The sequence below is a fragment of the Syngnathus acus genome, chromosome 3, assembly GCF_901709675.1.
Source record: "Syngnathus acus chromosome 3, fSynAcu1.2, whole genome shotgun sequence".
NCBI lineage: Eukaryota > Metazoa > Chordata > Actinopteri > Syngnathiformes > Syngnathidae > Syngnathus > Syngnathus acus.
Genome location: NC_051089.1, coordinates 11244780 through 11517198, shown reverse-complemented (window position 1 = coordinate 11517198; position 272419 = coordinate 11244780). Strand labels below are relative to the sequence as shown.

The window sequence follows — 272419 nt, the reverse complement described above, 5'->3', positions numbered from 1 at the left end:
GCCTATTTTCTCCCAAAGGCAGACAAATTCAGTGTAAGCACAGACATTTGTGGTCAACCACAGGAGGTGAAGAGTTGTTTTTTTCCTTACAATCCAGCAGGTGCAGCGCTAGGTGGCTCTAAAGCATGGTGGCCTGGCCATGGTCATGTTTTCAAAACAAGCCTGTGCAACAACTCCAGGTTTTTACTGCGCAAACCACAGATTTTCTCAGCTAGACTCTAGTAAAAGATACAAATATAGAAGTTAAACAACAAAGTGCGCTTTGTGGATTAATCAGATGCATGTGTCTTGCATACTTTGAGGTTAGACTATATGCTACAAAAACTACACTAATCTCTCTTGATGTCTTGCGCTATTTCTAAATTTAAACTTCTTTCCTAACCGCCTTGTTATGTATGGCACATACTGCCGACAACAAAATGTTTTTGTCACACTACAAAAATTAAACAAGAGCATAAAATAATATAGGGCATTTTTAGACATATAAAGTTGTAACTTGTGAATTTAATTCCTTCCATGACCAAGCTCATAAATCTATCAATTTTCAGCAGTGAAATCACTGGAAATGCCAGGAATCCATTCGATCACCCCCAAAACCACCACAATGTTTTTGTGTTTATTGTCTACAAAATAGCACTGTATTGCAGGGATTGGCAATTCATATGCTGGACCACATAGGACCTCACACTTCCCAACCCAATGTATGACAAAAACACCATTTTAAATATATTTAAATACCTGCATATGTGCAAAAAAGTTCTCTTAATATATTTCATTTTTGATAATACATTTTTCAATGCATGTATAAGAAATCTAAAAATATATAAAGCCTAATCAAACAACAAGTGCTTTAAAGCAAACAACAAAAAACTACAATCTGTAATATTTAGTTTTCACTAAAACAAATGGTTCTTGCATAGAATGACCTTATGCCGGCTGTATTTTGCATTTCAACAGGGAAGTTGATTCAAAGATATTGCGAAAGCGCAAAATAAATAAAAATGTATTGTGTTGTAGACATAGATGAGGTGGGAATTCAGACAGTTATATGATCAATAAAGGCCTTGCTACTTAATTGAATTGTATGTTGCTCAGATTAATTGTAAAGATGGGCCCTTCGATGCTAAAATTTTGCTAAATGACTCAATGACCATACATTTTACACATACTCGTGATAAAATGCCTTCGTCAAACACGATGATGGAGGTTTGGTTCCCATCCCAGTCTGTCCTTTTGCAAAATGCTACTACGCCATATGTGCCCTATGATTGGCTGCTGACCAGTCTAGTCCCAGCTGGGATAGGCTGCAGCTCCTCGCAACCCAAAACAGAACACGCAGAATAAAAAATGAATGTTTCGATGATCTGATTGAGTAAGAAAGAAAGACTGAAAAAGTATGTAGCCTCCCAATGTGCAAGACAAGTCAGTCTGACCTGAGGTGAAGATGTGAGGTATGAAGGGAGCAATTACGCTGTTGTTTATATGCTCTATTTGAGTTCACCACAGCAGACTGTTGCTTTCTTTGCTCCACTATGCCGAGATGTGGATAGGTCAAGTGGATAGGGCAATAGTGTGCAGAGAAAAAAAAATCCCTCACATATCTAAACAAGATCCAGTACTGGAGACCTGCTTAGCCCTGAGTGGTTATTGCAGTGGTTGGAGGAAAAATGCAAGGTTTGTTATTGTCAAGAGACAACAGTGGTGTCAAAAGACCACAGTTGGCAAAAGTACTCACATGCTGTTCTTCAGTGGAGGTATAGATACTTGTTGTTTGTTTAAAAAAAAAAAGAGCCCTGAATTGTTTATTTTTAACATAACGTTTTTTTTTAATTAGCGAAATAGCACTTAGTGAGTGTATTGTACAGTACAAAATACACAGTCACAACATTTACCCGGCAAGTAACTTGCAAATGCAGAAAACGTTAACACAGAAGACAACTGCAACTAATATATTGTAGTTCTGTTTCTTCTGTGGGCTGGCCATGACTGTACTTAACTCAAGTATAGGTAAAAAACATACATATTTAAAAATGCGTGTCCATTGTATACAAGACACGTTTATTACGTCACGCAACTCAATGTTATTGCTTAGGTTTTTTTTTTAATGAAGAACTAGCGAGACTGTGTTTTTTATGCAAATTGGATTTTTTGTACACCAAAGTCTTGTGGTTTTCCAGATTGGCAGAAGACAAAAACTCATTTGCCACAAATAATTTTTGGATAAACATTTCTCTCATCCATGAACGGTAACCTTGACTCTCCAAATCGGTTGCTTTGTTATAAAGTCTCTTGTATAACAATGCCAGAAAACGAAATGCAGGAGTACAGGTACCTGAAAAACTGACTTTTTCACAGTACCAAAGTATTTGAACTTTGTGACTCCTCACCACTGCAAAAGACAAATTCTTCTGTCACCAAGCGTTCACACAATATCCGAAGACAGGTTTACCACAATCGCCTCACTTCAGCAAAGTAGCACTAAAATATGACGTCTCTGTTGGGAACTTCTGCTGACCATTGCACCACGTTGTATAAACTCACAAACAAACAAACACACGAGGAGGTCAATCATTTAGAATTGGATAGCAAGACCATAGTGCAAATCTGTGACAGTCTGATAAATTTTGCCCTCTTCTTTTCGTAGAGAGGAGCCAACAGCAGCAGTGGAGTTATGTAACCACTTATCTCACACTTTCAAGTTTACTCTGACCAGCTGGCAAGCTGTGCGCACTAACACCCATATTAAAATAAGATGCCTGGGCCTTTGCGAAAAGCTGCAAAATTTTTGTCACTGGTGCTAAGCTAAAGTAAATAAAGGAAAATTGTGACTATGATTGTGACGCAGGGTCTAACCTGAACTTAACGGACACAGTATTATTTTGGCAATGTAATGAACTTTACCCTAACAAATGGGTTTAGACAGCCTAGCAGCTCAGCTAACAAAACAAGTAATAAAATTAATTAAAAAAACAACAACTATGATAAATATTTAAAAATAATAAAACAAATACCAAAGCTAATAAAAAGAAAGCATTTAAAACCATAATACAAATGAATAACAACCAACAAACCTGCTCTAAAAACAGATTAAAATTAACAGAAATTTAAAAACTAAAGTCAAAACTAAATAAGAAACACAATGAATGAATAAATAAAATCTTTTTTTTTTTTTTTTTTTTTAAATATCCAAACTCCAGTAACCGCATATCAGACAGACCATTAACACATTTAAACACATCTATATTTCATAATTTGATGTCGACAATTACAAAGATATTCTTGGATTCACTAAAAAGAAATACATATGCTTGCCAATATGTATAATGAGAGCAAATTTAAGCACTGTATGAAATGCCTTGTGGTTATGGTTTTTATATTCAACGTTACATATAAGTAAGGATATTGCTTTTAAATACTGTAGTGGATGATTTCAATGTCAGTGAGTAGATGAGTTATGCAACATATGTAAGGATAAAGTAGAAAAAAAAAAGGAACGTCACTCCCTCTGAGGCACCTCGCAGGGTTGTGCAGCTTGTCCTTGCAGTTGTTGTGCGTACATTTATCAAATCAAACCGTCCCGTCTGCTATTATAGATAACAGGCCTTGGCACGCACTCTGATCTATGTGGAAATGGAATCAATGATGTCAGAGTCTAGTAGGTGGTATGTTTTGCAAAAACAGCTTCACCTCATTTACACCTGCCAAAGCTTTCTGGTTATAATTTTTAAGCATAAAGCTCTTGACACCAATAAAGATAACCAAAACACACTGGATCTTTTGGGGCAGTATTTTGACAAATTTTCAGGTCCAGCAAATAATTGCCAAGTTGCATTAGGTCTGTTAAACAACAGCAATTTGTGAAAACAGTTTACCAGCATTAGCATGAGCAAGGGTCGCGTCAACTTTCTCGGCTTGCCACGTCAGACAACCTCATCGTCATGCGTTTTGTGTCATAATGGCGTTTTATTCTGAGAAAACTGAAACCTGTCTAAATATAGATAAGGCCTGTACTTGTAATTAGAGGTGATTATGGGGGGCTCAAACTTGTGACTCCGCTTATCACTTGTACCAAGAGCAGCATCGCCCCTGATAGTGGGCATCACATGCTCAGAGTGGTACATGAGTACCATTTTGAAAATGTCTCATGACAAGATACTTTTCAGTTATCACAACAACACAAAGTTGGATTGAGGATAATTTATTGACGTATGCATCCATCCTCTGAATATATCCATCCACTCTGCGTAGGCCGTATAAAGCAATAAATAAGCTTGATCGAAAAATCATGCCAGCATTCAATGCCGCCAGTTACAAAGTTAAACATTTTTTTTTTTTTTTAGTTTAAAGATAATAGCAGTCAGCTAAATAAGCTGCCAGGAAGAAATTTAAGGCGAGCCGGACTTCAAGCAGGCTGGGCTGAATATGTGCTTCTTTTCGCTGATCAAGTGACCTGAAATACAGAATGATAACAAATGTTTATTACTAGTAAAACATTTATGTGGGGAAAGATTGTCTTCATACTGTACAATGAAAGATACCTTTATTAGAAAGAATGTTGGATATTATTCAGGATGTCTCCATAGACAAAGTTGAACAGTTGTTCCTTTGACTTGGTTCCATCTAGCTGCACTGTAGTGACAAAGAAAATTAGCACCGATGTTTTTTTTTTTTTTTTTCCCCAAACAAGGATTTTTGATTTAGTAGGAGATGAGAAAGGACACTTACAAACATCAACGCCCATCCTCTCCATGATGTTCTTGTGTTTCAAGTACATGGGCCAGACGTGGCCGTCAAAGAGGCCGGGGGGGTCTGGCACCGTGTAGTTCCTTGAACTGTAAATGACAAACAATAAGTGTAAAATTGGTCTTAATTGTGCCATTTTACTTTGAAATTTTGGGAGTTTGTCAAATAGTTCCCAAGATTGCTGTATGGAAAATATATTTATATTTGAATATTTGTGAATGGGAATAGTTGCCAACACACCTGAATGAGCTGAAGGTTACAATGTAAAATATGTCTTCATTTTGGAGTCTTACTTTTGAAAATAGTTCCTGATTACAAATAGTACTACTAACTAATTGGACACTTACCACCTCCTCTTTTTGCATTCTTCATAGGGGATGGAAAAAAAGAACCTCTGGTTCAGCACGTCGATCAAAGGTCTGCAAAAGAGTAAATTCAGCGATTTTCTCTTACCCGCCAAGAGACGTCACCGGACAGGAATGTAAGTGAGGAATGTGTCTTTACTGGTAAGTGTAAAGCAGGAAGCCCTCCACAATGAGGATGTGAGTCTCGTCTTTCTGGTCGGACTTGGGGAAAACCTCAGTGTCCAGGACGTTGTTGACACCGTGTGACTTCTCAAACTTCTCCGGGTTCTTCAGCCATGCGTAGATGGTGCTCATCATGGCGTCCATATCCAAAGCAGTAATGACTAGAAATGGATAGGAAAAGTCAAAAGGTGGGAGGAAGGAAGAAGAGGGGAATGCAGTGCACATATGAAAACCTGATTTCTCTACAGTCCACAAAGCATGCATATTGTAAACGAAAAGACACACATATCCTTACAAACACAAGCTTACCATCATACTGTTTAAAGCCATCTTCAACTGCAATCTGATCTTGGGGCTGAAACATACATTGATAATATGTACCAAGGTACATACACTAGTGCTATATGCTAAATGGAGGGCTTTAGAATTGGAATTAAATCTAGTAACACTTTGGTAATAGCCCACCAAGCCGTGCTGGTAATCCTGATCTTTATACCTAACATTTAAAGAAAATAAAGTTTCAGCTCACCTTGAAGAAGTCATCTTGGTGTACCACACAGCAGTTGGGCAGCCTCTTGATCAGCCGGTCGGTGAGGGTAGTTTTCCCTCCATTTGTTACGCTAAATGATAACAAAAAAAAAGTTAATGACCCAAAGATGAATATTTAACATTTCAGAACTATAAAAAGTTGGCAGTTTATGAACCGTATGATTCATTTTTTAATTTTGATGATCAGAGATCATAAACATGCTATTCTGGTTTCAAAAATACACAACTGATAAGAAACAATTCCAATTCAGTATAGTCAATTTTAACATGCAACTTTACATTATGTATTATCTATTGATGCAGAACACCATCAGCATCAACTCGACAATGGGAAGGATAACCAACGCTGATTTCCACGCATGATCATCATTTTAACTCCGGATAAACACCTAACGAGAAATGTTATCAATCATGCAGAAGACATAAGAAGAGCGCGGATGTCACGACCGCTCCCCCAGGTGTCTTGGCCTCTTTCCGCTTCATTCATTTGCTTTACTCACCCGCCGATGCCAATGATGTACTTCATGATTTCCGTTGGTGGTAGAAAACAAGGTGCCACGAAGTCAAAAACGCCAATAGACAGGTGATAAAATGATCGGACGGAAGAAAGCTTAAAAAGAGAAGGTTACAGGAAACGTCAACTACTCGACTCATCCATGGTACTTGATTTTTTGAGTGTGTAAAGTCAGCTAGATGTTGCTCGGACGCGGTCTTCAACCGAGAGAGGACCGTGAGCTACTTGACACTTGCACACGTACTCCACGGAGACAGGCGATTGGCTATTTAACCACTTGCTCTGGGGCGACGAAAGGAAGCTCGGCCAATCAGAGGCTTCTACCAACCGCAGACCCCTCCCTCTAAAACACATCCCTCATTCACACGCGTGGAGCTGCAAATTTCCAACCATTTCTAACTTTGAAATTAGAAGGGGAAAAAAAAAAGGGTTTATAATTTTGAAATTGAAAAAAAAAAAACGGCTCTCATTTTCATCACTTGAATTGCTTAAGCATTACTACTCGTTACCTATTGCGTCTATTATATTTCTGTCCTTTGTTGCCTCCACACTGGTTAATTTCACCATGCAACTTCAATATGTTATTTATTGTTATTGACGTCCTGCTTGAGGCTTCGAGCTTTAGGTCCACGTACTAGTTAGTTTTTGTCTCCATTCGTAAATCAATCCAGCAAACTAGTAGAACACTTTTTTTAGACCCAAACACACACACACACACCGTATGAGATTATGCATACCAGAAAGACAACTGTACATATTTGGTGGGGCAGAACCGTGCACTCGTTGAAACCTTAGAACTACTAGTGAAACACTCAGGACTCAAGAATGTCACAAGCAGTACTAAAAGTTTTGCACCACTAATTAAAAGTACTGCTGTATATACTACAGTAACTGGCAAACATCTCTGTCACTCTATTGAAAGAGAATGTTTTCCATTCTGTTGTATGAAAATGATAGCACAGCTCAAAATTGTCTTTTTTGTTATTTTTCTTAAAATATTAGCCTAATTTAAAAATAAAAAAAATCTAGGACAACTAATATTTGAAGGTTTTACTTTATCGTGCAGTATAGTTATAGAGTAAGTGAAGTAAAATGTGATTTCTTTGGTAGTTTTAACAATAGGCACTCAAATTTGTGCCATTCATTATGGCATTTTTGGGGGGTTGTACACTTGATCACTCACCTCAAATACCAACATTATTTTGGTGCTGCACACACAATTGGTTGAAACGAATTAATTTCAGATACAGTTTTGGTATGACATGCAATCTGATGCTTTTTTAACATTTTGAAGACTACAACCAAAAGAGGAAGCCATTTCCAGCTTTTCTTCAAAGTGCTATATAAATCCATTATATATACACATTATTATCCACATTCAATATGGCAGTTGAGGATAACAGTACATTGTAGAGCTGACTATATTTAGGCAGATATTCTCAGTTTATTCAAAATATTGTCCTTACATGAAGCTGTAGAATGCAGATAAACTCATTCTAAAAAACAGAAAAATAGTGGTTCGTAGAACCTTATCTTGAGAGAGAGAAAACTTGCGTCCTTATTAAATGGAAAGAGGCACGGCACAAATTCATCATCACTCTGTTAAGGATATTAAAGAATTGGAGAAAATAAATCCTTTTTGTAATATTTTATCCACTTAGAATGGGATTCAGGAACTCAAAGATGTTGATATTGGAATTGCTACATTTTAATCAATTCACCTCCATATTTATTGAACCATTCATACAGTAGTCACATGTAGGCCAGAGCAAAAAAATATTGAACATCCATGCCGTGAAATGATTTCAAGTGTTGCGTCTTACATCACATGTCCCACATACATGAGAGATACTACAGGCACTATTAACCTACTACTTGACAGACTGTACATGGAGTTCACTTATCATTCTGTGCTACTTGGTAGAGACGTTTCACCCCAGACATCCAGTTTTTGCATCACATAATCATCTTTCAGTCTCTATATTCTAATTGTATTTCACAAAACTATATTCGGCACGACTAAAGTGCATGTAGTTTTGATGTTTCTTGTGTTATTATGTAAGTGTGCATTATATTTGAAAACACATCATCCACTTATTTGCTCTGCTCTCAAAGCAGAGCAGCATGCATTTGAATTCTAAGAAGTCATATCCATTGGCATATGGATGAAGTAAGTAGATCAATCACACACAGATACACTGATAACATCTAATCTGGAACCATCTATTGTAGAGCGTCACACTACTGTACTTTGAGATTGAGAGGATTAGATTTTTTGTTGAGATGCTTAGTAACATTGTGACTTGGCTTGTACAGTAAAGAATGAAGGACGTTTCGACTCACTCTTTCTCTAAATGGTTTGACTGCCACCAAGTGGACATTCAGTAACATCAATTTTTGGTTATCAAATTTTACACAGCAAAGTAGTGTCTCTCCTGTGATCACATGGAATCCAAACAAGTTTTTAACTGTCAGTGTCCCCCCCCCAAAACATTCTTGCCAAACACACATAAGCTATTATTTTCCAAAGGCGACGAATATATCTTTCAGTCAATAACAGTTAACATGTATGGTTAACGGGATTTATGGAAAATGGGCTTTTCAATTGTATGCAAACAAATAGTTGTGTCTCTGGAATACTGTATCTGTGTTTGGTGATGTGCCTGCTGCATGTGCACTGCACACCACTTGACAAGTGTAATTTAGTGGGTTGCTGATAAAGTGCTGACTCCATGACGGAAAATCAATGCTGTCTTTGAGGGGCCTTGCTTCAGTTTGCGCTTACTTTTTTTTTTAAAGACCCTTTTTAAGACACCCTATCTATCTATCTATCTATCTATCTATCTATCTATCTATCTATCTATCTATCTATCTATCTATCTATCTATCTATCTATCTATCTATCTATCTATCTATCTATCTATCTGTCTGTCTGTCTGTCTGTCTGTCTGTCTGTCTGTCTATCGTTTGGCCCTATTTACAGCAAGCGCTGTACATGGATGTTCTTCCATGTAACAACACACTGTAATTGAAAACACACTTTACTGACAGCATGTATTTAAAAGTAATTCTTCATTTTTGGTTGACCATACATTGCAAGAAGGAATACTCTACATTTAAAGGGAGGTCATTATCTAGTTTCCCTTTTATGACTTTTAGCACGCTCAGCATGGGAAGGCTCTCAGAGGAAAAGACAATATCATTGAGTCACCTTGCTGAACCCTTGGCAGCCCAGAGGCAGGAATCCAGCTGAGATTATATACTGCAGAGGTGCACTTGTCTATGCATACATATACTGTAAACAGAATGTGTATTCTTTTGTGTGGGTACATTAATGTGTGCATAAGTACTGCTGCTGATAAATCACATCAGGGTCAAAAATATGAAATCGGATGAGCTGCGACATCAGATAGAACATTGAGTCTGGTTAAGAAGGGTCGAAAAAAAGGCCATAATTGATTCATGCACATAATCTTTATTAATGTTGCACAATTACGATTGACCTTATGCACAGAACTGCCATTGATCGAATGTTAGACTGTAGCAAAAATCAGCCATTATCTGTACATGTGTAACACATATTTGGATGAATAGCCTATGAATCCCGTGACTGCTGACCGAAACCTACAGTAGAAGTTATCTAGTTTCTTCCTGCACTGAGATGCCCCTTAACCTATTTCTCTATACAAAGGATATACCATAAACAGAACCAGTCAGGATATATAGGAGATGCTGCGCTCTGCACTCACAAAGTCCAAAGTGAAATGAAGGGGCAGCTCTGGTAAATAACACTATTTAATGCAGTGTAAGCACATGTCAGGAAAGACTCTCTCCTCCAAACAACACTACAAAGAAGATGATGCAGCCAAAAGCTTCACTAACTGAATTGTACACACTCATTCCCTTCCTGTTGATGTATGCGTGCATGTGTTTTAGAGTCACCCTGTAGAAAACAAACAAACAAACAAACAAACAAACAAACAAATAAATAAATAAAGGTAGAACTTTTAAAAAGCAATTCTATTTTTTGTTTAGAATTCTAAACTCCTAGAAATAGTGCAAATCTAAGTACAGTAATCCCTCGTTTATCGCGGATAATTGGTTCCAAAAACCACCCGCGATAAGTGAAATCCGCGAAGTACGGTCACCATCAAGAAGTACTGGGCAGGACCTAATTCGCGATCATGCTAACACGCGAAAACGGACTTCTAAAGGAATGTAAACGAACATTTGGAGCAATACTACATTGTCCTAATGGTTAGACACATGTTTCCTCAATTTCGAAGTTTTATTTTGACTTTTAAATGTTTTTTTTTTAATTTGGAAAAAAAATCCGCGATGTAGTGAAGCCGCGATAAACGAAACGCGAAGTAGCGAGGGATCACTGTACACTCGTAAAGGTGCAACATTTATTTCCTTTACTATGTCAACTTCGCTCATTAAAACTAACACAAACAAACTTCTGTAAATAACACATGGATCGGTATCACATTGGTTTTGACTTTTATTGTCGAATGATGAACGTGATCGGGTGTTGCATTGACTCCACTCTTTCAAATATGTTACTTTGAATGAAGCGACATATCTCAAAATCGGTTCCGGCAAGATTTGAAGGAAAGCCTCAACGCTTCCACACGCCCATCTTATCTCTGGTACGCGTGCTTGGTGCTGGAAGCTCTGGAAGCTCTGGAAGTGCAACAACGTCCAAACGCCTTTCCATAACATGCAGCAATCGCTGCATCTGCAGAGCGCAGTCGATGGCGCCTTCGTTTCTCGGCCCCTTTAAAAGTATGCGGCTTTAGCTGTGGGATTACTTGCGCTCCGTAGACAAGTCGGCGGAGCGAGAAGGGGACGAGGGGGAGAGAAAGAGAGGGACGACAAGGGGGAGGGGGAGTCGAGCCGGAGAGATGCAATCATGGCGGCACCGCTCGGACGGGACACCCTACCGGACCACTGGTCCTACGGAGTTTGTAGGGATGGCCGCGTGTTTTTTATCAAGTGAGCTACTTTTCAGTAGTTACCGATCGTCACTTGTTGGGATGCACACCGCGAGGTTTGTTCAAACATCGTCCACTATAAGTAACAGGTGTCTTTCTTCTAGCGACAAAACTCGCGGTACCACTTGGCTTCACCCGCGTACTGGCGAACCTGTTAATTCCGGACACATGATACGTTCAGGTACGCTGCAGATTGTCCGAATCGCGGATAGCTTGCAGGGATTTGGTGCACGGCTTGTGTAATTTTGATTCGGTGTTTTGTTTCCTTTCCAGATTTGCCGAGAGGATGGGAAGAGGGCTTCACGGAGGAAGGAGCCAGCTACTTCATCAAGTGAGTGACTGACTGGTCGTTGCATTGTTTGGCTGTTTGAAATGCGATACCGTTTGTATTTTAAGTGTTTACCGTGTGTAGTTCAGGCACGTCTGGAATGCCAGGTTCGTCCTCAACTGCTGATGCTGCAAACATGTCGAGCAATCTAGTTTGAGTTGAGCAACAAAAAGACACTAAGGAGTGCCATTGGGTTGGTGACAAATAATTACTGCTTGCGGTGTGACTAAAAGTAGCAGCCTAAGCAGAGCAGGAAGAAGGAAATTAAAATTCTCCTCACATGCTCCATGCAGGACCTCTAGTCTCTCCATTAGGTAGGTGTGGAGGTTTTGCGTGTACGTGTGTGTGTGTGTGTGTGTGTGCGCGCGTGTGTACGCGCGTGCGTGTTTGAGAGAGAGAGAGAGAGAGAGAGAGAGAGAGAGAGAGAGAGAGAGAGAGAGAGAGAGAGAGAGAGAGAGAGAGAGAGAGAGAGAGAGAGAGAGAGAGAGAGAGAGAGAGAGAGAGAGAGAGAGAGAGAGAGAGAGAGAGAGACTATAAAGATTGCAGGAGAGAGGTGTGACCTTGTGCTGACAGAGATGTATCACATGATTGCATTATTGAAGTGGGGAGGACAGATTTTCCCAAAGTCACAAACTATGGTGTGATTTGTTTTGGCCTTTTTTCAATCGAAGTGTTGACTGCTGTCAAAATCACCAGTAGCACAGTGACATGCATCCTTTACAACTTTTGAAAGTGAATGATACAGTGCTGTATATTTGGTTTTATATCACATGCCTGAATAGTCATTCATTCAAGCAAACAGCAGGTTGGAATTTTCCCCTTTTTATTTCACCAAAGCACATATTTCACATTTTTTTAGATCTTCTTTTAAATTTCATAGCCACTAAGAGAGGCAACGGGTGACAATAAATGAGTCAGTGTGACTATTTTGAGAGGTTGTTGGCAATGATTGATCACCCGATCCACTGAGTGATGATCGTCACTTGTGACCCGCACACTGCGCGACAATTCAGTCCGTTTTGGCCGTGTGGCCTCGGCGTGCGGTAGGCCTAACATTGTGTAATATTGCAAGCCTTTGGTCGTTTGCCTTTTGCCACCACCATCAATCACTTTTATGTCACTAATTTGAAGTTTATTATGTCCATGTAGGAGAAACCCTTTTCCATGAGTGAAACCATGACAGCAAAAGATCAGTGTGCTCATCATGAAGAACAATCAATATGTCCATCATGATGTCCATCAAGAAGTGGAATCAATTTGTCCAACTATCCTATTTTTATGTTATGCTTAGTCCACATCATGTAATGCGGTGACATACTTGTGTAATTTATCTTTTAATCATCGTAGCACGATTAATCAGTTCCAGCTTGACAAACAACCATTACATTTTTTATGGAACAAAAAACACGGTATTGTATAAAAATAGAGAAAGAAATTGGAAAGACATGAAATCGGTTTGGCAAAATGTCCACAAATTTTCTTTGTAATAAGTTTTCATCCAGCTCAGGGGCGACCATATTGCCACTTGCTGTCGACTGAAAATGACATCACAGTTGTCAAGTCTCAATCTCAACCAATCGTGGCTCAACTGTTTTCAAGTTTTGGTCATGTGATGTTTGCAAGCTCACCTGTTTGCAAGCTGGTACTGTGATGTCATCAAATTGACTATGCATAAAAGCGGGTGAATTTTGTTGCTTCACTAAAATTCCTCAAACTCAATATTAATTAAAATGCCGCGTTTAGATTAATGGGGGCACATGCAATATCCTGAAAATAAATCTTTTGGGTTGATCTCCTCTTTAACAAAACAAGCACAAAATAACACTTTTATCACTATCAGGCCCAGAACATCTTTTGCAATGCTACCCTCATGAACAATATCTACCTTACCAAATCTGCTGAATTATGATAAAGTGCTGTTAGCTCTGCATCACTTCTTGAAAACACAATAAATAACCTTTAGGTCTCTAAGCCACATCGTTATTGACTGAGCTTTTGCCTGACCCCCATGAATAATTATCACTGCATCCAATGTCCAACCCTACCCTCATATGCACTGCGTCTTGGTGAAATCGTGCTCATTCTGGAGAAATAACCACTGTGTCTGCAGTGGCAGCAGAAAGCTCACTGCTCTGGGGAAGAGAGATTCTATGCTACCAGCTATGCTGCAGGCAGACTCGACTGCAGTAGAATCACATCTAGGCAGAGGTGTTACAGGTACTGAGAATTTTTTTTTCATAAAGGTACCAGCTTTGCTGCAGGCAGACCTTACTGCAGTACAATCACATCTGGGCAGAGGTGGTACGGTACTGAAAAAAAAAAAAAAAAAAAATGTAGAAGTACTGATTTGACTTTAATTAAAAGCAAAAAAAGACATTTTCTTAAGTGCAAAAGTACAAATTAGATTAGACTGTCCATTATAATACAATACTTATGGAAGTCTCCCAGCCCTTATAATTTAAATTTTTTACTGGAGGAAACAGGCTTCCAGACCCTGTATTCTTTTTCTTTTTACTTTCTTTCCTGTCGATTTTTTTATTTTTAACTGACCATTTACGTCATTGACGTTAATACTTCCTGGTTCATGTTTGTCCCTGTTTTTCCTCTTTCTTATCATGCACCAGGACAACCGTACCTGGGGATGCTATTCGCTCAATCAATCAAGATCTAGAAACATTTGGCTTTCCCTTTTTCTTTACATATTACGCATTAGCGTATTTTTTATGTCGTGATGTCATCGATCGAATCTGAAAAAAATATTTTGACTTAGTAAAAAGTAGAAACTACAGATATTTGTGTTCAAAAGTGGAGAGTCAATTTAAAAATGCACAAATACAGATCAAATCAACTTGAGTACTGTAACAGACTATTACTACCGTATTTTCCGCCCTAAAAGGCGCACCTAAAAACCTAATATTTTCTCAAAAGCCGACAGTGCGCCTTATAGGCCAGTGCGCCTTATATATGGATCAACTGATGAATTTGTTGATCCATACTGGTTGTACACAGTGCTCTGCCAAAATGTTTCAGTACGTTTTAGTACGACTAATAAATTACAAGGTCGCATCGCTTCCCAGCATTACGGCAACTGTAGTCAGGGGGCGTCACCGAATAGCTGTTGTACCCGCGAGGCTATTTCCTGTCAAAATAGGCTGCTCTGTTAATGTTTCGAGTAAATCTACGGATCGATATGGAAGGGAAACATAGGTAAGTAGTACCAATGCGTTAGATCGAACTTTAGTCAGTTCCGATTATTTTATAGGAGATCGTTTGAGAAACGCGATTGTTTACACTTTGCTGAGGCTCATGGGAGATTGCGAGGTGAGGCTCGTGAGACTTTGCGGATGGCTAATGCTATTGCGATAGCTGCTATACGTACCAGGCTATTTCATGTCAAAATAGGCTGCTCTGTTAATGTTTCGAGTAAATCTACGGATCGATATGGAAGGGAAACATAGGTAAGTAGTACAAATGCGTTGGATCGAACTTTAGTCAGTTCCGATCATTTTATAGGAGATCGTTTGAGAAACGCGATTGTTTACACTTTGCTGAGGCTCATGGGAGATTGCGAGGTGAGGCTCGTGAGACTTTGCGGATGGCTAATGCTATTGCGATAGCTGCTATACGTACCAGGCTATTTCATGTCAAAATAGGCTGCTCTGTTAATGTTTCGAGTAAATCTACGGATCGATATGGAAGGGAAACATAGGTAAGTAGTACAAATGCGTTGGATCGAACTTTAGTCAGTTCCGATCATTTTATAGGAGATCGTTTGAGAAACGCGATTGTTTACACTTTGCTGAGGCTCATGGGAGATTGCGAGGTGAGGCTCGTGAGACTTTGCGGATGGCTAATGCTATTGCGATAGCTGCTATACGTACCAGGCTATTTCATGTCAAAATAGGCTGCTCTGTTAATGTTTCGAGTAAATCTACGGATCGATATGGAAGGGAAACATAGGTAAGTAGTACCAATGCGTTAGATCGAACTTTAGTCAGTTCCGATCATTTTATAGGAGATCGTTTGAGAAACGCGATTGTTTACACTTTGCTGAGGCTCATGGGAGATTGCGAGGTGAGGCTCGTGAGACTTTGCGGATGGCTAATGCTATTGCGATAGCTGCTATACGTACCAGGCTATTTCATGTCAAAATAGGCTGCTCTGTTAATGTTTCGAGTAAATCTACGGATCGATATGGAAGGGAAACATAGGTAAGTAGTACCAATGCGTTGGATCGAACTTTAGTCAGTTCCGATCATTTTATAGGAGATCGTTTGAGAAACGCGATTGTTTACACTTTGCTGAGGCTCATGGGAGATTGCGAGGTGAGGCTCGTGAGACTTTGCGGATGGCTAATGCTATTGCGATAGCTGCTATACGTACCAGGCTATTTCATGTCAAAATAGGCTGCTCTGTTAATGTTTCGAGTAAATCTACGGATCGATATGGAAGGGAAACATAGGTAAGTAGTACCAATGCGTTGGATCGAACTTTAGTCAGTTCCGATCATTTTATAGGAGATCGTTTGAGAAACGCGATTGTTTACACTTCGCTGAGGCTCGTGAGACTTTGCGGATGGCTAATGCTATTGCGATAGCTGCTATACGTACCAGGCTATTTCATGTCAAAATAGGCTGCTCTGTTAATGTTTCGAGTAAATCTACGGATCGATATGGAAGGGAAACATAGGTAAGTAGTACCAATGCGTTAGATCGAACTTTAGTCAGTTCTGATTATTTTATAGGAGATCGTTTGAGAAACGCGATTGTTTATAGAGGGCTCGTTGGTTATTGGCTAGTGGATGCATACCGCAACCCTAGTCAACCTCAGTTTGATGCAGTATAGCTTCTATTTTATGCGCCTTATAAGCCGGTGCGCCTTATATATGGACAAAGTTTTAAAATGGGCCGTTCATTGAAGGTGCGCCTTATAACCCGGTGCGCCTTTTAGGGCGGAAAATACGGTACTTTGATACTGCCCACCTCTGTTTCTAGATAAATTTAATTTTTATGTGTTTATTGCTACATTCTCTGGTGACGAAACACGTGAAAAAGTAAAAGTCTTGACAGTCAGCCGCAGACAGCGCTCTGTTACTGCCATCTATAAATAATTGGATATGCAAGCCAGGTTATTTTCTAGTCTGACAGGCTTTATAAGGCAGTGGGTATTCAAATGACTTGTTCAAGGTTGGTTTGTTGCACCACCCTTAATCTTGTCATGACCTAAACAGTTTTATATAAACTTGACTGCAGTTTGTCTGGTTGTCCCTGCCTGATAAGAGGTTTGTCCTCTGCTGATATAGTTTACTATCCACATTACAAGATTATGGAAGTGCGGAATTGTTTGATAGCAGTAGTATATGTTGTTGTGATGACATTTATTGTGTGCAGAATACAGATGTATTTGTTCTTTCTTCTGCCCTGCAAAACGATGGCATGGAGTAATAACTCATGGTAGCCTAAAGGTCAAGCCGATCCATTTAGTTAGCTACATATTGCGCAGATGGTTTTGTGAAAGTTTCTTTCTCAGGCTGGAGTTACACGGCAGGGCCAAGTGGTTTACTGCATCAAATGATTTATTTCACGCTGTCATGATTTGCGTTTGCCGGGCCGATCCAGATTGGACGATGGAGAGCTGATCTGTTAGTTTGCGCTTCAGTCTCATCGGCAGATATCTGATACATAATGTATTTTCATCTATATCGTGAAGAGTTCGGATTGCAATGTAAGAATCAAAAGACTTATCTTTCAAGGCCGGGTGCTTCAACAACCCGTTTATTAAATTAATTAACAGTTAGCGATGGCCACCCCCCTTAAAAAACAAACAAACAAAGAGTGAAGTAGCTCTCTGGCTTCCACCTCCATACACACGCTCCTCTCTTCTGTTTACCAGTTTTTCTGTGCGGCCTGATTCCAAATTTTATATTGCTGATTGCAATGTGTGAATATTAGATAAGGCTGAATAATGCTTCCTTTATTGTCCATTTATTCATCCATTCATCTTTCGAACCGCTTATAGAATAATAGTATCACAAACATAGCTGGTGAGTCCACTTTTTGGTGAGACGATAGCCAGACTCCAATGACTACTTAGCTGTAGTCATAGTGAGCTGTAGCCATGGCAAAAACTTCAGTCAAGTTGGCTGTACACTCATGACTACATGACTGAAACACGGAAGACACTTGGACTTCCTTGAACACCAGTGTTTCTTCTTAAATTGAAACAGTTTTCCAGCAGCCATAAAGCTCTTTAAAAGCCTCGCTATACTTCTATTTGGAGTCATTTTCAAATTAATGTTAGTTAACAGGCAAAAGAAAAAAGAAATCACACTGGGCTATAACAGACCAAATAAAACTTTATATGCTTTTTTTAAATATGCTTGTGACGTTGTTAAAATCTAGGGAGGCATTTTGCTTTTGTAATAACATTTCCCTGGCTTTGTTGTATTCCTAAACATGCACAAAAGAGCAATTTAAAAGTTGTATGGAATTTTACCCCAGTATTTCAAGAAGCAACTAGTTCAGGTTGTCCCCAGCCTACTGCCCGATGATTTCTGGGATAGGGAAAAGCGGTACAGAAAATGGATGGATGGATATTTCAAAGTGTTGATTAAGTGTATGTACTAGTACATTTCACACGTGACAATGCATTACAGTTCGCCACGCATGATGAGCAAAAGTGGGAGCCCACACAAAGAGAATCCCGGGTGCCCATGACTCCTTCAACACATCGTTGACCAGCACACTCATTCTGTTAGCCACCATTCAAAGGTTGTGTCTAGGGGATACGGCAGGAACGCAAATAACTGCAAAGTCAAGGGCACAGCTAAGGAAATTAAAATGTTTTTTGTTGCAGCAGATACACCCCAAATATTTGACAAAATAGTGCCTCTAATGCACGATGGACCAAAGTTAGCTATGTTCACATTATCATCCAGACATATTGTATGGAAAGGTCGAGTCTAAACATAGTGTTGGCATATGCCTCATCTACCAAGCAAAATACAAATTTGATTGTATCAAAGATCACATTAAAACCTTTGCTGTTGATTGGACTGAGTCGGTGTGAAAACCGGATCTCGTTGTCCTTATTTTTATAGGACACTTAAGAATCGCTCCTTTGGGAATTGGTGAGTGTCAACTGAGTTTGACCTTAACTCCTAACTCTTTTGTGAGACAATTTCTGTTGACGTGACCACTCGTGGCAAGAGAATAAAGTGTTTTTAGAGTTTAGCTCAGATAGTTACCTTGATTAATTGTAGATGTGAATGATGCCAAGTTTCTTCATTCGTCCCATGTGGATCTTAGCTAATTAGACATCTGTGTCACTTGATTAAGAGTGTTGTATGTTTTAAACTGCTGCACTTAGCCAATTAAAGTTCAAAAGGGAAACGGTACATTTTTTTACTACTTTGCACTAGGTTAATAATGACAAACAGTAAACGTTTAAAAAATATTCAACATTTGTCACACACGAATTGCATGATCGGAGATCTTGCAGTTCCTTTTAAATGTACTTTTCTGGCGTCGATCTCCATGCCATGTAGCTCTCTCCGCGTTGAATTTAAAGAGAATGAGGGGAGACACTTTGATTGGCTGGTTGTTGGCTGTGGTCCCTCCCACAACGGCGCACAACGGCTTGTGCTATTCTATTCTAGAAAAATACCAAAAGAAAGAACACTCCACACACAGTTAGACATCCATCCATCAAACAAATTATAACAAATTTAATAATAACACATTTTCTATTGCGCTTGTCCTCATTAGGATAATGGGTGAGCCTATCTCAGTGGACTTTGGTTGCAAAACAATTGCATATACCGTAATTTTCGGACTATAAGTCGCGTTTTTTTTTTCATAGTTTGGGTGGGGGGGCGACTTATACTCAGGAGCGATTTATATACATATATATGGTTTTTTTTCACTTTTTTGGGCATTTTATGGCTGGTGCGACTTATACTCCGGTGCGACTTATAGTCCGAAAATTACGGTACTAAGGACAACATAAGGATTGACATAGCCTTTACGCAATACATTAATATTGCACCTTTGGCAGCATTTGCTGACTCAGGTCTTTCTAAATATGATGCCACAAGTTTGGCACAGCTGCAGTATATTTGTGCGGTTTCCCTTCAATGCTATTTGTGCCACTTCTTACGCTCAGCCTCCATCAGTAGATTTAAATTACAGTGCTTCTAAAATCGGCTGCTCTATTCGATTGTCATTCACGTGATCAAATGGAAGATAAGTCGGAGCTCAGTTTGAAAATAAAAACATAATTCATTATTTGGCCCATAATGGAATACGGTAGTGTGGTGCCTGACTAGAATTTGATTACAAGGGTGTTTTTTTTCTCTCTGCAGCCCCAAGGAAGTATCCTTGAGGAAGGGAGTCAACCCTCAGTTGTTCAATTTGTCGTCAGCGTGTGAATGAAGCAGCGGTAGCATACATCATCGTCATTATTATGTGAACGGCCGACTGAGGTGACATTGGAAAATCACACCTTGAAGGCAATGAGTCGCCGTACGATTAAAGCCTGTCATATGGCATTATCTCCAGCACTCAGACCAAACGTCCGTCCAATTTCTGAAGAAGTATAAATGATTACCATTTCAGGCCTATTGATAATGTAGATTCATTAAAAATCAAGTTCTGTGAATGCTAAAAAAATGCCCTATACAGTAGTTAAACGGGATATTGTGTTATTGTTATTGCGAAGATGGTCTGGAACGGAACGTCTGCAATGGAGAGGCGTAACCGAAGCAAAAATAATCAACAGAAGGTCCAAGTGGACCTAGATCGGTTGACTCTGAAGCAGTCAGGCACCGATTATGTGATTTCTTTTTTTTTGATTGAATATAATACAGCAGTACTGGTGTGTGGCAGTGCAGAGGGAAGCGTTTGTTAACCACGAGAAAAGCTACCAATTGCTTCCGTCTCGACCTCATCAAATGCGATTGCTCTATCAATATTTTATTTTCTCTCTCGAGCATCCCTGTAGGGACCAATCTTAATCCCCATTTAATGAAGGTCCCTCCTGTTGCAAACACAGCATTCTATCTATTCCAATCACCCATCTTAGGAAAGCTAGTTGTACATAAATGCAGCAAATGACCTTTGTCTTTCTTAGAATGACTAAGTTACAATTGAAGAAAAAAGCCAAGAACAAAATGAATGATGAGGCCAACTATTTCTGACAGGACCATTAAGCCGCTGCTTCCTCATTTGAAACTCGCGAGTTGATGCACTACTTGCCAAATTCCCATCGTGGTACCCTGAGTTCTGAAGGTTAAACCCATTTAAAGGTCGAGAAATTTGTTGTTTGCGTGCTTCCAACATCTGTCTTTGCAATGCACAGACACTGCGACAAAATTTGTTTGCCTAAACACACTACAGTTTCCCTGGCCTTGATGCTAATATTCCCTCTAATTTTATTCTCCGAGCATTCCTTGAACCATGGTGATCAACATCAGACATGCACACATTGACTGTATCACACCTGTCCAAAACCTGAGATCATATTAAGTTACACGACTGAGGTATGTTACCAAAAAAAATAGTGAAGAAGGATTTGTAGCACAGATAAAATTCAGAATTAAGGATTTTATGCACTTTTATGTTGTGATTTGGCCGAAATTGACTTTTTCAGAAATCTGCAAGTAAATATAGGAATTTACTCATATGTTTTAATAAATTATAGCTTAAATGACTGCTACTTTATTATACAAAATACGTATATGAATTGAAGACAAGAGTGATGCTTTTCATTGCAATATGTGACAAATGGTTGACAAGGTCAAACGGTTGCATATTATGATTACTATATTAATCGCTTTAAATGTTGAGCTGCTTCATTTGCTGATAATTTCCACAAATCTTTAGATGATGCTAAACATTAATAGTCAAAGTTATGGCTGGTAAATGACTGCATTCATCATGGGCATCCAAATGACTATACGCCGAAGATGAAAATGCAAAATTCCAATACAGTTCAGGTTTTAATTTTATTACGGCACTGTATACATTTGCTATGCTGGCTCTGAGAGAGCAGTGCGCGGTTTAGAGGGAACATTTCTTGACGCATGAATTACTGTATTAATCATATAAGGGTAGAAACTATGCACATGCTAATGTTAATTGCCTTCGTGACCACTAAATTGCCTGATATTGATGTAAATCATCCTCTTTCACGTTTACTCAGATTTATTTTCCATTTATATATCCATCCACCTCAAAACACTTAACGACAGGCTTGCACTGACAACTGTAGCCAAGCAAAAAGGAAGTTCTGCCTCTTGACTGTGTGTGTGTGCGCGTGTGTGTGTGTGTGTGTGTGCATGCACCCACCCTCTGATTTAATTCAGATGAAAGTTGCCGCATTCTGTCAGAGCCCAGTGTGACTGGAGCCACTGCAGAGAGAGAAGGTGCACTGTTCTTGTCTCACCTCACACGTGAGAACAGCAGTGATTAGTTAGCAGCCACAAAGGTGCATTTGTTTGGTGATATCTTTGAGACTGGCTGTGATTTAGTGGCAAGTGTGACGGTTTTGGTATTGGATTAACAGAAAAGATTCGGTTCACCGGGAGGGTTCAGCATGTGACTTCAATTAATTGCTTACAAAAAGTAGGAATAATGCGTCGAATCTTTTGTCATAAAATTGGTCGTCCATGTGGAATTGATTGTTGCTTAACTCATTCACTGCTGTGGGCGTTTATATACTTCAATTGGAATTTAACAGTTTACTGACACCAATTTATGTATTCATCAAGTATGTTTTTTTTAATGGGTTATTATTGAGTTTGGAGACTTAGCTTGGAATAATAATACGTGTAGCTACGTATCACTGAGATCATTTCTCAAAGGCAAAACAACCCACATTTATTTAGGTGAGGTTTCCAAAAGATGCAAAGTGGATATAGACTGGTTATCATTAGATTATACATTGAAATTGTGTAAATTGTCCAGTTCTGTTATTTAGTGCAGTTATTTTGTCCAGCTTCATTTTTATATTCCGCATGATAGAATAAAAGAAATGTATGCTCTCTGTCAGGAATATTTGTAAATGCCAGAAAGTTTTTTTCCCTCCAAATTGCATTTCACTAAGATCCTGTTCATTGATGTGTGAATTGCGAAAACTGTTTGTCATGATTACTTGACTCGCTCAATATTGTTGTGGAACGGAACGGAATATTGAGTACAAAAGATGAATGAACAGGTAATATGACCGATGAGGCCTGGTCTTTGGGTTTGTGCAATTTGTGCATCATTTGTTGAACTCAACTTTTATATTCTTACAAATGAATCCATATGCAATGTTGTTAAGGGCTGCAAGTGCCAAGCTCATTTCTTAACAGATAATCAATGTTTTTTTTTTAACTATTGATCAGCTTCCAATCTGATACAACATTCCCTATTTGTAAGGCACCGCAGCACTGGTGTGAATACGTGATGATGTAGATTAGAGGCAGATGGGATCTGTCAGCGCAAATGAGACCAATAAAGAAGCAAGTTGCTTTTCTGCATCTAGCCACTAGATATTGCTATTGAGGCTGCGAGAATTTTATTTATCACGTGTTTTGGTCCTTGGGACCTCTGCTATTTTAAAATAGAACCCTCTGAAAGTGGCTGTCACTGTAAAATATGAACATTGACGCGGTGGTCCATTTGATGGATGGAGCGCACCTGCCCTCATCCACACCTTATTGCTCTTATCTATACGTCTGTCTGTGGATTATTGACTTTTGTGGCAAGTCGGGCCCAATTTGCCACTCGGCTGTAGTCTGTCCTACATCCCGGTCTCCCCGGCCCACCGGTGTCATCTGATAAGGGGAGATCGGGCGCAGACGCAACGTTTTGGTTGCAGACAGAGCCCAAGGTCAGCACTTTATACAAAGGTGAGAGCTGCTCATCTTCGGTGACCAATAAGAATGACGACTCCCGATGGGGGCTTCCTCTTCCTTTTATCTTTAAACACAGAAAGTGGACACTGTTATCGTTTTATTCAACCCTGGAGAGGTTTAAGAGGGCTGTACAATGAAAGTGCAGGCAGTTTTACTCGCGGAGATCGAGAGTGGCCGAAGAGAGAGAGAGAGAGAGAGCGAGAGCTGCAACGGCAGCTACAAAGGATATTCCCATCAGGCATTACTCTTCACTGAGCTTCACACTAAAACAAGACAAGAGCAACCCACATTACATTTTGTCTGGACATGATAAGAACTTGAGTCGGATTGGGTTTTTCTAATTTTGATTGTTTAAGGGTGAGTTGCAATTTTCTGTTTAAAAGTCACATACACACTTGAAGTATGCAGCTCTTAACTTTATGCACTTGGTTTTCTGTTAGAAAAAAATGGTTGGAACTGATTTTTTACTGTGTGTTGTGGTCTATCACTTAGGAATTTACCTTGAAAGTATGGCAAGAGTTATTTTATTACTTTATTCCCTTTCACTCATGCCATGTTGGAGAAGTTGCGGCTGTGCAGATAGCTGCGTTACTGTTGTGCAAATTGAACACAATGCTACAGAGCTGGAGCTGACTCACCTGAATGGAATGCAGCCATCATTATGGCCACTGTTGAATATTGGACTTTAGCAAAGACCTGTATAAAAAAAAAAAAAAAGAAGTCAAGTTTCAGTCATAGTTGTTCTAAGTTTTATATTGGTTGTCTTGTTACAAATACAATATTTGCAAAGCCCCCCTTTTTGCGAGAAGATGTTGGATCAAAAGAAGTATCCAAGAATTAATCTATACTGAACATCATTTTAATCTTGTTGAATTTTTAAAACAATATATCCTGAACATTTTGAAACGTATAGTATGATGTTTTGTGTGGCAGCCTGTTGGAAAATTATTAAACATCATGCATTACGACACATTTTGCTAGGCAATATTTAATTTGCTCTTATGGTTTGTACTGTTTACATTCTGCAAAGCACTTTATAAACATTGCAGCCACTCCTTCGAGGCAATGGCTTGTACTTTTCATTATCTTGCACTGTTACAAAATGGTAATGTTTGGATAGCTGGAATGCATGAAAAACAAAACAAAACTGAGCAAATTTGGAACACAGTCCATTCAAAGTCCTGCTTGAACTCTCAGTTGTCTGGAAACGAAAACTCAGACTCTTGCCATTATAAACATTTTGACAACTAGTATTTATCTCAAACATTCTAATCATTCGAATCATTGGTCAAGTGATTTCCCTCCATTGCAACATCATCTTCTCGTCGTATTATTATGATATTATTCAATTTAGGACAGGGATTTGATGCGAAAAGTGCTTGTATTATCTGTTAAATATCGAACTTGGTACAGACTTTCTTCCAAAATTAAAGGAGCGATTTCTTTAGCAAGAAATAGACTCATTTCAAGTGCAACATAAAGTGGAGTCACAAACAACATATTGTAAATACTTTTCTGGGTTTGACTTCCTTAAGTATGAGAAGACGTTTAAGTTCTTCTTTGTCGCCTACTTTTTGGGGGAAAAAAGCAAAACATGAAGGCTGTACCTTTGAGGCATATTTGCACAACAGATTGTGGTTAAATGCTAAATTGTCTGACCTCAGGGCGTTTGACTTTAGAATTTCCCTGTGCTTTAATCTGAATTCACTTCATCTGCCAGAAGCGTGACTGTATCCTTTGCTCTCGTGACCTCTACGTCCTCTTTTCTTGGCCAATGCACATTGTTTCTGGATGACTGCAGAGAGAATGGAGCAGAGAGGGCGTCCTGCTCGTGGAAGCGTTGTGTTGAGGAGACACAGTTGTGATGAGAAGATGCGGGGGGGGGGGGGGGGGGGGGGAGAATATGGGAGGGAATGTGAGGCAGTAGAGAGGAAGTACCTGTGCTTTACTTCTTATTCTTCGGGGGCCTCTTAAAAGATCCCTCAATGAGGTTGACTGGTCTTAATGCCCATCACAAGAGTAATACCCCGGAGACGGAACAATTCAGTGATTGCGTGTAATTATAGCTGCACCTTAGCAGGCTCACACGGGAGCAGTGGGAAGGAGGATGTTTTGAATGAATCAATGCCAGCGTGCTCAGCAGAGGACGTCAGCAGCTGTAGCGGCAGGAGCGGCGAAGTGAGCCGAGCGAGAAGGCGCGCAGCCACCGTTGAGGAGAGCGCAGCAAATCACAGACCTGCCGCTAACATGTCGGGCCAACCAGGACGGTCCTCTCAAGTCGCTTACAAGAGGCGGCCGGTTTATCGCGCGGCTTCCAGGTGTGTATCTCACGCCCTCACCTCACGCTTAATTTATGGCAATAGATTTCCGGCTAAAGTGCTTTGGACTGCACGCCGTTAAATGTTAGTGTGAGAGCATGGGATGGAATTTAGCGTGCATGCGAGCTGATGCATCATTTGATTGTGTGGGCGAGTGGACAGCGAAGAGGTCTTCGCTGCGGTGCCTCGTAAACACGGGTCACTGGCCGTTTTGTCATGTAAGAAGAACTATCTTCTCAAGGGATCTAAGGAGGCTCTTGTATATTGGTGGATACACAGTGGCATCTCTGCAGGTAGAGTGTGCTGCAGTCCAAAGCACTCGAGGGGGAAAGCAAAATTGAATGTTTACGTCCGTTCTTAGTACAGCTGCTATTAAACCCCAAGCCGCAGACAGATATACAATCCCGTGATCTATTGGAAACACTCAAGGGATGGCACACAAATGTCCATCTATAGAGCTGGAAAATTAACCGCCAACGATTATTTGTTCTATTCTATGAAGAAGGAACTACTAATGAGTTTGTCTGCCTCAAATGAAATCTATTGGAAGAAAAGTTGTCTTTGTAAATGTAAGTGCCTTGTTTAATTTTGTTACATTCAAATCAGTTGTCACAATTTGAAGTAAATGTGACATACTGCCTCATGATGACAAATCAGCTTGTCATCATGACGGTATACTCCTGAGTCAGTCCAGCAAAAATGTTGTTCAGGTTGTCCTTGCATCCAACTTTGTCTTTTGGTTCGCTTTAAGGATTGCATGTGACTTGAATGGCAAGTTCACATTATGTTTTGATGACTTAGGGAAGTCAAAATGAAACTAGAGTACACAGTGGTGCCTTGAGATATGAGTGACCCGACTTAGGAGTTCTTTGAGATAGGAGGCGTAGTTTGGCTGAAAAAACCTGCATTACGTTAACTTTCAGTTGGGTTCTAGTGAATATGGAAACTCTTTTATAGATCACTGGACATTTATGATGGATCGCAATGTCAGCCGGGCATTGAGGTTTCTCTACCCATTTATAAGCCATCTTGCAGTAGCCAGTGGTCAGTGTAAAATGTCACCCAAGAGCAGCAGGTAATTCTTTAATAGGTATCGGGTCCATTTTTATGTGATGTGATTTATGCCTCGTGACTGAGTTAAAGCTGCTCTATCGTCAATACTGTTGGGATCTTGTGGCCAGCGGTCACTGTGCCTCATTTGTATGCTTAACTGCCACAGGTCATGGCTTTGTTAGCTGCAGCCGTGAGTGTGCGGACTTGAAAAATGCCACACCTAAAATTGGCTCATGGGACATTACACCCAGAAATAGGGAGGACATTTCCTGGGAGACGCCTTCGAAGAAAAGACATAATGGCGATGCTGAGCAGAAGGTTGCGGTATTTAAAAATGAATAGTCTCTTCACTGCCTATTAAAACTATGACCTTTTAAATTCCTGAATTTCTGATAAGCGCAAATCACCCTTGTCAAGCAAATTCCAGAAAAGGGAACTGTTCAGCTAAAATCTCACTTCTGCTAGCAAGACTGTTTTAGAGTTGTCCGACTATAAGACCTTCTACCACTTTACTGACTTAATGAGCCTCGACAGTCTTCCACAATATACAGAGATCTAAAAATAACCAGTCAATTCAGTTATGCGGTCTCAGCCAAGTAAGCCAAACCTCCCCTAATGTATTTAATTAATTTGTTTAAATTGATTGTGCGGTAGCCTGCCGGCGTCTGCGACCGAAATAAAGCAACAATGTGGGTGACCTACAGCCAAATGTATCTTGTTAATATCCCAAAATTTGATGCAGATTTAGATTCCAACTACAGTTCATGGATGTACTGTTCAATGTCTTCTGTACAGTGGAGTTACGAGTGACCGATCCATGTTTTTCGACAATACTGCAGTTTTTCTCAGTATTTGTGATCATCTCCTTATTGTATATCTGTATATCGATAATACTGCCCGATAGAGGTTCAGGATTGCACCACAGGCGAGTCACACAGGGATGCATGAAGTATATTTTATGGATTATTTGCATCCAAAGAGACAACAATATGATCACCTGAAGCTTTAATAATTTCAAAGGACTAATGGTGTAATCAAACTGCATAATTTTTGGTTCTGCATGCTGCATTTTTTTTATCTTAATTTGATAAGATTTCCATTGTCATCTGTCTTTCAATAGTTTTTGTTGTAATTTAAAAACCTGACGGGATTATATGAATATTTTAGGTGTTTGATAGTTGTGTTTAGTGAATTGAACTCTATATACAATAGATTGTGTTGTATCTCTGGTAATAAGGAAAAGTGCTATGCAACGAGCTAATTGAGTTTAATTAGTCTAATATCCAAGCTCAGAGGGGGTCTAATGATGTGTTAAAATGAAAAAACACAAGGTCATATAGAACCCAGAGGTTGTTTTTTTTTGTGTGATTTGTTTCGGATGGTGAGGGATTATGGGGATCAGAGATCAGAAAGATAATCTGACCAAAGACATATGGAGTTTGTGTGTGCCAGCCGACTGGAGCCTGTTTGTCGAATAAGGGTTTGGTCAAATCAGACAGGGTCATGTTGCAGACAAGCGTGCAGAAAACAAGACAGCACATGACAGACCTTTGCATGAAAGTGGCACTGGCAACCAGCAGGTAGGCCAAGTTTGTTTCTTTTAGCACGTGCATAATCAGATGGATTATTCTGCATTTATGATGACTGATGTACAAACACAAAATATAATCCACTGTCGTGTACAATTTGCAGTGGATCTCAAAGGTTGAGGACGAATAATATCCGTTTAGGGACACTTATGTATTGGTACCTCTGATTTGTGGGAATTTTTTAAACAATGTTTTTTATATTATTGTTTTCATTATTGTCTCTCAATTATACTCTGTGGTTCACACCTGCATACCTGGCGATTGAGCATTGCGCATACACCAACTACTAGCTCCAACAGAAAAACTGACCACCGCTGTTATTTTTCAGGAAACAACTTGAAGCCTCACATATACAGCCCAAATTGTATGGAAGATGCATGATTGCTTGAGCCGCTGTAGTTAAGTTAAAATAATATTAAGAGAGGAAATGAGACACAAAAGGAAAGATTGTAACTAGTTTCTCCTTTATTGACTGTACTCATGCGAAAGCGAAGCGCGGAGAGTCTCTGTTGCCAAAGACTCTCCATGCTTCGCTTTTTAGCCACAGGTACAGGCGCGTTGGACGGAAATCTCGCTGTTCTAAAACATCATCAAAAATGAAAAAAAAAACATGTTTGTTGTGCTATTAAGATTGCATCATTAAAAAAGCAAAACATTTTCAACACTTTAATTTTAGGTGGAATCTTAAAAGTGACATGCTACAAATTTGTGACATCGACCAAATTTGGACAAAGCGGGTTTCCACCCAACAGTGATGATTATGAATATTATTAGTTATTATTGCAAACCACAGTATAGCTCCCGTATATACTGTATTGGCGAAATTCCGTTAAGCTGATTTTCTTTCTTAATGACATTTTCATTCCTTGTTTAAACGTTCTTACTTAATCACAATTAAGTACGAGACAAGTTCACCATATCATTAAACTTGATGGAACGCTCTGTTTCACTATTATTTGTCAAGCTTCATAGTTTTGGTTTAAATTCTGCTGACAGTGCAGCAATTGTTTGCTCGTTAAGCCGCCTCCACATGGGTGGAGCAGCTCTCCTGAAGGGACTCAAGGGTGAGTCGGTCAAATTCAAATGAAATACCGCTCGGGTGTGTTTGCTGAGGATCTAATCCAACATTCTTTCCACTGTCTCTCCACAAGTTCCCCATTGGTTTGTTTGGTGGATATTAAGTGTTCTAAAATTGACGATTTTCTTATAATGGCTTCACTGTCATCCTGAAGTATTATTATTATTTGATAGTAAGTGTTTTATGAGTCTTATGACAGGATGCCTGGATTTGATTTGTGTATAATACTTTCATGTATAGCTACGTCACATAACACTCTGTCTTGTGTCTCTTTCTTTTGTGGCATTGAGCTTATTGTGTTTGAGCCTGCTGCCTATTTCCTGCTGGAGATTTTGAGCTTTCCCTCTTTTCCGAGCACTTCGCTTCCCCTTCTGTCCTACATTACACGCCTAAGCGATTAGCTGTTTTGGGCTTTGCAGTGCGCTTGGACTATTTTGTCACAACAGATGCTCCAGATCAGAGATTTGTGCAATAAACAAAATGAAACAGTGTGGTAATAAAACAATTCTGATTTTGACTAATTACAGTATGTAAACACAAGCAAAGTCATCTTTAATTGCAGAGTGGGACTTCGTTCCGTCAACAGTATTTTGTCCATTAATGTCTCATTATGCTGATGCGGAAAAGTACCTGAAAAATCAGGTCATTGCTCTTTATTATTCATCTCTCATCAAATAGCCTGCTGTCAGATCCAATTTGCCACCTCATTTTTTTCAACGAGATGGACCAATCTAATATTGTCAATATACAGATGTCTCACTAAGACATTAAAAATGTGCAGCAAAGAAAGAAACGGGTAATTTATCAGAAACGTGTTTGATTTAAATTGGCCGCTGAGTGCATTTAATTGATGTCATTAATATTGTTAACTTTTAACTTAAATTAGTTTAATTGCATTATTAAAATAGAATAAAAGCTGAACGCAGCAATGGCTTAATGGATCGTCATTTGGTTGCAAATAACCGTTTGTGTTGAATGGATTTCAATCATGTCTTGAAACAATTGAGGCAAATGAAGCATATTGCAAAGGTGTTACCCAATCCACTTTATACTTTATTCAAGTACAGCTATGGAAAGTTGAGCAACATCAATGATGGAGATCAGAGATTCTCAAACTGTGGTACCAGTGGCACCAGTGGTACTTGCTTCCATGCGAGAATAAAAATCGTAATTTAAATGTATTAAACTTTCTAGTCCAATTTTCCTGTTTATTTATGTACAGTATTAATGTCAATGTGCTTTACCCTCCGTTCTCAAGTGTCACTAATTGAAATTACATTTGGACCTCCAGTATGTCACAACTGAATACTTTACATGATTGAGCTCTTGGAGCATGGAGGTGAAAGGTCATCCTGTTACTGTTAATTAACCTGGGATTTCCCAAGGCCAAGAGCCTGTTATGTTCATATGCTCGTCATCTGAGACGATCCCTGACCTTTATGGTGTTTAATATATGCACCCACATACACATGCACACCAAAGAGTTGAGTGTTGTTAATAATCCTGCAAAATATGATTGTTCAAAAAAACGGCAAGTGTATAAAATTAGGCTTCAAAATTGTGTTAAATCAAGCCCCCTACCTTTATATTCTGCTTTCTTCCTGTGATGTGGACTCCTACATCCAGCGACCCTCTTCAAGTAATCCCACGCTCACTGTTGTCTATTAATTACAATGCTTTGGTACTCAGGCTGCACTTCACTGCACATAGTGGCTGTTTGAGTAAACCACAAAGTCTGTCTCCAACAGTGTGTGTAAATGTAATTAAAATGTCTTTTATGACTAAGAATTTCTGAATGAAAATCACCCTGAGTGTATGCATCGTAATATTCATAATTTGCTGTGCATATGAGGAGGATCTGGCAACTTTATAAAGCCTAAGCAGTTAGTCGGCTGCCTTGCGTGCGTTTCTGATTGCCTGTGTTTTTGAGCGCAGCACCGGGATGACAATAAAATGTGATGCCTCACAAGGGTGGGTGTGCCTTGAATGTTAATGAGGTTTTAGCCAGGACCATGCTTTCAAATTGTGCCAAACACTCTGACCGACTGTTTTTGTCTTGGCTCATGTTTTGGCCTTTCTGCCTTTCACTGCAGCTTTGCTTTGCTGCAAATTCCCTCAAGCGTCTTCTACCGCCACCAAGATTGTTACATTATCATTTCATGTGGTATTGATGCTGTCTTAGATTGCATATATTAGATGACTGTCTTCTGTAATGGTTGTAAATGGCTGCAGCATATACTAGTACTCCCAGAAGAGCTGGAAATGGTGATAATGATAGTAGTGAGTGACAATGATGGAGCAAGGCAGGTCAGGATTTGATTTGCAGTAGAATCAACCAGTAAGAATGATTAGAAAGGCTTAAATGTAAGGCTGCTGTGAAACTGATGGAGGTCGGGCAACATGTGCAAATCACGCTGCAGAATGCTTATCTGCTTAATAGCTGTCTGAGAGACAGCGTTCACTATTTTTAAGGCCTATTTCTTTCAGCTTGCTTGACTGGATGCTGCTGCATAACGCTGCTGGGTATTTCTCTCGCACACTCCTACACGCTCACACTGGGTGGGCTTATTGACGAGAACGTTGGTGTTTTTTGTGTGTTTCGTACTGCCTTGATTTCTCTTATTTAGTTTACTATCTGTTTGTTATTTGTGACAATGAAAAGCAAGTAATCAGCTTAACTGCGTTAAGTAACTACTGTTGGCTACAACATTGATATTTGATTTGACTCATTGCAACACTAACAACATATTGAGCCACACTGTCCTTTGGTGCACAAAAAGAATGTGTCACTCACTGTGCCACCAAGAGCAAGAACCCACGATTGACACCCAGATGCAACAAGAAAGAACTAAATTTGTCGAAATGAAACTCCTCAACAAACATGAACATAGTTCATTGGCACCGAGATGGCAGCGAAGGACTAGTTTTGCCTAAATGAATATATATTTTAATAAATATTTTCCTGGCACTAAGATTCCACAAGATAGGGCCAACGTAATATGTTCATTGTCTTGCCCCCTGTTTCTCAACAAATAACATATGTTCCTTCATAATGTCGGCACAAAGGTGAATGTCAACACTCAACCGAGAATACATTCAAGATTCAAGAGTCTTTTATTCGCCATGTTTGAGCGTGCCAAACAAGGAATTTGACTTCGGTAAATCACACCCTCTGTTCAACATTTAGGTGACTAACAACACTCAGGACATGTGAAAAAGGGCAAATATTCTCAAACATCCCCTGATCTTAAACTCCCAAAAGGACAAGGAAAAACTCAAAACTCCAGCTAGGGGAAATGAGAAACCTTGAGAAGAGACCACAGATGGGAAGCTCCCGCTTCCAGGATGACCAGGCTGCAATGGATGCAGAGAGGACACATAGTACAAACAGTGTAGACAAATTCAAAAAAGGTGTGGAGAGCAGGATGTTATTGCACAGTAATGACTCTGAGACTCTAAGAGTGGTGCGAGTTCATCAGAGCAACAGCCTGGGGGAAGAAGCTGTCTCTGTGTCTGCTGGAACAACATGAAGTTATATCTAAATATTAACTCTAATGGTGAATTTATGCCTAAAATACTCTTGCTTTATTGATTAATTTTTGCCCATGTATTTGGGCAAATTGCAATTGATCTGTCCTATTACTGTGAACATGACATCTCCATGCACCTTGAAAGTTCTCCATTTGGACTGGGTAAATATTTCTTGTTGGCTGTTACTCAGTTTATCACAATGGTTCAAAGTGATGATGATGGAAAAAAAAATTTTTTTGTACACATTTCTTGCTGTCATGATTATGCATTGGCAAAGAAGTGTGAGAAAACCACAGGCAACGGTATAAGTATGAAATAAGCAATAAGATGTATGTTCATTGGGCAAATCCCCCTAAAATGACTAAATAGTGATTGTATAAGCCACAAAGTCCCCTAACCCTATACAATTACAACTCATGCCATTCTATGTTTACGGAAAGCTTGTGTTGATACCACCTGCTCCCTCCACTTGCATACCTAGAGATTAGTTTGGAATTCCTTATTAGCATAGATCATAGGTCAATTTCCCTGATAAACCAGTTCATACGGGGATCTTGAAATGCATTGCTTAGTTTGTAAGTTTACTCCTGGGTCACTGGATTGCATAGTATTTCTGGTTATTTAGCCAGTTTAGATTGGTATCTGACTGATTTAAGCGAAGCGTTCTTTCCTGTTGAGTTCACTGTGTTAATTCCTATTCTGACTTCAGTCAAGAAACACAAGCAACATTGACACTATCTTGATGACTGACACACAGAATGTTTATAGGATTTAGGATTACACTTCACACAGTAGAGCAAAGTAACTTCAATACTTAGAAAAGTGGGAGTGCAGAAACGTATATGTAGGGAAGTAAAACATAGAGAGGGAGGAGGATCTGATAAGCGGTTGAGGTATTCCATTGATGGGAGGGTATTGGATGTTTACCAAAGCTGGACACTTTGAGTCTCTACTTTTTTTCTGATTCATTTGGATGCAAGCCACTACATCAGACCCTCAACATTCTACACCTACACTGATAGTACTGAGAGAATTTCAGCAGCTGAACAAATCTGATTCACCATGATTCTGTGTCCCACATCAGGTGAGGTAGAGTCTCCACTGTATGCATGATGAGAGAGAGTATCTGTAGTGGTGCTTATTACGTGTTATGGTGAGCGGATACAGTTTCGCGGTCAAGACAAATGCCATGTTTGTGGTTGACATGAAGAGTCTCAGTTTGTGTTACTATAAGTCAGATGTGTTGAAACCGTCTCTGTGCTGTACTGAAATCACAGTGGTGAAGTTTGATTTGAGATGCAAGCTGTATGCAGACAGAAGAGATGCTATTTCTTTATTTATTTCTCAATGAATTCAACTTTAGTAACTGTTTTGTACTGAAGTTTATCGTGAAGAACACCTAGTATGGTTCAAGACAGGTGTAGTGCCCAATCCTTGAGATATAGTGCAAGGGTTGGCAAGTGTGCACAAAAGTTTTGAACTTTGGTTGATATTTTCACATAACTGCAACACACCTTGTTTTCCATCAAGGAATAGAACTTGTTTAAACGAAATGTACTTACACCATTTGCACTGTGAATGTAAACAGTGCCGCATTGAAAAATGGGATGATGAGTCATCCTTTTCTGTGTAAGGGAACAAACTCGACCTAAGTGGTTAGTATTTAGTACCCAGCGACAAGAGGACAATGTGCGGCTGTAGCTGAGAAAGAGCATGGTTTGTAGATTGTTAATACATTTAGTTTGGTTGTCTGCTAGAGTAAACACACAAACTCATAATGAATACTTCTGAGAGAAAAATCAAACAAAAAAATCAAACCCAAGAAAAAAAAAGAGCTGTTTTTTGTTCAAAGTCTGGAGAGATGCAAAGATGTTCAAAGTGAGTTATTATGCGAGCTGCTATGATAATGATAATGAAAAAATCTATTCACGCCCCTCATTTTTAGAAGTTAATTTTCCCCTTATGCATTTGAGTCATGATTTAGGTATCCTCTCATCTTATGTCCTCTTCTGAATGATGTACGTATTAGCATATCTGTTCATTTGAGGCTCTTTTATCTGCTGTCTTGTTCCATTAAAGGGCATGCTTCTGATTGCAGCAATCTAATTAATTGCCACAAAGTGGATGTTTGTAATTTAAAAACTAAATAAGCAAAATAAAATGTTCTCTAAGGTAAATGAATTGACCTCCTTTATTTTGCCAAGAAAAATTTCAATAGTATTATGACGTGCAAGTTTGATTCATTCCGTGGCCAAGCCAGTAACTCAATTTACTTGTGTCTCATGCCAAATCTCCTCATTGAGATTAATGAAATTCTATTAATTTGTTCTACCCCCCCAAAAAACAGTTTTAATTAAAAAAAAAAAAGGCACTATTGCAGCTTCTGTGTCAATATTGCAAAATAAAGTGTATGTAAAGAAATATACGGGTTTCATAAAGTGTAATGAAACCAAAAAAGACACTCCCCACATACATTGTAATACTTTGTATTTATGCATTTTTGTGTGCTTTTAAATGAGTCACATCAGTAACTCAATCAAGTTCTGATTGTCCATTTGCCTCACTGTTAGGTCCATGTAGCACTCTTCATGTTGCTTGTGTTTGTTCATTTTGTATTCTGTCTGTTCTCTTCACCCAACTCCCTTTTTTCCTTCATTTGAGCCGGCAAACTTGTAAGTCAAAGTACCAATGTATATATAGGCGGACACGGGCCTTTTTGTTATGCACTGTCCTGTCACTACAGTTTACAGTACACATTTGCACATCTACATTCTGTTGGGTTAGTTATCTGCAAGCAGGAGTTTATTTTGCCATTAGGGATGCCAGTGCCACAAGCATTGATGAAGCTGGCAGCAGACAAATAGATGTACTGTGCTGCAGTGTTGCCGCACTAAGTGTGGTTGCTGGAAATTCCATGACAAATAGTTCAGAAGTAATGTGGCTGAAACAAAAGCCTCAAAGAATGCAGCTTTCTAATTAACGGGGGATGTGCTGGTGCTGCAGTGCTCTACAGTGCAGTGCAGCTCAGCCCATGATGGGTTGGTACCAGGAACAATCCTGGCCCAGTGCCTGTGCGACTGTGTGTTTCGATTTGTGCATACAGTATGTGAGGATGGCAACCACACTCGTACTTGTATGTGAAGTGTTAATGTTGTTGTTTGTGCGTGCTGAATGTCTTGGCATCAATCCTGTTCAGTATGTTGCCCGACTTTTCCAAAACTCATAAATGTCGATGCAGTGAAACGTTATGTTTGTATCATTCAACATTGCTGTTGTTTTAGCCCATGACTGTAAAACACGTATTCCACTCTAAGCGCTGAGTGTATCAACATGTTTATTGGAGATATTATGTATGTGCAGCATGTTTAAAGAAAAGCTGCATAAGCATTCGTTCACTCTATTTTCAGCAGCAAAAGCTTATGTAATAAAAGTTATGATTAGAAATGAGATATTTCCCCTGGCTGATGGCATTTAAAGATTAAATGGTCAGGATGCTGAGCATAGCGAACAGAAAGCTGACCTGCTTAGATTTGGTGGCAGAAAAGTGTACATTTTGAAAAATAGTTTGGCCCTAATCCAAAGCAAAAGAAGGCTTTGATGAGTCACTCAGAGTTGACATGACTGGCCTGCATGGCTGGGGGTGTATTCATTTCTTGCTACCAATTTGGTGATAAAGGTACACGTGGGAATTTTGGGTTTGGTCGATTATTTCACCTCTTATGGGCAGATGGTTTGAACAAATTCTTAGCAACTATATGATGTTGGCTGTGCAAGAACCTGATTCCCTCTTTGATACCCCCTTTTTTTTCTCTTCTGCTGCAGCCACAACGTGAGGTGCACATCATTTCGGTACCCTGTTACCGGGCAGATTTCGCCAGAAAACACGGAATACACCCTACAGGACAAGTGAGTCTTCCATTCCTTTTAAGTTGAAGGTCAGGGAATAGGAGTTGCAAATTAGACATGAAAAAGCCTATTCAAAGTTTAATCATCTGGAACAAGCACAGGAGAAGCCTTCAATTAAGAGGTAATGAGAAAATGAGTACGGCCACAGAAAGTATCACCTGTGCTTAAATACAGAAAAACACAAATAACTTACTTAATCATACAATTAAAAATATTGCATTTAACATTAATGATCTTTAGCAAATGAGCTGCACTCAGGCGGCAATTCTTTTGCATGCCACAAGAGGGAGTCCACGCAACATGCACTTTACGGATCCTACACTTTAATTAGTGACTTGGAGGAAGGACATTGTATATTTGCTCTATAATGGGTTGTATTCATAACTTGAATGACGTTTCAAGAGCATATTAATCTCACTGCATTTTCATATGAGCCCTGAAACCAATTTCCGTTCAAGATAAAAGAAGTACTCACACACACTTTTGACTTTGTGTCGCTTCTCAGTGAAATTCATCAGTCTGCTTTTTTTTATATCATATTTCCGCTTGGGCTTTTTATTTCAATGACAGTGAAGTCTTCAAGCAAATGCATAAAGCGTCTCTCTGTTTTTCTTACGTGACTTAGTACCACAACAGAGTAGACATCTCATGAAAAAATGATGTTTGTATGTTGTGTGGCGGTTGGATTTACCACCTTTATATTTCATGCCTTTGTCAGCATGTCCTGCTTGCAAAGCGACCATCAAAGCTGCTTGATGGCTTCACAGCACAATTAAAACCATCTCTTTGTGTGGTTATATTCCAGCTGGCAGCTGGAACATGATGCGCATGCAAGATGATTGAATATTGTCTGCTTGAAGCAGTACTAAAACGACAATGATTTATTTGCATTCTCAAGTTTGTAACTCAGAATAGTGTGAGGTGAATGCCCCTCATGGATAAATTTACATTAGTATAGTAAGTGAGCACTCCAAATTACCCGCAACTACGAGTGTGGATGGTTATTCATCTCTGTGCCCTGCGATTGGCTGGCAACCTGTTCAGGGTGTCCCCCGCCCACTGCCCGGCAGCCGGGATAGGCTCCAGCACGCCTGCGACCCCCTTGGGGAAAAGTAGTATGGAAAATGGATGGCTACACTTAATACACACCAGTTTGTGTTCATAGAATCGCAAGTTGCTTCCCTTGCATCGTCTTAAACTCCATCCATCCATCCATCCATCCATCCATCCATCCATCCATCCATCCATCCATCCATCCATCCATCCATCCATCCATCCATCCATCCATCCATCCATCCATCCATCCATCCATCCATCCATCCATGCATGCATCCATCCATCCATCCATCCATCCATCCATCCATCCATCCATCCATCCATCCATCCATCCATCCATCCATCCATCCATCCATCCATCCATCCATCCATCCATCCATCCATCCATCCATCCATCCATCCATCCATCCACCCCGAACCCCACAAGAGCCTAATGGCGCAAAAAGGACCAACATTTATTCCGATCCAATTCTCATTATTGCAGTAAGAGAGCCAGCCTTGACAGTCTAACAAATGTGAAATATGGTCCCTCTTCAGCGCACATACCACAACAAATCTCCTGGGAAACCACTGCAATAACAGTTGTGGTAAACACTAGTCAGTGTCACATAAAACCAGCCCCCTTATATGACAGGAAACATTCTTGACTGCTGCAATATACGTTGTGCAGCAAAGAATAGTCATGTTTACTTAGTTACCTCACTTTCTCCACTCATTCACTCATAGTTCTCCAGCTCAATAGTAGTGCCACACACAGAGAAGGAAGAGGTGAGAGTTTATTTTCACCTTGCTGTGAAACAATGTAGGGGGCAGAAATGTCACGGAAATCGCACATTGTTTTCTACCAGGAGCTCACTTCGATTAGGAAGTAAATTTAAAAGCAATGGACCATTATATTACATGTCAACAGTGTAAGTGATGAAGTACAAATACTTTATTACTGTGCTTAAGTACTGTATATTTTCCAGGTGTCATTACTTGAGTATTTATTGTGATGATGACATCTTACTTTTAACTCCTTCATTTGAAAATAGTTCACTGGGCTTTGTCAAAAAAGACTTGTGACTTTTTTCAACCTCCATGGATGACGACATGGCATTTAAAAGATGTAAATTGAGACAGGTCAAAGTCGACCGTGGTTGAGATCTTGATTAATTGAGCTCTTGGATTAGACTTTAGAAAAAGTACAGATACCTGATAAATACACTTAAGTACCACTGGAAGAGAGAATGATCATGACAGTGCAGTTGTGTTCACATGCTCTCTTTTGTCAACTAAAGGATCGAGTCCCGTATGTCCAATCACCATCGACCACCCGGTATGGTCACGGAGTCCTCCAAGCTTGTGACCACAGCGGCGATGGATGCTAGCTCAGCATCAAAGGTGAGAAGATTTCCCCTTAAAAGTAATCCTTTCCTATGTGTTGTTCATTATTTTTCTCTACTTTGAGTGACAAGAAACACTAATGTTGATCAAGTGATTTAATCAACTTGAGATGATGCTATCTATCGTCATTCTGATAAATGGTCACTTTGAGGAATAATTTTGCCATGCATATTAAAACTGGATTGCAACAGTAAAAGGCGAATCTAGAATTTTTCATGTCACAAAAGTCAACATAAAAATGCAGGGTGAATATATGGTAAAGGCGACATGGCCACAAAAGACCAAATATTTAACACACAGACTGACTAACAGTTAACAGCAAACCAACTCTACAGTCTCTTTTGCTGACTCCCACATCACTCACCCTGCCTGGCCCCGCCTTTTAAAGCCACACACATCCCTATTTAGTTTTTTCACATTTTTTTTCCATTCTGGTTTATTTCTTTATGAAATTACTACAAGGTTGTGTCACTTTTATAAATGTATATTTTTCTATGCATAGAAAACAATTCACTGTTAAATGAGCCTTTCAGGTGGACAGCAGGTATTTGCTTAAGTACCAGTGAAAAATAATTTAATGTCACACATGGTAGAAAAAGCTCGTAAGTTTCTACATTGCTCCAGCACATCCCTGCTCTGTTCGGTTATTTACTCATCTCGTTGTAAGGCCATGACACTTTATGTAATGCTTTTTACTTTCTGAAGGTCAATGCACCTTTCCAACATGTAAACACAATATTCTATTTTATATGTAAGCAAAACAGCTTAGTTTATCTTTGTGTCCTTCTAGGGCTCGAGAGGCTTGAGCAAATGTCATAGTTTCGGCAAGAGGGATCAAGCTATTAAACGAAACCTCAACATCCCGGTGGTCGTGAGGGGCTGGCTCTATAAACAGGTGACTGATCATGTTTCTACCAATGGTTTTGGTTTTTTAGTAAGTGAACATGGTTATTTGTGACTAAATTTAAGTCAACCTAGAGAATTATGGCACGATCAACCTTTAACATCACAAGCATAATTTAGAGCAGTTTACTCTTTATGGTTTACATACATGTTGACTTATGATGGTTCGGCTTTGGTGAGAGCCTTGCTAAACCTTTTCGAATGGGACTGAAGTTAGATCATAATTCAAACAGTATGTACAAATATGGCATCTGCACAAACACAATATCTGCAGGACTAAACATTAAAGCCACCAAAAAAAAAAAAACTTCTCTACAAGTACCACAGTTATGTCCAACGTTATAATATACAGTAGTAGCGCAGTAGGCCCAAGTGTTCATCGAAAACAAGACTGGGGTTTTATCCTGAAAAATCTATTATATTGTAAGTCACTATCACTTAATCCACACTGTGAACGTGAACACTTGTGCTTAATTATTAAAAAATAAAAACAGGACTCTAATGATTCAATTAAAATGTGTACTTAAGTGAATCATATTTTATTAAATGCAGGTATATTTTGTTTAAAAGGTCAATTCAACTGAACAAAATCAATCAATCAATCAATAAATCATTCAATAAATGAATAAATAAATGTTTCTGTCACTTGACATTTCAAGGTCTCTGAACTTATCGGTTTCTCAATTTTGCAGCCATTGCAGCGCTTCATCGTGATCCCCATATTGCAAGTCATCATGATAATGCCAACGAAACTGTTCTTTTCCTGTGTTCCTTACCACACGTGCTTACTCTCTTAACCTCCAGGACAGCTCTGGAATGAGGCTCTGGAAACGAAAGTGGTTTGTCTTGTCCGACTTCTGCTTGTTTTACTACAAAGGTGAGTGTGTGTCCAAGACAAAAAAAATATTTGAAATTCTGACAACTTGAGCATTCATGAGTTGAAACATTTATTCAAAAGCAAAGATGGGAGGAAAGAAAAAAAACACCGATTTTTAACTACTATTTGAACTATTTAACTGTTTCCTTATTCAGTTTGAGCGCAGGTGGCGCCGTGCGCCTCTCCTCTCTTGTCCTTGCCTAATAATGGATAAGCCAAAGGCCTCTTCGTGCCACATGGCCCTCGCTCATGCCATTGTCACCCACGAATTACCGCGTACCTTCGCGTGACTCGTAAATCCCAAATCTCTCGTAAACACCGTAAAACATCTTGGCAGTGTGTTTTGGGTGCAATTACTGACATGACGGTGTACGCTTGTTGTTATTGTTGCTGCTTCAGACAGCCGCGAGGAGACGGTCCTCGGTAGTATTCCTCTGCCCAGCTATCTCATCGCACCAGTTGCGCCTGAGGACCACGTCAACCGCAAATATGCTTTTAAGGTAACAGGATTCCTTGTTGGTAAAATGAGGATGAACATACACAGAGATTAATGCACCAAAAATATAATTTGACTCTGATAATGAATGGATGTTTTGGCCGATGATAGAGACTATCCTCATCTGAGCTAATTGAGTAATTAAATTTTTGTTTATCTACCATAAACTGTGAATAGGTGACTTAGATATTAATGATGTGTAGATCAAATTGATCAATCTATAAGACCAGAGCTTTGTTGCTTCTTTTTGTGCAGAATGTACAAAAAAGTCAAAGGAATGTTTACATTTTGGAACAAGCAATATTTTGCTAGCACATCAGTGAATGAGCTCTGAGGAGTTCTTCCAGATGGGCAGCGTCTGGTTTTTAACCTTTTTTTTAATAACCCCTAGTGATGGCTGCCTCTGCTGCAGCGGCTCTTTTACGTATTCCAGGCATGATTTCCGCATGAATTAACATATGTACAGTACTTCAAGCAGGGCGGGCTGTTCTATGGTCCTTTTCTTTTTAATTTGCACTGACAGGGAGCAGAAACAATTCGGGTTTTCTTTTCATTATTAAATGTAGGCTACTAATGATATATCAATCCAATTATTGTGAAATGGAACAAAATAACCATGGTTTTAAATGCGACAGCAACAGTGGGCAAGTTTGAGCAGGTAACTGTGAATAATAATCTGCATTTCCTTCTGTGAATTCTACCAAAGGGCCATAAATGCATTTATTTCCACTCCAGTGACAATGTTCTATTCTGTACCGTGCCTCTGTGGAAATATATCGCCTGAATATTTGATGTAGCGCTGCGGCTGTAGGCCATTCTTTTGCAATCATCCATGATCTTACATTCTACTTTGTACTTTGTTGTTGTTAGATTTAGTACATCAACAGTACGTTTCGATCAACTTCGAAATGGGTCACATGTGCCTTTTAATGTCACAGCACTATATAAGTTAATTTTGCGGCTGGGAATATAAATGATAGATTGCGGCCTGCAGTCTATGCAAAGGGGAGTGAAAAGAGCTTGTTTTTCACTTTTTAACACCGATGACAAATCATCTATTTAATTTTGTAGATGAGTCATAACCATCCTGAGAACAAGTCACTTGGACAACAGCACTGCTTTAAAATGTTTTTGATGAAGACAATAACTAGGAGTGATGTCTTATCATCCACTTGTGAGGATTTTCTAAGAGAAACGGGTAACAGTTTTCTATGTTACATGTTCACATTTAAATTGTTTTTAAAGGGGTTGATGAAAATGTAATTTACCAAAATATCTACATTTAGCAACTGCGGTCAGTCATCTGAAGGTGACCATGTTTTGTTTCATCATTTGTCATGTGTTGGTATTTTTTTCCACAAACAATAATTGAAAGAGGTTTTAATGTAAGCTTATTGTTTAGTTAGTTATCACTTAACTGTTTGAATAAGCAAAAAGATTTCAAACCTATTTTTTAATTAATTTTTTTCTTTTGTTATTTGGCTTGCAATCAATCATAACCTTGGGGGGGCAACAATATTTTGTTGGCCTTGTTTTATTTTAGATCAACAATAGTCGGTCACTTTCTTGCCATTATCCTAGTGCTTACAAATTAATGAAATGGTCTTTACCAGGGGTCGGCAACTTTTTTGAAACTGAAAACTTCTTCTTGAGTCCTAATTCATGTGTCGAATTAACAGTATGACATGCACTTCTGAAGTAACAAATTTGCTTCAATTATTCAGGGCTGGAGGAGATATAAGTTCTATCATTGTCTTATTGGTTTTTTCACCAGCTAACTTTTCTCCACCAACGCTATGATTTGGCTGCAATACTGACTTTTGACCCCTGTCCCCTATATAACTATTATTTTTTAATATTATATTGACCAAATTGGCATCCTGTCATGGGCTACTCAAGTGGACCACATTGGTGACCTCAAAGAAAATGTTAAAAAGAGCTTTTGCACATCCAAGCCCCCTCAACTCACTGTTCTTATGGGCCAACTTGCTTTCATCCACTTATTGGATTGCATGAGGAAATCAAAATGATTGCGGTCATCACCAGCAACCATGGAGTTCTAGTATTACCTTGAGCTATTGAGCGAAGCACATATTGACCATGTTCCCTGTAATGACCTGTCAAGGGAAGTTAACAGTCTGAGCCATTTATTGTTCTTCATGTCTTCTGCTCTGATCTCCTTGTTGTTCTTTTTCTCCATCTCACTGTGTTTCTCTCATTCCCTATTGGTCAATTGCCTTCCATTGTGACCGGGTGTGTGCGCGCGGGCGGCGTGAGTACTGCTCACTCTGCGAGCGGCGGTCCTGAATCGCACAAGCTACCCCACTTGCATGAATACTGTAGGTATTTGATTTCACTTCCGCTTCGTCATCAGTGATTGTCACCATCCAATGTCACCTCATTCATCCTGGTACTGTACAATGTACATTCCTAAATGTGCATTAGTAGCGTGTTGTCATGAACAAGCAACATATGGTGCAATGATACCAGAGCCCTTTGGGGCGCCATTAGTTTTAGCAAATTGGTTTTGCCTTATTTGGATGGTGACACATTTGATATTGGACCTGCACTTAAGGAAATTGGATCAGCAGGAAACTGCGGTGTCAGTGCTAGAGTGACATACACAGCGTTTGCACTATTTACCAAATATGCTAATGGGTCATGTCAAAATTGGCTCAGTAGCTCCAATTGTGTTTTTTTTTTTTTTGCTGCAAAGCAGAGCAACATGTATATAAGCGAGTTTGCCAGCAGCCATCATCAATAATGCTTCCATGGGCTCTGGTATCTGGCCTGTCACTCTCTTTATCATTTATCTTTTTGTCATTGTCCTCATGGAAAAGACCAGTGGTGGAAAGTACAAATACTTGACTCATTCGGTTGGCAGGCATTTTCAGAAAAGACAACCTCTAGTCATTTTAGAACATTGGCGGATTTTTCAAGAGTCACAGATTATTTGACTCCATATGGCTTATTTACAAAATACAGATGCTCCTTACATAATTAAGTGAAACATTGATATTTGTGTTAAGAAACATATCGGGCAGAACAGACACTTTTAATGCCAATGTAATATTTCTACAACAATTATTTCTTGAACAAACATGCTGCTTTTGGGGTTGCCTGAAAAGTGATGTTTTGGGAGGTACAGTAGAAGGATTCCACCTAGCCAGATACTGTGCTGGTTTTCTCTTGTCTCTATACCAGCAGCAAAAGCACAACGGAAATAGCCTGCATTCGAACAGCAAGTGTATAAAATGAGGCTTCAAATTGTGAAGAATCATTCAAGCCATTTCCTCCACTCTCAAAATGCTGTGAATCACTACAACAACCTGAAAATGGAAGCTACTTTGCTTTGCACCTTTGTCATGCCTTAACAGCCAACAAGGCCAACAACAAGTTACTTTTAAGTGGCCATGTAGGTATTGCGATCTCACGAACTGAACGTTGCAATTGCGCCATATAATCAGTGATCCGTACAAAGGCTCGAGGCTTAAGTTCTTATGCCGTATGTGTCGGAAGGGGGGGGGGGGCTCATCGCCATGCCCAAAAAAAATCAGGAAAACTGAAATGTTGAATAACAGCTGAAAGTTATAGCTCAATTCATTCCTATTTTATTCAATGCTACATAGTTGTGAGTACATTTGCCATTTCACATTTTAGATTCTACACATTTCATTTTTTTTTTAACATTGATAGTGCTTGTGTCCCTGAATACCTTGTGGTGCTGCAGTTTCTGAATCAGCTTTAGGATACAGTGCATTTTATTGCCCTGTATCTCTCACAAGTCCTCGTTATAACTGAGGGATATTTCTATAATAGAATTGTTAAACCGCTTCACTGAGTTTTATAGTATGAGTCCTTTCCGCGCTTCAGCCACATATGTGTGTTTTCAAATGCAATATGTTTGATTTACCGGATATATATTGAGACAATATGTGATTTAGTCTACCAGTCAAAGCTATACAGCCTGTACACTGGATAGTTAACTTTACATATATGTTTTTGTGGGTGCAAATGATCCAAATGAGGATTATATCATACTAAAATTATCATCTAATTTTCTCAAGTATATGCTGATTTCTTATGACTATGCCTAGTAATAATACTAACTTGATGCATTCTCATGGAGCTTTTTTGTTTAAAAAGAAATTAGGATGATGGATGAAAATAAAATCATTATTAATACTACATATTTCTCAGATGCAAGCACCACTTTAAAAATGATTTTTCTCTCTACTCCCACCATCATGAACATCATAATACAGTAGCTCATAGGCCCAGGTTTCCATAAAAAAAAAAAACTTTAATTATTGAAGGATATATGGGTAGTTGGCAAAAATCCCATTACGAGTTGTATCTTTTCCATTGTTTGGTTGGCAGCTAGTTGATTCCATAAACTAAACAAAGTTTTTGTTTATGAAGTGCCACTTTGTTTCCTCTTTTTCCTTGCAAAATGTGATTCTTTACTTGACAGCTGTCAGTCTTTTCCGACTTGACTGTCGGTCATTTTAGTTCTCACATCCGTATTTGCTCTGTCTCCCTCTGACAGGCGAGCCACACTGGAATGCGTTCCTACATCTACAATAAGAACTCTGTGATTGGCTCACAGGCGGAACACTGTGGGATGCGGACGTACTTCTTCAGCGCGGACACGCAGGAGGACATGAATGGCTGGATCCGGGCCATGAACCAAGCGGCGCTGATGCAGCAAAGTCACACCATTAAGAGGTTGGTCTCGTGCCACGGAGTAGGCCTCTCCTTTCCCATTGGATGGGCTTCCAGCTGTTTAACTAATGTCCTGCCCCCTTCATAAAGCACAGCAATCTGTGTGAACTTAGTGTGGTGATGTCGTTAAAAAGAAGAAAAAAAAAAAAGAAACTGGATGCGCCCTTTGTTCTACTTACATTTGCATTACCAACGAATATGATCGATAGTCTCCCTGCCCTCTGAGGCTTCATTTCAGCAGGTCAGGCTCTGGCCATCTGTTCAGGGCCGTGATCATTTCTGATGTGCATCGAGATGAGGACTGAAGCCCTCTGCCAGCTGGACATAAGCGCCAGTTAAGCGAGGCACTTCTGTAGTGCGTCTTACTGCACTTCAAAACAATGCAAACTGTCCTTGTATGGTAGGCCTGGGAAATTAATCCAAATTTAATTGTGATTTTGATTCAATTGTTTCTCACAGTCATAAAAACACTACAATCGAAGAAAAAACATTAATGTGCAGAATGACGCAGTGTGTGTTAGTTGTGGAAGGACCCTGGCTGCACCATGGTGCTTGAATGTGATTCTGTCCTCCCTGAAGCTGTTTAATGACAGACCAGTTGGAGTTTACTGTAAAACTAAACGGACAAAAAATGAATTGCACACATCATATATTGCCAGTGCTAAGCAGTCCCATCGTGAAATCGCATGGACAGGCTAATAGGAAATTAACATTAAGTTCTGGGAGCCATACTCCTTCAAATAATGAATATTCACACATATACGTAAACTCTGGAGGAACACGTACAGACAGACTTATTATCTAGCAATAGTGAGCCAGGAACATTTGTGACCGTTAGCAAAATGTGCATTCTTGTCAGGGTTCGTTCAAGGTCGGCCAGCTTCATGAAAGCTGCTCTCAAAAATGAATTCAAGTACGTATGTTGAGCCTAAGTACATTTTTATTCTTAAATGACCTTTTCTGTATCCCCTTTCAGGGAAATAGAAAGGCCTGAGAAAAGCATACAGCAGGCATTTCCTCAGACCAATCATATCACGCAGACTACACCTCAGTCAGAAATATTTTCAAGGATGGACAGAGAGCACCCTCGGGATGATGGTGTGCGGTTGGCTCACAAAGAAGAGGGGAGGCACATGTTGGAGGTTCAAGGAAGGCCCAGGTTGTCGGATCCAAGGGAGAGACTCTCTCCAAACTCGTTGGACAGTGCCCCTCAAAGGAACGGCCATCTGAGTGTCCAGCCAGGCCCCGTGCCGTCGGAACAGCACAATGGAAACCTGTTGTATCAGAGGGGGGCTGACACAGAGAAACATTCACAGAGGAAGAGTACGCTGGCTCAGGTGGAGCACTGGGTCAAAGTTCAAAAGGGTGACCCGCCAAAAAGGTCAGTGGAAGTCCTCATAGTTCATTTGAATTAAAGTTTAGTCCACTCTGTAAGGAATAGGACAGAAATATAGCTAAATACTGCCCTCTAGTGGCCAACATTACATCCTGACTTGCACAATAAAAAATAACAAGGTTATACAGTGCTGCACTTGAGGTAAATGGAAAGCTGTTCGAGCATTTTTTTGATGTTCAGCTTAAGGTCTACATAGTACTACACTCTTTGTCCTCACAGTTCACAGCCCTGCCAAAGTTTTCACATTTGTATGCAGTAGTAGGAAAAAAACTGCTAGTAAGACAGTTCTACTAGTGTGTTGAATTGTCTTACTGATGAGGACAAAAAGTGAACTTTAAGATGGCTATTGAATAAATGCTCAAACGGCTTGCCCTTGAGAAACTAATTGCTTGTCATTTGTTTCTGTCAGCATTCTCTCTGCAGAGTACAACCTCCCTCGGCGAACTCCCCCCTTACAGTCCAAAGTCAGCACAGCAGACGCGTCCTGCCAGTCACTGCCAAAGTCTCCCCGCATCCCGTCCGGCAGCAACTCTCCGTCCTTCGACCTGCCCAGCGACTACAAGTACGCTCACGACCGACTCAGCCATTTCCGCATGTCCACGGACGAGCGCGTGGCCACCAAGGAGGGGATGGTGTGGCAGTTGTACGAGTGGCAGCAGAGGCAGCAGTTCCGACACGGCAGCCCCACGGCGCCCGTGTACGCCGGCTCCAACTTCACCGACTCCTCATCTTTCACCGTCACCGTGGAGATGCCGCGCTCCATTTCTGTGCCACCGTCCCCCTGTGAAGTCCCACCGTCCGTCTCCCCGTCATCCTTCAAGCCGCTGTCCCCCCGCAGGCCACACACGCCTTCAGGCAGACGGACGGTCAGGCCGCTTGATGATTTGTCAAGTGTGGACAACACGAGAGCGACCTCCCCGGGCCACATCATTACTCGCCTCTCACAGGTTCGACATGTTGTGCTTTGTCGCGGCAAATCATCTAATCGTTTACCTCAAGAGACACATTTTACCAGGATTTTACGTTTATCCAAAGGAAGCATCTGGATTTTCAGCAAATAACGGGCTAAGTTCCGAATAAATAATATTTTTGACTGCCAAACCACAACTATGCAAGGGTTCACTTCATATCAGTTAGGGAAAATACTATTTAGATATAAGATGGCCATCGAGGACATCGTAGCTGCTTGAGCCTTTTTCTATATGGAGTATTGAAAGCCGTGATCAAAATCAAGACTAATGTCATGAGAGTGAGTAGTGCATTTTACAGAGTCCCCACTCCACAGGTGGTTTGAGGCCAAGCCTTCACTGTGATTCCATCCACATATTGCTGCAGTCAAGAGGCAGGCCCATCGTCCACGCCCTCTCCAACCACATTGGCAGACACGCACACACAGGCCTCACATTTGACCCCTTACACACACGCGATCTGCCCCCATAGTGATTGAGACTAATTATAGGCATACCCTTATAATATGGAAGAGATGCAGTATATTTTCAAAACAAAGGCGAACCACAGTGACCATGCAAGGGAGCAAATGTTTATGAGAAGTATGTACAAGCAGTTGAACTTCAGTTTTGGTGCGCCCAGCATCTTAAAGGCTGAGGAGGCTCTTGTAATCGCGAAGCGGTCGGTCCCAGTGGAACATCGTGAAGAGATGTTTTATTAGCATCTAATCCAATGTGCCCAGGGCTGGCGAGCACCCTATAAACATCTCCACTCTATCTCAAACATCAGCAGCGCTCTTTCTTCTCATCCCGCATTTAAATAAAAAACCTATTATACAGCAAAAAATAGTGGCATGGGAATCTCCGAGGGAACGGCTCACAGTGCTTCTCTTGCTGGTAGCAAACAAATGTTATTTTAAGAAAGCAGGTTTGCTGTAATTTATGTGGAGTTAATTAAATCTCTTGTTGTTTGTGTCCTTTTAAGGCTGGCTATAGTGGGCCTGCCTGCTTTTCACTAATTCTGTGTACTAAGCAAAAACGTCAAATCTTTCCAAGCCCTGTAGCGTCAGGAAAGTCGGGGCACACCTTGTTTCCAAAAGGAAAAAAAAAAGTGCTGCGTAGTCATATTTGTTTGTGAGCAATGTTGTGAACTCCAAGCCTGTCGGTGAATTAGACATTCTGTTTGATTTAACAGTATGAGAGCGATTTAACACGTGGATTGCCCACTTCTTCCACAGACCTCCCAGATGGCGAGACGCTCCATGCCAGCTATGGGCTACATCACACACACCGTCAGTGCACCCAGCCTCCACGGCAAAACGGTATGAACAGCTTCCATGTCACCTTATTCTTCTGACTTTTGTGATTGGACACAATGTCTGTAAACAATGTGAATCAGCTCTAATACACATTTACATTTCTATCAATGAGCCCTCTTTGATAGAGCCACTGCCTCAGTTCTTCAGGAACCTTGAACAGCTCAAACGTTTTAGATTTCCACCTCCTCAATTCACCAATAACAAGTTTCACATTTGTCGCCATCTACAAAATGTTCAATTTTTAGAACTTAGTGAAGGGCTGGATGTGCCTTACGTCGTGCCTTTTTTTTTTTTTTTTTTAGCTGACCCACCAAGCTTTTACCATCAAATGTCCCTTACTATTTGTTGTATTAATATAGCCCGACTTCCAGTTTTCCTTTTTAATGAAAAGCATTGATCAATTTTCTTCATTTATCTTTATCAGTAATGCCTCAAGTTAATGCCACTTACACTATTTCTAGTCCCCATCTCCATTTCCCAATCAATTGAAATCAATTGACATCAGATTTCCCAGAACTGATTTTGTTCAACCTCATAGTTTCCACTGCATTCCAAGGAGAGGAAAACTGAATCATAAAACCAACCCATCCCCAACAGCCCATTAAATCTACCTGATCATAATTGTCCAATGTTCATTAATAAGCTTTGGCATAGTTTACGTCTATCAGTAAAAGTGCTCTGGTCGCCCTACTTTTGGGCCCTTTCACTATTCCCACTGTTGAAAGTGGATTGGAAGACATGTTGAAGCCACGAGTAACTGCTGGCTCCCTCTGTGTCGCAAACCCGGCTGTGGCTCCAGCCCGAGGAGCTGACTCTGCTCCTCATTCAGCTGCGGCGGCACCAGGCCAAGATGGCTGGTGTGCAAAGCCCAGCTGACGGTGGTGGCGGCGGCGCGTTCGCTCATCTGCGGCATCAGCAGCACAACGGCCTCCTAGGCACCAGCTTGCAGGTCAGGGGTCTCGCACTTCCTTAAACCTCCTCGACATCGCAGCCCCCCCCCCCTCTCCCGACCCAGCTGATCCTCAACATTCCCTCCCTGTCATTCATTGACAATCAGTCACCTTGGACTTCATTGCTCGAGGCAGTTTGCAGGTTCCACACACACTAGTTGACATCGAAAGCATGTCCCTTGTCGTTTGCACTGACCACATAAAGCACATTCATGCCTGCGATTCTTCTCATTTTGAAGCCGTCATCATTCTGCCCTGTATGCGAGTCAAGCTGCAGTGGCGGTTGTGTGACTGCACGGCGCTGCTCATACCTAATTTGGCTTGACACACGATACGTAAAAAGGAAAAAGACACGTGTACTGTAATGGGCCTTTTCATTCTGACGTCTCACGTATTTGCAAATGGCGAAAACTCCAGTGGCACCACTTATAGACAAACCCTTTCAGCCTATATCACTGAGGCGATTGAGAAAATTTGTACAGACAAGTTTTGATTTTTTTTCTTGGGCATGGCGGAAATCAATACAAACCTAAATCTTTTGGAGTCTATCTGGAAGCCCAAACACAACCAATTTTTGGCATCGTTTTCGGTTCAGGTCAGCAGTAGTCCATCACTTTAATGCCACTGGCACCTACAGTCCTCCAAACATTATGAAAAGGTCCATTGAGAGCAACTAGGTTCAAGCCCATAATCCATGCAGCTTCATTTCAAGTGATGTATCTCTTCACTGCTCATTTAAAGGCTGATGATACTTACATACAACTGAAGAAGGACCTGGAATATCTAGATCTGAAGGTGGGCCCTGTTTAATTAAATCTCATGTCACTCTATCCTTTTTTTGTCCTCCAGTATTTGTTTCCCCTTTGCATTCATCCCATTCTTCTCTCTACTTTAACATCTGCTCTGCCTTTTAATGTCTCTTAAGTTTTATCATTTAATGTCTGTTTTTGTGTGATGAAAATGAAGTACTTTATTGTGACTTCACTAGCTTCTTTATTTTTCAAATGTTGCCAGTTTGGGCTGCATCCACTGATTTTGTGAGAATCAGTCGGGCTGTCTGAACACTTACATACTATTGTACTTGAAAGCCACCACAGTTCGTCAGAACCTGCGGGGGGGGGAGTCCACTCAACACCCGACTGTGGTTTTTGTAATCCTCTGCATTTCCTGTTTCAAAACAGATCCAAAGTCATGAGCCGCTGATTGTTTCAATTCACAGCAACTTTGAAAACGCCCCTTTTGGATACTGTTGGAATGTAAGGAAGGTGTTTGTACAAAGAGAAACTGCAAAGGAATCAAGTCTAACGCATGTGCTGGGAATTAGGATTATGTACCTGGGTACTTTGAGCCAATCATGCCTGGTCAAGATTTGGAAATGAGAGGGATGATTAAGACAAAAGGCTACTTTGGGTTTCCTGCATTTTGTGAAGCAATGCTTGATGTTGTGTGCACCATCGGCTTTTTTTTTTTTTCCGCTTTGAAGGAATTGGTGAATGGACTGTGGTATATTGACGCACGTCTGCGCTTGTGAACTGAGTTAAAAGAGCAAACTTCCAACGAGATTGTTTGAGAATTTAGTAGGATATTCTGTATCCAATTAATTTCTTCATTTAAAGATGTGTCCTTGAGACTCCGATAATTTTCCATTGAGAAAGAAAACCCACTTTATTTAAAAAAAAAAAAAAAAATCCTGCTAAATTCTCATTGAAATGTGTTTTGATCATCAATTTAGTGTAGCCCAAGCTAAGTCCATCAATAGGAGGGAAGGAGTCGCCAATCGAACAATTACTGACATCTTCTCATGCGGCAAAAGATTAGTTGTATAGAAATTGAGACAATTGACAAATTAAAATTATGATGGGAATATAATTGATGCCAGCCAGCCACTGTATGCAGTGCACACACACAACATAACACAATCCTGTTGGAGAGCATCGGGGCCTACATTACCGTAATTTTCGGACTATAAGTCGCGGTTTTTTTTCATAGTTTGGGTGGGGGGGCGACTTATACTCAGGAGCGATTTATATACATATATATGGGGTTTTTTCACTTTTTTGGGCATTTTATGGCTGGTGCGACTTATACTCCGGTGCGACTTATAGTCCGAAAATTACGGTAGTTGCCTAAATGTTTACGCCGCTAGTTTCTGCTCTAATTCTAACTGTCTTTCCAGCTTATGTGCTTTCTGCTTCTATGATTCCACGCCCGCCCCCTTTATTATTTGATCTCTTCTGAATCCATCTGACTGTTCTTGTAACCACTGTTTGTTGTTTGTTAAGATTCTCTGAAATATTTAGGTGTTAACTGGGCACGTTAAAGCGGGGGGAGCATCGAACTCTGCGGTCATAATGGTGTTAAATAATCTATTTTGTTTGCGGCTACGGGCCATTTCAGGTTACTGGACGGGAAAGCCTCAGAAAAGAAGCGCAGAAGCCTGTTAAAATCGCTGAAAGTGATGCTGATGTAAGTGGATCATGATGTGCATGTGCTCTTTTTTTTTTCTTTTTTTCTACCCCCACTTCTTCGTAGTCACTGACAGAAGTGCGACTTTTAGTATGCTTTGTGTGTGAGTGTTAGGTTATTTTAAACAGAGGGAGTGGAGGCAAGGAAGCGTAAGTATATTGCAACACAGTAGGGACTCTCAAGCAGCCTGCACAGTGAGGGCCTGAGTGTATCGACCACAGCTTTTATTTTCCTCGCTGCAATTTAAAGGGAAAAATACATGTAATGGGATTTTTGGGTGTCGAGCTGTTAAATTTTTCAGTTTGATTTGCCCGCCGCCGCTTGGCATGCTCTTTGTTTCACGCTGAATGGAGGTAAATAGGATGGATGTCCTGGCTTTTCATCATTAGCATTGTTCCACTTTAACAATTTATAAGAAATTTGTCTGAACAATGAATATTTCATGCAATTAAAAACAACAATATACGGCCTCAGCAAAATAAAAACAGCTGAATAATTAATTGAACAGAATGATAAGTAGATGTGAGAAAAATACACAGTGTGAGAACCACTGTGAACTTGGCAGGCTTATGTTGTTTTCATAAACACATAACCCATTTCTGCAAAAACACATCTGTCACTCCCAACTAACACACTTTGGACCTAAAACGAAATGGAAATGATTTGGATTTTTGATTAAAATTGCTCGTAGTGGCTGGTAATGAAGATTCTTTCTTTTTTTTACCGCCCTGTGGGGAGAATGTCTTCTTGAGATTGAGAAGAGATACATTTATCGACATATTCAGAGAAGATCAATTCATTTTATCTTGCCGAAGACAAACAGTAAACACAAACGAGTCGACCAGCTAAGATCTGCTTTGCTTCTCATTGATTTATTTTAACATTGTTAAAAGGGGAGATCGATTTGAACGCTATTCCTTCGTTTCTTTTATGACTAATATTTTTTTTGTCTCATCAGGTGAAATTAAGCCGACTATGTGAGCAAGACAAGATTCTACAGGAGCTGGAAGCCATGATACGTACACTGAAGGAAGATAAGGTTACGTTCCATAAGTTTTTATGAAGCCTCATGAATTATATGCAATTAATCAAATTTAGTTCTACAGATATGATTTTGGGGGGGTTTAATGTATTATGTGCAGTACAGTAAATAATCCTGAGCAGAAACTCCAGACCATTTCTAAATACACAAGCAATTGAAAAAATAATTTGAAATCATCAGAAAGTAGTTTGTTTTGTGCTAACATTATAAAAACTGCATTTCAAGATGCAGTACCCCATTTGAAAGGGCACCAAAAAATATCAACAAACCAATGGTACCCTTCACAACTTTACAGAAAAAAAATGCAAAAGCATTCCTTAAGTGAATGTGTGTTTATGTTTCAATCCAGGACAAGCTGGAGTCAGTGTTGGATGTGTCCCACCAGCAGATGGAGCAGTACAGAGATCAGCCATCCCACATGGAGAAAATTGCTTACCAGCAAAAACTACTGCAGGAGGATGTGGTGCACATCAGGGCGGAAATATCTCAAGTGTCCACAGTAAGTTATACGTTTGTGCCCAAATGAAAGAATAAACCATTGTCTAGACCTGATTTGGGTCAATCTCAACATGTACAGTCATTTCTATTTCCTAGACACTTTCAAAAAATAAAATGTCAGTTTCATGCATTTTTCCGCCTTCCAGATTAATGTAAAAAAATGCCCTGTTTTTAATAAAAAAAATTGAGACTCACAGGTGCACTAAACTGGACCCGACTTGTGTTGTGCAGGAGATGGAGAATGCATGGAAAGAGTACATCAGGCTGGAGAAAGATGTAGACTGGCTCAAAGCGGCTCTGCAAGGACACATGACTCGCACTGATCTTTCTCAGGTATGCAGTCTTTACAGTAGTATGCGGGAGAATTCCTTCGTTCATTTGGAAATCTTGACATCCGGACCTCATATTGAACCCTTCGCGAGCAAAGCGGATGGAAATGCTTAAAATAAGGTCTTTTCTTAGGCATCACCAGTTTATTTTTGCTTTTGAGCAGAAATCTTGTGATCTTGGTCAATTTGATATTTTTTCACAATCAATACACATAGGTCAGTTGCCATGTGGGCTGTTATTTTTATGCATTATTAACCAATTTAAAGTGTTGAATAGCATTTTTATTGTTATCTATTGCATCGCTCCTAGCTATTTGAGAAAGCGCTTGACGACACAAATCGTTCATGACACTGCAACTTAGTCGATTCTTTTTTTTCCTGGTCACGTCACCCATTTGTCAGCAAGGCAGATTCAAATGTGCTTTTGTATGTGTATGATCAGCAAGAAAAGGTCCAGATGAGGAAAGAGCTTTGGAGGATTGAGGATGTTATCGCAGGCCTCAGCAGCAGTAAAGATAACTACAAAGTCACTATCTCCTCTGTGACCAACCCAGGTAAGAAGCACTAAGACTTGCAATCATGTCTATACTTTTCACAAAAAGTTAGGTGTGTTACATTTTAGAAAAAGGCCAATAATATTCTTTTTGTGAGTAGTGAATAAGCTGTGTCCCCTGTAATGTCGTCAATGTAAATGACTTGAACAGACCCATTGTATTGTGTCCATCATTTCATATCCGATCCTCGCCAGAGAGGAAATTTGTGCCTTCCGCGTCGGCGTCATCAGTGCCTTCGATGTCCGGAAGCCCGCCTGCTATGGAGATGAGATTGTCCCAGCAGCAGAAGCAGCCGCAGCAACAGAGCCCCCACCTCAGTCCGACTAGCCACGATGCCACAACCCACACGCTATCCTCCAGCTATAGTCAACAGCCACTCCATTCTACAACCAACACTGCTGGCCAGACATGGGTGAGTGACACACAGATGGAGAGAAAGCCGTTTGAGGATTTAGTCCATAGCCTTTATATCCAACTTAAGGTCTAGTATAATGTCTTCACTCGTCTTACAACTTAGTAGTAGTCTTCGTGCCAACTTTGGCCTATGTTGTTGATTAAAAATGGGGGTAATTTATTGATTTGATCTCATTTATACTTGTTTTTGGGCGGGCCAGATCATTCATAACAAAATTCAAATTAAAAGGCCCGTGTAGTCCAGCAATGACTCTGGCGCCTGTTCAGAGTTCATATATACCGTCCTTGATTTATTAACTAACATAAATATTATAAAAAAAATCTTAATATATGTACATGTACCTGTGTAGGCTGAGGAAGATGTGCCCCCCAGACCGCCTCTACCTCAAGTCTACAGTCTTGACGAACACCCCCCTGCCGTACCCCCCCTTCCCAGGGAGACGAGTGTTATCAGGCACACCTCGGTGCGCGGGCTCAAACGACAGTCTGATGAACGAAAGAGGGATCGAGAGACAGGCCAAAATGGAGACGTTAAGGTACAGTAGGCTTACATTACGTAGTATTGTCTGTGTAAACTGTGTTGATCTGCTATTTCGGTTAATTGTCGGCACCCTCCATATTTTGATGTAATAGTGTTTACTCGGTTTTACAGTACGCAGGCAGGTCTGAAATGTAACTGTGTTTTTGTAAAACTATTTGTTTAAAGATTCATAATCATGATAACCTCTCTGCTAATTTCCATTTGCCAACGTTTCAAATTCACATGTTAACCTTTGACTTTGATTGGACGAAACCATGTGCTTGAATTTTGTTGTATTAATATACAATCGTTAATTCTCTTTTGTTTTATGTGTCAGGTTAACAGTAAATTTCCACTTGGCGTGCCAAATAATTAGTTCATTTCCTCCAAGTGATGTGACACATTAGTCTCCCATGTCTTGTTAGTGAGAGAGTAAAAACTAGCACTAAGGAATACTTGATAAAAGTTTGTTTTGATAAGTTCAGTGTTTCTAATAAGTTATGAAGTTAAAGTTTAGCCTATGGGTTGGGTAAATGTGTATAACAGAATGTTTTTGGGTTTCTCTGTATCCCAGATCTTCATCTATTGCGAGTGGGTCTGGAACTACTACAAACAAACTTTTTTAATCTCATGAGCTGCCTTTGACACTGGCTTAACAGCTCTGCGGTTGTGACAGGTGGAACTCAGGCCTTTCTTGAGCGATCCTGAGCTCGTGGGTGTGGGAGACGGTTCCAGCGTCACCAGCGTGACATCATCAGGACACAATGGAGGGTATCAGACTTTACCTAGCAGAGGTATGGTCACCTTGACATCATGGAGCCCAGCACACATCTACTAAAACTCAAGCTTTTAATGTTTGAAAGATTTTGTTTTTCCTATCAGGGGTAGCCGGCTCCTCCCTCAGACTGAATCACTCCTCAAACATCTCATCTTATGTGACTCTACGGAGAGCGACGTCAGCTCCCGGTGTGAAGGTGAGGTGCCTTAAACAAAATACGGATTATGTCAGTCACACTGATTGAGTTGAATGACCACCATTCTCTCGCTTCCCTGCTTTGTGCTCATTTTGCGTTGGCTTTCCATTGTCTTCACCCCAGGAGCGATCAAAAAGTGCCTTAGAGCGTCTGTACTCTGCAGAGGTGGCGCCTCAACGTGGAAGGATGAGCGCTGACGAACAGCTGGAGAGGATGAAGAGGCACCAGAAGGCTTTGGTGCGACAGCGCAAGCGCACCTTGAGCCACGGGGACCGCCGCGCCTCCACGTCGTCACGCTCCTCGTCCTCACGCCCACTCTCGGCCGACTTTGGATCTGTATGTTTCTAAACTAGATCATCACCACACGTCACACTCTCACGCATGGCGGCGGGCAAACAGAGAGGGGCCAGTGAACATTCCCCTTGCATGTAAAACATGAGCACTGCATGCTAAACTACTTTTCAATGCATGTTGTTTGCAGCATTACACACATGTACATTGGCATGCTCCTTCGACGATTGAGCACCAAAAGTGTAATGACATTTCATACTAAAAGTAAAGGATGTTTGATTTTTTTCAGACGTTTTAAAGTTACTGATGCCTATGATTTTACATTCACTGGAATCACCCATTAACACGTCATTCTCAAAACACACTTGTCTTTCTAACTTCGTCTCCATCCCATCCTGTCCCTTCATGTAACAAATTTCCCATCTGCACTGTGTAAAGAACTGCGTAAAACTGCACTTTATCATCTCCTCGCTTTTCTAAATAATCCGTCCATTTTGCTGCTTATAATTGCCAATGTTGCCTTGTGAAATCAGTCACTATTTTGATGGGTTATGTTTGTCCACGGAAGAAGCCCTATCACTTCTTTTGGTTTCAAGTAGCAAAACCACAAAATTTGAACATTTAACGGACAGGACCACCACAACAAAAACTCTGTAACACATAAAAGTCTCTATCAACCAAAGCCAAACAGGCAGGTCCCTCAGCCTTCAGCCGAAACATGGCAGTGACGTACTGGCTAAGGATATGTCATCACGTGGCACTCGGTTAATATACCTAGTGTTTTTCATTTGAGTGAGTTAATATTTATGACCTAGAAAGGCCAACTGGTATGTCAGCATATGTTTACTGAAAGGCTGTGCTGTCTTCTGACTTAAGTACAATTCCAGTTGCTTCGTCGCTATAGGAACGAAAGTCTGTCATGAACGTACCTGCACGAAAGACTCCCAACCTATTAGTGTTTTAATTCAAATCTACCTACAGAAAATAATTGAAATAGAAAAAAAAAGCGAGCAATTAATGGCACCAAAGCAATAAGGTTCCATCACCTCTCTTTAGTGCACACTCTAAGGATGAAAAATATCAATTCCCATCAATTGTTACTGAAATATAGAGTCATAGAGTCACAAAGAGCTGCGCGCATCTGACAAGGCCAAAGAGTTAATGCTTCGATGATCTCAGGACTGAGCTTGTGTGATCATGCTGAAGTTGTATGTGTAATTTGAGAGGTGTTTTTTCCCTCCAAAAGTTTTTACGGCCATGGTCAAACCTCAAGTAATTGGCTGTTTGAATCATTTGGCGTTGACACGTATTGAGTCTTGTAGACTCATTTAATGCTGATTTCCAAGTAGCTTTTTTTAGTTTGCACTATAGTGTACTGTACCAGTGGTTCTTAAATAAGGCTCCGCGAGCTGGAATCTGCAAAATAATGATATAAATTATTTTGAATCATTGTAAGAATAATTAATGCCAAGCCCAAAATAGCAGCAAAGAACTTTTTGTTTTTGTTTTAACAAAGCTCCATATCTCACTGCAAATTGTATAAATGGCAACAAGTTGCCACCAGATGGTGCGCAAAAAAATCTGAAAATAGGTAACTTTTTTCAGAAAATAATGGAATATAGGTTCCAAAAACGAAAATCTGCAAATTTGTAAATGTTGATCCATTATCTTACTATGGCATTATGTAGTACACATAGTAGATGTGTTTACGTAATTGGTGTAAGGTGTAATGAAGGGGTGATCGGAAAAACACATCCTCCATGGACACAAATAGTTTGAAAATTGGAATCTTGTTTTGCATGTTTTAATCAATAACCAGACTGCCACAAATTTTTGCTGCCGATAGAAAATAAATCCTAACATGGATGCTTTCATAGTCTTATCATCTAGATGTTGTGTGTGTGGTTGAACGCGTGCGTGCGTGTTTGTGTGTGAGAGTAAGAGTACTTTTCATCCAAATTCATCATAACAATTTTACTTGATTTTTACTATGATAAAGGTCATCATTCTGGATCTCGTTTTTTTTTAAAGATGAATAGTTACGAGTTTATTTAGCAGCAATACGCACAGTCACTGGCTACAATACATCATGAGATCCAATACAAGAGTTGCATCCAAAATGCATGCCTTTATATGATAATGCAGCTTTGTATTGGCTCTTACTAGCCTGTGCAAGTGTACCTAAAAAGTGTCTTGTATACAAAATAACTGGAAATAAAACATTGGTAGCGTTTTGTCAGTGTTTTCTTTCAAGTTCCTTTCAAGTTCTCATATGAATAAACATGTATGGAATGCTCTTGTTTTCTTTTTCTTTCATTTTTAGGTATGTTTGGTGAAAGTGTCTTCATCTGAGTGTGTTATGTTTGTTTCACTTTACTGGCCTTGTGTGTAGCTCATTAGTAGCATGTTGTTTATTATGTATGTTAGTGTGCATGCTACTGTATTTTTTCTCCCACTGTTTCACGCCCCCCCCCAGGTTCTTAACCACACACAACCTTTCCACTTTTCAGTGGTGTAAAGACAAGCAATTTCATTCCAGGCAAAAAAACACAAATGTTGTAGTCCCCTGTGAAAAAGCCTTTTGTGTGTTTGACAGCTTAAGGTTCATGTAAAAGGAAGCACTTTGGCCTCACTAACAAAATAATTGTGCACTAGACAAACGACGACAGTGGTAGAATGTATGTTTTGCTTTTCTTTTTTAGATCAATGTACTAGTAGGCTCTTTGTCCTCACCAGTAAGGATTCAGGGGAACGTCTATAATAACGTCAGCTTCCTGTCCTATACCAACATCAATTTCTGAATTTATTATTTTGGATGTTTTTATTATTAACGCGTTCCTCTCCATAGTTGCCCACTAGCTTAAATGAGGAAAATGTTTTCTGACATTAAGCAACATTGTTTTTTTTTTTAATTACACTAACATTAACCATTTTAGACTGTCCCAAACTCATTGCACAAGTACAATAACATACCGTACTTGCCTTTTTTATGTGTTGTTTTTAACCCAGCAGCTTTAAGGATGCAGTGTATTAGCACATGGATTTAAGATGGATATAATGTATATGTGAAATCATTGCTCACATGCCTTTCCATAATCTCGACAATCTGCTTGAAACAAGTTGTCCTGGTGTGTCGGTGTCATATGTGTGTTTTTGTGTGTGTACATTTCGTGCAGTGGAGGAGAGAGCAGGAGTTTGACCTGCAGCTGCTGGAAAGGGCCGTCCAGGGCGAGGAGGCTCAAGCTGTGCGAAGCGTTCAGGGGGAGGAGAGGCCCCCTGAACACAAAGAGAGACCCCGATCGCATTCCGACGATTGGCTGAGCTTCAGCTCTGCGACAGAGACTCCTCAGACCCTCGACGGCCTGGAAACGTCAGATTACGATGCAGATATACTCAAAGAGGTACAGGCAGTGACATGCGCTCAGTATAGATCGAGAAATATAGCATTATTACAAAGCCCTGTCTAATATAAAATGACTGCTTTGGCACCATCGTGGGACCAAGAAACTATCTCCATCACCAATTTGCTCTGCTTGTCTCTTTACGGCAAATGGTCTATGCAACACACTCTCGGTGTAACAATTGATTAATCAGCAACTAATCGATTATTAAACTACGTATTCTACAACTACTTAGATAACCTACTGAGAAACTTAAATTAAAATTGTCCAAATCATTTGAATTTTACCTCTAAATATTTTAAAATGTCTTTGTTGCAACCCTTATTTTAGATTATACGCCTGTCTTTTATAAAATTAGTGCTTTGCTGCCAGGTTGTAGCATCTAAAAGGCAATTCTTAACATCTTTAAGGGGCTGTCAATTACTCGCACGTTTGCTATGCATTCATAGCGCTAGTAGTGCAGGGCTCAAATGTGACAGAAATTTCTTATTTTCATGGAATTCGGACCCTGTGTAACCCTAACACTGGTGTATATGATTATTTGAGGTTTTTTTCTTTGCACAGCTGTCAAAACCTCAGAAAGTGTTGATTCCAGAGCGATACGTGGATTTAGAGCCAGAGGAGCCTCTGAGTCCTCAAGAGATGGAGGACCGACATCGGAAGGTGGAACGGATCAAGAGCATCCTCGCAAAGTCCAGGTTAGTTATAGAAAAAAATGAAATACAAATAAAAAGTGAAACTGTTTTAGACCTGTGTTTCTCAACGTATGGCAAGCGCGCTCCTTGTGGTACGTGAACTAATCACTGAATATGTTCAAACTGTGCACGGTTACAAGGACTTACTTCAGACTCATCGTGAGTTGCAGTTCCAATTATTCCACAGGCCTAGAGTGCCTTCATGCGGTTTAGTGTGAAAATAATGATATAATGTGTTAATAATTTCACACATAAGTCACTCCTGAGTATAAGTCGCACCCCCGGCCAAACTATGAAAAAAAAATTCGACTTATAGTCCGGAAAATACGGTAATTATAAATGGCAACAAACATTATGGTCCACTTTTTGCATGTTTTGCACTTTTTGGCAGTAGTTTGTTTTGTCTGTGATTGGATAATTCAGCATTGTGACTGCATCATTTTAATTTCCTGTGTGCATGTTACAGTGTTCAAAAGCTGGCACCAGGGTTATGTGCAGACAAGTCTGAGGTGAGCCTGCTGGGGCTGGACTCGGTTTTACAGGAGCAGGAGAGGATCATCACCATGTCCTACATGCTGGCCTCAGAGGCCTCCCTCAAGAGCAAACGGGTCACAGGTGAGTCCAGTCTCGAGTAAAACACCTGAAAGCTATACTTGGGAAAAGTTCAAGTATCTTAGGATACAAGTGGAAGTCACCTCATAGAATATTTCTTGAGTGAAAGTATTTACTTATCTGACATTTTCAATATTTAAGTATCAAAAGTAATTTTCTGATATTAAATGCATTAGAAGTTATGTTAAAGAGAGTTTTTAGAATTGTTATTATGTTTTCATGAATTTAATTTTTTTAGCAGTTAAAGTTCACCATGTTGGCGAATTAAAGCCAACACTGAATATCACGTTAACCATATGCAAGGTCATGATAACTTAAAGAACGTTGACATTTTTGACTTCACTGGATTGATCAGAGAATTGCATCAGAGTAAAAGTGTAACTTTTATTTCAAAAATGTAGTGGTGTAAAAATTAAAGGTGCCAGAAATACAAATAACAAAACAGACTTGACAATTCCACTTTATGAAGTGTAGATCTCTTATTTTACTGGAATACAATATTGGATGTTAAATTGCTGTTTTAGTAAAAGGGAAAAATTAGCCTTTTTTTCTTCTTCGTTTTTTTTCTTTTTAAATTGGCCTGATGGTTTGAAGATGACGAGGGCGGAGAAAAAGAGGGCGTAAGGTGTCGAGTCAAGCAGGGCTCTTCATTCCTTAAAAACTTCACATTATTCCGTGTCAGGAGCTCACATGGCGCCTAATTGCAGTCCGTGTGGAATGTTTGAAACGGGGGAGGACTCGCTGGATGAGGCCATTTTGTGTGCTGATCAATGACCCAGTCAAACGCTGCATAGCATTAACACTTCTTTGAAGGCACGGCACCTCTCTGAAGCTGCATGAAAGACACCGCGCTCACATTTCATCTTTCTCGTGCTCTACAGCAGCCAGGCAGCAGGAGTTGCGCTGCGCACATACATTCGCACTCGTGCACACCACACACACGTGCACACGTGCACCTGTCACCCGCAGCAGCACTCAAGCCGTCGAGCTGTATGGAGGCTTCACCAGCACGCCGAGGCAAAGTCAACAATTATAACATTATTTCCTGCGCGGCGCAATGTCAGGCAATATAACTGGTGGCATGCTGTCAAAGGAGAGGGGAAAGAAACTCCTCATGCTTTTCACAGCCTTCAATTCAAATAAGTCATTCCTTCTTTTTCATACTATTATGATTGTCAGCCTTCCTCAAACAGGACTATACTGTATGCGACATTGTCATTAAGATGTAAATATAGTCATATTTTATATTTTAGGGTAAAGTAAAAACACATTTGGTAAGTCAACGTGTGGCCACATCCGTAACCCTACTATAAGATAAAATTAGATTAGATAGAACTTTATTCATCCCACAGAGGGGAAATTGTCTTGTCACAGCAGCGTACAAGAGTGCAAGAACATGTGCAATATGTAAAAATGGATAAATTACAGACAAACAAAGACAAGTGCACGACCAAAAACAAGTACTAGTAGTCACGGCTCAGCTTCAGAAAACGAATGAGCCGTGATTGGCTGTGACCTGACCTGACATTTTAGCAGGGATGTTTTTTATCCTCTTGTACTTTGAATTATTCAACCTCCATTGTAAATGTAATTGCAAAATGTACACATTTTAAACAGATGGTCACTTTCAATCGTGACTGCTTCTATTCTATCTTAGCCGTGCTGCACTATTTAAAATCTTCTTGTGTTGTTGTTTCATTGCGGGCGATTATATCTTTGTGTTTTAGAAAAGTGGATGACACACCTTTTTTTTACCACTATTGTGAATGCTTACGTGCAGTTGGATAGGGGCCCATATCATTCTCTCCTTGTCTCTTTTCCTTCTGCTGTATGTCTCTTGTCTTTAGTTCCATCACAGGGTAACAGCCCCGTCCCACCTCCTCCGCCGCCTCCTCCACCTCTTCCTCCTCCCCCTCCTCCTCTTCCTCCTGTATCTGAGGCTCCTGTAGCCTCCTCTCCTCTAAGCAACGGCATTCACTACACATTTGTGTAATACAAGAAAAAAAGTAAGGCCCAACTCCACGTTTTCTTGCATGCATGTATGTGGACGTCTGCATGCGCTAGCTGTTCCGTACAATACTGCTCGACAGCTTCTTTTCCCACTGTGATGATAATTGTGTGCAAATTGTGCTTTCGATCAAACATTTGTGAGTGGTTGACAAAAGAAGATGTTTGTAATCAACAGAAGAGTCGCTGAGTGATTTAACATCTAAACTGTTGGCTAGTTGACACAGCTGCATTCCGATGTGCTCCGCGTCTGTGCTGGTGGGGAAAACAATACTCCCAGCATTGTCGTGATTGACACATTTGAGTGTTATCTTTTGCAAAATTGAGAATTTTTTTCAAGTGATCTCTTTTATGGCTTTCTAGAGCCCAATCGATTAATCGACCTTTATGAACACACACACACACACACACACACACACACAACAATGTATTAATAAAAACTGCATTTCAGTTTAATTTTTTTTCTGTTAGTAGGATTTTATATTTATATCTTACAATACCGTTTATAAACTATTTGCTTTGCTTTATGAGTGTGTCATGCAAATAAGCACACACCTGATTGATGTGTCGAAGTTCTCCCTTGCTCCTCAAGCGTTTGCACCATTGAAGGCCCCTTCTTAAATAAAGACCTTTTAAAAAAACAAAAAACATATGCTGCTCTTTGCGGTTAAATAGCCTAAAAAATCCTCTTCCGTATTCATTTCTTTTATGTGTTGTCTCTGTCTTTTTCAGCTCAAGCAATTTCTGGACACTGAGGTCCTCTATGACAATGGCAACAAACGGCAGGATCCTATTAGACAACAAGCTTAGAACTGATCCTGGATATATTTGTATCCATCACTAGATGAATGTAGAACATTTAATCTTCTCATACAGCACCAACAACCTCTGAATGGATTTTTGGTTTCCAAAAGAAATCTGCAGCACTGAACTCTTAAAACATATATTTTTTCTATATATGCGATTGCACTTTGAGGACTGAAATATTTTTGAGTTGGCCATGAATTAATATTTGTTGATGTCAAAACCAAGAGGGACTAAATCTGTCATGACTGTAGATTTTTACTGCAAAGAAAGTCGATTTTGTGGGGGGGGTGGGATGATTTACAAATAATATCCTGTACATATCTAGCAAAATAACAGATAGTCTTCTTGTAGCTTTTATTTTTGCCTATTTCCGGTTGGAATAACATTACACACAGTATATTTTGTGTGACTGTGAAGCTCGCACAAAAGCCGTTCATTCAAATGTGTCCATTAAAGCCATTGACACAAACTTTGGTCAGGACTGTATGTGCACGGTAAAGAATTTCTCTGTTAAAAAAAAAAAAAAAAAAAGAATAAATTACAGGCAGCAGGGACGCCAGTATTTATTTTACAAAGCACCTTCTGTAATTTATTTTAACAGCATAGTACTGTATTTTGGATTACAGTACATGACAGTGGGACAAGTGTGTTATGGTATTTTTACGGTACTTGCCGGTTTAGATATTAAATCTGCTATTTATTAATAACGCATCAGACTTCAACGGTCCTTTTCTGTAACATGTTCAAAGCGTCCACAATATGGATACATCATTAATGCAATTGCACTCCTTAGCCAAAGCCACTCTGCATCTTAGTTTCTTGTATTTTACTTCAACTGTGGGCCATCTTGTGCTTCTAAGGCACAAACGCATGTCATTTAAGATTCTGGATAAAAATATCCAAATAGTCATTTAAGATTCTGGATAAAAATATCCAAATACTCCATTTAATTTATTATAAAACTTAAATGAAATGACACCTTGCTGTAGGTCTTTTTTTTACGGGATGTGATTAAAGAAATGAAATCTGCAAATGAATCACGACTCTATAGAAGTGACACCTTTTCAGTTTTTTATTTCACTACAGCATCTTTCACTGCCTCACTTGTCACATGACCATCAAAAGTAACCTGCGAACAGCACTTCTACATTAATTTGTAATCAAACGCTGCAGTAAGAAAACTATCTCAGAGTACTTGTGGTCCGACAGCTTCCAAGACGTACGGTGACAATACAGGTTTTGTCGCTGGAATACACACGCATCACTTTTGTACCTTCTGGATGTCATCAGGTCAATTTATGGGGCGTGGAAGGGGGGGGGGGCGTATGCAATGTACATATTCGCATCATGAACGACTACCATATTATAACTGCATATCATAATTAACGTTATTAGTCTGTTTAAACAAAGAAAGAGTGTACCACACAAATACAATGGCCCGTTAAGCAGGGTTGGATGAGTCATATAGCCTGAGCAGACATGTAGTTCAATTTGGTGTCAGACCCTGATGGTTGTTTTCACATGGCAAAGATTCTGTAAGATGTAAGTGATCAAAGAAGGAGTGAATTTTTGACCTGCAAACCTCATTACAGTGGAAAGTACTGTAACTTATGAATTGTCAGAAATATAGAAAAAGAGTAAACAGCATCAATAAGCATGAAAAGAATTAGGAAAAAGCTGCACAGTTTTTGATATTGTGATTTAGAGGCTTGTCCCATTGTACAGTTATTACTTTCTATTAAATCAGTTTATTTCTTTACATTCTCACGTATTGTGTTTTGATATGTTTCAAACCATACAATACGGTGCTATTTGCCTTTATTAAAAATATGGAACATAAAATTGGTTATTTGGGGAGATGGAACGGATTGATGGCCTTCCCGTTTATTTGAATTGGAACCGATGAGCGTTTCCTTGTTACGAGCGTAGTCATGGAACAAACTTAAGTTTGTAAGCCAAGGCACCACTGCAGCCTCCTTTCATGCGCACAGCCACAGAGTTCTCCGCCCCTCCCACTTTTATCGTTAATTGGCCACTAATGACATAGTGTGGTCTGCAGCGTGGTGCGCTTTGAAAGCACCTGAGAGGGAGGATGCACCTCCCTCAGCTCCACAGTGGGTGCAGCCACATCCTCTCTCCCTCCTCCTTCACCGCCTGCAAGATAGAGGCCCCACAGCGCCCACTGGCCCTGGTGGCAAGAAGACCCCGCACAGGCTCCATTTTGCTTATTCGGCAATCTAAAAAAAGGAGGATGTTTTTCCCCCTCCTTGTGCAGAAATGCATTCAAGGCCTCCCACGAGCTTTGTGGCATCTCCATGTATTGACGTTTGGCCGCTGGTTCATGTACATTTGTTATTCCGTGCTCTGGACTTCAAAGGGAATGGAAGAGGGGCCTATTATGCTAATTGGGTCATGTTCTGTTAAACACAATCAAGGCCTCCCACCGTAATGCCTGACTAAATACTTTTTGGCTTCGGAAATGCTCTCACATGAAACTAAGACACATGATGCTGGCTTTCCTTACAAGCTCTTTCTTTTATGCTGGAGCCAGGTTTTTGTAGAAATGGAAATGAAGGTGATAAATAAAGTATAACAGAAGTGACTCATGCGAGTGTTTATAGAGCTCTTGACATTCAGTTGAAAGCTTTTTATTCTTTCCTACGGAGGCCAGGCGGAGGATTTTGCGACCTTGCTCTCGCGTGGAAATTGTTCACTGCATTTGTATTAAGGCAGCGCTTTTCCCCAAAGAGAAACTGAAGTGTTTCGTTGCCAGTGATTCCTCGGAATAAATACAATTGTTACTCGCTGTCAACGTTTGGGGATTAAGAAACACAGCTGGCGCTTCCTTTGCACGCGGCGGGGATCCTCATTGTAGTCCAATTGTACAAACACAAAACCAAGGAGGCCGATGCAATAGGTGCTTTGATTTTGAAACAGTATATTATGCTGTTTTATCATTTCCAAGCTTCACACACTGTACATTTTTTAATATGTAAGAAACGGAATAGTGATTTGCTGAATAATTGAAGAGCTTGGAATCTGTGAATATTCTCACAGCCTGCTATAAAAAAGAATGGAGGAGAGCAGGATTGTAGTCGTGCTCAATGCCGACTTTTTGTGAAAAATAAAACAATATCATTTTTAAAACATCTTATTACAAAGCAGAGCGTCGAAGCCTACTATCTATCACCCTTGGGGAAGAATACAACGATATTGAATATGAAATCATGCGCTACCCTCAGACATACTGCACATCAATAAGTGTGTATTGAAAAGGTGCCGCGTTACATTAAACAATGAATTAATCTCTTGCTCCTTAAACGGCAGGCTTTTACAATACCTACAGTGAGCGGGGCTTTTTTTTTCTTCCCACATAAAAGCAATTGCTTTGTAAATGAGGCAAATGCCCCAGAGCCCCCTCTTTAATCAGCTGCGCACACACACACACACAAATGCACACACGCAGGCTGAGCCAAGTGAAATTTACTTCATTTAGCGACTCCCTTGAAAAGACAATAAATGCAGCTGGAGATCTACAACACATCAGTCTTTGTTACATCAAGAAAAATACTCATGCAAAATCCCATTAAGAACTTACATACACGTTAAGAGCTGCAGAACAACTCTGCTTGTTCTCAATTGTAATAAGCGGACAAAAAGAAACTTGGTTAAGCACACATTGGCTGGTAATAACATTATGTAATTACGTTGTCAATAAACAGTTGTGCATCATGATGATTCTACAGGTATTGTGCTGCTCCTTCTGGTCCACCCACCAATGACATGCTAAACTAAGATTCGATGAGGAAGCAGAAGACCCTCGCAGGTAAGCTGAAGCATTCATTTTTTTCGCAGAGTTTTGATGCTAGTTTCACAAGCCTGTCTACTCAATGTCCCATTATGTGTTAGTATTAAGCTTGCAGACTTTCTGTAACGTGGTTCGGTACAAGGTGACATTTTCTTTGTTTTATGAAAAATGTCACGTATTCTTTTATATATAAATTGAAAAAAATCTGGGTTTTCGATCATAAGATGAACAAGAGACAAAAATCCAACTTTTAGTTCATTTACTCACAGGTGTGGAAAACAACTCAAGGCAGAGCACCTTTTTTTAAGGTATGTATTGGAACCGATATTAAATTAAGGTGATGAAGGCAGCAACACAATATATTCTAAAGTCTACGAAACCATTTTGTACAGAATTTAAAGTTCATCTGACCTAATTAGGAGAAGCTTCATCGTGCAACAAGACAATGACCCAAAACAGTCATGAGTGACGCAGACGTTGATATTTGCTTGCCCGGCCGGGGCTGTGTAAGGACGTCCCCCAAAACCATATACAGTAATTAAAATTGGCATGTTGCACTTTTTTATTTTTTTTAATTTCAACACGACTAATCAGTGCGTGTCTGTTCACTTGAAAGGAAATATTAGATTCTGACTAAACTTTGATGAACTTCAGAGTTACAAGTGAGGGATTTGGGTCAACAAATAAGAACAGAGCGTCCCACTTTGCAAGGCGGATGATTAGCATGTGTGCAGATGCCGTCTCGGTTAATTGCATAACTTTGCATTTGCTAGTGACAAAGTCGTCGGGGTTTTCCCCTCACCGATGGTGATGGGCCCTTGCATGACTTCTGTGAGTCCTGCTGGTGGGTCAACGTGTCCACGAGTGCTTGATGGTGCTTGAAGAAGCTCTCGGTAAACAAACGTTTACACTTTTCACCCCATAAAAAATATCAAAGCGCTGTGAACTGCAGAACAACGAAGCCACAGCCTGCATTTATATTCAGAAACTACAAATCTCAAATGACGACGCATCCCTTCATTTTCACATCACTTATCCCGCTCGGTGGCTTAGTGGTAAATGTGGAGCAGAGCAGCAAAAATGTCCTTTCCCTCCCGCCTCTTTAATTCTCCTTGTCAGCCACGCACTACTACAGCAGGCAAATGAGTGCACCGCTGATTGAATACAGCAATATACATTAAAAATGTCTGTAAAAAGCAATCCTGAGGGGAGCAACGGCTGAATAGCTGGCATAATAAAAAAAAAAATCAGTGTTCAACTAGAAGAGACACTGCTGCTGCTTGGTTTTATTTACGAAGAAAGCTACCATGGACATTAGAAGCTCCAAAGTCAAACCAATCCGTGACTCTGGTTTACGTTCACATTGCTTCCATTTCAAAACAGTTGTTTCGATGATGCGATAATTGTTGTTTAAACTACCACCAATGTAATATGAACTTTATAGCCAATGTTTAAATGACATTATAACATCATCAATACAAGTAATTAATACTCAATTCAACTTCATAGTACACTTTATAGATCAACTGAACTGCAGGTGTAACAAAGTGCAATGCGGAATACATCTCCAATTAAATGATAAAACACAATAAATAAAATAATAAAATGTTAGTTGTTGCTCTTAAAATCTGTGAGTAAAACAATTGTTCAATATTCTTTTTCAACCATATTTAATTCCATACAAATAATTTAAAATAGAGCATATTTTCCAATAACAACTGCAAAACAAGATTTCCAGTTTTGGTTTGCGGTATTGACGAGAACTCAAATTTGTACTCTGAAAAAAAGTCTCATCGTGCCGTAGTGTGTGACGTACTTACTTGTTTTTTTGTGCTAATTCATTGTTTCCATAAATGTCAGTCATCCCATATTTTCAAGTTTTTCTGACTTAAATTACCGTTTTCGGCCGCATGGATACAAAGCCAAAGAAAATGCTCATTGAGTTGAAATTCAAACAATTTGCTGATTTTTTTGTGATTTGATAACTTATGATGATGAATTTTAACTTGTTAGTTTTGTTCGTTTAACTTTTTTTTTTTCTTTCCCAGAAGCTTTTGATTGAAATCCACAATATCGGTGCATCTGACTTGTTCCTCACCATCTCCATGGTGAGTCCATTGATGTTTGCGTTTCAAGTCCTATATATATAGCACCACCAATTCACAGCTGGAGTTATCTCGAGGCCCTTTATGGAGCAGGTTAAGAACCGCACTTCTCAAAAACCGCCTTAACTCCACATGAGCAAGCACTTGGCTGAGGAAAATTTCTCTCTGAGGAGGAAACCTCAAACAGAACCATGTGGGGCAACTGTTAGAGATAGAAAGAGAAAAAAAGGGAGCAATAGGCTCAACAGCAGCTGTATCAAAAACTATAATGGTCATGTCATGACAGCAACACCTCATACTGACCTATTTCATAGTTTAGCGTGACTTCATTGTAAAGAATCTCAACAACTGTGTATGAAGCGGCTTTATTCCTTGAAAAAGCAAAACCTGTCGGCTGGAATGAAAGTAGAGGGCTGCTGCTCATCCTCACTCTCATTGAGCATGCAGAACAGGAGACGAACACATGTTAATTTATTGTAACAAAAATGTTGATTTCCATGCACTCTCCTCTTCAAATATTTATGGGCTAGACTTGCATTTCGAGATGCATCAAAGGATTATAAAGATATGCAAATGTGTCTACATTACTGCCCCCACCCGACATGCCGGACTCTCTTTCCCGCTTCACGTGCACCATGTGTGAAGCTATCAATATCACGACGTTATATAGTCAAATCATTTCTCTGCTTTCCTTAACATTTGGTTGCATTCTAAATTAAACAGCTGTATTGACTTCAAATTTCAAATCAACAAAAGAATACCTGCTGGATGTCAATTTAAAGGCCCTCGTTAATAACTTTTCAGTTTGTTCTTCTATATACATTATTATCTGGATCCCATACTGTCCATCAGTCTGTCTATCCATCTAGTATCTATCTATCTATCTATCTATCTATCTATCTATCTATCTATCTATCTATCTATCTATCTATCTATCTATCTATCTATCTATCTATCTATCTATCTATCTATCTATCTATCTATCTATCTATCTATCTATCTATCTATCTATCTATCTATCTATCCGTCTCTCGCTCTCGCTCGCTCTCTCTCGCTCTCTGTCTGTCTGTTTGTTCATTTTGTTGATAAATTGCAGTTTTAAAAACAGGTTTTAATTTCCATCATTTCATTCAAAATCAGGCATCTTTTCAAATGGACAGTGCAGAGAATGCACAAACATGAACGAACTGTAATCCAGTCTCTGGTTTGGTCTTTAATACGTCCGAAAATAGGCGAAAGCAAATGTACTGTTCTGGATTAATAAAAAAGTCACCTGTACAATAATGCAAATCTTGACATTTTTTGCTACCGTACTTTGACAACTACTGACATAGCCGTTAAGAGAATATAATATACAATTCCGTTTGAGCTGTATGTACAGTATTACTATATCCCATAATTATGTGACGCACTCTGTTCTCCCTGTGAAAAATGTTATATAAATTGCACTCATTCACCAAGGCTGAAGGGCGTCTAAATACATTACCAACAATGACCAAAAGGTGGCGTATGAGGCACGTCAAACTCGCATCAGAAAGGATGCGCATCAAGTCCTAACTAAGTAAATTGTATGGGAATAATTACAGCATAAATTCCTTTTTATGCATGCATGCTGGTTATATTGCTGCTAAAATTACTAAACTTGTTCGTTTCAAATTACAAGATTTTATAAGGAGAGTCTTCAGGTTTGCAACTGCTAAAAAAAAAAGTTAATTTTCTTTCCACAATAATATTATAAGGTTTTGAGGTTCTTTGGTTTGGACGTGGGGAGATCATGGCCATGCACGTGTGAGGCGTTTACAGTTTTTGGGACATCCGATCTTGGTGCGTTAAGGGGAAAATTAGGCAAGCGCAGAATTGTGATCTGATGTGGTGTCCTTGAGTTGTAGCCTATATTCATCCCTCTCCCTTTTTCTCTTCACATCTCCTCTCTCTTTCAGTTGTGTGTGACTACAGACAAGAATCAAGATTTATTCCCCCTTATGGTTCATCAATTTGTAAGTAATTATTTGATATTCCTTTATTTTGAGTTGTCACTTTGCCTGTGGGTCCGGACATTTGTACGCGCCCCCAAATAGTTTCTGATCATTTATAGAATTGAACGCATTTTGTGCTTTCACAATCTGGAAAAATGAGAGGTAATGGTGATATTCTAAAAACAAATGTAACTCTTAATTATACTTTTAGTCAATGTCTGCTGCAAATCTGAAAATTATCAATAATTTATTTGAATGGGTAGAACGACAACAATTGGTGATGGTAATTAAACCTTAAAAGTTGAAATAGTTACTTGAAAGTTTTGCAATTTAATGATACAAATAAACGCACTGTAATGATAATAATAAAAATCCTCATGAATTATCCGAAATTACTCATATTTTGTGGTGAAATATTCCCTCGTTTGGAACATTTTGTGGCGTGAATACTTCCATTCACTGTTTTTTCAAAGACATGCTCTTAATAATATTTCCAGTTGCGATTATGGAATGTAACAGAATAATAAATGGATCAAATATGTTCCGTTATTAAGTGACGTTTTGTTACCAAATATAGAAACACACGTCGGTTGAAAGGTATGTCTTAAAATATGATAAATTGTTGAGCCGCATTTTGAAGCTTCAGGCAGCTTCACTTTACGTTTATAGTGCCCAAATTCTCAAGAAAGAGCGTCTTCTGATGACTTTGACCAAGTTGTGCTGCAAGAAAATGATAGAACAAAAAAAAAGACGTCGTTGTGCACACCACGATATTGCTATGGAACTCCAAGTCTGTGTTACATGATTGTTGCAGTTTAGATTTTTTTTTTTTAATGCATCACTTCTGTCCTCTGCAAGCTTCATTTTAGTCATCTTATTAAAGTGACGCGCTCGCTCTCATTTGGGAGGAGGATGATGATGGGGGAGAGAAGGAGGAGAAGGTGGGGGTCGGGGGTTGAAGAGGAGGACGAAGTCCGCTCTCCCTCCCTCCAGATCAATGCCCTGGCCACTCACTTTGTGATGTCTCGCGTGGGGGGAATGCTTTGAATACCTGCGACATGGTAGCGAGCATTGATTGTCGAGATTGACAGCACCAAAGAGTGAGAGAGAGACAGACGGACAGAGAGTTGGAGAGAGAGCGAGAGAGAAAGAGAGACTTGAGAAAGAGAGATAGAGAGAGAGAGACTTGAGAGAGAGAGCGAGAGCAAGAGAGCAAGAGAGAGTTCGAAAAAGAGGGAGGGAGATAAAGAAGAGCGCAACAAAAGCTATACTTGTACTTTTGGACAGCTCAACTTCTGCGAGCGCACGCGGGACCCCCGATTCTGATGCAGGCGCCGCGTTGACACAAAGAAGAAGACTTTTTAACTTGAACCGTTCATTCACTTGTTTTGTTGTTACGACACGGAGAGGACACACGCGCCGCGTTCTCCTCGACTTACGTCGTCAAGGTAAACAACGCCTTTTACTTGCTTACCTCCGCATGTTGTCCACTTGTTTGTTCATCCAGTCCGGTTTAAAATTAAGAGGAGGCGTGGTCTGAAAAGAAACTACTTAAATAAACTGTATGTTGTTGCAAACAGTTAAAAAGATGAATAATATGAAGAAAAAAAACTGCTACAGCCACAACAAGCTTGGTGCGCATGAGACAAGTGATGACTCAGAAGCGTTTGCGTTCACTCCAACCGTAAAGTCCCCGGAAAACTTCAATCTAAAGTCACTTAATTCACTTTTTACTGTATTTTGTCTCCGAGTCGCCGAGCGTACACATTACACGCGGACACCGGCTCGAAACTCCCAACCTCATAACTTGTTCGCGGCGCGCAACGTCAATGACAGCGACATTTCCCACCTGACCCAGGACGCGTGTCGCACGTGTTTAAGTTACTTTTTGGCACTTCACGTGTACGACGCAACTTTACCCATAGCGCTTAAATCGAGAATAAATACGCGCCTGAATTACCACACACGCCGTTCGATTCTATCTCATCGTGTCTTATGTACACAACTGTCTTTAACCCAAGACTCTTTTTTTTTTTTTCAAGCCATCCTATTTTCTTCTTCTTAAATGACGGACATCGTCCGCGTTTAGCCTGGGAATGAACGCGCTCTCCCTTCAGTTTCCCAGAGGTCGGGGGAATTGACCTGTTAAGAATGCACAAGTCATAAATTAAATTGAACAATCGCAGTGCTTGCCCATTTACAGAAGACGCAGTTATTCTACATGCAACGCTTCTCCATTTAAGAGCAAAAGCCGGAAACTCTGCGATCTGGCGACGGCATGCTGAACTTTGTGAAAAGTGTAAATAAGCTTCAAACTAACCAAAACAAAACCCCAAATGTTTTCTTACAGTTTGAACGACTGCTTCCCAAAATTTAATCACTACATGTCAGGTCAAAATAAATGTTTATTTGCGGTATGCACTAAAGTCCGTTTTGGGGTTGTAAAAACGCAGATATTGTTTTTTTATGATGACTGATAATTGCGCATGATTAGTGATAAATTAAACATTTGGAATGTAATTGCAGCAAAAATAATTTGTGATCCTATTTATTTCAAAACACAAAACCACCTATTACGAATAACCTTGAATTGAACATTTCCATTGTTTTACATTAAAACGTTTTTCGACTCGCTCGCTTTTGAGCAATTCGGTAGAAATTTCCTCCGGCTCCTTAAAGCACCCCCTGGCTTTAAGTTAAAAAAAAAAAAAAAAAAAATTCAATTGCGCACAAACTTTATGCAATTGCTATTTGTTTGACAACACTTTGTGGTGCACAGCCGTGAAGTTTCCACATAAGGTAAGGTGGTCGTGGACACCAAATGCACGCGTCTAAATGGCACATGTATAATTAGACTGCCCATTCAGCACATTGTTGTGATGGCAGAGCAGGCTCATGAGGAGTGCACGCAGAGCGCACCAACTTCGCGCACATTTTCTTCATCTGGGATGCTTCCTCGCTTTCTGCATGTTCTTTTTTTTGGTGTGTGCTCATTTCAAACGTGCGTTTAATTTGCGGTAAATTCGCTCGTTTTATTGATGAACGCCAGACTAAATTCATTTGCCTTTGCGTCGATCACTTTTGTAATTTCAAATTGGTTGTTGTGTGTGTTGAGACTCCAAGCAGCTCTTGAACTTAGCCTCTAAAATGGAGAAATAGTCAGGATTTTTTTTTTTTAGGACTGACGAGCATGAAGGGCACCTGGCTCACTTGTCTAAACATATTACGCACTCTGTCCAAGTCCAATGTATCGCTTTTGCAAGAGAAACCTTCGCCCTTGAACCATCATATATTGCTATTAAAACCATTATTGTTCTATCTCAGTCCAAAGTTGTTTAGTCTAAGTGCCACAAACTACATTTTCTTGAAGATCTACAAGTTTGATTCACTTAGCAGGAGCTTTTTGAAGAAAAAGTATAGCTGTGAGGAGGAGGAAAAGTGCATTTCATCATATTGCTTGTAGGCATCTCTCTGAATAAGTACATACGGCTTTTGGTTCTGCTCCTCTCTCTGTGATGCACCAAATAATTTGCACACTAAAACAGTAGAGGCTGTGTGTGTTGTTGAATTTCACGGCTGTTAATTTTTTTTAAACCGTTCAATTAAAACGTTGCAGTCGCCAACTTGAAACAGTCGCAATGCACAAGTCACCTTTAAATGACAGTGAGAATTATGACGGGGAAAAATATTTGTGCATTGTCGTAAATGTTTAGGCTTCCATCATTCAAAGGGACTATTAGTCTAATAAACCAAGGTTTCGATTTGCTTGTGAGATTTAACAATCATTCAAAGCGGCATCCAAGTGACAGGACGTGTGGCCACAGCAGGTGTGTGTGTGTGTGTGTGTGTGTGTGTGTGTGTGTGTGTGCGTGTCTTCGGATGGAGGGCTGGAGGGGCTTCTTCTGTTCTTTGTGGTACAAGAGCGTAGGGTAAACAAGATGGCGAGAGGTAAACAACAGAAGGCCTGGTAAAGTTAGAGCAGAAGGCCAGCAGATAATAAATGTGGCGACACATGTTGTGACATCTGTCTTAAGTGTTAAGCAATTTGCAGGCCCTTTATTTCCGCCAGGATCTAAAGTGACAGGAATAGGCGGGCGTCAAATGTATAATCTGTCCATTCCGACAAGAAGTTACTGACAAGCTACTACAGTCTCTCATACGGGATTATGTTCGTTTGCGTATTTCTTCACACTATTGTGCTTGTGTGCTTAAAGAGGCGGAAAGCCACAGTGATATGTGTGCAAACAGCAATGAGGGTCTGGGCCTCCTCCGTCAGTGGTTATCAAACTTTATACACCAAGTACCACCTAAAAAAGCACATCATATCGCTAACGGTAAATGACTGTAGCATAGGAGGCCCAAGTAGTGATCAAGAACGCGACAGACATTGAAAAGCAAATGGTGCCTGAAGATGAAATACATGTACATTGTAGTAAAAGTTAAATACAATCGAACAGCACGCAAGCAGTATTTCTGCGTACCACTTGAGGGAGCCCACGTAGCACTCGGGATACACGCGCCACACTTTGGGAAGTGAATAAAACCGAATTGCTGACATTCAACGATTAAAGATGAAAAAAGAAACATCTGATTGTGTGCATTTTCACAGAAACTGTCTAATTGCAAGAGTAACTTAAGTGGCACATTTTGGTGTGTATCATTCATTCTCCCAACCAGTGTTTTTCTAAAAAATAATTGGCCATTTTCTTTGAGTCCATTGGCATAGTTGCGCATAATTAATGTTGACTTCAAAATGGAACAGTCCAGCCTCTGTTGATTTTTCAGATTTTCTTTTAAAATTCTTTTTCATTTTACACCACACATTAATATGTAGAGTTAATTGGACAGGCCTTGGTCGCTTTGACGCAGGTCTTGGCCGGTAATCGGGTGCAAGAATTAGTCGGGGTGATTGTTTTTTTTTCTGAATCAGATGAGCGCTCGTACAGTGGCTCAGTGAGGATGCTCGCCTTGATTGCCACATCAAAGAGGAACACGGAGCAACCCGGCAGTAATTAAAATGTGTTGGATTTTGGAGTGCCTTCACACACACACACACGTACACACGTACACACACACACTATTTAGAATAAATTCTCGGACACTTACTCTAAGCCAGCGTTAACCTTAAACTACTTCCCTGGCCTTAAAATGTCGCAAAATATTGACATACTGACGTTGTAATTTTGTCCCCAGAAGGGAGGTGAGTCGCCGCAATGGCTGTGTAAACACTTATGTCCCTGCAACGTGAACAATACACACACACACACACACACACACACACACACACACACACACACACACACACACACACACACACACACACACACACACACACACACACACACACACACATGCAGCTTGCAGACCAAGGCTGAGAACTGTCAAGTTGTGTGAAAAGTGTACAGGTGGTTGAAAGTGAATTTTAAACAAACTCATGTCAGTCGGTGCTCATTGTGCAGACTTTTGCTGATGAAATCCAAAGAAAACAAGTTACGCTTCTCCCCCTCTGGCAACAATTTGAAAGCTTTTGTGTAATTATTTGTACCACAGACGCACGTTGGTGACATTAACCTTTGCGAACAATGTACATGAGTGTTCTTACAATATAGTGCTGAGCAATTGATCAAATTCAAATTGACACTATAATGTAGTGGAATGCACTTGTGGAAATGCTTGATAAAAATAATTCTTATTATTAAGTGTACTGTATGTATTTAACGTCTCAGTATATTGACGGCTTATAGTGCAGGCAATGTTAACACATCATTGTTTCATAAAACATGAAAAGTTGAAGTGATGGAGCCACACAAATGTGTTTGTATTGTCGTTGCAATCTGATTTATGCTTACGCTACACTTGTTTGGTAGAATTTTGTAAAGTTGTTATAGTGAACGCCTAAAAGACTGCAATTCAAAGTATGAACAGCTCCGACAGCAGTGGATCAAAAAACTGCCTTTCATACAAATTTATGGTTTATTTGCTTTTATTTTATGATATGTCTGGCCTAGAAGACTAAAACATTTTTGCAAACTTGATCCAAATGAATTGTCTTTAAAAAGCAGCAGAAGTGCAGGATTACGCCATAAAGAAGCAGTGATCAATACTGCCCATGTCATCGACCCTCTGCAAACCCACGCTAGCGTCCCACGAGGGACCAAGGCAAAAGAGTTGAGTGTAGTGTTGGCTGTTGTGCTGCAGTTCGCACAAAAGGCGTCACAACCCACACCCGTCACCGTGCCTCCCATTATCCTCGGATCGGGCGTTCTCATAGACGAGCTCGCACAAAGTGGTGAAGGACTCGGCACTCGTGACCTGTGTGAGATGGACACAGTGCAGCCTGCGCTCACACGAACGTAATATTTGCTATCAAAAGCACGAGTATGCACATCTGGTTACCGTGCATGATGATAAAATGTTATCAGTCAAATATGCTGTGTAATATTCGACTCCTGAAAGATAGTGTTTGACCGGCAAATGTTTTTCTGTTTTGTGTTGGTCAGCATTTCTCTCGCTCACGATGACATATTTAGACTTCCGATGGTTTCGTACCCGAGAAGCAAGAGAGGATCATTGTACACATCCTAACACAGGTCTCCCCTGTCTGTACGATTAGAAATGATGTAGTTGGTGAAAGCTGACAGACTGCCGCATATCTGCCAGCTTGATCTGACATGAGACGTAAAATATGTTCCAGGCTTGTGACTTGGTCTGCCAATCTGGCCTCTTCTCTCCCAATTACAACCATAAAGATGCTGGAAGCCATTTTTATTGGCACGGGAATATTTTTGCATTCAGCTTGACATCGCAATGTGCACAATGTTGGGTGGTGGGGTTGCTGCATTTTTTTTTTTTTTTTGATGGAAACAAATACTCCTCAAAAACTCATTGTGAAGCAGCTCATGTGACATCTTGAAACAGGCGGGGGAAGTTATGGAAAAGACAGGGCATATTGGGCTAGAAATCGAATTTGTGATTGTTATTCCAATGGAACACGCTGATGCCAAATATAAATCAATGTGACAAAGAGGGAGGAGGTGGAAAGCGTCTTATGGCTCAACTTCTGATGAAGTTAACCACAGTGTCTCCTTTGTTTCTGATTAATTTGTTTTAACACCGACTTGGAAGCTTTACATTTAATCTGAGAAAATGTATTCTCTCTGGCTTTGATTAAATAATTGAAAGCAATGATGATGAAATGATGGCCCAAGAAATGAAGTGACCTCAGACCCTTGAGAGCAAGTTTATGAACTCACAATTTAATCTTACCAAACAGTAAGTTATGACTTAATCATTATATTCTGAGTCATTCATTGTAGTATTGTTTCCCTTCTATCTACATAACTCAAGAATAGTTGGATTCCCACGGTGTTTTTATGTAAAAAGAAACACATGACGGTAAGTCCTGTTCCACTGTTTTGTGTTTGATCCAAAACATGTGGATCACGAGTCAAAGGTCAAATTCTGTAGCCTATGGTAGATGTACAGTACATCAGTTTTCGTCGAATCATGCCACACACAACGTGAGCTTTTTCTTCTGTCTGTAGCTGAAGGGCTCAGTATTCTGAGAAACGTACTGTAAGCTAAACAACAGCCTTGTGTTCTAAATAGCACACTTTTACTCTCTCATTATGTACGGTCGTCACCTGATTCGACGGTGATGTGACGCCGTGACTTTCCATGTGCATATGGGACACTCACAACTTCTTTGGTGAGAAAGCATGAAAGCATTACGTGTAAAAAATAATGTGAGTGAACATTGATCTGCTTCGAAAGCGACTGTAACAAGTAATGCCAAAAAATACCCTGCCGAACAATGAACTTAAGAAAATATTGGATTGCTGCACGTTTCTAAGCAAAGTGCAGCTGTGGTGAGGAAAACCCAGAGAGCCTGAAGAATAAAGCCAAGAAAGTAAGTTCTGCTATAATCACTTTCTTGAATGGGACTAAAAAAAGAGAAATCTGCTGAAATGATAGAGAAAGCTTGTGGTTTGGCCCGTGCTGTAAATTTCCCATGAGCCTCTTTGACAATCTGAGGGGATAGCCACTCTGGCACACGACACCAGCCCACATAGGGAACACACACACACACACCCAGGCACGCATACACACACAATCAGAGGGTAAGCTTGTAGAAAGAGGATGATTGGCAGATAAACGGCGGGGGTCTTAGCTGGGTGGGGGCTGTCCGACATGAGCAGCAATGCTAAATCGCATTTTCTCAAAAATCATTTGCTGAAGTCAGTGGAACAGCAGCGTGGGATGTTTGAAGAAAAAAAAAAAAGAAGACTGGATTTACACACAAACTATTTGCAATTATTCAAAGTGGACTTTTTTTTAACCAAATGTTATACAAGTTTAAACCATGATGTACTTGCTATGACCGCAGCAGTTGGCTTGCCTTCACGCTGTGCATTGTCTAAACAGCAGCGCACGCACAGCCATAACTATACATTAGCCAGCAATGTATCAATGTAAAGGATTGTTTGAAAACTGAAGCTAAATGCCTATGTTTAAATGTAAATGTCATTGGGATAAGGTAGTTTGTGTGTAATTCTTGCTACCGTTTGAAGCATGGGGAGAGTTATCATCTTCGGCTGAGGTAAAGATGATGAGAGAATATCAAATGTTGTACGCCAGCCAAAGTTGGCCTCGGAAATGTGGAATCGCTTCCAAGAGAATGTATACGAACGGGGAGTATAAGGAGCACGCTTGGACTCTTCCAACACAGAGTTGGTTGTGGTTGTGTGTCAACAGGGAGCAAAGCTTTATGTTGTCGGTTAGGGGTGGTGCTGAGGATAGACCGGGGAGGTACAATGTTCCTCCTCATCCTCAGAAAAAGCTAAATTTATTGGTTACCATCTGCAGGGTGGAGGAGTTTGGGTTATGGTCAGGCCAAAGAAAGGCTTCTAATTAAACAGTCATCATTATCAACTTGCGGCCAGTGATCATCATCTCCAACACTGCTTGTCCAAGATGAACATGGATCCTTGAGGCTTCACTTGAGGCCTGAATTAGAATAGAGGAAACAGCGGAGGAAAAAGTGCTAGCGAGGATTTTTTTTCCCCCCCCAATCTTGGCAGGATCGGCTTCACGAGGCCCTGCACCAAATCAGGTTTAAACAATTACGCGACATCAGAGAAAACCAGTAAAGCCTCAATGCTGGCACCGGCTTTTGCCCGCCATACTGAGCCCCGGCTAAGCTTTCGATAATTTCAATTAGCGTAAGAAGGTCTGCCACCAGTATGACTGCCGCAAGCGGAGCGCCCCTTTCGGGTTTGACAGCCCCTTAATATATTATTTCATGGTCTGATGTGTGAGTGACACAGAGGCACTCAGAAAGAATGGGGAAAAGCTTATTAGGACCTAATTAAAACCCTATGATTAAGAGGAAAGTGACTGTGATTAGGTGACCTGCAGATCATGTGGCAACATTGATGAATATTCAGAAGATGGAATTTATTAGTCTGACTAGGTTTTGTGGCTTGGGAGACACTAGTGTCCACTTCCTCAGTCTTAGCAGAACTGTTTACATACATATACTGTTTGATCATAAAAATATATATATAAACTCTTCTCAGATCATTTAGGTCCCTGTTAGAAAGAAATCATCTACGATGATGTCAAAGTGCGTCATAGGGTGCTCTTTTTGACCATGTCCATAAAAAGACAAACCAAAAATATGAAAAAAAAGTGATATACTGAAAAGCAGCTGAATGTTAGCTCTACAGTTCATAATAATGGATTTAGAAAGAAATTCCAGAACAGCACAGGGATTTGGAATGGAAGAATCCACTCTTGTGATTTATCTGTTATTTAAAGAAAAATATATTTGATCGAACTAATATTAGACCCAACAATGGTGAGATTATCTGCAGATTTTCCGTCTCACACAATATACCGGTAACTTTTTTTTTTCTCTCCAGAGATGTGCCATTAGAAATCTTTTGTGGGAGTGTGCCGAGGGGAGAATATTGTGAGATTTGACAATTTCACAAGTGACTTCCTCTTTAAAATGACACTGGCTTACCTGCCTATTACTCCTTTTGATTTCAGCAGTACATGCCTCTGCGCTCTGAGAGGTATTCATAATAAGCTTAAACTCCACTGGCTGCTTTGCTAAAAGGTGCTTATCTCTTGGCTATTCAAAAAAAAAAATAAGAGGGTGGAGTGTGGGGTTTAATATTTTTTCCATTTTCAACATTTTACCAATTGGCCATAGCGACCAACTTAAAAAAAAAACCATTCCGTGTGATGTCGAGTGGGCACACACAAGCACATACAATATCGTACTGTGTATGTTCACATACACAAGCAGAGTCCTCATGGTTGGAAAAACATCGTAAGACCATTTAGGAATTGAAAAGAAGCAGCTGTGGAAAATGTTTTGTTTCCGTAGAAATAGAACGAGTAAGAGTAGAAATGCTAAATCATTTAATGACAATTTGTTGAAGTATTTTTCCTTTTGTGTTTTGTGTCATCAGCACTTTCCACATTTACGCTCCGATCATAGCGCTCAATGTGTGCGTATGTTAAGACTAGTTTGCAGTCTGTCACTTTGGATCGGCGCGACGTCAGTTTGTCATATCGAATAATGAGAAGCATATGTTGAGCAAGTGAAATGAACTGGACTTGATCTTTCATGTGACCCACCTGTCATGCTTTCAGCACTGTTAACACCAACCTCATGTTACTGCCGTTGCGTTAGCCACTTAGAAGAACCTCTGTGTCCTGCTGCTCCGCACCGCACTCTGCTCACTCTTTTGGATCTGGGAGCTCTGCAACACGGGAGCAAATAAATCCAAGTGTGTACGCCAGAATTTCAGCGCTGAGTGTTTGACAGCGTAATACAAGCTACATCTTTGTCTCGAGCTTAATTAAAAGTGTGCTGTGAGGTTGTACAGATTCACTCCTGCTGTCAGTCTGCAGAGTTTTACACTTTCTTGTCCCATGTTGTAATAGGCACACAGGACATGATGGGGCTGTAATAACTGCTTGGCAATGCTTTTATAAGCCCCCCCCGATCTCCTCTAAATCCAACATGTACGCTGAAATATGGCATACATGGCACACGCTGTGATGTCAGTTGTTATTGCTGGACAACGTGAAGCAGTAAATTTGGGATTATTTTCCCCAATCTGCTGTACGAAGCGCATTATGTCACAAAGGCCGCATTGTAGCTCTTTGGGTGTAGAGCGGCGTTGTCTGCCGCCTTCCCTTGTTCCGTTTCAGTCCAGACTGAAGATTTGCTTTATGCCCGTTTCCTTTCCTTGTGCTGAAATCAATGGACAATGGGCCTCATAGAATGGGAGAAAATTTAGAGCACTAGAGGGTGCAGATTAACAGGGAACAATGATATGACTATATATTTTGTTCTGTTTTAAATTCTAAATAATGATCCTGGATGTATTTGCTTTCTTTGCTGAATGATTGTTAAGCCTCTAATTTGGAACGGCCCACAGTTGAGGATCCAATATGGAGCCTTCTGTTTTTCCCCCTCTAATTAAATTTCCCTTTAACATTTGCTGGCAGCAACCTCTTACCTTGTTTGACTTATTTATTGCCTGACTCTAGAGGTAATTTGACCTTTTATTTCAAAGGCTCTTTTTTCATCCAGAAAAAGAGTGTTAAAGTCAATTAAGCAAGTGATCAGTGGCTCAAACACTACATTTGTTTTCTCTGAAGGGAGCAGCCGACCCGAGTTGTGCTCTCAGCCCCCTCGTCCCTCACTCCTGGCCCTGCCACCCCGGGGGCAACAAGGGGGAGAGGTGAATTAGGAGGGAGAGATGCGGAGAAGGGGCGGAGGGAGACATGAGTGAGACGAGAAAGGGAGAATGGGGAGACCAAAGTGCCCTACAGTTCCTGCCATGTCGCTGGAGATTTGTGTCCTCCTTCTAAATCATTTCCCTCTTTAGAAGATTACGAAGGCGGAAATATTCTCAAACTCCCCCTAAATGCACTCATTTGCATTTTCAAACGCTGCCATTTATTGTGGCATTTTAAAAAGAGGAGAAATGACCTGTGCACTTGTAAATAAGAAGAAATAGGAGGTTATAGTGTTAATTGTAAAAATGGCTGTGGAGCAAGTGGAGCCACAGTGAAATAATTCCATCATGATCCCTTTTACACTGTGGCTACTATTCTTAAATTTCCTTGACGATTGCTTCTTTTGTACTGTATGTCATTCATTCCATCCAAACAAATTCCTTAAGAGATGCTGCACAACAACATGCAATGGAGTGATGTCATCTACTTGACCACAAATGTTTTCCACCTAAGCCCTCAGTTGGAAAATGACTATTGGTCAACCTAGGACACTTTTGCACAGCAATAAAAGTCATTGGTGGAAAACTATGTCACTCCCAAATTGTGCTCAATGTTTCTTCTGGGGAGGAAAAAATGCATAATTTTTAGACACCATTGCCTTGTTGTAACCTGATCATTTATGGATCACTTGTTTCCTTTCTGGTTTAATTCACCATGTGATTGATTTTCAGTGCAGTGTTGGAAAAGATCCACACTAAGCTGTGCCAGAACTGGGGGATCATTTGAATACAGATGCTTGTGGCTTCGGCCTTTGACCACTTTGAGCGTTGAGACAATTGCAGATTGATTTGGTTGCTTCGGATGAAAGTAGCAACTCATTTGTGCAAGGAAGCAATTTGTAGATATTAATCTTTATTGTGGACATGTAAACAGCATAAGATATTATTGTACTTAGGCAGCTATAGAATATACCCATTATTGTACTTGGGCAGTGATAGAATATACCCATCCATCCATTTTCTGAAATGGCAATTAAGTGTGTTTGCTTAAATGTGACAATGTTCTGCTTTTCCTGACATAATAACTGGGGGTCATTTTGTATATCGTCTCTTAAAGAGGGAGTACCTATGCTAGAAAGATTTGAGCCTCACTTCACTAATCCTCCCAACCCCTCTTGAGTCTCTGACCAAAACTAGGCAATTTACTGACTAGAATGATTTTTAAGCATGGACTCTGATAATGGCATGCACTCGGTCAGACTGACAGTTTTCGTTTTCATATAATATGGCTAAATGTTTTTTTATTTTTTTAATTGCCCACTCCCCTTTTAGAGCAGAAGCTAGTATATGTTATTTACATATACCAACATTGTGTTCTAATGTAATGAATATAATTTCCTTCCCACCATAACTTGAATCAAAGTAAACAAATACATTAACCGCTCACTGTATTTGTTTTTGTTTTATTATCTTGCTTTTGCTAGTAGATAGGTGCAGCTTCACCTCTATGCATTTAGGTGCATTTACAAGAAATATACTGTATGTATGTATGTGCATGTGGGCGGCTGCGTACAGAGTGATGCCCCTGCTGATTCTGCTCGTTGAGCTCTTTGTCCGCCACCACTCAGTGTGTCTGCCTCCTCTGGAGACTGGCAGCTTTCTGTAGTGTGCCTTGACAAAGGCCCAGCCTCTTTTGAGGTGTTAAAAACTTCCATTATGCATCTCCCTGGACAAAAAAAAAAATACCAAGCCCATTTTAGTCCAGTGGCAACACAGGCGGACATTGTGGCCACGCTTCTCCAGCATTCATTTCACAGATTCAAAAACCAGTAGGTGGTGAACAGGATTTGAGGGGCTAAAGTGCCCCGCGAGGGCCAGGCGATAAGAGGGGAGAAACACTGGCACACAGTAAACTAGAAGATGGGCTCAGGAAAATAAACACATTACCTGCGTGAGAGGGAGAGAAGTGTTATACTCCTGCAGCCCCCCCCCCCCCACACACACACAAACAGATAATAAAAGAGACAGAGCCTAAATAAAATATCCGTGTATAACTTGGAAGTCAGGAGAAGAGGCCTCATTGGTGTGCAAGAAGACAAGGCGTTTCCCATGTTGTCTGTCCACAGGCTTTGGACTCAAGAATTAGTAAGGGAATCAAAGAGAATTGGTAGCAGCCTGTTAGGAGCATTGGTACTCAAATATTCTTATTCCCTTCTTGTTTCACTTATCGAGAAAATAAAAGTATTTTGGTAGAGTAGCACATGAAAGCTTTGGTCAGTCAAAGTGTTGTATCTTCATCAAACAAAGTGCTCCTGGGTGGATTTTCTTACCCCTTTCTTCATCTTTGTGCTTTAGCCAGAAATCCTAATCCCAATTGTACCCTCGTCAGAGATAGTTTCACCAAAGTGTCACTCCGATAGACATTCCTGACACACTGGTGCAAGACGTTTTTGTGAGTGTCTCGTCTGTGGTGGCTCAGTGTTAGGATGAGTTCAGTCGCAGAAACAAAGATGAAAAGGGGATAAAAGAGCGGTTAGGAAGGCACTGACAGCTAATGCTGTGCCAGTAAATGAAACTTCTGTTTGCACGAGATTGACCGGTTTCCAACACCGAATAACTCCAACGAAAAAAGGGCCAGGATGGCTGATAAAATACTGATAAAAATTAGACAGAAATTTGAAACGGTACACATGAGCTACGATAGGGCTGTTCCTGCCTAAAGGGCTTTACATGCTGCAAAAGTGGATGTGTGAACACATACAGCGTAGCAACACATGTAGACAGAAAATAGAACAACACTCCCTGGCATAAATTCTTTACATCTGCAAAAAATACCATTGTAGCTTAGTTTCAATTGTTTTGCACCATCAAATCCACAGTAATTGTATTAAATCTGTTTCTACTATACTGCTCCCTGGTGGCTAATCAGCTCACACTATTGACTATTGAATTTAAATATGAAAACATAATGGTGGTTCTTTATATTTCCTATACCGTATTTCCCAGACTATAAACCGCTACTTTTTGCACAAGCTTTGAACCCTGCAGTTTATAGTCCAGCGCGCTTTATAGTCTAGGCTATGGATTTTTCATGTTTTTTATGATATTGTGGAGTTTGTGCATATTCTCTTACATACGGAAATTAAACATTAAAACATCTGTGGCTTATAGTCCAGTGCGTTTTACATATGGACAAAACAGGATTTCCCCCTAATTTTAGCTGGTGCGGCTTATAGTCCAGAAATTACAATCATTATATTATGATAGCATTTTACATAAAGTACAAAACTGTGGAATGCTACTTTTAAAAAACTATTTACATTTTTTTGTTGGAGGTTTTGGGATTTAATAATGACATTTTATTCATTTCAGTTGGGACAGATGATTTAAGATATAGGCACCACTGTACTGTGGTGTTTTTTTTTTCTGGTAAACTCACTCGGTGGTTGAGAAAATCAAGTGTAGCCCACACCAAACACTCACTAAACTGCGATCTTTCACAAAGCTCTTCAGTTCAAACAGCAATCCCGGGAGGCTAAGCGTTTGCTTGATGTCTACTTTAAAGATACATGGACATCTTCAACATGGGAGGCGCCAGTACAAAGGAATGGCCTTTGCCTGTGTTTTTCGAAACTCATTCAAGATTTCCATCCATTATCTAATGCACTTATCACAGGCATCTGTGAAGATCTGGTTAAGAAATGGGGTGCACCCCTGGAAAAATCCAAGGCAGCTCAAATGTATTAAAGTAAAGTTGACATCCATTTTGATAGTGCATGTCCTCCTTAAGGAGAGCTGGAACCTTTATCCCAGCTGATTTTGACCAAAGGGCTTAGTACACTCTAGGCTTAGTAACATATCAGGTAACAAATGATCAAGATCGTTATCCAGCTTCTGCAGACCTTGCCGATGATCTGTTCATTTGAATCATGTGTGTCGCGGCAGGAAAACATACATGGACACCTGACAAAAGGCCAGTCTTTGACACAAATGCTACAGATGACAGAGTCCTCTGTCTCTGATGCTTTTAATGACAATCAGCCTGTTCTAAATATGTATCAATAGGCTAATAGAATAATTATCTTTTTTGACCATTTTGAAAATAACGTAAAAAAAATGAGAAGATTCCAGATGCCTCATTTCAACCTGAACCAGGTTGATCATTTGGTAAGAAAACATGTAATTGTTCTTCCTTTGACTATATGTCACTGGCATAGATAGATGAACAAAGGTACATTAGTGAATTGACCAATTAGTCTAAGTGAAGTTTGACAATTTCCCACTGCCATGGGCAGAAGGGGTTGAGAAAATTTGTTGGGGCCCCAAACACTTTCCAGCGACACCCAATTTATAAAATGAAGTTTATATTACTAAAATATGTTTAAATGTCCAGAGAGGGCTCTTTTGGATTGTACTTTGCCGATCACAGTAGTTTTCTGTTCTGATTATATTTGTCAAAAATATCTGTCAACGGCGCCCATTCCATCCCCACATCAACGGACATACATACATCGTAGCCCCCTTTCATGATGACAAATAATGGGGGCCAAGATTATGGTGCTACAACACTGCCCACAGCGCACAGTTGGAGAATCAGTGATATAATTATTCACGTACTGTAACTAGCGCAACATAATCTCTTTAACTGCTGTTGGTTTATGTGGAATATGCCACCCTGTGGAACCGCTGACTAACTAATGGAAAATATGGACGTATTATTTTATTAGGGTAAGTGTTTTGACAATTGGTTTGGAAAAATGTGGTGAAGCTAATAATTTGCCCTTCACTGCAATTGTTTTTAACAAGTCCCCAGTACTCTAATTAGGAGTGCTTTAATGTTTCCTGCCTGTAGGTTTAATTCACAGCAGGAAAAGAGCGGCTGCATGCTGCTACAATAGACCAGTTGACACAGACTCTTATTACTCTGCAGGGATTGCGGCATTTCATTATAGCATAATTCAGGCTTGCTCATTATTTGCAATTATAATTTCCTTTCTTGTTATCCCTCAGTCAAATAATTGACATAATAAGTTATGAATAAAGAATACATTTACCATGTATTATTTTCCCTATTGTTCTCTATTACCATCAGACAATGAGTTCAAGGGTTGGTAAACTGTATAATTATGGGAGCTCCCGTTTAGTGAGGAAAAACAGGAATTAGGTCTACAGTACAGTCAGAAGTCTGACAAGGCGGGTGCATTGAGTTACCATCCATGTTGTGCGTGCGCTCTCAGGCCAGAATGAATAGCTGGAACATAGCTGTGCATTTGAAAGGCCAATGTGCTATTCATGCAATACCTTGCTATTGAGCCAGGGTCAGTACTGGCTCCCCTCTCCTCCATTGTCACCTTGAGGCTCAAGGCTAACACATTCAGACCTGTCTGTACTTCTTTGCCTTTATCTGCTTGCTAGTGTTTATCCTCCAGCTGCCCACACACACACACTGATAACTGGCCACATTTATCGGCTCTTCTTGTTGATGACGTACGGGCTGGACATGGCGGGATACTGAGGCGCTGTGGCGCAAATTAGTGACAGATCAGTTAAGCGTGACCTTAAAAAACCCTTGGCCTTGCTTAATTGGCAGTGCTGATGCAGCCTAATTGCATAAATGGGCTGGTAATGAGATAGTGGTTTATTGTGGAAAAACAAGATAATGCGAGAAAATTAACAGGAAATTGTTACGGAAATTTTATCTGGTTAGATGCTTGATCTGATTTATTTTTCCTCCTTTTTTCCCTCCATTCTTGAGACGGATGCAAAGCTGCAGGCCACGTCTGGGCTGCGCCAGAAAAGTTCCAGGACTGTTTGTCACTAAAGATATACAGTATTTCAAACCCAAACTACAGCCAAGCACTTGTTCACATTGCACTGAGCATCTGACAGTTCCTGGCCAACTCACCAGACCTGGCTTTGTGTCATTCTGCATGTGCCTTAGAGGTGATCCATTTTGAAAATGTGGATGAGTGCAAGATGGTCACAATGAAGGGGTTTTAGAGGTCCAGGAAGAATCCTACCAGGAAGCATGACAATGTGGCAGGGAAGATTGGGAACTTTAGACTGCAGGAGGATTACTTCTGAGGCGAAAACTTGTACTTTGGATTAGAAATATGTATCTTGTGCCTCAAGTACTGGAACTTTTCTGACGTACAATATACACATACACAGGGAGTTTTTAAATGCATATTTTGACTATCCATACATAAAGAGTTTTGAGCAGCTGAAAAGTATGCTTTTTTGGAAAACATTTGCTTTCAGTATTTGTGTGCACAAGGCAAAAATGCATTTTTTTTCCCACTTGTTTCGTTTCAACAACATATAAGAAACCCTATTCAGCAGTTATAGCGTTATTGCATTAAATGTGCCGTGAAGCTCATGCGTCAATAAATGTAACGCACATTCAGTATCGGACTATATTGAAGAACAGAAGCCTCGGAACGCTCTTTAAGCTTTTCAGGCATCTGATTGGATAAAACCAACCTCGGGTGAAAACCAAAGTAGACTTTTCAAACACAGCGAGTGATTTACATCTTTCAATTCGGTTTCATAATTGTTCCATGAATTAATACCATGAACAGGTCTCTTCCATATATACATACCTCAAGAGAGCATGGCCCCCGAAAACAATCAGAGAAGATTCAAAGTAGGTTTCAATGAGAACAACGAGCAGGGTATTACGAAGTGACCTTCTAGCCAACAGTCAACATGGCCCTGATTCTCTTTCACTTGTTCTTTCTCTGTTTGTTCTGTTGTCGGTAAACACTGTTATCAAAGGACCATGTTGTTTCAAAACCATGCACCATGTTCCGGGTGCATTCTTCAATCGCATACTCTTTGATGCCACTTGCTAAATGTAGTATCGAGCGTAACACTTTTCGTGTTGCCCTTTAATAACACAATTAAAGAAGTTTTTTTCTGCGCTTACATTTCAGGTCATTTACATGAATTCGGAATCAACGTGGCAGTGAGTAGCTGGAAACTGGGGAGCGAGTCTTTCAGTTTTTGTAAGTATCAATTTTCCTCTTGAGCTGTTTCTGTTTCTGACACATGCCTCATAGTCTCCTGCTGTTTGTCACCCACACTGAACACCTGCAGCAAATGAGCTGGACAATCGAATTCTCACAATGCATGTGCGATTACACACTTTTATATAGAAGCAAACTTCACCAATTGATCAGACAAGAGATATATTTGGAATAATTTAATATGCATCTGGCTGCCATTGGGCAAAATAAAAATCTAAAAAAAAAAAAACAATAATTTTTCAGGAGACAACCCACCGAAAAAGAAAATATCAAAACTATTTTAAACTACTGAAAAAAATATCTGCAAAAGATATAAATCCACTTTGCTAAATCATGCATACTTGGGAGTCCACTGTGTATGATGAGGCCCTCAACTCTATTCACGCAGAGTTGCAGATCTCATTCCAGCAAACCTGGCGTAGACCCTTGGGACTTATTCTCTTTCAAATGAAATAACAACACTGTCAAACAAATGGTCTATTATTTCTGTTTTACGCCTCACATGGGCTTTTGCGCTTCATAGTGCCTGTTGTGATAAGTGATTGAAAACTAACCATTTAATTAAATACACCCTTGTTTTTAACTTTGCCAAAGCTGTATTACCTCAAATGATACAAGGAAACTAATTGCCGAACCTATCGTTATCCGGCAAGCATGTAAAAAGCCTTGCTTGAACTGAATAAATCGTCTTCAACATGCATCTGATAAATAGACCTCTGTTTTGCATGATGTACGATCTTATGATGAAGTCATTAAAGTAAAATATGCTCTCAGTGGATTAGATGCGGTGTTGTCTGGCTTCCCTTTACAGTGGTGATTAAACATGGACGATATTGAGTCGCAGCAAAAGGATCTAACCTCTAGGTTTATTGTTATTATTTAAATGAATGATAAACATGATTTATTTGATGAATAAAAATCCAATATAGATTTGGCTGCTGTCCTGATCTCAAGGTATGATCCCTCCAAGTGTTAGACAGAGTTCACGTAGTAGCACTATATGGTGAAAAACAGGAGCAAAGAACATGCCATTAATCTTCGTGCTACCCCAGCTGTGGAAAGTAATGCATAACTAAAAGTCCGCTTAAATGAATTAATGACTTCAACCATGAACTTTTCTCCCAAAACGCCATGAATCGTCTCTGACTGATAATGCACCGCGACCCTGGAGTGTGAAGTCCCTGTTGCCGTTAGAGTAGCCACTTAATTGATTTGCAAATTATTTAAAGTTTGTGGTGCCCGGGGGAGTACTCGTCTCTAATGCTTGCCCATTTTGAGAGCCGTAACGGAATTGTGGCAGGAAGATAACCAATATGAGAATGGAGATGACGGCTGGATAAACAGGCAATTGAATTGTTCGAAAGACCACGTCAAGGAAATTCCATGTTGAATTCAAGAAACGTGTTTGATGATAACGGCAGAAATCGTACACAGACTATGTACGACATAGCATAAACTGTTTTTCATTATTTCATTATCCTGATTTTTGGTAGGCATGGCCAAAAAAGGGCCCAAAGTTGCTAGTTATTTTGTGTACACACTGGTGTCATCCTGTCCATGATCACGACGTCAGATTGAATTGAATGACGTTGTCACAAGACTACTAGATTGAGTAACTGGATTGTTGTTGAGCAGGTTAACGCAATGGCTTCGACGATTTCCATTGAAATACCGCTGTGAAGAAATCTGCGTTAATATGAAGGAGCCTCTAATCTGGAGCCATTAGCAACTGCTGTCATTCAGACACACGGTGTCTGCCTGATTTAAATAAAATGAAATGAAGATAGTTGTTTCTGGTCCCTCGGCTTCACTCATTGCCATAAACATATGCTCTGCGCCCCGCTTCTTTCCATCTTATTTATGACTTTAATTTGTTGTGTGGGCTGCGCAAGAAATCAAATTTAATCCAATCCTCCCAGGGACCCTGTCATATAATAACATGGTAATTTCTGTGTATCCTTTTGAAAAATGAGGAAATTAATTCCTCCTGACATGTTCTAATTATTCCAGTGTGAACGGCGAATGGGCTCGTCTTTTCCCTCTATCCCTCCCCCCAGACCCTTCGAAGTGTCAGTTGCTGACGGGTGGCGAGGTGCTAATGCTGACCAGCAGCGCGTTTAATTTGAAACATGGGCAGACACCTTTCAACACACCTTGCTAATGTTGGAGTGGCTCTCACAAATTAATTCACTACTCATCTGGCAGCGCTGACTGAGGTGTGTGCGTGTCTGTATCAAGTGTGTGTGTGTAGCAGGGATGTCACGATCTCGAAACGCTTTGATTTTCGATGTTAAAGTCACAATTTTATTTGATTCTCTTTTTTTTCAACGAGTCTAAGACACGATCTTTCTTTTATCATTTGAATTTTGTACAGTCAATCTTTGCACAAAAAAATTTGGACACAGCCACTGTTCTGTGTCGTAATGCCTTTGCACGCTTCCCTGATGTATGCAAATCTGGCGGAAGTGGGCACGGAGGTATAACTATTCTCATGGGACTTTGTGACGAAGAATATACCTTCTTCCGGACTAACTGTACTTTTTCACACATGCCACCATTCTGTTGAGAGCATGCAGAGGCTTTATTTAATTAAACTGTCATCAAGCAGTCTTTAATTTGCCATCTCATTTCAATATAGGGACAGTTGTGGCAGAAATGGTGTCAAATAATACAAATGAATGTGTCTTTTGCACACTAAACATTCATGCTTCTAATTTGAATAGTAATAAAGTAACACAAAATATAGATAGTTGCTGTTGACTGGAATCTATGGGTCTCCGTGAATTTAAACGTTTCAGGTGTCTTTTTGCTTGACAAAGTTTGCATTATACCTGATAATGACATAATATCAACAAACACCTTCGTACATTTATATTAAATTGACTTTTTCTTTTATTAAAAAAGTGGCCAATATGATAAGCTGTGTGGTACAGTGCCACCCATTATGAACACATTACATTTGCCAGTATTGATTTGTGTAAAAATATGATGATATGATTCGGAAATATGAGGTTTCAACGATATTCACTATACATAAAATAGGCAAAATTTAATGTGCATGTCATTGTAATTGTTTCCCATAGTTTTATGACAGAAAGTCATCAATCATCTTAGTTGAAGCAAGGTTGAAAGCCCTAAAAGAAGTAGGCAGGTGGTTGGACCTGCCTCACAGTTCAGGGGTTGGGGGTTGGGAATTGAGCTCCCTTCCTCCTGTTTGGGTTTTCTGCAGGTGCTCCAGCCATCTTCCAAAAGCATGCTTCTGAGTTTAACTCAAAAACTTCAAATTGTCCTGTGGTGTGAATGTGAGTGCGGATGGTGGTTTGTCTATCTGTACCCAGTGATTGGCTATGGCAACCAGTCATTGTGTACTCCGCCTCTCATCCAGTTCACCCATGAACTTGATGGGTACAAAACGGTAAAGAAAATGGATGATTAGGAGAAGTACCCAGAGTACTGTATGTATACGTGCATGCCTCGGCACGATGCAGTGTGTTTCCACTCTAATGTTGTATAGTATCTAAGCAGCTGAGACAGGAGGAGAAATAAAAAATAAACAAACAAAACTTAGCGAGCATTGGAGTCGCCTTGAAACCACAGAGCTGTAATTGATTTGGTGTGCATGTGTGTGTGTGTGTTGTCTCTGGGCCGCAGAACAGAGGACTCATGGTCGTGGCGTCATGGTAGAGAAGAGAGCACGGCTTTGTGAGCGGTGGGTGGGTCCCCCATGAGTCAGAGACGGGAGAGGCGTCAACATGGCCGCCACGGCCCACTGGGACTTATCCCCCCTTCCCGACTCAACCCCCTCACTCGACTTACACCCTGTAGGGTTAATCACTGTCACTTTGGATCCATGCAGAGGAAGCAAAACGCTCTCTCCATCAGTGTGGAAGGATTGAGACGCGGGGCAGCAGTAGAGCTCCTGCTGCCACCCTGTTGAGTCGATGTGCTCTCCGCGCCGAGTGGAGTCCGAGTTGACTAGTTTGGAGAACTTTTCGAGACTTCTTCCAAGCATCCTTCAATCTGGATGGCGATATCACGGTTAGGAGTGACACCATGGCAGGGATATGTGCAGCTAATTTCTGAAGCTCACAGTGCACTGCACACTACACGAGCCTGTTAAGGACCAAAGATTGAGAGTGCCGTCTTATGCCAAGACCCACATGGTTGCCGGTGATGCATTAAATCAGCAGTCAATTTGACTGGAAGTTTGAAATCTGGCCTAGGTTAAGGGGATGTGCTGAGGCCGTGTTAATAGGGAGCTTGTTGTCCATATGGTACTGCTTTAATAGAGCACATTTGTTGCAGATGGTGGGAGACTTGGTGAGGCACAGGGAGCTTTTGGCAGGGCCTCATTCTTCGAAAGGGCTGCCGCGCTGCTCAAACCAACCCAGGCCAACTCAGTGATGTCGATCCTCCCTGCCCTTGAATTGTGGTTCTGCCTTAATTTAAAGCCATTCTTTTCTCTCTCTCTCTCTCTCTCTCTCTCTCTCTCTCTCTCTCTCTCTCTCTCACTCTCGCTCTCTCAAAGAGGAACAGATATATTGGAACACTCACATTTTCCTGAATTTGGTCCTTTGAGTTCCAAACCGCACCTTTGCTTCCATACGCTAAGTTCAGTTGTTCCTGACCACAACGCGACTGCAGACAGTCGACGCAGCTGAGGAAACACAGCCAGTGAGAGTGAGTGAAAGAACAAGGGGGGATGGAATGAAACCCGAGATAGAGATAGGACCCCAACATGCCCTAATCTGGTACATCTTCTTGAAGGACCGAGACCACACACACACTCGCTGTTATCCAGCAATATGTCCTCCAGCCAAATTTTAGAATATAGTTTGTATTGAAATCACATTGAGTTATATGGTCATCGTTTTTGTTGCCTGTGGAAGCTTTTGCTTTTTGCACTATGGGAAGTGAGGAGACACGCTTGATCTGTTCTGCACTGTTTGACGGGTGTTTTCTCACGTTGTCACCGGCTTGGTGTGGTGATGGTATTATGTGCACTGGGGCCAGCTGAGTGGAAAAAAAGAGCGCGGCAGCGGTGCCCCTGGCTATTGCTCTCCCGCCTCCCTAGACACCTTATTGTGAGAAAAGTCTCGGCTGAGCCCTCTGGGTCTAGCAGATCCGCTGCCTCACTAAGTGCTGGCCAGACTGAAAGGCACGATGTCCTTGGGCCCGGTTCATTCTTTCCATTGTCTCATGAGCCAAAACAGCAAGTGAAAATGTCAAATTACACTCATATCACTGCAACTCTTATCTCTAATGTCATTAGTTCTTGTGGTATTCATGATGAGGTGACTAAAATATTGGGATTGATTTTCAACACAAGAGATGGATTTTTAATTTGTCCCCCTTCCCCCACTATACTGTATTAGAATTTGAGCGACTGCTCTCTTCTGTAGTTATATGGCACAACTGCAATTTACTAAGGCCTGCTTCAAATGTAAGGATTTTATTTTAATTTGACGAGATTGTTTATCTATTACTGACTCCTCAAAAGAAAAGAAAACAATCTGGCATTCAACAGATTTGATCATACTGTATCATATCTTGATAAAAAAAACACACACACCAATATTTTGTTCCCCCAAAACTGGTCCATTTAGATCTATTTCAATAAGACAGAAATCTCACGGCTCTGACAATCCTTGGGCAAGGCATTATTATTAATAATTTACATTTGGCAGGGTTGTTAGGCGAGGCAAGGCAAGGTAGCTTAATTTCTATAGGGCGTTCCATACGTACACAATGTAATTTGCGTAATTAAAAATGCAACATTTTCAAGCATTTACAAACAAAAGGATATAAGAGATCTAAAAGCAAATGAAAGAAATAAGAATCATTGAAGACATTTAAAAGCAAAGTAAAGAAATTAACAACGCTTCTCCGTAGTGTGTAAAATTTAGAAGACAATTATTTTCACTAAACAGGATTTTTAAACATGCACAGGCATACCAAGTGAAATTCAATATTCTACTGGTTGAGCAATTAATTAATTAATCAATTAATTAATAGCTGTGAGATCTAAAATTTCATAACTGGGATTGCTTCCTGCCGAACACAGTCAAAGTGTGCTGAATATTCTCCGCACCGATACCAGACTATGTCGAAATTCATTTTTAGCTACGCATCTCGCGTACTCTGTGGATAAGGCTTCTGAACGACCCCTACATGCGGTGACATCATGACCACATCCTACTGCCTCATTGACGCTGCATGCCTCATCTCGGGTCCATTGTGGCCTGGCTCCCAAAAGCCGCAGCGCCCTCGCCACACATGTGCTGCAGCTGGACCACCGTTTGCTCCTCTGAACAAACTAGAGTCGCGCTGGGATCTGCGGCTAGAGTGCTGGATGTTCATGTATATATTCGTACACAGTTGTGGGAAAGGGTTGTATAGTGATCAGTAGTTTATGTGATGCAAACATATCATCAGGCTCTCGGCGCAAACCGACGTTGTATGCAAATCTACTCCCCCGATGCAACAAGGTATAATTAATGATGTCACTAGTACGTGGATGCATAGCCATATTTCTGATTTAATTAAAGACATGCCGAATTAGAACGAGGAACATGTATGCTCTGTGTTTCTTTCCATTTTAATTTTCGATTCTGTTTCTTGATGATGACTGTAGTTTCTTAGTGAAAATGGTTCTCTGTGATTTCTCCTGCCAGAACCCCACACGCTGACATGGAAGGCTTTCTTCGTAGCAGCTTTTTACTGAGGTTAGTTTCATTTCCGTTGTCGCCATTGAGGATCACGGGTCGGGTTTGGGCGAGGGTGGATCTGGGCTACCGGGGGTTAAATTTCTCCACATATTGTTAGCTTCAGACTTTGTCCTGTGTGTGCGTGCCTGTGTTTGTGTGTATATTTGAACTATGTTAAACGTGGATTCTGACATATATTTATCCAAGCCGTGCGTGATGAGTGTGTCCATGTGGTTGCGGACAGGCATGCTCTCCCTGTTAGCCTCCAGTCAGACTGAAAGCACGCATCAGCATAAGGGTTAGATGTAGATGGGGTGTCCCCTTTCTTTCCCCTTCACGTCTTAAGGGATCAGCAGATCAGCCTTTCTGGTCTTTACACCGCATGCTTTGGGTCGACAATTCTCCCCGTCCGCCCTCCCTCTCCAACCCACCTCATCAGGGCCGCTGTGCCGGGGCCTATCATCTTTACCATGTACTGTACTTTCCTGTGGTGTTCTCTGTTTCTATTTGACTCACCATAAAGATTTACATTTTGTTTTGCCTGTGATTCTAATTAAAAAGTGTGCTGTCATTAGACACTGGAAGTAAATAAGACAACGTATTTACCATTGGCTTCTTTCCTAGTCAACCACCTTCTCCAGGCTTCAGTGTTACTCCCTAATTAGGGTTGGCTCATTAGAAGCCACAGCAGCAGCATCTGCTTTGCAAAGCCCCTGTCAGCCAAACTTTACTAAAGCTAATGAATCCTCTTTGATTTCTTTTTCAAAAAGTCACTTATTTGATTAAATTAACAGGAATTTTTTTTTTTCGTCGCTCTGAACAGTTGGGGCCATTTAAAAAGTAAGAACGATTTGATACTATTACCCTCGCTGGTTAAAACATGGCCAAGGAATTCATCCCCAACGGCTTTCATGAACTGAAATCTTTTTCGTCCAGCCAATCCAATCTTTTTTGATCAAACCAATGGACATGCTGTCTTTAAAAAAAAAAGAGCTCCAATTGGGCCCACAGATTGTCTGTCAATGTTTAGGACTCATTTGTAAATATATTATCATTATTTCATGCTTCAGGGCAAGTTCAGAGCATCTTTTATTTTCCAGGCTTTGCACCAATTTAATCCGTGAGGTGAATCTGTTCTGACTTGACAGGAGTTACTCGGGCAGACATGATGCTATGTTTTTGAAAGCCAGCATGACTACACCCACATGCATTTCTTTCAAGTAATGCTGCAAAGTGGATAGCAGTGTTTATATCTCCCGTAACTAATTGTGCAGTGGGGGGAGGGCATCGTGCCCTTGAAGAGACAATTGTAACATTTAATAGGACGATTTTGTAAACAATGAAAATAGGGGGGAAATGATCTCTGACTCTTTTTTCTTTTATCTCAGAGCGGTGAGAGGACACAGTGATTATTCAAAGTAAATACCTTATTCCTGCGTTAATCTACATCCTTCTGTCAGAATGTGCTCTAATTAGAGGAGACGCGTCAGTAGAAGGACATCACACACTCTGGTTGGAGATTGGCCAACAATCAGGCCACGATTAAAGGCAGGTTTTGCTTCAGGGTAGGCCCATTTGCTTGGATTGCACTCGTGAGTCTTGGTGTGGGTGCGATCAGGGGAGAAAGGGATAGAGGTGGAGGGATGTGGCATTTAAGACATTCCTCAAGTGAAGAATCCCTGCATCTTTTCTCAAGCAGTTGAATTAGGTCAAAGGAAGCTTTGTGGGTGCATATCTCTGCACTGGACTTCATGTGATGATGGGATAAGTCCTTTCTTAGACATTTAGAAGTCATCATTTTGACTCAAAATGAATTATTTTGTGATCAATTGCATCTGAGGCCTTGGTGGAAAAAGCCAAAGTGATGTAACCGCTTTGAGTCCGAAATAATCTCCCAGTTTTCTTTATAAAAGTGACACAATTCATATTACTGCTTGGATTTTCTTTTTAGAAACATTTCATACAGCACAGTTGTGAAAGACTTTTTCACATTAGTTTAGTGAAAATGGGAGGACTGTGAAGGAAGACAAACGAATGTGAACGGAGAGAGCGAGCAAAGGAAAGAGATGTCTTCAGTGTCTGTCTACTCCCAGTGGGCTGGACTCCCCGAATCGCCCCCCCCCTCTACTTTTCTGCCATTATTTGATGTAATGAAAGGAGAAAGTGTGTAACATTGAGATTGTTAATTAATTTAGTCTAACAAGATGAAGATAAATGAAACCCACTGAAGGTTGACTAGGCTAAGGGGCCCACTTAGCATTCCTCCTGCCCTCCAGCTCTGTCTCTCTCACTGGCTCACAATTGTGCAGTGCTAATAGTGAACCTCTGTGCAACTCTCACCCCACAGGAAGTTTACATATACAAAGTGGATATAAAAAGTCTACACAGCCCTGTTCAAATGCCAGGTTTTGTGGTGTGAAGAAATGAGACCAAAATAAGATCATTTCCACTATAAAAGTGACATAAAACTTTTAAACTTATAACTCAATTAGATAAAAAGAAAACGATATACACGTATATCTTTCGAAATTATCAATTAATTAATTAATCATATTCAAACTCATGTTAAATGGGAGTCACTACGCACTGGCCACGTTATAGGTCACAGTAATGATAAAATAGGTTTCGTAATGATTCATTTTGGTCTCAATTATTATCTTCTATAATGTTGGCATTTGAACAGGGGTGTGTAGACATTTTATATCCCATGTGTGTTTACAGTAAATACATAGCCCGTTTTTCTTTGTCTTCATTCCCCGAGGAGTTTGGCCGGATTTGCAATGGAGCATAGATTAGCAATTATCTAATGGAGTCATGTTGACATGTTCAATAAAACTCAGCTGACATGCCCGATTAGTAAATGAGTCATTTGACTTGCTCAGTGTATGTGCAGAATCACTTGTCAGACGTGACAATATGTGATCTTGTCAGTCACGTCTATTCATATAGACAAGAGCTTTATAAACATCTGCTAAATGATGCAACGTTTGTCCTCCAAATCTGGCCTTGTGATGTAAATGGCCCTTCTGTCAAACAATGTGCCCTTCCACACATTTGAGCACCCGAAAAGTGAAAGGTTGTTTTCTGTGAAGCCAGACCGTTGACTTTTATGACAGTATCTGAAGACTATCAGGGCCTTTCTTCCTGAGTGGACCCTTTGTGTAGGATGTTCATGACAGCGCAGTCCAATCATTATCACTTCCATTGTTTACTCTCGTTGTTCTGAAGTCCTTAACAATGGCTTGTTGATTGTATGGAAAGCATCCGAGCAACTATATCTTCTGTTTTGTCGGCAGGCCCTCATTTCAAAGTGCAATAGTTGATAATGGCCTCATTATTGTTATTCTTGCGGCTGACCTCAGAGGAAACAAGAGGCACATTACTGTTTACTAAAAGGTCGATCAGCTCATCACAAAAATTCCAAGCCAAGAGAATTGTAGATGATGAGTCTTGTTTGTTACTTAAATGGTAATCGTTTTTTTTTTTAAAACAACAATGTGGGATTTAGGCCGATTAGGCTCTTCAATGTAATGTGTTAATCAAGATCACTGGCGTATAGAGGAGCTCACAGTTATCTCAGTACATGAAACTGTTGTGCAGCATTGTTGCTTCTAACTCCAAAGTGGTTCTCTGACTTTTAGTCACCATTTTCAGTACTGCTCAGAGACGCTGAGCAAAAAAATGCAAAGCAGATAGTTTTTTTTCCTTTGTGTCACTGTACTTTGTGTTGGGCTTTGGCTACATCATCAGCTAGCTCTGTGTTGAACGACTATAAATCAGACTTGAACGGTATTGGAAAAGAACCTCCTACATAAATCGCTTTTTGTTGTTGTTGCTGAGGTATTGACTCAAGTACTTTGACTCAATAACAGTGCCTTAGTGACATTTTTAACCACCACTGTTTAAACACAATCCTTAAAAAAAATCTGTTGTTGCAGCATTGTTGCACTGCATGGTCATAATAACGTTTTTAAATGGTCTTTGCTTTAAAACAGCGTTCGCAAGGCCCACTAAAAAGAAAGAGAGCTGCTTTTCTGAACCTGAACCCTATATAATATATATAATATATATAATGATCCATGACTACCGAGGAACAGTATCTGTTTCTCTTTGACTTTTATGTCCCTTATTACAGCTGCAATACGTCCGCTCGCATTAAGCTAATTTATGGCTGAGGCCAGCGCAACAGCAGTATAGGTTAATGAATTTGGCATTACTAATTAAATGTTATTGAAGGATGAATATGAATCCTGCGGTCAGACAGCAATCGCAAGAGAAGGCGGCGTAAAGGAGAATGGGACAGAGGACTTTTTTGCACTTTCACTTTACTGCAGTCAGACAAACCCTGAGAAAACCCTGAGATTGGAATGGGAAGGCAGTATGATGTGGAGGTGAAGTGGAGGACAGACGCAGTGCTCTCCAAAGCGCTCCTTATTAGATGCTCAAGAATTTTCTTTTCTTTGTGTTCATGTGACAATACAGCATTTGTAGTAATAATAGGCAAGGCACATTCTCCGACTAAAAACAAGATTTTTCCGGCCCATCAAGCATGATCTACTTGAGCAAAAAGGGATGAGGGATTAAAATAATTGTATATTTATGTAAAATATATATTTATTATGTGAAATATTTCCCCCAACCTGTAAAAACAAGTCTGTATATAAACTGCACATTAAACCATTCCAATCCATTAGTTGCCCACACCAATTCCAATCAAATTGTGGTGAACACAAACTGAACAACTGGAAACAATTTTATGATTCATAGAAGTTAATGAGGATGTTTTTATTCCCCATTGCATCTCTTTTTGGGGGGTTAGTATCTACATTTTTTTAAAATCCTGAATCGCAAATGGCTCATAATAAATATGTATTTCCAAGCTTACATTTCACACTTGGTGAAATATCAGATATTCTTTGTGAGCTAAAGCATTCAATTTCGATTTCAATTATAATGTTAGTTTAGTGATTAGACTTTAGTCCTCCAGGAATCAGACCTCTCAGCTCCCATCTATTCCACTTCCCCTGCAATCACATCCCCTTGATGAATTGCGCATATAATTACGGAAGTTACTGAATATGCAGATCGCTGCTGACTCCTCGTGTGTGGTTCATATTGCATCAACTCCAACTATACCAAACATTTTTTTTTTCGAGGGTGAAAAGTCACACTGATAATGAGGTACCCTCCGTGAGCTCACGTACAGTATATGAGATCATGCAACGTTAAGAGTCATTGGTGTGACTGCGTTTTTGTGTACTCTTGGACAAGACTCTGGTTAAGCAGATACTTGGCACCGTGCAGTCAGGTGTGCCATTACAACCAGTCTGAGTTGCCGGCCAGCTCGTGTTCAAGGTGTTTATGAATGTGTCCAGCATGAGGTATTTCTTCCATGTTACGGTGCGTTGCTGCTGTGGTCTTACGCCCTTCCTCATGATGCAATTCTCAGGAGCGGCGGCTTGAGCAGCACTTTGCAGGCAGGCACACCCACAGGAGGGGGAATGGGAAATTATGAAGCTTCTGATAGTTTCATGAATGCTTGCTTAAAATCTGATCCATGGGAGATTTCTTTTCTAGAAAGCTATGAAAATAGAAATTAAGGAAATACATTTTATTACATGTTATAGTATGTCGTGACAGTACTTGTTGATGAAAATGATTTGTGAAGAAAGATCTGCCATCTCTTTGCACCATCTTGTGCTTCTATTTTAATAAGCATGAAACCACTGCGTTTGAGGAAAAACAACTAATTGGCATCTGAAGGTGTTAATTATGAGGTGTCAGTCATTTGATCTGCACTCTCGGCCTTTCAACATATCAAAGTTTTTGTTATGATAAGACTCCATTACGGATAAGGTGCTTTTCTGGGGTCACAACATAACAGGTCTAAATTCTTGCATCAAATTAGAAGCACGAGAGGGGCTAGAGATGAGATTTTTTCCCCCACAGGCCATATTTATTATGCACTACTGTCCAGTCACGTCAGCTTTAACATGATGTGATGACAAAAAATTCCTATAGTCACTTTTTATTTAGGTAAATACATTTCTATAAAACTTTTTTTTAAGCCCAAAGCATTTAGGCTGTTACATGCTCAAGAATCTGTGAAAGATGCAGCTGTTACCTACACTTGAGTAGAAAGCAAATAGACAGACACATGGTTCAGGCTTGTGTATGTGTGCGTGTGTGTGTGTGTGTAGGTGCAGAGCAAAAACACTGTCGAACAACTTGAATGCCGAGCCCCTTATCAAATGTTTGTCTGGCCTTCACTCACTATTTGTCTTCTGTTTAGTTTGTGTATCTTCAAAAAGATTGATTGTGGCCTCTATGGTATTTTGACCGTGGCATTGGTAATTCAGGACCAAATTTGGATGTTAGACAATTACTCATGAAATCACTTTTAAAATGATTTTTTTAAATAAAATAGAAATATTTTGGGCGAATGTTTGACAATAATCTACTTTGTATAAATTAGGATGGTGTTGAAATTAAGGGATGTAGTTTGACATGAGCAGATTATTTCTTCGCGGGCCCAGTGAGCCGAGCAAAACGAGTTGCTGCTCTGCGCCTGTGCTGTACTGCAGCTAAGCATCATGATTGCGGTGGCAGGGAACCACAACAGAGACGGCCGGGGCGCGAGGCTGCCCAGGAAACACAGGCCCCATAGATCGTGCCCAACCACACACAAACGGTGCTGCAGCACACTTGTGGCTTTTCAAGAAAGTCATTGACTTAATTATTTCAGTTCTAAGTCTGCCCTCGCCCAGTGATTCACAGTGTCTATTAAAAAGCAAGTCGTATTAGTGGAGCCAAAGGCATCTCTTGACCAGCTGGAAAAAGCGATTATGGAGGCTCCCCCTTTAATAATAAAATTAGGACAATGGATAAATATGTCTTTATTTAACAATTGACATATAAAATGATTTACACATAGCTAACAAGAATTTAAGAATTGCAACGTGCTTTCACTATTTTTCTCATGTACCAGATTCTAGCTTCTCCCTATCAAATATTTTCATCCTCTTTCTTTTTATTTTCTTTTTACATGATACGTTCATTTTGTAGGGAGCCCCATTCGGTGGATCACAAATCCCCACACTATTGTATGTCTACCGTTTCAATGAGATGGAGCAAATCAGCCGTCTCTCGCCACCAGCCAGGAGCAGTTAGTTGTGGTGTGCCATTTTGCATTTTCTACTTTTATTTTATTTCTTGATTTTTTAATTTTCTTTTAATCTTTTAATCTAATCAAGGTTGGAAACACTGGTCTAAGCAGTCAGACACAAGGTTTGTGTCAGACTGATGAGACGTTTTGTGTTTCGGTCAGCGTCCGAGCCGCTACATGCAGCGCCCACTTCCTTGGAGTGCTCAGAACATTTTTCTGTTCAACCATGACTGTCAGCCCGGTGATTTTTATGACCGGGATGTTTCACATTCATTTACTCAACTTTTCTCTGTGCCACCCGTGAGTCTCAGCATTGCTAAAAAGCACTACATTCATGTCTTCTGTGAACCAAATTTTGAGGCAATTACTAGGATCGGTGAGTCGACCTATTTTTTTATTTTTTTATCAGCTGTCAGTCATTTGAAATAACTTTTAACTGTCTCCAAACAGAGCTCCATCTAGTCTTTCACATTTGCCCTGCTTCTTCCTGTCCAATCTGTCAAAACGCCACACGCTGTTGACCATGCTTTCTATTCAGTGTGGGCAAATTAATTGGTTTCAGTGGCTTAAATCAGCAATCAATGTCAGTTTCCCAAAAATAATAAGGCTTAATCATAAATCTTTGAGGAGTGGCTCGCCTGACCCTTCTTCCTCATGGCTTTCTGGTGGAGCAAACGAATTACCCCTGTTTTGATTTTCCAATTGACGTGTCACATGAAACTCAGCTACTCCACCCCCATCCCCTATTCCATTTCAGACACAGGCTCCAAAGACGAAAAGGAAGAGAAGCAACACTTTTGGTTCTGAAGAAATATATCTGCAAATGACAATTTGCTGTCTTTTACAAACAAGTCTTCATGACCCACTGATACAGATACAGTAATTCCCTCCTCCATCGCAGGGTTATGTTCCAGACCACCGCTTCATGTTTAATTTATTAAGGCCTTCAAACGCATTTCGAAAATAATAGAAACATATTTAAACACATAATGAGAGAGACGTAAGAGCGACAATTATTGAAAATATTGTACAAGGTTATGCAAATGTTCCAGTTTCTTAAGCAAGACTGTTAAGGACTGGGGCACTGTGCGTTCACGCTCCAGATGTCTGCTCCATTGGCATTTCTACCAATCCCACATACTGTGCCAATGATGACCTCATGGCGGTAAGACTAAAGACCGGGGCCCACATTTCCCCTCCCATACTCTTCTTCTTCCAAACATAACCTATTGTCTTTGAGCATTTGTCTGCTTGAATCACCCAAAAGGCCCACTTTCTGTTTCCTGACTTCTCTCCTATTGGTGTTTCGATGCCCCCTTTACATCTATTGTGCTTCTCTTTGGCAACACGGGATGCTTCTCCTGATTCTTGCCCATCCCCACTTCACCCCTCTGACAACTATAAGAGATGTTATGCTTGATGTGTTGAAGGGCAGCCATTTGCAGCAAACTTTGCAGAGCACAGAAGAAGTTATCTTTATAAATGACAGAGTGGACATGGCTTGAATGGCGCTTTGTTTACGGTGGTACAAAAAGGGGGCCCCGCTCTATATTTCATCTGTCACCGTTGCTTTTCTTTCCCTCAACAATGCTTGATTGTTGCCATGAAAATTTCACGTTCCACGGACAGGAGATTTCTGTATTATTATGCTGCTGCCAAATTCCGATCTCTGTTTTCCTTCTCCTGTTCACAAAGGGCTCATAACTTACTGTCAACTGTGGAAAGCCACAAAGCTCCACTGTTGCTCGGCAAACAGGCTCTTGTTAGTGGACGGCCCGACTCGCTGTGATGTTTGCCTAAGTGCGGTAGAAACACAAGACCCTTTGGGAACACCAGCACCCAGCAGGTTTTGTGAAAAGTTGGGAGGAAGAAAGACAGAGCATAAGAGAGAGGGTAAAGCATCAATAGGTTTTCCTGTCTGCCTTTAGTTTTTTGCCAAACGGTTTAGTTGCTCAGGCCCCACTGTACTAACTTTCTCTAGTTAAATATCGTTCATTGGGTGTATAAGGTGAACTTGTATGTATCCCGAAGAAGTGAGAATTATGCCATCTATCTCCGACAGAGTTTTCTGGGATCAGAAACGGGGCCACGGGCACAGGGGAGGAGGTAGTGGAGGAGAGGGCGTGGAGGGATTTAGTGTGTGAGTGCTCATCGACCCTTCCTGAGGAGTCAGACAGGAACACTTAAGCACTCTCACACCTGCGTGTGCCTTTGCCTCGCGCGGCGCAAGGACACCGACCACACAGCCATGGCATCTGCACAAGTGTTTAAAGTGAGCAACGAGACGCTTCCTCTTGCGGCATATTATTGCAAATAATTTACCCTGCAAAGTAATTATCAATACACGGCTCGATATGTAAAGTGCGCACTTCAGGTGGCTTGCTTAATTTGCTCTGAGCGCCTGTCGTTTGGGTTTTAGCAATGTGCTAACGGTGGCCATGTCTAATAGAGACGGTATCAGGAGAGAGTGTGAAGTGGAGATGAAGTACAGATGTAATTGAGTTGACTTTTTGCAGGGGAAGGTCAAGAATAATGGCGGATCAATTTTACAAAATTAATTTGGACAACCCTCCAGCCACCTCATCGCAGTAGTTGGAGGAGTCTGTATCTTCCCGACCATTTACTTTATTAGAATACCAATAAGTTTAATTACATTGTAAGCTGAGCATCAAGACATTCTAACAGAGTGCACAGAAACTACACAATGTGTGTGTGTGTGTTTTCTTTCTTTTTCTTTTTGTCCGAACTCCCCTGCTGGAATTCCTCAGTGCCTCAAAATGTGAGTGCATCTGCCATTCAGCGAGTGAGTGTGTGCGGTTTACAGCCTTTTATTACGAGTTGATTATGTACCAAGAAGGCTGGCGGCTGCACAGCATGGCACAATCACAATAGAGGGTGATAATTTAATTGTGCTAAACGGTGGATTCCGTGTCAATGCTCCTCCAGCTGGGAGCTGTCAGGTAGTAATATCTCATTATGGCAGGTGAAGAACCCTGAGGAACCCTACCACGACACCTGTTAGAACAGGCGGAACCCCTGAAGGGAAACGAGCAGATGATTTTGCTCATCTCGTGAACACACACACGCACACATCTTTAAATCCCCAAAGTAATCGGTTCACAAACTGTATTCCGAATGTTTATACAATCATGCATTGTATTTTCTTTACATGGTAATTCCAGTAATTAGACATGGAAACAACAGTCCTTAGGGCTGATTAATGGCTTGACAACTCTACTTTACATTATACTAAAACTGATTGATTTATAGACCGACCACCTTGATTAATTAAAAGTCTGCATGAAGCCAAATTTTTTTGTTGATACATTGTTACACTACAAGTTGACTGTGATGCATAACTTCAAGGCACATCTTGTAAGGCATTTATTAGGTACTAGGACGTCAACATTTTGAGATTTTTTGTAGGCGACTACAATGTGATGAAACTCGAGTAAAAGTGGATGAATTGATGGTATCATTTATTTCTTTTTTCCCGGCATAGTACAGCTGTCTTCATTTTTTTTTTCACGTGGACAAGTTTTTTGTAAAAACAGGTGGCCGATTTTGACTGACCGGCAGCGTCAATAGAAGTAGAAAATAGAAACAAATGATTAAAAATACAACTCACCATTTTGCTGAATCTAGTTGTAATTAGTGGGACCCCTGCGTGTTATTTCTTCAAAGAGCCAGCAGGTCTCATCTTGTGTTTCAGAACATCATGTGTTCTAAGACGGAACATCTTAGGCTCCCCAAAAAATTGGCATTTTACTGTTTCACAATTTTTATAATTCCGTAATTCAGCTTTGCTGACATATCTTGCAAGTAGCTGTGCTACCGATCTTTTTTGATAAAATATTTCCACACTGCGACATATAATTTGACATAAAGCGACATAAGTTTTGTTGGTGTAAATTGTGTGTAAAAGTTTCATGATAACTAAAGTTCTTATTAGGACACAATGATTGTCTTCGCATTTTATGGCATATAATTCTGGCTTTGGAAGTTGCTTTCCTCCTCCTTGTCGGGTCTTGTGATCAAAACCAAGGGGTACAAGACGCTAGCAGTGGGGGGGGATGTGTTATATGGAACCTGATAAGTTACTTGTCACCAGTGTCAATAAAAGGTTAATGGTGTGACCAGGCAGAGCCAGCAGAAAAACGGCCCTTTCACCATAAAAGAGCAGAACGCAAAAGCGTGCATAGACGATGCACAACACCCCTCTCTAATACTTTCCAATTAAGCAGAGGTTGTTTTGCTTGACGCTGAAACATTATCACAGAGAACAGTTCATGAGTCAAAGCATTCCAGGCTACATGAGCTTGTAGCCAGGGAACATAAGTCCCTCTCCTTCAATATTGTCAGCTATATATAGTATATAGCGAGCCCTACTGTTTGGGAGCTGCCCCTTCCCCTTGTGGCTGCTTCCCGTCCTCAGAATCACTGGGGCTTTGTCTTCGAGAAAGTGGGCAAGAAGACAGCATTTCATGCCCTTATTGATTAGTTTGGCTTGTTAGCTGTCCATTGTTATGGCGCGATCAAACATGAGGAATGGCAGCCTGTCGAGGATTTATGAACTTCAAGCTCACCATCTTTTTTTTTTTCTGCTTGCCATATAAAGGCATATTTGGAGCTCGTTTTGGGAGAGAAATTGACTGAGGTTAAGTCGCTCCAAAAGTTCCAGAACGTACAAACATTGCTGTTTTGTTTGCATTTGAGGCCAAGCCTGTATAAAGTGTGATTTCTTTTGGAGAAGATGATTCATTTATACATAGTTACACCCACACTGAAAAGAATATGACTTCTTATTTTCTCTTCATAAATTGCTTTTATTGTGTCAGCACCGATCTGCTGCTGAGAAAAGCCTTTAGATCACCTCACTGTATGATCCCCGCACCAGTATGAGAAATAAAATGTCATACTTGCCATTAGATATTTTCAAAGAATTATTTCCCCTTTCGGTGATATGAGCTGGTATTGTATGGGGCCTGTCAGGGGAGGGGGCGGGGCCCAGGCAATTCTCGGCACTCTTTAGCTGCCTGAGCGCAAAGCCTCCTTGCCCTGCTAATAAATTATTAAGTCCTGCTGACAAATACTGTTATGGAGCCCGCCGCAGATCTGTTGCATTCTTTAACAAGATTGCTGTAGACACATGTTACAGGAGGATGGAGTCTCCATCGCTCTCCCTCCGTCTCCTTGTCTTGCTCACGCCTCAGCAGTTTGACTGATGGCTGGAGACTCAAGTAAAAGTGCCTGAGAGACTGAATATTTTAGTGGTAAAATAATGCCACTTGATTTAGTGTGTAATACAAAAGCAGTGCTTTGTTTCACTCTCACACTCCATTGAGGACAAGGCGTTTGTTGCACTCCAGGCTCGGGCTTTTTGGGTGCATTAATAAGAAATCAGTCAGTATACGAAACTCGAACGTCCCCCGGCGGACATACTCGCACACGTCTTCCCCTTCGAACTACCATTTCTCAGACCTCGATTACATTTGTGATGTGCATTCTGAGCTTTGCTCGCATTTGGGGAGTTTCAATTAACATACTAGCAAGAAAACTATTGAACGGGTTATTAAAATTGAAGGCCGGGTCCCGCTACACAAAGGAGGCAACACATGCAGGCACAGAATGTCAGGTTTTCAGTCAGCTACCTGACTTATAGGACGTGTTTGTTCAGCTGCTGAGACACATGACATGAACTTAGGCCACCTTTGTTTTCGCCCACTCCATGTTCAGGCCGATCTATCACAGTGAAGCAGTGTGTGTTTGTGAATGTGCAACACTCAAGTGAATATTTTTCAGCCACCTCGACTGCCCATCGGAATTATACTTTAAAACGTTCACGAGATATTAGTTCCAATTACTTTAGTTTGGTGTCTTTTATCAAAATCATACAAGGTAATTATATCATGAAGATTAGTGTAGGTCAAACTTGCCTAATTATGTTAAAAAACAAGCAGTTGCGTCTATTTCTGATCCCTCCCCAAATTGCTAAATTGGATAAGAGCAACATTAACATAGCTTTATAAAAATCTAAATACAATGAATTTGAAAAAAAATTGTAAATGGATGAATGGCTAAATTATTTGTGAGGTTTTCCTTTTTTTTTTCTCCTGGCTGATAGCCTTACTGTCTGGCTGACCCACTGCCTGAGTATCTTGGGGTTTGGCCCAGGCCCCAAGCAGGCACAGTTCCAGGCTGAGATCAAGCCATCCACCTGCATTAAACAAAAGATTAGGGACCCCACAACCTGCTCCAGACCCCTCATGCAGTCAGGTTGAACGTTGTAGCACCGGTGCACGTTTTCGTTTCGTTTCAAACGCCAACAAAAGCAACGTCCGATCAATTTCCTTAAAACCGGGAGGAAACATCACCGTATTTGTGCTTCACTCGTTGTTTATTCAGTCAACATTAATAAAGTGTCATTTGCTCACTCAACAGCAGAGTCATGTCTACCAAGCAAGCCACGTCTCCTTTTGCCTCTGTGGTTGATGGAGATGATGCCATGAGCCAGGATCACTTGTCTTGGGAAAAAGAGGAGACCGCTGATGCCCACTGCACACCGCAGCTGCCGCTGCACAATCTGCTCCATGGAAAAGCCCATCCCGATGAAATTCAGCCGCTAAGCAGCGTACCTTCAGAGAGTGACTGGGACAGCTTGGTGTCTGCCCAACAACGCATGGTGAGACACAATACAAAACAAAGACACGACTTGAAAGAAAATAAGCCAGTGTGGTGTTTTCTTCTGAGAATAATTTGCATTCATGGAAAAAAATCTGGGGAATCCTACCATTTGCTACCAGTCTAAAACAAGTTAGTCTTTAATAATCCTTTGCCTTTCATTTATCTATTTGGGTGAATTGCAGATACCTGCAAAGAGGTAAAGCCCTCGATACACGGTCTTTAGAGTACTCAGACTTTCTTTCTATTCCTTACATTACATCCGCTATAGTATTGGGCATGTCCAGACCATGAAGGGCCCTAAAAGAAGGCTTTGATTAATTTCTAAATATTGTCTTCTTCAAAGTTTTAGCTCATGGTGGAACCAAGAGAGAAATGATGATTCTTTAGACTTCCGTTTTAGACCATAGTGCACACTACTGTATTACTATGCTCCCCTTGGTGTTGCAGATCCGGTCTCAGTAGGCCCTCATTGTCCCTTGCTTGCACAAAGAAGCCGATATTCTATCCATAGCTCCAGCCCCTCAGAGTCATGAAACCTCTGAGGTCTTCATATAAGCAGCTCTGGCAAAGACTAAAGCATCATCTATTCTCAGAGTAAACAGAGGAACGTTTCCCTAAACATTAGCCACGACACAAATCCCAACTGCATCATGGCCAAAAGACTTGGCCTTTTCTGCTTCCCTTGAGCTTGCATTCTTGCTTCTATAAAAGAAGCATGTCTTGTCCTTGGTGTTGTTCGCCGCCTTGTTGCTTCAAAGCTAAATTGGCAGCCACTTTCCAGATGCTGTACGTTCTAAGTGCATAGCTACTTTGATGTTAGCGGAATGAAGGGCAGCCTGAGCACTTGTGAGCTAGATGCACACAAGAGGCAGGTGGTTGTCTTTGACAGATGGCAGAACAGTAAAGACACCCAGAGGGCCTCTGAACTAGCTCCGCAGTTGGTCGACCCTCAACACCACAGGATTGCAGCACAACAGATTTCTTATGCACACACATATGTACATCCAGGCACATGAACAGGTTCAGTACATGAATATTTCTGAGTGACATGTTGTACGGTAGTGAACAACTTCCATTCCAAAAGAAACTAAGGTTTATGTAGTGAGACAAGACGATATAGCTTTGTATTCCACTGGCTGTTGCTAAGGCAATGAGAAAAACAGGATTGGGTTATAAAGATCTGAACATTATAACTGTTTGGTTGCTATCAAAGGTTGACTGTTTCTTGAAAACAACCGAAGATGAATTGCTGTAAGGCGAGGGTGAGAAGAGTGAAGGTTATGCGAGAGAAACGTATCAAAAGGCGGCGTGGCGTGATACAGAGGAGAAAATAGAAAGAGAGGAATGAGAGTGTGTTGATTACCTGACTCCACTGCTGTGCCATGCGTCTGTGTAGGCTGTGCCCTGAACCCGTGCCAGCTGATTAACCCAGCACTCCTCCACTAGCTTCAAGCACTCTCCACTGTCTCTGCCACGCCGCATAATCATCCAACACAAGGTTGGGAGGTGCACAGCAGGTCGGTCAGTCGTGCCACCCTGGAGCTTGGTACCAGACCACCCGACACACCGCTGCAACTCTGCCTAGGGCGCTACATGCCGCGCAGGGATGAGGAATTGGCCCTGTCCAATCGTCTTTCTTTTCTCCCCATCAAATCCAGATCCAGAAATTGGATCTGTTCTATGATTAAACCTCACATTGTCTGTTGGATATCGAAACGTTTCCTCTCCTAACTGTGAGGGCAAATGTTTAAATCACACCTAACTGTTCCCCTGTTAAAGGCAGAGGCTCCTTGCTGCTTAGCGACCTTCTGCTCCACAAACCATAATTAACACCACCTTCTGTCAGATGTAGCGCTCAGCCGTGGCCCGTGTGCCGACTATAATCTCACATCTGCAGCGTATCGCTCTCTCTCGCTCTCACTTCCTCTCTCCCGTTCAAGCTACATCCCATTCTTCCGTCTCCCTTCATGTGCGCTCGTGCACAGGGAGCACTCAGCCAGACGGCTGGAGACAAGACCCTAAGTTAAATACTAAACCATGCACAGGTGGGACTGAAAAAACAACAACAGCTTGAGACAGGACACAGATTTACGATGTCTCCAGACACTCAGCTGAGAATCGGTCGGCACTAGAAAATGAACAAATTATACAGCAGTCACCTGAACACAAATGCACACTCAAGAGCAATTTGACGAATTACAGTTGGGATGTTTCTCTGTCTGCTCTCGGCAGCTGAAGTCAAAGCGCATTATGAATATACCCTATGCAAGCGTACCTAATCATTTCATCTCGATTTTCCACATCAAATCCTATTTAGCAGTGCAGGGACTTCTATTGAAGGCACAATGCGCTGCTATATGTAATCACGACAGCAACCATTTCACAAGTCCTCTGCAGTACTCAAGTTGTGTCAGAAAGCTCAAAGGAAGAACCACTCATCTCTTGTCATTGTGGCCCCTTTGTTTGCCGTACAGGAATCTGACAGCAATAAAGTATGTTCGCTGTACTCCTTCCGCAACAATTCCACTTCCCCGCACAAGCCTGAGGAGGGGGCGCGGGAGCGAGGCGACCTGCTGAGCGCATCAGCGTTTGGAACTCCGGAGCGCCGCAAAGGAAGCCTGGCAGACGTGGTGGACACACTCAAGCAGAAGAAGCTGGAGGAGATGACAAAGACAGAGCAAGACGGTAGGGATCCCCGCTCCGTTTGTACTTTTGGAGGAAGAAAAACGCTTCCTAGGATTGCAGTTTCCAATGTGGCTTTCCGTCATATCTGACTTTCCTCTTTAGCTCCTTTTCAGCAATACTACTTTTTACTTGTCAAATTGGCTACAAACACACTTGTTACACAAACTACTTCATCTCAATGGCATTGCCAATGCAAAACCAGGAGATAACACTATGAGGTCTTCTGTATGTCCTATCTGAAAGACGTCTCCCCGTGTTGGCGTCTCCCTCCCACAGCCTGCAGTCTATAAAGAGTACAGTGGTGAAAGAAACAAATATTTGAACAAGCTGCAGAAACACATCCCCCTTCTTAATTAGGGCTGTAGTAATGTAACTACATCCAATCAAATGTTGAACCCCCTTGGGAATGCATGTGTCTCATTTAGTGTCTGGGGAGCTCTTAGCTTAAGCACTTCATCAGATGAATAAATTAGACCTCTCTTAGCCGCAAAATAATTTTCTCTTCGTCTGTTAAGTGTTCGTTAGGTGGTCTTTTTATTACACCCGGCCGGACATGTGGGACTTATTGTTTCAGAAGAAATCAGTGTGCATACAGGGTTTTTTTTTTACTGTACATGAATCACTCTGAATTAATTCTTGGAGAGGTCCCATTTCGCTGAGAAAACCGCATTTTTCTACAACGCTTCAGAGCTTCGGTTATGTTTCATACCGTACGTGTCTTGTCAAGTTGATTTTCACTCTGAGATCTCTGTGGTAATGCCGGGCCTTATGCTAATGAACCCCAGCTGCTAAAGCCTGGTTGGTGCAGTAAATTTAAATGGTCAAGTGCATCTTGTACTCCAGGGCCGTATGTCATTGCAGGGAGGAGAGGCTGCGGTGGAGTGCCATACAGCTGTTTTAATCTCCTGTTAATAATAGAGACTTGGTCTGCCTCATGCACTGTGTCTCGCTGCCACCAAAATAAAGTCCCTTGTCAGAGGAAATTAGTTTCTATGAAGGAGAAATGGCAGATGATAGGATAGGCCACAAAGTTCAGAATACTGTTCCCATGCTGCATGAACTGAGAGACACTCAGTTTTGGAGAGCACTTGAGGAAGCTTCAGTGGTGATGATCAGTGATTACTGTAAAAAGGAGGGAGAAGGACTCTCGAGGCAAAAGAAAATAGAAACTTCCCGAAACCTAGTGAAATCCAATCACTACTTCTTTGTTTTTGGAAAGAGATACGGCTGAAGTCTGAAAAGGGCAGGATGGAGAGAACACAAGAAGGTTAGAGAAGCCATTTGTTGTCTTAATGACACCGCTAATGTGCCGCAAGCAACAGATGAGCTAAATATACCGCTTATCTAAGCATGACAACTGTTGTGTCCAATTCGGCCGCTTTGGTGTCTGCGATCGGGATCACCGAGGTCCTCGGAGACTGTTTGCCATCTGCTACTATTCTTCTTGGGCTTCCTTTGCCTGGTCAGAACACTTCATTGTCCTCACGGAGTTGGGATTAGTGGTGACCTTGAGAATTTTGCATCAGAACATTCTTAATGTCTTGTCAGTGTTATTTCTTTTATAATGATGTAATGCTGCTGAGCCTCACAATTACTTCTAATCACTGAACTGGATACATTCAAAACAATAGCCACAGTGCTTAGTATTGGACATATTATTGCTTGGGCATTCCTTTATCTTTGAATTTGTAGCCTGCCCTTTTACCCCCTGTATCCTTCTACCCTTCTTTTCCATGGCAGGTCCTTAAAGTGCTTTAAGTGCTTGTGACTGTGCTAATGAATGAAAATGTCCTCCAAGCAGCGTGGACCGCATTTAGCTGAATGGTCACCTTTGCTGTAAAAGCCCTATTAGGCGCACTTGCCAGCAGGGCTAAGGATCGTACGGCATGTTTACTTACTAGCTATTGTAAATGCATTATTTATGGATAAGTCTCCAGACAGCACTCGTCAAGAAATAAACATGTAGGATGGGGTTGTGGCGGAGAAAAATAACTAACATAGTTAAAAACAAAAATGAAAAAAATCAAGGAGACCGTATGCAAGAAGAACACTTTTATAATAATGTACTAATGTAAGTCTGAATCAATACTCTGCAAGTCAACACAGAAATACTTTGTGTGGACAATCATGGTTGTTTCAATGATACGGACAGGAAATTATTTTGTCTGACTCGGTTCTACTTGTTCAATCATCTGTAGTTCTAACAGCACTAAAATTGATGACTTTCTCTTTGGTTATCCTATTGTTGCACAATATATAAAGAGGAGTCTTGTCTTGAATCCACAAATGGAAGTAGTTTCAACCAACCTTTTTGAAATCACTGACCAATTTTGCCATTTAAATCTTTGACTCCATTTCCAAGAAACTATTGTATAAATGGGGAGGATAACATGGTTTGAGGTCAAGCAACCTGTCAGCATGTGTGCTCATTAGACACTGCAGTTAGTTGGCAGTGTGGACTTTTTCATTTACAACTTTAGTTCACAAAATACTACAAAAATAGCATATTTTACACCAGTGACAAATTATTAACAGCCAGCCAAACAGTAAATGTGATTGCAAGCTTCTGAAAAAATAGTACTTTAAAGTGGACATCAATTGTAACCAGTTTTGGGCAAGATACTTGGGAATTGTTGTTATTCTACTGTATCTTTTTCCTATTTACTAGCGAAATTTAATGTTAAATGTTAAAAGCCCCAATTCGTAATTTGTAATTATACAACTGCACTACAAATGAACTCTTAATTCTGAAAGCTTTAATTAATGCAATGCCAATGCTTTAGACTAATGCAATTACATCCTTTTGTCATCCTTCTCAATTAGAGTAGGATTTTTTAAAATGATCAAAAATGTTTTTTTTAATAGACGTCACTAATTACTTTTTTGGGAGATAAAATCTATTATTCTGTTAACCAATAAAAATATTTCAGAGCAACATTTTAGTTACTGCTGTCTTCTCATTTCTACACATTACTGTTCAAATTTCCTTCGCCCTCACACATACACGCACACACATGCAAAGTTAGATTGCTGCACGTTGCTATTTGGTGCAAGGTTAACTGGTTAACTGTTTACTGACTGGGTTGTGATAGCATAGACACACCTCTTTACACACCTCTTTACCCTTCTCTGCTATTGTTTTCCACTCCACGGCATTATCGGACAATCAAAAGTTACAGATATTATTTCCAATACATTGTTAAAGCATGTCAAAAGGAAGAGATGCATTTAAGGTTGCTAGGGGTAATATACCTTCTGTAGACGCAAGAGTACGATTTGATCACAAACGTAGCCCCGTGATTGTAAAACTATATTTGACGTTAAAAAAAGTGACAGTCACTGTATTGAGAATTGTACTTACTGTAAACTACTACTGCCCAACACTGATTGGTTAGCTCCAATAGATGCGCTAATATGTGTGCTGAACATTGGACACACCTTTGCCTTGATCCCACACTCTGCTATTTGTAAATGTAATCCCCCTGGTGAGGTTGTGTATTATTCACTGTATAATGACTGTGCACTAGGCTGAGCGATCATCATTGTGCGGTCATTACGCTCTATTACGACAAGCATGTAATGAGATTCTGGGCTGTGGGAAAGCTTGGGAAGAGAATAGTTTGGGCGCTGATTAGCGCTGATCAACTCTCGACTCTGTTGTAACACTTTCTCCATCAGTGTCGTGACCCCTGCTGAGTCCACGCGCAGCTACAGAGGAAATTGACTGCAGGTGCAACATAACACCAGCAGCTTTATTTCGGGGTAATTTGATTAATTTGGAATGATTAGGAATTAAATGAATTAAAAATGAAGGCTTAATATTTGAAAAATATAGCCGTAAAATGCAGTGTGTATTAGATATGATAAAATGCTCATTCCCTTGGCCCAGACAGACTGGTGCACTTTCTGCCCTCCTCTCCTTCTTCCCTCCCTCCATCCCTCCCTCCCTTCTACCCTCTCATCTCATCCCAGCTGCCGTGTCATCTGCTTCTGCTTTATCCCACCTAATTAATAGGAATCTTTGTTATAATGATCTGAGCATGAGCCTCTGACTCCATGCATATGCAATGAGGGTTCGAGAATCCAGTTGCCTTGGTTGCAGAATTTGAGGCCTTCTTCAGCCACGTAGCTGTTTGTGTTTCCTCTGGGTGCAGCATCCCACTGCTTAGGCCGGGACCTTCCTGGCAGGACTCATGTGCACCCTGGCCAAATACCAGTCAAGCATTTTCCCATCCCCTTTAATAATATGCTTCTCATTTTATTTCATTCGGGTCTTTCAGACACGGATCTCGATGCAAGTAATCTGTTTGATTAAATACTTATTACAGGTTTATATCTGCTACAGAAAGTTTTTTTCTTCTTCTTTTTCTGCATATGTATGTGTGTGTGTGTGTGTGTGTTCTGTCTTGGCCCGCGGCACGGTGCGCCAGCCCAGCGGAGCAGCGCTCTGGTCTGTCACTTTTGTTTGAATAGGTAATGCAGATCTGTTCAGGCTGAAGAGACATGAGCTGGAATCGCTTGTTAGGACATATGATCAAAAGCCGCTCTCTGCTCTCTGCCAATCAACCCTCTTGTCACCCTGTGAAGCAGACGTTAAATAGATTTTTCGGCCGTACGGTGTGGGCAGTCTGCCAATTTGACATTTGAACTTGGAAAAAAAAAAGCCCAGTAGCTAGCCTTTTACTCTCCCCCTATCTAATCATCCTTCTTCAAAAGTTTTGCACCTCTACAGTAATGGTAAATAGCACTCTGTAAAAATGTAATTTATCAAAAAAAATTCACAACAAAATGTAAAGAGGGCATGACAGATATTAATTCTTTTTAGGCAGATACAGATTTGTGGCAGAAAAACACCAATCTACCTTTTGTTTTTGTGACGGCTCTGGAAAAGCTCGTAAGTGGTGTCCTTCATATCTCAAAGCACATCCGCAGGTATTTTGTTTATTTTCAACGTCTTTATGTCAACCTCACTGAATGTAACCAATTTTTCATCTGCCTCCCAGCCTCACTCTCTTGTGACAAAGTTGCTCCTGTGCCAGGCAGAGATCAGAGCCCAGGGCTAAACGGAGGGTGTATGGGCTAAACAGAGTGCCTGGTCCCCCCACTGAATTATGTATTTACTATCTGTTCCAAAGCAGATCCCTCACACAACACACACAGACGCAGTCCCCGTAGGTTTCGCTTTACACAAGCGAAGATATAGATTTTGTTGTCCCTTCCTGCCGCTGTCTTCATCATTCACATGACAAAACAAGCAGCTGCTTCTTCAATGTGCCATTCTTTGCATTCAAGATCACCTTCCCCAGTTCTCATATTCCGATTAGTCAACAGTAGCAACTGCCGGGGAGCATTCCAGGGGCCATCTTCCCGGGTTTCAGCTGTTCAGTGTATCCCCCCATTGCACTCGCGCGGCACAAAACTCCCATTGTGATCCTGGCCATTCTGGCTGCACAGGAACCCCTTGATAGGAGGAAACGGGTGTTTCTTCGAGACAAATCACAGCCAGAGTTACACAGAGGCTTGTTTGTCCTCACACACACATACACACCCGCATACACGTGCACGAACGCACATGCGCGAACGAGTTCTAGGTATACCTCGTCAACTGCTTATCAAGTTGAGTTAATTATATCACGGCTCAGCGAGTGGGGGCCTTGTGTTTTGTTTCGCAGAGAAAAATAGCAGCAGTATCACTTTGACTGTTTTATTTGACACGGCAGCATTTGGAGAGGTGCAACGATTGTGAAATGCTGACACATAAGAAGGCAGAGGCCATTAATGCTGCTATATTTGTCAGGACGCTGTGAAACCTCTCTCTCCATTGAATAAATAATAGCCGGCTTTAGCCAGCAAAACGGGGCATGACAGGGATGAGAAACAATCAGAGTTCAAAATATTTGCGGCGGGGACATTTTGGGAGAACAGTGCTTTTGTGTATACCGTATGCTGTGCCAGCTCAGTGTCGCCGCCCTAGCTGTGGCATTTGGCTCTCCAACATTGTGCACATGCACACAGCCCCACAAAGGAGCCGGTGTCATCTGACCAAGGATCAAAATAGTTGACATGTAACCCACACCCTTGGCACACACAACCTCTGAGGCTCGCTAATGATTTCAGAGCACATCGCCGGCTTGTTCTGTAAGTCGCAGGTACGTCAGCCATGCGGCGCGCAGATCCGCCTTGACACGAGCAAACATGACAACGAGTGTACTTGCGGCCTATTAACATATTTGCATTGTTTTCCTCCTCTCCGCAATCACGCGTGTCAAACACGATGAACAAAGAGACGCTTTAATCTGCTGGGATGAAACAAGTGTTTCCACCCACGCGCTGCTTTTCTTTTCCCTTCTCCCTGTTCAATAACATTCCAAGTGGCAGGAGATGGGATGAGCGTGTCAGACCCAATGAATAGAAATGTGTTTTATTGCACTGCAAAGCCTGAGTGGCAATGAGTCTAATTTCCTGACAAATGTCATCTCCCGTTGGATGTACATTATAATTTTTGTCTGCTAGACTTTGAAACCATGTAAAAAGTTGAAGGGATTTTGCCGACAGGGCACTTTTCTTAATATTCCCAATTTATCATCATACATACAACTATAGGAAAATAGTTTGATAGTTTTATCTAGGGGGGATGTTTGGTTGCCTTTTGCTTGTTTCAACGCTCGAAATAAAATCAAAGTTCAGGCCTCTTTTCCAATCCAAATCTGATAAATCATATACCAAACAACTCAAATTCTCATGCAACTTTCTCTTTCCATGTGATTAGTTCTCTTGGACTAAAACTCCTTTATGTAAAAAAAAAAAGAAAGTAACAGGAGTGTGTTTTTAACAATGATTTTTCATTTATATAAAAAATAGCAACACAATAAGAGTGCATAAAAACCCAGTGACACAAGGAGTGTGAGGATATTTTTTCTTTAAAAGAAAATAAACCTAATGTATAGTTTAGGGTAAGGACTAACACATACATATCTGAAAAATAAAAGAAAACTTGATTTGGAAATTACTCAAACTTCATAACATCTAATTTCAGGAAGCAGCAAAAAGCAGCAAAAAGCAGCAAATGCTATTTTTCCAGTGTTCCACATCTAATTTGAATCTTTTAAATTGTATTTATTAGAAATGTAAAAAGATCAATGTGCAGGATTCTGCTTAATAATAAAATATTTATTTTATTGTGCATTTATTCTACATTTTATTTCCTGGTGATGCCAGATGCCATCGATACAGTAGAATGGATGCTCCCTAAAATAGAAAAATTCATTTTGGAGAACCTTTTGACAATTTTCCTGATCGAGCTCAGTCAGCCGAGAGAAATAAAACGGTCTGTCTGTCTTCGAGAGTCGGCATGGCTCAGTCATTCTGCCGAAAGGAAGCGGGCCAATTAAAGAGGAAAATGTAGCTTCTTATTGTGGATGAAGCCACTTGAACAATAGCACATAGAGAGAGAAAGAGCGGGCAAGTGAATATTGAATCGTTAATGTTACTTGATATTCTATTTCCCCCCCTAAATGGAGAGAAAATCCGGTGTGGAAACTACCGTATATTCATTTTTATATCACTTTGCAGACAGCTGTAATGCTCACATGTGGTGTTTAAAATGTTGCTTGTATTATGACACACAAGTTTTGGTGCATGCACCGCTAGAAAAATATTGACCTTTGGTTTTAAGGTAAACAGAAATTGTCCATCCTGAATTCTGGTGTCTCTGTAAACAAACTAAGTTTGAGATTTAATAATGATCTTTTAACTACTTTTTAAAAGTGAAACTGAACTGTGCTAGAAATTGAATATGCTCTTGCCTTGACTCGAGTTAGTTTTTTAAAGTGAAACTCGTGATGTATTGTGAGAATGTTTCCACCCACACAGACTTTTCCAGTATTACAAGTGGCAGTCACTGGCTCCATGTTGTAATGTAATTTGTTAGTTTCTCTAATGCCTCATGTTATGGCTCAATCTCACACGCAATGAACTAAAGTTTTGGGGTCCATACAAGACACTTGGCTTCACGGCAAATTATAATGTATTCATGTGGATCCTATTAGTCTCTTTTTGTCCTTGTAGAGTCAGGCAGCCATTAATTAACTAAATCAGACTGAACGGCCATGATCACAGCGCTTGACGCGTTCCCTCGCACATCTGTCAACATAGATGAATAAATAGGAATGTTTTACAAGCATTGATTAGTTGGCGAGTGTATATTTGACAGTTGAATTGCAGGGCACTTCTCCCCCCCAAAAAAAAGTAATTACATTTTTGTACCAAATTATATGAATTTATTACAGTGTCTGAACCCAAATGATTACCAACATCAAATAGAAATTATAAATTTAAATCAAGACCATGTTATGTTCATCTTAGAAAGTGATGATGATCAGCACCGTAATGTTGAACACTATCAAGTAACCACACACACACACACACACACGCGCGCGCGCGCGCAATTACACTGTATCAGGTTAGAAAAAATCAAATTCATCCAATTTTGTACTTTAGAGATTTTTTTTAAACATGCTTTATTTGATTATTATTAATACACTTATATTGAATTGACTTTTAATTCAAAACAAATGTATTGTTTTTTTCCCAATGTGTGTGTGTGTTTGTTTGTTGACTTGGGCCTGACTCATCTGAAGATTCAGTTATTTAATGAAATTATATTGGCTGATTAAGTCCAAAAATATAAAATGAATGAAATAATTTATTTTATGGTTCCTTAATGCTTACATATGAATAAAATCTGAATAAATATGAATTATAGGCAAAGCATTTGACTGCTTTACAATACTCTATCCTCTTGTATTTGTTTAACTTTACAACAGAGAAAAATCGGCAAAAATCCGGCAAATATTTTAGAATTTTTTGGAGGAGTGCAAGCGGAATGTTTGAATGTGATTATCTTTGTCTTATGTTGGATCATGTTAATGTGTAGAAAAAAAAGAAACCAAAAAGAAGGAATTTAATTAACTCGGCTAGGCCAATTAATCAGTTGATCATGCTCATGCGCACCGCATCCGAATAGAGAAGTGAATGGAAGAAAAGTTGATTTGGCTCTCCCAGCATTTAATGGGCTGAGTTCTTAAAAGTGACCTTGTGGGGTGGAGAGCGGAGCCGCACAGCAGCTCCTTCCAGCTGCACACATGGCATCCATCGGGGGCACAATCACGCACAGTCCCAACACCTCAGGCTCGGACATATGTTGAGTTTTATTTCATTCTTCTGACATTAATCCTATTCACCAGCTGTTCTGCCAGCTGCCACTCTCCGGCTTAAGGGGAGATTGCAGTTTTGGGGGCTCAGAGTATTGGTTTATCTTGGCTCCTTGTAGCCTCCTTGCAAAGTTTTGACTGCATCTTTTTTTTCGTGCCCTCTTGCAACGTTTGTGTTCCTAGAATTGAAAACTTCCCTTCAGTCTTTTTTTATGGATTTGTTTACATGTGTCCAGTGGGCTTAATGCTGATGTAGCTTTGAAACAGTGCCCTTTTTATGATATATGCTCTGTGCCCCCTACAAAAAAGAGAACTACAATATTTTTTACGGTGTAGTAGTGTAGATACTGTTAGGGAAATTCAGACATTTGTTTCAACAGGAAGATAATTGCTGAAAACATCTGCAGAGACCACAAGTGTGTAAGAACTTCAAGAACTAACTGCTTTAGAATGCCCTGTTGTCAGTATCGAGTCATACATGCACGTCACACAGAAAAAAAGGCAGAACAGCATTAAGGGGAATTTTTATGTTAACAGTCCATTGTGACTGCCAGCCTGTGGACGGGGCTTTCATGCTGCCGTGTTGTCAACTGTGAGCTCACGCACATCACGGGGCGAAGGCAAAAGAGCTAGGATTTTATTTTTTTAAAGTCTGATAGGCGGTGTGTGAACAAGGGCTTCACGCTAGCATTGTAACATTAGAGTTTGTCGTTAAAATGTAGACGAGCTGGCATGCCCACAACGTTCGAGAAAAGAAAGAACAAATTGATTTTTCACAATTTTGAAGCTTTATTTCATTTTTTTCCACTGAAATTTGGCAGGCTTGCTAATAATATTCTGAGGTACATCAAATTTAGAAGACATTTATTTTGACTTCACACCACAGGCACTTTGAGAGAAACATGAGACAATGTACCAATGCTCAGAATGCAGCTCATACATCTCTTGCCGTCAAACTGCATTTCTGGCCATGGCCTCAGCCCCCATAGTTATGATTATTGACTTATTGGGTCTGCCATAAGTCACATTTATGTGCATTGTCTGGAAGCATACTCAAGTGTTCTCAATGTCATTTCTGCTGAGGTACGAGTAGGCGGGCTGCGAGCAAGGGCCGCAATGAATTGATCATTGCTCACTGCTCACTTTAATAATTCAAGCCTGATTGCCAGCGAGTGCCGCAGTAAAATGGATCGGGAGAAGTCACATGCTGCTCGGCTCAGGAGGTGAAGCCTCCTGGGTATGCTTAATTCATATGTGCTTGATAGACACATGTATGTAGAGGGGTGAGGGTGCTGCGTCTGTGTATACGGCCTCTCCAAATGGCCAGGTCACCACCACGGGATTAACACCTTGCTCACACGAAAGCACGGCAGAAGGGGGAGGTTACCGAGGAGGAAAAGAGCTAAGTGAGCAGCTTCAATTACTGAGGAAAACATGTTCTTTCTATTGTTTGGCAATTAGCAGACTCAATTCAAATACATTTAGGAAGTGGGTGATGATGAAGTTGGTGCAGACTTTTCATTTAAATTGTCTTGTAGTAGCACTGCTAATGTCAACTGCGGAGGATGTAGTGGAAGAGAAGTGGTGAGTGGCGCGAGTGTTTTTATCACAAAGATTATTTAAGTCGAAGTGTCGAATAATGTTCTTATTAATTACAGTAAAAAAGTTAAGATGTTCGATCATTGTAATTCTCAAGGATTTTAAGTATTTACTCTTCCAATAAATAAGAGACTTTTCTCCAATTCACACTTTTCAGTTAATGATGGAGAGTAATATTTAAAGTTTTTGCAGAACACAAATGACTGCGATTACTTTGAACCCGAAATGACGAAATACGCCCGTGTGCCAAAGTCTTTCAGGGCGTGAACAGTAACATTGAAGAAAAACATTACCAAGGAATGAGTTATGATTTACTATTTAGAAAGTAAACTGAAAAAAAGTGAGCTAATTGTTGATAAACAGAGGCACCCATCTAATAAAGACAGGAAGAAAGCGTATGAGAACCTGAGATGAGGCACATCCCGTTAGACGAGGCCCTCTATTCATAGCAAGTGTTTACGTGATCCAACAAGATGTTCAGAAGGTGGCGAACATTCAATGTTCACCGAGCGGAATAATGATTAGGTCTCAGTTAAGGTGCAGGTGCTCCACAATAGTCTGCCATGTCTGAAGGAGGTGGACCTTTTTACTTATGCATGCCAGAACAAGTAATTACATCTTTGGAAGCTCAAATTATTTAACTGCTCCAAAAAGTCTTCTCGAAACGGTAGAGGTTATTAAAACGAGGAAAGGTAATTGCCTGAAAATGAGCGACAACGCACTGTTGTGCTGCGAATGTTTTTTTTCTTTCCCTCTTTAGCATTTGCATTGTGCGGCATCACCCGGGTGTGTAACCTATTGCGTTCCGATTGCTCCGCTTGCAATTAGTGCCCTTTTTGTCTTCGCTTCAATAACGCCATGATTATGGAGAGTTCAGGAGTATTTGTGGCACTAACAGCTGTTGTCTCAGGGACTACCGGCTGAATGACAAAAACATGTTTTCTCTCTGCATTTCCCTTCCCTGCCTGCCTCTTGTGATTAGTATGTTTTATTTGCTGTGATGATGGGGGTCTTGTTTTTAGGGTGTCTGTGATTAAGATATTCAAAGGACTCCACAGAGTGTGTCACTCAATTGCCCCCCCCCCCCATCAATTTCGACTTTTGATTTGTTTCCCATGCAATGGAGAGGGGATGGCAAATTACTGTAAATGTCAGCCTGTTATTGTCTGACTGCCATTCACAGACGTGTGAGCCAGGGTTCAATCTGTCAGTAAGGTTAAATGCACACACAGAGAGAAGAGAAGATGCCATGGGCAAATTTTGCACATGCACATTATATAATTCACAGAATTTACTTACACATGAAAATGTCAATAAAATACACTGTATGTTTGAAAAAAGATTCACAAGATTATATTGATAGACATTCCTTAATGTAATACTTCCTCCTGAAGACCCCCATTAATCTTTTCTCATCTTTTAACAGCTGATTTACTGTGAACATGTGCGGGACATAATCTCTGCCATTCATCCTGCTCTGTCTTCCTAAATCCTTCTCTCTTTTCACATCCTGACTGAAAAAGCTTTTCATAGTGTTTTATGACTGGAAAGATAAAAGAAATATGTATTCTGATAAAGAGAAGCAAATGGAATTGATCAATGCTTTTGTAAAACTGCAAGGGGGAAGAAAGGAGCAGAAGTAAGCAATCAACAATCACATCCCTATTATCACCTTATTGTTGCAACCTACAGTGGATATAAAAGTCTACACACCCGTGTTCAAATGCCGGGTTTTTGTTACTGCCCGAAATCTCTCTCTCTCTCTTTCTCTCTCTCTCTCTCTCTCTCTCTCTCTCTCTCTCTCTCTCTCTCTCTCTCTCTCTCTCTCTCTCTCTCTCTCTCTCTCTCTCTCTCTCTCTCCCCCTCTCTCTCTCGCCTAATCATTAAACTTTTCAGACTTAATAGTGAGCTTCTAAAAAGCAAGAGGAAACTTTTGCAACTGCAAGTCTTGGTGCAAAAGATGACAAAATGTTAGTCAAACTGACTTTCCTCTTCCTTTTTGTGAACTGGTCAAAGTAAAGAGCCCAGAGAAAAAAAAAAGCTTTTAAATATTTTTTTTCACTCGCTGCCATTTCTTCCATCTATGTTTATTCATAAAAAGAGAACACTCATTCCTCTCCCCCTATTCTGACTTTCAACTTTTTGTGCTTGTGGTCATTCTTTGGTGACAAATTAGATGCAGTGCCTCTTTGTATAATTTTCCATCCCTTCACAAATTTAGCAACGCAGAATATAGCTCAAACACAGTGTCCATGCTGTTTTTTTTTCTTTCATGTAACTGAAGTCAGCTGCCCTCTACACTGGAAAAAAATGGCGGGTTTAATTTATACAATAGAATACAATATTATATACAATATTGTACACATTTTTAATATATTTTTATATACATATAGTGCTTTCACAACAGGTGTAGCTGTAACAAATTCAAATTTAATTGTGGTAGGATAAAATTAAATCATTTGAACACAGATAAATGTTTTAATAGTTGTATAGTGTACATAAAAAGGCATCTGGATTATTTCACACAATCATTTGATGAAATAAAATTGAATAGATTCAACACACCATTTTTTTTCAATGTAGTATATGAGAAGAGACGCCGCTTAGCAGAAATACAGGGGTACAAATCCTTTGGAATATCCCCCACAGACTTTTATCCTTGACTTGTGGCTAATTTCTTTCTCGATAGTCCTCTCTTCACTGCCAATGGCTTTGTACCTTAGCAAACACTCAAATGCGAATATCATCTTTCTCCCAGGAGAACAGCGCACACGTCTCGGAATGCGGTGGTAGTCAGTTGAAACAATTTTATCGCTGACAACACACTGTAATCAAACACCATTTGGTGGCGTGTTGTAACAAACCATTTTGTCAGACCGTTTTCAAAATGGGTGTTGTGTTGCGTCAAAACACGGAGTCACAACACTCTTAGTGATTTGTTGATTTTAGTACGGACTGGACGTCTTCACAAGTGAAATCATGATTTTACATTTACATAACGACACAATTTGATTTGTTCTTTTATTGTTTTGCCACATTTAGTGAGAGACGTTTCTCAAATAACTTATGGACAATAAAAGCCTGTAAAAAAAATAGCAGAGCAATGTGTCAGACATGCTAAAATCAAGTACATTCAATGAAAAAAAAAAGTTAATAAAGTAAAGGAAATACAGACTTATTTGTGTACTGCGATGTGTGCAAATGTTTGACGACTTATCCCAAGACATTTCATTATTCAGCTACATTTCCTTGAAGATTTTTTTAATAGTGCTAATGACCCAGATAAATGAGCAAAAGAGTGCAGACAAAAGATCATATCAAGTATCAGGGTAAATAAAATATTTATTTTCACAAGAACTAAAGAACCTTCATGGAAAATGACAAATGTGCTGAACAAATGCAACTGTTGGGCTGTTTATTGTCAACTCTTTTTTCTAGCTGTATGTAAAAACTTGTTATAAGGAGTATGGACTTTTGTATCTACTCATCTTTGGGGTGTTAGGTGTCATCCACATCAATAATATCACAATATGTCTACAGGAAGATGATAGTTGTGGCAGAAGATAAACATTGCATTTGGCCGACGACTCTTCACATTCGGAGCGCCACTTGGAAACTGAAAAAGTCTCAGGAAAAAAAAAAAGAAGGTTAGGGACATTTTTCCAGCAGTACAGCACTAGCCCCAGAGGAGACAATGCGACCCAGACAGGCTTAGCAGTCCCAAAAGCGTACCCCCCCTCTCAATGGGAGCACGTCTTGGACACACACTCCTGTAGTTTTGTATGTTGCTATCTGCGCTCGCTGCAGAGCGGAGGAGGTCCGTGCCAGGCGAGGGTCCGCAGGGAGCGCTGGAATCGCTGGGTCTGGAGGAAGTTGGTCCAGGTCCAGTGGGGTGATGTGGGCTTGGTAACAAGCCAAGCTGTCTCGCGCAGCGATGCTGGGAAAATGTAAATAAGCGCCTGATAAGGGCTATTGTTTTCATTCCATTCTCATCCCAGCTGAATGGCCTGCTCCCGAGCTACAGAGCATTTTATCTGGAGAAGGGGAGGAAAAGCAACGGGAGGGATGGGGTGTGAGAGAGTAAGGAGCCCCCATAAGAAAATAAAAATAAACACATAAGACTCTTTGCCACAATTATGATGTCCTTGCAAAGAAGCAAACCTCTCTACTTAAAAATATACACAACCATTTTGTTAGTGAATTGCTTGGCAATCCAATGGTGTTTGGACTATCAGAAATAATTCATAATGATTAAAATAAGATTCAGTGTCAAGGTAATAATAATTATACCAATACCAAGCGCCAGCATTTATAATTGATCCAGATAAAACAGAAAATGAAATGGCATTCTTTTCATTAATTGAAATTCTTGTGTTCGAAAAATGCGTGTTTCGTCACGCACACCTGGTTTAAAAATGTGCGTCTCCATTCGTTTGGCTAGGTGTTTTGTTGACAGCGTCTCAATGCTGAAAGGTTATTTTATTGACTAATCCAGGGCCCATTATTCAGTTCTTCCAGGTGGAAGGCAGGGAGGACAGCAGCGCATTCCAGCTGTAGCCTCTCCTGTCGGAACACTTGGCAGGTCGGGTCTGGAGAAGCGAGGGAGTGGCTGTTCTCCTGGGAGGGAGGTGGAAGGGAGGGGAAGGACTGGAGTAGAATGGAAGCTGGCACCGCATTATCTCCACCAGTTGGCGCATTCCTTAATGATCAAGCGCTGGAGCGGCATCTGCCAGGAAAGTGAACGTGTGCAAAGGGGGGAAAAACAAGAACATATCCGTGCCTCCTGACATACGTCCACTGTGTTTGTTTTACCTCCCTCTGCCACCCCCTTTTAAAATAAGCCCGTTTCCATGCTTCCGAGGTGCAATGTCATGCACTGATGTTTCTCTGACGACAATGACTTGAGAGGCTTTTGTTTTGGGGTGAGGCCCAGGGAGGAAGATCTGAGCTCCCTTTTATAAGCTGTGATCTTTGTGCCACACAGGAAGTTAAAATATGCACAAACACATGTAGCCTTTTCACTCTTTCCCGTGTCGGGTCAAGGGAACACACTGTGAGCTGGGAATTGGAAAGTCAATAAAGCAGAAATAATGTTATAATGACCCTGATCTGAAGACGTCCTGTCGACCCCATCACATTGGAGGAAGTGGACAATCAAACAAAATGGCCACTCCGCTTGATCTCTGAGAAAGTCCTCCTTAAACAAGGCAACAACAACCAGTGAACCCCCTGTTACTCCCCAGTCCCTCTGAAGTTAGACTGTTGCCAAGGGTAGCAAACACTGTTTACTGGGTTAGAGATGGAAACCGAAAAATAAAAGGACAAAATGTGTGATAAAAGGAAACAATTATTCGGTGCAGTGCGGTCAACACTACTTTTGAATATGATTGAGACCAAAGATAATGAAAGTCATAGGATGAGTCTTACTTTCATATTTAACAGCCTGTTAGTAGATTTTTTTAAAATTCCATATTTTAACAAATAGAGGACTAATTTGAGAGGCACAGGGCATTGAATCGATCTCAACTGAACTGTTCTGGTTGACTTAGAAGCATTATTGCATGAGCTAATGAAGCCTGCTTGAATGAGAGGTGAAAAAGTCCAAGACAACCACTTGTGGTCAATTCAATAACCTTTGAATAAAAGGATCGAGATGAATGAGATTATTCACAGGCAGTACTAATTTGGGACTTCTATGAAAAACCTTCATCCATCCATCAGTCCATCCTTGAGTGAGTTTGCTTCAATTTGCCATTTCTTTATTGGGCATCACTATAGGGGTTTGCCTCCAAGTGATACTTTGGACACTTTGGAATTGCATAAGAATCATTTGAATAAACTCTTCAGATGTGTTGATACAACTGAAGACATTAAGCCTGAAGGTGGAGGATGGCATCTGTTGCTGGCGTTTGATGGGAACAAGCTGACCTCTAAGCAATACTGGGATGGCCAAGGTCTGGGTCAGCCAGGGCTGTGTGTTCTTTATCAGTGTCTCCAGCGACATCATGGCAGATTGCTGCCATTCCTCCTCTGATTCATTGTCTGCTGGACAAATGTTAATTGTTTTCATTATTGGCAGCCATGTGCAAGCACGGACCTCCTTAGTCTCAGTCCTTGCCTTCCAATTGATGGGTGCGTTTATGCTGGCCATACAAAGTCTGCCTCACACCTTCTTCACCTCCTTTCTCACTTGCTCCTTACATCAATGGAGGTGTGTAATTTTCTTACTTTCTTTTTTATAGACTCATCCTGCATGGAGAAACTACTTTCTAAAGACTGGAAGGAAAAGATGGAGAGGCTCAACACAAGCGATCTTCTCGCTGATGTCAAAGGTAACATTCAGTATGCTGGTCGCATTAAGAACAGCAAACTTTCAGCACAGATGCCACAACAGCTTCGTCATTCCTATCAGTTTCTGCGTAATCTCAGAAATAAGCTTTTACTTTTACAGAAGACAAAGGCCTTTGGCTGCACTCTTCATTGAGATCCCATTTATCTTTTGTTGGAATGTCCAACTCTCTCCAAGCGCTGACTCTTTAATTCAATTTACACCCATTCTTAATTTTGGAACAACATATAGTGTCGTCGTCCCCTTCTACAGCCGTAGCACATGCAGAGCGTAACCGTTGAACCTGGCATGCGCTTGATGTAAACAGAGCAAGAGAAATGCCACCAAAAGGGAGAGAAGCACAATCGTCTCCTCAGCGAGTCTGCACCGGAGTGGAATGCCTCCGCTCTGACAGCAAACACCCCGTGCTGCGCAGAGTACAGCAAAGCACAAATCAGTACTCCCCGAAAAAAGGTTGTTTATGATAGGGTGAAGGTGGGCCGCGGATGGGCAGGGCTGCTTCTTAGTTCTTAGCACCGACTGTTACTGAGTACTCTGGAGTGTTTATACAGCACAGGAAAGCACAATACCAGCTGGCTGATAACACCGGGCTGTCACCGGGTCTTCATTGCCTCCTTCGTCATTCCTTTCTGTACAACAAAAACAAAATCATCATCACGCCGGTACTATTCCAGGTTTTTGTAATTTAAATATCGATTTTCCCAAAGGCTGCCAAGTGTACCTGAATGAAGGAATTCTCTAAAAAGCCAACAAAACGATGTAGGTTGATCGTGCCTGCTCTTGCTTGCTGTGCTGTATAAGGTATGCCAGAAAGTACCAGGACTAGTGTCACAAGAGCTTCAGTGCAAACTATGAATGGCAACTTTTCCTCTTGAATGTGATCCTCCTGGAGTCTAGCACACTTTCTCAGGTTTTTCTGCCATGGCCTTATGCACTCCTAAAAGGATTCTTTTGGGATTGTCCACAGCTCCATTAGCATAATGTCGTCCTTGTCTACAAAACAGATCTTCTTTATGACTCAGCTAGGTAAGAAGACGGAAAAATAATCACACGGAGATGAGTAGTGAGGTTGGGACAATGTTCTTCTCGGCCAGGAAGTGTCAGATACTCATCACTTTGTCACAGAGAAGCAGCCACAAGTTGTCACAACTCCGAAGGATCTCTCTGTAGACCTGCTAGTCCACTTGACATCAAAGAAGAAAACTTGTCTTTTTGTGACACCAGTCTCGAAACCTTCCATTCTGGAAAGTGCAAAATCGTTTTTTTGCATTTTTCAAACTCTTTTGGTTGAATTAGAGGAAGCACGTTTCTGCTGTTGGATGAATGACGAAGAAAAGATTAATTGATGGCGTGTAAACAGCCTAAAACACACATCATAACGTGTCTGTTGATGAGACTGTATGTGCACCTTAATTCCTAATAGAAATGTTTCTGCTTATCACAGTGGCAGACTTAGATTTTTAATTAGCGTGCCATTTCATATGACTGTAAACATTTCAAAGGGCTGCTTTGTGCCCCCGCTTACAAATGTCTCGCTCGCTCTCTCTCTCCGTGTTTGAAGTTGGCCTGATGTAAATACGGCCAATTAAAAAGAAGCTCAGGGTTGGAGACTCACAAGGTCCGCCTAATTAAAACACAAACAAAGGTGCCAAGTAGAAAACACCTTCTGATTAAGATCTTAAGTGTTAGGATGAATCAGATGTGCCATTCATTGTTTGGTTAAAAATCAACACAAAAGGCAAACATGCCTGTAGGTTAAAGATGAATAAAAGAGTGTGTAATAAAGGCTGACATAAAGTCCATACTGGATGTGTGGCCTTGTATCATCTGTGTTAATCGCTCACCATTTACTCTTCCAATTATAATGAGATGACAACCTTTTGCCATTGTTCTACAGATGAGAGAAAATAATTTAATTTAACGACACGGGTTTTGACCCTTGGCCCATTTTTTTTACCCATGAAAAGACATACGTTTATGTTGGAACTGCCTCAAATACCTTTTCCCCTTAAGGTGATCACACAGGTCCAGCAAACAAAAAGTATGAAAAACATCACAGCTAACCTGACAGGATATTTGGTGAAGCTAATTAAAGCACAATCTGCTTTAAAAGCTTGTGCACTTGAGTCAAACTTGCAGCGTTTTTAAGGGTTCATGCGTTGAGGTCTCCAACTATCTCCTCTCGCATGTTGTCCGCTCTTAGTGTCAACAGAAGCAGCAGCAGCAGGCAAAAAGCAGAGTAAGGTGAGGGATTTCTTTTTACCAGTCAATTCCTCAACTTCTATTTGTTTCCGTACCTCAGCTTAGCTGTCAGTCTAGAAGCACGATGAAGAGGGAGATGAAATCTCCTGAACAAAAAAAAACGCAGAAAGCACAAGATAAGAAAGAAGAATAGACGAACTAGATAGTCAGTGGACATGTTTACTGCAGCTCATCTGCTTATCATAATACATCTTGAAGCAAAAATACATACACAAGGACGATGTGATGCACTTTGTTAAGGCCAATCAGATCATAGTGGGTGGCATTTTCTTCAACAAGCTGTCCAACAAAACAAAATGGAAAGCTCTGTAATCTGTCGACATGGTTACTTCTCTAACTGACTTTTCTTCCCCCCTCCCTGCAGCATATCACCGCAAGGGTTTGAAAACAGATGAGTAAATCCTTCTGAGAATCGAGCTGCCAATTGTCTTTGATAAAACGACTCAAGCAACTGTTTACAGAACAAGCCACAATATTGCAATCGGGGATCTGTAGGTTTACAGACATCAAATCCAAGATCTTTTAGTCCCATTTTAGCCATGTTTAGACTAGTGAGGGCGTATAACTCATTATTGTGAAGAACATTTTTGACTTAAGTTCCCCTTTAAGGCCTCATTTTTAAATGTGACAACTATTGGTCATCTGAAGAAAAATAAGGCAATGGTGTTTATTGTCTCTGTGGCCTTTTTAAAACTTTTAAACATCAGATTTTCATGGCTATTCAAGGCCTTAATTAGAGAAACTACTTTATAAGGACATCCAGCAGAAACACACGAGGACTTTAAACCTTCACGTTAAAAGCCGAAAAGTGCAATTTAACAAAATCAATTACGCCAAGGAGCAGACTGCTTATCATGGCATGTTTCCATGTTGCATTATGTAAGCCTGCAAATCCAACCAACCTCTATGAAAAACACGTCAACAATGAAGTTTTTATGTGCCATACACATTTTACTGCAGGTAACAATCTCTTCTAGATCACAAGCCTATCAATTTATTATTATTATTATTATTATTATTATTATTATTATTATTATTATTATTATTATTATTATTATGATTATTATTATTATGATGATGATGATGATTATTATTATTATTGTTATGTTTTAAAGGCAAAATTATCAGATTGGATCAACTTAAATCATTCAACACAGTACTCAGTAGTGGACACACACAGGCATGCACCAACAAACAACATGCACACACTTGCACACAAATACAGTAATACACAGTGTTATGGCAGATAAGGTTGCTCTGTGCTGCATGCATTGCTATGTGCAGGGGCTTTGAGCCTGCTACTCAACAGGGCTGTTTACGTTTCCCCGCTGAGTGCCAGTTTCCAGGGGGGTGGCTGGGAGGCAGAAAAAGAAAAAGCAAAATGCTCATGAATGTTCTCAAAGTGAAGGGAAATATCTATTTACTAAATTGGAACACAAGCTGTATTCATTCTCTCTGAATTTGCCAAAGAGGGAGGGGAGGGGAGCCTAACATTGTACACTGGTGTTCAAATGTGCAGCTCAAAATATGAAGCACGAAAATTGAGGCTCTCGCACTGTCGCAATCAATTTGGGAATGGTGTCTACATGACAGTGGCCGGGCGCACACAGGCGGCCCTGTGGCGAGCAGATAAGTGCAAGCGCTTTAGGAGGAGAACACAGGGCAGGGCGAGGAGGCGACTGAGACTGATTTGATGCGAGCCCAACGGTACCTATGCTGCACTGACCGCTAACACACTGAGATTTGTTCAGACACCAGAATTAAGATGAATAAAACACTCTACATTTGAATACAACAAAACACAAAATATTCTCATATTGTGTCTGCAAATCAGTAAAACAGATGTAATGAAAAGTTCTTAGTATAAGCCAGTGTGGTACATGAGGCCACAGCAAAGCAAACCTCCAAAGCGACTACAATAAATCAACACCTCACATATTACATTTGCACAAACAAACAAACAGCACAAAACCGTATCTGTCCACTTGCTTGCCTCCAAAATGCCTCCGTTAGCATTTTGTGCAAAACACCTCAGTCAAGTCTTTGCCCTGTGCACTCAGGTGAAATATGAGCCACAGTAAATCATTATTCCTCGGGCCACAGTCTCCAGATGAATGTACTGGAGTGTTGAAGAGTGTGTTTTTCTCCTCTAATGAATTGTGGAATTTAACTTGTGGCAGTGCAAGTAAGATCTGAAGTGTTTATGCGTGCTGGTGTGCGTTTTTGAGATTTACATTTTAGTTTTTTTTTTTTAAAATCACATTTATAACAAGTGACGATATGATTATGGTTGACATTTGGCTTTTTAATTTTGTCTGCCTCGTTTTCCCTTTTGCAAGTCAGTGTGAGTTTCTTCTTCTTAAGACATTGAAAAAAAATTAAGATAGGTTTAGTTTAATAGTTTACTGTCAAACCAAACATGACACAAATAGAATAACACCTTGAGTATTGAAAACAACCACATAGCTTAGACGTTCAGTCTTTGCTTAATGCTAATGCTAATTTGCATCAATGTTACAGTGCTATCACCCATTACGACAAAGACACTAATGGTGCAGCAACACATGGAGACAGATGCTATAGTAACAGTACAAAAAGTCCTGAAATCTTTATCCTCTTTAAACAACAACAAATATTAGTGCTCTACAGATGAGCTGTGAAGAGTTGAGTCCTCTCTATTAACAGTATGGATGTCTTTCTGTCTTATGCTGCCGCCAGGTGGCCAAAGCACAATGGCTATTTGACTGATGCAGTGTATCAAATTATTAATTAAATTATTAAATTAAATTATTAAATTAAATTATTTTTTATCCTGTCTAATTATAATGTTATTTTATGTTTCATAGATTACAATATTATGGTGTTTTCCTCATTAAAGTATTTTGAAGAAGCCTGCATTGGATTGATGGCCTTTTCATTTATTTCAATCAAATGAATTACACTTTTATCTCAAGGCAGCGCTCTATTCAATTCTTGATATCACACACTGAAGATTTTATCGTCAGACTGAAATCTTCAATATAAAACCACTGTATTGTCAAAATAAGAAATGATTCATATTTGATTTAGTCGCAGCGATCACATCCTTGATCACTGACTGATGAATACGATCTTACTTGAATGTATCATCAACACAACACCATCAGTATTTTTACTACTAGTTTGACCTCACGCAACACACTGACACGGTTGCTACTCTTCAAGAGCAATAATCCGAACGCTATTGAAAAAGTCTCTTTTGTGCAATGTAACAATTACTGTACATCCAGTCTGAAAGACTATGAATTGACTGTGTGAAAAGAATGCGCTAACATTCAAATCCTACCTTGATCACTGACTCATGTCATTTGCACTTTGTTCACGGCAAACCTTGAAAACTGTTTATGTTTTTGATGTTTTAAGGGCAGAAGGGTCCAAATCTAGTGAGAATAAGCAGTACAGAAAGTGAGTGGATAGACAAATGAATGGAGGGGTCAAATTCATCATAATTAAATGGTTAGGAAATAATCTTTGTCATTTTCTTTGTTCAGTTTGTAGCCAATGCCATAGTTTCATCTTTGTCACATTTCTTGATCGTCTGAAATAATGACTACTGCAGACACGTTTCTGTTTCTCTTGAGTTTGAATATCAGGGCCATTGGCATTCACGTGGAGTGATATGTTTAGGTTGAGTATCTATCTTGACTTAGATGAAGTATCTTCTTACCTTGTCCAGTGTCACGGACAGACACTGAAGTGCTGGAGCTTTCATATTAACATAATTAAACTGAAGAGTGTGGCTTCCTCTATCATCAAAATATTAGTCTCCATCAGTGTACAGCTGAACTGTGCAAAATGAAGTGGGCAAGTATTAATAAACACTTCAAGTTCCAATCTGAAGATCTGCTGGGGCCCCTTAAATTGTTTTAATTCAATAATATAACCCAGACATTGCAATGTATATAAGGTCATACCTATGCATACAACGTATGATATCTCCCGAGTACACACACTTAAGGAGCGTTAAAAAGCGAGATGGTCAGACTTTTTCAAACTGTATCTCACCATGTTCATACAATAAAGAGTCAGACTGTTGGTGCTGAGTAATGCCTGAAAATGTTGGCACTGCAACAGGATAAGTGAAAGAGACTATATCCATTTGGTATTTTAGGGCAAAGTTTTTTTGGGCTGCCGATTATTCCATTCAAAATCCTTTAAGCGGTTTCTCAACCAGTCTTTTGGTTTTCATGGGAAAGAATTGACAAAGAGTCAGTTGTCGGTTGACTTCACGTGTGTGCATTTATGCATGACAAGCACGCACCTTCTTTTGATTGAACATGTTCGAGAGAAGCGGTGAGAAGAACATACACCAGCTAAAAGATGATCTAAGATAAAATAAGCGAATATGTTCAGTTGAAGCAGTCTACTGTCGTATCACTTCGACAGATTTTAATTTTCTTAGTCTAGGGTTGGAACAGATGCACACATTTACCAAGCTGACTGAGTAAGAGACAAAGACATTCCAGGAGCACAAAAAAAGAAACAGTTCCGATCAGGTTATAATGGCTCAGCTGTCCTAACTAAGGGAAAGGAAGAGAATAGGGCGCCTTGTGATTTTCCCCCTTTTCACCCTCGGCCTCCCTCGCTTTTCTTCTTTTTTTGTGTGCCTGAATCTTTTATCTGTGTTATTCACTCGGGACTCTTCAAAGTAACAAGCCTCCTTCTTTTTCCCTGTACTGGACTTGGAACCCAAATTAGAGACTGCTTGATTAGAGCAGAGAGGAGGGAGCCAAAGAGAGAGGGAGATGCGAGTATTGGACAGAACAAATCGCACCCCTACAAAGTGCCTTTTATCCAAAGACCCCAAGGCTCAAATACCCCCATTCCTCCCCGAGCAACCATGGCTCTGCTTGTTTTCCTCTTATCATTTATTTAGTCACCCATTGCTGTTTTCTGCCCTACATCGTGACGTTTAAAAGAAGCGAGACTGTCAAAATGTGACTGCTGAGGAGGGGACTGGGCCTGAGCACACAGACTCCTTTTCCTGTGTGTGTCAATTTAGAATGTCTGAAGCAGAAGTCTGGGACCGCAGACAGTCCAAGTCTGAGCACACTATCGAGGGCCATTCCATCTGTATTGTCCTGCTGGGGTGCACGTATCGATGAGGAAGTTGAGACAGCATGTTAGATGGAGCCTCGTGTCCACATTGCTTCACATAGTGCCGATTTTTGGGCTGTCAGTCCGCAATCTTTGGCGCAATTTGAGGAGACATGTTAACGGGCAGACCCCAGCCCCAGCACTGTTAAAAGCCATACAATATGCAGGAAACGGCCTCCTTTGTCGGCAGGCTGCTCAGACACAGACCACAATTTTCCTCTTCTGCACCACCCAATAAAACTTTTATCTGCATTTTAAAGCTTATCCATAATTTAGAGCAAGATGAAAGAGATTTTTATACTAGCCAGTAAACGAAAACATATGCGCTTGATTTACTTCTGATCTCTTTGGTATAACGCTCGTGTTTTCATTCTTAAGGTTATTCTAAAGGTGCATTGCTATCACGTGTGAAAGAGCGAAAAGAGCAAAATGAGTAAATAGCACGAACGGGCCGGGCCGTCTGGGCTTCCCACAATTCAGCTCACCCTTTTCAACAATGGGCCCTCTGTTCATATTCTCTTAAGAGTCTGGACAGGACATTGAGTGGAAAGCGCCCAGCGGATCCTTTTGTGGCTCGTTAGCACCGCATTAACACAGCCACACAAGAAGATGTACTGTACACGTGATTATTTTTGCCACTTTGAGCTTTTCATCTTCAGTGCGGACATTCCTGAATTACCGACTGTTCATCGGTAATGTGTCGTTTGGTCTATTAGCCTCCATATGATTTTCTTTCTCCCTTCCTTTGTGGATCACGCGTTATAGTTTGCTAGTCCCTTCCGACTACGGCTGTTGTTTATTGCGGCGGTGCTTGATGCATGTCGCTGGTGACCTGTGATAGCACAGACACTAGCAAAGGTTAAAAAAATTGGTAGCGATTGCATCAATTTTACAGATAAGCCATTCACAACAAGTCTAGTCGGGTGAATAAGAAGTCAATTCAAGCTGCACGCGGGACGAATGAATAGCTGCTTTTAGGTGCTTTTTTTTTTCACAAGAAGTATAAATGGAGAATTGCCGCTCTCTTCCACTGCAGCAGGCAAGCGAAGGAAGAGCGAGATGAAGTGAAGTTCATACGAGCCAGCCAGTAAATTGCCTTGAATGGCTTCTGGAGGTTGACAGGCCCTATTAAGACAAACGGCTTTCCTCATCGGAGAGATAAAATAAATCAGGTGTTTAGTCAAATTAAAATAGTTTGAGTGGAGAGGGCCCCTGGGAGCTCTCGCAGAAACACAAGACAGATGTGGCCAGAGACGAGAGGAAGACACCCAGGAAAGAATCAGCTTGTGCTGGCCCCAGGCCAGATTTCCCTGCACGGTTTTGTTATATCACCACGGCTTTATACCGTTCTCCCTCCTCTGTCACTTCTCTCCGCAAACAGCTTGTCACACAGGAGTGCAGTCGGAGGAGAGTGAGTTACTGTCCAGCCTCTCGCTGGCAATTATGTTGGCTGTGTAAGTCAATGGTGGGATCACTTAGCATTGATTAGGCGGATGGAGAGAGCAGTGCAACCGAGCAGTGTGGACCGCCAAAGAATTGAACATATATGCAAACATTGCCTGTTGGTGTCTTGGCTGCATGTTTCTTCAGTTTGTCAGTTGGATGGCTGGATGTGGAAGTCGATCAAAATAAGCGAGCACACCGAAAATGTGTGAAATGGCTGTGCGGTTAATTTTGTGTGCCTTTTGAGCCGTATATGCAACTAGAGCTTAAGATGGCTTACTTGGAGCCAGCCACAAGAAGGAGTCATGCCATATTGTCCAAGACAAAAAGCGAGAGCTGTCTTTTCGTTGACTCTGTGTTATCTGGTTGCCTTTCTCACTAACGCATCAAGTCCATTTGTTTGGAATTCTTTTTTGCGCTTCATTTTGGCAAAAACTATACCCATCGGTCTCCACAACCTTTACACCTGTTCCCGAGAGCTGGAGCAACCTGTTAAGAGTGAACATCACAATCTTTGGAGATCATGAGCAACGCGCACAATCTGTTAGCGTGAGCTGCAGTATGTGGATTTTTTTCCAACCCTTCATGTTCTGACTTTTCCTGACTGGAGCTGCCATCTGAGTTTGGCAGCTCCCTGCAGCTCTTTTCCTACACAAGTAACAATAGCTTCCTTTTATTCTTCTAAAAGCTATGACTACCAGCGCCAATCAAATGGCCCATTACAGACTGTGTGACCTTAACACTGTTGCAGTCAGGTTCTCTGCGTGCAGTTTTCTTTGTACGACATATTGTGTATGATACAATAGGCCAACATAATGATCGCTATGGTCAGCGGTATACACTTAGCTAAGGCACTTTAAAGTCGGCACTTTATTATGAAGCATTCAGCTGGCTTGTTGGCTTTTGTCACAACTACAAGAAAAATGGGTACGGCCGTTTTTCCTCCACTTCTAGATCTGACCCACCCTATTCTTCTGCATCCTGTTCTCACCCTCCATCGTCCAACTTCGCTCACCAGTATATCTGTCACCCTCCTCATCCTGTAGCCCTCTTTGTCTCTAAAACATTCAGATGTGGCTGTCTCTCTGATGAGCTTTTTTCTAATCCTATTTTAGCTGGTCACATCTAAAGAGAACCCGAGGATCTTTATCTCCAGCAGCTTTAAATCTACCTGCCATTGTCTCTAAGCCGTACATCATGCCTGGCCTCACCAGTGGCTTATAAACGTTTGCCTGAACCTTCACCGAGATTCTTCTATCACATAACGCACCCATTTTAATCTAACAAATGTACCTCTCTCCATCTATTCTTCTTAGGTACTCCTGAGAGCCTGGCAGAGAAGGAACACCAGCTCTCCACAATGATCAGTCAGCTGATCAGCTTACGAGAGCAGCTCCTGGCCGCCCACGATGAACAGAAGAAGCTGGCCGCCTCTCAAATGGAGAAACAGAGGCAGCAAATGGAGTTGGCGCGTCAGCAGCAAGAGCAGGTAAGTGCCACCTGTCCACGCCTTGGAATACTGCATTCACTCTTGAAGCTGTTTTCCCTAGATATTCCATTTCCTGTTGGTGATAACAGGCACTAAACACATTAGAAGTGAAGTGCCACTTAACACGCACTTTCGTTTTAAATCGCCTTGTGTATAAATAAAATCTCACACCATACAAGCAAATGGAGACAGCATAAGATTCGGTAGCTGCAACTTTCTATATAGCTTTGGATATTTCAGTCATGCTCTCCCGCACACGTTTATGCTCTACAGCAGGAAAAACATTATTATGACTTGTACTAGGAAATGCAATGGGATGTGAGAATTAAATGTTATATCAACATGGACGTCCTCTAGATCTTATAAATTGGCTCCTATTAGAACGAGGCTGGCATTAGATTTGCGGCACAAATCAGGCCAATGAGCCATATTGTACAAATCAGCAAATTAGCAGAGGCCATGAAGTGTGTTAATGTCTGGGAAGAAATAAGGACACAAACTATCCACACGGGCGACACTTTTATTATCAGCAGCCAGCCTAATGGCTATGAGTCAATTATCAGCAAGGAGTTCACTCAGAGTTTTCTCAGCACCCTCACAGACCTTGCTAGGCTAAATGAACAGATTGACCATATACCTTGAAGTGATGCATTTGCTTAAAGTACACTAATAATACATTAACTGTATTGATTTCTTTTTCAATCCATGATGTTCATTTGCAAACTACATTCAACTCTGTGGACATTGTGACATTAAGGAACAGTCGCATAAAAGGTTTTATTCTTTCGTCTTATTTGAAATGGGAGCAATATTAATGCGGTGGGGGAGGAGGAAGAGAGGCAGGCCGAGGGAGCCCGCTGAGAGCTAGAATGTCATCAAGCCATCAGCATACAACACAGTAATTAGCTGTTGACACTCGTGAGGGAGCCAGCACAAATTAATCTTGACACATTTGCAGACGGACGATAGCTTACAGTGAACACTTTGTAATTATATTTAAAAATGAAAATTAAATGACACTTAAAACTAGGTTGTCATGCTCAATCAAGCAGGCATGTAGGGAAGGAGACTGCTGGAATGAGATGGATTACTGTGTGGCTGATTGTCACTCGTACATTGCTAGAGGGACCTTGGTTTGTCTGTCCCTTAAATCATTTAGGATGCGCTGCCACTACTTTGACAATGCGGTTAACACTTCACTACATATTTATGATTTAATAGCTGTATAAAACCAGCATCTTACTTACAAGAAAAATATTTGGTAAAATACGGTTTTTTTTGTATTTGCCCTATTCTGATTCTTAAAGTATCAAGTATAGCTCAACACTAATATATATGTATCTATAGTAAACTTGTGAGTGCACCTTAATGTCTTTCACCTGATTCTTTATGCATTTCTCATCTCATTTCTGCTTTCTAAACAGATTGCCAGACAACAGCAGCAGCTTCTGCAGCAGCAGCACAAGATCAACCTTCTTCAGCAGCAGATTCAGGTCAGTACGTACTCAGAAACCCTAACTACACAGGGAGGTTATTCATCTGCACTGATGGACCATTTAAAAAAAAAAAAAAGCACCTTCATATGCTTCTCGCCTTCTCCACACAAACTACATGCACATTGTGACCACTTGCTTGACACCATGCAAAAAACATCTGAACCAATCAAAATTTAGTGGTAACATTATCTATCCTTAAATTTTGTGTATTATAATTAAGGTCAAGTTCAATCAATCCATATTAGCACTTAGAAATCTGGTTTTACATTATAACACAAGACAAAGATAAGGACATTCAAACATTGCCCCATCCCTTCCCCAAAAAAAGCAGCTAATTTTTCTGTCTGCTGTAAAGTCAAACAAATCCTAATGGACAAAATAGATTACTGTAAAACAATGTAATTTTGAACTTTATTGTTGTGATATGTGACCAAAACAAAAATGATTTTGAACATTTTTTGTATATCAGATTTAGCATTAGTCTCCAAAACCCAATATCGGTAGGACCCTCATTATAATCTAAGTCACTTAACACTTATTCACATTAATCATTGGGTGAACTGTGGGGTTTTGGGGTGCCATGAAATAATGAAATACAGGAGAGAATAATTAGCACATCTTAATTAACAGAAAGAATGTAACAGGATCTAATGAGTAGATGGGAGCAGACCCTGGAAGTGGGCGACATAAAAGGGGATGGTAAATGCCTCTGAAAGTCAGGAAGTCTCACAAGGCCGACATGGCACACTTTGGCAGAAGACAGGATTTATTGCCATTCTGCCGCATGGTTTCTTTCTTCCATTCCTTCATCTTCACAGTTATCAGTTAGCTTTTGTGCATGCCTCATGTGATACAGAATGAACTGCTGGAGTTAAAGACCACCCAGGCAGGGCATTGGCGGTGAATGCAGAGCGTACTCGGCGCCTCAGGGCCGATCGCTTGATGTGGTCAAGGTTGCAAGCCTCCCTGGCTAAATGAGGCTGATGCAGAGCATGCAAGATATGTGTGCACATTTCTCCACTTTTGTGTCTCCTTTCAATCATCACTTTAATTGTGCCAAAGTTAGTCTTCTAAATATTCACAATATTTGTGGTATCTTGAATGTTCATCAGCCTTGAGGCATTTATGAAGGAGACGTTTGAGCACAGTCAAAGAAAAGGCTGCAGACAAACTACATACTAAGTTACTATACTCTATGATTTATTATAAATCGACATTGGTCTTTTGTCTTGTAAAGAGTAAAAGACCGACCTATATATTAGAGTATTTTCAGTCATACCAATGTAGTGCCTGAAACTTTTCAAAAATGCTAAGAAAGAAAAAGTGTTGTTGTCATTCTTGTTGCAACATATTGGCACATCTTTGGAAGGTCAACAATTTCTTAATAAGCGGCCACTTCTATAGTGCTTGTCCTAATTAGCATTGCCAGTGAGCTGGAGCCTACACCAGCAGACTTTGGGCGAGAGGCGGGGTACACCTCAAAAGCATTGCACATTCAACAAAGAATTGTACATGCAAGCATGGTGAATATGAGAAAGCTGAGATTCAATTGAGAGACATACACCCTAACCAAATATTTTTACAGCCTAAAATGGCTTACATCGCATCCCACTAAGCGCAATCAAAACACACCCAAAAAATCTTAGAAGCACTCTCAAATGAAGTACTATATACTACACTCGTGAGTATTGGTATTAGTGCTGTCATAAAGGGCCCTCCACTTGAGAGGGCGCATCCTTAATTCATCTCACTTTTAGTGGCCTCTACTTAGTCTAGTCATGTAGTTAAAGGTAAATCACACCTGAAAATTCCACTTGAAGCCACTTTGAGAGCACGGATTTCATCCCAAATATTCATCTCCAAGCACTTGAACAGATAGAGCAGTTTTGAGCCACAGGTTCTTTGACTGCATTACATTCACTCTTTCTTTGCTTAGATTATAGCCAAGTGTTTTTTTTTAATCACAGTTCCGGTAAATATCTCAAATGTGGTGACAGATCAGCAAAAAGAGGTGATAACAAAAGCAGGCCATTCTGCTTTCATTAAAAAAGCCATTTGAAATTATGGGCCAACCGATTGGACGATTCTAGCCCTTAAAATCGGCAAAATCAGCCATTTATTTCATATTGTATTTTTTAAGACATACACATTGCAACAGAAAACAAAAATAAGAATTCTGGAAGAAAAAAAAAATCATTTTTCATTTTCAAACATTTTTTTTAAAATGAGTTTTTCTTGAGTTTTATGTTTGGTGGGGTACAAACATATTTTTCTTTTTTCCTTTTTTTTCCACAATGCATTCACAATGGCCGTCAAATTTCACTCTGCCCAATATCGGAATTAGACTAAAAAATCCTTATCGCTCTCCGCCTCCTTAGACTTAATTAATCATCTAAACACGCTTCCAGCCTGTAAAGCACAGACCTTTAGCAGAGTGATGAGTGGTGTTGAGGGATTTAGTTACGCTGCTGCACACTTGGAGAGCATTAAACTTTATTGAAGACGTCAAAGGCCATCAACGTCCTTCTGTTTTGGCTTGAGGGAGGAAACTTAAAATAATGCATCATGCTGGAGGCATCATATTGATGAGGCAAGCCATCACATCAGTGCAAATCGTAAACTGCCCAGACAGTATAACCATGGGTGCTGCAACCTGAGACTGTTGTTGACAAGCTACATTTTCTCTTTCAAGGATTTTTTTTTTCTTTTTTTCCTCTTCGGTGGATCGAAGGGAATCTGACAGAAGTGAGTCGCTTTTAGGTTTAGTTAAAGAGGTTGAGAACAAGGCTGCGTGCAGTTTAATCAAGTGGCTGCTCTCTTCATCCTTACTCGCTCTTCTTACAAGAGCGAGGGGGGATTTAGGCTTTGTCCTCCGGGATTACAATGTCACTTGTTTTAAAGATAGCAGATGTTTCGATTGCAATGTTAGGGGCTTATTGAAAATGTCAACTGACAGCTTTGTGTGTTATTTTTTCCTCTTCAGTCAGTCGATCCTTGTTTTTGGCATTAATTCAATCCTACCATGAGATTAGCTTGGAGTTGATTTAGACTAGAGTTGTTGACACGATTTAATGTCACACGTTACAAATAAACATATATATTAGTAGAAGAGGGATTTATCCCGAAGTTAACTGTGTTGTTCTAAAATTGCAACAATAACGAGCAAATTACACTTACTCTATTTTGTTTTGCCTCATCCCCAATACACATTTAACTATGTTCCCCTCTGCTGGGCTGTAAGCACATTCACAGAAATGACAACACGGGACACCACACACTGATACAAACATCAAGAGAATAAATAGTAGCTCAAAGGTCAAGCTGAACTTTATCTTCGCCAACAGGCGGGAGAAAGCACATGAAACAGTGGAATGGTTTTAATCACAACAACCAAAAATACAACGGCTCCTTCTAAGTAAAAATAAAAACATGACACCGCCGGTTTGAAATTAGGCCTTATTGTGCCAACTGTGACAAGTTCCACAGCTGAAGAGACTTTGTAAGCAAAGCAAAGTCAACTCATGTTGCGAAATTTTTTCATATTGCACACATATCCTAACTTTACCCTCTTGCGCTTTTATTCCCGTAAAGACAGGTTTTAATGTGTGTCATGTTCACACACAAAACCCCCCAGCACAGATTAAAGGAAAAATAGACTGTTGCATTGATGTGCAGGCCACGCAAACTGTTTGAAAGTTATTCTAATTTTAATGGGGGAAGTAAACAGCAGGGGATATTTACATCCATGATAGGAAAAAAGGTGAGGACCTGTTCAGGTAGTTTAAATCATCACAGGGTGGCGTAGTAATTCCATAATAATGTAGGGTTAATGTATGAGTGTGGTCTCATATGCTTTTGTTGTCTTGCCAGCATAATGACTTGGAGGGATGAAAAATAGACATACCAAAAACTTTTGCAAGTCCCCCAATTAGTGAAGCTAGATTTGAACAGTAAGCATCACAATAAGAGAATAACAGCACAGGGAAATGATAACATACTTGTGTTGATGATGTACGTTCTCCTGCGAGTAGGACTGTGTGGAAGGGGGTTTGTGAGGAGGGGGGCATTCACATCCCAGTCAGCCACATTTGGCATGCACCCATGGCGGCTCAGTCCATCCCCTTCAGCCCCCATTTAAGGAGACTGTTAGCTGATGAAGATGTGTACATGCAAGAGTGAAGATAAAAGAAAACCATGACCTGACTCATTAGCCCCTGTGATTTAATATATTGACACTTGGATACAAACAATTCCCTTTAGTGGACTCTACTGGCAGGGGAGAGCTCCATTTAATTAGTTATGAAATGTGACTTCTTGTCTGGAAGCAGAAAAAAATGCTGATGTTATATAGTCGTGTGCAAATTGAACAATAAAGCCTTCTCCACACTGTTAAAATTTAATCATGCGCAAAAAAAAAAAGTGGAGCGAATACAATCTCAGCAGTGTTTGCTAAGTGAGTGTTGGTAAATAGGCGGAATAGTTAACACTAATTCCTGTTGCACAAACTTAAACAGACGGTGCTGCTTAAATGTTCTGTGTCTTCTGGGAAACAAAAAGAGGCTATGCTTCACATTTGCCAGCATGAAATGTGAAAGTCGATAAATATGCATGATAAGGTGTGGCAATGAACACAAGCTATTGAACTCAACATAACTCTCAGTGCTGTGCTCCGCCTTAGCCCCTGAGTCAAGACGGTAATTAAACAAGCGCTCGTTATTGTTGGGAATTACACAATAAAAGGTATGCTTTGTTGTGTGTTCAGACACCTCAGCAGTTTTAGCAGCGATAATTAAGAGTGACACGTGAATGTGTGTGTGATCTGCGAGCTCACACTTGAGGCTCTATTTTAATGTTAGTCACCTGAGGGGTTTTGAAAGCGCATTTAGATTCTGAATCCTCCGTTCACACAGTGACAAGTCTCCTCCATTAGAGGTTATATTGCCTTTTTGAAGTATCAGTCTTAAATACCAGACCTTGTTTGGTATAAATGTCTTCTAAATGACAAATTTTAATAATTAAAAAAATCATATCAACTGAGGGTACAACATAGTGAAAAATCGTCTCCACTCTTAAATTCTCGCATAGCTATAATAGTAGAAGTGGGCCTTGTAGTAATGACGACGTAACAGTTGTAACTCAACAGATAACCAATAACGCGAACGAAGGCACTCAACATTTTATATCGTGTGAATGGAGCGACGAATGCTGGAAGCCCCCCAAAATTTGAACAACTGAATTGGTGATAAACAGTTTAATGTTATAACTCCACAATTCACTCCTACACAGTTCTCAGTCTCAGATATTTTCTTCAATTATCTTCAAATATATACAGACAAAATGTACGATTCCCTTTACAGTCTTCATGTTCCCTCCAAGTATTACAATGAGACACCTGTTTTTGAGCTTCACTACACTGAGGCAGGAGAGGAGTGTCCTCAGTTGAGGGAGAACACATCTCGTAGTGTGATGCTGATCTGGCTTCCCCTACCGATATGCATAAAGAGTGTTTTTACAGCTAATGTTGTGCAAACGGTTTTGTCTTTGCCTTGGCTTTACGTGCACATCGTCTTTAGCGGTGGCCACACTCACAAGGAGAAAGCATTGCATTAATAGTGTGTGTGTGTGTGTGTGGGGGGGGTCTCGACAGCTTGAGCGGGGGGGTGTTTTCATTGGGTCGAGGGTGGCAAAGCAAAGCATTCAGCCCATCGCCAACGTAAGAAAGGAGCTTCTTGTTTTTAGGGTGTAGGCGAGTCCAAGCATTCCCGACGGAGCACAGTGAATGGTAAACGTCTTCTGTAGGAAAAGAATGATATGGCTTTAGTTTGTCTTAGTCACTGAATCACTTATGAATGGACAGATGACATTCTCCTGTGACACTTTGCTTTCAGGCCTTACAGTCAATCACAAGGATCAACAAAGAGTGAACCCTCACCGTTTATGTGGCATAGGGACATAAAGAGTGAAAATCATAATGGTGATAAATGGAAAGGCTCATAAAGCATCAACACCCTACTTTTAGTCACAGTCTGTAGTTGGCAATTATCCCCGTGTTGATGCTACTTAACTGGCAACTAAGTAATCCAAGACAAATGTTTTCAAGACCTTCCTGCAGCCCGACAATGGTGGTCCGCTCCGTTTTACATTCCCATTTCCACACAGTGTGGATGCTGTATGTGTGGTATAATGATGCAAGCCTCATACCCACTCGTGGCTTTGTTTGTCTGCCCGCGCTTTCTCGTCATTAGAAATGCCGTTTGAGGGGGTCCCTGTGGATATGAGTGTTCCGTGCAAAGCTTTATTTCATAGAGACACTGAAGAGGTGTTAATTCAGAAGATGAAATATCCTTTGCAAACATTACATTTACTTTTAATGTTGAAATATACAGTATTGTAAGGGTAAAATGCAGGAAATGTGTGTTAGTGAGGAAATTTTAATTGTGTTTGTATGATGAAATGTGTTCCCTTCACTACATAAAAGACCGGAATGCAGACATGATGAATAGATTTTTTTAGGGGGAATAAGTATTTTTCCAGAGTGCCGATATGCCAACAGCTATACTGAGAATTGTGATGAAGTGAGGTGGTGTGATGGGGAGGAGTGGAAGGATTTAGGGTGGGTTGTGTGCGGCGGGTCAGTGGGTTGGTGTAGCCAGCTTTCAGGCTCCTGTCGACGTAATACAGACTTACCGAAATGGCTGTTTTCCCAAGAAGGCTTGTTTCACTGTGTAAGGAATTAGTGGAACACGAAGTCATCTATTGGTTGTTCCTTCTTGATGGTCTGACCACATGACACTCAAAATTGCTGCTCTTTATCCTGAGCAGCACATACTACACATGATGAATTCAGGACTAACAGATGTGCAACGTCACACAAAAACCTGGGCAAAGACTGTTCAGTGAAAATATAATAAGGCTTTTTTGGCCATAATTACTGTGGTGCCGTGAAAGAAGATTGACCGAAGTTTTTTCCAGAAGATTTATGGGGCGGTGTTACATGGCTTTAAGCGACGGATATTCAAACACAAATGGTGCATCAACACATGTTGACCGATAATGTAACACACGCATACGTATATTTGTTATCCTCTGCGACGAATACTGCAGCTTACCGAGTCACTTAGAATTGTCGAGTGAAACTAATCATTTTTTTGCATAGCTGTACTAAACTGCCACCCAGTGGCCATGTTGCACACATCAGAGCAAATTATTCATGATGCGCATTTTAATTCCGTAATGTTACGATATGTTTTTATAAATTACAAATTATAGAATGATATTTTCCTTTGCTTAAACTCTTTGCGAGGCTGGAATGGATTCAAATCATTCTCATTCAGTTCAGTGATGAAAGATGAGGGTTAGCGTTTCCAATCTGAGTGTGGCACAGTACAATACAGTGTCCACCAGGGCACTTTGTACACCCAGGGGTGGGCATTAAATGTCTAACTGTACACAATCTGGTACCGATGGGGTTAAAAAACTTCTGTCCTTTGAAGTGGATCACAAAAAGGTGATTTCTTGTCATTTACAGTGTTTCATGTGCAGCGCACTGGCAAGCGGGGGGGAAGGAGTGTGATCTCTCACTTCTTACGGCAACAGCTGGGCAAAAATTACAGAGTACCCCTCCTGTAAAATATGTGAAAAAAGAAAGTGAGAGCTGGCAATATGACAGCTAATAAATTGTGGATGTATGTATTAACATGAGACGTCAATGAAACACAAGAAGTCATATCTACATTTCACCTGCACACCTCTCATAACACACATACTTGTCTTTATTTTTAAACCAGCATTTTTACAAAAAACTTGTAATGCAGTACTTTCTAAAAGTCTGCTTGAGGCAGATTAATTCTGAGTATCTGTGTGAGAGGTGTGCTTCAGGGTGTCAAGTAGCAATGGATCGGGATATTAGACACAGAAAGTCCTTTCAAGCCAATAACCATGAAACGTGGCGGTTAAAGAGGCAAGTCTTTTTTTCACCGCTTCTTTATCTTGTCAACGCTCAAAGATTGTGACAGTAAAAGCAACAGCCTCTCCCTGTTCTCATCACAGAAGCGAACCTGTGCATGGATCAGTGCATGGATGTTCAAGGGTGGGAGGAGGGGGAGTCCTAAGGCCCTGTGGGTGTTTTGAAGAGGCTTCCTCATCAGACAGTGAAGAATACAGGTGCTGACAGGAGGCCCAGGCCACTGTTGTAATGCCAAGTACATCTGTTTTTGCAGTCTGTGTTTGGGAGATGCTTGCTTGGCTGTTGTAGTTCACAATTGCTAAAAGGCAGCGGTACCTAACCCACCTCACAGTTTAAGTTAAGTTACGGTCGAAAATAGAGATGTTCTGGTCACGTTATTTTTTTCTTATTTTTGGACCCAAGTCTGTGTCTGAGTCACAATTATTCATCCGTCCATCCATCTATTCATCCATCCATGCGTCCATCCATGCATCCATCCATCAATCCACCACCGAGCGGCCGAGTCACATTCATACATATGACAAAGGTTTACAGAAAAAATCTAAAAAATAAATGACAATGAATGAAAATGAATAAATCTGACCTTTTCCACACGATGTGGAAGCGCTGATAGCTCACATTAGGCCAACTCTTTGATTTGATAGCACCAACTTGTGAGTTTTTGAGTTATGAGCTGTTTCTTAATGGAATTGTAGCTTAGTGTTGCAAGCAAAAATTTTAATAACCAGCAAGCTTCATACAAGCTGCTGCAAAAACCAAACAGGTGCTTTTGGAGGCTGCAATGTATGAATGACATTTCCATTCATTTCAATAGGGAAAATGGGACTGAGTCACAAAAAAGTGTTCAGTAGAAATCAACCCACATGAATAAACTGCTCTTACATTTGGCAGAAACAGGTGACACAAAACAAGACAAATTGTGGAAAGTTGTGACTGGAGCAATCAAAAAGATAATAATTCATCTTATATTCTGAACAAGCATACTAACAACTGCAGAAGGTTTCAATATGGTTTCCCTTGCTTTACAACTGCAAGTGGACTCTATTTATCAAACACTCAATAGACTCTCCCCTCAAAGCCAAACAGCTTGCGCGCTGGTCCGCTACAGACTTCATCGGGTCATCTGAATTGATGATCTATGTTGCGAAGAGGCGAAAACCTCTGCTGGAGCGCGGCCTGGCAGAGAGCAGGGCCTCAGCCAAGTCTGTCTGACTGATCACTACAGATGCTCCTCTTCAAGTATTCCGAGTCAGATCCTTAGTGCCAGGTCTTGAGGGACAAACAATAGCACCTGTTCCTTATAAGATTGCCCACTCACGGTTCTTTAATGAAGCCTGAAGGCAGATGGTGTGAAATTACATTATCCAGTTGTTAGCCATGCTGTGACAAAGAAGCGCTGGCAGCATAATGTATTTACAGTAGATACACGGAATATAGTATCTATATCTACGATCTCAATACTGAGGGGGAAAATGCAATTAGATTATTTTTTAAATTATTTAGCTCTACCCTACATAGACACACTTGAGATGTTTTTGCATGTCAAACTGTGCTTCTCCTTTCTTGTTGCCTACTTTAAATACACTCGGCATTACAGTATGCTTGAAACATCCCTGCAACATGCGAGCACTTAATTGACAGCCCAACTAAGCTCCACTATTTGTTCCCACCTTGAAGCACCACACAATTTGATACGCCTCGCTCTGACATTAGTTGCTGCTTATTAAACTTTAATGCTTGAAGCTCATTACTGCAAATCACATCCATTCAAACTCGCTGCGTTTATTTCTCAACCAGTGCATATTTATACTCAGTTTTGGCTGGATAAATCCAGTAAATGTTGCGGCATATTTTAAACGCTAAAGGTAATAAAAGTTGATATACTAAAATAAATTATATCATTTATAGTTAATGTTGTGGGGGGTGGGTGTCGGGTTTTCCCATTAATGTTTCTATCTGCAATTAAGTTGTATCAAATTATTCTAAGCGTTATAGAAATCTAAAGTTCTAAGGCCTAATTTTTCTTTTTTTGTTTGCATCTGTTATAAGTATTTTCAGATTGCGTATGTGATTCCATTCAAAATAGAATAAATTACAAATGTGTGAAAGGAATGCAACAATGAATTTATCTAAATTTGTCTAAATTGTAAATTTCAATTTCATTTTGTAGTTAATTTTAAACCTGGTTACAAAGATCTAGACATACAATGATCTAAATTTAATCGAGAGAAAACTGAGACAGTAAATAGAAATAGAAAATTATTTCTATATGCATCTGCAGTACCAGTATAGTCACACTCATCTTCAGGAGGAGAGCCCATCTGGTTTTACTGTCCAAATAGCCACACACAGAAAAGCTGTGTACCGTCGCTTGACTCATGTTATGTTCTGACATTAATGATTGTGTTTTTCCATATGTTCCATACAAGTGAAGCCAAGATCCATTGCTCAACCTTTCAGCTCAAAAACACAGAGTAGCGAATCCCTATAAAGCAATTATTTGTCACCGTCTGCCTGACATTTGGTTTTTACTTTGTAGAATCACAGTTTAACATAATTGCTGTTATGTACAATATATTTCTATAATTCACTAAAAGATCGTCTGGACTTTTTTTCCTATTTGTTTAGTTTTTGGTGTAGCTTGGCACCCCTGGTTGAATCAATGGGGTTTTTTTTTTTCGTATGTTGCAAGTGTGAGAGAAAGTGGGCACATTACTCTGTCAGGCATCTAGAAGCTGAAAAAGTGAGGCTCTTACCAGGCTGATTTCATGCCCCAATGCAGGGGCAGTAATTGCACCCAGTCCCGTTTTTATTGCAGGTTGATTTTAAAGAGGGTTGAATTGTGAAACATTCTGTAAAGTGTTTATTTTAGGAGATGACCTTTATTAACCTATTTCCCCGGTAGGTTACCCTGGGGCGGCCTTGCTCGATGTTAGATTAACCCTCACATGCTCATGGTAGCTGTGCTGTTCCCCGTCAAAGATCATCATGAAGCGGGGAGTGACAGTAAGATTGGACTTTGCCACATGTGTGCAACCCCCCCGCACAGCACGTCGGAGACATAAGCTGCTCACCCACCCTTGACACAAGTGGGGAGTTTGTTTTGATATTCCCTTTAGGACAAGGAAGTCAGCAATTGAGTGGCTGATGAAGGTTTAATGTGAGAGTGCAACAAACAGGCACAAAATGGCAGTCCTATGTAGTTGCTGAAAAATGTCTGTACCTTGAGTTGTGATATTTTTCTAGATACAAGCTATTCTATTTAATTATATTAGCACTCTGTGTTTTTTAGAAAATACAGTATTGTCGGGTGCATTTTTTTCTCAGAAATTTCCGTCGCTTTGGGAGAAGGTTCCAATAGATTCATGACATTTCCATTCATTTCAATGGGAAAAGATATGAGTGTTTGAGGTTACGAGCTTGGTCACAGAACAAATCATTTTTTTGTCTCAAGGCACTGCTGTATTGTTCAGTCATTCTTTTTTTTTTTTTTCCCAGCAACAGACATGATGTGAGGTGTGTAGTGGGTTGAACAATCCTCCTCCTGCCGAATATCTGTTGTAACAGTCAGGAGTTAGTGGAAGCATTTACCGTACTCCTCTGCTGAAGTCATAAAGACCCTTTCAGTCATGCTGTGACTTCCACTTGCTGGCGCTGGAACAATAAGTGCCGTCTTTGATGTCTTCAAGCGAAACAGTGGTTTGGAGTACGAGCAGGCGTAGATTTGCCAGGTTTTGTGAGAGGACACGAGAGTCTGCCATTGCCATAGAGCCCCCTGTCAGCACGTGTTAGGGAGACCTGTGATCTGAATTCCCCCTCCCCACCCTGAGCGTAATCTGCGTTTCTGTGTACCATGCCTTCGCTTAGGCCTCTCTCTGATCTCCGCTCTCTATCTGTTCAGCAGGTCCAGGGTCACATGCCTCCGCTCATGATCCCCATTTTTCCACACGACCAACGCACTCTGGCAGCAGCCGCCGCCGCCCAGCAAGGCTTTCTCTTCCCTCCGGGAATGTCTTATAAGCCAGGTATGCTTTGCAACTTAAGTCATTCATCCCCTCCTGTGATTTCGCTACACATGTACGTTCTTCCTCTGATACGTATCGTCAAGTTTTAATACTGCTTTTGAGTGAGTAGCAAAACAAAAACGAGAGTTAGGTTCAGAGGATATTGTCGTCTATGTGGAATAGCAGATATGGTCACAGACAGAGCCAGCCAGCTGCGCCTGATGAGTTTTCCAATGAGATATAAATAAGAACCATTTTACCGTTGCATGAGACTACTGTATTTTTGTAATAAAATGTTATACGACAACGATACATCAATATGATGTAGGAAACAGGTTTGACAAATACAGCTACTAAAAAGGTTAATTACCTTTAGAATTAAAAAGGGACAAACAATCACCAAAATCTCATTTGACTTGGTGAAAATGAAATACCCATCATCCTCATTATAAATATATATTTTTATATTTTTTCTTCCAACCTGAATCATTTTAACCACAAATTAGACTGTATGAATGTTATGTGAACAACGGAGTATAAAAGTCAGCATAGTCTTGATAAAAATGTGATAGCCAGAACAAAGCGAGCCTGTGTGTCTTGACATGAAAGATGACTGAAATCAGCAAACGGAAACCCAAGGAAGTCAGCAGCTTTGCTGCAGCAGTACATTAAAAAGGTGTGGAAGTGCAGTTAATGAATTAACTATAAAACCGCAAGAAGAAATGTCAGCTATTTTGGAACTATGGAGCCATGACAGCCTAAACAAAGCGCCTGAGGGCGGGAGTCTCTTACCACTGTGCTTTTTGCAATAGGTTTGACATCAAAAATGTTTTAGTTCAAATAACAGAAGCTATTAGAGAATCATGGTCAGAGGTCGCCGTCTATATGCTTGCTGCATAATTCATGAGTTGATGAAGAAATAGCTGGGGGTTTCTGGAAACGACTGTTACAGGAGGGCTATTTCAAAACATCTATTATTTCTCCAAGTCCAATACAATACACACAATGTAGCCGGGGAGCACAATGTTATCACCCCCACCTGCGGCGCTTGCAGGATGCTGCCACGTTGTTTTTCCTCGACGGAAGTGGCCGAGCATTTACTTCCAAGACTACATACGGCACACTAATCTGATGTTATCATTATGAGACAGCTCCCAGGGACCACTGATTATGACCCCAACCCTGTTGTGCTCACATGGCAACAAAGTCACTCAGGCACCATGGTGCTAAGTCATCACCCCATCCGCCGACTGTGCTCAATGGCCTGCTATTGTACGGTAGACAAGCACAACCTTTCAAGCAGCAGCTCATCTTTTAAACAAATAGGACTTTCCACTCCATCTACACTGTTTACCAAGATATCAAAAGCATTCAGGCCTATATACAGCTCTCATGTTACTGCATGATGGCACCACACAGTTCTTTTCCCCCTCACAACACATTGGCGCAGAAATAAAACAAAAGTCACATTACAACAAAGTTCTGAGAGGTAATTTTCTAAAGAAAAATGTGAATTTAGTTGAATTCTTCCTATCCACAATTGGCATTTGAGGTGCCTTTCCAAATATCTTAAAGTTTAAAAACGTGAAATCATCTAGTGTAACTGAAATTGCAATGTTGTAGCTGATAATTACAACAAAACTTACTAGCTGAACAAATGCTAATTATCTGCAACTCATTTGGAACTCTCTGTAATAAGAAATCCCATATACATGAATGGTAAAAGTGAGACGTTGCAGATGTCTGTAAATGTCCCAATTTTTTATCACAATGTATCATATCATATCAACAATGTTAATGCCAGATGGTCAAACTTGCAACATGTCCCAACCACTAGGTCACCGTGCTATTCAGTGACTTTTCTATTCAATGACATGTTGCAGTGAGCAGGTCAACAGGGGACAAGCCATAGTTAAAACTGGTTTAAAACATAATACCGCCTTCACCAATGACACTGACCTGGCACGATGCCCGTTGTGCTGAAGCCAAGTGGCTATATGCTGAATACAGCCAAGACCCACATCACCCCTCCCCAACACTCATTTAGGACATGACTCTCCCCAGGTTTCACATGACATCTAAAGACACCCAGCCATTTATTATTCCCAAATATCTACGTCACAGGCAACACGGAGAGACAAGAGGGAAAGCGATACCGAAATGAAGGCGGCGTTGAAATAACCACAGCGCAAGCCCGCACATCCACGCCAGCACTATTTGAAACCACTACTGCCGTGTGATTTTATTTGCTCCTAAATGGGGATTGAATTTCCATGTCCCGTATCACATTGTGCTGTGCTGTACAAGATTGCAAAGTGAGGCAAGCGGGCGAGGGCAAAGTGAAAGAGAAGGTACATACATTTACCTTGTCTGTGGCCTAATGGCTCCATATGTTTGTGAGGAGAAGCGACATGAAGAAGTGGGGTCTGAGCGAAGGCCAACTCCCACAACTCCCCCTCCCCACTCGCACAGACGTGTGCTTCCAACCAGCCAGCCAGCTACAAATCTTGTGTTGCTGCTGCCTTTTGCCTATTGAAGATGTCTTAAATTCACCTCAATGCAACACATATACAGATGCCCTATTCAGAAATTTCTTGAATGAAAATTCCAGCTCTTCAAAATATTATCAGACTAATCAAAAAGGTGTTGTTGAAAACTACAATGTTAATTCTGCAGCGTGAAATTTAGCTTTTAAATGTTCAGTCTGTAAACTGCAGTGAATATCAGTCATACGGCAGTCTTTTGAAGACTGACGTTAACAAACGGGCCGTTGGCAGTCTGATGACCAATTCCCAATAGCAGTGATGTATGAAATGAAAATGTGCAGCCTTGTTTTAATCTTGTTATTTTGCCAGCACTCTTGTTCTAACCAGTTAATAAACACACACACAGACACGTTTTCAATCTGCTCCCCCGTCAGAAACAATATTTTGCTGAACAATAGCCTGTCAAGCCTAATGCCTGAGAGGGCACGCTGAGCCTATTGCATAACTGCTAATTGAATATCCGAGGAGCTCCCTAATTGTGCTTCTGAATGTAGCAAGCACACACAAGCATTGAAGAGTTCCTCAGAAGAGCTCGAATGGCGCGTGACGTTCCCAAATAATCCCGCTCCAGTCAAACCAGTTTAACCTTTTGTTAATGCAGATGTTTGGGCATGAAGCTGAGGGATTGTTACAGCGTGCTACGTTAAATGCACTGCAGGACCCGGGATCCGTGTTGGCACTTGTCTGCACGCTGCGGGCCGCCAGCTCATTGTCTCAACCTGTATACATTGTTGTCTCTCCCTGACAGGTGATAACTACCCCGTGCAGTTCATTCCCTCCACAATGGCAGCTGCGGCAGCATCAGGACTCAGCCCTCTCCAGCTGCAGGTATGTAGACTTCTTTGACAAAGAATGCTAGGGACACCCGCCAAGCCTTGGGCAGAAAGGAAGGCTAAGCAGCTGTACACTAAGTAATGAGCTGCACACTAAATAATCCTGGAGCACCACCTCCCAACCCCCGCACACACATGCTCATCATATTACATATGTAATTCATCCGGTTTTATAGAGGCTTTATCCTCTCTGGCCTTCCCACACAGAGGAGGTATGAAGATAATAGTTATCTGAGGGAATGAGAATCACTTTGCTTGCTTTAATGGCCCACCAGTAAATGTATCAGAGGGCAATCGACAGTGTGTGCAGAGATTCTTTCTTATTGCTTTTTATCTTGTAAACCCACTGACATAGTTCTTTTATCAGCTTCCCTTATCTGTTTGAGGGAAACAAAAGAAGATAGGAGCAAAAATGTGTGCAGTCATATCAGTTTCTGTGTGCAAAGAAAATGTTGGGGAAGGCTCCACGCCTGTGGACTGCTCGAGGATGTTTCTCAGACAATATTTAAAAAAGAAAAAACAAGATGGACTTGGGTCAGGGCCTAACCTGAGGCCATAATGTTTCATATAGATGATTATCTAGGTTCTTTCCTTTACATTCAATGACAACTGTGTGAGAGCTCCTCACACCATGAGCTTTGATTCCTGTGACGATACACTTTGACATTTTCAAACAAAAGAGCCTCTTCAATAATACAATGGCACCTTGAGATACGAGTGACCCAACTTACGATTTTTCAAGTGACACCCGTTCACTTTCAGTTTAATATTTTATAAAGTAATCTAATATTCAACTAAACATACAAGAGAGAAAATACCTTTTTTTAAAACAACAATTTAGTTTAATGCTAATGGGAAACATAGGCAATGACTAAGCAGTAGCATATTCTTTATCCTCTGCGAAGGTGTAATTTTACAACTGAAGCGTTGTGATGACTCCTCTTTCTCCATGTATATCATTATGTCTATATTGTAAAATAAGATATTCCTTCATTTGTCCAACAGGGAAATTATACTTCCTCCAGGTGGTAAATGCACACATACCAAAATGAGCAGAACAATATGCAGAAGTATTAGTTCGATGGTCAATAATGTATGTTTTAAATATAAATGTTACGGAGTGCAATTTTTTCATTCAGAACACTTTACAGTTTTTGAGGCAGGATGGAATAGATTAATAGCATTGCATTTCATTTCATTTGAAATGTATTGTGTTTAAGAAATGGATCAGACTTATAGCTCAAGACATTACAGTACTTTGATATTTTCTCAGAAATGTCAACATGACAATAATTTTGTTATTTGTGTTATGGAAGGTGTTATACTAGACTTTGGCAGGTCCAGTCATCATGGTAAAAAGTTGTGTGAAGATGTTTTACATGATGCTCAACAGTGTGAGAGATGTATATTAAACAAGAGAAATGAAGACAGTGGGGGCAGGACTCTTTGCACGTTGATATATGTGGCGTTTGTCCTTCGAAGGCAACCACTATCAGTGTTAACGAGCCTTGGCAAGTTCTAACAGTGCTCTCAGCTGGCTCTGAAGAGGCCAGTGTCATTATGCACCCATGAGAAGCGCTAGCAGAGGTATGGAAGGTGTTCACCATGCTTTGCATGTGTTTGAAGGGCCCGGGTGGATATGTATCTTCAATGTATGTATGGAAATTGTTTGGTTTTATATCTGGGTATTATTGGCTCAATGGAAAGGTGGTTCAAAGAGACATGCTCTTTATCTATTTATAGTGTTGTGAGGTCAAATGAGACAGTCATATATCTGAAGGTTAGGGTGAAGAGGGGAGACAGGTCTCGAGTCATTAATTGTGACTATGTATCTAACCCTGGGAATGGGCTAAAGCAGCGCTTCCACGACCATGACTTGGGTGACCTTTAGCGAACATAGTCAACAAAAAAAGTACATTTCCCATTAATTGAAGTCTGTCATATATTCCGCATGCTTTCTGCTATTTACACTGCACTGAGACTCCCCTTAAAACAGCAAGGCAAATCAAACATGCCCTTTTCGACTCAGCCGGGATTAACAAACCATGTGACTTCCACGGCTTCTTCTAGGAAAGCACAACGGAATAAGTATGATTAAAACTTGCCATAACAGCCACTATTATTTCTTCAGAACGGAAAAGTACAGACTTACACTCTGTGCCGAAGAAAAATTGAGTACAATACCAAGATGGCTACAGTGGTGCCTTGAGATAAAAGACTCGACTTCCAAGCCATTGTTTGGTAAATTTTTGTTTTAACATAGGAGCAAATATTTTAGCTACATATGAGTGCTGTCTGGTGGCAGACTTCAAGCTGTTTATTGCCTCCTCCGGTTGAAGTTTACTGTCAAATTAAACATTAAAAATAAGCAATTTTAATATTTTAACCACATACAGTTGTCCTAAACTCTGCTATCTTAATGCTAATATATGATTGGAAAAGCAATAGACAAGCTGACGAAAAGGGGTGTTACTGTATACCACTTTAAGCAACAGATAGTTGAACACAAACGATACAGCAACATATTTAGACAGACAATATCCTTATTTAAAAACTTTTTTTTTCGAGCCTGCTATTGTTTAATGTCATTTCCATTCTTTACCACTGGAAAAAAATCATTTAAGATGCAAATGGTTTGATCCAAACTCAAATCTCAAAGCAGTACAGCAAAAAGATTTCCCCCTCCTCCCAATCAAACATTCATGTCATCTGTATAGCAAAGTGTTATGTTCACCAATTTACTCTGGTCAAATTATTCGATATATGAACCGTTTAAAAAAACAATCTTATTGGATGAATTAATTCCCACAATGCCGCTGAGGCAATGGGATCCAGTCAGGGAGGCAGGCCGCGCTGTCAGTCATAATGTTGCACATGTAAACCCTTCGCATTCTCCTCTGTCATAACATTGTGGAATCTGGCCCTCGCACAGAAGAAACCCCAACAAGGTAACAAAGCCTCGGAGCTGATGGATGTAAATGAATCCTGCCGGATGTGTTTGACTGCCGGAGACTGTAATTTGCTTGTCAATACAGGGTGGTAGCGTCACTGTGTTGGCTGGCAGTCCGCAAGTGGCTTGTCAGCACACACGGCTGTACCACAGGGCAATTTCACTCAATGTGTTCTTGACAGATTGGCTCTCGTCCTCAACTCACAGGAGAGGAGGCGGGTAAACTATCCCAGCGCGACGTGCCCCTCTTCATTAGTGCCCACACAGTGCGGCGATGAGGCCGGGATCAGCAGGAAACAATGGCTGCATCTCCGCCTGTCCTTGCCTGATTGGAAGTGACACCTTTCACCTTACAGAGGAAATTGTGCTTAGATTGTGCCACAATGTGTCCCGACATCCACTATTTTCAGCTGAGAGGCGAAACAAGAGGAGAATTTTCTTAATTCTACAAAAGACCCATCTATTTGAGACATGGATTAAAATGTGGCTTGTACAGGGCATGGATAGACAAAGGCAATAAAAACTCAATGCACACCTCCTCTACTTTAAAACTGTGAAATAATCACTATAATTATTGGGATGCCTCAATTGCATATTTTGAGTATCTGCTGATACAGTGTCCCGATTCCATACCTCGGCCTCGCACTAAGCGGAAAGAAATAGCATTCAAATTGCCACAATTGACCTTTTATGTTGTTTTCAAAGTATCCCAGCAAAATATTTTTATATGGCTATACCTCTAGTGCAGCAGTAGTTCCAACTAGGGCTGAACGATTAATCAAATTGAAATGGCCAAAAAAAAAAAACGGATTCAATTTGTCTGTCGGTAGGCTTATTCTTACAGCATATGTATACATCATTTATTTATCTAGTGTCAAGTTCAGTGCTTGAGTGGACCCCACATGTTTACATATTGTTCCATGATCTGATTTATGACGTACTGACTTATGTTTATGCCAAACCTTTTTGATTGAAGTTTGTTTTTAGTAAGTAAACAATTCTAATTGTAGTAGATTAAAAAAAAAAAATCACTCTTTCATATTAATTCACGGTTCATTTGCCTTAATTTTTCCATAAGCCTAGCTTTTAAGACCAATACCTTTATGCATAAAAAAATCTGATCTTACTTAAACTCAAACTATACAGATTTGTCTATTTGTCAGTCAACTCCTCCAAGACACAATTTCTTCTATACATTAATTTCGCATTTTGCTGCATCCAGGCTGCTGGTAAACATTAACACAGCCTTACAAAAATGTAAGAGATGAAAAGCAGCCCACACGAGTAGACCTGTTCTCACATAGACAGAGTACATCTTAAAGGGGTCCTCATTGCTTTTGATGACTCACGTGATAAGTAACAGTGTACCACAGTCCGGGGACAAACATGAAGAAAGTGGGAGTGAAGAAAGACCGCACATTATCTTTTGTTTGGTTGTAAATGCCTGAGTAGTGCAGATGTGAAGAAACAGATTCCATCATTAACAAGTGAGAATCTTTTGACTTTGAAAGAGAGAGGAGGGCAGGACACAGAGATGTGACATACTGTAGCGAGCAGCTGTTTGCCTGTTTATGAGCAGAGGAGGCCAGTCTTTGAAGGTAACCCCGAGCAGTGCGGCAATGCTAGCTGCGTATGGAAAGCTGGCTAATAGGGTGGCTAGGTGAGCAGCTGGATGGAGGCTGTGGTGAACAGAGGGACAGATGGACAGATAGAGTGCATAATGCTGTGAGCAGCAGAGAATGCATGGGAAGGCTGACTCTGGGGCCTCCAGCCCTGGAGAGATCGGCATACACCCTCTTTCAAGGGTTGTGGTTGTGTGCGTATTGAGAGCAAAAAAAATGGAAAGAGGAAGACTTCAAATATACCGTGGTGCCTTGAAATGTACTGCTTTTTCAATATGCAAGCTTTAGTTTGGCTGATTTTTTTGCTTTGGCTTGCGAGCACAAACTTGCTGAGGTTGAGTTCACTGGGAGATTTGCAAGAATCCACAGGAGAAATAAAAGAAAAGCAATAGAGACGATTCTTCTTCATTTGTATTATATTATACTGCCCCTAAAGGCCAGAGTGGGCACACCAGAAGGAGTAGCAAAAATAATTAAAGTGCAGCATTAAATCACTATTAACAGGCTGTCATTCTTTGCAATTGATCAAATTATGTTATTACTCAATATTTTTATGAAGAAAAATCAAGATTGCTATTTTCCTTAATAAAAAAACAAACTTTTTAAAGAGGGTGGCTAGGTCAGATTTAGTCATTGAACAAACTAAACTCTTCTCTCAAAGCACCAGTGTATACTGTAGAAGAACTAGTAATGGTGAATGCAAGCAAGATAAAGGGGTCGGGAGAGGAGCAGGTTGGATGCCAGCAGATGAGACAGATGTTGTTCCAGACTGGAAAGCATCGGCACAGTGCACCAGGATGCCTTTTTCCACTCTTGACATCTGGGCCTATCCTGGGTCAGTCTGCCTGCTTGCCCTGGGCAATGAGCCTCAACAAGCCTTGTGGCAAACAGGGCTGGCGCTGTTCTGCCTTTTAAATGGTGAGGTGCACTGAAGCACAGTTAATGCCCTCATATCCAGCCCAGCGCTTAACGTGCAGGCCAGGCAGAGGTGAATGAGACACTCACACATACATACAACCACACACAAAGCGGTAGTGTGTAATTATGATCGGGTGGTGAGCACTGGATAATACTCATGGCGTATCAAATGCCGTGGAAGTTAATCGGTATGAGCAATTGTTATGGTTTCAAGGCAAAGTGTTTGTGTTTTACTTTCACGGTGTAACAGGACACAGTGGTAAATGTGAAACGTAGCGTCATTGCTGGCAGCGGCAAGTCTGACAAATATCCGCCACTGTGTTTTCCAACACATTATTGCCACACTGAGCCACAGCCTTTCTTGAAGCAAAACAACTGGCTCATCTGTTTTTCCACAGAACATTTTTTTTTCTTGGCGTATGGCGAGAAAGTATAACAGTAGTACGGTGGAGTACAGAGCTTTGTATAAAATTGAGTGGTTATTCATTTTGATATTTGACTAAATAAACAAGACTTCATGTTTTAATTACCGTCATCTATTGAACATTAGTTTTGTCCAACATCATCAGCAAAGAGTGTAATTTAAGTTTAATGTCATAGGCAGCAAGGAAAAGTGCACATCCTATTTAACCTCTGCTGCAACTCCAGGGCTTGTTTTTAATTAGCACAGGCTAACAGGCTGACCTTGTGCATGTCACACTCACTCTAAATCCATGCTCGTTCAGATCGGTTCCGCTCGATCAGAGAGGGAATACAAAGATTGGAAGGAGGACCTTACTTTTCATTTCTGAGTTTCCCTGCGAGAAACATTGAAGATTTTAAAACAATTGACAGGACTAAGCACTGTCGATGAAGACAAACCCCTAAGAGTCACTCCTTTTTTAAGGTGAGTTGTGAAGTCTTCGAATTTGCCCTCCATAAAATACAATATGTGAACATTAAAATGTTTTAATAACAATACACTCATTGCTGCTTATACGTTCCCTGTAGGAATAAAGCAAAGGCAACTGTAAGGTTCAGAGATTCACTCAGATTTTCACCTTGTCCTCAGATCGCCCGAGTAAGTTGGCTCAATGGGTTCAACATGACCCTCACTAGCTTGATTTTTCTTCCCCCTTCTTTTATCCACGACTGGCATGACCATATGAAGAAAGAGCTATTATATTTAATTGTGGGGGTTGGTGGATGTCTTTTGCTTAGGTAGAACAGCCTTGGCAAGGATGCTTCATTTCCCATCCATCAGTATCACATCGGCCATAACATTGTCCTTCATGGCCCTCAGTAATAATTGTCATTCATCAAACTGTAATGCTAAAAAAAAGAAGAAAAAAACCTCAACATTGGTACCAATTATGTCCTTGAGCAGTGAATGGTAGGCCAACACACCATTCTTTGGTCTTGCTTCTATTTCTTGTTCTCTCGTTCTTGGGAGCTGGACTGTTCCTGGTTAAGAGGGTAAGCACTTATCACCCCGCGGCACTGACCTGCAAATCAGCACTGACAACGTCTATCCCGACAGTGTCTAATTTGTGGCAACGTCTAATTATGCTCTTTTTCCGGGACAATAATGTTCCTCCCACTCAAGGTCAGGGGCAGCCTATGGACAGGTCTGTTGGCAAACATCTGTCCAACAGACTTCACTTCAGACTTCTGTGTCTTTTGTAGCCTAAAGGGAGTGAATGGTCACCCCAACGTTGATAGCAGTCATCTTTTTATGGAGCATTTTTGGCATTATCTAAGACTAGTCCAGAGAGAAGAACCAGAGGTCTGATTGTAAAAGAAGAGAGGGGGTCACTGCTATAGTTTCTGGGAACATAATCACTTTGTCATTTCTGCCTGTCAAGTACTGTTGTTATCCCCACAACCCCTGAAGAAGTGACCATTTGTACTGACGCCCATGTGGTGCAGATAACAGTTCTTACAGGCGCATGCGTGTGCTTTAATATCTGTAGATACGTGCAAGGACATAAAGCCAAGCACTTGGTCTGGCTTTGGTGTCTATCTCTTGGGCTCTATCTATGCAGTGAACGTGAGCCTAGCAAGATCAGGTTACTTTTTTTTTCATTCACACAAATGCAGTCTGTATGTGGCAAGAGGAACAGAGAAATCAGGAAATGACACACAAGCTACTGATTGCCCCGAAGACGAGAAATTGGATTCCCCCCAGAAAGCGTCAGCGGACTAACAAAACATAAGACTAACAAAACATAAGACTTTCCTTGTCTCAGGATGGTGGATGATGTAGAAGTTAAAGGGTGCATTGTGTCTCGAGGAGGAAAAGTTGGAAGGCTACATCGAGCAGTGCTGTTTCTTATTAGTCCCATTTGCCAGACCTTTCACAATTTACCGTAGAACACAAAAGCTAACTTCAACACTTAATGGATCGAAAGTAGACAGACTCCTAAGCTATTTATGTCTGCTTTAAAAACACAAGTACAAACAAAATATTGTATTATGCAATGATATTAAACTCATTATCCCCCCAAACTATTTAAGCATGCAACAGTATAAGCCGGGGTGGGAATATAAAATGATGCTTAAGACTTCAAAATAGGATGAAGAGTTCTTAAGTCTTTGGCCGATCACTTGAACCGCCCTCTTGTGTGGCAATGTCACTAACACTGGGATGTATAACTGACAGGACGCCAAGGAAAATAAAATCAGTGTTTTTTCATGCAGGTTTCTAAGCCTTCATAATGCTTGTGTTTAACTTAATCTACGATTACAATTCCACGGCGTCTTATGGTTTCTCGTATTGTTTAATAGGACTGTCTCACATGGTTGCGTGGTGTTGAATATCATGCCAGAAATGTAAATTGGAGGCTGTATATTTAGCTGATTTGGATCTATGAGAGATCTTTGCAAGCACACTTGCATCACACAGCAAACTTTTTTGTGTGATAAGTGGAAAATAGGGGCTCCAAGTATTCTGAACGCGAGCCATCTCTGTGCGGTTTTCAAGACTGCTCTCTCTCTCTGGGTTCCGCCTTTGAAACACAGTTAAGACCTTTGATGGAGGTTCTCTGCCAGCCTCATGGAAAGAGAGGAAAGACACTAAAGAGAGAAAGAGAGATGAAGGCAGACACAAGCTCGAGAGAGGAAAAGACAGAATATAAAACTTTTGAATGTTGGCTCAATCTGGATGTTAACATCTTGTGGCTTTCTCCGTCTCCTCTCCAGCAACTGTACGCTGCCCAACTTGCCAGCATGCAGGTCTCTCCTGGAGCCAAGATGCCTCCACTCCCGCAGCCCCTCACTGCCAGTGGGCCCATTTCCCCCTCCTCTCTGAAGAACGACAAGAGTTCCGCCAGTCCTATCACTCAAGTCAAGGTACAACCTTCGACGCTTTGAGTCCAGGCCTTGAGTAGTATTTGACCCAACTAGTTGTTTTCCTTATAAATTAGTAACTGTGCTGCTGTTAGAATGCTACAGCGGCCTCCAAGAACTCATCAATCTGTGGGGCTTCACATTTTGTGGTGTCTAAAATGCTACCATGGGCTTATGACACACTGGAAAAAAAGCTCACGACTAAGGAGTGATTTTTTTCCCCTTTTTATTTGTTTTGCCCTGTAAACAAATCAAAGGCCGGCCGTATTTTCTGCTGCTGTATGGCATGGTTCCACCAGACCTCCGTGGAGAGGAAAGGCCATATTCAGGACATCATCCCCACTCACCGCAGTAATCAGAAACACACGGCCACTTGGAGCGACTCAACTGAATAATATCACAATGGAGAAAGACCATAAATCATGTCTTGTAATAGGAGGACAGCTCTGAATGTTTGGCTCGTGTACACATAGCAACTGACTTTTGATCACGTATGCTGCATCGTAAACACAACATCAGACATGCTCCACTTATTGTTGAAAGAAGACAAAAAAAAACTGCAGGCCGGACAATCATAAATAATAGTATAAGTGGAAATCAACTATATAGTGGCGACCCTCCATCTGTTACCACAGTGGAAAACGATCGCCTTTCGTTTTGTTTGTGTGCTTTCAGCTTCACTGCATGACAAACTGTTATTGGCACAGCAATAACAAGGCCTTGGGGCAGCCTATGTTTGAGCCATATGTTTGGACAAGGAGGCACTTGGGCTTTAAATAAGGCTGCCAACAGCAGCACGTCTTCATATACACTAAAATATTGCTTATTGATACATGCGGCCGTTGACTGTAGATCATGGCCAGCACATGTTCGGCATCATACGGTATTTAATGCAGTAGTGCAAATCGACTGCACTTTTTCCGGTGTGTGTGTGTGTGTGTGTTCATTCTAGAATTCCTTTGGGTGTTTTTACACCTTTTAAAGGCTCAATTTTTCACTCTGACACAGGTTTATGTACAGTATTGTACAAAATATTTGCTTAATTTCATGTCAGTAGTGAGCTGTAAAATGACAGCGTGTAAGAAGGAGAATATTGCAAACGATTGCTGCTTATCTCCAGTCACTTTAAGCATGAAGCCTACGTCACCAAAAATATTTACTACTCCTCTTTCTACAGAACTATACAATTTAGACATTTGCAAAATCACATTCTATATCAAGGTATATAATAGCAAGTATACACCAATGAGAAAACAAGCTAATTAAGTAGATAATGTGAGTCAACGTGATGAACAGCTGTCTTTGATCGCTGGCAGCGGCGGTATCAGGTCATTATTTATTCTTGCAACCAGAGTGCACAGCCAGAGAGGAGGGAGAACAGATGAAGATGTACAGACAGAGAGAATCTGCTTTAATTAGTGTGAACAAAGGCTCTGAGCAACTGTGAGGAAGATCACAGTGGCACCGCTCGGCAAAAGGGAGGATGATGAAGACAGGAAAAGGATGAATCGGATTACAGTACAATGTCGTGCATACTACCAACAAGGATAAAAGTCCAAATTGTTCATATGTGTCCTCTCTCATGCTTATGTGTATCTCCGCTACTGTAGGAGGAAGGAACACAGCCGCTCAACCTTTCAGCACGGCCGAAAACAACAGACATGGTCAAGTCGCCAACTTCTCCAACGCAAAATCTCTTCCCCGGCTGCAAAAGCAACCTAAACAGTTTCGCTAATAAGGGTGGTATCCCCAGCCCACTTGGAATAGGCCTAGGCCGTGGCTCCTCATTAGGTAAGACCTCAAAAAAAAAAAGAAAAAGAAACATCACTTGTGTGAGGTTTTGAACTATTACAGCCTCTAAAAAAGGGCAACAGGCCTTGGGACACAACTGATTTACTCTGTGTGGATGTGCAGACATACTGTCAAGTCTCAACTCTACGGCACTGTTCGGGGACCAGGACACGGTGATGAAGGCCATCCAGGAGGCTCGTAAAATGAGGGAGCAAATCCAGCGGGAACAGCTGCAACACCACCAGGGCATGGAGGCAAAGCTGTCCGCCCTCACCGCAGTTGGCCTCAACAACTGCAGAATTGACAAGGTAAGACCTCTCATTTAAAACAGCTAATTGTAAAATACAGCTTCATCAAATGGAACATCTTAATCATCAGTTAGGCATTTTATTGACAATTAAGTAGTATCATGATTTACAAGTGCCCAGGACTTTCTTAGTTTTGGCAGTTCTGGGCTAAAAAAACCATCGATTTGGATGCTAATTTTTGTTATAATAAATATGGACCACAAAATGTGGTTGTTTTTGAGAGCTGACACAGATAAACAGAATGTCAATGTATTTCAACGGGCAATACTGATTTGATGTATAGTAACTTGAGGTAGTCAAGGTATTACAGTGCAAGTAAGACCCGACCTAAAAAAACAACTGGTGTGCCAACCTGTCCTATTTTAATCGCCAATTCTGTCATTGTCTGCACTTACTGTGCTATTTCTGCTGTGTCTGTCACCTCACAACTTAGACTGCAAAGTCTGAAGTGGCCCTCAACCCAAACAATGTGTTTGTGCCAAAAACAAACCTGACCAACATTGACACCTCATAAAACAATTATTTATTCATTCCTTGTTGCTACACAATCTGTTTATATTGGCAGAAGAGACAAGGGTATGAGATGAGTATACGAGAACAACACCTGACTAAACTATATTCATGTTGTTATTCAGCAATGTCATGTTGCCAAATGATTCATAGTGGTGAGCAGGAGTTGTGAGTTTTGGGGAGTTACAAGCTGCCATTCGGCTGATTTTTTTTTATCTTCTTTTTTTTGCTCGAGCAAAAACTTGAGAGGTGAGTGCTGTCTGGTGGTCGTGAACTGCAAAATAGCAAATAGTGAGCAATATTTCTAAAGAGAGGTTTCAACCTGTTTAATGCTACTCCTAGTTGAAGTTTACTATCAAACTAAACATAAAACAAATATAATTACATGTGTATTTAAATATACCAAACAAAGGTACCTTAATAATAACAACATATAATGAAAAATATATTGTTTCATTCAGGTATCTTGTACCTTGATGCTTCTTTTTCTGAAGTAAAATGAAAGCGGTGTTGGAAATAGACTTGTTAGTAATCTTCAGAATAAATGGGACTCTATCCAGGGTGGACTTCATGATGTTTGGCAGTGTACACATGCACGCATTGAGAGTCTTTGCTGATGTTGGTGCGAAGGCCGTGACAGGCCATGCCAGTGCCCGGTGTGGCCTCACACCACTCTGAAGTCTTTGCCCACTTTAAGCATACACGCAGCCCTCTGTGTCCCTCGACACAGGCAGGGGCTGCTTTGTAGCGGGAGCGTACACTCCCTGGGATTCCCTTTAAAAATATCTTCAATCGATGAGTCAATCAAGGAGAGAGAAGGGAGGGGGGTGTCCTGCTCTCTTTAGCTTGATGCCATGGTGCCAGTTGGCTGTGAGGAGCAGGCAGGAACTGGGAGCGGTGCTCATTAATATTTCACCAACTAACACTTTTAACCAACAGCCTCAACTAGGTCAATGTATATGTAAAGAAGAGGCAATGAATAAGTATTTAGATTTTCTTCTCATTTGGTTTTTGGAGTGGATCACTTTCTCTTCAGGTGGCATTCAAGTATGCTTTTACTGAAAAGTGGGCAACATCACTGAAAGGGGACAGCAAAGGTGGCCAAAGTACTCAGCTCAGCGTACTAAAAGTACGGATTCAAAAAGGAAAGTACAGACTGATATATATTTATGTTTTCAAACACCATGCGACAAGAAAAAAATGTGAAGCAAAAATTAGTCTGTTAGAGGGAATAATGAGTGGATTTTTTCTGAAATTTAATTGAAAATTATATATTATTAGTTATTATTGGAGGCTAGAATGGATTAATGGCATTTCCATTCATTACATGGTCGAAAGATCATTTTTAGATTTGACTGCTTTGAGTTACGAGCAAGGAACCAATTAAAGTCGTCTTACGGCACTGCTGTTACACTGCTTTAAATGTTTGGTTAAAATGGATTTTCCTTGAAACAGTGTATCGCTGTTCTTCCCAAGACAAACAAAAACACATTACATAAGTGAGCAATTTATTTTGTTTCATTACATCACTCCTGTGTCTCTCAATGACATCTAACACCAGACTGCTTTGCCTTGGCGAGGCAAATGGAGGTGGAAATAATGTCACCTCTTATTTTAGTGACACCGGCCCAATTAGAACGCTTTGACATTAGAGGGGCACTTATCAAGACTGCTCACAGATTGAGGCCTTCACTGTCAACCTTTTGCTGCTCTAAAGAATAGTGATTCAGCCTTTTGCTGAAATGAGCAAGCAGTCTGGAAAGGTTTTAACCTTGGTAATCACACAATGTGTGCATTTCACCAGACTTACTTTAAATAGGATGTGCTATGTCCCAGTCTCTTGTTGGCATGTTTGTCATGGTGCGAGTGTCATGATCTGCTTTGTTGTTGTTTAGATTATTTTTAGCTTTGTTTCATGTTACGTCTTGTTTCCTTGTGTCCATGTCTTGTCTTGCTGGCGAGGTTTTTGTTTCCACCTGTTCTTGTCAACCCATTCCCTTGTGTTAATCAGCTGACACCTTCCACTTGTTTCATGTCCTCATTTTTTCATCGGTTTGCTTGTACTTAGTTTCAGACATGAAACATGAATCAAAATTAAATATATTCAACTGTCGCGTATTTGCAATTCACAGTTTCCCCCCGATCTTTTTATTCTTATTTTTTCCCCCACAGGACTTTTTCACCAAGCCTCCCTAATTCATTTCTTGCAGAAAAAAGTATTATTTTTTTTCCCAATGAATTTTAATGGGGGTCAATAATGTGTGGATTTTAGCTATTCGCAGGCCGGCCTTGTCCCTTTTCCTCGCAAATAGTGAGGGTCGACGGTATAATATAAACAACAAAAGCACAGATCATGACAGAGAATTTACAAGAAGATTGAGGAACGGTAACATAAATGGAATTAAGGAGAGGTTAAGATCATCCAGTGCAGCTGTTAGAGTGGGATATTAAATATTGATTTATCCCACTGCAATGACCAAGCTGAGGGTTGGGCTAAGTGCTGCTTACAGATGGATCAATTCATCTTTTAATACAAAGTATGTCCGATCAGGACAATGCCTTCCTCCCTAACCTTTATCTCTACAACGCCTTCGTTCCTGGCCACCGACCTAGAAGAACGCTGTAGATCTGTAGACTGCCTTGATCCGAAGCCGTGTAAAATATTCATACTCGACGGGAGGCTTGTCTTTTTATTTGTCTGTCTTTACTATATCCCCTCAGTACAATGAAACCTTTTACAACCCCTCTGCAATTTATCTTTTTGAAATATTAATCCAAAGGTATTATTGTCTGCTGAGGGCAATTACTTTGTTCCATTATTTACTCCCTCACCCAGAGGAGGCTTTTACCTCAAACGCGCACCACTATGCCTACAGTCAAATACAGAGGATCTGAAGCCATTTGTAACCATTTGAATTGTTTCTCTCTATTATGCACTGCAGCTATAAACAGACATGCTGTTTTTGCACCTCATGGGTGAATGACAAAACAAGCATGTATGTTTTTACTCTCACAGTGACATATGGGCTCAGTTTTACTGTCGTACCGAGCGGAGACAACGGTTTGATTTTTCATGCGTTGCGTTTTGAAGCCCCAGTGTTTTTATCATTCAAGTTTGGCAGGCAAGACTTCAATTTTTGCTTTACAGCAACTTTAAACCATTTTAATATTACGCATCTGCATTACAAGTAGAATAGATGCTGAGTAATTTTCACAACAATGTGTTCCATACAACACGTACACAAACTAACAATATAAATGTTATCATTTGTTAGCATTTGCCTTTGTGATGACCCAGGAGTTCTTGTGAGATAAAATGTATTCCTGTGCTGACATGTTCTTTGCCGGAATCAAAAGGTGAAAGGGCAGTATTAACCTATTGAAGTGGCCTTTTTGCCCTAGAGCACCTCCTCTCCTCAGTATTGATGACTACAATTGTGCATTTCCCCTATCTAAATCTCAGCCTGTAAATATTCAGATGGAGCTTACACTGCTCCTAACCTATTGCTCGTAATGGTTACACAGGTCCCGCCTGCCCCCATGTATGTGCGTGCACGTGTGCGTGTGATGCCAGGGTTCTATTGAGGCAAAGCCCTCACAAAGACTTTGAATATAATCTTGTCTGGTCGGCCGCCCTGGAAGCAATTTTCTGCTCCTTTTCGACCGCTGTCTTGGAAATTGCAAAGCAAAGCGTTTTAGCTGCAGTGTAAGTCCTTGGCATACAAGGCTTTGCCCATCCAAATTAGATTACCCTCCCAGCTCCCAGACGACGACCACGGCCAACGAGTACCATTGTGGTAATTGCTTACAATAATGCTTCGTCCAATTGTTTCCCAAAAGAATGCAAAGAAAATTCGGGCTGGTGGGCATTTAGCTTCTTCTCATGTGGTACCAACAAATCATGAAGGTAAATCATATCCTAGGTCAGGTAATTTGGTGCTATCACCACCACAGTTTTTTCAATTGTTATTTTACATGGTGAATTTCTGGCCCGCTCTTTGACCAGGACAAAAAATGTTTAGTCGTGCTAACCACAAAGGACAAACAACTAAAAATGTCGCCACAAATTGTTGTTTATAGTCTGAGTTATTGTTGCACTTTGACCACTATGACTTAACTATCTAATGATGATTTGTCCAGTCGGGAAAAGGCTTTTGGGTATTCGCAACAAAATGCAGTATTTGTTCATACATACGTCTTTATTTCTATCGTGCTTTCACAACAGCTGTTGCTGTAACAAAAATAAAACACATTTTCGTCATAATTGCAAGACATGAAGGCATTGTTGAATATATTTACGCAGTATCAGTGAATATTCAAGTTTACTCATACTCAGTCTAAAAATAAAGTAGTGCAAGTCACAATATAACTGTAACTAATTATATTATTACATTGACCAAAACAGTTTTCTGTATATTTAATATCCTGAGAAATATAGCATGTTGTAATTCACAATGCAATATCAACAATAGATAACATACAAATATTTACATTTGCATTAAGGAACCTTAAGTGGCATTAGAAGAGTCAGAGTTTGACTTTTCCTTCCAATGAAAAATAGCAAAATAAATATATAATAAATATGTGAATAATGCTACTAAACTATTTTATTAAAAAACAAACAATAAATGCCAACTTGGCAGCAAGCCCAGAAAAGGTTTAGCTCCCTTTCTCTTACACAATTTAGACCCCTTAATTTAATCAAAAGCCTCCCCCTTTCTGTTTCAAACAAATGAGGTGATGCCCTCGCAGTGCAAATGGAAGAGGAATATTCTGCCATGTCTCCTCTATGAGATGTTGAAGACAACTCGCATGGAAACAGATGCCAAGTTTTTGCGGCTGCTACTGTTGATTCTGCTGCTGCCTGCATTAGCCCTAACAAAGGCAGAGCTGCGGGTTAAAAAAAGAGAGCAACGGTCGGCATGAAAGCAACTGTGGGTTCACCGCATGGCTGGATATGCTTAATGTTGAAATGGCTCAAAACTCACAAAAACTACTGGAAGGCTGCAGGATTATAAATAACATGGCAACTGGTTACAATAAAAATACAAACCAGATGAGGGCCGAGCAGCCTTTGTCTCCATCGGGCTGTTGAGACGTTTGCTCTGAGACGTCTTTTGAGGGCCGCAGACCACACTGATGTCTGAAACGTGATCCACCCAACTCCATATTGTGGTCACCAAGCCTTCAACTTGCCTCACACCAGGTGCGCGATATTACCGGAGCCACTTCAGCACATTATCAAACTTAAGTGGCTATTTAGAGTTATGCAGCTGTTAAAGGTCGCATTTATGGAAATGTGATACCAGATACAGACTGTCCGTTTCGGAAAATCGGGACATTTTCCCAAAATTCCCAATGGCCACCACGCCCCTGAGTAGGCTACATTTGTTAAATTTATTTCAGTTGTAGTTAACTTTTAAGTAAAAATACACTTGTATTTAACATTTTACAAATGGTTGTTTTCACTTGATTTTTCTTTTTTTATTTTCAATTTATTTATGGACATTTTGTAAACATGTGCATTTTAAAATAATCAGTTAGTTATTCATTCATTAACAAGAAAGAGTAGCCAAAATTTGTACTCAAGTAAGAGTACTGTTACTCTAGAATAATAAGACTCAAGTAAGAATAAAATGTAATCCTCTAAATCATTCTAAAGAGTAAATAGGTATTCAGTAAAAACAAATACTCAAGTTCTGAGTAAATAGTGAGTAACTTATGATGTTTTTTCATCGGCGTAAAAAAGTATATACAGTATGTATTTGTACATGCAAATTGTACAACAATTAATAACATATTTTTAATTTAAAAACAGCAATGAAAAACATCAATGGAACTGAATGTCCGTCTGTTAAGCCAGTGTACTCTTTTAACAATATATCCCAAAAATTACTTTAGTAAATGTAAAAAAGTAAATGTACCATGTCACTACCCCGCCCTGCTCATTATTTAAATAATGTTTTTTTTTTCCCCTCTATATTTAAGTACAGTGTTAACCTTCAAACTGTGCAGTGTTACTATGGTTTGCAATATTATACATACATTTTTAAGAATAAAAGCCTAGTTCTTCTATGAACATGTGGGCCTACAAAACTACTATATTTTATTGCCGGTCATTATTGAGAGCTAAGTATTTAGAGGTGGTACTTGGTGTAAAAACTTTGAGAATCCAGTCCAGCAATGCCGTATGTATTATGAACGAAAACCTTGGTGATCTGCCCCATAGAAAACCTCACTCGTGTTTGCCTTTCATCTGTATTTGAACGCTCTCAAGCCATATGGCTTTGCCTATAGCCTGGAGCTATTTACAAAGGGGCTGAAGGAGTGTCAGTATTGGCAGTGCGTTGCTTAAATATAGGGCAGGAGTACGCACAATGCACAGGGCCGTCCGCCACCCGCCTTTGCCCAGAATACACCCTGTGGGCAGAGCAGCACATGTTCTGTGGTCTGCCAGATTAAAGCTCTCTTTACAGCACTGACAAGGGTTCCTTTTTGGCTTCCTTGTGCTCCGACAACTTCTATTCCTCATCATCTCTCTTCCTCTGTGACGCACGTCTTCTCTCGGCGGCCTGGTCTGCAACCAACAAATATTTTAAAAACAAGCAGATGATAATGTGTTATTGTGCAGCACGGGGCTCATCGCTGTAAACGGAGTTGCGCCGGGGTGGAGCGCGACATGCTGAAGTCATTTAAGGGAGAAACTGGTGGCTTGCCAGCGGTCGTGGTCAATGTGAGAGACCAATGAAAGTGTTCACTTTTAGCTTTTGTTTCCCTTCTTTATAACTTTACCTCCTCTCATCATTTATTCTTCCAGTTTAGTTGATCAACCTTGTTGTTCTTGTTCTTTTTAACTGCCGCTCCCTTTCCAAGATGTCTTTTATGTATATCAGCAATCTTCTTCTTCTCCCCTCTCCCTGGTAAGACAGACTGCTTCCCTTGATACTGCGTGTCCTTTGCTACTTCTCTGTATCAGAGTGATCAGTAAAAATTTAATGACACTATAAAATAATAAAAGTGCCATTAATTTATCACGGCACTTGATGCGTGGGCAATAAAGAAGCATTAGTTCAGTGAATATTTTCAAGGTTTAAAACAAAACCCTGATGCTGTGCAGACATAAATTACCACACGTATAACCAATAAGTATATTACGCACAGTATATTAAATTTTATGGAAATTTGTGCTTCCATATTGCACTGGCAGCATGATGGTAATTAGAATATCAAGCACAGGAAGGGTAGGAAAGTTACTCTGCCTAGACCTTCACATGAAGTATAAAAATGTTGCCTCCCATAAAGCACTATTTCTGTCAGCTGCATGGGACAAAACAACGTTGATATACAATTGGATCATGACACTCAACTGGTTATTAATATCCCTGCTAAGTGAGCATGTTGTTAATAACCTTGCCAAATTTGAATGATTAAAAAAAGTATAAAGTCCCAGTCCACACTTAGCACTTCCACCTTTCTTGCATGTGCACTCTTGGCCAACAATGAGGCAGGCGCTATAAGACTCTGCAAACTAACTGAAGGGAAGATGCATGATGTGGCATCATTTTAGACCCCCCCCCCCCCAAAAAAAAAGTAAACTGAAATGCTGAAAAACAATTAACACATCAACTCTAAAATTAAGTACTACATAGCTTACTGTCTTGGAGGTTTCTTCAAACATGTTTAATGTATTTTGAAACAAACCTCTGTGTTCGCTTTATAAGGTTTTTAATGAAACTTATTGATGGACGGTCCCTGTTCTCACTGAGCTTCTCGGTCCAACATGATACTTAATGATCATGAGTTTATAAAAGGACTTGATTGATTGGAAGGGACCAAGCAAGCACCCGGGAGGAACGACATGACGACTTTATTACAGAGACACAGCACCCGTGAACGCCGACTGTCCACGTCGCATTTGAAGCAGCCCATTGCCCGCCCAGCTAATCAAACATCACTCACTTTGTCAGCAGGCGGCTGGCTTCTTTCATTAAGAGTAATAATACAGCCGGCTGCTGCATACATTTCTGCATGCATGTGCTGCTGTAAACGGGGCAACACAATCTTTTCATTACAAAGTCTTCATATGTCATCATTTAAAAACACTTTTGTAAGCAGAGATACAAGTGCACAATCACTTAGGTTGCCACAAATGTCGGTAAAAAGCGAGAAAAAGACAAATCATGAATGTTAAACTCTACTAGAGTGGTAACTTGACAAACAAATTTAATTTGTTTTGTGACACAACGCACTCATGTCAAATCATCTTTCCCCGTTGAAATGAATAGTAATCCCTTTAATCTATTCCACCCTCCCTTAATTAAATGGGCTGATATTAGCTTTTAAATTTCAAATTTTTGACACAAGATAACGATATTCAAACATTCACCAACCCCCAAACTCAACATAAAAGGAGTCTGATTTTTGGCAGTTTTCTCTCAGTTTAATAAATGCAATCAGACAATGTATTGTAAAACAGTCAAATGTTTTGCCTGTAATGCATATCATTATAAGCGTTAGTTATTTTATTACAAATGTTCTAATTACCACCTTTTGTGTTCAAATATTGTTGCTTAAACTCCACAGTTGTCTTTGTTTTATGTTTACCCTGGAAATTAATTTCAACTGGGAGTGGCAGTATAAAGTTTGAGGTTTCTTTTTTGAAGCATTTTTCACTATCTGCAAATCTGTAGCTTCACGGCCACGATACATGCACAACTGTACAAGCAAACAGATGTTACAAAGAAGGGGCTTAAAGATTCATGTGAGTGTTTTGTGTGCATGCAGCAGGGGAACTGTTAACATTGTGATGGGACTCTACCTGAGTATCGCTTTAAACAAATGGCAGAGGTCACCGTGACACCACGTCGTTGGCAGAGAAAATAAAACAAGACTGTTATTTGGACTGGTGGCGACATGCTGACATCTTGGTGTGATCCGAGCTTAAGATGGATGGAAGGGAAGAAGGGGGAATTCTTTGTATCACGCAGAGTCAAAGTGTCCATCTTCGAGTTGAGTCTTTGGAGAGCGAGACAGTCTCTTGCTAAAACCCTGTCTATTCACTGAGGAAGTAGGTCATTCAACAATGGAGCCGGCGGCAGTCGGCACTCTCCCCCTTGCATAATACATTAAGTGTAATGTGCATCAACTATTCAAAGGCTGTTATTTTATTCTGTAAATGCACATGGACATGACATTTAATATTGTCACGGCGCGCTGAATGACAGGGTTTCATTGTGCGTCAAGTACAACACCGTGCCAAGTTTAATCGGAGCTCAAGAGGCGACATGGCAAACGGAAAAATGCTGAATAAATGATGGGGCTCTGGGCGCTGTCAACCAGGAGATAGCTCGTAAGAAGACGATGGCAGAAGAAAATCTCAGCACCGCAAAGAGAGCCATGAGCCCGTTGTGTGCTCAGGATCACAATAGATCTATTTCCAACAATAAATCTATTTCCAACAAGCTCTGGTCCCTACTGTCCCCCTGCCCTCCTACATACTGATGACACACCACAAGCTACCTTCTGTCGTATGTTGAGTGGTTCCTAAATATATTCTATTTGCAGGAAAGGACACATTTTGACGGAATCGGGCACCACCTCGGCAAGCTGGGTGAGGACGGGAAGATTGGCCACAGAGTTATTGACCTTACCAGGCCTGAGGATCTTGATGGTAAGGACAAATTTATATTTTACGCATATCTTGCACATGTGCGTGCTTCTATCCAAATACAGTGCAACTGTGATTTACGAGTTTACTTTGTTCCGTGACAAAGCTCAGTTTACTCAATTGGTTTTCTCCAAGCAATTATTGTCAGACCAATCATATACATTTTTGAAAAAAAGCATTGGACATACAAGGTTTAACAATGACAATATGCTAGTGCTCAGACTTGATAAAACCCAGTCAAACGTGTCAAGTATGACCATATCCTTAGTGCGCCACCACTTGGCCATGTGACTGATGCTGGATTGGTGTCGAAAGGAGCGTATGGTAGACATGTGGGGGCTGGGATGAATGCTACTCCAAAGGAGTGCAGCTTTTCACAGGTAGGTGAGTTGGAGGACAAGGGCACCTTAGGACAAAGCTGGCTTTTCTCCAAGCTTGGAGTTCTGCTGCTGTTGCGCTTGTTTTGAGGTCTCGGGCACAGGAGAGTAAATTTTGCTTGCACCATAGTGACAAAGCGTCACCTCTCTTTGTGGCCCTGACTTCTTCACTGGCGTGAGCAGTACGCACACAGCACCAATGTTTGTTCGGCATAAATATTTGTGGCTGTTTCCATGGCACTTGAGAGCTCGAGCAAAGAAGAAAATGGTTGTGACTCATCTTTGATACCTCGGAGTGTCTTAGTGAAGGAGGATAAATATTTCTCGGGACATTGTAACCCAACATCTTGCCATGGCATCACACACTCTCAATACCTAATTACTAACTGCTGCTCCACCAAGGCAAGTGTCCTACTTCATGAAAATGAAATTTAGTACAACTGGGTCTAACGAATCAGTTTAGAATTGATTCTCAAGCTGTTGGTGTTAGTGTTGCAGGCATAGGCTGTATTAAATGATCTAAACTCGGTCATCATTATTTTGTGTGGGCAATCATTGACGCACTGTTGTGTGAGCCAATTCTGTTTTCCAGTAAACTCATTACACTTCATGTATTTTAAGTGTAAAATGATGCCAACCTTGGAATCTTTTTTTGCATGCACACCTTTGCCTCATTTTATATTTCTACGCGAGTCTGGAGTAACATTATCCAGAAAAATAATAAAGCTTTGAGATAGAGATTTTGTTTGGGCTTTTTTTCGCAATTGAATTATTCAAATTATTTGAATGATGGTAGCATTCCTAAATTTATTTATCTTTCTCATGCGAGACTCAGAGGAAAGTCATCTTCCACAGATATGTTCTTAGTGCTTATTGTCACAGTGGGAGTCTTCCCTCTGGAGCAATGCTGGAGTCAGGCAGGGCTGAAAAGGAGCACACACCAGGGCAGTTGTGCCCTTTTAATTCCTTTACGGGCCAAGGGAAAGGCTCATGCCAGACGCCTCCCATCAGCGTTCCCACTGGGCTATGGATTATAGGAGCAGGCCAGGGTCAAAGGAGAGGAGAGGGCCTGTTCCCAGAGGGAGAAGGCTGGGAGCCAGCCTGGTGGACATGACTCAAAATACACCATCAACATTGTGACTACGTTAGAGCAAAACACACATTGTTGATTGATGGGGATCAGGATTTTATGATGTGAACCACAAAGTGTTAACTCTACTCACAACAACATTTTTACTCCTAAAACCCTTGTAAAAATCTTGCTCGCCGAAGAACCGGTCGTTCCCTGGCATGATATTCTTGATATCCACAAGCATCTAGCTAAATGCAGTTGCGTGTGCTCTTTAATTATTGACAAAGCTATGATTAAGTTATTTTCTGGTCAAAAGTCATCCAGATGTGAGGCGAATGAAGGGTGACAGTTTTTAGCCGTTGTTTCTACAGGACATGTACAGAAGAGTGGATTTATCGAGAGCACACTTGTTCCTCAGTGGTAGACTTTCACGAGGAGGAAAATTACCCGGTCTACCTCCCAGTCATTGCAAATGGTGTGAAAGCCCCTTAGTGTGATGCAGGTCTCCCTCCAGAAGCGAGCGGCCGCACTGAGCGGGCTCTGTGTGCCAGCGCGACTCTGTCATCACAACGGCTCACAGAAGGCTTTAAGTTGCTTAAGCTAATATTTGCAAAGCGCGAAGCAGCAGCACAGACTGGAAAGTAGCGGCCGAGCTATGGAAAAGGGATAGGATTTCCTCCATTTCACAAAGCCACGAGCCATACGCGTGATCTCACCACTTTTATTTGCTCTGATAAAAACATTAGCACTCAGACCTTTTGATGACTTGCTGAATTTGTGTGCGTGTGCCATCGCTGAAGCGGCGTAGAGAACCATGATTTTGTTCAAAGCTATAAACCGAATGAACGTAAAAGTCTAGTGTCCTTGTGGACTAGGAAGAAAAAAAGACAAGATTGCATGATTGTTGCAGATGATTAGTGTTGTCTATCAGTACAGCGGAAGCTTGGAGCGTTTCCAAATGTAATTGTTTGAAGAGCATTCGTTGTTGTTTTTCTTTGACTTGGTGGGGCCGTGGGATTTGAGCTCGGGTTTTTATTGCACGGGAAGGCTTAGGCATGGGCATACTAATCATTTATCACAGCAGAAAGAATCCAGTTGGTCCATAGAAGCTAATGGTTGAAATTGATTGATGATTGATTGTGCCTGAAAGCAATTGAGGCATAACATACCTGCATAAATAAATTAGGGCCTGACCGAAATTGGCTTTTTTAGGCAGATGCCAATCCTAATATTTGGCAGAATATAACTGTCATGGTTAATGATCCTATTAATCTAAAATTTTCTTTTCCTATTTTTGCTGATTTTAAAAGAGCTAATATTGCTAAATTGACATGTATACTAATAATTCACCCCAAAAACAAAACTACTCAAAACTTAACAAATAATCCTCATGACCTTAAATCATTCAGTGACCTTCGAACTTATTTTAGTTATTTGTCATTTCTCTCATTACAATGAATTAAAAGACCATTAATACATACTTGCACCCAAACATCACAGTTTGTTTAAAAAAATAAATAAAAAATGTATTGTAAAATGCAATTCTAAAAAACTTTTTTTTTAATGAAGTGTAATCAAGCCAAAAGTCTTACACACACAAAAGCAAAACCACATTATTGCAACACACAGCAAAAGGTTTGACCTAGCAACTGCTCGTAAAAAAGAAGAAAAATCAAGTCACCTGAAATCAAACCAACACTGTTGTTAATCAATTCATTTCGTCAAATGTCAATAACTGAATAATTGTGTCCGTGTCAGTCAGCATGTTTTAGTGCAAAGCTAGATGTTGTGAAAGATAAGACTTGAACACAATAGACAGAACAAAAGCACCAGCGACATGTTGACGCATGTTGGTTATGTGTTTGCACGTCTCAGTGAGGTTGCACACACACACGCACACACACACACACACACACACACACACACACACACACACACACACACACACACACACACACACACACACACGCACACACACACATTTTTAATGAAGAAGAAAAAAAGCAGGGATTGACATGTTAAATGGGGTTTAGCTCTCTCGTAATTTGTGTCACTTTAATTAGCATGCTTTGAGATCTGGCTCCAGCAGCCCGCACCCCGAATGTCATGTCCTGTTTGCCCATACACATTAATCCAACATGATCCCGCTCCGAGGGAGAGGCTTCATTGTCGCCGCTAAACGCCTGCAGTCAGAGGTGTTACCAGCGATCCCAACAGATTTGGCCGATTGCGCCTTCATTCTTCCAAGCCAATTCTATTAGCCAGGCCTGCGTACATGTATTATGTTAGTCGAGCTACAACACCAAACGTTGCCTCAACATGTTAACGTGCTGTCAACTGCTGCATCTTTCCACGCCATGAGAATTTTTGAAGTTGGCATATGACTTGTCCATGTACAGCAAATAAAAGAGCAGGCGCTACCTTTTTCCACACACGGATCGTGTGAGCCCAAAGGCAGCCCGAGGAGCAGACGTGCAAAAAGGTGGGGACGACCGGAGCAATGCTACCCTCTGGCTGGGTGCGTGCGTGGTCAAGTCTGAGCCTGCAGACCACGGGCTCTATTTCTTTCACTTTTCGCCTCTCAACATTTTTATGCCCCTCCTCCACCCCCTCGTAAACATGGAGCCATTTTCTCTCACTGTAATTCATCCTGTTCATCTGCAAGGTTTACAGGAGAGACAAATTAAAAAGGGACTGTAATATCCCTCTGTCACACGTGAGCCACGGGCCTCATGAATCACAATAAATTCTATTAGGCGGCACTCCCTCTTTGTTATCCTCCCCCACAACACCACCAAAGTATCAGCCAACCTCTGTTGCTGTTAAACATTTGTATTTATTTACACAATCACACGTCCACCTAACTGATTCCCAAATGTAGCGCCACTCCAAGACAAACGGTGCTTTAACGCTAATCGGCAAAACGTCAGAGCTGTGTCGTGACCTTCAAGTGGAAAGATCGAAACGATATTGCAGCAAATTGCTTGTTGGGGATTGAAGGGATTTAATGAGACAGGACGCTAATGTGCAGGTTGTGTCTCAAACAGTCATATATTATCTGACAATGCAATGCGCACTCTCATGTTTGATTGGCTCTTCTGTCAACTGCTGCTGTTGTTGTAAGTCATATTCTTGTCGAATTTATAGGCAAGAAGGTTCCCTAAAAAATATTATAGTTTGTAAAAGATCCCAATTAAAGGCAGGTGTACACATTTCTCCAACCTCATTATTTCACATTTTTATTTTTATTATTTCATTTTTAGACATTATATACAGTTGCTACTTTTGTTTGAAATTTTATGAGTCACATTAATAGTGGAGAAAGTTTTTAAATGATTGATCTCGGTCTCACTTTTTTCACAAAAACGTCATTTGAGCATGGGTGCATCGACTTCTTATACCGACGGTATATTGTGAATAGAGTGTAATTTTGAAAACAGCATGATTCAATCAATTGATAATTAAATCAAGGGTGCTGGAGCCTGTCCCAGATGACATCGGCCAAAAGCCAAACTACACCCTGAACTGGTCGGCAGCACATGTAAAGACGAACAACCAGCCACACCCACATGCACACCGTCACTGAGCGGGAATCGATCCCACGCTGCCCGCACACAAGTCAGGCGAGTGCCCCCTAAACAATCCGTGACACAGTTTGACTTTATTTGAATGTGAAACCCCATTGCATTTGCATAACAGTGACGAGTATCTGTGTGAAAGGCTGAGGGAAAAAAGATGAAGCAAAACACTCAACCTGGCTTCCCTCCAGTGGAGCAAGTCACGTGGCTGGTTTGCCGGTTAACTACAGACGTGGCACAAGCTGATGGAAGGCAGTTGTTTTGTCCCTCCCCATAAGCGGCTCACCTCTGCCCATATGCATGCACACCAGTATATAAATTGCTGAATCAGTGTCAGTGATAGAGTAATGGGCCGGGAGGCATCGTAAATTACGGCGAGCCCTCCCTGGGTGCAGACACTGGCTGTCTTGTCTGAGTGAGCGCTGCGCTCCTGAGCTAATGAATACCTTCATCTGGCCCCGGCAGTCAGCAGATTGCCCCACGTTGATGGATACTGTCAGCCCTCCGCCACTCCACATTTCATTGCACAATAAACATGCTTGTCAAAAGCAAACAAAGTGAAATCAATTCATCCTGTACAGTGAGTGCATGCTAAATGAAATTAACCAACTGTGGGCTCGGGTGACAGAGGCACTAGTGTATCATTTCCGCCAAGAGCGTTCGGGAGGCCCAAGGCGGATGAAACATAACACTTAGATTTGGTGCTTTGCTATTTTTGTATGTGCCGCAGTGCGTGTAAGAGTGTGTCTCTGAGTGCACCGATACAATACACCAAGAAGCATCAGCACCGAAAAATAAAAAATGTAAAACAAAATACCTCTAGGTCTGAAAATATCCAGTCCAATTAATAGTGAACTAATACGGTAAATGAACACTGGATCACTTCTGTTTGATTGTTTTAACTTTCTCATTTTTGTATTTATTCAAACTCTGATACTACACTTATTAAATTACTCAAAACGTTTACTGGCCCATCCCTCAGGCAACTTTTGTTGTACTGAAACTCCTCATTTGAAGTACGTTTTTGTCATGAAATTATCAAATAGATAAAATACAATATAGCTACAAAGCGTAGTATCATATTGACACTACGCACAATACAATGATTCAGAATGAAAATGTATTATTAAAAGAATAAAATAACACCCTTAAAATATTTAGGTTGCAGGCCAGTGCTGAGAAGTCGTATTTAAAATATCAACAAATATACAAATTATAAATATACGTTTGACCTTCCCATGACCTGTGTAGGATCTCAATGATCTCAGCAAAATGAGTGTATTTTTTTTAAATAATATAAACAGAAGAATCATTGAGATGAAGATTAAAAATAAAAAACAATTTTATAAAGAATTTAAAATATTAGATTTTAAAATCTACCCAGGCAAGACAAGCAACAAAGGCTATTTTTCCAGTGTTAGAAATAGTCTAAATTATTGTAATAAATGTAATAAAATTTTAATAAAATAAATAATTAAAAAAGAAATTAAAATAAATAATAAGGACACCTTGCTCAAATTAAAAAGATCACATTTTGGACTGTGTATCTTTCAGTGGCATGTACTACTTCTAGCAACCGGATTATGACTACACTTAAGTGTAAGCTGGTGTGTAACAATAGGAGCGTTTTGTTTTTTCTGCCTGAAGCCTTCGGAGATATGTTGCGCTTGACTGTTAAAGTGTAAGCATGGTGGAAACGGAAGCAGGCCACAAAAACAACAGGAACATTCTCACATAAACTCTTGTCACATTTAAGACCGACCAACAAGGTGGTCAGAGTTGAACTCGCACAGCGTGCCGTCTTGAGTAATCAATGAAGTGGCAGAGTGAAGTATGTCTCTGCGCAGCCCCCATTACTCATTAAGAATGTGATTTTGTTTATCATTTGAAATCATAATAGAAATCAAAGGCCAGGTAATGTGTGCCAGGCTGCTGGTGCAATGGTCTAATGAGAAGGCTTCACATGTGGATGATGAAATATGCATGAGTCATCCCAAGCTTTCTTTTGCAGACTTGAGATCATTAAAGATGCATCGTAGCATATGGAAGGCTTTTTTTGTCTTATTTTTTCCAGCCTTGTTTATCAACATGTTTTTGTTTGTTGAAATATTCATCGTGCTTTTATTTAATTCTTTCACATCTTACTTATAAAAGGAAGCAAATGTGCATGCAAACAGAAATCATTATCAGTTTGATGTACAGTTTAATACGGAAAGAAACTCTGCTCTGCTGAGAGTGAATGCCCTGATTGAGAAAGTAATCATCTCATCACCCATGTGTGAAGAACACTTTCTTTTCCAAAAGTCTCAACTTTTCTTCTTTGCTCTCCTTTTCCCAAGCTGCCTCTAGCCCTCTGTTGCGTATTTGTTTTGGCGCGCATGCACATTTTATGGATGCCAAGCTGAAATGTAAGCAACTGATGAGAGACGTGTGAGCGCCGGCGCACAAAACATGCAAATATCACCTGCAATTATTAGAATAAGTCATGTCCAGCTGCCAGTTTGTGATTCTGGTTACTTTGTATTTCAACACAAACTTTCCAGAATATAGTAAATCATGTATTGCCAGCATTTAAAGGAGGAGTTTGCTTAAAATAAAACACCCACCATAATGACAGTAGGACATAATAATAATAATAATAAAAATACAGTCATATCTGTGTAAATTACAAAATATTTTGTCATCAGTATATACTAGTAACAATTCCAAAAAGGGTTGTTTCATATTATTTATTTGGCTTAGGCTTCTTTTCGCAAACTTTTTTTTTTTTTTACTGTAATAGCGTCTGAAAGTCTGTCCAATCTCAAAGTCTGAAAACACAGAAGGCCCTCTGCAAGGCAAAAGAAGGCCTCTCTATTGGGAGGTGTTTATAAAAAATATGTGGGCCTTGGGTTGAGTTGCTGAATACAGTCAGTGTTCACGGTGGGTAAGTTAATCACAGTAACTGAAGGCGAGTTTGAAGACGGCTCGTCACCAAATCAATGTCTCGCCTCACTCGCTCTTGCTTCTGTTCTGACCACTCTACGTTCCCATCAAGTCAATGGCACCGTTAATACTATATTGTCTTTGGCCAACAGGAGGTACTGGGTCAGCGGAAGCAAGAGTCTTCAGGGAGTCCAGAGGGAGGAACAGCAACGAGCCGCACATTAAGAGGCCGATGAATGCGTTTATGGTGTGGGCCAAAGATGAGCGGCGCAAGATCCTCCAGGCTTTTCCGGACATGCATAACTCCAATATAAGCAAGATTTTGGGTAGGTCCTCACAAGTTACTGCACCCAAGACCACAACATACCAAGGAAGCCATGCTGTTGTTATGTTACGAGAAATAAGTCCAAACACCTTCCACTGCATTTCAAATTGAGTAGCATAAGTGTTTTTTTTAAAACAAATGACAAAGACTTTTTATGTGTTTTGCCCCTTTAGTCGTGTAGTCCATGCATCATAGTTTTGAAAAGTGCTATCTTGGAAGCAGCTCAAGTATCCTCTGTACACTGGCTTGTTGTTCCTTACTGTCTGAGTCCAGAGAATGTCTCTTGTCTCACTCAAGTGTTAAAACCACTCAGACAGTGTGGAATGGAAAACACTTTTTGCGCTTTCAACCTGCAAATAAAGGCGGTTGGAATACAGTACGCTGTAACTTCAGAGGTGAAACAATACATTCCAATGGTCAACCTGAAATTTAGGAACATATTGCCATGACGTAAAGAGGGGTCAAACTGTGTGTAGCAAAAAGGTTTTAGAAGAACATTTTTAATTGTAACCAAAATTAAACAAAAAGCTAATGTTAAGATGTTAAAACCAAAACACTCAGATTCAACTTTTGAGTGAGCAGGGTTTGGCAACAATTTTTACTGAGTGGCTGACCGGTGGCCGCTGGTTTCCTGCCTAATCGCCAGTGAACAGCAACACGTTGCAGATGTAACAGCTGATGAAAAATGCATGTTCATTTAAATAATAAAACGTGAAACGCTCAGGTTCACTCAGTGAATGAGGCACTTGATCATTGCAATCCATTATCTCACTCATTTACTGTCTTCATGGCATTCCGCAAATTCAATGATAATCGGGCCAAGTTTTGGTAGTTCAATAAAAAAACAAAAAAAATACAGTACATTGCAGTGTACATGGAGTCTCAAAACCCAATACAGGGCCTTAATTAATCCATTGTAGCTTGCCAGTAGATGCATGGTGCTCAATTGCTTGGTGTGCTGCAAAGAGCCACCAAATGTAATTTTCCACTTGAGTCATTGCGTGGCTGGCATAAGACAAATTGGAATGCAAAGGTGAGTCCTTTTGCAGATGAGCCTCAGTGTAATGTAAAACTAAACACCAAAGTACTTCAGTGACTTGACGACAGCCGATGAAGCTGGACTCATATTTACGGGACTTAGTACTTTGAATGGGAATCGGCTTACTTTATACTGAGGATGTCAAATTCAATCACAACAGCGGCTAAAACCTCAAGCACACTTTAGGCGGTGGGCAAACAAGATAAACATTTACTGAGCAGACAAACTAAACATACGTATTTGAAAATCAACGTGAATCAAGACAGGCAGAATACATTATTATTTTATGATTAATAATTTTAAACTTAAAATAATTTTTGTTGCATCAATCACATCCTTTTTTCCTATGCAGGATCCCGGTGGAAGTCCATGTCCAACCAGGACAAGCAGCCGTACTATGAAGAGCAGGCCCGCCTGAGTAAGCTCCACTTAGAGAAGTACCCCAACTACAAGTATAAGCCCCGGCCTAAGAGGACTTGCATAATTGACGGCAAGAAGCTGCGCATCGGAGAATACAAGCAGATGATGCGCTCACGGCGACAAGAGATGAGGCAGTTCTTCACGGTGGGGTAAGGCTCACACAATCATACAGTATATTCAGAACAGTATATATTGCTATATGGGTCTTTCGCGAGTTGGAGCGCAATTTGTTGTTGAAACGTTTTTGAAATAATTTTTTTTTTCTTTATTATGTTTTGGGCCATGTTTTTGAGAAAACCAGGTAAAATACCACTACAGTATTTATTTTACCAACTTACCGAACCCTATAATAGATAGTCAGGCACCTAAAAAAAACACAAAGCCTTCACAAGTAAATGGATTTATATTTGGTTTGAATAATGAGTCAAGTATTACTTCAATTTTTTCGAGCTAAGCCATAAAGAAATGAGCTTGATACAAATTTTGTCTAGTCATGTAAAGTTTTTTTCTCTTGCTGTATGGCAAAAAAAGGTTTTAGCAAGTGGCTTCCGTGTATGTTGAGAAACACAACTTCAGAGCACAAATCCTGTTGTTAAAATATACCTGATGAAAGAAAAAGTGTTTTTTCATGGTGGAAATGTCTTCCATTTCTGGAATAACTCATATAACATAAGTGCCATTCATGATGTAACATTATTTCCCACAAGTACTTGTTGACTTAACCTTATCGCATGTGTGTTTAAATCAATATCAGTGGTTTAATCATTTTCAACAATAGCACCCTGCAATTGGGGAGCAAAGTACAGCGCTTAATACAAGATTGAAACTTTAAGTATAGACTTACAGAAGACAGCAGGCAGGTAGCACTTGAGTGTACTGTTTGTGTGGTGTCCACCGACGCTCTTCTCCAGGTGTTCCCATGTCAGTCACGCTCTTAAGCAACCTGGCCGTCAGTCATCTGGTGCAATCGGAGAAGAGTCAATATGGCCATGGGGTGCCTTTGAGACTTCTCAATTTCCCCAAAATAAAGTTGTAATTTACTATTAAAGATGAGTGACAAGCAGACAATGTGTTTGTACGCAAAGACATTAGACATTGCTACATATTCATGTTGACTGCATTAGGCACTTTATAGTATAGTGACCCAGACCAAAAGAGAGCTGTTGGCTTTAGGTTTCTAACAATCCAAGCAACGAAAATTGAACCTGGAAAGAATTCAGTTGCCCAGAGCTTTTACACAGAGCTACATTGAATCCAAACAAATCAAAATATAATGTCCCTCTTCAACATTCAGGCAACCACCACAGATTCCCATCACTACAAGCGCCAGTATGGTCTACCCCGGGGCCATCGCCATGGCAACGACGACGCCCTCACCCCAAATGACATCAGAGTGCTCAAGCGCATCAGCAAGTCCTGAGCCAACCATCCCCGTCATTCAGAGCACCTTCAACATGAAGCTGGAGGCCAACAACGTAGCCAACAACAGCGAGACAGTCAACGGCGAGGACGACATGGACATGTATGAAGACTTCGAGGATGAGCCCAAATCAGACTATAGTAGTGAAAATGACGCACAAGAGCCGGTCAGCGCCAACTAATGGACGCCTAGCCGCAAGGGTTAAGACGGCACCACCGAGGTTTGAAAGTGCTCACAAGGAAGACGAAAACATGATGCAAGCCAGCATGCACATGTGGCTTCGGTAATCCCCCAAAAAAGCTATTTGGTCTTAAGCATTTCTTCGTGTGTATGTGTGCGTGTGTGTGTGTGTAGCTATACTTTTTTTCTCATGTCATTGTGATCATGGACATCAAAAACAAAATGGCTGTGACCTAGAACAGAACTTGAAATCAAACATTTGCTCATTCTTACGGTTATTGACCTTGTTTCTGAACCATTTCGGGACATATCATATGTGTCTCACTCAGGTATCGTGTGCCAGCCAACAGCTTGTGAATGTGTCTGATCATTGTGGCGACATCACCAGTACAAAAGGTCACAAGATTCCAAAATGCTTCGGTATCGGTACAATGTATGCTATTAAACTCCCGAGGTCGTGCATCAGTGCCACATAAGTAATTTATAAGGTTAAATCAGTGACAATTAATCCAGATTCATTATCTATCCAAATACAAGTCAGCAAGTTGAGAACGGTTTCCTGTAATCATGACCCAAACCCTCGTCCAACAAACTCACAACAAAGCAGTACCGCATCTCCGTTCACTTTTTCCCAGTTTTACTAGCCATTCCCAGTCAGCAATATGATAATCTGAGTGATTGTAATCAGGCCAGAATGCTCCAGGGCCAACAGGGCGCCAATCCGTCAGATTGGAAGAGCAGCAAAAGGCAGCTTTGGAGGCATTACAATCTCAAATTGTGTAGCGACACAACATTCTCTTAAACGCTTTAGCCCCATTTGGAGGGCAAGTTTAAAGTCTTAGCTCCTAAACTTTTTTTTAATTCTTTTTCGACATTGTAAATCTTAAAACGGACACTAAGAAGTCTTAAAGCGAAGCACAGTCATTGGGTCGACGCAGTGACTTGATTACTGGCGCAGTCTTAAGACGTGAGGACATTTGTATAATAGACAACTTAAAACATTGGTCAAGTGCACTTATATCATTGTGTCCCCTTTTAAACCACATCTCAACAGGGGCCTTGTTTTGTCTATGCTCAGGGTGTCCAAACTTTTTCTTGAAAGGGATGTCTACAGGAAAAAAGGATGAAGGATGCATGACATTCTTTACCTTTAAACACCGTGTAAAGTGAATTCAGAAGTTTGCTTCCAACTATTTCACACGTTTGAAGGTAATTGCTGATGTAAGACTCCATTTTGGAGGTATAGCTTTACACCATTTGAGTTTTAGTGTTTTTTGAGGACATGGCTAAAATGGTGCCAACTTGCCAAGTGACGAAGGAGTTACCTGTCCCCTACTAAAACAGATGCCTGATAAATTTGGATCTATTTTTCCAGGTGGTAGTATGACACACCGTGTCACTTTTCACATTTTTGAATCCATTTAATACATTTGGTAAATCATTCAGTTTTGGCAGGCTTGTGAACAACTCTCAAACATAGACATTTATATTCACACAGGTCTTCAAGAAAATAGTGCTAACAATTGTAACTGATGCTATTCAAAATATTATTTTAATTGTAGTTTTTTGAAATGCTGTCTTTTGAAACGATTTACAAATTTATTTTCTTCCGCACTGTAGTGTAAAGCAGGCAAACAACACGGCCCAATCCTATTTTTGTTTTTTTTTCCTGAAAATGGCCCCTGAGCCATAGTTTGGACACCCTTGCTCTAACGGCTGACAAGTGACCTCCTTGGCTCAATAAAGCTTCTTGAGCAGTCAAAGCCTCCATTTTGAGACCTAGATCCTCTTTATAGGGCACAAGGTTTAAGTGGCTCCCCCCCCATGCCTTGACCCCTGCCCGGAGTAGCCCGAGTCCACAGGGGGCGCCATCTGGCTCTGAGAGAACACACAGGGCCAACAATAGAAGCGAAGGTGCGCGTCCCTCCATCAAAGTGCTGGAAGTGAGGCCTCGGCAGGGCTCGCGCCACGGCCCGGTCGCCAGGCGCTGGCGAGCAGATGGAACAAGTACATCAAGCTGTGGGGGATTATTAAAATGACTGACGACTGGATATCATGTGAAATGCAGCATTATTAATGCATGACTTGGGTTATTCCCCCCGCTTGCCCTTGAATCTGTCCATTTCACATCCCACCGGCCCATCACTAGATCTCCACTACATTTCCTCCCAATTGTTAAACCTTTGTAACACTTCATCCTAATTTCGGACGCATCCGTCTTCTGTCTCATGAGTTATATTTTATTTATTGTCCTTATGTTTTAAACTTAAGCTACAACACACACAACATACAATAGAGTGGATCTCCTGACAACTTGTGTTACTCCTGTCTGCTGGTGGTTGGACGGATTTGTTTGTGATTGTAAATATCGTCAATATGACCATGCCTCACATATTCAATGGAGGCTACCTACAAAGGACTGAAACTTGACTCTGCTCATATGGCGAAAAGACAGAAAAAAAGAAAAAAAACTCACTGGGGGATAAAACAATAAGACGAACTCATAAAGGAGAAGCTGTTTTAGAAGTGTTTGAAGCACTGGATATAAATTGTATTTTTGATCAATTCTGATTAATGTGAATCTGTTTGAGGATTAAAAAAAATACACACCATGAATTAACTAAAGTCCCCAGTCGGACTCATGTGGGTTTGCTCTCACAGTTGCCAGATTTTAGTTTTTTTCTGTTGTTGTCTTTTTAGTTTATTTATGCAAATGGTGAACACTTTGCTGAGGCTGCCTTTGAGAAAAACTTAAAATTTGACAGCAGGCTTCCTTTAGCCAGGAAACACCAGAGTGTTGTTTATGAATCTATTGTTGTATTTATTACAAGCTACCAGAATTGTCAGTAAAACATCAAAAGGACAATCAGAGAACCAGAATGAGAAAAAAAATGCCTGATGAATTGGGAGTTTAAAAATTCACCATCTCATTTAGATTTTATTGTACATATCTAAGAAATCTATTTTTATTTGATTATTTAGGAAATAAGTTATGTATGTGGCTAATCTATTTGATTTTGTTCATATTTTTCTGTGAGTTTACCTTTGAAAAAATGTCATTGTATTTTGAGAAGATGCTGAATTACACATCTGGCTGAGTTCTGATAATCATTCCTGGACTAATTCAAATCAATCAATCAAACAATTAATCAATCAATCAATCAATCAATCAAAACAAGCTACAATGGTGCCTTTAGATACGATTTTAATTCCTTCCATAATTCAAAACAGTCGTGTCTCAAATCATCCTTTGGTACAGAAATGAATGGAAAGCCATTAATCCGTTACAAACTCTCCAGAAAAAAAAAAAGAACAGTGTTGCAATGTGTTTTTCAAGAAGGAAAATATTACTCTATAATAATTTATAAAATGCAATGTAGTAAATACTTAAATAGAATGTTTGTGCATCATGATAATTTTAGTATGCACAATCTATATCGCGGTCATATAAATAGTTTTAACACCGTGATTTGTTAGCCCGTCAATGCCATTTTGTATCATGTGTTAGCATTAAGCTAGCGGAAGATAATGTTTGTTTGTTTGTTTGTTTTAAATAGTAACAGTATACTTCAACATTAAACATCTTGAAGCCTCTTTTTTGAAGAATATTGCCTAAATATATCTGGTAAACAGTACCAAGCAGTACTCATAGCTGGAATGGTTGCTCACAAGTCAAAGGAAAGAAATGAATGAAAATTTGTATCTCAAGGCACCGATGCATCGCTCTTCTAGGAGAGTAAAAGTAGTGTATTCACTTCAACAAAAAGCACTTGATGTAAAAGAATCAGATCTTAATCGGGATACAACTAAACAGCACTAAATGGTGACAAACAGTCGTGCATTGACATCATCAAGTGTGATTATATTCAACACACTTGCTGTTTTCTCTCATTTGAAAAGTGAGAATATGCATATATTTATTAGTGGCAAAATGCTGTTCTCTTCTTGCCAAGTGTTTTCTTCTCATACTTTTAATGAATAATTTTTTTATCCATCCATGTTTTCTTGTAATCCTCCATGCAAATGGATTGACTGAACAACTGAGGACAAAAAGCGCATATGCTGGTTCAAACCTTTTACTGTAGTTTTTTTTCCTTCTTCTCTCGGAGCGAGGAATATGGTGGGGATATTGTGTGTTAATTTAATCAGCACAATTCACTGACATGCTGGACTGACTTACTAGCTGCTGTTCAGAAGGGCAACATAATGTTTGATGTTGTTCTATAGAGGTACTTTTTGCTTTGTAGTTGTCTCTCAAGCAACACTGTGTCAGGCTCTTCCTTTACCCGAGCCTTGATTTCTCTCTTTTTTTTTATTTTTTTTTTATTAGCTGGCAGTCTGCGTAAATATATGAATATACGTACGTTTCCCCCCCTGACAGGTACCTACAGTAGGCAAATGGAAGGTATTGTTTGGGTGTTATCTGAGAGAAAAAGAATTACATAGTGTCTGTTGCTGCTTTAAAAAATGTTTATGTCTGAATATGTAAATAGTTTATCATATCTTGTACAGTCCAATGTAAAGTTTTTAATTCAACTTAATAATGTTGCCATCTATGTGTTCACATTCTTTATACATGACAAAAGATTATTTGCTATGTGATATTGCTGAAAAGAACAAAAATGTTTGTTTTGTTTGTTTGTTTGGCTTCCTTGTGTCCACCAGCAGCTCTTTGGTTTCCATGTTCAGTATTGACGTGTGCTAAACTTAAGGTGAATCTTTTGGCAGTGTATGTGAGCGTGTGTGCTTGCGCGTGTGTATGTGTGTGTGTGTATGTGGCGCAATCTCTCTGGCTTTGGTAGTATTACTCTATAAAGTTCAAACAAACCGAGACGTCACTAAATAAACAATATATTTGGGTGCATTTAGGCATCATGAAAATGTGCACACTGTCTAAAAAAAAATAAAGAACTAAAGGATCCCGGCAAGAATCAGTTGAGGCATTTTATGGTGTATTAGCATTACTGTATGTGTCAATCCATTGTAACAATATGACAGGAGGCTGGCTAGCGGCCTGTTTACTACGCTCATTTACCTCAAGAAGTTCCTCCCTTTGTGTAAAAGAGAATAAAAGTGTGTTGCAGAGAGCTTCTCACATCACTCCATCTTTTGTACTGCTGTTGACACTTACACATTAAAGAGGCATTTTGTTTAAACACTGGACTACCTCACTGTCTCCTTTACTCATGGTATTTTCACTTGTCTGATTTTCAGTCATCCAAGTTATGGTCATTAAATTAAGGCGACTCGACAGTTCTTGTTCGCTGCAGACGTTTCCCTTTTAATCCAAAAAGCTTCTTCTTCAACAAGGAATAAATAAGAAGTTGATACACCTAAGATTTAGAGCAGAAGATTAAAGGTAAAATGTCTTCAACAAAGAAGAACCTTGATTCAACCCTTAAGGTGATAGACACTCTGGACTGGTCACCATGCAAACAGGACATATAGGTTATGCTAGTGTTTCCCAGCCTTTTTTCATTCACGGCACACCTTTTCATTGGAAAAAAACCTCGATGCACACCACCAACAAAAATCTGTTAAGTGTTACACCAGCTTCTATATTAAAATCAGTTATATTACAACAAAAGACGTAAAGGTCTATTCCTATATATGTATGGAGAGTCGAATAATTGAATAAAAATAAATACTAAATATTCTTTAAATTGTATTTCTTTTGTAAAGGAAAGTGACAGTTTTTGAAAAAAGGTTTTAGACAGTGAATAAACTATTGAAAGTGATTGTGTTAGGGTTTTTCTTTTTTCAGTTCATATGACTTCAACCAGTAGGTGTCGGTAATGCACATTGCCACCACGCCGTAAATCAAAACGAAGAAGAAAATGACGTAACTTCCCGTTCACGAACGAGTCGTGAATTGCATTTTCCGTTCCCCAACTGAACGGGTCTGTGAGTGAACGAGTCAGTGATTTGCATTTCCAGTTCATCGCGAGAACGGATCAGTGAGGGAACGAATCCTGACTTTCCCGTTCGCGAACGAGTTAATGGGTGAACTGCCTTCCCGTGCATCAACGGATCAGTCAGTGAATGTGTTGCGTCTCCTGGCGTGAACTATGTAAGCCAGAATGTAGATTTGCGATTTGCCAAGGAAAGAAAGAACAGTGCACTCACTGAAACACCACTTCTTTTATGCACGTTTTCTCCAAGCTAACGGCTAACTTTATTGCATGAAGGGATGCGCCGTTATGCAACAACGTAATCTTGATTTTATAACACTTGTAGTAGTTTTTAAATAACGTGTATGCATATATATGCCTAAATATTGTCATCCAATATATCTACTGCAATTTCACATTAGATTGCTGGTTTGAAATTTACTTTTAATATTATTATTTTCAAATAAACATTTATGTTAAAACTTGTCTGGTGTTTTATTCCTTGTTTTTTTATTCGCCAATTAAAACATAAAAATCAGACATTTGGTTAACTGCTTTATATGACAATATGTGTTGTTGTTTTTTTTTAATTAAATGTTGTACCAGGTAAGTCAATCGAGAACACTTCCTCATTTACAATGGCGACCTGGAGGCAAGGTGTGTGAAGTGTCTTGCCCAAGGACACAACAACATGTGAGAGAGCTGGAATCGCACCGCCAACCCTCCGGTTACTAAACGACCCACTCTACTGCCTGAGCCACAGCCGCCACACGTTTTATGTGGTTATATAAGGTGGTGTCCCTCAAAATAACAAATGTCAACGGATTTTTTTTCAACCTTTTATTCAAACACATTCGGTAAATAACATCATCAACCACAATCCAACAAATACAAAATTAAATATCAATGTCGGCATAACGTGTGTCGGCTGGCATAGCAGCAACGCTGTCTGTCACTCACTCGTGAATCTTTGCCAACAAACCTAAAAATGGGGGTGTACCTAATAGAGTGTCCAAATGACATCACAGATCAAACAGCCAATCAGAGAGTGGGGGTGAGGGCGGGTGTGGCACTTTTCACTTTCAGTTCAGCTTTGGCCATGATTTTTCCCTAATGAACTGGCTTGTTATTAGGTACATCTGAAAATGGCGGTGTACCTAATGGAGTGTCCCGAGTGATGTCACAGATCAACCAGCCAATCAGAAAGTGGGGGTGAGGGTGGGTGTGGCACTTTTCACTTAAACCAGGGGTGTCAACCTCCAGTCCTCGAGGGGCCGCGTTCCAATATGTTTTCCAAGTTACCCTCGTTAAACACACCTGCGTGAAAAGATTTAGCTATTTTCACGTTCTGCAGGAGCTAAAACTTTTCACGCAGGTGCACTTAACGAGGGAATCTTGGAAAACATGTTGGAATGCGGCCCCAAGGACTAGAGCTTGACACCTGTGACCTTTTGACCATGATGTTTCCCTAATAAAATGGCCTGTTATTAGGTACACTTGAAAATGGCGGTGTACCTAATGGAGTGACTGTGTGATTCCCTCGTTAAGTGCACCTGCGTGAAAAGATTTAGCTATTTTCACGTTCTCCAGGAGCTAAAACTTTTCACGCAGGTGCACTTAACGAGGGAATCTTGGAAAACATGTTGGAATGCGGCCCCGAGGACTAGAGCTTGACAACTGTGACCTTTGACCATGATATTTCCCTAATAAAGTGGCCTGTTATTAGGTACACTTGAAAATGGCGGTGTACCTAATGGAGTGTCCGAGTGACGTCACAGATCAAACAGCCAGTCGGAAAGTGGAGGTGGGGGCGGGTGTGGCACTTTTCACTTTCCATGAAGCTTTAAATGTGCTTTTAGAATTGGAACCTCGCTGCGTACGCATATGCAAACAAATGCAAGTATTTATGTGTAAATACATAAGGTGGCCCGCCCCTAACCCTAGCTTTAAACCCTACTTTGGAACCCTAACTCTCTTCACCCTGCCCCTTACACTACTGGATTCCACCCCGCCCCCTAGGTAGTGGGCGTGATCCATTGGTTTGCTCCGCCAACTTGGGGGCGGGCCACCTTATGTATTTACACATAAATACTTGCATTTGTTTGCATATGCAGCGAGGTTCCAATTCTAAAAGCACATTTAGGTACATGCTCACACCTGGGATCGAACCAAGTTCTTTCCGAGCGAGAGCCCGTGTCACTAATGAGTGAGCTATTTCGACCTGGCAGTCCCTGCCCGTCTGCACTGCTTTGTACTAGTGATGTGCATTCCAATTTTAAGTGACCTGAATCTTTAGAATCGGTTCACTCCAAAGATTTGTTCAAAAGAATCGTTCACCGAATCGTTCGCTACACTTTATTTATTTCTTCTTTTTTTTTTTTTTTTTTACCTCGTGTAGTGTACCTATTGAAGTGTCCATGAGGTGTACCTAATCACAGGCCACTTCATGAGGGAAAAATCATGGTCAAAGATTCATGGAAAGTGAAAAGTGCCACACCCGCCCTCACCCCCACTTTCTGATTGGCTGTTTGATCTGGATTACCCAAAGAGAAGCATAATCTCCCCGTTGTTGCATAACGGCGCATCCCTTCATGCAATAAAGTTAGCCGTTAGCTTGGAGAAAACGTGCATAAAAGAAGTGGTGTTTCAGTGAGTGCACTGTTCTTTCTTTCCTTGGCAAATCGTAAATCTACATTCTGGTTTACATAGTTCACGCCAGGAGACGCAACACGTTCGCTGACTGATCCGTTGATGCACGGGAAGGCAGTTCACCCATTGACTCGTTCACGAACGGGAAAGTCAGGATTCGTTCCCTCACTGATCCGTTCTCGCGATGAACTGGAAATGCAAATCACTCACTCACTGACTCGTTCACTCACAGATTCGTTCAGTTGGTGAACGGGAATTGCAATTCACGACTCGTTCGTGAACGGGAAGTTATGTCATTTTCTTCTTCATTTTGATTTACGGCGAGGTGGCACCAGCTTCAATGCGCATTACCGGCACCTACTGGTTGAAGTCATATGAACTGAAAAAAGAACGAATCACTTTAGGAAGTGATTCGTTCACTCTCGTTCACTGGGAAAAGAAAGTCGTTCCTTTGAACGAATCGTTCACTCACGAGCCAACACTAACAGCAACACACATAAACTGAGTATGTGCCGATGCCACAACATGAAATCTCAAGATTCTCTGATTTTCCACGCATGCACGATTAGCAAGTGGCTGACCAGGCCTTGCGCTAACTGACCTGTAGTTTGGCGATCCTGTTTACAATGCACTCGGTATTTAATGTTGGACAATTTCCCACGGCACAGCTGAACATCTCTCGCGGCACACTGGTTGGGAAACACTGGGCTATGCCAATACTTTACGCATCATAATAATTGTAATGTGGCAAGTAAACAAAATATGTTTATAAAGCTGTTTCGGTGATGCCAGATGTTTCATGAGTTCATTTACTGTGCGTGTGTGTGTGCGTGCGTGTGTGTGCGCGCGCGTGTGTGTGTGTGGGGTTGAGGCTGGGGGAGGTCAACTTGAGAGTTGTGTGTCGAGCATCCCTGCTTGGCAGGCAGCCACATTTCCTTCATTACGATTCAAACTATTCTGGTCGGTACACACGATCTACCTTTCAGATGATGACCACCTCGAAGCATCATGTCAAATGTAGTTTTTCTCATTTTTGTTATACACAAAGCTAGGTCAGAATAAACACTGTCACATGGGCACTGAGGAATTGCTGCAAAAGATGTGTGTGAAACATCTAAGTAGCAGCGAATTGTTCAAAGCACCATAAATCAAAACATAATTTTCCAAGCCTGCATGAAAATTAAATAATTACCTGCAGCAAAGCGCTGTTGTCCATGCATTTGTCTTATTTACATTATGTGAGTAAATGTGGAAGCTCAACATAAAAAATAATAACAATAATAAACTGCTGAGTGCAAGATATTTAAATTAGGAGGATGGGAGGCATCTTTCATGCCTCTTTGAGCATTGTATCATTTATTGTTATGGAGGGAAAATTATCCAAGGGGTGGTGGTAGATGGCCAAAAAACACCAAAGTCATCATCATCATTATAACTAAGTGCTCATTATTATTATTATTATTATTGATTTTGTTATTATTACTGTTATTGATGTTGTTGTTGTTGTTAATAATAATAAACACAACATTTCAACATGATGCAAATAAAACAAAAACTCCAAATGTGACAACAACAATTATGATGGCAAAGTGAGGCCCGCACAGACGAGCCTGTCACAGTCATTTTTAATATGGCTGAGTTGTTGCAAAGCCACAGGGTTACAATTTCACAAGTCTGATGAGCAAACATTGAGGTGCGGAATGAGTGGAGGCATATTTTACGCACTCAATGCTACAGCGCTTGCACCCAGCAAATTTTTCAGGCAGCCCCATTTCCCTGTGAACATCTGCTATTTATCAGATTTTCTCATTAGGCTTGACTCATTACCTCATTGTACAGACTTTGGCAGTAGCATTCCAGGGCCTCTGAAAACAGCTGACTTGTTACGAAATGTGGGGATGCTTCCACCGAAGCACAACAATACTTTTTCGCTGTTTCAATCCATTTGGCTTGTGCACTTGCACTTCCATGTAACTGTGTGCAAGTTCATCCCAAGTGTCCTCCACATGTACACAAAATGAGGGTGTAAGAACAGCACAGCCCCTTAGTGCTGTTTTAATCCTTGGAGGTGAAGGACTTAAGGAATCTTGCTCATTTCACAGATGGTTTCAAATAGATTAGTGTGGAGCAGCAGCAGCAGCAGCAGCAGCAGTAGCAGCGGCAGCTCCCTGAGAAGAGCTGACCCACCAGGCTCCCTGCCCAGCTGCCAAAAGCCTGCGCCTGATGCTCACAAGTGCCTTCCAAAAGTCCGACAAGGTTAAACTCAAACTTAAGCGTCCTCAAACGGCACGTTGATTGGAAGATTGACTCCCGACACAGTTTGAGCAGTTTTAGGATCGTTTGATTGTGACCGCTTGACTATTAAGGCTGGATTTAAACTGTGGGTGGAAATGCTAAATTCCAATTTAGTGTGAATATTTGATTTGATTTTTCATTTGTGTCTTTTGACTGAGTGGGAACCGAACCCACAGTGGCTCTAAAAGAAAATAATAGCACAAAAATGACCTCACAGGCAATGTTTTATTAACTGTCCCACTCTTGATAACACAATGATTGTGCAGAGAGAGAGGATTACATAAAAACTCCATGCAGGTTGCTTTGTGGTAAACATTAGTTTCTTTCTTTCCATTCTTCTTGTTGCTGTACTCATGTTATACTTGCATTTCGCCTTACTTACTAAAACTGCCATCCTTTTATGGTGGCATCTGAATAAAAAATAAAAAAATGTATGTAGTCAACCCTTTACATGCTTACTTAACTTGTGCTGTGAGAACTGCTAACATCTCAAGTGATGTCATGTAAACTGATTGTTTGACTTTAAAAACGAGTGTAACTTTTGAGGACTTTCAAATGTATTTAAGTATACCCTGGCTTTGCCATTTATTGTTATTATCATCCTTTTTTCTGAAAGGTGCCATTATATATTAAACCCCATGCTAGATGGAAAACATGAATTCAGGAATAGCCATATTCTGACATACCACATAAAAAGTGGTGTCTATGTCTACAGCAATGGACAGTTTGGTCTTGATCCAAATGGGCTTGTTTGGCTCTACCGAGTGTCATTTTAGTTTATGGTTTGTTGTTTTTTCCCAAAATGCGTGGGCCTGGGAAATATTGCTTGACCGCTTCCTGTATCGCGCCAAGACAATGCGCTGTGACACAAAGGCTTTCACTTGGCTCCAGAGCCACAATAACATGTTGTTTTATGTTCTTCGCCAATAGACACTGGACACAATGCATCCAAGAGACATTTCAAGTAACAGAATAAAGGAGTGAATCAGACTCGCCGTGCTATTTTGAAAAGGCCTAGCCTGCTGCTAGAACTGGACTCCGTCCGAAAAGGCCTGACACAATCCTGGCGAGGCTGAAAAGGCCCAGTTTAGACTTCATGTGCAAAGACAATGGCCCAGTGGGGAAAACTCGACATGCTTTTGTTTAACTTGTCATTCTTTGGGGCATCGCTGTGACCATAGCCTAGCGACCATCTGAATGTTATTTGTGCCTTTTTGACCCATATTTAGGACAGCTTTCACAAAACAATGCAAAGGAGGGACAGGCCCCGAAAACCCGCCAAACCGTCTTGGACCGGCTTCCTTTTGACTGACATCATGGCCATGCTTTAAAAAAAAAAAAGTATGTCAAATTAAATGTTGTTGAACCACCGTAAAGGCCTTAAACATGGAAGTGTATATGGCATCCAAAAGTATCAGAATGATTTCAAAATTTGCATAATTTGGTGGGTGCAAATGCACTTGCGTGGTGAAGATTGAGGAAATCTATCAAAGTGATCTTCTGTGCACAGTTGTTAGGAACACTGGCTTGCTAAATGAACTTTTGAAAATCCACTTGGGACAATATTTCAGAAAATGTAATTTTGCAAACTGTTTCACATCATTGCACCTCGTCAGAGTGCTTGTCCCCCAAAGCATTTGACTATATTTCTGTGGGGAAGAATAAATGTTCAACGTGTGTGTCTGCAACCTTTTTTTGACAAATTAAAAAAAAAGAAAGGCTTCATAGGATATGTGTTATCCTTCCCAAGCTATCACTCAGCTCTCTCATGCATGTGTGAATTACACACCTTTATGAATATGTAAATGTTGAGAATGCCTCATTAAATCGTAATTCATGCATTTTTCACATGCCCAATACTTAAACAGTATAGTCTGATGAATTATCGTTTGAAAAAAAATCATCATCATGTTTTGAAAGGTTTTTGATCATTTTGTATAGTTGAGTGAATATGATTTGTGTGGCTTTTTATGTCGCAGCTGTCTAATAACCAGATCTATGAATTTCAACGCTGAATAAGCAAGAGTACTAATGTTAAGACATCCCTTTTACATGTAGATTTGTTTTCATATTCAAATACAATTTGTGTTTGAAAGTTTCTTGTTTAGTTAGTAGTGTGTGTAACGTTAAGGCAAATTAGTGTCTTAGTGGTACGTTTGACATCAAATCATCAAAGCAAACCAATATTAAGGAATCAATGTGGACAGCTTTCATATGTAGAAGTGTTTCTGGAATTTCTGAAATGTTTACACAAGCAGGAAAGTTCTCCCCACAGCCTCTCATTTTGCCTGCGCTAAGCTGGCATCACTTTGCGTGGTGATTTACATTTGCTTTTCGGACATGCCATTCAAAAACGCAAAATCAGTCACCGAGATTTTCAGGTTTGATAAATAACATTGGCTGTGATAATTAATTTGCACATACTTGCTCCGTGCAGAACGCACAAAATTAAATGCGCAGCAATTTAGTGTGTTTGGCCGACAAATCTCTGGTTATGCCCTGTTAGTAAACCAGCTCCCACATCTGGTTCTCTGCACAATCAGGTTTTCTTGCAATGAAAACCTTTCATAAATCTGGTTCCAAGTGAAATGTGATTCCAGGAGCAGTTTGAATTTAATTTAAGATTAATTCAAACTTAAAATTGTACGACTTGAGGGCTGTTCAACTTCAGCATTTTCCTTGGTTAGCAGAGGTTTAGTTTGACTGTGGTGGAATTTGGCATTTGTGCCTGTAGATTATATCCCACGCACTCACAAACTAATACAATGATGGCCACAACATTGCTGCTGCACTTTCCTCTGTGAGTACCTTTTAAATGTGCCCTCTTCTTAAATCCTAACCATGTTCTGGAGAGTTTCACAACCACAAAGAGTGGGCACAAATAGTGGACATAAAAAAATAAAATAAAATCAAAGTGCATTGGGAAGCACACATTGTTGGATGCAAAAGGAAATAGATTTTTCTTTGAGGAATGCAGTCAATTACCTTAAGGAAGCAGCCACTTTGTCTCCACCTCCTCTTGATGGGAAAGGGGGCCCTCACTCTAAGATGGCGTCAGGGGACATCCAAGTAGTAAATACATGGTGGTATACGGAAGGTCTTGAGGAGAAAAAAAAAATCAAAGGTTATTATGGTAATCACTAAACCATATGCAATCATCTAGATAATAATGGTCATGTGTATGATGAGACAACCCAATCTGTCATTAAGTTCAAATCTCGGATCTTCGCTGGAAGTTTGATCATTCCAAAGGTAAATAAAACCAATGAGGAAATTTTTGTTGTTGTGAACCTAGAGTAATTCCAATATAAACCTGTTAAGGACATTCATACAATATGCAATATTCTGGTAGAAGAAGGAAAGTGTTGACTTCACTTGGAATTCTTCAGATTTGTGCGCTCAGTCGTGATATCTGTTGACTCGCTGACACGGTGATGGAAATGAAAAACCAACACGAGATTAAAACACGGTTTCCAAGGGGCTCCACATTGTCTGCTGCCCACACTTTGCATATTACAACTCATATTACATCAAGCCTGTCATGGCCCGTATTAATCACTACACAAATATATAGATGTACTGTATGGATTATTAAATATTCATCTTCACAATCCTCGAGGAATTGTGGGGATGGGGAAATCATGTTTTGTGATTATTCTTTTAGCAAAACTAAAAGAAATAAAACTCAAACAACGGTCATATTTTGGCCATGAAGAATTGTGCTTGGTTTAAATGATACAAGTAGAAACATTTGCTATTTTTCTAAACCACTGCTCATTCATGCAATCACAAAAAAAAAGATTGACACAGTGATGAAGTGATGTTAATTGGACATACTTTGAAATTCCCCATTTTGCTCCTCTTCTTGCCCTATTTGAGCTGGTGGCTTATTAAATCATTTGCTGCTCTTGGGTGATCTTCTTTTGAATCTTGCCTTGACCCTGCGGGCACAATTTATTTTTATTTAAAAAGATATATTCCCAGCAAATCTTACATTAGTTCAAGAGAATTAGGCTTCATTATACACGCAGACACTTCAAACATTTTGTAAGAGTTTTCTGCATGATGAGGAATCAAAGGAGATGTTCATCCTGATGACTGCAGCGCTGGCATATGTCCACACAGCTATATACGTATATATATATATATATATATACGTATATATATATATATATATATATATATTGTATATATACACACATATAGTATATGTTTGCAGTTGTTCTCAGAGTGCTTTATAAATACAATTGAATTGAAGAATTGTGTACAACAGCCCGGGGATCTTGCGGACACGATGTGTCACCCTTCTGCATTTAGTAATTGGATTAGTCAATTAGAGCCAAAAAAAGAGAGTGAGACCATAATTACTGCACAATAAAGTCAACTGAGAACAGCTACTGGCTCTCCAAACAGATGATAACAATTTGAAGTCTCATACTTTCAGCCTCACGATCTTTATAATTCTCATTTAATTAGTTGGCATATCCAAGCGTGCTTTGTACCAGTGTAATTGTAGAACTCATGAGAGCTAGGGAGGAATACTATTATTCGATTTTCACCAATGCCTACGGCATGGCCACTGAAATAAGAATTCATTGCAGCATCAATTATTACAGCAATGTGATTAGTGTGGCTTTGTCTGCCATTCCCACAGAGCCAGAACACAAGCAGCTCAATTATCCTTCAGCCAGAGGTGGCCAAAGCCTTTTGATTTGCCCTCCTTTATAAATATCTACAGCAATTCTGACAGATCTCATTAAAGTACCACTGCCTACAAACGTACTGGCCTCAAATCTTGAGCACTGGAAGGGATCACAAGAATGTCCAAAACAGTCGGCCCCTGCGTCTCATGTACCATCCCATTTCAAACCAATCTGCACAGAAACAGGATTATTATCTACTTCATTTGCTCAATACTTTCTCAACACACCTCATTGTATGTTTGCGCCAGTTGCTTGTTTTGTTTTTTTGTCAGATGTCAAACATGCCAAAGAGAAACATTTTAAAAATTCCAATCCTTGCTAAATAATTAGTGTTTACAATAAAGCTTAAGTTTAAATTAATAAGCACCACAGAGCTCTCAGTTATTTTATGACTAATTAAAACCTCTTTTCCGAGACATTGTAAGTGTATTTTGATTATTCTTGAAAAGTGCTTAAGTTGTTTATTCACCCAGGCTAGCAAATTTTACAAATATTAGCTCAGTATGAATGCGTTGAATAAACGTTGATATCGAAAATCTAGCAGACAATCAATGTGTGTCGTTTTGGAAAATACAGCTGCAACTGTTAGAACCCCAAGACCCCTTTGCTTTTTATAATTGAAATTGAATACCCCACATTGTGTAGAATAAATTAAGCATGACTTTTATAACTAATTTGGATGTATCCACTTATGACTGTCTTAAAATGATTGATTGTAGTCCAGTAGTTTTTTTTTTTTTTTTTTCATCATTTAATGAGGGATTGGATAGTTAACCTAATGCTTTACCTTCAGTTGGGAATGTTTACAGCAGTTGAAAACATCACACAGTCAAAGAGGCGATAGATAGATAGATAGATAGATAGATAGATAGATAGATAGATAGATAGATAGATAGATAGATAGATAGATAGATAGATAGATAGATAGATAGATAGATAGATAGATAGATAGATAGATAGATAGATAGATAGATAGATAGATAGATAGATAGATAGATAGATAGATAGATAGATAAATAAATAAATAAATCGGGAGGACGATCAGAGGGAGCTTGCCTTATCTCAGCCAACTTCTTGTATGATTGATGCCAATTCGGGTTGAGCCAACATTCGCAAAAAGGACAAATGCATGCAGGTACAGCACTCCCAAAATAAAACACATGGAAACTATGTAAATCAATAAATACAAATCAAAACTATATCTGGTTGGAAGCCAATGTTTAATTGGACCTTACTTCTTGCACGTTCAGGAGCCTGTACCAAGGACTAGCACCTCTTGAAGATCAAAGATCTTATTGCATGGTTTTTATTCAATTAACTGCTTCTATATTTGCTGGTGACTGCCGTGTAACCAAGCACCTTTTCGGAGTGACTGGTTGCGCATGTGGGTGTGCCCGAAGCCTAGATGAGAGAATCACACTGCCTTAAAAGTGCACAGAAGGAAGTGACTCAAGCGAGAGCTTATCAGTTCAGTTACTTTATTTGCACGCTTTCAGTCTAAAGTCAAATGTCTGTTTTCATTTCTGTGATCAAATTGACATCAATTGTTACATTTCCTTGGAAATACTGTAGTCCCACAACGGGAACTTGGACCTCAAAAAGAAGTGGGATGATCTTAGATGGGTTGTGTATGTATGTGGGTTAGGAGGCGTTGTGTGTATGTGTGTGGGGGGGGGGGGGGGGGGGGGGGGTCACCGTGAGCACAGAGTGACAAGCTATTTAGGTGTTTTCCTTCACTTTGCATTAGAGTGCGCAATTTCTGTCGGGGTGAGCCAACATCGTGAGTCTCGATTTCAGGCAATGCTGGCTGAGACCAGAATGACGGATCACTTACCTTAAGAAATGAAAGTGGGTGGCAAAAAGATGTGATGCAGAGCGGGCCCCAGCAGTACCGGGCAAAACCTGGAGAAAGAGAAACAGTCATTGAGGGAATCCATTACCAGTAGGTGAGCCAACAAGCATGAAAGGAGCTGTCTTGTTATATTGGCTGCTTGATAAAGCAGGTCTTTGGCTGGAGAGCCACTCTGAGTCTCTACTAGTAAGAGCAGACAGGGTAAAGAAAAAGGCCTTTTATTGATGACACAAAATGTTGAGTCACTTAAGTCCACCTTCAGCCCACACTCACTGCATGGAGAAGTCACAAAAATAACCACATGATGCATAATTGTTAGTCCGGCAAATGTATTCCACATCAAAGTATTTTTTTTTTTAAATGGATAAAAAGGACAAGTGACAACAGAGAATTAACTACTGTTTTCTCATATAAAAAATGTGTCTAAGATAATTAATCATACCTCAGTTATACTGCATTTCTTTACATTGGTCCCTTGAGAAACCATATTTCTCTATTGAAATGAATGGTAATGCCATTAATCTAGTCCAGCCTAAAAAAAAATAAAAAATTGTTATGTGTATACATTTCTTGTAAGTGAAATATTAATCTAGCCCACGACCCTCATGACCATAAAGTGGTCAATACTTTAAAAAAGTATTTCATGCAACCAGCAAACCACGTGACAAAAGGAAAATGAGTGAATGTTTAGTGTGCTGTTTTAGTAGAACTTAAACATTTAAGAGCTGTATTTAAAATCTGATCAGAATTTTCATTAGAAAATATATCTAAAATGTATGTATGTAATTGTGGCAATGAACTTTGAGCAGGAAACAGACCTGTGACCAAGTGGTATGTCATTATCCTTTCTGTAACCTTGGGTTTATGTCTCTGGTGTATTGTTGATTTTGCAAGATTGTTGGCAACATCTCTCATGGCCCAAGGTGAGTATCATTACATCCATTCAACCTGCACACTCTGACCACTGACCCTTTAATCATCTTGGATCTCTTAAGCCGCTGGTGGATCCCACCCAGTAGATTTGCTTTTTAATGCGCTGTGATTTCCCCCCCACCCCCTTGCTCCAAAGCCTCCCTTTTTATCTTCTTCCCGCTGTGTAGTTGAAACCCCAATGAAGCCATGACAAGTCTCAAATCCCCAATATCAGGACCACAAGCAAAATAGCTCTACTAAAGCTACCGTGGACTTGATTTATACAAGGAACTACTTATAATATGAGGTAAACAAGTCAAACAATAACTCAACTAAAATGAAGGAGCTCGTTCCATCTCAAGCATTGCCTGTGCTAGAAGAAAAAAAAAACTTAGGAAATTAGAAGAAATAAAAGATTGACAGTGCTCCAGTTTGGCTCCAACCTTGGAGGTTCCATGAAAAAAAAAATGTACACTCCAATGTTGATGGCCCAATAAGGAGTTGGGATAAGATTAGGACAGGTATCATCGGTCACAGACATTTGGAGTGAGAAGAGAATTTATCAGATAGGATTAGGACAGGTATCATTGGTAACAGACATTTAGAGTGAGGATAGAATTTATTCAATACTCTAGAGGAAAAAATGACCAACATGAGAAAACTTGTGTATCTGCCCAAGTCCAAATGTTAGCCAAAAGCCTCCTGGCACATGTGAGGATTCAGCTGATCCTGTTTGTCTACACCAATTCCAAATGATAAAACAGCACACGTATCCCAGCAGAGCTTGATTAGTTACAAATCAAAACATTGTCCCCAAGCACGCCACGCTTCAATTAGAGAAGCGACAGGCAACATTTATTTTCTTGCGTGTCTGCTTCAGAATTTAATTAGCTGGCTTTTTTCTAACCTGTGAACCCAAAGCCTCACCCCTGCTGTAAGACACAGAATTCATTAAGTCCTTCGGTGCCCTAAGATTTTCACACTCCGGCTTTGAACATCTGCACCCTGTCATGTATCATCCCATTCATTTCTACTTAATTTGATCCTAATAAGTGCCTACACGAGGAGCCAGATGTTTCCGTTTCGACTGTGACTCAGAAAGTTTTGTTTCAGGCGAGTTGTGCGCCAAGCCTGGTGGGCAGGGAGCTGCATCCAACGCGAGCAGACTGCTTGCATTCATCCATTAATATGTAGAATAGTTTTGTGATTTCTTATTTTTCAACATATTAGGTTTTACTTGTCAGTGCACACAGAAATCCATCAACTTTTGACAACACCCCGAGGGGAAATGCCAGAGAACTTGCTTTCCATTTTCATTAATTCCAAAAGACCTGTTTACAAGAATATGATCAAAACATATTTGGATCAGATAAACCAAGAAAGAAAAGAAAAAAACAATTTTAAACACATTACAGTTTAAAATAACAAAAAAGACAGACTTTCTGAAATCGGAACCTAAAATGAATGAGATGACAATCGCATGGCAGGATTTGTGGTCTAATTATGTTGTGGCTGGAGACCCCCTTGTAAAAAGTGACTACTAATCAGCAACATATGTCAGCCCCTGGCCCTTATTCTCATGTTGTCATGTTCAAGTGGCTCCAGGACATGGCTTCTGACATGCTGGGGATCATGCCACAGCAACAAGCAGCCTGCCATGTGCTGATGAGAGAGGTGCTGGAAGTGTGGAAGGGTCCCCACGAGCCATACCACCCCTTGGAGTGGGCCACTTTAGTACACAGGAAGCACACCAATCACACTATGTGACAGTTGTGCCCTAAACTATTGTTCTTGCACATCTGTCAGATTTATAGCTTCCTCATTTTCTCTCTAACTTCTCTCTGCAAAGGTACGTAAAGGTAAGGTACGTCTCTCTATACTGTTTCATTATTAGTCGGACAGATGTGAGGCTATCATTTGGCAGTGTACTCTTTTTGTAAGCATATCTTTCCCAGAGCTCACTAATTGACATTGGAGCAGTGTTGCAAAATTACCAACTGGAAAGATGTTTTTCTGTTCCAGATTGCAGTTCAGTGCCAGTTTGAGAAGGCATAGAGTCATTACAATGTTCCAACACAATCACGTTGTTGAAGATGATAATATTTATATATTGTGAATGGGCACTAACAAAATCAAATTGACATGACTAACACCGCCAATGCAATGCACGTGAAGTTTTTAAAAACGCATCATCCACATTGCTCAGTGCTGAATGTCAGCTTCTACTTTGGCAGTAATGTGATTCTGGGGCTATAGGTAAACAGGAAAGAGCCAAGAAGCTGAGTGCCAAATCAGGTCAATGTGATCAACATCTTTGATTAGAAAGCCTATCTGCTAGTCAGGGTCAAGGGGGTCAAAGGTGTCCTCCTGCCGAGGATTATTATTACACAATCTGCGAGGATAGAGGAATTGCTGGATCTGGAGTTAAAGGGAGTCAGCCTTCTGTTTAAAGAGGCATCTGCTCTCATTTAGCCTCAGGACACAACAGGGCACAATAGGGCAGGGCAAAAATCACATGTCATCACTTCGCCACAGACAGATCAATTCATTTGGCCAATTGACCAACGATAGTCAGCACCAGTTTGTTGATTTGCATCGTCAATTTATTTAAAGGATAATTCATACATTAATTGCATTCAAAGCAAAGTCCTTTATGCTTTCTGTGCAATTTATTTTAGAAGGCAGTCCGTATTTGAAAATGCGATTCTTTCCACAAAGACAATATGCCAACAATTTAATGGAAGAAAATGCATGGGTTTAAAGCATGGGTTTAAAGCTAGGGTTAGGGTTTCAAACTATGGTTTCAAACTAGGGCTAGGGTGTCAAAGTAGGGTTTCATACTAGAGTTAGGGTTTCAAAGTAGGGTTTAAAGTAGGGTTAGGGGTTCAAAGTAGGGTTTAAAGCTAGGGTTAGGGTTTCAAAGTAGGGTTTCATACCTTACCCTAGCTTCAAACCCTAGTTTGAAACCCTAACCCTAGTTTTACACCCATGTTTGAAACCCTAACCCTAGCTTTATACCCTACTTTGAAACCCTAACTCTAGTATGAAACCCTACTTTGAAACCTTAACCCTAGATTTAAACCAGGGTTGTCAAACTCATTTTTTTCGCGGGCTGCATTGTAATCATAGCTTCTTTCGGAGGGATATTATGACTGTCAAGCCAAATAAATGTATGTGCACCTCATATTATATGAAGTAAAAGCTACAAAACAAACGGACAAATAACTCGTTTTCAAATCAGATGAGTAAAAACTGGTCAAATATTTAATTGAAAGATATTATCAAAAGTGAAGAGAATTTGCAATTCGAGTAATGACACGAATTTGATGCACAATTTGTCTTCGCGGGCCACATAAAATGATGTGGCGGGCTGTATCTGGCCCCCGGGCCTTGAGTTTGACACCTGTGCTATAGGTGGTTATCAAAATTATTTTAAAATCTCACAAAACATCCACTTTAACAGATCACCAATACTTTTAGCAAGACTGGATAACTGTGATCCTTCACCTGCCATTTATCCACCACAATGTGATGTAACTCTGACAAGGATGCAAATGCAAACTGTGATTGATAGGTGTAATACTCCCTTTTTTGTCTTGTAGCAAAACTATTTGTTCTGAGTCCCAGACCGGTGCTGCCACTGACTGCTCTGTCATGCACTGTTGTCAATCAAAATGACTGCAGCTTAGTGTATGTGTCATCTGACTGCTCTCTTGTTTTTTTACATGCTCCCGCAGTACGCCAGCGCGAGAGCGAGTGCAGGCCCCTCAGGCAAACATGTCAGCCAGCTTTGTTCTACAGGATGCTGGGGCTCCCTCCGCTGCTGCTTGGCTCCTCTGCTAACAGGGGGAAGTCAAGGAGATTAAATGGAACATTGGGAATCTTATACTTCCTAATGCTTTGTGACAACCGCACTCTGCCCAAGATTGTAGGCATCGCGACACAAAGGAGCAGAGGCAAAACCAATACAGTGACGCCTACAGATACAAGATTCATTCCTCAGCCATGCTCATAACCAAAAACACTTTCCCATGGAAATGCCATTAATTGGTCCCGATCTTCCCGCAAAATAATAAAATATTAGGAGGAAATACAGCACTTTGTAATCTTGTATTCGTAAAAACATAAAGCAGTGGTGTTATTAAATAGCATAAAAAAATGAATTGGATCGTTCTTGTCAGAGTGCGTCACATGATGCTGCTCTATGGGTGTCTGGTCTGTCTGCCTTGGCCACATGTATAAAGCAGATGGCTATACAGGATGCAGCAGTTTTAAATCATCAGCTCATCCGTACGGCACTAAAATCAGTCACTCTAAGCACTGGATAACAAATAGATAATTATATTGTCTGTTTAGATGTTGTTGCTGCACTGTTTGTGTTCAATGCTGTGTTGAGTTCACTCCTACCATACATTCTTACCATTTCATAATCAAAGTTTGAGTCTTGATTACGTGTGCATCATCCACTGTACATGGTCTGACAGAGGTGTGTAGTTTCACGATGGAAGAGTCAGTTAATTAACCAATGTGACATTGTTAAACTAGACCATGCGATGCAATGCACAGCATCAGGAAAATTATTGAAATTGGTGTCATTAAAATACCATTAAATATGGTGGAGCAATATTGTTTTTGTACAGCACATGTTTTTAAAAACATGGCCTGTAATAGTATATTAATGAAGCACTTGATACTGCTGTATGAATTATTAAATGCAAAACTGAGCTCCCAAATCCGTCCAAGCCCAAACGCATTGGATTCCTGATTTGGGTGGGTGGATGGGGTTGGGGTTGACTCCCAGGAGAGCCCAGAGGTCCGCATCCCAGCTTTGTTCGAAGCTGTAGAGTTTTAGTTAGCAAGCCATAATGTATCAAAAGATGCAGCAAATTAAGTTGATTGTCCGACATCGGAATGAATGATTTGTCACATCCAAATCTGGACAACAACAACAACAAAAATCTTAAAACTCTGTCAAGTAAAAACTTTTTTTTTGACCACAGCCTGATGAGGATGTGTCGAGCATGTGGGGATATTGTGGTGGACACAGAGCAAAAGAAAGATGACAGTAAGGAGTGGGGGTGGAATGAAATGGTCATAATTATTTCATACAAATGCCTTTTCTTTCCTTGAAAAATTTAAGCTGCAGTGGCAGCACCAACGATGCAGATGTCAAAAGAAAGCCCGGGGACCGCAGATGATTTAAGTGGGAGAGGAAAGCATATGCAAAAACCACATGTGTACCAGCCATCAGCAAACAGTGAATATGTGGTAGACTTGGCAGAACATTGGCATTTTCTGGAGCCTGGCCAGTGTGTTAAATAAAGAGAAGGCCCCAGTTTACTACTCTCTGCTACTGCTGCTACTAATATGGCTGCTAACAAGATGTAAAAGTTCACAATTCAGTTTTAGCTCTTTTACAGACTCACATGTTGGAGTGTAATTTGTTCTGTAACCAGGCCGGTCACTTAAATCATCTTTCCTCATTGAAATGAATGGAAACACCATTAATCCGTTCTAGCTATTTATTTTGTAAAACAAAGAACACAGAATTCAAAAAGTAAAATAGAAAGTAAAGGATTCAAGTTTGTGCATCACTGGCATTCCTTGTGTAGCTTTTTTCTGATGTGTACATCTTGACCATCAGGGGGCAGCACTTTTAAGAAGAGTTTATTACATTTACACGCTGTTGTAAAATGTGCTATGCAAATAATTGATTGTATTGCTTTGTGTTGCGTTCAATCTTTAAGAATGAGATTTTCATTTATTCGGTAAAAATCATCATTTTTAGTGTGCAATATAATAATCAAGTCATTATTTGACTATAGCTTCATATTTTACTCTGTTACAATACAGTGTTAGTGTTTTTACATGACCTTATACTAATCCGAAATATGCTTTTTATGAATAAAACCTCTGCTCCATTTGTGATTCAGGCCTACTGCATTTTAATGCTGGCCATTTTGTTGGCACATTTTAAGAGTCACTATTTAAAATGAGTTGCGTTTTCATTAGACTTTTGTTCTGCAATTTGTACCAGCAACTTCAGTTGGGCCTTGTATTTATGCACTGTTGCAAGATGATTTCAACACCCAGCATTAAGCAAATTAGCTTATATTGCTGTATTCTTTAGTTCAGAGGCCAACCATGCTTAGAAATAAACAAGAACTAAAAGTCCTCCTTGCCTGTGTAGGTTTCTAACAGCGGTGCTGCCTTTGATGTCTGGTCCTTGATCTCTTGGGCTCATGGTGTCACTTCCTCCCTGTGATGTGCAGGATTAATTAGGAGTAACGGCTATTTATCCTTTAAAATCATAATACTAATTTCCCCAATGCGGTACGTTGTCTCTGTGGGTGGCAGCAGCGGATGCGACCTCTATTAAAAAAAAAAAAAAAAAAACATTTAGCCCTCACATCATCTGATGAGCTACAACCACACAATTATATCAACAATGAAAAACATGCTGCGGTTTTCACTGCATAGATTTATTTAGTAATATTTCAGAGCAGTAAAACTAATTGTGAAGCAGCATATCCCTTTATGATGGTTTTATTTTTAACAAAAGTTAAGAAAATCTATCTATGTGAGGACCCACCTGATTGGACTTATTTTGTGTGACAGCATTGCAGAAACCAAATACAGAGACAGGTTGAACAAGAGGAGCGCCAGCGAGCGTGAACCTGCCAAAGCTTATATTTTTTTAATTCTTTGTGTCTAAAGCAAAGATAGTGTACATTGTCCATTCCTGTGTCCAATTCTGCAACGTGAGACCCCCGGTTCCCTCTGCTGAATGCCGTCCACACTTGTGCTGTGGTCTGAATGCTATCTCAGAGCAGCAGTGACCGGAATACTGCCTATTCCCACACCCAAACGCCACCAGAGGATAAGGTAAGCACAATTGACAGAAAGTGTATTCTTTTCCACCATGCCCCCCACCCCACCTTGCATGTTACCTACCGTTTCCAGCAGCTTATCAAAGAACAAATGCTTTTGAGTGACGCCAAACAGAACACCCGGATGCATTGGTGCCTGTTGTGTGACATGAAGCAATCAAACTTTTCCATCAGCAACAAAAGAATTCCCAATCTGATGTTGTTGCTGACCTGACTCGTACAAGCACTTATTCATCTGAAATTAAAAGTTTTACAGTGATATAAAGCAATACATAAATATTAGAGAAATATAATTTCCCAATGACTTTCGTGAATTCTGAAATCCTCTGCCACTTTTTTTATTCACCCACAAAGCATACACTTCACAGTAGTGTGCTTGATCCCTTAGTAGAGTACCACCTTCTGGCTGGCTGTGGTACTGGATTATACAACTCGGGCAGATAAAAAGTGTGAGCAATTGCGTATCTTTTTGTTTGTTTGTTTGTGTGTGTGTGTTTGTTTGTTTTTTGTTTGTTTCACACACACAAGAAATTCAACAAACAAGTAGTGCTCAAAAGCTCAGCAATCTACAAATATATTCATTAAAAAAAAATTCACAAGCACATTTTTTTAATTGATACTGTGAAGTTAATTAAAAAAAGATTTGGGCAAGTATGATATTAGGTTATCACTAAATATAATATCAGATGTGTTCTTGTCCTGTTCTCTTGAGTGTGCCATTAATCTGGGATACGGATGGCGGTTTAGGTCACTGTGAACTTTATGAAATATTATTATTCCTTTACCAATACAAAATAATATGCATACATTTCCTTTCGGTATGGTTCACAGAGCAATATTTTTTCAAATATGAGCCTTTACCACTTGGTTGAGATGTCACATGATGAGGAGGGTAAAAAGCATAATAATGGCAAAAACAAGATGAACATTTTATATATATATATATGTATATATATAATGTATAATGTAATACGTACATTATCAAAGCACCCACAACCTCTATCAAACAGTCAAGCTGGAATTTTCCATCCTTAAAACTAATTGTTTTCTTTATGTGGATGAAGAGAAAACAAGTCTGTAATCAAGTGAAAATTAAGAAAAGTTCATTAATCACAATGTAATTCACATTTTGGGGGCCCAAAATGAGCCATTGTACCGCTACACTGTTGTATCTGTCTAGGGAGCGTCCGCGAGGGCTGCTCTGCATCCTCACTGCCCGAAGGCTGCTTTCCCAATCATATTAATGAGGCAGCCACGCTCAGACCTGTGCTGCCGAGCCGCTGTCTACTCAAGGAGCAGAGTCCTATTTACACTGTACCTATACTAATCTGACAGCCTTGATCAAGGAACAGAAAATAAAACCCCCAAGGCCTCTATTGATCAACCTTGAGTCTTACTCTAACGCTGTTGTGTGGGGCTGGTTTGCTATTACAAATGTTAGTGTGTTCAATGAATCATTTCATCAGAACCAAGCATGCTGCATTAAGTATTTATTTTGAAGTAAACAATTTCAATGGGGTGTCCATTCTAAGTCATTCCTGTTGAGCTCGGGATCCCACGTTGCGCCCTATTCTTTGATTTCATCTACTGAGAGAATGGAATAACCTACAGTTAAGAAGGATGTCAATGTCAGGAAGCTCCCGCGAGGCAGGAAGCGGGAAAAATAATCAGGCTTTATTTATAGTAGTGCGTGGAAATACGCGTGATTCAATTTACGTTTCTCATGATACGAGTCGTCTTTTTTGCTTTATGCTGTACATGGCCGTGAACTCAACTCACTTCACAACAAGCAGCAGTTTGGAATATAGTGAACAATTCTTCAAAGTTTTTAAAAGCCACCAGTGTGGATGGTTGTTTGTCTGTGTGCCCTGCGATTGGCTAGCGACCAGTTCAGGGTGTGCCCTGCCTACTGCCCTAAGACTGCTGGGATCGGCTCCAGCACGCCTCCAACCCTCGAGAGGGTGAAGGAAAATGGTTCGATGGATGGAGATAGTTTGAGAGTGAAGTGTTTTGCATTACAAGCATGGTTGTGAATGGAATTCAACCCTTATCTCAAGTCACCACTTTATATACAAATCGCTGACAAGAGGTGCAGCGATCATTAATGTTTCCGCCGATTTTCCAAACCACTAACTGAATCATAATCAAGCTATGTCCATTTTCTGCACTTCCGTACTAACGTCCTGTTCTTGGATAAATGGATGAAAATTGGAACCGTTAAATGAAATCGAATTAATTGAAAAAAATAGTCAACAGACTAATCAGTTGTTAAAATAATGGTTAGTTGCATAGGAATTTCCCCTGCAAAGGACTTGCAATTCAAGTGCCTCAGAGGACTGTGTGAAGGCTCTATGGGAAAATGTCATGAAAACTCAAGTGACAGCAGCCTCATGAATGAGATAAATAGGAATAAACCACAAAGCACAATGAAGTGCAGAGTGCTGTTGTTGTAAATAATCAGTAATATAATTACCCGCCGAGACCTGCCTTCTCAGTGCTTTCCTAAATGTTTACTAATGGACTCTCTCTCTTTGCCATTCTATTACAGAGAATTGTTGAGTGTTGCCCTGGAGGCTCATATCTCTCCCAGGGCCATGGGCCTGGCTAATGGATGACCCACTTGTTAGCTAATTGCCGCGGTGTCCCTGAACACAAAGGAAATGTTAAATTATGTTATGTGGCTGTTAGATAATGAACTGGAGCAGGCACGTGCTCCGATTACAGTACGTGCACATATCGTATCGCTGCTGGTTGCTTGTTCTCGCGGGTTGCTTGGCTATCTGACTAACAATAATGCACTACAATTTGTACAAAAAAGACTATATATAAATACGATGGTGTTATGATTCCATTCAAGAATTTTAGAATGAATAGAAGTGCATTTCCATATAGATGACCACATTATAGCCCATATGCCTTGCTGGATAAGTGGATTAAAGAAGAGAAAAAAAGTTTCAAGATGCCTCATCATCATCAAAAGCCTGGCACACAAAGCACAAGACATGTAGAACTCCAAATACCACCAACATTACCAATATTCAAATACACTAATAGGTGTAAAAAAAAATATCTTGGAATGTAAGCCACTCTCATTATGCACAATTTGAAAATTAACTCTTGAATTGAAAAGTATAAAATGTGTCATGATTCATTTCAAACATATTGCGCATATTGTAGGGTTGAATATGAAACATACAAAAAAAAATCAGTAGTGTTCTTTTAGCGAGACCAGCCAGACAGCGCTTTTTTTTTTCTTTTAAATCAAAATGAAAAGATAACATATCTGGAACCAATTCCGGGTCCCCACTTCTAACATCAGGTTTATGTCCAATGTTTTACCTCCATTTTGTATATATTTCATAAATCCGAATGTTTTCGACTTCTGTGAGTTGATGCAATTATTCCTCTTAAATAAAAAAGTCCAGCATCGACTGTGAATCACTTCAAACTTCATATGTGAAAAAAAATACACGCAAGTCTAAGTGGTCAACTCTAAGGGACAGCGCAACACAAATCTTCAACAAGAAACAAAATTGCAGAGCCTTCTGATGTCTTTTCCCTCTTTACAAATGAGGGTCTCACCAGCCACACAGCAGAGGAAGACCATACATGACAGACTCATCATCACTTAGCATCAAATAAAAAACAAAGAACCCTTGTAACTCAAGCACCGTATAAACAATCACCCCACAAGTCTAGTAAACAGTAGAAACGTTTGATTTTTTTTTTTTATTTGACTCTTTGAGGCCAAGAAAAGTTTATCTGTACTGTACAAGAAGTGCCAAATAACTGAAGTGTTTTTCATGGAGGAATGGCAAAGAAATGACTGTGACTCAGAGAGAGAGCCTTGTGTGGCTTTTTCGGATCCCCAAAGTATGGGCAGCCCCCTCACCTCTTGGACCTGAAGCCAACCAGTGAAGAGGCCAGGCTTAGCCAAAGAGTCTCTTTCAGCCCCCTGTGAGGACTTGTTTCCACTAGAGGACATTCTGGAACACAGTACCATGTTTGAATTCTACTGGCACTTTTTTCAAATAGTAGCCATAGCCAATTGGAGAGTCCTGGCTGATGATTTTATTCAATATTTAACGTCCTAGGACAGACTCTCTGGCAAGGAAGCATAAACAACACACTGCACTGGGTATGAAATGAAATTCAAATAACTCAAACCTTAATTTGGGAAAACACAAATGCCAGAAAGGATGGTGTTCAACATCGTTAGATTTTGCTTGAGCTTTATAACCAGTATCAGCAGCCTGTGTTTATTCAACCCTCTATGACCAAAGGCTCAGCCGCCTGGGCATTAATTGATTACCCTAATTGATTGGTCGGGGCATGGTGAGGGGGGCCTATGGCTGAAAAGCAGTTTGTCTTGATCATTTGGGAGGAAATTTAGAGGTAGTCTTCATTTCCTGCCGCGAAGCACCGGGCGCGGCATGAAAGTGTAGCGTGTGAGGTCGCGTGGATAAAAAACTCACACAGTATCTCCTCGTCTCGTCGCAGGTGCACTTGCTCATTGATGTACTTTCACTGTCGATATCAAGTGCCAAGAGATAAGACTTGTATCTTCTTTCACCATCAAAAAGATGAAGAAAACAGATACACTTGTATTTGGCACTGTTGTTAACATTTGTGTGCATACAGAGTTTAACCTGGCCACTAGTGTTTTGTCCAAGTACATAATTGTCAAACCAAATAGGCAATAAATGTGTTCCGTTGCAGCAGGTGGACATGACATCTAACACATATGAAACACCTAACTAATGAACATGTCTTGTTTCCTACTATGACAAGCTGTAACAAAGACCTGCGGAATATTCCACGGTCCCGGCAACCTGTCAATGACACCATGCAGATGTTCACAGCTTCAGAGTTGTGAAAAAAAAAAAACTTAACGCCAGTGTTTCTTGTGAATATGTTCGACATTTTCTTTCCCTTCATGATATTTAAGGGTAGCGGTTTCAAAATAAGGACGCGGGAAGGAAATCGATGGATGGATGGACGGACCGACAGACGGACGGATTTGCCATTTTAGAACTGTAGTGAGGAATTGCTTGTTTTGATCAAGAATACCTGAAACAAAGACTGAATGAGAAAATTACATCATTATATTTTATTATAACACAGCAAACCAGTTAGTTCCATTATAGCATTTGCTACAAGTTCTGTCTTGTGTGTTCCTGGTCTTTGTTATCAATAGGGTGACACTTTCTTTGGGCCCATCCTGGTTTGTTGAACAGTAGAACTCAATAAATAAGCACAAGCAAAAAAAGTTCAAAATGCTTCTGATGAACACACGGAGGCTCACCTAAAAAGACAACACTCAAATTTGCGCATGACGAGTGTGGTGTAAGGTACGAAAACTGACCGGCTGTCCAAAAATTGGGACAAAATTCCGGTGCAAAAAGAAAATCACTGAATAGGTCAAAAACTAAGGTATATGGAAAGCTCTCTGATATCACAGTGTGTGTATAGTTCTCTCTTGAAATGACCTTAGGTTCATTTATGCTTTCAAGGACATTACCAAGCTCTTGTGAACAATATGGGTCTTTATTGATCTATAGCTCATCAGCATATGATAAATGACATATGCAAATGACGTTGGTTAAAGGATAAGAGCGAGACAATTCTCGTAATGACAATAATGCCCTTCAGTAATGATCCCTAATGGATAGCATTTACTTGACTCTGGAAAAGACGCACTTAATTGAACCTTCTCTGTCCTGTATTTATGTGCAGAGTAACAGTATTTACATCGTAAACTTGACTGAAATTGGGACAACACTGACCTTTTGCTTTTCATGACCACTTTAACCTGTGTGGCTTCATTCATGCGCGCTTACTGTTTGCCCTTTGGCTGGCGGTAATTGGTCTCTGCCTGGCACTAATCGTCCCGTGATGGGAGAATGTTATTCCCCTGTCTGTTGAGAGAACAGTGACAAGAGGCCGGAGTGACCTTGTGTGGCCGGGAGCAGCCGTTCCCCTTCTGAGAGAGGCCACTCTACCAGGCTCCCACAAGGCTCTGCTATCTATCAGCCTCTGAAGCTGCGCTGCTGAAGCGCCGCAGCAGGCTAGCCAAGCATGGCCAGGAGTTGCTGGAAGCAGAGAGGATGTCGCCTTGCTCACAAGATGAACAGACTTTCTCATGCTCCGTTACCCGCAGTCATTGGGCGACACTGGCTCGTGAGCAATCACAATTGTTCTGTACGTGCTTTGTACGGGGATAAATAATGCATCATCGAGTCTGGATAATATTTTGGGCGTATTAAATCTTTATTAGGGTTCAAAATACAGTTGACGTACGGTATCTTCAGGGGTCTGCCTTTTGAATATTGCAAATTCTTTAGAACTCTCTGGTTAAATGATTCCTATAGCTCAGCAGTATTTTGCGGAAGAACTGACTAAAATATTAAACACAGTATATGATGTTAATTTATTCCCATACAAATTCATGCAATGTATATTTCTTTGTGTTTTCTGAAAAAAAAGAGATTTTGCTGTATTATTGCAAAAATATAAAACAATAAAGGAATGTAAAAAAATAAATAAATAAATAGACAAAAAAAACTACATTTAGGGTAACTATTATATGTTGGGACAAGTCAAATAGAGGACATGGACTACCTGGAGTAAAACCCCACAATCGTTTAAAATGTTTTGTGTTTAAATATTTTCAAGCTACTTTCACAAAAGTATGGCATTGATAATTTGTAAATTATAATCTTTTTTGTCAAGAACTTTTATTGTTTTGAGGCCTTGCACCTTGGCACCACACATCGATTGTACATTATTTTCTTTTTTTAGTAAAATTAAGATGAAGTTAAGCTATTTTTCCAGATGACATGACAAACACATAACTTGTTTTCTCATTCCATCCCGTCACTCCATCTCGCTCTACCATCACTGTGCTACTCTTCCCAGATAAATGTTTTATAAGGCAGGCCTCCCATATCCTCTCCTAGAATAACGGTCCTGCAAGATATGTCCAAGAGATTATACGACACATCACTCAGTCACATTTCCCTTAGATTGCACATCTTGTGGGCCAATACAAATGCATCTTCAATGGAGGAGCTAAAACAGGGGAAGGTGAGAGCAGAAGCAAGCTTTAATATCCAAAAGTGATTGTCAAATAGTGTATGCAATCAAAGAATTATCAAAGGGTTTATTATTTTCACATGTGAAAGTAAAAGTGGGTCACACGCTACATTCACTGTAATATCACAGTAAATATTCACCACCTCATCATTATTTAATGTTTCTCTAATGGGAAAGATCCCCATCCCAAATATAGCCCACCCAACTTAATCATTTTCAAATATGTTAACAGCTGTAAACTTCTGTTGCTCCACATGTTTTACCTTTCAACTCTGTCAATCACACAAGATCTGTTGCAGGAACTGCACAAGTAAAAACTGCAATACGGATGACAAGTCAGAGCAAAAAAAATAAAAAATACTACTTGGCTGAATAGCTGCTTGTATCTTTAAAAAAAAGGCATAAATGAAGTCATTCCTAGCTCGAGGTACCAATGTATTAGTGTTTGTTAGGCTACATTAAATCCTGACTTCTTGGAGAAGCCAAGCAATAAGCTCAAATCTGGCCAAAAAGATTCAGTACAATCCAGAATTTAATATTGGTCATGTTAAAACTTTAACATCTCACTGAAATGGAAAGAATCCACAAGACATCACACACATTGGTGACAGTGTAAGAAAATGTTAGGGCAATAGCAAAAACTTGGACTGTGTATATCATATGCCCTACCTTTCCTTATGAGGCTGTACAATGTCCATTGCAACGTGAAGCTGTACAACTACATTGACAGATCATGATGTAGTGTTTGCTTGTGTTTGCAGCTGGAGCATGCCAGTCTTGTAATGATATATGCTTGCATAAAAATGAGTTGTGTTAATCGTATGAACCTTGGCTCTCTGTTTAAGAGGCCTGCTGTTTAATCAGTGCTAAATTATACTGTCCAGCCTGCCGTGGTCATTTGTCAGCGTTTAGTGAGACCCGCTGACAACGGTGGACAGCATTGATGCTTTGAAAGCCTCTGTGGATGTTTGCGTATACTTTTCTTTACCTTATGAAACTCTTTTCCTCTGAGTGCCCAATAACTAATTCAAAAGTCGTCCTCTCTCAAGTTCTGATTTGAAGAATTTTGAACCAGACTCCCTAAGGTTTTGAGTTGGTTAGATCTTCATCTCACCTTCCAAAGATTCATGTGTTTTATTGCAGCATCTGTAATACAGTACAATATTATCTCGAGTGTAAAGGTATGATTCCAATACAGTTTTTTTCTCAGTGTTCTATTTCCAAGTCCAGTTCTTAAATTTTAATGCTACATAACTTCATTGCATTCAAAGTCGGATCAAAGCGTCATGGTTCACTGTTTGATGTGTCTTCCATTTGAAGTTTTTTTTTTTTCTTTTCCCAAAGACAGTGGGTGTAAGACAAAAGTTTTTATATTCTTGCTTTTGTGGGAGCAAGTAAAAGCAGAGGGAGAAAGTCTTGTGGTTTCATTGTGAATCATGTTTTGGAATTGTCAGTGTTGGCTGCCTTTTTCAAGCTGAACTGACATGAGGAAATAGGTAAGTCACATTTAAATATTATCATCTAAAAAAGAATGATATGCCACATGTGAACACGGTGACCCGGTGTCCAGATGGCCATCCATAGCCCGCAGAAAATATCACCTAGTGACAGTGACTGACAGTCAGAAGAAGCAGTGTTGTTGGGATATTGAATGGCGACCAGAGTTGTCATTACGAGCTGTCAAGGCGACACCGGGCCGCCGACAATGACAACATTCTCAGCAAGACAGCCGCCCAACCTGTGACACTATTCGCTCAGAAAAACTGAAACCAAGAGGCAAACCAATACAAGTGCGTGCCCTTTGGCGTTCTGCGTAAACACGGCAAGGCAGTCAAACAAGGAATACAAAACACTCGCAAGTGGGCCAAAACTAACATCCAGGAACTCACATAAAGAATAATCAGCCACTAGGCCATACCCCCAAAAAGGCACACATTCAGCTTTGTGTTGTTGAGACTCAGTCTCAAATAATTCCTCTTGTTTTTATATTTTGTGTGTTTTGCATGGAAATATGATTAAGTAGACCGCATTCAGGCTAGCGTACAGATTTGCGTCCCTGACAAAGTAACAGAACTCTAATGTGGACTGAGAGCCCCTGTATATTTCAAATTCTAACAATGGACAACTGGCTTTCTTGTCACAATTGTCAGCAAGCACCTCTGAATAAATGTTCTACAATATATGGTTAATTAAATGTAACTAAAGTAAGTAACTAAATATGGATTTGGCATTTATGTTTAGTGTGAGATATGAAGCACTCAGGGATTCATATTGTAGCTGTAATATAAAAGTACAAATGCGAATAAATGCACTCCCCAAAAAACTAACAATGAAATCTTTCTTTACTTTTCATTTATATTAGTAATGGATACTGGATATTTTATCGCCTTGACATTATATTTTCCTGTCTGGCTTTTTGTTGCAGAAAAAGAAAAACAGAGGATTATTACATTTTATGCAATCACAGCAAATGTTATTTTTCTCTTCTTACCACTGATCCACAAGCTTTGGTCTTACTTTTTTTTTTTTCATGCAAGCAGAAACTGCCGCTCTGGAGACCAAACATTCTCTGAAAATATTCTCAATGACGAATAAAATGTGCCTAACGAGCAAAGCTTTTATATTGTGGTAGCCGTAGAAGAAACAGTCCACTATGCAGAGAGCATATAGCTAATGTTGCAATAAATTTGTACCATGCCCTGGATCCAATATAAACAGTCAATGTATGAATGTTATTTACATTGCACTTCAGTCGGGGCATGACTCCTAACTCACATCATACAATAAAATTAGTCAGAAAGGTTTCAATTTGTCATAATATCCTAAATGAAAATGTAAATATACAGCATTTTGAAGTCCTACACAATTCTTTCTGTGATGCTGGCTGACTTCCAGGTTGTTCGGAAGAAAAAAAAAATCCCAAAGGAAATTATGTAAAGTGAATTTATTTGTTCCAGGCTCAAACTGTCGCCATCGTAAAAACCTTTATGAACTGTACAGGCATATGTTGGAAGAAAAATTTTAACATTCTTAACTGTAATACAAGTATAGAGTGTTCATCACTGTATAATAAAACTATAGGAGACACAAATAAAGTAAAATTAATCACCATTTACACACAAAGAGGGTTACTGTGAGGTAAGTATTCTTGCATAAAAGTGTACTAGTTACTGAATGATTTATATTATTTAAGCAGCCAGGCTCTTTTCTTTGAGGTCAGTTTCAGGTAACTGCAACTGGGAATGACAAACAACTTGAAGCAAGCCTGCTTTGTTCTGATTTGGGGACCGTGAACGTTTCATTTTTTCCAACTGATATGACTGTCTCCCATTTCCTGACAGCAAGAACATAAGAAGATGGGAATTATTTAAAAAGTGTGCTTTCATCAGGTTAACTGTGTCTGGAGCATGTGGGAGGGCTAAAACTATATATTTGAAAATTTTACAAGGTCTCTCTATATGGCAAATTTTCACTGAAAATAAGTGGGAGGGTTAAGTAGGTCTGCTCTTTGCAAGCAACAGAAAATCGACATTGTTTTGGAGCCAAATGCAAATGTTGGTATTACGAGCCATTCTTTGTGGCTCCTGAAAATATGCAGAGAAAGGCTGAGCATGATGAATGCACTGCAATAATTAAGCTGATGGCCTATTATAGTGTATTGTAAATCAAATATCTGCAGTATTTGGCGGAAGCTGAAGCAGAGAGATGGCATCAAGCCAACTTGAATTGCGGTTCAGATAAACAGATGCAGGTGCGTCACAACTTGGACCAGTGACAATGAGCGACAAGTGGAGACAATTAATTGTGCCTTCTCTTAAAAGCAGATAATCTGGCATTAACATTGTTTCTGACCATGTTTCTGATCAACAGCTCTTGTTTGGATTTTATTTTACTTCATTCGTCATCTACTTTGCACAAAAATACTCTTGGGTAAACTGTGAAGAACTTCAAATTATGTCCAGGCTATATAGGGTGTTTTCATAGATTTTTAATTGAATATTTCTGTCAATTCTATTTAACTGGTTTCTCCTTAATAATGAGAGCTATAAGCAATTTTGATGTTTCGTATACAAGGGTCTATTTCTAGTTATTGCAACAATCACATATGATGATGTTTTGTATACAAGGGTCTATTTCTAGCGATTGCAACAATCACATATGTCACCCAGTAATATGTCATTTGTGGACAGTCCACAACACAGACGTAAGAGAAATGCAGATGTTTGTGCCGTTAGTGCAGAAGAAAACAAATGCAGACGAGGCCGGCTATTTTTCAAAATATTCCTCCACATCCTACAATACAGTTGCTAATGTATCTTTGATGCACAATATGAGCATGTAAGAACTAGAGGTTAAGCAATCATTGAATATCTGACAAACTTTGACCTGTAAGTGAAACTTAACTTTAAAATTAGATTTAATGCCGGTTTAAGTTTAAATCTAGCTGCGCCAGACTTTAAACATAGTTTATAATTAAGCAAGATTTTATTTATACCTCTCTTTAAACCTCAGTTAAATTTTTACTCTGAAACCAAATTTAAATTGAATTTTGTTGCACCAGAACCACTTTAAACTGTTATTCACTGGGATCAATATTTAATTTTAAACCAACAGTTGGGAACGTTTAACTTTAAGAAGTTCCTCAAATAAAATTGGTTGACAGGCTCACTCCTCTTTGATTTTATGACGAAGAGGACTTTTTTGTTTTTCAAGAAAACAGTTCGTGAGCCAAACAGGAAGACTGGACCGACTGTCAAATATGGCAGTGACAGAAATGCAGCTGTGCCACTGACGGTTCAGCTGCATCTTTTGTTTTTAAGTTTTTCAAGCAAGCTTTAATTGAGCTACGTCTATTTTCTCTTTCACTCTGGTTGATTTGTCAAAACTGTCAGCCAGTTGCTGCCAAACACTAACTTTCTTTTATACTGTGCTGTTGTCTGTCTTCTCCGTTAGTTTGCCCATGTTGCTCCACTAATTCAGTACGCAAGTTGTGGTCAAAGGCGGAAAAGTCAGAGCTAGTGAACATGCCATTCCTTGCTCTTAAGTTAATTTTACTTTAAAATGATGACTAATTTGTAAAACTATTAGAAAAAATAATATTGATTTGTGAGAAAAATGAAAGTGACCAAATTTGAACATACAGGATTTCAGCCCACCAGTGACAATATGCATGCTGACAAAGTAAAGACCTAATAGCTTGCTTGAGGATTTGTCTACAGACTTGTTTACAGCTGAGAAAGTTAAATAGCCTCCAACTCATAAGTTGCCATGTTATTGTCAACTTGCAGTGTTTACCATTACTGTGGTGGTTTGTTTGCCACAGTTTTGTTTATCCCTCGAATTCCACGATATTTCCAGGCTATTAGATGTCATCAAAAGGAGCTGATCTGTGAAAGTTCTTCTGTTTTGAAGGAGAACTGAATTTGGGCATTAAAAATTAAATGCTATATTGCAAAACATCACTTCTTAGATTTGGGGCAAGTGTTGGAGCAGATGTTCCTTCATTGATCTGTAAATAAGTGGAATTGTAGATAAAGACACTGAGTAGGCTGTAAGATATTGCGGAAGCAGCCCAGCCCCGCTTCATATCCCCTCTTAGAAAATAGTGCAACAGCAGTCAAAAAGCGTTAAATTGTATTTGATTCTAGCATCTTTTCTTTCTTTTTTCCCCCCCGACTTCTTCTTCCTCTCCCCTTCTCCTCAGACCCTCTCTCATTTCTGCTTCAACTGGGAGTGGGGGATTAAAAAAAAGACATTGGAGAAGGCTGCAATATTAAATTAATGGTTGCTTGGAGGAAACATCCATGAAGTATGCATAAGTGTAAAAGAAATGAAAACAAACAAACATATATCAAAGAATATCTTGAAAATATTTGAGAGCGACTAGATACTGAGTGGGGTGCGTCTCCTAAGGTCTGTCAAGCTTGTTTGGCCGGCATTTGCTCCCCGCTATTGCTTCGTGTCATGAAATATACAACAATGCTTCCTCAATCAGAGCAAGCACTTGTTTCAAATGCAAATTCACTCTTGTCTGTGACACGCTGTAATTAGAACAATGTTCTATCACCTCTCTGATGTCTCTCAATGCTCATCAAGGGCTTTGAGAAGGAGACAATGACTGACCACCTGGTCCTGCTTCTCCACTGGCCAAACGTAGTACATATTTGACACTTTCTCTTTAGAAAATCAATGCACGATTGTACGAGTTGGATGGGGGTCACATGCAAAAAATACACAATTAGCTTGGTCCTTGATTTGCAAACGATTGTGTTATTTTACTTGGAGTTACTCAGACTAAGGAGAAGCAGTTTTTGTCCTCATACGGTCCTAGAGGGTGCACAGGCGTTCTCTCAACCAATCTACATCTACTCTGCGGTCTTGGCAAAGGCGTTCGACCGTGTCCCTTTGGGAGTCAGACAAGGGGTTCTCACATAACCTAGTAGGGTTAATCTCTTGATTATTATGTTGATTATTGATTATTATGTTATATCATATAGCAGAAGAACAACAGAAGTGCGTTCCACAGACACCACCATCCCAACACACCCGTTCCATAGGGAAATTCTGTACGCGAACACCACAGTATAATATAATAAACGTGAATCCACTGTGTATTCTACACAACTTTACTTGCAGCATCCTCATAACATCGTGCCAACAACATAACATGAGTAACGTTATGTACACATCACCGAGGTGTAAAATAATGCAAGTTATTTATTCTTTCTTGTGCGGCCCGGTACCAAATGATCCACGGACCGGTCCGCGGCCCGGGGGTTGGGGACCACTGACCTAAATGATTAAGCGAGTAACCGTTGCACCTCAAATTTTATATATATATATTCGTTTTTTTTTATATATATGTATATTTCGTGAAAAAAGAAAAGAGCTTGAATGCGCTTGAATTTACTCTCCATCCAAAAGCAATTTAAGGAAGGCTTATGGAATAATGATGCATAGAGAATTATACCATGCCTGATGTCATTATTATGTTGTGTCTTAATGTTAGTGTCTTGATTTAAGTTCCATCACTGCACAGCTCCATGAGCAGAGCAGCTTGATGCATTTGGCTCATTCTGCCGCTTGGATAAATTAATTGGATTAAAGATTTGATTATCAGTTCCTTTCTGTAGCCATGCTTGAAATCCCTGCCGTAAACACATTTGCTGTTAGCATAAACATATGTTGCAGACGGCCTATAACCCCCTCGCTTGCGTCATAAAGCGAACCGAATAACAGATAACAAGAATAGAAGCAGTCTGTCCCCTCGGCCATGACGTCTATTTAGTGATCATAATGCCTCTCATTTGTTTTATCCCATGTATGCCTTGACTTACAATCTGAAATCATTCTGTGATCACACTCATTATACCCATGTGTCAAACTATATTTCCCTATTGTAATTAATAGAAAAACAATTATTTGCTCCTTTTATCGTGATTGTAATAAGAAAAATGCAATTTGTAAATCGAGGTAGCACAAAGACTTCACTTTTCAAAGATACTTTCGATGTTGACAATGTTATGAGGAGATTGAGCGCGTGTGTTGAAGAGGTTGCGAGCGACTGGCACGAGGGTGTCAGGGGCGTATGCAAATTAGCAGCGAGTGGCAGTGTAAAACCAAATCAGAGAAAAATAGAAATAAATGAGGTAGAGAGGAAGTGTGCGGAGTTCACAGCCTGGGCTACTTTCACACCTGCAGCCAATGAGCATGTTTTACACTCAACCACACCCGCACGCACCCACATACACACGTGTGCACCGGATGACAAGCTCATGACACGGCAGCAGCACGCCACAGCACGCCACTTGTGCATCTCCTCAATCACAGCCTCGCTAATCACATGCAAATGCCGCCGCTGTTGTCCTCAGGTCACATCCATCATCACGTTGGAATGAAGTCCAACTTCCTGTGATGAAGTAGGAAGATTTTCCCGACGGAAACACGGAATGGAGAAACGTCTTCTCTCGGCCCGGCCTTGGAAGTGTCTCACTTTTGAGCAAACACTTGAACAAATGACCAAAATTAGAGCTTTTTTTCTTTTTCTTCCATTTGAACTATTCCAAATGATATTGCCTGCTTATGAAACACTAATTTTAATCACGATGTGTTGGTTTTATCTCGAGGTACACGTTTCTATTCCATGTGTCGAGTGGTAAAAAACATTACCATCTGCTTTTCAATTTAGCAAACATTCTGTGAAAATCAAGCCTAAAACTTAGACATTGAATTGATCCTGAGCATAATGCCACCATCTTTTTCATCATTCCCTGAGCAATGATTAAAACTCTAACTTTTGAATGAAAGCAACTATTATTCCTTTGTGTCTGACATCAACCTCGGTGTGTGAATTAACATTGCTCCTGAAAGCTTGTTGAACATGGTTGATGACTTACAATACAGTCTTTAAGTTTGAATTTATTTGAAGCTGATCGTAAACTAATTGATCCATTTATATACATTTCGTGTGTCGTGTCGGGTAAATGCACTCGGGAATGTTGCTGAGATATACGTATCTTGTATGTCTGCTTGCAGTTTTACAGTGTGACTTGAGTAAAGTTTTTGAAGAGGATTTTGGCGTCATGCTGGTTTTCCTGGGAAGCCTGTTATCTATCTGCCGAGCTTGTAGTAGCCAGCCACACACACAAGCGGGGGCAGAATAGTAGATGTAGCTAAAGTATACGTACTGTAAACATGTTTTTAGAACTCTTTTATTATTATAATTTTTTTTTATAACAAGGTACAATACTGTAAATATGTTTTTAGAACTCAACAACTTTTATTTATAACAAGGTACAAGTATACGTACTGCAATTGTGTGGGCACTCCCTGCCGTCTGGTTGCGTGCGGGCAACTTTCGAGCCATAATTCCTCAATTTAGAATTTTAGATTTTTTACTGCGATATACTGAAGCCGCGATAAATGAACCACAATGTACTACATGTAGCGAGGGATTACTGTATTACCTTGAATAAAAAGTATTTTTTTTCTTTTATGCTTTTATATTTTGTTAGTGTTTTTTAACACATTTGATTTCTGTTATGAAAAGTGCCCATAAATGACGCCTCTGATTCACTTTGGAGCAAATTAATAACCACATTCATATGATTTTCAACTTAGTGTTATGTCAATACTAAGTGATTTAAAAAATGAATAAAAAGTGATTGCATCCAAATTATCTGCAATTTCCATCTGCTGCCATTGGAATATACTTTACAAATGCACTGGTTAGCACGTCCACCTCACAGTTCAGAGGTTGCTGGTTCGATTCCGGCCCTCCCTTGTGAAGTTTGCATGTTCTCCCTGTGCCTGCATGGGTTTTCTCCGGGCACTCTGGTTTCCTTCCACATCCCAAAAACATGCTTGGTAGGCTGATTGAGCACTCAAAATTGCCCCTAGGTGTGAGGGTTAGGGATGGATGGATCCCTATTCACCTGCCAAAAAAGCTAAGATTTTCGAAAAAACGTTATTATTAATTGTAATCAGTGCTGTTAGAAAACAGACTGGTAAGCCCCTGCTTCATTCGATGCATTAGATCATTCGAAAACTACATAAAGTATGGTGTGCTCGACTTTGGAAAGTGTCCGCTGATAAGTTTAGTGACTCTTCTGGGGTCAGTAAGATGCGAGTGACTGAGATACTTTTAATATCTATTTGTAGTAAACGTGTTACCCGGTGTCATGCAGAATGTCATTTAATGTATATGATGACCTTCCCACCCGTGAACTTTTAATGAACTCAATTTTGTCTTAGCACCAATAGACAGTCATGTCAAAAAGAAGAAGTTTCTCATGACTATGGCAGTGCATGGAGAAATAGCCATCCTTTTTTCATACATATCGTATAGTAATTGTAGCCTTTCAGCCGGGTGAAAAATCAATGTTTTAGACTTGTTCTAGTATGTGTACACTATATTGATATTCAGGCAGGAATAGAACGGCATATGTCATACCCAAACATATCCTGTGGAGAATCACTTCTTTCTCCGTAATTTCCTTAGAAATTTTGTGTGCAAATGCGGTAATAGACACATTTATAACATCAAAAGGGTTCAATTTTCTTTTCAATCACATAACAGTATGAATAGCCTTTTCCATTGAATCTAACAACGAGAAGCCATTACCGCATGCTAAAGGATGGGTTGCGGCTACTTGCTTTTATGGAAGAGCGTCGGGCAATTTTTCATGCCTCACATTTGTTCTAAGCAAATGGTGTCTGTCAAACGCTGTCTGTTTTGTCCTGATTTCTTATGTGAAGGTTATTTTCATTTCCATATAGAGTAATATCCCGTAGATACCGTAAGAATGCATTGACGTATCTATTGGTACATACTCTTCTGCAGTTGACGTAAATGAAAAAGTTCATCTCTGGAATTGACAAAGGAGACTCGTGACAATTACTGTCAGCTAATTGCAACTGTTTAATCAAACTATAATAGATAAATAAAAATTAGGATGAGAATATTTTTTATGGATGTTTTGTGTGTCAGTGTTCAAATAGAGCAATATGTTCACCTTCCTTAATGAGTGTTTGTCATCTCTCTAGCATATTGTATCCGGGATGTGACATTTTCAGCCTGGTGCCACCACACGGTATCACTTTAATGCAATGTTAAGTCAGTCAGAAAAACCTTTTTTTGAAGAAGAAAAAAAAAGTGTTAATTGTATCCATAATGCATTCAATGTTAAAAGATGTATACTAAGTCGTTAATTAGTGGCAAATATAAGACAGGCTTTCTTATAATTTCACAGCAAAAACTATAATTCTAAAACAAGGGTGTAAAAATGTGATAGGGAACATTTATTTCAAACTGGTCCAAAAAATAACGTTCATCCATATTTCCGCAGAACAAAGACAATGGTGAATATAATATGTAGGTATCGCAAACACAAATTCATTAATTAAAGCCTGCCAGATCAGATACCCCTTCAGTTATTAAATGTTAATTCATAAATGTTTGGTGCAAAGGTTTGTAATGAAGGACAGGCTAGTCACTAAATGAAGTGACTTTCCTCCATCCTGAACATTAAGCAAGCAGGTTAAATTCCTCAAAGGAAAAATTGGAGATAAAATCACATTGCTTTAAATGCCTGTGAAATTGATTTTCAATTTATTTTGGCTTATTTATTCAGCTATTCTATGGCTCAACATAATTCCATATCCATGAGTATGGATTGTAGGAATTCAATAGAGGATTTATTGCTGACAGGAATATCATTGTAACCAAATTATACAGTTGGAGCAAATTTAGGCATTTATTTATGCATCCCAGTGTAGTCTTAATACAACGATCTCGACATCCCCTGTGGGTGTTCCTGTTTAGACGCTATTGTTGACTATTCTTTATTCATTCAAAAGTCATTGGATTGGAAAAAATAAGTCTCACTGCATTGATGTGGTGCGACGCAATCTCTAATTGAATTTATGGATGTTTTTATGCGAGCAATGAGGTTTTCATAATTGCATGAAACGGTTCAATATCCAAAGCAATGCTGAGGGACTGGAGTCTTCAAAAAGAGGAATGGAGGCAGTGGTTAAAACCAATGGAGGAAACGGTTGCATTTGTGAGATAGCATCTGCTTGGAGGTGCCAAAAAGTCATTTGTAAATCAAATTAATAATATATGACCCTGTGGGGAATAAGGGACAAAACAATGTTAACATTTGTTTTCTTTTAGCAGCTTGCTCTGAAGACACTATGAACATGTTTTTTTGCAATTTTACAGGGAATATTTATGAGAAATGTGTCAATCCCAAGAGACGAGAGCTAAAAGGAAGCATGAATGCCATTGCACCTGACAGCACGCTAACTTTAATGCTCATTGTGGCAACAAGGGAGGAAACTTCAGAGTGGATAATTGTATCTGGGGTCTGCCGCATGTTGCCTATTATTGATTCATGGGGAACAGAATGGACGCCTTGTAAATGTATAAAAATGCATTTAGAGTCCATTCTCCGCTCCTCAAATCACAGCTGCAGCTCTCTGCTTTTGTCGCTTCGAGTCCAGCGCTCTGCCAGCTCTTAGACTGGCAGGCAAGATGGAGTTTGAACGTAACAAAGCTGACAAAATGGCCAGGAATGCAGTTGTCTGGGCTTTTATCTCCCACTTGGATTGGATTGGATTTTGAAAAGCCACAGCACATTCGAGTGCAGTGTTTTCCTGACAAAGCCCGTGTGTGAAGCAACCGATGAAATGCTTTTGCACGTTGACATCCAAGCATTCTTGCAAACTTTTACAGATGGTATGGAGTCACTTTGTTTTCTTTTGAGACACATATGCTGTACAAGTTACATTGCATTTTGAAGTTTACAACACATGCTTGAAAAGGTAATGCAATGGGAGGGGCGGACAGAACTTGACTGCCAGGCAGCTGGGCCCCTTCAAATTCATTGCGGGGAGGAGCACGCACCAGAAGATTAGAATGTAACACACTACAGCTGGAAACCATCAGGACCAAACATCAAGACAAAGTTCCTCTATGTTCACATATAATTCAGTTACAATGTATTCTTCTCAATTTTTAGGAAAATTTTTCTGCAACTAAAAATCATCTCCATTGACCTTAACCTCCGGAGAATTGCCCTTGTTTTGATTCCATGGAAACTTGCTATAACCTCAGGCTACATTACACCCCTCTACACCGTTATTTGACAAGTCTCCATCACTGAACATCACTGACCAAAAGGTCATGCAGTATAAAAGCTACTCGGATGAAGGACTGTGAGAGGAAAAAAAGAGTGAAACAAGAAAGGGATAATGATGAATGATGGTTTGGAATGATGAATAAGAATAACTAACAACAATTGCTTCAATAGGGAAATAGGAAATGGCTGAGTATCCTCTGCCTCGTCCATTAATGTGGCTGGGACATGAACCAAGACTTCCTGAATCGAGAGGAAGCCAAACAAATGTTGCCACTGAGTGATGGCGTGTGTACAGGAAAGGGGCGGGGCCAGTGAAGGCTTGTGGACCTGGCATGCCCAGACAAAAAGCTTGTGTGATGAGCACTACTCAGTGTGTTTAGAGGCTGTGATGGCCATTCATCCACACCAGTCAGGCCTCCATGGCAGTGATTAGCATTGTCATCAATTTCCAGGCCCTCTATGCAGATGGCCCGCACGCTGGAGGTGCCAGCGTAAGAGTGGCTGCTCTGTCCCACATAATCACTCTCTGGCCTCTGCTCCCATCTATCCTCTTTATTCCTATAAAAAGTATTCTAGGCAAATTTCTATGGCTGTTTTATGTTCCTTCATTATAGCTCTAGATTATCAAGAATAGACTTGCCAGCGCGCTGATGAATGTTTCCGCGGTAGCAGTGACGCAACTGTGGTTGCCGTGTCTTTGGAGTTACTCCTATTGGCATGACAACATTTGATGGTTTAAATCAAGTCGAGTCGGTTTAATGCCGCAGAGTACAAATCACATGCTGGAGCCGCCGACAGTTAAACAAGGCGGAGGGAGAGGTCTGATCAGCCCAGCGCCCGGGGCACGACAGGGCTGCCGTGGGTACTTTGGGGCCTCTGTAGCTGCAAAGGGACTATGAAAGAAAGACGTCAAATCACTTTGCATAAATGTCTCCTTTTAGTTCTTTTGACAACATTGTACATTGTTGTGCAATACTCTTTGCCAGCTCTTCTCACATCTATCATCCAGCTTTGAGCCAAGATGATGGGCCTAATAATTAAAGCAATTCGGAGCGGGATAGAGAGCTCCAGAGCATGTGTGTGTGTCACGATCCTGACATGATACAGAGGGACAGCACAACTATTAAATATCCATCATGCCACGCCACATCAGTTCTAATGCAATCAGAAACACATGAGTACGTCAGCTAAGTCCCCCTCCATCCACAATGATTAAAGAAGTCTTTAATTTCAGAGACAAATAAAAAATGCAGGATCATTTTATCACAAATGTAAATGACCTGTCTCTTTGCATGACATTTACCAATGACAGCGCCAGAGCAAATAGGAAAGTCTGTACATGAGGGTGAACAGAAGCTCAGGGATCGTGTTCTCCTGATGGCCATTATTCTAATGAGATGCTCATGTTCTCTTGACGAATGTAGCTATACCCATGCAGTGTGTTTAAAGGAAGGCTTTACAAGCTAAGGGAAGGCAAGTGAACTGTTGGACAAGTGCTACACTCTTCAGTATGTGATCATTTACAATGCAATGAAAGGGGAGTCTTTTATTTAGACTGATTTGCCGAAACATGCTACAGGTTGAATGTTGATGGATAAATGGGACTGCCCCGTTACACTCCAAAACAGTGTTGGAGGTTTCCTCTGAATTTCATATTCATTTTATTATTAGATGCTCCTATGCCATTTTAAAGCAAAACATGCGAGCTTGCTAACTGGGTGGACAATGACACGGTGGACATTTTTGACTAACTTTAGCATTTTATGAGCAGTTAGAAAGCTGACTGTTTATTGTTGAATAAATATATTTTTATTTTTTATTCAATGGATATTTTGCTATGTCAGTGGACATGTAAACACGACAACACCCAGCTCCGACAATAAAAAAAATTACAAATTATAAGCGTATATATTTATTTAAGGGGCTACCCCATGATGACAGGGTGGACAACAATTTTAGGGCCACATGTAAAATGTCCAGTGTGATTGTCAAAGTATACATATTCAAATGACTTGATTTATCAAACATTTAGCTGTGTACATTAAAACAAATATACCTAAAAATAATTGTGTTTTATTTAACCACTCCTTGCTTATGCTATAGTTAGCAAAGTACATGCCCAAAAAAATCAAGTCCAGCCAATGCAAAATAGGTATAAACTGTGTGCAAATTATTGTCCTCTCATATTATGCCCTCAGAGTGACTATTGTGCCGCATTTTCATAATGATTGAGTACACCAGCGATCACCATAAAATTATCCTCTGGCCCAGTATTTCATTTGTGTTATTATTTTGACAGCAAAAGTGGAAGGACATATACTGTATATGACAGTAGTGTTCACAAACTACTGAGGGCTGTCAGAAATGGCTCACACTCCGCGCAAGCCGCCATCACCTCCATTACGCTCATGTTTATGCAGAGAAAGACTGAAGTCTTTTGATTCTACAGTGAGTCTTTTGATTTGGTGCTGAGAGTCTGCTGGCAGCGCTTCAGCGCTGTACTTGAGGTTCAGCCGTGTGCTAATCACGCTCAGACAGGGCAGGGCATGGGTGAGATTACTTGGGAAGGTGCATCACCTTTTTCCAGTAAAATAGATTTCATGGGATCCTTACACACACTTGTGTTCAATCTCTGAGTGACAAAAACAGACACTTGAGTTTTCCTGTAGGTTGATAAATGCATTACGTGCTTATAAAGAGGCTCTTTTTGTGCAGGAGGATCAGAAAGTACCTTGTCAACAACTTCAAGCTGTCCGTGCCTCAAGTTTCACAGAAGTTTCTTAAGAGTTCACTTTGAAATAAATTTTTGAGGAGCTGAACTGACACTTTTCATAATCAAGAACACTTTGGGTATAAAAACGAGGGGTTGGAATGACATAGTGAGTCACGATATGATATTCCGTGCTAACAATAAATTTTACATGTTTGGGATATGATGCCGAGGTGAGTTTAAAGATGTTTCTTCCAGACTTTTACAAAGTGGAGTAAAACTATGTTTCCATTATATTGATTTGGTCAACAAGGTCAACAATTTATATTAAAAGCTGTCAAATTCAAATATTTTTATAATTTATATTACAATTTGTCAACTTCAAACTTCACACTAATTCAGGCAATCAAAAGATTCATCCATTATCTGAACCGTTTATTTGCTCACGATGGTTGCAGGCGTGCTGGAGCCTAAACTAGCAGTCATCGGGCAGTAGGCGGGGGACACCCTGAACTGGATGCCAGCCAATCACAGGGCACACAGAAACAAACAACCATCCACACTCTCACTCAGACCTACGGGCAATGTGGAGTATTCAATTGGCCTACCATGCATGTTTTGGGGATGTGGGAGGAAACCGGAGTACCCAGAGGAAACCCATGCAGGCACAGAGAGAACATGCAAACTCCACACAGGAAGGCTGGAGCCAGAATCTAACCCACAACTTCTGCACTGTGAGGTGTGCTAACCAGTCGAGCATCGTGCCGCCCACAATCAAAAGATTATGGTCAATAAATACACACCGATGTATAACAACAAGCTTTAACCTGTATCTTGAGTTGGTGATGGCATGGCAGTGTGTTGCAGAGAAAATAAAGACACTAGGCACTTACAGGCAACCTGCTATACGCAATTGGTTTGTGTCAAATTGTAGGAAAACGGTCCTGAAGTGGTGAGGGTCAAGTATGTACAGGAAGGCCATTGTCCAGAGGTAGAAACCCCCTCAAATGATGTACGGAGCCTGTAAACAACAAGGTAGGGGTGAGAGGTGCCATGAGGCGAGTCAGTTAACCTGACGTGGGGTAAGAGCCACACAGATAAATCACAATTCACTCAGGGAGCAGTCAAACTCAATGACATATTCACTCGCTGGCTCGACAGCTCATTTGATAACGCTCCTGCCACGCCATTCATTTCTCTGAAGGATGAAAGGGAGGCTGAAAATGTCATCAGCCCACTCAGGCAGGAACACCAGTGACATAGAATAAAGAGGGAGGGAGGTGCCTCATAATTAATTAAGTCTTTTTTTTTTTAACTCCGCAACAACCAGGAAGATTCCCCACTATGTTCCGGGGTGCTTCAATTAGACACATGTTGTAATTAAACTCTGTGTCACAATGGGGCTTGCCAGATTTATGCCATAGGATGAGCTCCAGCCATTTATTATCATGATGAATCGCACAAGCTGAAAAGAATACGGTGCAGATCCCTTTTGCCATTGCCTTATAATAATAATTATTATTCTTGTCAATCTTCCCTATCATTACATTGAAACTGTTATGTAACATACCAGACGACAAACCTAAATACTAAAACTACGTGACAACATGAGAAATGGCAATGACTCGTTTACCACACTCAATGACACTTTATACAAAAGTTGTAATTCACTATTAAGGGCGAACTCAAACGGGGTACTTGAGGGGAACAAACTTGCCTCTAGGATCCTACAAATGTAGATTTGGGTAAAGCAGTCGAATTGTGCAGAAAGTGAGTGGGACACAAACTGAGTGAAGGAACTTGACTGTGAAGTCAGAAAGGCCTGAACGGTTGTTAGGACAACAGAGGCAAACCGTCTCACTCATCTTCCAACATGTCTTTGGGACATGATGTGGTCGTCTTGAGCGCAGGCCAACTTTTGTGTTAGATGTACTTTCAAGTGTACCTCATGTAAGGAAAGCCCGGGCTCTCCAGCAGCATCTGCCTTTGTAGTCTGGTATCTCATGCTGTGTTTTCTTACTTTGTCCTTCTACTTCTTGTTCATCACATGAACACTCAGCCTTGTTGAGATTCAGTTCAAAGTTCTTTTGGTCTTTTACAGTAGATGACATGTAGACTTTATTTTCTAGCCTATGTTTATGTCAAATCTCATCATGTCAAATTGATTTGTTTGATTCAAAATAAAATGAATGATATTAAAATTTTTCCTACATTTACTGGAAATGGTTCTCAGACTAAAAAAATAATTTTTGAATAAAACAGTAAGCTATGGATTGACACTTCAATAAATGGATTTTTGATATATTGGAATAAATATTCGTGGTCACCTGCAGCCTGACTAAATAAAAATAAAATCATATAACAATAATATTAGTTAGGTATTCAACAACTTTAAATGTGTACCAAAATGTTGCTGTAAATGATCTGTGTTCATCGCCATTGCAGTGACTCCAAACCATACATTTGATGTGTCATATCAAAAAGTGATTACTCAATTATGTGCACTTGAGTGGTGTGCATTGTGAGTCCAGCTTCACAGGGAACAAGGAGGAGGCAATGAGCAAAGGGTCTAAGTACTACATCTTCATTCATTTCACATGTACCAATTTCTAGTTGGAAAATGGAATAAAGTCTTGTTGGAAACCAGCAATCTCTCTTATACTGTCAGTCATGTTGTTTAGTAATTTGATGGGGGGTTTTTTCTTCCCCATTTCTCTATTGACACACAAAGATAGCTAAAAATGCTTGAGTGCTGAAATGTATGGACTGGACTGGATAGCTATCTTCTCAACACCTTTTGTATCTCTGGTGCCTTTGTATGTAGTGTGCATGTGGTTTGTCACTGCATGTTGCCATTTGTTCAATATGTACGACTTGGCCATTTCAGGCTCCTCACAAAGAATGCACTGGAGATGTATTTCCTCCTGCCACATGGGCAATGAATGTTCTCTTTTTTTCCCCCATTTTGCTTGTTTCCCAAACGTGGACAGCAAATTACATGAAGACGTTAATGTAAGTGTCATGTTCTATCCAAGAGCATTGAAGCAGAACACCTTAAAAGACAACCAACCACAACACGGAGGCCCAGAGTGCCGAAGATCAAACAGCAATATGGAGGCAGTCAAATATTATGAATTAATACGTACAGTCAACAACACAAAGAGGATATTTAACATATGTGTACTGGGCAATGTGGCTAGATCAAGATTTTTTTTTATCTCCATTTTCTATATTCATTTTCAACAAGCTCTGTGAGATGTCACCATGCTTCTTCTTGTTACTTCATCCTTCATGGGTGGATTGTTTTGCTGGTGGCTGGGGAGTTTGACCAAAAGAGAACAAGCACAGGAACAAACAAGGTTGTGAACTTCTGTCCTACATGTTCAAAAACGACAATGTTTCAACACGGGACACTAAAAGCAACTACCAAATGGAAGCTACATTTCCGGCACACTTTTTGTCTAATATTTTGCAATATATTGGAAATGTTTTGTATGCCTAAACATGATGTTTTTACTGGCTATATATACGTATATATACTGGCTGTTTGTAGCTCCTGTTGCTTAATACAAGAAAAGGCTACAAATATATGAAATAATTTTGTAAAATGTTTTGGTCTAGGATATAATGGTAGTTAAACTAGCACTATAGTATTCCACAGAATTTTGTGACGTAGGTGTGTAATGAGTAACATTCAGATCTGGATCGTGAAACCAGAAATTCTAGTGTTTGATGTGCCATTATGAAATTGAAACAACTGTAACAACAATAACAGTTTTCTACTCTTAATAACAATAGAGTCTCAAAGGGCTAAATGGATTGATCAAAAGCTATGTTAGATCAGCAATCATTAATGCTCTGTATCGATTGGCGAACCATATTTTCCTTCTCAGCAGAAAAATTACATTCTTTCAAATCTACCCTGTCAGAGTTATGTTTCCGGTGCGGTATTGACGTTGGTTCCTTTCGGCATGGTATGACACTGTGTCTTTTCTTGCACGAATCGTGCTTATTGGTGAATTTTACCTCTATTCAGGAATTTTTTGGATGCAAAACTCTCATTTATTAAGAAAGCTCAAAGTGTAGCTAAAAACATGCATTGCGGTTACATGGAAATATGACTCACCTCACCTTTTTGATTGGTGGTTTCTTGTGATGAACAGTTGTGTGTCCCCCAAAGTATTATCTATGAATAAAATACTCGTTCAAGACCTACTACATTAGCAGCCATGGAAGTCTGAAATCTTAGGGTGCACAGCATTCTATTGGAGTCGCAAAACAGCGCTGCCATTCTTTTGTCATTAACAATTCATTAATGCCACACTAATTAATTCATAATCATATCTGAGGCCTGTTCTTAATTGCTCTCGAGGCTTTTGATTTGGAAAGCTGCCTGTGATCAATTAACCAATTTCTACAAGCAACCAGTAAGAATAATTGTCCCCCGAAGCACAATGTGTGGCATGCCAGCATCCTTCAATACAGATTGAATGAGGAAAAGGCACATAATAGCTCCAACTTGAAAGGAAATTGTCACCACACATAATACAAAAGACATTATTGTCTTAATATATCATTTAAGGCCAACTTGGACAGAAATTTAGGCTTTGAGTCGAACATAATCCATTCCTAAAAATATTAAAAATTTTAGCAGATGAGCAAATGCGACATGAAATTTGTGATTTTAAAGGATTTGACAAAGCTAGCTGGAATATTCGATTGAGGTCGTGAGTCAATATAGCACGTCATTGTGCAGAGGATTTATGGCCAGCAGGAATGCTGATGACAGAGTTTAGAAAACTGCCTTTGAGACAAACTCCACCAAGCCTCATCCTCAACCCCATTTGGGAGGGCCACGCTCCTCTTCCCGGAGCATCCATACAAATTATATGCCCTCAGTGGTTTTCATGAAGTGATTTAGATGATGACTTTGGGTCAAGGTGAATGATAGGTCAATATTTAAAAGAGTTTGTTGTACAAGAGTCATGATTGGAATTGGGTTGCTTATTCACGGAGCAGTTCAGTTGAAGTAGTACGAACCTTGTGAGGACATCTGACCAGATTCAGATTGCACTTGAAGTATCACATATTTACTGCAGTAGCTGTGCTTCTGTGAAGTATATATGAAATAACAAAATACCAGACTGCATTTTTTTTTTTTTTAGAACAGACGTTTATGCATTCGCAATATTCAGTGGTGCCTTGAGATACAACTGCCCCGATTTACATATTTTTTCCAGATGCAAGCCATCACAAGGCTTGTATATATATATATATATACTATATATAGTATATATATATATATATATATATATATATAAGGCGCTCTCCATTCTATGGTGCACTGTGGTTTTATTTTTAATAAATTTTAAGTTTTTAAGTGTGCTTCATAGTGCAGAAAATACGGTAATATTACTGTCACTTCGTAAGAAGACGTGACCAGCTGTGTATTACACTATACTGCTCCAGGGGAGTCAAGGCATAAACAAGAGGACAGACGTATGTCCAACATCTCACCTCTGTTTCTCCACATAATGCTCATTGAAGCTCATTAACACAGTTTTACCAATTTCTTTGAGATACGTCCATTAAATTAGTTGAGCCATCCCCCAAAAAACACACCACTTAAACATAATTTAGTACTCTATCTGAGATTTATTCAAAATCAATCTCGATAAACAAAGCATGATTCCTCGATGAAATCCAATAAAAGTGAGTGCATGTCACAGAGCCGCTGACAGTTTTGACTTCAAAAGCGTTCACTTGGAGATGAATGCTGAGGTACGGGGGCGGAGGGCATGATTAGCGGCCCACTTGGCTTCTCTCCGTATCATATGCGCGGTATATACATAGCATCAGTCACCTTCCCATCACCTAATTAACTCCTTCACCTTTACACAACAAAGTAACACACTTCAAACCGCTCTGTCTGACTGATTTGACACAAATGCTTTATGAGTATTTTCAAATGAAAGCTGATTTTGAAGATAGAACACACAACGCTAATAGCCATGAAATGCCTCATCGGCTACTTCTTTTTAAGATGATTAAAGTCAACGGAGGTTTGGAAGACTTGCCTGGCTCAAATGCTGGTAATTTTCTATGAAACTGCGATGTGTGATGATACCAATTGTGCATGCTCACTGACTCGCACAAACATGTACACACTCACTCAGCTTTGTCTTTCCACTGAACATCATTCAGTTTTCACCTGGAGCCGAAACTTCTGCAAATGAAAGCCTAAGGGCACTCTGTTTTAGTCACTGTTCAATGCTCTTTGATACTGTCTGTCTGGAATTGGAAATGAAAGAATCTAACTTTCTCTTGAAGTTTGATTTATTTTTTCTCTCTTTATTCTACTAATACGCTCAGCTTTAACAGGTGCTGGTCGAATGATAATGAGTTATCAACTAAAAACTGCGACAAACCACAAATTTCAGGTAATTCTCCAAAAAAATTCATTATTCTCAAAGTCATCATCGGTAGTCTTATATGAGATAGATTTTGACCAAGTTTGCTGCAACTCAGGGATTTTACTGTCATCGAAAATAATAAGAGAGCACTATCCATCATCATGTATTATTTGAAATAGTTGATAAACTCAAAGTTTGTGGATTTCCAAAAACACGAATGGATCGGGACAACCCTCATCGCCATCTTTTGAAAAAACAGACACGAGCTGATGTTCGCAATACTACCTTGCCGTGTTACCTCTCTTGGTTGCTGGTCTTTGGTATTTATTTCTCTAATTGTAGATGCTAACGCCCCTGCCTGAAATCCCAAAACATTCAATTCAAGACAATGTTATAGGAATATAATAATGTGACCTTGAATTTGTCGAGGAGTGATGGATGGCACTCTTGCAAAAGTGATACAGCAGGCACTCATCTGAAGCACTGGGTTTATGCAGCGCAAAGTGCTATAACAGCATTAAAGCCTCACCAGATTTTGTTATTTGAGCGGAACAAAATCTGAATGGTCACATAAAATTTTACCCTATCCAGATTAGGATTTGACTGCCATCACGCTACTCAACAGTCCTATTGAATAATTAATTAAAATTAGTTGAAAAGATAGCACTGGGACAGAGTGCAAAAAGGGTTTAATGTAAACAACTAAAATCCATTCTTTATTCTGCAAAAAGAAAAATGTCATAAATTTTAAATAACGTTCTGTGCATTGTGTGTAAAATCCCTGTGAGCAACCTGCGCGTGCCTGTGTGGTTTGCCGGTGGGTGGGGGGTCTCCGGGCTGAGCTGGTGATCTAGATGTGATTTCTCTAAATGTGCAAGATCTGCTTGGCATGCTCAACGTCTCCCTTCTCCCCGCTATAGGCATTGCTATAGCTTGTGGCGCTCCCGATGGATTAAGCTCTTTCCACTAACAAAATGCAAAATACAAAATTAATAAAAACACCCTTTGAAACTGACAAATATGCCTCAGGCAAACTATCGGCCCGCCGGCTGCTTAAAATTTAATCAGTATTTTTTCTTTATTTATTTTCCACCACGCTCATCTTTTTAATAACGCGTCGGCGGGAGTGTCTGTACACAAAGTTTTCCTCTGTCAAGAATTACACAGGGCCTGTCAATTCATGGTCTCTCTCCCCGGAGGGTGTGCCAGAAAATACATTTTAGAGGTTTATTGGCTCTCGAAACCCGCTTTTCTCTTACATTGGCTTTCACTCACAGTTATACAATGTTTTCAAGATACTAGTAATTAAGTGCCTCCAATTCTTTAAAAACTGTATATTGTCATTCCCAGTTGAAGTTCATATATGAGAATTAATCATCATTATTTCCACAAAGGGATAATTGTCAATTTAAAAAAAATGTGCTTTATAAGTCTGCTAGCTTAATGCTAACACACTATGCAAAATGCCATAGATGGACTAACAAATACAATTGCTGTTGCCTTGTCATAAACCTTTAGGCAGAGGCTATCTGAACACAATCAGTGCAGCAACAAGTAGACAATATAGTAACAGTCAAAGCACAGGCATACATTCTTTATCCTCTGCAAAAAAGACTAGACACTGAGTCACTTACCTGTATAACTCTTTTTTTATATTTTACGTTTGGGTATTATATTGCCCCTTGTTTGCCCACACACCACAAGCACATTGTCAATGGAGCTGTTTAATCCTTCACAGTCTATCTAATTCTGTTGTTACTGTATGTTTTTATATCGAGTACAATACTGTAGAGAGCTATTTCTCCTGCTAAAAAAACAAAGATTTTGTCTTGATTTTTCTGTGTATTTACATTTCAATACGGAAAGACGATGTGAAATACAAGTGTTTTGATTTAGAAGCGTGGTCACGAAATGAATTAAACTTGTAGCCCTATGTCATGTCACTGCTGTGCATGAGCACTGAGAGAATTGACTCAATCCCAAAACATTTCCTGCTCTTCTACTACATTGTGTTGTACCCAGGAAAAAGTACACTAACCACGGTGGCTAAAACGGTTAAATTGTTGCTGCTGGAAAGAAACACTGAATTCCCTGATAGCTCTCCATTGCTGCTGTAATATTCATGCAGTCATTAATAATTGAATTAAATTAACACAGGGTGTCGAGTGTGAGTGATGACAGGCCATCAAATACTTATCTAGATGTCAATCAACTCCCCCACAGTTCACTTGGTACAGTAATAGACCATAAAAAGGAGCACTAAAGAGGGCTTCAAGTACTCAGAAAGTTTATTTTTATTATCTTCCCAACATATTTGTGACTAATAATTTTTCATGGCATACTTTACAGGAGACTGAGAAGCTTTCAGCAGTTTGATCTAAAATACTTTATATGTAATTCCAACAGTATGATGGACACTGTGTTTTGTATACATCGAAGAGTCGCAACATTGTGAGTACTTACACAATATAATGATATCAAGTACAGAAGTACTTTATTGAATTCTATGCCATGACAAAGACTGTCGGAGAGGTCTTACTTAAACTTTACGTTATGCATTATTATTGGTTTGACGAAGAACTGCACTGCATCATACTCAGAGCTTTTCATATTTTATTTTGCTTCTGACTGACCAATTAATGTAACCCAAATCTTACACACACCTACATCTGCAACGAAAACACATGATCCATTTTATTACTACCATGAAACAATGTTTGTTTTTAAGAGAATTAAAATACAGCAAAAGAACATTTAATAATTTTTGGAAATCATAGCATGATTGACTATTAAATGTGTTTGGCAGATCATATATTTTATTTAAACATAAAGAATTAAAACTTTATATTCAACCAGTTGTGTTCTTAAGTAGGCTAATCACTTTTTTCTTACACATTAGTGAGTTTGACGGTGAGGTAAATTCCCCTTGACAGCTTTTTCTCTTCTTGTGTAAAAAGCTTCTAGTTTTCTTCCTTTTCTTACTTTCTTAGTTATTAATTGAGATCATGAAAGTCAACACTTGAAGCTGAGGGCCATCCCAAGACAAGAAATGCTTGAAATTCCTTGCCATAAATATTCACAAGCAATCTATTATGCATATCATTCTTTAAATACCATATAAAATGTGTTTTTGTGACTAAATCTTAATTTTGCATATGCTTTTAAGTAACATACATTAAATAATAATGAGCATGAAATTGATGGCAGAAGCAGCTTTGGTACTGTCAATCAAATGAGCGCAAACCCACTCCGACACTTTCAGTCTCTCATCACTTCCAGCTGCCAAGCCATCATTGTTCACGCCTGCGTCTCAGAGTGCAGCCGAATCAGCACATGTGGAACGCTACTCTCCCTGCTTTCCCTTTTCCCGTCTTTACAGTTAACTACAGGTCAGGACGGTCATATGTACATCCACAGCAGATGCTTGTTTGGCAAGAAATGAATTGATCTGAAGGCTCAGTAACATTTGCTATCAGGATAAAAAATAAAAAATAAATGCTGTAATTTTTGCAGGGTTCTGTGCCTCTGAGTCAAACACCCCAAAAGTGGGACAGTTTGGAGTTCCAATTTTTGGCAGACGTAAAAATTGCTTCAAATCTGGGGTTAATAGGTGAACCTGCATCACGGAACAGTTTAATTGTAAAATGGAATGACTCTGATAATCAGAGGTTAGTAGTAAAACACTGCATTTACTCTGGTACATTTACTTGAGTAACTTTTTGGGAGATACGGTGGAGATGGGTGATTGGGCAGTCAATGAGGAACAAGCAGGAAACCAGTCCATCTGTAAGGAAGAAACAGGCATCCAGTCCAACAATTACAAATAATTGAGCGAATCACAGCTGCATTTATATGTGGAGTGGAGCCATAACGATTATGTTACGATTCTTACCGATTTCTTTTGTGCATAATTGAGGCTTTCTGGGACTAATCAGATCATTCCTGGGCTTCCCATCCCTCACAACCAAGCACAAAAGACAAATTCCCTGCTTTCGTGAGTGAATGCCCCACAGAAGTTCAACTTGTCTCCCAGGGACAAGGAGCACAGATGCAGCAACTCCCCTATTGCACTCTTTCAGAGGAACACAGACACGGAGGTATTTCAAGGGACAGCGCCTTTGATGTGAGCAATTTATAAGGCTAATTATACAAACAGGATAATAACAATGGAGACAGCCAACTGCCTGTGTGTTTACGCTCTCTGTGTTTACATCATAGACAGGTCCTTGAGCCATACAAGAGCACATGCGCCCGCACATACACACTAACTGTGAGACAGTTGAGAAAACAGCTGGGCTAATTCTCAGTTGTTCATATGCAGATCATAATAACAACAAACAATGAAAAGTGCCTGACATCAAAGAAAGAAATGATGCATTTCGAATGTTAAGAAAGAGGCAAAAGACTTTTGATGCACTGACTTCCTCCAAGATTTAATTGATAGCACTGCTAGTTTGGTTTGCTGGATGGCTGCGGGACAATACACATATTATCATGAAGCCCCCCTGCCTTCGGCTATGGAATCTTGTTGCTTGCATATTTATTGTATATTGTATATTCATGCCCCGCTTGTATCCTATCACCTAAATTGGCTGGTGCGTCATTATCTCCCGCGTGGGCGGTTGATTATGTTTTGGCAGTTTCTGGTTTTCATAAAGGGTTCGATCTAAAAAGGGGCCAAGATAACAAGCTCGGTTTCACCGACATTTGCTACAAATCTTGTGCTGTCACAGAATACAAAATCTCAGATGTTCTTCAAAAAACTCTGGACAACGGTTGTAAATTTTTCATTCGGAACATGGATTATTTTTACCCCCAAAGAATGGGTACGACTGTACTAATCCACCTTTCATCATGCTGGCTAGTTATTAGACATGCCTATCGCCCCATGCATTAGAAGCACATTAAATTTGGAATCACAGCACTATTCAGGTTCAAATAATGAGCATTTAATTATTGACAGGGGATAAATATTTCACAAAGCCACTGGTATTTCACTCGGATGGCCTCATATGGAGTAGTATTAAGAAGGACATGAGGTCCCTATGACCCAGAAACCCACCTTAAATTTTAGCGAATATTCAACCATTGCTGGAGCACAGCCAGGTGCGAGCATAAATAGAACTCAGAGTGAGTCATAGCTCTTGGAAAAATACAGTATTCAACCAAGTCGCTTGTGTTAACCACAAAATCTGGTCAACACAAAAGCAAAAATGTCCATCAAAGGATTTTGCCCAGCATCCAAGGTTGTTATTTTTTCCTTAAAATGGATAAAAGTAAAGTTTTATGTCATGACTGCTAAGTGGAGCTAGGGTCACTTGGAAACGGGTACATGGGGAACTAAACGTGTGACAGAGGTGGGATGGTTTGTCTTTTTCACATTAGGTAATGTGATATCTCCAACTACCATCGCTAGTTAGACACGCTTGAAGCCTCTGAATAATACGACAGTAACGCTTATTTCCTTCTTTCTTGCGGTTCCTGGGTTTCATATTTAAAAAGTGTTCTCAACACAACTGTTGTAGTGGTTTTGGATTCACGACAAAGGTCATATTCCCCACTTCCTCCATTCAATGGGGGAAAAACATAATGCAGATTGACAGAAAATATGGCAAAATATAAGATCAACATCCACCCTCTGGAGAATGAACCAATAAAATGTGTCATCTAATATCCCCTTCAGCCCACAACGCGCTCTGCACGAGTAGCATTTAGTTGATATAGATTGTAAAAGTCTAGAATCTCTCCAAAAAATGAAAGCAGGGCCTTAAAAAGAAAGTGTATGATGCGTTCAAGCGATTGTGTTTCACAATTGGAATCTGTAAATATAATGAAAAGAATTAGATTTACTCTTAAAGTAAGTATACTAAATAAAATAATTCAATCCATCCAACCACTGCTCCATAAAGCATTTGTAGTTTCCACAGTCTCGTAGAAAGAAATTTCTGTAATATTCAGAGTGCCTCTCCGTATTCTCCAGAAATGGGTCTAGGGATTATTATTCGTATTATTATCATTATCATTATTATTATTACTGTTACTCTTATTTGCCTTTTAACAAACAAGACACCATCATTGAATCACTTTTCTTCATTGTGACAACTGTACAGCAAAAAAGATCTACTCTCTCCTCGAGACGTTCCACTGCTCCTCATTTGGCTTGGCCTGACCTCTTTAATTCTGATGTAAAACACAAATCAAGTTCAATGGTGAATCATTTGACTTTGCCTTTTAATTTTCCGAAAGTATGCCTATTCAGAACCCAATCACCAGGTGACAAGTGGTGACAAGGGTTTCCCTCCGCTGCTTCATTCCAACACAAATTAGAGCTCTGCTTTCTGTGTGTAAATTAACTGGTATTTAAAATGCCAGAGTTTTTACATGTGTGTAAATCAGGGCTAGGGACATCCTTCTACGTGCACATCTTCACTGTTCCAGCTGGGCTCTCTGTAGATTTGCTGTGTATCTTCTCGACTGAAGCTGACCCCCGCGTACTGACATCTTAATTACATCTTTAGGAGCCTTTAAAAGGTTTCAATGGGCCAGGGACATATGGCTTTACTCTGAAGCCAGTAGGGTCAGATGAGCCCTGTTGTTAGAAGTCACTAAATGACAAAGGCATACGGTTTCAATTTTCATTCGCCTCTTCAAAAGTCTTCTTCTTCATTTTCTTCTTCTTTAGCAAACATTCCCGGTTGACTTTGGGATTCACAGAGCTCTTCCCGATCCCTCTTTTATGGTCATGCTGGCAAGGTTGGTATAATGGGTAATTCATCCTCAGCCTCACAAGCAAGCCCCCCGCAATGCTTCTGACAGCTGAGAAATGTCATTACAGGCCATAATGAAGAATGAAATCAGTTATAGCATCACCACATGCCCAAAATTTAATTAGGGATCTCTGAAGGTCAGCCTTGCCTATGATGTTTTCATGTGTGCACAATGTTGGCTGTACACGTAGTTTGACTTTACTTTTGCATTGGAAACGATGTCAAAAAAGAGGTGGCGACAAAACGAATGATGATAAACACACAGGCATGTAGAAATGCCAATAAACAAGCAGTGATTCAACAAAGGCAACTGATCAGACATTGAGATTAAAATGAGGTACAGAGAAAAGCTCCTTTTTATCATCCCATGCTACACCTTCACACAATGTACAATTAGAGCTCATACGAGAGTGAGAAACAGCCTTGGTGTTGCATCAATTTGCAGATCATTTAGTCTTTTCACACGCACTCGTCCTCCACTAAAACAGCACAAATCAAAGCGGGATAAAGATGAAAATAGAGCATGACGGGGGAGAAAAAAAGAGTCACGCAAATGACTTTTGTTTTTGCACTCTGATTTTTATTTGAATTGTAAGTGATCATTCTGCCTTTTAGTTACAGCTGTCAGCCTTCATTAATGTGCATTATAAATGGCATCAAAGTGCATAAGGCAGTGTGTGATTAATTTATACAGCTCTTTACGTAGGAGGAAACTGCAGGTGCTGAGGAGCCTAATGACTTGGCTTGGGTGGCACGGCTAATCGTAACCCTCTCGTTGCAGCGTTTTGTGTAGCAGTCGACGTTTGTCGCACGAGCATTCCTTTCAGCTGACGAAAAAAATTAAACATATGCCAAATAACAATTCCCCTTCTATTACAATGAATACTTTTATTATTGTTATTGTTACTGATACCACCATGTGTCATGAGACCCCAGCACACAATGCAGACCTGACATGCGTAAAGCTTAAGTCACAGCAAGGCATTCCAGAGTAAAAACTCCTCAACATTGACCCAAAAACCACCTCAGTGAGAGATGGTGGCTGTAAAACCATACAAAATATGTTGGTAAAAAATGACAAAATCTGATGCAACAAAATTACAACAGCCTTTTTAGCATTTCATCATCAGTTCTGTGTTTATTGTGTCTATGTGAGTATTGTAACTTCCTCATGGTGGCCAAGGTGCATACACCAGAAAGAATAGCGCAATGTCCACTAAATTGAACTATGAAATTGTGATGAAAAAATTCTTCTTTTTTTTTTTTTTTCTTTTTACATTCTTGTGCCCTTTATTCATGGCCAACCCGTTCGAATGTTTATTTCTGCAACATGATGTGACGCGACACCCACAGCATTAGTTCTTGTATTTTTTTCAGGGGCAACAAGTGCCAGATCCATTTACGGGAACAGAAGCTGCCTGGTGGTTATAATTTCACTTTTTTACTTTTAATCTGCCCAACGTTTTTGTTGAGGCCGGCAATCTCATTCAAGGCCACGTGAAGCAACTTGAATTCCCTGCAATGTAGTGGACAGAGCAGAGCTTCCATTTGGCATGTTGTTATGATTACACAAGAGATTTGGCTCACAGATGTAACCATGATGTTAGACAACCACTTCAATTTCCTTCTGTACATCTGCTTGCTTTAGCAAGCCCATATGGAGAGTGTAGTGCTGCACAGAGATAAAAAAATAAAATAATAAATATCATAAAAACAACTTCTTTTCTTCCCCTGCCAACGCCTCACTCTTATTAATCGACCTACCGTCCCGCACGCTTGCGACCTCTAATGGATTTCACATGAGTACAGGCCAAACCAGACAAGAGCTTGGGCCCTAGCTAACATGACAAGCATTAGACTACATAGGGGGAGGGGGAGAGAGGAGGACTCTCAGTGTCCTGAAACTGATGTGTCGTGCTCCAAGCACCGTCCCTCGGGCGGGACATGGATGTATCCACTCTGACAAGCGTCTCGCTCCTTTCTCTGTGTCCCGACGAGCCTATTATCATGAGGTCCCGCGAATGTTGTGCATTCTGGGAAGTGGCGCATAAAAGAATGATCAGGCAAAGCTTTCAGACAGAAGTTATTTGCCCAGGCAGGCTCTTTGTTGAACAAAAATGGAAACGCTGCGACGAGAGGTGCACCTGTTGAGTGTCCTCACGGAGACACAAGCACTCACACTTGGCATTATGTGCCTTATTATTTATACGCGACTGTCAGCTAATAATGCATGGCGCTCTCTCACCGGAGCACTTTCTGCCATCTTTGAAAGTTATGGCAGGAGGCAAGCGTGGTTTCACAGACATCTGGGGTCCGCTCACAAGGGTGTTGTCTGAAGAAGTCCTTCCCACTCAAACTGATATAATGCATCTGTGACACTGCGCGACAGAAGCAGTCTTTATCTCTTGTGCGTTTTCCCTATTTTTCACACACTGCCTGTAAAAGCTGAATATTTCTTTCGTTTTTGGGGGGGCTATTTTGTTTTTTTTTGTAAAAGAAACTGACATGAAACAGAGGGAGAAAGTTGACCTGGCTAGTGAGGAAAAGTGAAGTGAGATAAAGTACAACACCTGACACTCACTTCTCCCACCCTGTTGCGCTATAGGCAATTGTCACTGTCTGACAAGTCATGTTTAAGTCACACCAGTCAATAGTCCTGACGCAACACCATTGATTATCTTGTGAGATGGCCCATTTGCAGCCCTGACCCACCTCAACATCATTGTGATGCCGTGGTCATGACATCCTGAAAACGATTCACACCTCAGTTCAAGAACACTGAATATATATATATACACGTGTATACATACGTGTATATGTGTATGTGTACGTATATGGAGAGAGTGGCAGAGGCAAACGTATCAGTTTATCAATGTTTTTGTACTTGCTGCTTAGCCTGAAGGGGTTAAGGGCATTGTTCACTTATGTGAGGGACATTTTTTCTGCACGAGTGAGCCCTGATTAGGGGGTGAGTCTTAATGGCAACTAATTAGCGACTCTCTTTAGCCCTGGCGTAATGATCAAATGAGCTGTCATGCGGTACCTGATACAATGATCCTCTCACTCTTGATATGATATTTTATTCCTTTGCAATTATGCAGCCCCCACTGCACCCCATGTGTTTATTGCCTCAAGCACACATGTCAAATTAAAGAGCAGTTTATGCACCTGATATTTAATTATTGCACCACCATGCACAATAGGAAAATGTCAAAGATGCCAATCTACAGGACTTAAAGCACAAGCAATCGGTGCTCTCCAATCACCGTCCACTCAAGCACATGAAAACGGATCAGAATTTGGAAATATTGAATGCTCAGTTGATCGTTATGTAGTGTGCTGCTGTCAAGGGAATTCCCCACATACCTCTAGTGCTTACCATTGGAAAAAAAATCTAATAAAAGTACATATTACAATAAATTAACTTTTATTTTAATAATACCTTTACATTTATCCATTCTCCATACCGCTTAGATTAACTCGAGTCGCAGGCGTGCCTTTTCAATAGAAGTCATGGTTTCAATTGGCAGAGGTGTTAAGTGTGATACTTCAGAGCATCAAAAACTGAATGCTTCACAATTTTTACAAAGAATATGATTCTTCATTTGTGTGTTCCTAAAGTTCTAACCTCTCCTTTTCAAGACAAAACACATTTAGAAGAATCTCAATTACGACTGGATTTGGACGACATTTATCAGAATCAGAATCAGAATCAGCTTTATTGTCAATTCCTTCATGCTAGGACACACAAAGAAACCGAAATACCGTTCCCCCTATCCCACGGTGACGAGACACAGCACACGATTAACACACAAGTAAAACAACGGGGAGAGAGTTCAGGACCCCAACAGCCCGGAGATCACAAAGCAATACATAAATGAATAAACACATGATATGAGCTTTCTATTCTCTCTTTGTCAAAACCGCAGCCTTTCAAATGTATATTCCGTTAATATTTGGAATGATACTATGCGCCTTGTTCCCTACTTCAACAGCTCATTCAGCTTGATTCTTCCACTTCCATACCGCATTAAGTGCTATTCAAATTGAAGCTAACAATGAGTTTCAGTCTAATTACTAGATGCTTGAAATAAGTGTTTTTTTTTCCACACTTGGCTAGAATGCTTTTGTCAAAGTTTGTTGAGTTTCTCCATCTCATTTTGACTACAAGGACATCCATTTCAAAATGGCAAAATGGAATCAAAGATAACAATTATTGGTCCATTTTAAACGGGTATGTTTAGCTTTGCCACATTTCTGTGCACACAAGCGGGAGCACTGCTGTTCCTCCATAGATTGACTGTAAGGAAAGCAATTAGGGAGCTTGACTTTTTTATGAAGTGATTTAATTGAAATATTAATTGCTCTAGCTCTGATGAATTCCAGAGGTAGCTACGCTGTCACGACTGACTAAAACATCCCCTTATGTGTTCATGTCAAAGGTAATAAATCTGAGACTAACACTGGAACATGAAATCCATCTTGTCTTGTAAACTTTAATTTACAACAGGGGCATGGCCAGACATTGTAAACATCCAAAGCTCAGCCTAAACAAGGCAACCTTCTACACAAGTTGTTCCCTGGCAGCTGTCATTAAAGTTAAGGCAAAGTGTTTAGTTTACTATAATTTTAGTTGATTTACTTATGTGACAAGCGGTTAAAAACAATAAATGTGCATTTGCAATACGCATCACCTTTGCATTTTGACTGCACCAAATGTTATTTAAGATAATGCGTTTAAATTGTTATGGGGTGAAAATGGGGATGATGCTCGAGGAACTATTGTCTGCATCGAGTACCTATAAAAGGTCCCAGTGACACAAAATGAGATCAAGATAAAACATTTCAAAACTTTTTCAGAAATAAATGTAACCCAGGGCTCGAGAGCCATCTCCTGCCTGTTTTAGATGTTTCCCTCCTCCAATGCACCTGATTCAAGTCCCAGATTTCCAGCAATTATTGAGTATGACATTTAAATCTGTCACCAAATCACTTGTCGCTGCGACAGGTCCCTATCAAATCCTCTTTTTTTTTTTTTGCAATCAGCAACAATGTGCTCAGACTCACTCAGAAAGTGCTGGAATCTGATAGCGCCAGATATTTCCATTGACTTGAAGTGGTTGAATGGTAGGTTGGGAGTTTTCAGTGGACGCACCACCCTGACTAGCAGCCCTCTGGTTCACGTTGGTCCCCGGGGGGCGCCGTGTTATCGTCCCACCCGTTCTGCCGTACAGTTGGTGACAAATGCTGATTGATGTTGCAGGTTTGTGGAGAGAACTGATTATGGATACCAGTGAATCCCCAAATGAGACCTTGTTTCAAAAGAAGCTTGTTTTTCAATTACCGATTTGACAGCATTTATTGTGTAGTCGATGCAATGTTCCTTTGCAAATAAAGACCTTAAGGAAGGCAAATTATTTTAATGTTAATTACATTTGAACGGCAAAGAACCGTGTGGTCAGTAAATAGTGTCTAAATCAGTGCTATACACACGTTAAGTAGATGCGGGGAAGAATGCAGTGTGGGGAGTGGGGAAGTTCCTTGCAGGGTGCCCCAGATGCCAATATAACACAGATGTTGTAGTGTTGCTCCAAAAACCACAATCACAACATATGGTAATTGCTGCAGAATTATTTTGGCCAGTGCCCTCACCGAGGGCTGATAAAATGAAAAGTCTGCTACCGCTACCGGGGCTCCGCGGAATGAACACCTGCCAAATCTAACTGCACGATATGTCAATCCTGTGAGTGAAGGGCCACCAGGTAAAGCTATCAGGGTGAGCGATGGCCATGGAATCCCGAGGGGACACGCATGGGGTGAATAAATCCACAGATGTCTCAACATTCTGTAAAAAAATTGATTGTTTATATACCTCTTGTTTGACCTGAACAATGTAAGACAGAGAAAAGAGGTTTTACTTTCTGGCCACAGACATTGCATCTGTATTGTAGTACTTGAGCTTTCCACCCCTCAAAAAAAAAAATATATATATATATATTTTCCTGTTGGACTTTTGTCACATGGATTGGATCTGTGCCCGGTGTTATTCGGGCAAGTTGTTGGTGAGCCATACAGCACACACATTTGATCACACTTAATGATTTGACAAACCCCATCAACTTAAATTTCCAATCACTGAAATCTTGTATTTGTAAATCCATAGATGTGGTTGTTTTCCACAGTTTAATTGCACTGTGGTGCATGGAATGTGTTTCAACACAGTTGAATTCAGCCATTATTCATCTAAAGCCAAGAACCAGCCGATGTGTTAGAAAATGAGCCTTGTTGCATTTCTCAAGTGAGTGTTTTAAGCTGGGCGTAAACACAAACATGCACGCTTTAATACACTTGTGAACACAAAGACAAACCACAGGACTCGCATTTGCTCATAGACAAATACAAACTGAATCCACCCAAGTAACATGAGGGGCAAATATATGAAAGACAAAAATTCGCCACCTTCTCTTCTGAGTTTTTAGCTCCACCATCTGGTCTTCAATGACACAGTCTCAGTTCTACACAAGTCCTCCCTTTGACACATCTAAGTATCAAGCTCCACATTCAGTTTTACAAACCGCTTTATTTATTCTATCTTGACAGAAAAATACATGAAATACTGTTGAAAAAAGTAATTAATTAATATCGTGTTGTGGTGTGCGATCCTTCTGTTGGTAACTGTAGTGTTGTGGTTGCTTTAAAGAGAGTTATATTGATTGTTAAGAGAAACTGATGGACTGAGGTTTTTGCTCACTTGGGGGTTGACGAGTAAAGGAAGGAGGGTGCCTCACTTAAAAGGAGATCATTTTAGAAGAGCCTTTGTTAAGACTCTTCTTGCTTTTGAAGAGACGCCGGGGGGGATTGTTCCTGGCAGGTTACAGAAGTGGTGTCTCCATTAATTATTCTTCTGCTTGAAAAAAGAAATCTGTTTCTGTTTGTTGTGAGATTGTGTGTGCGGGTGTTTCATGTCAATGGAAAACTGCCTCCTGTAGAGTCACTTTGCAATATACTAACTACAAACTAAATATATTGATTGATGGGCCAAAAGTATTGGAAAGAAAATCACCATTTGCATTTGTTGCTAATTTGCACTATTATCTAAAGAGAGAAAAAACTGAAATGTTGGGGGACATTATTTCAATTGCATCTTAAATTTGCAATCATCACGATGCAACTGCTATGTTGAAACAAATGTACACAATTTAAAACACTGGGTTAAAAACAACCCAATTTGGTTTAAAAATTTGATCGACCCAGGAAGTTGGAAATTGACCCAACTTCCTTAATAATGGGATTGATAGAATAGCCCTTTCTAATACTTTTAGAAGAAGCGTGAAACTTAGAATGTTTTTCAATCCTTGAAGCCTCTTCATTATCATGCAGCATCGTGATGCTTCATTCCAGGGCTGAACACGATTGAATGAGGTCAAATACAAATTAGGTTAAAATAAAGAATACTTTTTTTTTCATGTTTAGGAATGTTTTTAGTTGTAAACATTGTATAAACTATATTTCAGTTTGCATTTTTAAACAGCACTTTTTTGCACGTCCTTTCTTACTTTCATTGTTTATACCATTGCTATTCTTGACATGTCAAGATCGGTTGCAATTATTTAAGTGGCACCAAAATCACATTGATATTAAGTAAAATTTATTTTAACTGCAAAAGTGTTTACTCCCATCACCCGAATGATATTTTTAATGTCATTACACTGACTCCAAAACATTTTCTTCTCATGGTTGTGTTCAGTAACGTGCTCTTAATTTGTAAACCATAAGACCCCATTCCATTTTACCATTCTTGTTTATAATTTGCCAGCAAGAGAATACAAGGGGGGGCGGGTTTGGAGTTTATTCCAAATTGTACACAACATAAAAGAACAAAAACAAGAAGCGTCTATTAGCTGTAAAATGCTCTATAATAACGTGGTCCCAAGAGAGTCTTCCCCAAACGAGCAAATAAAAACCATTGTCATACAATACAAGCCTGCCGCCCCCCCAATTTGAGGCAAATCCCTTATTTGGAGTTTAAATCTGCAAGGCTTTGTGGGTAATTAGTGAACATGCACAGGAATGTTAGCGGTGCTTGGCAGGTGCATTTGATCTGTGGCAAGAGGCAAAAGCACTGTTGACAGAGAGATGGCAGAAGGAGAGCGACGGGAGGGCAAGTGGGTGGAGGAAAAGAATATTTCAAAGCTTAGGGGCAGGTTTGACTAATTCTCAACCTCGTTAGAGAACAGCAAGATTTTGATTTTGGATGTAATTATTGGAACAAAAAAAATAATTGTTATTGTGTAGATTGTAATTTTATTTAACAGATTTTTTTAATACTGCTCTCACCAAGAAACATCATACACCACTCATAGCGTATGCATCTAATATTCCAATTTAAATATGGGGGGTGGGGAGTACAAGTCTGACCTAAAAAGAGCCCCCCCAACACTGAGACGTTGCTTCATTCATAAGCAATCACAAACATCCAACACAATGTTTTGATCACGTACCTCTAAAGGTGTTACGCATCAAATTAATATAATTTCACAAACAATTACGTTGTTAAATGCATTTTCCTCTACTGAATTATTCACATTATTATATGTGGCTAGCATGTGTTCAATGGCACCCAATTAGAGCAGATACGCTAAACCTAATTTGCAGACGCCAGAAGCAAAGTTTATATATAAGAGCTAATATTTGAAAGTCAAATTAAAGTTGAAACAGCGCGTAATAACTGTTAATTAACTCTAGCTTTGTGTTGTGTGTTTTTTTTTTTTTTTTTTTAATTTCCTTCAACAAACCAGAATGGTGTACAATATTCACAAGGCTAGTGCTTAACATTTCGGACCACAAAGATACATTTCAAAGCGTTGAATTATTCTTTTGATGTGAGTATTCTCGGTAGAGTAGATATTATTTTAAGATCTCTTTGTTCAAAAATTCATTTTTATTATCGCTGCATGAAATGCATAGTAATTCCCCACATAACTAGCCATTGGTGCAATTAACGTCTTCGATCCAGTTCATATTGCTGATAATTTATACAGACTAGGCGCCTCCCCTGTGATCGCTCGCAGGACTCCAGCTCCCTTGCATTTAGAGAATCCTTCTCATGCAGATGAAAATGGAATGTGAAACTTAAATGAACAGGGGTCCACTGTCATCATAATAAAGACTTTTGAAACAACACCGGGGCCAGTTCAACAAGTACGCCGACAGCAACGCCAGTGTAGTGACATCAAACCAATTAAAACTGACGATAAATATTAACAGCGGTGGGTGTTAACGAAACATGACTGGGAAGCTGAGCTGTAAACAAGTGCTGGATGGGTGATCATTAAAACTGTGTCACAGAGCTGCACAGAAAAAGAAAAAGAGAAATTGAGATTTAAACACTAGAATTAATCTGCAATGCTGAAAGAGACACTGATGGTGTCTATAATACTCATCATGACTGATGAGTATTATAGATATTATACCGGGGGCGGCATTTACACCCAGATAAACATATTGAAGGTTTTATTTTTAAAATTGATTTATTTATTTAAGTATTTATCACATAACATTTCTGATAAGCCAGTATGAGTTAAAAAAAAAACTATATCAGCCATGTCAGAAAAGTATTTGTTGTTGAATGTGGATAGACTACTATTTTTTAACCAAAATCCTTTTTATGTGCATTCTATTTATATTTCTTCATACATTGACTTTTCTTTTATTATTACCTCAGACCTGTGGCTAAACAGACTAAGCGAATGGCTATAAAAAAGTATGAAATTCACATATTAAAGTATCAATAAGGGCCCAACCAATATGGCTTTCTTTTGGCCAATTCCGATAGTTGGCAGGGAAAAATCACTTTGACGGCCAAAGGTAGAAAAGCACTATCCAAGCACAGCCTATTTACCATTTAACCACACTTGTGCCTAAGTCATCTTTAGTGAAATTACCATATTTGATAGCACCATAAGACACAATGAATTCTGATGAATTCGCATGCTTGTCCTTGTAGTCATCTGCAGATGAACACACTTGAGACGACCATTATCCTTAGAAATTGGTCAAAGCAAAGTGGGGGTGGAGTTTGCCAGTGAACCTCGCTTACGCTTCATCTGTTCATCACTTGTTGTAGTCTTCTTTTATAATCCGCCTTCCTTATAAAATACGAATCGCAATAGCTTCTCTGAAAAACTTGAGCTCACACCAACCAGTGTCAGAAAAACAAAATATTTCTCAAGATGACGTCAAGATAGACAGGTTCTTTCAACTATGCAAAGGCTGAAAACTTTGTCGACTGTCACAGTTCCTAATAAATGGGCACGATAGACGCATAACTTTAATATTCGCTCTACTTAATGGGCCGACATTGTTGAATTATCTATAGGTCTCAGTGATTCAAAAAGGACCATCAAACCCAAACTTGAGAGCAGTGTCTTGTAATTGAATAATACATTACATGTGGCAATTATTTCTGTTAGAAGCAGACTGACGAATCAATAACCAGGGGATCAAATCAAGGACTGCGAAGCTCTTGTTTCTACTCCCCTTGTGACCAATTACATCAGCACAGTTTAAACACCTGCCGTGTCACAGTGAGCTGTCACACACTCTCTTGCACGCACAAGCGCTGCGTCACACATAGAAACACACACACACTGGTCGAATCTAAATTCGTTGATTCGTTATGTGTACTGAGAAATTGATAAATGTTAGTCCATTGTGCCCGTATTATGTTTCAAACATTGCAACAGAAGTGCTATGAGGCATTTTGGTTGTGATCATACACCTCCATCGTGTAGCCTGACCTGCAGCTATACATTATGCACAACTTTATAGCTGCAGGCTGTTTCTTCTCATGACATACAGTATGTAGTGCGATTAAGCGAGGGTGAAATGAGCTGTTTTAATGAACATATTGCATGACACAAATACATACATCCACTTTTTCAAGGCACACTGGGACACTGACCTGAGCTTGTGGTCTGTTGGTAGACAAAATGTATTTTATTTGAAACATGCACCACCAGTAAAAAGGCTCATATCGGGTCTTATTAAAAGTTAATGATACTAGTGCGTTAAGAGAATGTTGGCTTGTTATGTCCACCAAATTCTAGCCCAGTGCCTGACTCCAGAAATATCTGAACTTTGGAAGACCAGGACATATTATTCACATCTGGGACTCTTTGGATTCGTGTTGATTTAACATGCATATCACGCAAAGGTAATGAAGCCTTTCACCTATAGGTTGGAATAGATTTGCTTATCGGCTGTACTATAATAAATAATATATAATAAATGACTGATTGTTGTTAAAACCCATGATTTCAACTCATGCACTATTATGAACATTTATACTCGTCAACTGGAATCTAAAAGTTCCCTGCTACTGACAAATATATTCATCATGTTGTTCACTCTGCGTGGAAGAGTTGTCTGTGAAATTCAGGTTTCTAATGTAAACCACTATAATGATGCATAGATCACAAATCAGAGGTCGGCGTCGCATTGTTTTGGATTTTAGATCCATTTTGAGGAGCATTTACCAATTAGTACGTACAGTAGATGTGTTGCATAAATAGTGAGCAATATATTGTATTACTTCATGAGTGACGAGTGTGTATCTCCCACTGCGCGTGTCTAAGTTGGATACCTGTACGTAAATAAGTTCGAATTCTGCCATTCAAACCCTCTCTCAGTTTTCCTTTTGAAATACTGGCCTCAAAGTCCTTCAACTTGCTTTGACAACATCTGGCAGTGAATTAATTTATCATCTTAAATGTTTGGATTCAATGAACACGGAGACCGTAGCATGACAGCAACCCTGTTTCATTGGTGCCTCTAATGCACCGGTCTGCTCCGTCTCATCTGAGTATAGATCATCAAACTAAGGCTGTCAATACTCACCAATGCACACAAGTTCCTCCAAGCAATAATAGCCTGGAGTCAAAGGGTGCGTCTTACATGATAGATTGATACAAGTCCCCTATGTGTTGTTTGTTTACTTAAGACTGAGTGCCTAATAGGGGGAAAATGTAATTTTCTTATGTTATTGAAGAACACAGCTTGTCCAAAATGTGTCATTATTAATTAGGGCTGAACACCTTGCCAAAGGCAGTCCATCAGCAACTGAGCTCATCAAAACACGTAAGACACAAGTAGTTGCAACACGTGCCCTAACCTGCCACTCACTTCAACGTCTTGGAGTCACAGAATGGGGGGTAAACAGTGGAAGGAAAGGACATTGATGAATTAAAAATCACAAGTAGAACAGCGGCAGCAAGTTACTCTGATGTAGAGCTGGCGGGAGAAGTGCTTGAGTAAGTTTTAGACCAGGTTAAAACATTCACAGGCTAGATGAACGAAGACACGCGCAAGCAAAGGACTTCACACGCATCAAACGAAGCTGCGGTTTTCACTCTTCTCTGTGGTGGGCTTGCTTTGCATTTTTCACAGCAGCAGGTTGCTTATCAATGCACACCTTTCTGTTGTTGTGTTTGCTATGTTCTCTGTTTTCAGACCACCAAACACATTCCGTTGCTTTGTTTTATGAATCGCACAGTAGCGTTTTGAGCCGTGCGGTCCTTCCTCTTGTCTCAAATATAGGAGGACAACATTTGTTTAGGGCACATAAAAGCATCGAGATGACCTATGGTTGCAGGCAGACCTTTAAAGAAACGAAGGACAATCAAAAGGACAAATGCGACAGGCCTCCCGTGTGAGGTAACAAGATGAATGTGAACCGGCGCCTTGCTTCTGTGATGTCTTTGACCTGCAAAGTTCAAAGCTGCTCCCAGACTCTGGACCCCCATCCAGTGAGCGAGCACCTCAGACAAAGGCTTTGTTCATAATAAAGTCAATCCACCATATTGTTTCCCTTTGAGCTCAACACCGTTTCAACAGGGAACAGACCTGCAGACCAAAAGGTTGGGCTAAAACATTTTGAAGAATGACTTAATTCTGATTCTTTTTTCTTTACCTTAATATTGCAATTGTGGTTATACACATCTTTTTTTTGTTGTTTTATGTATCTTTTTCCTCCTCCCATGTATAATTTTAGATATCACAAACAGAGACAATAAATTAATCTGTAACTAAACAGCATCAAATGTATTATACACAAATTTTATGCGGCCTAGTAGTTAAATATAAAACATTATTTACACGTGTTAACTTCCTCGACACTTTGACTTGCAATCTTTTAAGCAGTTACTACACCAACAAAAAGTGTCGCTTAAGCATAAGTCAGTTAATCATTAACAAAATTAAAACGATAAAGCAAACAAATTTCTGGCTTTCTCACTTTAGCTTTTCGTGTTTCATGAAACAATATGTAAATTTGTGGCCTGCCGTCCTCAAGCACTGAACTTATTGTGACATAGAAATAAATACATTAATAAATAAATACACACATAAATGTTGCATGCTACTACATTACAATTTGAATTCGATTCATCGTTCAGCCCTACAAAGCACCCACAAATAAATATATCACACATGACATCTGGCATTCCTCCCATATCTCTGCACTTTCACGTCTCTGAATACTGAAAAATATTTTTGCTGCCGATTAAAATGTGACATGCATACAGAGTCAACCTGTTCAAGCACACCTTGGTACACTGGTCACCTATGTATACTTATCATTGCACAGGCTCTGTTCTCAACAAGTGTGGCCTTGTAGCGGGTCCATAATGAACCTCTGTTCCTAGGGACACGTTATGTGGTGGCGAGGAACAAGGCGGTGTGCTGTGGAGCAACAGGACACCCAACTGACCCCCCCACACACACACTACCGCACACTTCCCCCTTGCTCCGGTATGAAGAAGCATGGGGAGGTGCCCAAGCCTGCGGTCATAGTTAACCATGGCCACGCAGTGAAGGCTGGCTGCTGCGGTGCCGCCGCTCCTCATGAGACACAAGGGTGAGAGGGACTTTGAAGTTAAAAGTGTGGCTTGGAGACAATATGAGCTTGATCATGTGCTGTACTATGATAAAAGGTGTCTGGAGAAAACCAGATCATACAATAATTTTGGTGGATGACCATCAGGTCTTTGTACCGAGCTACAAGTGCAAGGTTTTAAGCTTTGAGCCAGTGCTTTCCAAAATGTGGTACCACAATAAATTTGACAAACATTTTACATTCAACTTTGAAGTGTCTGTCAGACAACCGATGGCCATATTGCGGACAAAGGATGAGAAAGTTCAAAAAAGGACTGAGGATGGACAGAATCTGAAACGAAATCCGTTCCTCCCAAGGAGAACATCTCCTCAGCGTTACAGGGATGGACAAAAACTCCCTTCCGTCAGTCCTCACTACGTCTTGTTTTGAGCTCTCTCGTCCCTCATACTTCTTCTGCAGTGATACTTGGTCTACAATGTCTCAGAAATCTAGAACAGACAATTTAGTGGCACAAACAAAAGCTTCCATGTCAATGTCAGTTATTACACAGATTTTTTTTTCAGACAACATTTTGGGCTTTGCTTATTTCATTTATGGACTTTGATTGCTCGAGGTTTACATTACGTTTGACTTTTAAAGTCTCAAAAACGCCAACCTGACTTTGTTTACTGGTGGAATGGTCACAGAGGATTTGAAACAATTGATTTTAATTCATGTAGGTTGTTCTGCTATGCAATGAAATGGAACAAATCATTCAAAATGTACAATTGACTCAATACTAATCATTGACTAAGTTTAAGACAAACATTGTATCGTTGCTACACTTAATGCCTTGTCCGTTTCACTCAAGGTAAAACAAGTGGTCAGTACATTAGTATGTGCAGATGTAGGTGTATGAAGTATACATACAGTATTTGATCTAAAGACCTGGAGATGAATGGCAGCTTCTTCATTAGCAAGCAAGGCCCCGGGAGGCTGCCCTCTCATGACAATTAGGCCTGCACGCTGCGCATCGCTTTTACTCGAATATCAGATCTTTATCAAACACACATCTCATAAAACCCCTGTGTCATTTACATTTAAACAGATGCTCTGCAGCAGCTTGCATATGTGAACAGAACGCCTTCTTTACATTTCAGCGTCCTCCACAGGGCATTTCTACTCATACAAAAGGGGCCTTCAGACTTCAGAGGGAGCTGAAAAAGAGCGTGTGAGCGTGCACCAGAGCAAAATCTCTAACATGAACACTTTAGGCCTGTTTTTGTTGTCTCTACAAATATCCCTCTCACATTATAAATCAGCCTCAGTGGTGGCTTATGTTTTAGATCTGCCCGAAGGAGTTTTAGAATGATTCTGGGTGTTCGGCAGGTTGCGAGGGAAAAAATAAATGTACGTTACAACAGATTCAACTGCCCTGTACCCAATTTTCACCAAATAATCCATCCATTTGAGATACGCTTATTCAAAGCAATTAAGCGTTTCTAAAATCAGAGTAGTAATTAGTTATTCTGTTTAAAATACAGCAAAAAGTAGAAGTATAATTTTGAGACAAAAGAAATCAACATATACACTGTAAACTGCATATCGTCTCTGTTAATTGATCTCCAAATGTTGCTGAGAAAGAACAATATTTAACAACTCAGGACTCAACTCAATGTAAGCATTATAGCAATAGATTATATTACACACATTACACAATTGCATTAATAGTAGTTGCACAGTTATATATAAATTAAAAACTAGTGTTGAGTTTAATTTTCACATTTTTTAAAACACAACAGAGAAGCTGCTGCTTGAGTAGATATGTGCAGAAAATACACCGTTGAGCATTTTTATGCATGGCTCGACGGGAAGGACGTATAGCTCTTTGCTGCCATCTTCAGGACTTCAAGTAACCCTGCATTGTTTGAGTTACGTATTTCCCCTAATCGACAAATGAATGTGGAAGTTTTTCAGGAATAATTGACTTTTTATTATTTTTGTATTTATTATAATTAATACAATACTAAATATATTATTACCCACAGTGAATGGTAATGTTTTTTTTCATTTGGGCTTGGACCTTTGGTGTGTATAACATAACTAAGTAAATATTTTATCATTTTAGATGGTGAAGTAATGAGAAACTTAAGAAATACATAATGATATAATTTCGGTTTAAGGAGTATTGGACATAAATGTACACATTTCTATGTGGAAAGACGACAAATAATATTTTTATGGTGCTTAAAAATAAAGCTTACAGCAAGATGGGGCCAAAATGCGGCTCTGGAATCTCATCCTGTAGAAATTATGAATATTTATGTTCCCAAAATAACATACTTTTGATAGGCATAAAATTCTGCTGTGTATTGCTTCAAGGTGATCTTCACAACAAACACTAAATCAACACAACAGATGTTGAAAATGGGAAACAATAGGACTGCAACTGCTTACAGAAAGTAGCCACGTTGGTAAATAGCGTCCTCGGGTGGTTGATAGATAATTAAAATGGCAATACTGAGCACTACCAAAAAGTCACAAAAAGTGGCTATGTAAGTTAATTATGTACCATCTGATACTATACATAACTGACAGTCAAACAAAGACGCACTATTAGGATAAAACACAATTGTCAGACCACTTAATTGAAATTTGTTAATTTCTTACAGGACATCTGTAAAGTGGGATTAGTAATCATGAAATTGTGCACTTTGTGTACGCAGAAGTAAAGCCAAAAATGACAGGCTATTTGATCAATAAGCACTATTGCGAGCAACAACACAGAAGTACTGTACTCAAATTCTTAAATAAGTTCATGCAGTTACAAATGTGGGCCACATGGTGGCAGTAGAAGCAGAGCAGAATCATAATTTGCTTTACTGCCAGATTTCTTTGAAATATTTGAGTCACTATATCATGTCTGAGATTGATGCTTGCTGTTGAAGAATTTTTTTTACATCCATGTCCTTTGGCCTTTTTGTGTCATCAGACTTTTGATTGGAAACTCAAAGTAGTTAGTGGTATGTTGCAAACTGTCAAATCATACAAACATATCTATTCATCCATTTTTATTGCACTTGTACTCAGTAGGATGAAATGGAGCCTATTAAAAATTCATACTGGATGAAACAATTGAAGGATTAAGTTGATAAATTCCCACTTGATGAAACAGATGGGGATTAGACTAAAGTGACAGTCGCTCATCCCCAGACAGTCCAGAGAGCCAACTTCCGGAACAGCAGTGATGACCCTTGAACTGTTGCAAACAATATCTCTCATCGCCTTAATTAGTTGTTTGGTGTTTCACATGGCTGCTCACATCCAGGGTACGACCTCTTCTTTCTTCAGTTATTTAATATAGACCATCAGACGATGATCACAGGAGAGTTGAGGCATATTCAAAAATAAAATCGGCCACCACCGGCACGTTAAGACGATTTGTATTTTGCACGACACACTTATCACCTTTCTTGCTCAAATATTGTTTGTACAATGTCATTAAAAATAAGGTTGAGGACTTGAAATGTGAGTAGTACAAACGAATAGGCTTCATAATTTATGTATAATAAATGTGATATTGTTTGCTATTGTAGTACAGATTAATTCATTGCTTGGGTTGGTTAAAAGACGCATAGGAAGAGGACCTTCAAGAAAATAATCACATATTAAATCTCGATCCCTTGAGTCCATATAACACCATTGACAAAAATATTCCCCTTGCAATGCAATATCGATTCAGCAAACCTTCTGAATCATGAATCGAATGTCCGTGTTTATATGCAAGGTCCTTCAACTGTAGGGTGTGTACTGGAAAACCAGTGGTTTAAGAAGATGGTACAGCCATTTGAATCTGTGTAAAAGTTGCAAAACAGCAATTTTGGAGTCATTGACATTATGATCAAGTTCTTACCCATCTTTGGGATGTAATCAAGAGGGTCAGACCATTCAAATGCTTCCCAGTTAACTGCATTTTGCTCGATTAGAACAGATGAGCCATAGGCAGTACAAGACTATTTGGTGCCTCACAGCAGTTTATGAAGCACTGTCATGAAATGGTGCCATGTTGTATTGATCCATTGTTTTGACAATGTCCTGTCCCCGAAGAGGGAAATAAGTGGCATAACAAGCATGGCAATTAAGCAAGACTGAGCCACAGAAGATAAGGTCTGGTGCACAGATACTCCAGAGATATAATACTCAATGCAGCATTTAGGACCATAGAGTACTATTTTATTTTTATTTTTTTTGCAGACCCCTAATCAGCTGCAGCGTTATGTTGCAAAGACCTTCAGCTTTTTACTTTTCAATTTTTCTCAATTAAGGTGTGCCAAGGTTGTGGCAAAAACTACATAGCTTTGCTAAATGAAATAGTGCACTAGGGCTGCAATGAATTATCATTTTGATAAATGATTAAACTACCAATTATATTGTTGATTAATCAATGAATCACATTGTTTTAAAAAAAAAAAAAAAACGTGTTTTAATTTCCATTCCTTCATTAAAAAACAGGGCATTATTTCAAATTGACGGTGCAGACAACCACTGCTCAAGAGTCAAACTCAAGACAAACTACCAAAAACCCAACTAACAAACAAGCAAACAAACAAACGCCAAACTACAACACGGAAGACACTTGCACCCCACATGGTAACCCTAGTTCTAAAATCTGCAGAAAGATTGATGATCAGAATGATCAAACTATGAAAACAAGAGCATCATACACATGCAATAATGAAAGGAAAATATATTTTTTTTGTGTGCGTGTGTGTCATCTCAAGCTTACCGCATTACTGTGTCCGTCGTTTTCAGACATTGAAGGAACTAAACCTTCAATAAAACGAAGTCTTTCGGCGAATCCTTCTCTATACTGACAAGAGATTTCTGAAACAATCGTCCTTGAAATGCTTTACACGAACAATCAGGACTTTGCCCACAAGTGTAGGAACTTCGTCCTGCAAAAATAGATTTAACCAGTCAATACTTTGAGGTTCTGATCCTGGGGGACGTTGCAATGAGTTGTGTGGATTAATGCATCCAACAACTGAAAACTTTGATTTCTCCACCTCTGCATCCGTGAATTGTTTGGACTACAAAAGTTTTTCCGCGTAAAAAAGAGGGCGGAATTGCAAAACCATTTGGCCGCACCGATTACCTTGTTTGGGAGTGGCGTCCCAAATTCTGTGGCGTAATAAATAAAAATACAATAGAAAATTGATCAAACTGAACGGAGTAAAAAAAATTCTCCCAAACAGATTATAAAAGTAGCTCTGCAACACCTGGAGGGATACATAATTTTTTTCTAGAATCCTGGAGACTCCAAGTGCACAATAAAATGTATTTA

General features: G+C 40.2%; 3 protein-coding genes and 1 long non-coding RNA gene across 17 annotated transcripts; 2 read left to right on the top strand and 2 right to left on the bottom strand.

The window, feature by feature from the left end:
* Window positions 1-4182: 4182 nt before the first annotated feature.
* mibp2 (muscle-specific beta 1 integrin binding protein 2) lies at window positions 4183-6602 on the bottom strand. Of its 2 annotated transcripts, XM_037246754.1 has the most exons (8): window positions 6320-6602; window positions 5800-5890; window positions 5580-5625; window positions 5248-5431; window positions 5091-5162; window positions 4726-4832; window positions 4539-4629; window positions 4183-4450 (listed from the first exon to the last, which is right to left on the bottom strand). In XM_037246754.1, the coding sequence occupies exons 1-7, from the start codon at window positions 6343-6345 to the stop codon at window positions 4544-4546; spliced, it is 612 nt and encodes a 203-aa protein (XP_037102649.1). In that variant the 5' UTR covers window positions 6346-6602; the 3' UTR covers window positions 4183-4450; window positions 4539-4543. The 2 variants fall into 2 exon arrangements, with proteins under 2 accessions (XP_037102649.1, XP_037102650.1); XM_037246755.1 differs by lacking the exons at window positions 5580-5625; window positions 6320-6602.
* Window positions 6603-10913: 4311 nt separating this feature from the next.
* plekha7b (pleckstrin homology domain containing, family A member 7b) lies at window positions 10914-66404 on the top strand. Of its 10 annotated transcripts, XM_037246726.1 has the most exons (30): window positions 10914-11331; window positions 11435-11511; window positions 11604-11661; window positions 36949-37032; window positions 39369-39471; window positions 40265-40369; window positions 41182-41254; window positions 41654-41754; window positions 46300-46478; window positions 47452-47856; window positions 48281-48818; window positions 50057-50140; window positions 50937-51086; window positions 51829-51882; window positions 52269-52343; window positions 53485-53553; window positions 54512-54592; window positions 54945-55094; window positions 55325-55426; window positions 55865-55976; window positions 56171-56388; window positions 56741-56926; window positions 57587-57704; window positions 57793-57884; window positions 58008-58220; window positions 61352-61576; window positions 62141-62274; window positions 62738-62886; window positions 64731-64889; window positions 65623-66404. In XM_037246726.1, the coding sequence occupies exons 1-29, from the start codon at window positions 11249-11251 to the stop codon at window positions 64874-64876; spliced, it is 4164 nt and encodes a 1387-aa protein (XP_037102621.1). In that variant the 5' UTR covers window positions 10914-11248; the 3' UTR covers window positions 64877-64889; window positions 65623-66404. The 10 variants fall into 10 exon arrangements, with proteins under 10 accessions (XP_037102621.1, XP_037102624.1, XP_037102629.1 ...); XM_037246729.1 differs by lacking the exon at window positions 52269-52343; XM_037246734.1 differs by lacking the exons at window positions 50937-51086; window positions 52269-52343 and having other exon boundaries at window positions 10916-11331.
* LOC119120142 lies at window positions 59772-62263 on the bottom strand. Its single transcript, XR_005097470.1, has 2 exons — window positions 62151-62263; window positions 59772-61537 (listed from the first exon to the last, which is right to left on the bottom strand). It is a non-coding gene; the product is annotated as an uncharacterized LOC119120142 (long non-coding RNA).
* An 8182-nt stretch (window positions 66405-74586) lies between the features above and the next one.
* Window positions 74587-197542, top strand: sox6 (SRY-box transcription factor 6). Of its 4 annotated transcripts, none has more exons than XM_037248516.1 (17): window positions 74587-75034; window positions 92284-92355; window positions 99051-99101; window positions 112693-112930; window positions 115407-115617; window positions 132671-132760; window positions 142935-143107; window positions 144532-144600; window positions 156471-156594; window positions 159868-159947; window positions 168623-168772; window positions 170380-170560; window positions 170684-170868; window positions 180943-181048; window positions 189150-189323; window positions 190714-190930; window positions 192076-192382. In XM_037248516.1, exons 3-17 carry the CDS (start codon window positions 99067-99069, stop codon window positions 192380-192382), a joined length of 2340 nt encoding a protein of 779 aa, XP_037104411.1. In that variant the 5' UTR covers window positions 74587-75034; window positions 92284-92355; window positions 99051-99066. The 4 variants fall into 4 exon arrangements, with proteins under 4 accessions (XP_037104411.1, XP_037104412.1, XP_037104409.1 ...); XM_037248514.1 differs by having other exon boundaries at window positions 74588-75034; window positions 112690-112930; window positions 192076-197542; XM_037248515.1 differs by having other exon boundaries at window positions 74588-75034; window positions 112690-112930; window positions 156474-156594.
* The last annotated feature ends 74877 nt before the right edge of the window (window positions 197543-272419 follow it).

What these genes read in the sequence shown, in the direction of transcription:
- mibp2 (XM_037246754.1), bottom strand. Translation starts at nt 6,345, where the DNA reads ATGAAGTACATCATTGGCATCGGCGG. An exon ending in TGGCTTTAAACAGTATGATG is followed by an intron (nt 5,432 to 5,579) that starts GTAAGCTTGTGT and finishes ATCCATTTCTAG; the next exon opens with TCATTACTGCTTTGGATATG. An exon ending in TTCCTGCTTTACACTTACCA is followed by an intron (nt 5,163 to 5,247) that starts GTAAAGACACAT and finishes ACTCTTTTGCAG; the next exon opens with ACCTTTGATCGACGTGCTGA.
- plekha7b (XM_037246724.1), top strand. Translation starts at nt 25,562, where the DNA reads ATGCCCATCACAAGAGTAATACCCCGGAGACGGAACAATTCAGTGATT. An exon ending in ATGCTAGCTCAGCATCAAAG is followed by an intron (nt 39,472 to 40,264) that starts GTGAGAAGATTT and finishes GTGTCCTTCTAG; the next exon opens with GGCTCGAGAGGCTTGAGCAA. An exon ending in AAATATCTCAAGTGTCCACA is followed by an intron (nt 55,095 to 55,324) that starts GTAAGTTATACG and finishes TGTGTTGTGCAG; the next exon opens with GAGATGGAGAATGCATGGAA.
- sox6 (XM_037248514.1), top strand. Translation starts at nt 99,067, where the DNA reads ATGGAAGGCTTTCTTCGTAGCAGCTTTTTACTGAG. An exon ending in TGTCTGCCCAACAACGCATG is followed by an intron (nt 112,931 to 115,406) that starts GTGAGACACAAT and finishes TTTGCCGTACAG; the next exon opens with GAATCTGACAGCAATAAAGT. An exon ending in GGGAATGTCTTATAAGCCAG is followed by an intron (nt 156,595 to 159,867) that starts GTATGCTTTGCA and finishes TCTCCCTGACAG; the next exon opens with GTGATAACTACCCCGTGCAG.